Source organism: Cetorhinus maximus, chromosome 5 (genome assembly GCF_964194155.1).
Source record: "Cetorhinus maximus chromosome 5, sCetMax3.hap1.1, whole genome shotgun sequence".
Lineage (NCBI taxonomy): Eukaryota > Metazoa > Chordata > Chondrichthyes > Lamniformes > Cetorhinidae > Cetorhinus > Cetorhinus maximus.
In genome coordinates, this window is record NC_135883.1 from 37,892,751 (window position 1) to 38,114,023 (window position 221,273).

A 221,273-nucleotide genomic window follows, 5' to 3' on the forward strand; every position below is an offset into this window, starting at 1 on the left:
CACTGTGCTAAATGGGATAGATTTCGAACAGATCCAGCAACTCAAGACTGGGCAACCATGAGGGGCTGTGGGCCATCAGAAGCAACAGAATTGTACTCAACCACAATCTGTAACCTCATGGCACCGCATATCCCCCACTCTACCTTTACCATCAAGCCAAGGGGATCAACCCTGCTTCAAAGAAAAGTACAGAGGGCATGCTAGGAGCAGCACCAGGCATACCCTAAAATGAGACGTCAATCTGGTGAAGCTACAACGCAAGACCATTTGTGTGCTAAACAACATAAGCAGCAAGCAATAGACAGAGCTAAGCAATTCCACAACCAACAGATCAGATCTAAGCTCTGTAGTCCTGTTGTGAATGGTGGTGAACAATTAAACAACACACTGGAGGAGGAGTAGGCTCCACAAATATCCCCATCCTCAATGATGGGGGAACCGAGCACATCAGTGCAAAAGATAAGGCTGAAACATTTGCTACAATCATTGGCCAAAGGTGCCAAGTGGTTGATCCATCTCGGCCTCTCTCGAGCTCTCCAGCATCACAGATGCCAGTCTTCAGCCAATTCGATTCACTCCACGTGACATCATGAAATGGCTGAAAGCACTAGATACCGCAAAAGCTATGGGCCCTAACAATATTCCTGCAATAGTACTGAAGACTTGTGCTCCAGAATTTGCTGTGCCCCTAGCCAAGCTGTTCCAGTACAGCTACAATACAGGCATCGACCCAGCAATTTGGAAAATTGCCCAGGTACTTCCTGTACACAAAAAGGACAAATCCAACTTGACCAAATACCGCCCCATCAGTCTTCTCTCGATCATCAGCAAGTGATAGAAGAGGTCATCAACACTGCTACCAAGTGGCACTTGCTTAGCAATAACCTGCTCACTGACACTCAATTTGGGGTCCACAAGGGTCACTCAGCTACTGACCTCAATACAGCCTTGGTTCAAACTTGGACAAATGAGCTGAAATCCAGAGGTGAGGTGAGAGTGAATGCCCTTAACATCAAGGCAGCATTTGATTGAGTGTAGCATCAAGGAGCCCTAGCAAGACTGGAGTCAATGGGAATCAGGAGAAAGCTCTCTGCTGGTTGGAGTCATACCTCGCACAAAGAAAGATGTTGTGGTGGTTGGAGGACAATCATCTCAGTTCCAGGATATTACTGCAGGAGTTCCTCAGGGTAGTGTCCTAGGCTCAACCATATTTACTTGCTTCATCATTGACCTAGGGATGTTCGCTGATGGTTGCACAATGTTCAGCACCATTCGCGACTCCTCAGATACTGATGCAGTCCATGTCCAAAGAGAGCAAGACCTAGACAATATCCAGGCTTGGGTTGACAAGTGGCAAGTAACATTTGTGCCACACAAGTGTTGGGCAATGCCCATTCCCAACAAGAGAGAATCTAACCATTACCTCTTGATATGCAATGGCATTACCATCACTGAATCCCCCACTGTCAATTTCCCAGAAACTGAACTGAACTAGCCATATAAATACTGTGGCTACAAAAGCAGGTCCAAGGCTAGGAATCCTGCAGCGAATAACTCACCTACTGACTCCCTAAAGCTTGTCCACCTTCTACAAGTCACAAGTCTGGAGTGTGATGGAATACTCTCCACTTGCCTCGATGAGTGCAGCTCCAACAACACTCAAGAAGCTCGATATCATCTGGGACAAAGCAGCCTACTTGATTGGCACCCCTGTCAACAAACATTTACTCCCTCCACCACCAATGCAGTGGCAGCAGTGTGTACTATCTACAAGATGCACTGCAGGAACTCACCAAGGCACCTTAGGCAGCACCTTCCAAACCCATGATTGCTACTATCTAGAAGGATAAGGGCAGCAAACACATGAAACACCACCACCTGGAAGTTCCCCTCCAAGCCACCTACCATCTTGACTTGGAAATATATTGTCGTTCCTTCACTGTCGCTGGGTCAAAATCCTGGAACTCCCTAACAGCACTATGGGTGTACCTACACCACAGGGACTGCACCGTTTCAAGAAAGCTCATCACCACCTTCTCAAGGACAATTAGGGAAGGGCAATAAATGCTGACCTAGCCAGTGAACCCCACACCCATGAATGAATTTTTAAAAAATCTTTGAGGATTCAAAGGTTGGAGGCAGTTGCAGAGATTGGGAGGTGCAAGGGGTGGAGGGATTTCAACACAAGGTGAGAATTTTAAAATCAAGGTGTTGTTTAAACAGAAGCCAGTGTCGGTCAATGACCACAGGGTTGATGAGTGAACATGGCTCTGTGCAAATTAGGGCAGCAGAATTTTGGGTGAGCTCAAGTTTACACAGAGGGTGCAAGATAGGAGGCTGGCCAAGGGTAGATTAGAATTGTTGGGTTTAGACGTAACAAACACATACATGACGATTTCAGCAGCAAATGAACTGAGGCAAGGTTGGAGATGGACCATGTTATAGAGATGGAAGTAGACAATCTTGATGATGAAGCAGTTAATAAGTCAGAAGCTCATCTTATGCTCAAATGGGACACCAAGGTTGTGAATGATCTGGTTCAGCTTCAGACAGTGACCAAGGGAAGAGTTTGTGGCAGGAACCCAAAGACAGGCTTGGCCTTCCCGATATTTAGTTGGAGGAAATTTCCATTTCTAGATGTTTGATAAGCAGTGTAGCAAATTTGAGGGATGGGAATAAAGTAGAACTGGTTGACATCAGAAAACCTGATGTCATGTTTTTGGACAATGTATTGAAAAGGCAATATGCTTCTTTTGATTAAAACCCATGAGGAGATTGGGTTGATATTTGGACAAACCAAAGACCTAACAAAAGTGGCCACTTTTTAGAATACACAAACAATGGAAATTCAAATAATTGGAAACTTAACAAATGAAATAATTTTTCTACCCATATTTACCACACATCCCAGGCAGGCCCAGTGTCCTGTGGAAGACCTCAAGCATACTGCTTTTTCAGAGACACCCAGGCACAGACAAGGCTGCAGAAGAAAAGCAGAAAGCCAGAACAAGAGGGGCAGTTTGTAGATGAAAAATAGGAGGGGTCCAAAGATCGATTCTTGGGAGACTCCGGACTTAAATTCTGCAGGAGCGAGAATGTTTCCTGTTGTGTTTTGTGCCTTGGAGATATGCAGAGATGATGCACCAATTTCTACGTCTGAACAGAAGTTTTATTCAATGCTTTAAAATGTCTCTGCAGGCACAAGCTTTTAGTTTATTTTTCTCAATCGCCATACCCAGGGTCAGCTAACAGCACACAGAAGTTAACAAAAACACAATCAAACACTGAACACTACATTAATATGGTTATGCTTCATTGGCTGTAAAGGGATTTAGAATATGCTCCCTCACTCACTTTCCAGAAATGCTTCATCCAATTCAGGGTCGCAGGGAGTCAGAGCCCATCCTGACAGACAATGGGCTAGGCGGGGTACACCCAGGATGCCAGTCCATCACAGGGCACACACTCACAGACACACATACTAAGGGGCAATTTACCATAGCCAATCCACCTAAGCAGCATGTCTTTGGACAGTGGAAGGAAACCAGAGCATCCGGAGGAAACCCTTGCAGACATGGGGAGAATATGTAAACTCCACACAGACAGACACCAGAGGTCAGGATCAAACCCAGGTCCCTGGAGCAGTGAGGCAGTAGCACTAACCACTGCGCCACTGTGCCACCCCAATTTAGAATATCCGGAGAGCATGAAATGCAAGTTTATTTTTTAAATCTATTCTTAAATGCTGTCTGTTTACTTTAATCACTAACTCTGGTACTGCATTCCATCCCCTGTGTGTGAACAAAGTTTCTCTTTCTTTTTGCCTAAATGTATTGCCTTTGATCTTTTATCTACTGTTTCATCCCATTAAAATTCAGAACACCTCAATCAAATCGCCCAGGATTCCTGAGATAGCCTGGGACAGCCCTCAGACAAGTCCCCAGTGCTGTCTAAGGAAACAGCAGGAAGATGGTTGGAAAGTTCAGCCTCCCCTCACCGACTGAAATTTCAGAGCTTTCACAGGCAGATTGCAACCTTTTCCCAGCCACATCAGATATAAAATTCCAATTTGTGAAGTTTACAAGAACACATCAAACACACCATACATACCACACCGAATAAACAGGAACACACAAACACAAAATCCCACAGGAAACATTTGTTATTTGCTACAATTAAACTGTCTTTGTACTCTGAACATTTGCAGAGCTATACTGCTCGATTTCTGATACTAAAAATCAATAAAAACATCAGTTTCCCTCTCCGTCATTTTCTCCTCGATAAAGGATAATCCTGGGATTAAGCCGGATTTATTTTGTTTTAATGCAATGGGGTTTCAGCCTCAATCTCTGGTTCCGGCTCTCAGATAATCTGTCAATTTATCAGTTTAGATTGAGAAAGACAGTGGGGATTTAAACAAACAGGAAATTGAATTGCAGCATTTAGAAAATACACCAGTAACATACAGTCAGTTTATTCCTAGTTTTGTAAATTTGTTAGGTAGCATATTGGCGAGTACCAATGATTTTCATCCTCGAATTCTTGGCCTGCTTCAGGAGTGCTCAATTCATCAAACACTTTGCTTCTCAATTTACAGAGCTGTTTTGAACTTGGGTGTAAAGAACACCATCTCAAAACGTTGTTGATGTCACAAAAGTTGGGGGTAACAAGAAGAATTGTAAAAGACTTCAGGAAGAAAGGTCAGCAGAATGAGCGGACATGAACAAAAGAACTAGGAGTAGGCCATTCAGCTCCTCGAGCCTGCTCTGCCATTTGACAAGAACATGGCTGATCTGATTGTGACCTTAACTCCACTTTCCTTTCTGCCCCATAACCCTAGGCTCCCTTGTCGATCAAAAATCTAATTCAGCTTTGAATATATTAAGTGACCCAACTTTCACTGCTCTCTGGGGAACAGAATTCCACTCGGTAATGACCCTTAGAGAGAAAGGATTACTCCACAACTGTTTTAAATGAGAGCGCCCTAATTTTTGAACTGTGTCCCCTAGTTCTAGACTCCATATGATGGGAAACATCCTCTCAGCATTCACCTGGCAAGTCCCCTCAGAACCTTATTTGTTTCACTAAGATTCATCTCTCATTCTTCTAAACTTCAATGGGTACGGACCCATTCTTTCCCTTCATGCCAAGAATCAGTCAAGAGAACTTTCTCCAAGTTGCTTCTAATGCAATTATATCCTAAGGAGACCAAAACTGTACATGGTACTCCAGATGCGGTCTCGCTAAAATCCTATACAGTCACAGCAACACTTCCCTACTTTTATACTCCATTCCCGCCAATAAAGGTCAACATTCCACTTGCCTTCTTAATTACTTGCTGTACCTGCACGCTGAGAGATTCATGTACCTGGTCATCCAGATCCCTCTCTACCGCAGCATTCTGTCATCTCGCTTCAATTTAATATACTGCTTTTCTATTCTTCCTGCCAAAGTGGTCAATTTCATACTTTACTCCATCTGCCAAATTTTTGCCACTCACTTAACCTATCTATATCTCTTAAACTTATTGCAGAGGAGTGCAAGATAAATTTTGGGAGGAAACACATGGGTTGGGAAGATACACTCCCTGAACAGTGCAGATAAACAAGGGGCCTAAATTTCTAAATGCAATTCCTTGAAAGTGCAGATAGATAAAATCATTAAAAATGCCAAAAGAGTTTGGGGGTTTAGATAAAGTGTGCAGAGGAAAAATAGCAGTGGTAAAATTACACAAAAAAATTGGTTAAGCCACTGTATGAAGTTTTGAGCATCCCATTATAGAATGCAGGTACTCAATGTTTAATCAAACCATTCATTTCCAAGGACTCTCTAATGAGCACTGGGCAATTGTCACAAAATGTCCTCAATTTGACCTATTGGTGACAGAACTATGGACAATATTATTCCATAGAGATGAGATATGGCATGCACTGAATTACGTGCAATGATCCTGTACCTATGACACAAGTGGGAGTTAGCAACTGTTGAAGGGGTGGAGGTGTTTACTGATTCTGCAGAACCAGAACAAACCCTTCAAATTGTCCAAGCAGTCCAAGGAATGCACACACACATAACCACATCCAAAAAGTATTGGAGCCAAGAGCAAATGATCTGTTAGCAGTTATTTAGCTTTATTATCCCTTAGGAAAACATGCTTTTTTCGCATTTGGTCACTGCACACTAGAAAATAAAGAACTTAAAATAAAATTCACACCAAAACTTCAAAAAATGAATGAAATGCATTTAAAAGTGTGTATGGAACCTTCAAGCTGGGCATCTAAAAATACTTTGTTTCTTCACTAACAGATGTAATGATATATGGTTCTTCCCAGGTATGTTGAACCATTACAAACTGGAGCACCTTACACTGCATGCAGATCTGTGTCTCACATATAATCTACAATTGCAGCAAAAGAAACTAATGTTTTAAGAGATGACATTTAGAAATACATGTGCAAAAGGACAAAAAACAGTTTTATATTAAAAGTTTTATATTAAACGTCTCAGCTGCTTTCTCTGGTTACATTTTTCAGCAATGGCAAATTGGAAGACTTGTTGATTTTGCAGTCTTTTGATTACACTATAAAATAATATGTGTTAGCTAAAGTTTTAAAATTATGCCACAAACTATCTAAATCAACTAGCTGATTGGGCAGACGGCTAGTCCAGACGGCGTACAAGTGTTAACATCCTTTTAACACATTCTAATGTTCAGTTCTGTGATCAAATGATGTTAAATTTCCCTGCAATGCTTTAAAATCCCAGTGACTCCCACTGGGATGGTGCACTGATACCCAGTCTGAACATCTGATACAGGACAATCACAGAGCTTGAAATGTAGGTGCAAAGCCAGAAAAAGGCCTGTGCAAAAGATCTCAAACTGTATTTCTATATTCTTATAAAAGTGACCAAAACATTTAAATACAAGTGTTCAATTAGAATTTTGCACCAAAAACTTTTATAAATTAGAAATAATGTTCAAAAAAATACAGCTGTATTGACAGTTCAAGATTGCGAACCTCAGATACAAAAATCAGTAATTACAAAGAGATTATTAAACCATGGAAAAATTAAATCAAATGCATTCTCATAAGAGTTCTGTACAGTTAAGAAATTGCATTTTTATTTTGAAAGTGCTCGCTGCACATTTATCTTCCATGTACAGTATCATAAAACCAATTTAATTCAGAGATTATAAAAGCAATTGATCTCCCCAGTGAAGCTCATTTACTTCTGCTGGGTTTTAATTGTGGATCATTTTCCTTTTTCACAAAACCTCAGCAAGAAGGGTTTATAAAAATAAATAAATAAAGTTCATAATGAATGCTACATATGACTGGGGGATTAGTTCCTGCCAACAATTCAAGTAGAATGTTACATTTAGATGATGGGATTTGGTTTTCTCCCATTTAACACACTAAAGAGGCTCAAAATTGATGCAATTTATTCTGCAATAAAATACTGTTGTTAAGGTAATAAATTCAAATCACACTCCTTTATTCATCTCATAATTACCTCAGGGTCAATCCAATCATCTTTAAATTATTTGCTGATAGCAGAGTAATGTTTTAAATCAATTAGATTTTTGCAGTACTGAGATACCATTCCAAACTATATTTGCTAGTTCCCAAGAATATTTCTACAGGAGATGTATACCTCCCAGACCTCTTCTAGTCTACACATCATTTGCATTAGATCAGGTAATGTAAAAATCAACTTTTCTGGAGCAAGGCAGGCAAACCAGAGCCATTAATATGAAATTCTCAATTTAATAACAGTCAAAGAAGCTTTTACTTCAAGTCATTTGCCTAATTAAATACACTATATTTTCATAACAACTTAACCATTTTTCAGTTTATTTGAGTCGAGATTGCTGGACAGCTCTTTGAACAGGGAGCATAGGACTGTCTAGCATGCGAACTTGCATCAAACTCTTAGCCAATAGCATTTTATAGTCAGCACAAAGTATTTACACTTGGCTGGTGTTGGTCTTTCGCTCTGGTGTAACAATAGAAGGTTCAATTCTATCCTTCACTGTGATTTTGCTCATCCCACAGATGGAATTGTAAATAGGGCAAAAATGTTGGTTACATTCAGTTTATTGAAGTCAAATTTATAAAATCGCTTAAAAAGTCCTCAGCCCTTAACATGGTAGTCACAGTGTTTTACTTGGATGATGCCTACAGAATTCTCATTTGTTTACCAACTTCAAGACCAAATTCACCATTGTTTCTTTGATTGTTCAGTATACCAGCGTGGCCTGACAAACAATAGTTTAAGCATCTAAAAAGTTTGGGCATGACCCAGTCCTACAGAAATTTTAAATACCTACTATGGAGTCTGCAAAAAAATTAATTAATGCCTGGCTGAAAAAAAATCTGACTCTTTCAAAAAAATTGCATTTTTAAGTACCAAGCTGATTAAAGGATTCTTCAACTTAGGGTGTTTAAAACCCCAAATGACAGCTTATAAGTTAATTAGCTTAATGAAATCTGGTTACTAAAACATTACTGTCTCTCTTTCTATCCACCCCACCACCTTTTTCCCCAATGCTGACCCTCGATCGAATCAGTTTTAAAATCTACAACAGCACAATGTCAGAAACAGTGTGAAGGTCAAAGCTGTAGAACATCTACTATATAGTGATATGAAAGGAATCCTGCATCCACTGGTCTCGGGAATTGAGAGTTTTAGGCACTGCAAGATTTGTTTCCAATTTGTCAGCCTTCCCATTTTCGACAACACTTTGTTCCTGGAAATATTCCTCTTCTTCGTCAAAGTATCCATTTTCCAATCCATAGGAGCAATCCGAATTAGCTGCAGCTGACAAGTCCTGGCACGTTCCTTTATATTCCTGAATGGATTCATAGAGAGACCACAGCTGACACAGCAATGACATATCCAACTGGCGTAGGCCAACCTGTTTTTGTTTGAAGGGAATAAAAGGCAGAACCTTTAAACCAGCGACACTACAACTTGTGTATCACAACCACTAAAATTCCATACCAGCTAAAAAGGAAATTCAAACTTATAGTGGATGCATGCATGCAATGTGAGATTTGTACACAAGAAATTTATATCTACCGAGGCATAGTTTCAATTTTAAGTGAAGTGAAGCTAAAGTTTGAGAGGTGCATTATTTGGCAGAAAACTACTGGGACATAGGGCAGATCCAGACTGTTTGGTCAACAGCATTACCAACCTAAATAAATCATCACTTTTCTAAACGATTAGGGGCCAAATATTCACCACTGTTCCAACACACTCCCACCCTAAGTGTGGAAAGAGCGTGAAGGAAAGACCAAGAATGAGACTGGATCCCTGACTTTCACATCAGTTTCTGCAAATCTCTAAATGCCTAGCACACAAATGAGTAATGTAGTAATTGAATTTCAGTGCCAGTGTGATGCTATTTATGTAAGCCATATGTCCCAAAGACTGGGGGATTGTAACCAACAGCTGTTGGCAAAGGGCAAGGTACAGACCATACCCAACCAGCCCGTGTTTGCAAAATTCAAAAGAGTGTCCAACATTAGATGTGATTCCGCAATTGGACAACATTTGCTAAATAATCCTCAGTGTGCCAAGAATTACGCTGACGACCGATTTAAGATCATCAGTCAAGCTTGCAGTGTGCTGCATTTGCATGTACTTATATTAATATACAGGGCCCTGTTCTTTGCAAACAGAAAGAACATTTACACACATTGCGCCTATTTCAGCTCAACAAAATAAGTGACCGCCATTCTCTGGTTCATTCCTCAGGGCAATGCCTTGACCAGAGTCAAGCTACCTAGTTTAAATTTCAAACAATACTTGACAGTTGAAGGCAAAATACTGTGGATGCTGGAAATCTGAAATAAAAACAAAATGCTGGAAAAACTCAGCAAGTCTGGCAGCATCCGTGGAGAGAGAAACAGAGTTTCTGAAGTTTTCGAAGAAAAGTCATATGGACCCGAAATGTTAACTGATCCTCTCTCCACAGATTCTGCCAGACCTGCTAAATTTTTCCAGCATTTTCTGTTTCTATAATGCTTGACAGTTAACTGTCAGTCACCATCAATTGGTGCATTCTCCATGACAATGCCTCTACCAATCAGAGTCCACTTGCCAACCAATGAGCATTCTCTTCTCATGTAGTATAAATTGTTGTTCCCTTTACATTTGGTATTCTTGCAAATTGTCCTTCCTGATGAGCGCAGACACCACCATCACCATCCCTGGGTATGTCCTGTCCCATTGGCAATGCAGACCCAGCAGAGGTGGTGGCTCAGTGGTACACAGTTGGAGGCGGTTGCCCTGGGGGCTCCTCAACATCAACTCCGGACCCCATGAAGTCTCATGGCATCAGGTCAAACATCGGCAAGAAAACTTCCTGCTGATTACCACGTACCACTCACCCACAGTGGATGAATCAGTACTCCTCTATGCTGAACACCACTTGAGGAAGCACTGAGGGTGGCAAGGCCGCAGAATGTACTCTGGATGGGGGACTTTAATTTCAATCACCAAGAGTGGCTTGGTGGCACCACTACTGACTGCACTGGTCGAATCCTAAAGGATATAGCTGCTAGACTGGGTCACCTGGATGCAGGTGGTGAGAGAACGAACAAGAAGAAAGAACACACCTGACCTCATCCTCACCATCCTGCCTGCTGCAGATGCATCTGTCCAAGACAGTATCGGTAGGAGTGACCACCGCACAGTCCTTGTGGAGACGAAGTCCCTTCTTCACATTGAGAATATCCTCCATCATGTTCTGTGGCACTATTATCATGCTAAATGGGATAGATTTTGAACAGATCTAGCAACTCAAGACTGGGCATCCATGAGTCGCTGTGGACTGTCAGCAGCAGAATTGTACTCAACTACAATCTGTAACCTCATGGCCGAGCATCTTCCCCACTCTATCATTACCACCAAGCAAGGGGATCAACCCTGGTTCAATGAAGACTGGAGGGGGGCATCCCAGGAGCAGTACCACACATAACTAAGTATGAGTGGTCAACCTGGTGAAGCTACAACACAGGACTACTTGCATGCCAAACAGCAGAATTAGCAAGTGATCGACAGAGCTAAGCAATTCCACAACCAATGGATTAGATCTAAGCTCTGCAGCCCTGCTATACCCAGCCATGAATGGTGGTGGATAATTAAACAAATCACTGGAGGTGGCGGCTCCATAAATAACCCCATCCTCGATGATGGGGGAGACCAGTACGTCAGTGCAAAAGATAAGGCTGAAGCATTTGCTACAATTTTCAGCCAGAAATGCCTAGTGGATAATCCATCTCAGCCTCCACCAGAGGTCCCCAGCATCACAGGTACCAGTCTTCAGCCAATTTAATTCACTCAACATGATATCAAAAAAGAGCTGAAGGCACTGGATACTGCAAAGGTTGACAATATTTTGGCAATAGTACTGAAGACTTGTGTTCCAGAACTTGCCACGCCCCTAGCCAAGCAGTTCCAGTAAAGCTACAACACTGGCATCTACGCGGCAATGTGGAGAATTGCTCAGATTTGTCCTGTACAAAAAAAGCGGGACAAATCCAACCCGGCCAATTACCGCCCCATCAGTCTACTTTCGATCATCAGTAAAGTGATGAAGGAGTCATCAACAGTGCTATCAAGCGGCACTTGCTTAGCAATAACCTGCTCACTGACGCTCAGTTTGGGTTCCGCCAGGGCAACTCAGCTTCTGACCTCATTGCAGCCTTGGTTCAAACATGGACAAAGAGCTGAGATCCAGAGATGAGATAAGGGTGACCCTTGACATCAAGGCAGCATTTGACCAAGTGTGGCATCAAGGAGTGCTAGCAAAACTGGGGTCAATGGGAATCGGGGGAAAACCCTCCACTGGTTGGAGTCATACCTAGCACAAAGGAAGATGGTTGTGCTTGTTGGAGGTCAGTCATCTCAGCTCCAGGACATTACTGCAGGTGTTCCTCAGGGTAGTGTCCTAGGCCCAACCATCTTCAGCTGCTTAATCAATGACCTTCCTTCCATCAGAAGGTCAGACATGAGGATGTTTGCTGATGATTGCACAATGTTCAGCACCATTTGCAACTCCTCAGATACTGAAAGAGTCCACGTCCAAATGCAGCAAGACCTGGACAACATCCAGGCTTGGGCTGACAAGTGCCAGACAATGACCATCTCCAACAAGAGAGAATCTAACCATCACCCCTTGACTTTCAAAGACATTACCATCGCTGAGTCCCCCACTATCAACATCCTGGGGGTTACCATTGACCAGAAACTGAACTGGGCTAGCCATATAAATACTGTGGCTACAAGAGCAGGTCAGAGGCTAGCAATCCTGAAGTGAATAAGTCACCTCCTGGCTCACCAAAGCCTGTGCACCATCTACAAGGCATAAGTCAGGAGTGTGATAGAATACTCCCCACTTGCCTGGATGAGTGCAGCTCCAACAACACTCAAGAAGCTCAACACCATCCAGGACAAAGCAGCACACTTGATCAGCACCCCAGCCACAAACATTTACTCCCTCCACCATTGGCGCACAGAGGCAGCAGTGTCTACCATCTACAAGATGCACTGCAGAAATACACCAAGGCTCCTTAGACAGCACCTTCCAAACCCACGAACACTACCATATAGATGGACAAGGGCAGCAGATAGATGGGAACACCATCACCTGGAAGTTCCCCTCCAAGTCACTCACCATCCTGGCTTGGAAATATATCACCATTCCTTCACTGTCGCTGGGTCAAAATGCTGGAACTCCCTCCCTAACAGCACTGTGAGTGTACCTACGCTACATGGACTGCAGTGGTTCAAGACGACAGCTTATCAAGGGCAACTAGGGATGGGCAATAAATCACTGGCCTAACCAGCGAAACCCACCCACATCCTTTGAATGAATAAAGGAAGATAAAAAGCTTCAACAAAAAAGTCTCTTTTTCAGCAATACTCAAGTTCTGTACCACCAAACGACTACATTTTATTACATTAAAGATGCAGCGTAAATATCAGTTGCTGTTGTTAGGCTTATTGTAAAAACAGAAATTGAAAGGTCAAAGGTAAGTGGGAAGTGTTCAGTGGATGTTCAGTAGGAAGTGGGTGACTTCTTCACCTTGCCTCTCCTCATCCAACTTCTTCCAGCCTTACAATCACCCTAAAACAGAACTTGTGTTCCTGACTCGACTCCTGTGCATTCTCCAATCTTTTCCCAGGGGCCTTCTCCGGGCCAGAACTGACTCCCTGGAATTCCCTTGTAAAGTGACTCCACCTCATTTTCTACCTTAAAATTCAAATCCACAACTAAGCTTTCAATCACCTCACCTAATGTCTCTTCCTTCGCTCAGCATCAGATTTCTTCATGGTCTGTGAAAAAACCATGGTTATTTTTCTAAACTAAAGGCACTATATGAATGCACACTGTAGCTTTGCCTGGCCCAAATTAACGGAGCAGAAAATTTAAACAAAAAAGCAAATCAGTATAGGAGGAATTTTTAAATGTGAGATAACTAAAGTACAAAAGCTTTATTCCTAGAAGGTGTAAACTTTAGAGCTCTATGGACAAAGAAAGTTTAAAATTAAAACTTAAGGGAAAATTATAAAACTAGGACCAGCAATACAAAAATAATTAAGAGTAACATAGAAAATCTAATGGGGAGGTGAAGGCATTAATTAGAAGGGCTAAAATGGAACACCCTCTGGGAATAAAGCTTTGTACTCTAGCCATCTCACATTTAAAAATTCCTCCTATGCTGATTTGCTGTTTTGTTGAACTTTTCTGCTCAATTAATTTGGGCCAGACAGAGGTGCAAGCTAATAGAGAACACAAAAGGAAATAGTAACAGTTTCAATACAATAAGTATACAAAGTAAATATTGTTCAGGGTATTTTAGGATCACTCAAGAATTAAGGAATAGTGTATTAAATACCTGGCATCAGATTTTACATGATGGTACAAGTTAAAACATAGGTCTACTAGAGGAGGATATGGAACAATTGGCACAGGAAATTGTAGGAAGTGTTGGTTCTAAAAATAAGTTAATGGAACTCGAGATGGAGAAGTCATTAGGGCCTGACAAGATGCACCTTGGGCTGCTGAGAGAAATCAGCTAAAAAGGAGATACAGTCTCTTGATCATAATTTATTAATCTTCCTTGTAAATACAAACTGCAAGAGCACTGAAGTGTAGCCAATCAGGAAAGAAAAGGTTACAAACTTTACACATTGTTTTACTGGAGTGACCAGCACTGCCACACCTATGTGTCATATGTCCAAGGCGGGCTAACTTGGGGATTTAACATTAATATCCACTGGTGATCTGAACTGGATACTCATGTCTTTCACACATCTCTACTTGTCTTTTCAATTGTTTTTAAAGCTGGCTGAGAAAACACTAAAATGAGCCCAGAATCAAAATTGAGCTGCTTTACTTCAAAGCACATGAACATAGAGAGCACCAGGAAAATTACCATTAATACAGCTTTATGTAATGCAAAAATAATAACACTCTATGCTTCCAGAAGAGTGTTTATCCATACCCATTAACAAACCTTTCCAAAAGTGGCATAGTTATCACAGGCATAACAAGTCAGAAAGTCAGTCAGGGGAAACTTGTGTTTTAGCAATTAACAGAAAATGCTGGAAAAGCTCAACAGGTCTAGTAACATCTGTGGAGAGAGAAACAGTTAACATTGAGTTTGTATGACTTCTTCAGAGCTAAAATAGAAATATGATGGATTTTATACTATTTAAGAGGGGCTGGAGCAGGTGGAACAAGTAGAAGGTGAGGGATAGGTGACAGCTAAGCAGAGGTTGATAAAATTTTGGCATGGACACAAGACAAAGGGAGTGTTAATGGTAATGGTGAAGAATAAAGAAGGTGCTGATAGGGGCATAAAGGTAAGATAACAGAAGGTGTTAATAGCAGAAGGGTCAGCACTCTGAAAGCAAAACAAAAACAAGTGACAAGATGGCCCTGTGGGGGGAGGGGTTTGGGGGGAAAGGATAAAAAAGAACAAATCAATAAAAGAATAAAACAAAATTTATTTTTTTAAAAGTTAGATTAAAAAGGGGGGATCAAGAAGGAGGAGAGAGTTCATGGTCTTAAGTTGTTGAACTCAATGTTAAGACTGGAAGGCTGTAAGGTGCCTAATCAGAAGATGAGGTGCTGATCCTCCAGTTTTTGTTGGGCTTCACTGGAACATTGCAGCAGGCCAAGGATAGACATGTGGACTTGAGAGCAGATGGTGTGTTGAAATGGCAAGCAATAGGAAGGTCTGGGTCATGCTTGCGGACTGAGCGAAGATGTTCCGCAAAGCGGTCACCCAGTCTGTGTTTAGTCTCCCCAATGTAGAGGAGACCGCATTAAGAGCAGTGAATACAGTAGACCAAATTGAAGGAGGTGCAAGTGAAGCACTGCTTCACCTGAAAGGAGTGTTTGGGGCCTTGAATGATGAGGACAGAGGAGGTAAAGGGGCAGATGTTGCACCTTCTGCGATTGCATGAGATGGGGATGAGGAGTTGGGGATGATGGAGGAATGGACCAGGGTGTCAAGGAAGGAACAGTCCCTATGGATTGCTGACGGGGAAGGGGGGGGAAGATATGTTTGATGCTAGCATCATGCCAGAGTTGGTGGAAATGGCGGAGGATGATCCTTTGGATGCGGAGGTTGGTGGGATGAAAAGTGAGGACAAGGGTCCTATTATGGTTCTGGGAGGGAGGGGAAGGGGTGAGGGCAGAAGTGCGGGAGATGGGTTGGATACGGTTGAGGGTCCTGTCAACCACAGTGGCAGGGAAACCTTGGTTAAGGAAAAAGGAAGACATGTCAGAGGCACCGTTTTGGAAGGTGGCATCATCGGAACAGATGCGACGGAGGTGGAGGAGCTGAGAGAATGGGATGGAGTCCTCACAGGAAGCAGGGTGTGAGAAGCTGTAGTCGAGGTAGCTAGCTGTGGGAGTCAGTGGGCTTGTAATGAATACTGGTGGACAGTCTATCACCAGAACTAGAGACAGAAGGTCAAGGAAGGGAAGGGAAGTGTTCGGAGATGGTCCATGTGAAGGTGGAAATTGGAAGCAAAATCGATTAATTTTTCCAGGTCCAGACAAGAGTATGAAGCGGCACTGATGTGGGAGGGCACCCGAGTAGGACTGGAACAAGGAATGTTCCACATACCCCACACAAAAAAAAAAAGCATAACTGGGGCCCATGCGGGTACCCATAGACACACCTTTTATTTGGGGGAAGTGGGCAAGTTAAAGGAGAAATTGTTCAGTGAGAGAACAAGTTCAGCCAGGCGGAGGAATGGTGGTGGATGGGGATTGTTCAGGCCTCCGTTCAAGGAAGAAGCAGAGAGCCCTCAGACTATCCTGGTGGGGATGGAGGTAAAGAGGGTACATGGTGAAGAGGCAGCGGTTAGGGCCAGGAAACTGGAAATTGTTGATATGATGTCGGGCATCAGAGGAATCACGAATGTCAAGATAGGAAGAAATTCGTGGGGTTGCAACAGGCTGAGACGATGGGTCTACCAGGACAGTCCTGTTTGTGAATTTTGGGGAGGAGGTAGAAGTGGGCTGTGCGGGACTGGGAGACTATGAGATTGGAAGCTGTGGAGGGAAGATCTCCAGAGGAGGTCAGTGACAGCCCTGGAAACAATGGCTTGATGTTCAGTGGTGGGGCCATGGTCCAGGGGAAGGTGGGAAGAAGTGTCTGAGAGTTGGCATTCAATCTCTGCAAGGTAAAGGTCTTGTCGACAAGTTTGATAACAAAGTCAGGCTTTGACCTGTGGGAACGGAGTGCAGCAAGTTCAGAAGGAGACAAGTTGGAGGGGCAAGAGGAGCAGAGAAATTAAGACGGCTGATGTCACACCAACAGTTCTCAATGAAAAGATCAAGAGCAGGTAAGAGGCCAGAGGGAGGGGTCCAGGCAGAGGGAGAATACTGAAGGTGGCTGAAAGGAACCATTGAAGGATTCCTGCCCAAAGAAGTAAGCACGGAGACAAAAGCAATGGAAAAGGAGTTCAACATTGTGCCAAGCCCAAGATTCATTGATGTGAGGACATAAGGGGATGAAATGGAATCCTTTGCTGAATACAGAATGTTCAGCATCAGAGAGGGGAAGGTCAAAGGGTATGGTGAGTACACAATAAGGGGTGGGATTAGAAGAAGGGATGGGGTCAGAGGGACCGGAAAGGGTGGAGAGTCCTGGATGGGCATTGGTATCAGTAAGTTGTTGGAGCTTGCGTTCCTTAACACCTGAAAGGAAGAGAAAAAGTTTCTTGTTAAGGCGTTGGGTGAGACGAAGAATAAAATGAAACTGGGGACAAGGACAGCTTTGAGATAGGATGAGTCATTGCTGCTGGAGAGAGAGAGGTCGAGTGGGTATATATGGTGACACGTGGCACTGAGAGTGGATCTCAGGATGTGGTGAGAACAGCAGTCCGAGGAACGTTGTATGTCCCAGAGATACCTGTAATCCTGGGTGGATTCAAAACATGAGGGATGGAACTGTAGTTGGAATCGACATGGGTTAAGTCGAAGACAGTCGATGATTAAGGAAATATGGCTGTGAAAGCGAGTTTTGGTAAACACCTTGTTAAAAACCAGGAGGGAAATGGAAACCAATGAAGGAGAATAGGGTGAAAGAGACAAACGGAAATGAAAGATTCTACAGACAGAAGCGATAACTCAATTCCCAGTAAGACTGCAATCAGTAGGGATTAGGGTGCTAATCTACCAAGAGGAGCCTACTGTCTATTACATGAGAAGTCTGTATTGAATAAGTAGTCAAAATAAAAATGTTTGCTTTGCCTGTTTAACCCTTCCATAAACTGGATCTTAAAACAGATGTAGAAAAACTGGTTGTATTTACTGGTTTGATAATTCAGTGTAGTATGAGCGTCTGGCATGAATCAATGTAACTTATATCAAAAACGTGCACTTATAATGATGGCTTTAACAAGGCACTTCACAAATAGGTGCAAGGAAACAGATGGCAAAGCAGGAAAGGGGAGCAGAGTCTAAAAGCTTGGTCAAAGAGGGGGATTTTTGAGGAGGTTTACAATAAAACTGGTGAGATTAAGAGGCTGAGCTCCAGATAGTAGCATTGAAGCAACTCAAGGCAGTGCAATGAAATGTGGAGCCAAGGTATAGAAGATTACAGGAATGGAACATTCAGGAAGGGATACAAAGCTGGAGTGGATTGCAGGGAAAAGGTGTGACAAGGCTGTGGAGGGACTGGTAGACAAGAATTTTATATTTATTACATAGTGGAAATCACAAACATAAACACAAATGTGGGGGCAACAATGTAATACCAATGTACCATGGCTCTCTGGGCAAGCAGGTTACTGTTTGCTAAGGGAATATTATTCCATATCATTTTATGCATTAGGTCATGCTTTGGCTTAGAGCCCAAGGGAACTAACTGTTCGCTGCTTATGAGAAATGCATCTGGTGAAGAGCCTGAAAGGCACCAGGGACCAGCAGTCTGTCCTTGTTTCTATGTCAGAGACATTGGGAATGACTTGAGATGATGTCAAGCAATATCTCTTTGGGAAAGGTCGGGGTGGGGTGAAGAAGAAAAAAACAAGTAACAATCTTAGAATATATTTGCATTTTCGCAGGTGCAAACAATTTGGCATTGGTCAATGTCAGTAGGATACTTTCCCCAAAGTGACAACAATGATTGAAATTTACCCTAAAAGGAACCCCATCAACAAATGAAAATCTTTTTTAAAAATCTAGTATTAGTGATTAAATAAATTACAAGATAAGAATTAGGTTAGACGTTAGGCAATTCTTTTCCCAGCAGACAGCAGACCTATGGAACCAGTTGGCCGCTTGCATGACAAGTGCCGATTTACTGTATCCCGTCGATAAAGAACTGGACCGGAAATCACACCATACAAGAAATATTAATTATTTTTCTCTCTCCACAGATGCTGCCTGACCTGCTGAGTATTTTCAGCAATGTGTTTTAATTTCATATTTCCAGCATTATTTGTATTTTCTTCTATACAAAATAAACACCCTAAATAATATGTATGGTCAACGTGATAGAGAATTTCGATTACCTAGAGGGATAGGGAGATGTACATCAGATTTTCCTTTTTTGTTAAAAGGCCTCAAATTGCTAAACTGATATTTTGCCTCTTCCATTAAACTACATGACGGTGGCCGGGGGGGGGGGTAATGGCTAAGGAATCACAACCGTATCAAACATGCTACTTGGACCTTAACTTTTCTCTGTGCAAATTTTTGTATGCCCTTAGACACTACAGTTCCACCACCACCTAAGCTCACATATCCAACTAACAACTCAGCTTAGGTAACAGCTGTTTCAATTTGTAACACACACCCCATTCACCAGCATATTAGGTAGTGACCCCAGTGTTGCCTGGAAGATCACCCAATAAACAGCTCCCCTCCCTAGTGTGTCAGGCACGCAGATGTCATGCACTCCTCCTTCCCCAGTATGTGACAGGGCACTTAGATATTGTGCTCATCCCCAATGCAACAGGGCATCCCAATAATGTGCCCTCTCCAGTGTCTGACAGTGCATTGTGCCTCTCCCCATTAGCTGATAGTGCACCCAGATATTGTGCCCTTCCCTCAGTGTGTACCCCCATGTTGTGCCCACTCCCATCTGACAATAGACCCCAATATTGTGCCCACTCTCCAGTTTGACAGCAGACCCCAATTGTGCCCACACCCCAGTTTGACAGCAGACCCCAATATTGTGCCCACTCCACAGTATGACAGCAGATGCCAATATTGTGCCCACTCCCCAGTTTGACAGCAGACCCCAATATTGTGCCCACTCTCCAGTATGACAGCAGATGCCAATATTATGCCCACTCCCTAGTATGATAGCGCACCCCAATATTGTGCCTCCCTCCCTCAGTTTCTGACAGCAGACCCCAATATTGTGCCCACTCCTCAGTTTGGCAGCAGATGCCAATATTGTGCCAACTCCCCAGTTTGACAGCAGACCCCAATATTGTGCCCACTCCCCAGTTTGACAGCAGACCCCAATATTGTGCCCACTCCCCAGTTTGACAGCAGACCCCAATATTGCATCCTCCTCCCCGCCCAGTGTCTGATGGTGTGCCGTTACCCTCCCACAGTTGCACACTCACCATCTCTTTCCGGAGCAGGGCCAATGCAGCATCCAGGTTAGCCGGTTTGTTGGGCCGGTTGCTGTGGCGGCTGCTGGCGGTGCGGGCCCGGCTCAGGTCCTCCTGGATCATGCACCGCTTGGCGTACACCCGCTCCATGTCGCGCCACGAGCCGCCGCTCGAATTCAGTAGCCCGCTCAGGCTCTTGGGCAGCGGCGGCAGGCCCTCCAGGCACGTCGTGTTCGGCACCGAGCCACCGTTCACCAGCTTCCCAGCCATGTCAGCTGCTCGCCGAGGCGGCTATGGATGGGTGAGAGATCAGGGAACGGATAGTCCCACTCCCTCTACCAGGGGAACTGGGCGGCGCTCACATACTGCGCACGCGCGGCCTGAGCAGCAGCCGTTAAACCCGCATTCAAACGGCTCGCGCAATTAACCGCCTCCTCTTCCAAGCGTCACGTCAGCCGTTCCGTTTCGCCAGAAATCCCTCCTACTCCCTTCCCTGGTTGGACGCTTTTACTCCGCCAGGCTTTCGGACCGCCATTATGATTGGTCCCAATGGTTGCCAATCGCACAGGCGACGTCACATCGCCGCCCCGCACTGTCACGAGAGCGGGTTCTTTGCGATGCTATGTGAAGGGTGGCGGCTGTCCCTGTTTTGCAGGAATGGTCGCTTCAGGATTCCTACTGGTCGCCGATGCAAAATATAGGCGATTCAATGCACTCACCCCGGGCTCAGATCTCAAAGCAAAGGGCGTCAAGATCAACTGTGCCATTTTCTGGCCATTAAAATTAATTCATATATAACCACTAACCGTGGTGATGGACTGTGCTCAGATATAGCGGTGTTATCAATATTCAGTTTTATCTTTAACCCCAATGTTCAACCGTGCGTTGTTCATAGAGCCACACAGACTGAGGGTGATGGCAACAAAAAGACTTGCATTTATATAGCGCCTTGCACAACATTAGGATGTCTCAAAGCACTTTACAAATCCATTGAAGGACTTATGATGTGTAGTCACACGCGGGTAGTGTAGGAAAACCTGCCAATTTCAGCACAGCAAATTCCTGCAAACAACAATCTGATAATGACCAGATAATCTGTTTTAGTTATGTTGATTGAGGGACAAATTTTCTTCCTGCCCTACCCCCACTTCCCCATTTATCTGTCTCTTCCCCCTCTTATCTATCTCTTCGCCCTCTACTCCCACTTTTGGCAGAATAAATAAACAAGAGATATCTAAATGGTGAGAGATTGCAGAGCTCTGAGATGCAGAGGGGTCTGGGTGTCCTAGCACATGAATCTCAAAAGGCAAGATCAGCAAGTAATTAGGAAAGCTAATAGAATGCTATCATTTATTGCAATGGGAATTGAATACAAAAGTAGAGAGGTTATGCTTCAGTTATACACAGCACACTTGGAGTACTGTATATAGTATTGGTCACCTTATTTAGGAAGGATGTAAATATGTTGGAAGCAGTTCAGAGAAGGTTTACCAGACTAATACCTGGAATGGGTGGGTTGGTCTTATGCAGAAACGTTGGCCAGACTAGGCTTGTATCCACTGGAGTTTAGAAGAGTTAAGAGGCAATTTGATTGAAACATATAAGATCCTGAGGGGTCTTGACAGGGTGGATGTGGAGAGGATGTTTCCTCCTGTGGAAGACAGGGTGGATGTGAAGAGGATGTTTCCTCTTGTGGAAGAATCTAGAACTAGGGGTCACTGTTTAAAAATAAGGGGTCACCCATTTAAAACAGATGAGGTGAAACTTTTTCACTCAATGGGTCATGAGTCTTTGGAACTCTCTTCCTGAAAAGGTGTTGGAACCAGAGTCTTTGAATATTTTTAAGGCAGAGGGGGTGATAGGTTATTGGTGGTAGGTGGGATGCAGATTTCAGGCTACTATCAGAGCAGTCATGATCTTATGAAATGGCAGAGCAGGCTCGAGGGGCTCAATGGCCTACTTCTGATCCTTGCTCGTATAATAGTGGCATGGAATCATTTATGCCCACCTAAGAGGGCAGATGGGGCCTTGTTTTAAAGTTACATCCAAAAGATAGCACCTCAGTTGGAGTGCTTTTTAAAAATTTATTCATTCATGGGATGTGGGGGTTGCTGGCTAGGCCACATTTGTTGCCCATCCCTAATTGCCCTTGAGAAGGTGGTGGTGAGCTGTCTTCTTGAACCACTGCTGTCCATATGGTGTAGGTACACCCACAGTGCGGTTAGGGAGGGAGTTCCAGGATTTTGATCCAATGACAGTGAAGGAACTGCGATATAGTTCCAAGTCAGGATAGAGTGTGGCTTGGAGGGGAACTTGCGGGTGGTGGTGTTCCCATGTATCTGCTGCCCTTGTCCTTCTAGATGGTAGAGGTCGTAGGTTTGGAAGGTGCTGTCTAAAGAGGTCTTGGTGAGTTGCTGCAATGCATCTTGTAAATGGTATACACTTGCCACTGTGTATCGATGGCGGGGATGGTGGATGGGACGCCAATCAAGATGGCTGCTTTGTCCTGGATGGTGTTGAAATTCTTGAGTGTTATTGGAGCTGCACTCATCCAGGCTAGTGGAGAGTATTTCATCACACTCTTGACTTAGGAACATAGGACTTAGGAGCAGGAGTAGGCCATTCAGCCCTTCTAGCTTGCTCCGCCATTCAATAAGATCATGGCTGATCTGGATGTGGTCTCAACTTCACTTGGCCATCTGCACCCCGATGGCCCTTGACTTCGTTGTTTATCAAAAACCTGTCTAACTCTGCCATGAATAAATTCAGTGACCCAGTCTCCACTGGTTTTTGGGGAATAGAATTACACATACTAAGGATCCTTTGAGAGAAAAAAATACTAATTTCCATCTTAAACAGTAGGCTTCTTATTCTTAAACTGTGTCCCCTGGTTCTAGTCGCTCACACAAGTGGAAACATCCTTTCGGTATCTACCCTATCAAATCCCCTCAGGATCTTACATATTTCAATAAGGTCACTTCTCATTCTTCTAAACTTCAATGGGTATAAGCCCAACCTGTTCAATATTTCTCCCCAAGATAAGCCCCTCATCGCAGGAACGAGTCAAGTGAACCTTCTCTGTACTGCGTCTGAAGCAATTATATCTTTTTTTCAAATAAGGAGACCAAAACTGCGCATAGTATTCCATATGTGGTCTTACCAAGGCCCTGTTCAGCTGCAGTGAAACTTCCCTACTTTTATATTCCATACCCCTTGCAATAAATACCAGTGTTAATGTCATGGATAAGAAAGTGGCCATCTCTGGTAGGGATTGGGATCCACTGATTGAGTTCATCATCTTGATATGATAAGAGAGCCCTTGGGGCCATAGAAAAAAGTACTATGCCTTTGCAAGAGCTACTATGGATCCCTTTGAATTCCTCTCGACTTCTCAGTCTTCTGCTACTCAACTGATCTTTTCATTCCTTGAATTTGTGACTCATTTATGTGTCAAAATGTTATCTTATATACCTCTCAAGATAAAATCTTTTTTTATATATATATTGGCCAACTAGAGTAATATACTTTGAGAAGGAATTCCCTTATTTGGCAACAAATATCATAGGCAAATTGTGAAACCCCTATAATTGATAAATTCTTAACTACTTAAGAAAGCCAGATTTGCTCATAAACTACAAAACTGTTTACTTTGCCATGCCGTAAATACCTGTAGTAAGATGATCCAGAGAAGCTTTGGGGTCCCTAACTCTATTTATGAAGATTCCTTCACTTAGTCTGGCTGTAAATAACAATGGGGACAGGACAAAGATAAAGGACCATCACTGAAGGCATTTTTGTCATGTCAGCAAACAAGCATTAATTTTTGACAAACCTGAATGTGCATCATTTTAGTCACTAATCAGAACGAGATGCTGACTGGGAAAGATTCTTTTGCTGACAGTGCACAATTCTGTGTGGAATTAACCAGGATCCTTAGCATTATCTCATTTTGTTTTCCAGGGTTCGTCTTTTTAGAGACCTTTTTCAAATGATTTCCTGAAAGGACATCCCCTATCTGAGGTGTTCAAAAGAAGATGATGGCCAACCCAAGGATGTCAAGCAGTTTAGGCTGCACAATAGATTCTTGTGCCAACCTGTTCATATTGTATTTCTGCACCAGCAACAAAAGTGAAATGTAACACTTTGGCAGATGATTAATGCATGTTGAAACAGCATGTCCAATCACAGCATGTCAGATTTTCAGGGGCGTTGCATGAAACGAGGTGTGCCAGGGTGGTCAACAGTCAGTGTACCCTGAATACCCAGCTTTATGAAGCTGACCCTTACCATAACTGGGACACCTTCCTGGCAATGATCAGGGGAACTGCCTTTGCACAGTATGTGCAAATGGATTGGTTTTTAGAATGTTATATGCAGAACTGTGTTATCTGCTTTAACAATATTTGCAGCTAATATATAGCATAGTGACAGTTGCCTGAAGCTAGGTTGCATCACCTAGCAGGGAAGCTGTAATGCTAATAATGGAGTGCCACAAAGGTTGTCCTGTCTATTAACCAGCTCATGCAACATGACCCCCTCTTTAGTAGCCATCGCACAGGGCAACGGAATTTGACAATTGCCTGTAGACTCATCTAGCATTTGAGTTTCATTTCACTTCATGTTTGCTTGTCGCATTTTAGTTGCCTTCCTTTCTGTCTTAGTTGCTAATGGGTTGATTTCTTTCCTGTCCTGAGGCTATCATGCAGTTGTAATTGTAGTATCAGGGTGTTCAGGGCTGTAAGGGTTAGTGTGGGACTGGGGAAACAGTACCGCCCACATTATGATGTAAAGAGTCTCAAGGGAGTAGTAGAGTGTAGTAGTGAAACTGGTAGGAATGAAGATAGCACCTAGTCAGGACTGTATCCTGTATGTATGTATATAGTTATGTTTTATTAATAATCAGTTATTGTTCAACCATACAAGCCTCTAGATCTCTTCATGAGACAACATACAACCGTACAACATGTGGCAGCGGGTGAACGCCCAAAATCATTAAGAGTGAAGAAGTAAAAAAAAACTGCAGCCTGACCTGAGAGAAGTGCACCTAACTTGAAGACCTCAAATACACAATTAAAGATTGCCTAAGAAGCTCCATTACAGGCATTGAGGCCAAGGGGCAGAAGAAAGATGCACTCTGCAGCGTAAGGGGATTCCACCAGAGCACGTGAAGGTCCATTGCGAGCTCCATTAGAAAGCAGAGACAAAGGACCAAACCAGATCACAAAAGGATGAGCACACTCCAAAAAAAAGGCTGAAATAAGCTTTTAAATTTGGTGCAATAATCAGGCAGTACTGGCAGACTGATTGCTTTAACAACCATGAAGAACGCTGCAGCCCGAATCCAGAGTCGGTGCCATAATATGTGGCAATCACGTGCAAACAAAAAGTAAAATGAAAGAGAAGTCAGAGCAAAAAATTAACTTCAATTCAATTCTCCAAGCTTTAGAAAGCAACTAGCTGTCCAAAATGATTTTCTGCAGAATTGCTGAAGTTTCAAAAGGCTCTGTAACTGTGGTGGGAGCTTGCCAAATATCAACAAGCATGGGAAGAAAAAGAAACAATTACTGCCGTGTCATTTTTTAAAAAATGTATTCCCCATGCTGAAAACAGCCAAGGCTGGCAAATCGACACTGCCGGAACAATTAGGGCAGATGGAAGGGCCAGACCAGGCGCAAAATTGGCCATTATGGAGAAAAGGATTTTTAAGATGCATGATAACATGAGACTTAAGAAAACAGAGGCTGAACAAGTGAATACACTATTATATTCAGTCGGTCCAACAGCCAACGACATAACTGCCAGACAGGGAATAAATGAATCCTCTGATATCTTTGAATAGGTGATGACATTCTTTGACACCTACTTTAACCTAAGAAGCAATAAAATTTTGAAGTGAGCAAAATTTAACGAGAGACCTTAAGTCAGAGCTCATAAGAGGTCGAATAGTAGTGGGAGTGGCTGATGATATTCTTTCAGATGTACTCCAACCTAAAGAATATCTGACTTTGGAAAAAGCCATCCAAATCATCAGACAATCAGAAATCTGCCAGCAAAACCAATCCATTTAGCATGGCCAAGTTAAATCATGGTACACAGCAACCCCACAGTCCAGCTCATAAAACAACATGAGGGCAAAGAGAATCCAGGGCAAGGAAAGCAATACCAAAGCAAAACACAAGATGGTGACAGACCATATCAGTGCTGTGGCATCAAAAGACCTCACAGGTGTGAGTAGTGTCCAGCTATCACTGTGCAGTGCTTTCACTGCAACCGTCTGTGACACTTTGGAAAAATGTGTAATTCCAAAACCTTGAGGTGTGCAGAGGATCCCAAATGAGTCCATGAGATAGATGAGCCACACGAAGAAATCATCCAACAATGCTTCTTGGGAGAAGCTAAGGATCCCAGATTCACATTTTGGAATGCTGACATATCTGTAAATGGTCACCACAGAAATTTCAAGTTAGATACAGGAGCCAGTGTGACAGTCCTGTCAGATCAGGAATCATGGCTAAAAGACTTCTGGCCACGGATGACAGACGCACCACTATATGGTCCCAGAGGAATCCAACTACCAACTAGGCATGATTCAAGAGCTGCTCCAGTATGGTAACAAGCATATAATCAAAATTCTGAATGTCGTCCGCAATAAACCCTTTTCTATCCTGAGCAGAGATGCATGCCTGTGTTGCCCTCAACCTTCACAAAATGCTAGAAGCACTGTAGTCAACTACACTGAATTGGAGACTCCTGAGAGATCTACCAGTGCTGATGATCTTGACTGGGACTTCAGTTCAGAACTATCCTCACTCTTTGCGGAGGCAGTTATTCCAGCTCCTTTGCAGATGGCAGAAAATAGTCTTCTTTAGTCAGACCAGCCAAACCTCCAGATGAGCACAAACAACTTAAAATAGAAGATACAGAGGAGAAAGGGCAGTGGCTGAAGCTTGAGCCCAAACTTCAGAGTCAAACAGCTGCTATCACAGAACCAGGAAAAACTACAGCAACAAAGCTGGAGCTTCAAACTCAAACGCACAACATGAAGTCAATCCTGGGGCAGGATAACAACCACCAACTCACCAAAGCAAAACTCAGGGAGGCACAAATGCACATGAAGAAACAGACTGCAGCATTAGAAACCAAACTGCAAGTTGAGGAACATAAAGGAGATAAACCTTCAACTTCCAGGAAGAACATGGCAGACACCACAGAAAATAGAAAATCTGAATCCACTCTATGAATGAACATTCCCTCCGGAAGGAGAAGGATAAGCTTGTGGTATCCGACCAAGGAAGACAGATTGTCGACAAAGAAAAATACAACTCTAAGGAGCGCAAAAGCAAAGCATATGCTCACACTCAAATAATTTGCCCAGCCAGCGAAGCCCACATCCTGTGAATAAATTTTTAAAAAACCAAGTACTACAACTTTAACTCCAGACCAACAAAGTCAGCCCAAAGCAGTTGAGAGAACCACTCCTCCAGACTGGAAAAGAACCAAATCTGAAAAAGCCATAAAGCCTCCAAATGATCTGAATATGTAAAGTCAGAGACTTGGTGGGGGAGAAGGGGTAGTATGTAAATATTATTGTAAATATATTTGGCTAAAGAATTGGGGGAGGAGTAGTATCAGGGTGTTTGGGACAGTAAAGGTTAATAAGAGACTGGGGAAACAGTACCATCCACATTATGATATAGAGATATATTTCCAGCAGATGCTGGAAATCTGAAACGAAAACAAAAAGTGCTGGAAAAACTCAGCAGGTTTGACAGCATTTGTGGAGAGAGAGACAGAGATAACATTTCGAGTTCATATGGCTCTTCTTCAGATCTAATGGGAGGTAGAGATGTGGTGAAATATATACTGATTAAGGGGGTGGAACCAGTGAAGCTGGATAGAAGGCCAGCGATAGGTGGAGGCAAAGGAGAGATGGCAAAAGATGTCATAAGCAACAGGTCAAAGAGCAGTTAATGGTGGTGCTCCTGGCTAAATGAGATGATAATGGTGACATTAAGAAAGCAAAATGTGATAATAGGGGGCCCCCACTACGGCCATCTATCACTTTCCAGAGTGCTTACCCTGGTCCGGCCAGTGCAAACCCCATTTCCAATGACTCAAGTGCTGCAGCAATATCAGGAACTCCAAAGGCTGTAGATTGTAAATGTCTTAGACTGTTAGGTTTAATTCTTGATTATTTTGAGTACGATTTTAGCTTTGTAACAATGTTAACTTGTGAATTCATTGTTAAAACTTGGTGAGACTTCGGAGCGAAGCGGCACGAGGTCACCTTTTCCAGCCATTTGGGCTGCAGCCCCGAATCCAGATTCTGGTTGCATTGACACTGGGACTGACACAGACATTGAACTTAATCCGATTCCGACACTTTGGCTGCAGCATCAAAATAAACCGCTTTGGTATTCATGATAAATGAGAATAGCAAACAGAAATAATTAGTACAAAAAATGTATTATTGGAATGTGTTTATTCTGGTACAATGACTCCTCGCCAGGGCCAGTGGGACTACATTTCCCAACCAGCAGCTCGTGGGCCCCATCGCCTACACATGCGCGTTGTGCGCGGCGGTACGGTCCCTCCGTGGGGTGGAGAGGGGAGGGTGGGGGCGCGATGAAGGAAGTGTGCACATGTGCAGTGAACAGCGGAGCTGGGGGTTGGTGGGGGGGGTTGCACATGAGCAGTGGGCCGCGGCGCTGTCACCCCACCTCGGGAGGAGAGTGCACATGCTCAGTGAGAGGCGGCGCAGTCCCGCCCTCCGGGGGCGGGCGTGCACATGCTCAGTGAGCGGCGGCGCAGTCCCGCCCTCCGGAGGAGGGTGCACATGCGCAGTGAGCGACGGCGCAGTCCCGCCCTCCGGAGGAGGGTGCACATGCGCAGTGAGCGACGGCCCTGTCCCGCCCTCCGGAGGAGGGTGCACATGCGCAGTGAGCGACGGCGCTGTCCCTCGCCTGGTGCTGACCGGCGGCTCTGAGCCGCGCGTCCCGCCCGCTTGCCCTCACACCGTCCCCCGCCTCTGCATGGCTGACATGGAAGAGGAGCTCAAGTGCCCGGTCTGTGGCTCATTCTACCGAGACCCTATCATCCTGCCGTGCTCGCACAATGTGTGTCTGCCCTGTGCCCGCACCATCCTGGTGCAGACCCCCGAGGCCGAGCCACCATCGCCCCAGGCCCGGGCCCGGACCTCGGCCTCGGACTACGACTACCTGGAGCTGGACAAGATGAGCGTGTACAGCGAGGCGGACAGCGGCTATGGTTCGTACACGGGCTTCGCGCCGGCCACCCCCAGCCAGAAGTCGCCTAACGGCGTGCGGGTGTTCCCGCCGGCCCCGCTCCCGGCCCCGCTCCGCCACTCCAGCCTGACCTGCCCGCAGTGTCACCGCAGCGCGCTGCTGGAGGAGCGGGGGCTCCGCGGCTTCGCCCGGAACCGCCTGCTGGAGGCCATCGTGGGCCGCTACCAGCAGAGCCGCACCGAGGCCGCCAAGTGCCAGCTGTGTGAGCGGGGCCCTCAGGAGGCGGCCGTCCTGTGCGAGCAGTGCGACGTCTTCTACTGCGAGCCGTGCCAGCGGCGGTGCCACCCGGCCCGCGGACCCCTGGCCAAACACCGGCTCATCCCGCCCAGTCAGGCCCGCGGGGCCGCCGCCCCCGCAGCCCCCGCCGCCGCCAAGAAACAGCTGCCGCCTCGCAAGATCTCCACCTGCACCGAGCACGAACTGGAGAACCACAGCATGTACTGCGCCAGCTGTAAGATCCCCGTGTGTTACCAGTGCCTGGAGGAGGGGAAACACGGCAAGCACGAAGTCAAGGCATTGGGAGCCATGTGGAAACAACACAAGGTAAGGAGCTTCTACTCACTTGGAGGGGAGAGATGCTGAGGGATGAGCCTAAGGAAGGGTGAACAGCAGCAGGCCATTTCCACTGAGGAGGTTACAAACATACTTACACCCAAAAGATGTTTAGGATGTAGTTGATAAAGTGATTCATGGAATCAAATTGTTGTTAACCAGAGTCCACTTATCATTCCCTGACAGCAGCCAGGATTTAGGGCCGAATGTAGCCGCTTTTGGAAGCGGTATCTAGCTTGGAAACTATTTGATATCCTAAAGCCCATAAACCACAGTTTGCAAGTGGACTCCATCTATCAGAATCGGCATTTCTTTATCAGTAGCTCAATGGGAAATGAAGAAAATGTATTCAGAAGCATCTTTCAATACATGAAAAAATGCTGACTTATCACCTCCCTGCCCAATTCTTGATTAGAATCAATGTAACTGTACAATTTTACACTGTTCAGTCAACAATAACCTTGGCTCTGGGGGATTTAGCAAGCCATTTTCCACTTGTGTAATTAATCTGTCAATCGACTTGTTGAGAACATTGGACCACCTGGCCAGACGTTATGCTGACAGCGTCAAGATGTAGTTCAGATGGGTTTCTTGTATTCTGCCCTAGGACGGAAATCAATTCTTGTCTGACACAAGATTCTCAAGCCACCTTACTAGGGAAGAAATTGCTATTGCTTTCCTCAAAGCACCTTCTAGGTGGATTGCAATCATGGCTAAAGAGCCTCAGCTACTCTTTATGAGGAGGGAACTAGCATCTATCAACGCAAGTACCCTCTGTTGCAATCAATCCAAATTTAGAGTCAACACTCAGGTCTTCACTCACTAGGGCTGGCTGGAGGGGAGCCCAAACCCTTCACCTTCTAACTCAAACGTGGGAATATTCCCACTGTGCCTATGGTCATTTGTCTAGATATGAGTACGTGACTGGATGTCAACCCAGTATTTAGGGGCCATATTCTCGGGCTGTCAGAAGTGGGACGCCTTATCTCCTAACTTCGAGTGGAAATGTTACCATGAATCCAAAGGCTCAGTCCCTGTAGTTTAGGATCATTCGGTAAAATGAATAATGCCTGCAGAAAGATCAAGAGTGAATCCATATTCAGCTACTCGATATAAAAACAAAAAACTGCGGGTGCTGGAAATCCAAAACAAAAACAGAAATACCTGGAAAAACTCAGCAGGTCTGGCAGCATCGGCGGAGAAGAGCAAAGTTGACGTTTCAGCTACTCGATAGTTGTCCCGTCTGTCCAGCGGATCGTTTACTTGCCTTGCACTGGGGCTTGACAGTGTCCCTGAGCCAATCATGCTGCCCATTCTCAAGCCAGCTGATTTATCAGGTGTACTTAACTATAGTTCACTTGTCCTTTGCCCATTCATCCTGAATAGGTTCCCATCCACACTGGGGAAGGTTTGGGGCGAGAGGGAAGAGGGAAATAATAAATTGAAACACAATATAAAAGAGGTGTGGTTAACTTTCAGTGACTTTTGAGGAAGTAGGTAGGTTAGTCCAAGAGGTGACTAATGAAAATCCCTTTAAAATGTTATTTTCCTTGAATCATCATCTCAAACAAAATATGTCTGGTCCAGCCCTGACACAAATAACTTTGCATTTGAGGTTTTTACCCCTTTTGATCTAGATCTTGGTTTAGTTTATAGTCTGTTGTTGTGGAATTTGATTTGTTCCAGCATACTTTTCTGAATTGATAGCAGTAAAAGCCTGAAGATGCTGAGCAAAAGCTGGTTAAGAATTTTGATATTCTGCCCTGAGGGGAAATAAATTAGCTATTAAAACTGTTGCACAATAGTTTTGAGATGATGGGGAGTCCATATTCCCAGATGGCCCACACCTTAGTATTGGAATGCTTTTCATTCATTGTGATCAGGAAGAGGTGTAACTAAACAGACAATGTCATTGTCATTGTTCCCACAAGAATTGTATATTCAAGGTAGTAACTTTGGTAGTTCTTGACATGGAGCTGTCGGGTGTGGAACCCGGACATTTCACCTTCTGACTCAGAGGTGGGAATATTACACTGTGCCAATTGGCACTTGTTCTAACATGACTACCCAGCTGGATGTCATCTCAATATTTGGGGACCACATTCTCATTTCCACCTACCAGGGCTGTTTGGAATGGTGTTTGAACCCTTCACCCTCTGACTCAGAGATAAGAATGCACAGAGAGCCTTGGGAGGGGTCAGTAGTCTAGCTTTCTTCTCTTTTGGTTTCTCTAGGATAAAGGAACTTACATTTTATATCTAGCATAGGCATAATGAGACATGACGGCATCTTGCAATCTAAGGTTAATGTCAGTCTGTTTATTAATGGGCTACAGTGGCACATTTTGTTATTGGCAATGTTAGAAGGAGCGATGAAAAGTAGACACATTTCACTAGAAAATTGCTATCAGTTCATTCATATACTCAATCAACAAGTTTGTTGGTGTCGAATTGGCCATGTCAAACCAGTGTTTTTCAGTCACTTTCTGTAAAAAATAGGGGAAAGCATATGGTGGCAAGTGTGAGATGACAGTGTCCACTAAACGTAATGAGTGTTTATTGTTTCAGTCCCTGGACCACACTGTCATTTGACCAGGTATTGAATGACAAAGGTGCTCTCCAGATAGGAAGGGACGGGACACACGATCCAGTGAAAGGAGTGATCAGTGATGCTGAACCTGAAAGAATATGTAATGCAGAACCAAAATTTGTAACAGCCCCTGAAAGCTCTTAATCCCAGTTATCGACATCATTAAGATATTTATCCTGAACTGCCCCCAATGGATTTGTAGTATTTGCTTAAGATAGAAGTATAGAATTCTCCAGCGCAGAAAGGAGGCTTATTGCAGCCCACCATTTCACTGAAAGAGATATTGATTTATTCCCAATTCCTTGCCTTTTCTCAGTACCTTTTTAAAAGTTTTAAGATGGAATACTCACCAGTCAGCTGGATGGGTGCAGGCACAACAGCACTTGAAAAGTTCAACATAATCAAGAACAAAGCAGTTTGTTCAATTGGCACCCTATCATTGTAGTCAGTATCCACCCTCTCCTCCACTGGTGCATTGTGGCCACAATATGTACCATCTTCCACATGCCCTGCAGCAACTCTGAGTTGACAGCATCTGTCAGCACCATAACCTCTACCACCAAGGAGGAGAAGAGCAGCAATGTAATGAAAACAGCATTGCTCATACATGTTTTCTCCAATTGCACACAATCTTTCAAAAGATGTGACTCAATAGACAAGCTATCTAGCAGCAAGGCTTTCAAGTTATTTTCACCAACCACCTACATATCTGTCACCATGCACTGCAGCTCAACTGGTAAAATGGTTGAGGTGATTTATTGTTAGTCTGATCATTTGATCTAATACAAAGTCACAGAACCTTACACTGCTTAGAAGCTAAGCAAATCAGAAATCCAGCTTTTAACAGACTTCTGCTATACTGGGTACTTAATATAAAGGATTAATGGTTTTATTTTAATTAGCATATTAAAGCAGGAATCTGTTGCACTTAAATTATGAGAGGAAGTGAAATTAGCATCTATATGGTACCTCATCATATCCTCAGGGTAGCATATTCCACTTCACAGTTGTTGAATTATATTTGAAACGCAGTCACTGTTATCTAGATAAATGCAGCAGCCAATTTGTGTACGATACACACAACATTACAACTCAGAAACTTGCCATTTGGCCTAACTAGTCCATGTTGGGATTTATCCTCCACCTAAGAAAATTGTTCTAATCACAATTCTACTTTCTGTTCCTATATACATTCAACCCCTTTGTGAAGAAATTTCTATTTCTAAATCTCTTGCATTTAACCTTGTATATCTGAGGCCTCGTTGACCTTTTGACTACTGAAAACAGTTTGCTTCTTTCCATCTTGTCACATCCTGCCTAATTTTACTATGGAAGGCATGGTGAGAGGGTTATCTTATGAGGAAAGGTTGGATGGGTTGGCCCTGTATCCATTGGAGTTTAGAAGAATGAGAGGTGATCTATGAAACATATAAGCTCCTGAGGGAACTTGACAGGGTGAATGCTGAAAGGATGTTTCCCCTTGTGGGAGAGACTAGAACTAGGAGGTACAGATTAAAAATAAGGGGCCTCCCATTTAAGATGGAGATGAGGAGAAATTATTTCTCTCAGAGACTTGAGTCTGTGGAACTCTTCCTCAGAGAGCAGTGGAGGCAGGGTCATTGAATATTTGTAAGGCTAAGTTGGATAGATTCTTGATTGACAAGGAAGGAAACCACAATCAGATCAATCACGGTCTTAGTGAATGGCGGAGTAGGCTGAACGGGCTGAATGACCTACTCCTGATTCGTATGTTTGTATTAGCACCTATTATATTGTTCTGTAATTTGAGATGTTCTAATGAAGAAAGCCCCAACTTTTCATGTGTTTCTTCATAAATGTTTTTCCTCATACTAGGCAGCATCCTGGTGAATCAGTGTTGCACCTTCTCTAAAGCCTCAAAATCCTTCTTGTAATGTGAAGCTCAATACTGCACACAGCATTCTAATTGAGGTCTTAAAGTTTTATATAGGCCCATCACTACCTGTTGAGATAAAACATAGAATTCTGTTTTTTCTTAGCTACCTTATCAACTTCATGTCTTTCTTTAATATTCTGTGCACCTGCACCCCAAATCTCTGTGCTCTTCCATAGCATCCTGCCTACTCCCATTTAGATGATTATTTCTCCTGTTTCTTGTTACCAAAATGCATCCCCTCACACTACCTGATATTGCTCCAAGTTTCCTTTGGTTTTCTAACCAAATAACTATACCATCTATTTTGTTACCATCTGCAAATTTTCACACCACTCCCTCTAGGCCTGTCTCCAAGCTCGCATAAACAGTAAATGAGATAAATGGCCATTTAATCTATTTTTGACTTTAGTTTAGGAATGCTGGCAAGTAAACAGGAGAACAGCCTGTTCTTCTTTGAACACTGCGATTGGTTTCTTTAGTCCAGCTGAACATATGAGGTGTTTGATGTCTCATCCAAAAGTTGACACCCCTGACAATGCAGTACTCTCCTGGTTTTTCAGTGAAGTGTGAGCTGTGTTCTTAAGCACTGGTGGGGATGTGCAGGGGGATGAAACTGTAGGCTTCGGATTCAGGGGGAGAGTCTTATTAGCAGAGGCAGCCTGACGCTTCCATCTATAACTTGAAGGTGAGATTAAAAAGTGAAGACTTGTGACTGTGAAAGGTGTAAATGAGAATCTGTTAACTTAATGCAAACCTTTATTTTTCTCATCTGTAGGCCCAGCTGTCTCAAGCATTAAATGGTGTGTCTGACAAAGCGAAGGAGGCCAAAGAGTTTTTGGTGCATTTGAAAAACATGGTACAACTAATTCAGGTAAGTTGGCTGTAAGATTTGTGGCATCCCATGCATGGTCTCTTTGTGAAACTAGAATTTTTTATAGGAAGAAAGTGGTGAAATACTTGTGTTTTCATTCACTGAGTTTTGATTGCCCACTTTCCACAATCTTGAAAACTGCTGCTTCCTTTCAGAGAAGATGTGGCTGCAAATAAACAGGTTGGATAACAGGGATGGGTAATGAATGAAATGCTCACATCACTGAATTAAAGTTCCTGCCTGTTGCCATTAGTATGTAATTTCTGATCCTGGCAGTATCTCTATATGGACCCCCTAATGCTAATTGGCCTAGATGAATACCAGACCTACAGTGGTGTAGACTAAGAAGCTGTTTCTGAACAGTGTTAATTTGATTCAAGGAGCTGCAGTAAAGTCAAAAGGGGCAGCGGATCTATTTCTTTCTTTGGTGGGTTGTTAGTAGTAGAGGTATAGTTGGAGAAAGGAGTGCTATGATGAGTCAAGTAGGATAGCAAAAATATAAGTTTAAAGTGTTTTATTAAAATAAAACAATCCAGATTTGTAGGCAAAGGTACTGTAACCGTGAGCCGCTGGTGAAATGAACCTGGACAGGAACACACTTTCTACTACAATAAAGTACTGAAAATTATTTTACAGTGTAACTTCATTTATTGCTGGATCTGCAATCTTTTAATGCAAATTCTTTAAGTAGAACCACTTTTATTTTTTTTCTTACCGTATCAGTTATATTGGGTTGGATTTTACCCTTCCCCTGCTGGTGTGTTTGAAGGTGAGGGCTTGTAAAATGCAACGTGTGGCCTTCCCGCCCGCCCCTTACCTGTCACCCATTTACTGGGAACAATGGGGTGTCGGGTGGTCCATGCAGCCTTACTGCTATTTTACCCATGGGAAGGACCACATTGCAGGGGAAGGACCACACTGCATAGGTAGCCCAGCAGCTTTTACCAGGCAAGCTGGTGTCGGACAAAGTTGGGGGGGCGGGGAATCCTCCTTTGTTGGCCCCCAGTGCCCAATGGGAGCACTCATCCCTTCCCCCGGGTGGGGCAGGGGGTTGGGGAGAGGGGGTGGGGCAGGGGGTTGGGGAGAGGGGGTGGTGGGGTGGGGGGTGGGGAGAGGGGGAGGTGGGGGGTAGGGAGAGGGGGTGGTGGGGGGTAGGGAGAGGTAGCTGGGGGGAAGGAGAGATGGGGGGTTGGGGACGGAGGGGGCAGTGGGGATTAGTGGGAAGCAGGGGGTGGGGTGTGGGGGGGTAGGCGTAGCAAAATGAAGGGAGGGGGAAGAGTTGGGGGGAGGGGGAGAGCGGGCGGAAGTTGGGGGGAGGGTGGGGCAGGGGTTGAAAGGAGGGAGGCGGGGGGTTGAAAGGAGGGGGGCGGGTGTTGGAGGGGAGGGCGTGGGGTGAGGGGAGGGGGTGCGGGGAGGGGGGCGCGGGGGTTGGGGAGAGTGGGGTGTGGGTTGGGGGAGGCGGCGGGTGTGGGGGGTGGCGTTTGGGGGTCTTGGGGGGGAGTGGGGTGGGGTGGTTGGGGGAGGATGGGGCTGGGGGGAGGGTGGGCAGAGGTGGGGGAGGGAGGTGGGGGGGGCGGGGAGGGATGCGCACAGGGAACGAGGCACTCTCCTAAGATCATCAGCTGTGTCTTAAACTGTAGATATCTAACTTACGTTTCCATAAATGTAATGCTTCAGTAAATTTGTTTTTTTTTAAAAACATAATTTTAACTCCCTTGTCTGCCCAGCTATATTGCCTACCCCACTGCCAATGTCTTTTTAATTTGCTGTACAAGGGGCCCTTGTGATTTTCCCTCCTTTGCTGAGCACTTCTACCTTCAATTCTGCTCAGATTAGACTCTAAGGCCGGGATTTTCCAGCCCCGTCGCGGGCGGGACCTGCCGCAGGCAAGGTGGTGCTCCAGCCAGAAGTCCATTGACCTGCGGTGGGACCAGAAGATCCCAGCAGCGGGCGGGTACAGAAAATCCCGCCCTTGAGTGGGACCTGTACAGAGGTCATGACTTATGTAGAGGACTTATACCTTCTTCCATCGCTATCTGCAGCATTAAATGTTGAATTGTATTCTAGTGTTGGAAATATTTCACTAACCCTAATTTAAAAGTTTTTTTTTATCTAAATAATACGCAATTCAAACAGTGGATTTTAAAAAAGTTTCTAAACCATATTTATAGTAAAATCTTAAATGACGCAATTTTGATTGTAATTTGTTAATGGAGTTGCTTGCAAAACTAAAATATTTTGTGTTGTATTTACTAATAATGGTAGAAATCAGGCTGTATCTGTTTGACACATGGGCCTAGATTTTTGTTCCTGGGTCAGGTGGGCAGAGACGGGGGAATTCTGGCTCTGTGAAACCAAAGTTTCAAAATGGCTGCCCGGACATTGGATTTTTGGTCATGGGGTGCAGTTTTAAAATAAATAATAAAACATGAAACAACCCTCCAGCCCTCACCCTTCACTGACCCCCACCCCCACACACTCCTCATGCCCCAACCATACCAACCCATGCTGCCTCATGCCCTCACCTATGGCACCTCATACCCCCTATTCCAAGGGACGCCCCCAATCAAAATGAGATAAAATAAAGTTTTATAAATTAAAGTTCTAGGTGCCTGTTGCGAACTTCACTATATTGAAAAAAACATTTTCATTCATAAAGAAAATCACTACATTTACATTCCCTCAGCTAAATAAAGCCTTTTTACAACAAACATTTCATTCAAGTGCACAACCCGTTATGACAACAAGCATTTGCAATCATGTTTAACCAATTTATTGGAGTTCTTTGAAGAAGTAACATATGCTGTGGATAAAGGGGAACCGGTGGATGTACTGTATTTAGATTTCCAAAAAGCATTTGATAAGGTGCCACATCAAAGGTTATTGTGAAAAATAAAAGCTCATGGTGTAGGGGGTAACATATGGGTGTGGATAGAAGATTGCCTGGCTAGCAGGAAACAGAGGGTAGCCATAAATGGGTCCTTTTCTGGTTGGCAAGATGTAATGAGTGGTGTACCACAGGGATCAGTGCTGGGGTCTCAATTTTTTACAATTTATATAAATTACTTGGATGAAGGTACTGAAGGTACGGTTGCTAAATTTGCTGATGACACAAAGATAGGTAGGATAGTAAGATTTGAAGAGGGCACAAGGGGGCTACAAAGGGATATAGATAGGTTAATTGAGTAAGTAAATAGTGTATAATGTGTGAAAGTGAAATTATACCTACTTTTTTTAACAATTCCAAAGGGCATCTGCCCTACCTTAAAGGGCACCTGATCCCCCCTCCCCCCCACCCAAAGGTGTCCCAGGACCAGATCCAAAGGGGTAACTTACCTCTCCAAGGGAGTACCCTGGCTATCCAAATGAATCCAGAAAGTTTATAAGTTTATACCTGCCCTTCCAGGTCTAATCTGCACACTTTGGGTTTCACAATCCAAGGCTACCAAAATTCCAGTTCAGTGGAGGCAACTGATGAATTAAATGGCCAGCTGCCTCCATAAGACACACAGGCGTGAAATGTGCCCTGCCGCTTATTCCCATTCCTGCGAAAATGGGAAGTGCCGTGTTCAGGGACTTGCGATTTTGCGAGAAGCTCTGTATCGTGGCGAAAATCTGGGCCATGATATTTCTAACCCTCACTGTAGTTCTATTTGTTCTTTTGTAGGAGAATGGTGTGGAGGTTGAAGCTTGCCTTGTGGCACAATGTGATGCACTTGTTGATGCGTTAAATCGCCAAAAAGCAAAATTGCTTACTAGAGTTACCAAGGAGCGTGAATTTAAATTAAAGGTGAGTTCTGGATAAAATGGTGATTGTGGCATTGATGCCACTTGTTATGAAATAATAGATGCATACAGCACAAAAGGAAGCCATTCAACCCATTAAGCCTGTTTGCTCTTTGAAAAAGGTATCCAGTTAGACACGTTTTGCTGCTTTTTCCCCATAGCACTGCAAATTTTTCCTTTCCAAGTAATTATTCAATTCTCTTTTGAAAGTTACTGATGAATCTGTTCACCACCCTTCCAGGTCATAACGCTTTGTTGCATTCAAAAAAACTTCCCCTCATCTCTATCCTGGTTCTTTTGTCAATTATATTAAATCTATGTCCTCCGGTTACTGACCTTCCTGTCAGTCTCTCTCAATTTCCTCCATCAAAATCCTTCATAATTTGAAAATATATATTCAATCTCCCCTTAACGTTCTCTGCTCTGAGGAGAACAATCCCAGCTTCTCCCTCCACGTAACTGAAGTCTCTCATTCCTGGTATCAGTCTAGTAAATCTCTTCCTCCTTCAATGTTTGGCATTAAAACTTTGAATTTCATTTGCAATAGTTATAGTTATAAAATAAAGAATAAAGTGGGTTTTACTTGAAAATGTTCAAAGTTTACATTATATTGTGCTTTACAAGTTAAATATTTGAATATTAGTTTGGGTGATATGGTCAAATAGAAACCATTTCAATCAAAATTATAGAAAATATAGAACTGAACATGTGATATTCCATTTATGTATTGAACGTGAGGCAGAATAATTGTAAAGATTGTAACTATTTAAGGGGCACTGATTAAAAAGCTATGGTCTTGAGAGAGCTGAGGAGAACTAAACAACATGCTCTCGACAGGTGTAGAAACCCTTCTGTGGCACACCAGAGCGAGATACTGTGAGCAAGGCCACAAACTGGATGTACATTCTTCTGTTCCTTATAGCCAAGTATTGCATCAATTCTGAAAGAAGATAGAAAAGACCAACCATTAATTTAAATTAATGGTCAAATTAAACAAAATAATTATAAGATGGTTGCTATAAATCCAGTAAGGAATTCCAAAGAAACATCTTTACCCAGAGAGTAGTGAGAATGTGGGACTCACTGCCATGAGGAGGAGTTGAGGCAAATAACATAAATGGATTTAAGAGGGAGGTAGATAAACACACGAGGGAGAATGAAATTGAGGGATATGTTTTTGGATAAAAGCAAAATACTGTGGGTGCTAGAAATCTGAAACAAAAACAGAAAATGCTGAAAAAACCCAGTAGGTCTAACAGTCTCTGTGGTGAGAAAGACAGAGTTATCGTTTTGAGTCTGTATGACTCTTCTTCAGAGCTCCTGAAGAAGAGTCATACAGACTCGAAATGTTAACTCTGTTTATCTCTCCACAGAGGCTATTAGACAAGCTGAGTTTTTCCAGCATTTTCTGGATATGTTGATGGGATTAGATGAAGAAAGGTGGAAGGAGGTTCATATGAAGGATAAACATTGGCATGGACCTGTTGGCCAAATGGCTTGTTTCTGTACTGTAAATACTTTGTAATACAGTGTTCTATGTTTCTCTACATACCAGTTTGGTTTTTATGACAATCCAACAACTTCATGATCAATTTACTGATACCAGCTCTTTATTCCACATGTTTTAAAACTGAGTTCAAATTATAAAGCTGTTATGGTGGAACTTGACCTCTCAGTCTCTGGATTGTTAGCCCAGACCTCCGGATTACCAGTGCAGTAACACAGCCACTGCATTACATATCCCTAGTTTCATACATCCATACAAACAGATGTTTGTGTGAGTGTTAAGGGGAAACAAGACACAAAAGCAGGACCCATTTTTTTTCATACAAAGCACTACATCCCATTGCTTCACTATGAGCAGCATTGCAGAAGCTAAGCCAATACTAGTCAAACGGGGTTATTCGTTGCAGTCTTGGTTCTCCAGGGGGTGTGTCCAACACATTTATAATGTTAGAACTAAAGAGGAATAAGAAATGTGGTGAAATATAAGCTGTTTAAAGCGGGTGGGATAGGTGGAGCTGGATAGAGGGCCAGCTCCATCTATCCAGCTCCACCTGTCCCACCCCCCTTAAACAGCTTATATTTCACCACATTTCTTATTCCTCTTTAGTTCTGATGAAGAGTCATACGGACTCGAAACGTTAACTCTGTCTTCCTCTCCACAGATGCTGTCAGACCTGCTGAGTTTTTCCAGCAACTTTTGTTTTTGTTTCAGATTTCCAGCATCTGCAGTATTTTGCTTTTACATTTATAACATTACCATCACTGGATCCCCCACTATCAACATCCTGGGGGTTACCATTGACCATAAACTGAACTGAACTAGTCATATAAATACTGTGGCTACAGGAGCAGGTCAGAGGCTAGGAATCCTGCGATGAGTAAACCTCCTCCTGACTTCCCAAAACCTGTCCATCATCTACAAGGCACAAGTCAGGAGTGTGATGGAATACTGCCAACTTGCCTGGATGAGTGCAGCTCCCACAACACACAAGGAGCTTGACATGGTCCAGGACAAAGCAGCCCACTTGATTGGCATCACATCCACAACATTCACTCCCTCCACCATCGACGCCCAGTAGCAGCAGTGTGTACCATCTTCAAAACGCATTGCAGGAATTCACCAAGACTCCTTCGACAGCACCTTCCAAACCCACGACCACTACTACCTAGAAGGACAAGGGCAGCAGACAGATGGGAACACTGCCACCTGGAAGTTCCCCTCCAAGTCACCATCCTGATTTGGAAATATATCACTGTTCATTCACTGGCGCTGGGTCAAAATCCTGGAACTCCCTTCCTAACAGCACTGTGGGGTGTATGTACACCACATGGACTGCAGCGGTTAAAGAAAGCAGTTCACCACCACCTTCTCATGGGCAACTAGGGATGGGCAATAAATGCTGTCCTAGCCAGCGAAGTCCACATCCCATGAATGATCAAAAAAACAAAATTCTCCCATAGACCTGAGTGAATACTAAATGTTGCAAATGAGATCTATTTGGCAGTGGTGTTCACACAGCTGACATGGTTTCGTGCACATGCTTTTGTTCTTTCACTCCCCAAGTAAATACTGAGAAATGGATCTGTCTGCACAAGGCTCATTTTAGAACAAGAAAACATTATGATGTGCAAATTTTTCTTTTTCCAATCATGTGTACTTCTAATGTGTTGAGTTAGACTATAAATGTTGTACCTATGCTTTTCAGGTCGTTCGGGAGCAGATAAGCCACTGCACATTGAAACTTCGCCAGACGACGGGTCTCATGGAATATTGTCTAGAGGTATTAAAAGACAACGATCCCAGTGGATTCCTACAGGTATGTAGTGTGCACCTGTTTATAATTATATGGTAGAAAATCCTCCTTTGAGCAATCAATATTTAAGTGGAACGGCCTGTTAGAAATATGTTAACAAGAACCAATTACCAACATTAACATTTATTTCAAAGTCATACATTGGGAAAGTAGAAACATATTTCAGTGCAAGACAAATGATTTCAATTTCTATGTAGCAGCAATCTCAAAGTATCTTTCTCCATTAGAAAACAATAAGATAGAGCATAATATATTTCTCGCAGGTGCACTCTTCCAGTACTTTGGTATTTGTTCACATCTAATAAATTAGTACCTTATTTTAAAGCTTAATCTATTTGCAACTCAAAAGGGATTTTTAATTGAACATAGCTTGTAACACTAATCCTCCACTTGAATCACAAAGGAGAAGCAGCATGGTTTTGCAGTGTATGAATGAGTCTTGTAAAAATGGCATAGAGAACAATAGTAAAAAAAATGATGAATTTCTACAAAGCATTGGTTGGGCCACAGGACTACTGTGTGGTTTCGGATGCTCTGTTCTAGAGAGAATGTTAAAGGCACAGGGTGTATCATGTGGATTCACCAGGATGATGTCAGGGATCAGATATTATCTATGAGTGAGGTTGATAACCTTCAGACTATTTCTTACAGGAGCAGCGAAAGGTCAGAGGAGATTTTAATAATAATTTTGAAATTTTATGAAGCACTTTGGTAGAGTAAACTGAGAAAGGCTGTTGCCTCAGTTTTTGAGTGGTCAGTGAAGGGTAATCAATTTAAAATTGCCATTGAAAGAATGATATGGGTTAGAGAAATTTCTTTCTGAACATGGTGTGGTTGATGCAGAGGCCATTTCATCAGGTTGGATAAATATTTGAAGCAGGGAGAGTGAGGCTAAAGGGAGGGAGCAGAAGCAATGGGGTTCATTTTGCATCTCTCTTGCAATGAGCTGGCAGACACAATTGGGGTCAGTTTAACTTTGTGCAATGATGTGAAATAAGTGATAACAAATTAACTGTCCATTGTATACCATATCCATATTACTTTGTGATAAAGTCACTAGGAGAAAAAATCGAGCAGAGTGTATAATGGACAGTCAGTTCGATATTGCCCATTCTACAACATTGTCCATAGGAACATAGGAACGGGAGTACACCATTTGGCCCTTTGTGCCTGCTCCACCATTCAATAAGATCATGGCTGATCTGGTTGTGCTCTCAGCCAAACTTTCCTGTCTGTCCCCCATAACTCTTGACTCCCTTGTCTATCAAAAATCTTTTTAACTCAGCCTTGAATAAATGTAAGGACCCAGCCGCCATTCCCTTCTGGGGAAGAGAATTCCACACACTAATAACCCTCCAAGAGAAAACATTTCTCCTCATTCCTGTCTTAAAATGGATTCCTCTTATTTTTAGACTATGTTTCCGAGTTCTAGTTTCTCCCACAAGAGCAAATAAGATAACCTCTCATTCATCTAAACTCCAGTGGGTATAGGTCTAACCTGTTCACCTTTTTTTCATAAGATAAGCCCTCATCCCAGTAATGAGTTGAATGAACCTTCTCTGAACTGCTTCTAAAGCAATTATATCCAAAGTTTAATGGCCCCTTTCTGTGATATAAATACTGACTCAGACTGAAAGCTTATATGTCCACAGTTACTTTTTAATCGCTTGGTGCATTCCCAGTCTCAGATGTGTCATCTGGGGAGATGCCAATTTAAAAATTTTAAACTATTTTTGGACTTGTGATCCTTCCTCTTGCCAGTTTCTTCTGGCTATCTAATTCCACGCTGATTATTTTTGCTTTTATTCTCCCGTAGATTTTTAAGCAAATTCGATCAACTCCCGTCAATGCCCTGAAGATGGACTTATTTTTCAATGCATTTTCATGGTCACCAAACTGTAATAGTCACTGGAATGAGGTGCTTAAAAACTATTACATCGCTGACATTTTCTAGTTTTATTGAAAGTCATCGATCTGAAACATTAACTCTGTTTCTTTCTGCAAAGATGCTGCCAGACCTGCTCAATATTTCCAGCATTTTCTATTTTCATTTCAGATTTCTCTAATATCTGCATTATTTTTGCTTTTGCAGCATTCACTGGTTATGTTGGGGTTTCAAACTCTTGTTACTAGTCAGAATACATGACGTGCTTGTACAATGTTTGTACTGTTATTCAATTGTTTAATGTTAAGAGACATTGTGCACTTGAATGGTAAATATGAGAGACAATGTGAACTAAGTGATGGAAGTTTAAAGTGGGTGCATGAAAAGAGAGAACTAGGGATATACGTACAGATCTTTGAAGGTGGCAGAACAATTTGAGAGGCTGTTTAAAATTGCATGTGGGATCCTTGCCTTTATTATTGGAGGAATAGAGGAAAACAAAAAAGGAAGTTATGCTAAACCTCTTTTTAAAAAAAAACTCTGGTTAGACCTCAGTTGGAGTACTGCACTTTAGGATGGATGCCAACGTGTTGGAGTGTGCAGAAGAGATTTATGAGAATGCTGCCAGGAATGAGGAGCTTCAGTTATGTAGCCAGACTGAGAGATTGGTGTCATTCTTAGAGCACAGAAGGTTGAACAGATTTGATAGAGGTGTTCAAAAGCATGAATGGTTTTGATAGAGTAAATAGAGAAATTGTTTTGAATGGTAGAAGGCTAGGTAACCAGAGGACACAGATTTAAGGTGATTGGTAAAAGAACCAGAGATGACATGAGGAAACATATTTTTATACCATGAGTTGTTATGATCTACAATACACTGCCTGAAGGGGTAGCAAAAGCAGGTTCAGTAATAACATTCAAAGAAAATTGGATAAAAATTTGATGGAAAAAATTATAGGGCTATGGGAAACCCTAACCATGACCGGATGGCTCTTTCAAAGAGTTGCAACATGCATGATGGGTAAATGGCACCCTCCCATTAACACCATTATTCTGTTTATAAACCAGTTATTCTTTAACTATTATCTGAATTGCTGCATGCCGTACCAATTCCATATTTGAGCATTTATCTGAAACAAATTTGAATTAAAAAATTCACTGTAAAAGTTGACAATGCATTATATTAAGTGTTGTGGTTCTAGATTTCAGATGCTTTAATCAAGCGTGTACAAGTGTCTCAGGAGCAGTGGGTTAAAGGAGCTTTGGAACCCAAAATAAATCCTGAATTTGATCTGACGCTTGACAATGGCCCATTACTGCAGTCAATTCACCAACTTGATTTTATTCAAATGAAAAGTAAGTAAGTGTGTGAAGCAATAATGCAATATGGCTTTAGATTAAAATTTGCAAGGGGGTCTTCTAGTTTATGTAAAAGACTTTACATACACTCAAATTCACAAGCTGTTGTGACTGTAAGAAGTTTTGTTACACACCAGGTTTGAGTTATCACATCATGCCTGATTCAAATACTTTTTCCGAAGTATTTCTCTTAAAGATAAAGTTGGAGTTTTATGGTTCCTCCAGTCAATATGTGTCCTGCAATAATGGTAGCAAGAAGGCACGAATTGAAGAAAATCACGAAAAAAAAACAACAGAAGCAGCATTTCCCTGGTGTTTAATGTAAAGCTTTTGGAATGATTTAGAATGTGAAGGGCCAGGGATACTTGTGGTGCTTTGGTTGTGATATTATACAGACTAATAAGGTCCATTATTCCTCCACACACATCTCAAAGCAGAGGAGAAAGGGGCAGATACTAGGTATGTCCCATTTACATGCTTCATGTCCATTTTTTGGATGTTGCTGAAGGGTGGGGTCAAACCATGGAGAGGCGTGGCAATAAGGTAGGAGTGATGTCGATATGCCCCTCTCCTAATTTTTCTAGGTTTCTGCCTGATAGATAAACTGAAGCCAGCAGGCTGGCAACACCTTTTGCTGCTTCCAGACAGGGAGTGCAAGGAACCCTGAACTCTGAACCCCAGTCTGTCTGAAGCAGGAGTTACTCCCGCAACCCCGTTTGGCTGCAAGCTTCAAGACCATTCCAATGATGTTCCAGGGATGGGTTTGTGGTGTCCTGCTTGGAAGAAACATTAGGGATCATGGTAATGAACCAAACCTGCAAATACTGACATTTCAGGTTCCTATATACCTGAGGTATTCTCCGTCCATCTCACACTGACTATGGAGTGGGGTGGTGGAGGAAGGCACAAGAGCCTATATTGAGAGGTCTATGCCAGGGACCTATTGAAAGCACTAGTAATATCGAGCTACAGCTTTGATTTTGTGCAAGCCATTAAAGAGATTCTATGACAGAACAATCACATGAGCAATATCCCATATTAAATCATTTTCTCTGAAACTGTTGATAGCTATTTGCAATGTCTTAATTGTCAATAGGAATACTTTTTTTCTTATTTCACAGGATGTGGGTATTGCTGGCTAGGCCAGCATTTGTTGCCCATCCCTAACTGCCCTTGAGAAAGTGGTGGTGAGCCGTCTTCTTGAACTACTGAAGTCCATGTGGTGTAGGTACACCCACAGTGCTGTTATGAAGGGAGTTCCAGTATTTTGATCCAGCAATAGTGAAGGAACAGCAATATAGTTCCAAGTCAGGATGGTGTGTAGTTTGGAGGGGAACTTGCTGGTGGTGGTGTTCCCATGCATCTGCTGCTCTTCTCCTTGTAGGCGGTAGAGGACATGGGTCTGGAAGGCTCTGTCAAAGGTGAATTTCTGCAGTGCCATCTTGTAGATGGTACACACTGCTGCCACTGTGCATCGGTGGTGGAGAGAGTGAATGTTGAAATTAGTGGATGGGGTGCCAATCAAGTGGGCTGCTTTGTCCTGGATGGTGTTTTACTTGTTGAGTTACTCGCCTCAGAATTCCCAGCTAGTGACCTGCTCCCATAGCCACAGTATTTATTTGGCTGGTCTAGTTCAGTTTCTGGTCAATGGTAACCCCCAGGATGTTGATAGTGGCGGATTCAGCAATGGTAATGCCATTGAATGTCAAGGGGAGATGGTTAGATTCTCTTTTGTTGGAGATGGTGATTGCCTGGCACTTGTGTGGCATGAATGTTACTTGCCACTTATTGGCCCAAGCCTGAATATTGTCCAGGTCTTGCTGCATATACTGCTTCAGTATCAGAGGAGTCGCAAATGGTGCTGAACATTGTGCAATCATCAGTGAACATCCCCACTTCTGACCTTCTGATGGAGGGAAGGGAATTGATGAAGCAGCTGAAGATGGTTGGGCCTAGGACACTTCCCTGGTACCACGAGCGGCTCAACTGTACAGGAGGGGAGGAAGAAGAAAGGAAGAGCTATTGTGATAGTTGATTTGTTAGTTAGGGGAATGGACAGGTGTTTCTGTGGCCATAGACATGACTCCAGGATGGTATGTTGCCTCCCTGGTGCCAGGATCAAGGATGTCATGGATCAGCTACAGGACATTCTTCTGGGGGAGGGTGATCAGCCAGAGGTCGTGGTCCACGTTGGTACCAATGACTTATGTAGGAAAGGGGATGAGGTCCCCTTTAGGGAACTAGGAAGGAAATTGAAAAGCAGGACCTCTTAAGCAGTAATCTCAGGATTACTCCCAGTCCCACGTGTAAGTGAGTATAGAAATAGGAGAATTGAGCGATTAAACATGTGGCTGGAAAGCTGGTATAGGAGGGAGGGCATCAGATTTCTGGGGCATTGGGACCAGTTCTGGGGAAGGTGGGACCTGTACAAGCTGGACAGTCTACACATGAACAGGACTGGGATGAGTGTCCTCACAAGGAGATTTGCTAGTGCTGTTTGGGGGGTTTAAACTAGATTGGCCGGGGATGGGAATGTGGGGGCAAAGTCAGAGCAGGGAATGGGAGATGGAGAATTAGTGAGTGACTTTGAAAGACAGAAAAAGCACAGGTTAAAAAGTGTACAGCACAGGAATCTGGCAGTTTTAAAAGGTATATATGTAAACGCAAGGAGTATAGCAAATAAAGCCGATGAACGGAGGGCACACGTAGACACATGGCAACATGATATCATCACTATAATGGAAACTTGGCTTAAAGAGGGGCAAAAATGGCAGGTCAACATCCCTGGATATGGAGTTTTCAGACAGGGTAGTGGGTGGGAGGGATAAAAAAAGGTGGGGGTGTAACATTATTGGTTAAAGAGTCAATTACAGCTGTGAGGAGGGATGATATGCTAAATGAGGAATCAAATGAGGTCATATGGGTTCAGCTCAGAAATAAAATAGGGGCAGCCACACTGCTAGGAGTGTACTATAGACCCCCAAATAGTGGAAGAAAGTTAGAAGAGCAAATATGTAGGCAGATTACTGAGTGCAAAAACAATAGGGCAGCAATAGTTGGGGACTTCAACTACCCTATTATCAGTTGGGATGCAAACAATGTGAAGGGCACAGTGGGCACAAAATTCTTGAATTGCATTCAAAAGAACTTTGTTAGCTAACACGTAACAAGCCCAACGAGAGGGGTTGCAATTCTAGATTTAGTCTTAGGAAATGAAGCTGGGCAACTGGATGAAGTAGCAGTGGGGGACCACTTTGGAGATAGTGACCATAATACAGTTAGATTTGGTATCATTATGAAAAAGGACAAAGATAGAACAGGAGTGAAAGATCTAAATTGGGGGAAGACAAATTTTACGAAGCTCAGAGCTGAGCTGGCGAGAGTGGACTGGATACAGCTATTAGAAAGGAAAACAGTGTCAAATCAGTGGGAGGCATTCAAAGGCGAGATTCTACGGGCATAATGTAGACATGTCCCCACAAAAAAAGGGTGGTACTGCCAAATCTAGAGCCCCCTGGTTATCCAGAAGCATATAGGCAAAATAAAGCAGAAAAAGAAAGCTTATGACAGTCACAAAATACTTAATACTGTAGAAAGCCTAGAGGAATATAGAAAGTACAGGGGTGAAGTAAAAATGGAAATTAGGAAAGCAGAGAGAGGATACAAAAAAATATTAGCAGGTAAAATCAAAGAAAACCCAAAGATGTTTTACCAGTATATCAAGAGCAAGAGAATAACTAAAGAAAGGGTAGGGCCTATCAGAGATGCGCATGGGTAACTTGTGTGTTGATGCTGAAGATGTGGGTAGGGTTCTCAATGAGTACTTTGTCTCTGTCTTCACTAAGGAGAGGGATGATGCAGACATCCTGGTTAATGAGGAGGAGTGTAAAACATTAGGTACAATAAGCATAGTGAGAGAGGAAGCACTGGAGTGACTGACACCCTTGAAGGTGGATTAAGTCACCAGGGCCGGATGGATTGTATCCCAGGCTGTTAAAGGAAGCCAGGGAGGAAATAGCGGATGTTCTCAGGATAATTTTCCAATCCTCACTAGATACAGGCAAGGTCCCAAAGGATTGGAGGTCTGCAAATGTTGTACCATTATTTAAAAAGGGTGCAAGGGATAGGCCAGAAAATTATAGGTCAGTCTGACTTCAGCGATGGGCATATCATTGGAATCAATTCTGAGAGACAGGATAAGCTATCACTCAGAACGGGATGGGTTGATCAGGGACAGTCAGCACGGTTTTGTTAGGGGAAGATCGTGTCTTACTAACTTAATAGAATTTTTTGAGAAAGTAACAAGGAGAATTGATGAGGGTAGTGTAGTGGATGTTGTCTACATGGATTTCAGTAAGGCATTTGACAAGGTCCCACATGGCAGACTAATCAGGAAATTGAGATCCCATGGGGTACGGGGAAGGTGGCAAGTTGGATCCAAAACTGGCTCAGTGACAGGAAACAAAGGGTAATGGCTGATGGTTGTTTTTGCAAATGGAAAGCAGTTTCCAGTGGTGTTCCACAGGGCTCAGTGTTGGGCCCTGCTGTTTGTTGTATATGTTAATGATTTGGACATAAATGTGGGAGGTATGATTGGGAAATTTGCAGATGACACAAAAATTGGCCATGTAGTTGATAGTGAAGAGGATAACTTGTCTCCAGAATGATATCAATGGTTTGGTTGAGTGGGCAGAAAAGTGGCAAATGGAATTCAATCCAGAAAAGTGTGAGGGAATGCATTTGGGGAGGTCAAACAAAGCAAGGGAATAATCAATAAACAGGAAGTTATTGAGAGGGGTTGAGTAAGTGAGAGACCTTGGAGTGCATGTCCACAGGTCCTTGAAGGTAGCAGTGTCGGAGATTAATCACACCAAGGCATCATTTCGTATGTAGAAACCCCATTTATTACTTGTGCACAATGGAGACAATACAATGAGAGCTACTGTACTGTCTTGTAGCAGAATACACGCAGACCTGTTAAAAGCATTTTTACAGCCAATCAGTAAATTTTGCACAAACCTATCCGCTTATTTGCATAAGTTAACTGACCAATCCATGTTCCAGTAAATTTCCATTTCCCTCACAACAGATGTTGTGGTTACGCAAATACTTATCACAACCCTGATTACATTCGGCCTGGGAAAGAACAAAATGGAATGTCTCAGGGCTCATCCTACAACTGTGGTCAGACAAGATGGTATTGTTCTCAAGGCTGTAGTATTTTTCTCTTAGGCCTAGGCATACAATTCAACTTCCCCATTAACCCTTTCAGCACCAAATGGGTTCCCTGCAGATGCCTAGGCCACCACAGCAGGACAGGTGGATAAGATGGTAAAGAAAGCATATGGAATGCTTTCCTTTATTGGATGATGTATTGAATACAAAAGCAGGGATGTAATGATGGAACTGTATAAAATGTTGGTTAGGCCACAGCTGGAATTTTGTGTACAGTTCTGGTCACCACATTACAGGAAGGACATAATTGCCCTGGAGAGAGTAAAGAGGAGATTTACAAGATGCTGCCAGGGTTTGAAAACTGCAGCTATGAGGAAAGATTGGATAGTTCTAAGGTTGTTTTCCTTAGAACAGAGGAGGCTGAGGGGTTATCTAATTGAGGTGTACAAAATTATGAGCGGCCTAGATGGGGTAGACAGTAAAGACTTGTTTCCCTTAGCTAAGGGTTCAATTACCAGGGGGCATAGATTTAAGGTGATTGATAGAAGGATTAGAGGGGACATGTGGAAAAACCTTTTCATGCAGAGGGTGGTGGGCATCTGGAATTCACTGCTTAGATCGGTGGCTGAGATTGAAACGCTCAACTCATTTAAAAGATACTTGGAACTACACCTGAAACGCTGTAACCTGCAAGACAATAGACCAGGTGCTGGAAAGTGGGATTAAAATGAGCAGCTAATTTCTTTTTCATCTTTTTCTGGCTGGCACAAACATGATGGGCTGAATGGCCTCTTTCTGCACTGTAACTTTTCTATGGTTTCCTGCCTCAATGTCCTGTGACTGAGATGGTTGATCACCAATAACCGCAACCATCTTTCTTTGTGCTCATTTAACTCCAATCAATGGAGAGTTTTCCCCTGATTCCCATTGACTCCAGTTTTGCTAGGGCCAAACTTGATCAAATGCTCCCTTGGTGTCAAGGGCAGTCACTCTCACACACTTCTTGAGTTCAGCTATTTTGTCCATGTTTGGACCAAGGTTCTGTTGAGGTCAGGAGCTGAATGGCCCTTGTGGAACCTAACCTGAGTGTCAGTGAGCAGGTTACTGCTGAGTAAGTGCTGCTTGATAGCATGGTCGATGACACCTTCCATCACTTTGCTGATGATCAGAGTGGTCTGATGGGGTAGTAATTGGCTGGGTTGGATTTGTCCTCCTTTTTGTGGACAGAACATACCTGGGCAATCTCCACATTGTCGGGTAATGTCATTGGTGTAGTTGTATTGGAACAGCTTGGATAGTGGTGAGGCTAGTTCTGGAGCACAAGTCATCAGTACTACTGCCAAAATGTTGTTAGCACCCATAGCCTTTGCATAGGTCCAGTGTCTTCAACCATTTCTTCACATCACATGGAACGAACCGAAAACTGGCATCTATGATACTGGAGACCTCAGGAGGAGGCCAAGATGGATCATCCACTTGGCACTTCTGGCAGAAGGTGGTTGCAAATGCTTCAGCCGTATCTTTTGCATGATGTGCTTGGCCCCATCATTGAGGATGGGGATATTTGTGGAGCCTCCTCCTCCAGTGAGTTGTTTAATTGTCCACCACCATTCACAACTGGATGTGGCAGGACTGCAGAGCTTACATCTGATTCGTCGGTTGTGGGATCATTTAGCTCTGTCTATCGCATGCTGCTTCTGCTGTTAGGCACGCAATTAGTCCTGTATTGTCCCTTCACCAGGTTGACGCCTCATTTTTAGGTATGCCTGGTGCTTCTCCTGGCATGGACTCCTGCATGCTTCATTGAACCAGGGTGATCCCCTGTTTGATGGTAATGGTAGAGTGTGGGATGTGTCGGGCCATGAGGTTACAGATTGTGATTGAATACAATTCTGCTGCTGCTGATGTCCAGTTTTGAGTAGCTAGATATGTTCAAAATTTATCTCAGCACGATGGTATTGTCACACAACACGATGGAGGGTATCCTCAATGTGAAGACAGGATTTTGTCTCCACAAGGACTATGCGGTGGTCATTCATAACAATACCGTCATAGACAGATCCATCTGTGACAGGCAGATTGGCGAGGATGAGATCAAGTAGGTTTTTCCCTCTTGTTGGTTCCCTCACCACCTGCCATAGACCCAGTTTAGCAGTTATGTCCTTCAGGACTCGGCCAGCTTGGTGAGTAGTGGTGCTACCGAGCCACTCTTGGTGATGGACATTGAAGCCCCCCAACCAGAGTACATTCTGTGCTCTTGCCACCCTCAGTGCTTCTTCCTAGTGGTGTTCAACACGGAGTACTGATTCAACATGTGTGTGGTGGGGGAGGGTGGGTGCACTGTAGTTGGAAATCAGCAGGCAGTTTCCTTGCCTATGTTTGACTTGACTGACTCTGGAGTCAATATTGAAGCCCAGGGCATCTCCCTCCCGACTGTACGCGACTGTGCCACTACATCTGGTGATTGTGTTGCCTGGACCATTGTTTGTAACAATGATTTGGTGAGCATGACTATCTCAGGATGTTGCTTGACTAGTCTGTGGGACGTCACTCCCAATTTTGACACCAGCCCCCAGATGTTAGTAAGGAGGACTTCGCAGGATCGACAGGGGTGGATGTGCCATTGTCATTTCTGGTGTCCAGATCAATGCCGGGTGGTCTGTCCGGTTTCATTTCTTTTTTGACTTTGTAGTGGTTTGGTACAACTGAGTGACTTGCTCTGCCAATTCAAAGGGCATTTAAGAGTCAACAACTTCACTGTGGATTTGGAGTCACATGTAGGCCAGACCAGGTAAGGATGGCAGATTTCCTTCCCATTAGTCCACATTAGTGACCCAGATGGGTTTTTATGATAATTGACAATGGTTTCATGGTCACCATTACTGAGACTAGCTTTTAATTCCAGATTTATTAATTAATTGAATTTAAATTCCACCAGCTGCCGTGGTTGGATTTGAACCTGTGTCCCCAGAGCATTAGCCTAGGCCTCTAAAATCCGAGCCAAGTGACATTACCACTATGCCACTGCCTCTCTCTAATCCCTCTGTGCTGTGGTCTAAATTCTGTTCCTTTTTGCTGATTGGTATGACGTTTGTTGCTTTTCTTTTGGATGAAAGGACCCTTATTGGCAGAGACAAATGTGCAAGACAGGAAGCAGCTAGATCTTTAGGGCTTAATACTCAACTGTCTGTCCCATCATCAGGGCAAATTGAATGTTGAGGCTTGAGCACTTCAGATAGGAGCTCAACTTTCTTGTGCATGTCCTAACTTGCCTATCCACCTTGGAGAAGGACTAAGCAATGACTCTTTAGTTCCATGATGACATGCCCAGCGATGTTAGATCGGAACCAAGCTAACTGTAAATGACAGATTCAGTGTTCTGATAACTGGACTAGTTAGATTCTCAGTTCTCCAGCACACTGTTAATCATTGACCAACCAGTTTGGCCATTATTGGGACCTGCGAGTTAGGATTCATCTGACTTGACTCCAGTAATTCTTCAAGCCAGATCATTCTTGGAAAATCAGGCAGAATTGAACAGATCTTTGCTAGTAAGCTGCAGGATTTCAGTCGTTTAAAGTCCAGCAGTATGTCTATGCACTTTTGGGGCCCCTGAACCTTGACTCTTGCTAATCTAAGCCTAGACTCGGGTAGATGATTTAAGTCTCTATTGGGAGAGGGTATACTGTATATGTGTGGGTTTCTCAGTAGCTTGTTTTGGAGACTTACGCATGGTGATGGGGTTTTCGCATGTCAGACGTTTGATTGATTGTCTGATCATTCGGGTGTCATTGGGGCTTATTTGGTGTTACCCTCTCCTCTGTGCCAGAAGGTTGTTTGGTTGAAAATCCCCTCCAGGATTTGAGCACATGATCTAGGCTGACAGTTTAGTGCAATAGATTGAGGATATGCTGCATTGTTGGAGCTACGGTCTTTCAGCTGAGGCTGTGTCTGCCTGTTGGGCTAGATTCCATTGCTCTACTGAAAGAAGAACAGGGAATGCCTTTGCTAACATTCATCCCTCAAGCACTACAACTTGGGAAATTAACCTGTTGTGAATTTCAGTACTGTTTGAGGAATCTTGCTGTTACAAGTTGGGTGCCTTCTTTCCCTACAAAATGTTGAATGCTTTTAGACATTCCTTGAGATGTGACAACACATTTTTTTGTTTTTTATATATTGGTTCATGGGATGTGAGTATCACTGGCAAAGATCTAACTGTGCTTGAAAAAGTGGTGGTGAGCTGCCTTCTTGGTCTGCTCCAGTCCCTGTGTTGAAGGTACACTCACAGTGCTATTAGGGAGGGAGTTCCAGGATTTTGTATAAATGTGATGCTCAAATCAGAAGGGAAAGAGCAGAATGCTTAATCTAATGCACTGATTGTCCCTCAACTCTCCCAATTGTTGCTTAACCTTTTGAAAGTTACTGAACCATTTAATCCTTGCAGAGAAAGAAACATTTGAATTTCTTGGCTGAATTCCTATTATTTCAGCAAAGAAACACATATTATCCAATTGATTTATTGTGATTTTATCATAGTGATGCTTTACAGAACGCAAACTGTTTAAGCTTTAATGCATTCATCTTCATGTTATCGTTATTACCAGCTTTCTCATGCTTATAGATATAAGGTATAAAAATAGCCCAAGTTACTTGTCTGAGGCCTTGGGAGATTTAGTTTCTAAAAGGATTAGGGTATAGTTTTTGCTTTATCCATCTTGTTAATATGGTTAATAGATGGATAAAGTTGAAACTCAGTATAAATTCTTTGAACCACTTATCTCCTTCATGTAATTTTGAATCTCCATTCCTGAAAATATAGGGCAGGATTTTCCCCTTGCTGGGCAGGCGCGGTGGGCAGGCTCAGGAATGGCTGCAAGACCAACCGCCGCCAGCGATTGGGCCCTGACCGCGATTTCACACTGGCTGGCCAGCCAGTGTGAGAAGTGTGCTAAGAGCCTTAGCGCCACTGGGGTGGGAGTGGGAGGAGCATGAGCACTTGAAGTGTGTGCATGTGCAGGGGAGTGCGCACTGAAAGCTCTCTGAAGGCACAGAGCTGCCTCAGGGAGCTGAAAGATTTTAAAATGAAACGGAAACTTTTTGCATATTATATAAACATGTCCCCACATGTGATTCAGTCACATGAAGCGAGATATGTAAAAAAGGATGTTAAAAAACTTTTTTTTAGTAACTGTTGGAAACCTCATCCCACCTGCGGATAAGGTTTTGTTAAAAATGCAAAGGCTGCTTGACCTAATCGCCCACCCGCCAACCTAACAGTTGAGTGGGCAGCAAAAAATGCTACTTAATTAATTACTTAAGGGCCTTAACAGGCCTCTTAATTGTCGGCGGGCGCACTGTTACTTCTCGCACGCATCCGACGACCAAGAGATCGCATGAGTGCACGATGACGCTGGGATGTTCGCCTGACATCATCGCGCACTATTTCGCTCCCATTTAGGCCAGGCGCACACCCGCCCGTGGGATGAAAAATTCTGCCCATAGATTGTATGGAATGGGGAACTGATTTTAGGTTTATTAATGCTATTGTACAAAGACAGAGTTTAGACTGAGGTTTGCTTAGTTCCTTCTGCAGTGCCACCTGCGCCAATACTACAACTGGAGAAATGTTTAACTCACAACAACAACGCCACACTTGCTTGGAAGGCACCTCCACTCAGCCAGACACAGATCGAAGGCTACATCTTAGAACTCGATGATGGAAATGGTGGACAATTTCAGGTAAGCATTTCACCTTTCAAATTGTCACAATATATTTGCAACTGAAAAGAACAAATTGATTTTCAGAATTGCTAACATTGGATGTTAAATTTGTGCAAAGCTTCCTTTGAAAGTTAGCAAAGTCATCCTTTTATAAAGATGTTTGAAAGAAACTATGAATTTTTTTATGCTCACCAGTTTTCTCCTTTCTTTCCTTTCCTGAAGGTGTTGACTCCTTGTTGGAGTATGGTTCCATGGGCTGACATATTCTTGGGTAGTTTGGTTCTTATTGGTCATCATCCATGTGTGAGTCTTGACAGAAAGAGTATCAGCTGGCTGTTCTGCCACAGAATCATCACAGCTGAGCCTGATCCTGTCCTCACCCAAGCAGAATAACTGGATAACTATGGGGAGATAAAAGCCTGTCTGATATTTTGCTTTTTCCCCCATGCCTAACTCAAGGGCACCAAGTCGGCTCAGATGAGAACATGGACTGGTGACTGAATCTGGAATCCACCTGGCTCAGCTGCTCCCTAAGGGAAGATTCTCCCTGGTTGCTGTTTAGAGAGAAATTGTAAATGTGTTCTTTAAAAACGCATTTGAATTCACTCAAACAGTGCACTTCCCCTGTTTGACAGGTTCACCGAGTCATGGTGATCATTCACTAAATAGCGCCATCAACTTTATTCTCTTAAATATCCAATTATAATCTTTTGGAATTACAGGAGTTTCAATAGCTCAGACCTTGCCCCTGGGCTGATTTCTATTTCATATTACTAATTAATTAATTTCCATTCACCATGAGCTCTTGCTGTTATAAAACAACAGTATACAGATTCCAGTCTGTACCAGAAGACAGAGCAAATTTGAGGCCAGTTAATGTTGACCATAATATAATTTTGCTACCTTTATCCCACAAAGTTATAAAATGATCATAGCTCTATACATACTACTGTTAATTGGATAGTAATATTTCAGGTCATGAGCTGAAAATGTTTGAAAATTGCACTCGTTTCAATGTTTATTATGAGCAATGTATTCAAGGTTACATGCCCCTATAATATCAGCAAAATTAAATCTTTAGTCATTTCAATTCTAATTGCATGGTTTGATTGCAAAATTGGTTGTCACTACATATTATCAAACCCACTATAGGCAAACAAAGCTTATTAAAAACAGATTAAACATTCCCCTAGAACTCCAGCTTGGTAACAAAAGCTAGGTTGCATTTCAAGGCTGTGAAACATTTCTGTGGTGAGGTGTTAATGAATTACTCTTGCAGTTTGTTGTCATATCAACACATCTGTGCTGCAGCCAAATAACACACTTTAGCCTGTATAATGTTCCACATGTAATACTAGTCCAATGACCATGAATGAATGGAACTTAGCCCTTCCATATATTATTTCTAGTAATCAACTCAATAAGCTTGATGTAAGTGTCACAATTATTAATCATTCAAGATGAATTTTAGCATATTAACCCTACTGACTGTCAGCAACTGCACAGACTACCTGCAAATAAACCCCTAAAATAAAGCAAATCTACTGAAATCCATGGTAATGTATTGGACTTCCACGCGGATGTGTTAATGTAATCTGTAATTAGCATTTAGCTTTATCAGCTTGAACTGGCTGCTGTCCGATGGAAAGATAAATTAGGTACAGGGCCTCTAGAGAATATTTTATTAAATTGATAATTGAGCACTAGAAACGCTAATGGCTAAAATTCAATATTCTTCTGACTCTTGGGTGTAAAACAGGCACAATGTATACCAATATTTGGGTGTGGGGACTTGTGTTTGATCTGTACTACCAACCTTAATGGTGCTTGCTGTTTCTAGATGGCTACTAAATCACCATTGGATAAATCTAGATACGTAAAGCAGAACCCCGTGCTTGTTTCGGAACCTTTCTGCAAAATGTGTGAAAAGCGAAGTTGAACATCTGTCGTCCATTCTCAGACTAACTTTTCCTGTAATATAGCATCCTAACCAGCAGTAGGGGAAGTTGTTTGTTTTATCCACTCTGACATCGAGAGCATCAGGAGCACCTCCTCCTGACATCATTTTGCTGTTAGACCCTGCTTGCTCCCTATCCCTGCATGCTTCCGCCTACCCCAGGATTTAACAGTGTCGCGTCCGGCCAGCAGCAGTCCCAAGTTCTGCCTGCCCATCATCGGGCAAGCTGTCTAGAGGCACGTCAGGGAGCAGTCCCTTGCCTCCTCATTAAAACAAGGCTCAAGACCCAGGTGAGCTTCAGGCTTCCAACTTATGCCCAAGAACAGGCGCAAAATGAATTTCCATCCTATATTTTTGACAGTTCCATCCCCTCTGAAGGAGGATGAAATGGGAAGTCACCACAAATGAGAGAAGGGACCAGAAGGGACTTTTTTCATTTAAAATGTTTAAATTTCTTTGTTTCTGGCTAGAATAGGCAGAATTAATTTTTGCACTTAATTTGTAACAGAACAAAATAATAAAGAAAACTACAGAATGTTTTAAAAAAAAAATGGTTGTCTGGAAATTGTTTGCAATATTAATAGATAACCACTTAATGCTGAAAGAAAACTGGCTAACACCTCCATTTTAAAACAGCAGATAGAAATATCATATGAATGAACACTTTAAGCGTTTGAATGCTATTTTTCCGATTAATTTCTTGGCTTGCGACATGGATGATGCTCTAATATATGATGATTGTAATTTGTATGTCTATACCACTTGTGTAAGGAAGCTAAAAGCCTGAAGTACTGTAGTTCTGATCCTGCATTGACATTCCTAACTAACTACTAATATACTTGGAATTTCAGGAGGTGTATGTTGGCAAAGAAACTGTGTGCACGGTAGATGGACTTCAGTTCAACAGTGCCTACAATGCAAGAGTAAAAGCCTTTAACTCAGCAGGAGTTGGACCTTACAGTAAAACAGTTGTGTTGCAGACATCTGAGGGTGAGGGATAGCCAATACCAATTTAATATTACAAAGTTAACAACTTCTGTGCAATTCTGTTTGTTGCATCTATCAGAATTGGCAGTATTATCTCTGAATTGTTTTATCTTTATTGGAAGATAGCCGCTGGTTAAGTCTTGAGTCAAAAACTACCTCAATTTACATCTTGGTTCTCGAGTCTTAATGTTCTTTCATCTCCCTTACATCTATATCCTTGAAGTAGCTTGCCAAAGTAAATTAAAGGAAAATTAATGTTAATGAAAAATAAAATAAAAACGTAGATACAAGTATGATTGAGTGTACTTGAAATCAATATGTATTTGTCAAAGAAAAACATAATCTTAAATAGAATCATACAGTATGGAAGAAGGCCATTTGTTTCATCTTGCCTGTGTTGGCTCTTTTATCCAATTATTCCAACTAACTAGGGCTTTCTTTCCCATAGTCTCCCGTAGTATTTGCTAAGTGAATTTAGTACCAACCTAATTTTGTTTCCTTGTGCTACTAACTCACCAAGCTAATGTATTGTAAAGTGTGCATCGATTTTTCCCAATTAAATTATTATGTGGTGGCCAAAGTATGTCCCCTCTCTATGACTTAGCAAAGCAATAAATAGCTATCACTTTCATTCTTTACCTTAAGATGACAATTGTCAAAAATTAAAGTCAGATTCTTAAAGTGTACGATGCTTGTCCAATTCATTTTTACAGATTTTTTAAAATGAAGATCTATGATTGTGCTATTTTTAACATGCTTGCTGATCTAATGAGTTTGGCACAAATTGCGCAAGTGTTCACTATTTTCTTCATGTGCACAATCTGTGTCAAATCTGAACAATAAGTTGAAAAGTTCATAAATGGTCAAAAAGTAGTGTATTTTAATGAAGTAAAGCAAGAGCAAAGAGGATGTAGCAAGTAAGTGAAAGATCCTAAAATGACAATTTACACATGCCTTTAAACAAGCAAATTAAATGTAAATAATGAAATATATGCAGCTAATTTAAAATATGATGGAAGATTCAGAGCTCTACAGCTGGAAGTACTGGAATTGAACCCAAGGAAAGAACCTCTCTGCCAGAGTTCTGCTTCAGCCTTTGGGAAGACTGAGATCATTATTGTCTCATAGGATTATGAAATTTCCATTGGAGGAATAGTTTGTGTTTTAGCTTCAAAAACTCCAAGGATAAACAGAAAAGATCTAATTATCAAACACTTTCCACAGTGAACTCATCATTTGTGAAGCAGACTCCCTGACCACCAGTCCCGTCCCTATACTCCTGGTGCTTGATATTACCAGTCACCTCCATTATGGGGTAGTTAGAATTAAAGATCTGTAAAGAATGGATATAAAAGATATTGAGATTGTAAATGGATCAAATGGACTTGAAAGCAGAACCACAACTGCCCAAAGCTGGCGCAGTAATGCTAGCAAATAGTTTGATCATTACATCAATGGTCTTTATAACTCTGAGACTCTTTGTACAATTCAATAGCCCCAGTGTCCCAGTTAACATGAATGGTCTCAGAACCCCAAGGGAGTCATTTTATTGCTAAAGCACCAAGTATTCCAATTCAGAAGGCTTTCAGGACTGTGTACCAAAGGCTGAGATTATTTCGTATGGATGGCGGTTAAAGAAATGAATTGGTATAACTGCTAAGGAAGGCATGAATTTCTAATTATTATTAAGGCACAGCACTTCACTCTTATTTGGCCACTATTCTCAGTTAACATGTTTTTCTATTCGAGATTATGGATGTCAAGACATATACAAAAGCAAAATACTGTGGATGATGGAAATCTGAAGTAAAAACAGAAAATGCTGGAAATACTCAACAGGTCAGGCAGCATCTGTGGAGAGGGAAACAAAGTTAATGATTCAGATCACTGACCTTTCATCAGAACTGGAAAAAGTTAGAGATGCAATGGGTTTTAAGCAAGTACAGAGTCTGTAAAAGGGTGTCAAAGTGACGGTGAGAGAACAAAAGGGGAAGTGTGTGGCAGGGTAGAAGGCAGGAGAGATTAAGTAATAAAAAAGATGATGGTAATGGGACAAGTAAAGAAACAAAAAATGGATCTAGCGTAGTAAATGGGAAAAGCAGAATCATCACCAATAGCTGCCATCCAAAAAAGGAAGACATATTGGAAGCACTGGTATGGAAGGTGACATTGTTTCCTCAGATGCATTGGAATTGGAGGAACTGGGAGAATGGAATAGAGTCTTTGCAGGATGTGGGTTGGGAGGAAGTGTAGACAAAGTAGTTTTCAGAGCCAGTGAACTTATAGCGGATATTGGTCGATAGCCAATCCCCAGAAATGGAAATCAGGATGTTGAGGAAAGGAATGGAAGAGTTGGAGGTCGCCCATATGAATTATAGAATCATAGAAGGTGAGAGCAAGGTGGAAATTGGAAGCAAAATTGATTAAATTTTCCAGTTCAAAGGGAGAACGTGAAACAATACCGATTGGATGCCCAGGATGAAAAGGAGACAAAAGCAAAATATTGCTGGAAATCTGAAATAAAAACAGAAAATGTTAGAAACACGCCAGCAGGCCTGGCAAAACCAGTGGACAAAGAAAGTTCCGATAAAAGGTCATTATTCTGAAATGTTAACTCTGTTTCCCTCTCCACAGATGCTGCCAGAGATGAAAAGGAAACAGCTAGGGCCAAGAAACTAGAAACTGTTGAAGTAACAGAGGAATATCCATCATTTTAGCCTGTTCTTGACCCACAGAACTGATTTCTTCTTATCTACCTTTTCTCCCCTTGTCATACCTTTTCCTACATCAATGACTCTTTTGATACCCTCTGCTGCTTTAACAGTTTCTAAGCCCTAACCATTGCCTTTTTTGCTATGGACTTCCAATCTCCCTACACTTTCATCTCCCACCAAGATGATCTGAGGGCTGTCCATTTCTTCCTTGAACAGAGGCCCAACTAGTCGTCATCCACCACCACCATCCTCCTCCTCCAGACTGAACTTGTTTTCACATTGAAAAACTTTGCCTTTGGCTATATGCAATTCTTCCAAGTGAAAGGTGTTGCTATGGAAACCCGTATGGGACCTCGCTTCGCCTGCCTTTTTGTTGGATACATGGAACATTCCTTGTCCCTGTCTATTCAGGCCCCCTCTTTCACCTATTTTAGTGTTACACTGATGATTGTATTGGTGCCATTTCCTGCTTTCACCCGACCTGGAAATTTTTAACTTTGTTTCCAATTTCTACCCTTTCCTCGCCTTCACATACTCCATCTCCAACTTTTCCCTTCCCTTCCTTGACTTCTGTCTCCATTTCTGAGGATACGCTCACTGGTTCCCCAGATACCTGGCTAGATTCCTCCCGCCATACTTCCTGTAAGGACTCTAATCCATTCTCCTAGTTTCTTCGCCTCTGTTGTATCTGTTATAACAATGCCACCTTCCCTGCCAATGCTTCTGTTATGCCTTTGTTTTTTCCTCAACCGAGGATCCCCCCACCATTTTGACAGGGCCCTTGACTATGCCTGTTCCATTTCCTGCACTTTGCTCTCACATCTTCCCTTCCATCCAGAAGCACAATATGTTTCCCCTTGTCCTCACTTTCCACACCATCAGCCTTCACATTCAATGGATCATCCTCTACCATTTCTACCAGTGTGATGCCATCACCAAACTCATCTTCCTCTCCCCTTCCATTCTGAAGGGACTGTTCCATCTGCGACATGCTGATTCACTCCTTTCATCACTGACAACATCCTGTCCCCTTCCCAGAGTGACTTCCCATGCAAGAGATGCAACACCTGTTCTTTTGCTTCTTTTCTTCCCACCATCCAAGGTCCTGAATACTCCCTTCAGGTAAAACAGCAAATTAGTTGTACATTCAATTTAGTCTGCTGCATTTGTTGCTCATGATGTGGTCTCCTCTACAAACACAGATTGGGTAAACACTTCCAGTTTCCTGACATGTTAATTCTTCACCCCACTCCCATTCTTATCTCTCTGTCCTGGGCCTCCTAATACTGTTCCAATGAAGCTCTAACAAGTTTGAGGAACAGCACCTCATCTTTTGAAAAGGCTGCCTGGAACCAACATTGATTTAATCAATTTCAGATCATAACATCTGCCTGCATTTATTTGTTGGATGACAGCTGTTTGTGATGATTCTGCTATTCCCATTTACACTTCCTCTATACCCATCTTTTGTTTCTTTACTTCTTTGTCCCTTTACATCTCTTTTTGCCTTGCACCATCATCCTTTTGTCATTTAATCTCACCTGCCTTTTACCTTATCACAGACCCTCACTTTCTTTCTTTCCTTGCAAACCCCTTTTCCACCCTCTCTACTTCCTTGAACCTGTTACATCTCTAACTTCTTCCAGTTCTGATAAAAAGACATCAACCTGAGACATTAAGTCTGTCATGGCACACTCTGTTCCAGGACCCCAACATTGTATATATCTCTCATCCTGTTTCAATAGACTTGTCTTTCAAATTGCAGCCATTGTAGTTTTAAATCCCCAGTCCAAAAGAAGTAGAGAAAAATAAAAAGATATATTCTTTACAAATTCAAAGAGAGTTTTCCCCAGCTTCGGTTCCTTGTAGACAGCAACTTGAGGCTTTTCACACTTGTGCCAGGTCTTAAGATTCCTGCCTCTTACACATAACCTCATCTCTTTTATACATATTTCTCCCTTTTCAATGTAAATCCCATTGTTTTGATTTGTCTTTTCAACTCTACTTTTCTAATAATAAAAATCTATCATAGTACTAATTTTATCAGTAAGTTTTGAGAAAAATAAACACACTGTTTGGCTAGCCTCTGTTGAAATTCACTACTCTAATTTATCTAAAAATGTAAATGCTCCCTTTACACCTCACATTCTAAAACTCCAGCCATGTTTACCTATTTAACATTTTAATCCTAGCTTCTCTTCTTGACACATCAAAGTCTTCAGACCAACTGTCTCTAATTCAATTAAGTACCCCCCTCCCCACACACACACACACCCATAGACACTGACCCCACTGTTAGTCTACTTTACAATAAATTTCAATAACATTATGAAAATTATTACATCTTCCTGACACTACTACTGGAATATTGTTTTCCTGTTTGGCAAGATTCAGAGAAAACTCATTACCCCTGAATAGTTAGTACAGTCTAATGCTATGCAGATCATCGAGATAATGAAGATTGTTTGCTCTATGCCAGATTCCATCTTATAAACTTTGGACAGTCAGTAGTTCATAAGACCTTGGCCAACGCAATATTACAAGAGTTGTTAATGCTATTGTTACTGCTTCTCAGCATTCAATATGAATCTGAAAAGTCATCTTGGAATAGCAGCAATGAAGCTTCACAGGAAGCTTGCCTGGGGAATTATAGCCCTTGCAGAAGTTCAAATACAGAGTTAGCTGATTACTGTCCTTGAAATTTGTGCAAAGATGAGGTTAAGGAGAAAGAGAAGGTCCTTACTGAAGTTAGAGTAACTTTTATTGTTCTAGTAATTCCTCTATATCTTTCATCCTTTATTGCTTCCTTCCTCTCACTGCTCAAATGATTTGAGGCCAATGTGAAAGAGCAAAGATATAATGAAGCAGAATTTTCATACAGTAAAGTTTTAGAGGAAAAGATTTGTGTACTTTTTGAATCCTTTATTTCAAATTTGAAAGTTTGCTTTGAACATGACCAACTATAGACACCAATTCACATCAGTTTCTTCTCATAGAGGATCATGTGAAGGACAAAGATTGCTACACTTTGAGTGCATAGACTTCCCTTTTACTCCTTTCAACCTTTCACAATTAAGCTTTATATACCTCTGTTTCTTTGCTCCTCTCTGTTCATCTTAGCCTAATCACAGGACACTGCCAGTGTTGCTTTATAATTGATTACTGGAGCTGTGACATATTTAAAGGATGTCTAAAGCAATTTTCTGCTAGTTCCCTCATTGCATAGTGAGTAAAACACCGCCCAGCATAGAACTAGCCTTACCTGTCAGAAGGTTAGAACTTGTATTTTTTTAACTGTTTTATTTTGGGGTTACAGTTGACCTTGGCATCCCTGTGCTGGGGAAGAATATAATCAGTCAGGCTTTCCTCTCCTGCGCTCTATCCAGTGACACCCTGCTGGAAAGTCTGGGTGCCTGAAGATCAGTTTAGAGCTTAGCTATGCTGCCCCCCCGACCCCCACCCCCCACCCCACCCCTAGCCCTCCAGGCTAGCCTGCCATACTCACTAGTTAGGTTCAGATGAATAGTGGCCACCTTGTCAAGATACTGAAGAACTTTCACAACCTTGCACAATTCTTCAGGAGAGGAGGGACTGGGATGGAGGAGATTCTGTCAGAATATGCTGCTCATTGTTTTGAAATTGCTGTTCTATTATTCCATTTCAGTGGCTTGGTTCACCTTCGATCCCACTTCTGCCCATCCGGATATCATTTTGTCTAATGATAACCTGACGGTTACATGTAATAGCTACGATGATCGTGTTGTGCTGGGATCTGTCGCACTCTCCAAAGGAGTCCATTACTGGGAACTGTCTGTTGATCGTTATGATAACCACCCTGACCCTGCTTTTGGAGTGGCAAGAATTAATTTAGTAAAAGATATGATGTTAGGCAAGGATGATAAGGCCTGGGCCATGTATGTTGACAATAACCGCAGTTGGTTTATGCACAGCAATTCCCACACAAATAGGTAAGTGGTTCATTTTATGATTACAATATTTCCAAAACCTTCAGTAACCAAATTACCCCTGGTAATTACCCCTTTCAAGTGGGCTAAAGAAAATTTTCAACTGTGGTTTAATGACTAAATTACTTAAGAAAAATGGCAAACGGCATTTTTTGGAAGTTTTAAATTATTTATTTTTGGGATATGCTCAGTTGTTGTTGCCCAACCACATGGTGGACTATGTATGTAGACTAAATTGAGTAATGCTGGCAGGATTCCTTCCCTGAAGGTCACTAATAAACTAGTTAGTGCTTTTTCTCAACAATTTTGTAGTTTTATTGTCATTTTCTATTCCTGATGAGACAATGCAAAATTTTTTCTCTCAGAGGGTTATGCGACTTTGGAATTCCCTGCCTCAGAAGGTGGTGGAGGCGGGGTCATTGAATATTTTTAAGGCAGAGGTAGATAGATTCTTGTTAGGCAAAGGAATCAAAGGTTATCGGGGTTAGAAGGGAATGTGGAAATCGAAACACAAGAGGATCAACCAAGATCTTATTGAATGGCGGAGCAGGTTCGAGGGGCTGAATGGTCTACTCCTGTTCCTATTTCTTATGCTCTTATGACCAGCTTTATTGAATTCAATTTCACAGCTTGCTATGGTGGGACTTGAAGTCAAAACTTCTGAATTGTTAATCCAGTACCGTAATCACTACATGACCATAGCCTTTAATCAGAATCTTAGCTCCAGTGAGTATCTTGGGCTAGGTCAGCACTTTACCCAGCACATCTAAATCCACATTGTCATATTTAATATGGTTGGGCTGTACTGGCTTCTCGTCCACCTCGGTCAGGGCGGGATGTCCCGACTGCTTTGTGCATGTCTGTGGACATTGAGAGAAATCTGAGCTCAGGCTGTGCGGGTTGGCACATGACCCACACTGTAGCAGGTTGACATACTCCTAACTTCTGATAGTCTGTGTGCTTTTTAATCCTTATTGGTTGCATTGAGCTGCTTTCCTGCCAACGTTGCAAAGGGCATCGCTGCCAGTTAATGATAGGAGGTGGTACTGGGAGGAGGGCAGTATCAGCAAGACTCTTATTTTTGGTAGACCCTTTGAAACTCCCTCACGGACTCTAGATTGAGAATCCCTGCTTGTACAGTGTTTGTCCTTTTTATAATTGGCACATTTAAAACACATTTTTCTCTTTCAATTGAATGACGCTATAATCTCAATACAGTGTGGCAATGGAAATATCAGACAAGAAAGTTGTTTAATTCAATCAAAACAGTGATGTTGGCTTGAATAGATTATTGTTTTTATATATTCTAGGACAGAAGGTGGGATTTGTAAAGGTACAACAATTGGAGTTCTCCTGGACTTAAGCAAGCATGTGCTGTCATTTTACATCAACAACATGCAGCAAGGCCCTGTAGCCTTTGACAATTTGGAAGGCATCTTTGTTCCTGCTATCAGCATTAATAGAAATGTCCAGGTAAGATTGGACCACAGTACAAGATGTGTCTTTATTGGACTCTTTTCAAACAGGAAGGAAAATACCCATAATACCTTACTATCTACTGTGTCCAACCAGTGATCCTTGGGCCACATCTGGCACCCAAGTCCTGGTAAATAACTCTTGGGCTACCCTGACTGCAATTCCTGGATGGTGTGTGGTTGTCAAACCCTGGAAATCCAGGCCGCAATACCCAAGTAACTCAATCTGATTATAGCTTCAATTTCTTACTCGCTGCTCTATCCTGTTTGAATTCTGCGAACCTGGGTCTTAGGAATGGGAGGTTCTTAGTGCGGTTGCCTCTTTGGTGATTGAATCCCAAATCCAATACCAAGATGTGCCAGTACTGGGATTTGGTATGTACGCAAATTAATATCAGTATAGATTTATATTTTATACATACCAACTAAGAACCCATGAAGGCCAAAAGCTTTACAGCCAGCCAATTGTACAGGAACTGAAACAGGATTTCAAGTTTCCATAGTGACCCTGTAACAGACCTTTTGTTGAAGTAGTTTACGAGTGCGAGAAGGAACTTTGAAACTCAGAATTGGTCTTGGATTAGTGGTGCTGGGACTGTGGTGAATTATGTGCTTGGAAGGTGCTGTCTCAGAAGCCTTGGTGAATTCCTGCAGTGCATCTTATAGCTGGTACACATTGCTGTTACTGTGCATCGGTGGTGGAGAGAGTGAATGTTTGTGAATGTGATGCCAATCAAGTGGGCTGCTTTCTCCTGGATGGTGTCAAGCTTCTCAAGTGTTGTGGGAGCTGCACTCATCCAGGAAAATGGGGAGTATTCCGTCACACTCCTGACTTGTGCCTTGTAGATGGTGGACAAGCTTTGGGGAGTCAGGAGGTGAGTTACTCGCTGCAGGATTCCTAGCCTCTTACCTGCTCTTGTAACCACACTATTTATAAGGTTAGTCCAGTTCAGTTTCTGGTGAATTGTAACCCCCAGGATGTTGATAGTGGGGGATTCAGCGATGATAATGCCAGTGAATGTCAAGGGACGATGGTTAGATTCTCTCTTGTTGGAGATGGTCATTGCCTGACACTTGTGTGGCGTGAATGTTACTGGCCACTTGTCAGCTCAAGCCTAGATATTGTCCAGGTCTTGCTGCATTTGGACATGGACTGCTTCAGTATCTAAGGAGTCGCAAATGGTGCTGAACGTTGTGCAATCAGTGAACATCCCCACTTCTGGCCTTATTATGGAAGGAAGGTCATTGATGAAGCAGCTGAAGATGGTTGGGCCTAGGACACTATCCTGAGGAACTCCTGCAGTGATGGCTTGGGACTGAGATGATTGACCTCCAACAACCACAACCATTTTTCAACCAGTAAAGAGTTTACCCCCTGATTCCCATTGACTCCAGTTTTGCTAGGGCTCCTTATTGCCATACTCAGTCAAATGCTGCCTTGACGTCAAGGGCAGTCAGTCTCACCTCACCTCTTAGGTTGATCCCAGGTATGGAGGGATTTTCTTATGAGAAGAGGGTTGAGTACTCATTGGAGTTTAGAAGAATGAGAGGCGACCTTATTGAAACATTCTTAGGAGACTGGACAGGGTAGATGCTGAGAAGTTGTTTCCCCTTGTGGGAGAGTCTAGTACCAGAGGGCATAATCTGAGTAAGGGGTCGCCCATTTAAAACAGAGATGAGGAGGAATTTCTTCTCTCAGAGGGTAGGCAACCTGTGGAATTCTTTACCACAGAGAGCTGTAGAAGCTGGGTCGTTAACTATATTCAAGGCTGATACAGACAGATTTTTAATCAGTAAGGGAATCAAGGGTTATAGGGACAAGGCAGGAGAGTGGAGTTGAGGATTATCAGATCAACCATGATCTTAGTGAATGGTGGAGCAGACTTAATGGTCCAAATGGCCTACTTCTGCTCCTACGTCTTATGGAATTCAGCTCTTTTGCCCATGTTTGAGCCAAGGCTATAACGAGGTCAGGAGATGAGTGATGATGGCAGAGCCCAAACTGAGCGTCAGCGAACAGATTATTGCTTGAAAGCACTGTTGATGACCCCTTCCATCACTTTACTGATGATGGAGAGTAGACTGATGGGGCGCTAATTGGCCAGCTTGGATTTGTCCTGCATTTTGTGTACAGGACATACCTGGGCAATTTCCCACATTGCCAGGTAGATGCCAGTGTTGTAGCTGTACTGGAACAGCTTGGCTAGGTACGCGGCAAGTTCTGGAACACAAGTCTTCAGTACTATATATGGATTAATTACCCAATAATCTGTTAATAACCATTGAGAACAGGCTCAGAGTTACAATTGGTTCACTTGATTCTAGTTTAGCAAATCATATATGAAAATTTTGTGGAAATGCAGGTAAATACTTTTTATTTAAAGAACCCACTCATTTTATAAAGGAAAAATATTGGACTGGGAAGAAATTTTATTGATGTTAGTTTTCTTATTAACATGAAGACTCTCACAACAAGGCCCTTCCATGCACTTGTTGACGAGATGTGTTCCAGTTACACTGGACCCTAGGTAACTACATCATTGGCTGGGAAATATGCACCTTTACCTGCTGACAGGGAAGCAGAGGTTCAGGCAGTTCTTCAGTCAGTCTGAAGGCACAGCCCACTGTTTCCTCTGGGCTCACTCAGACACGCACAAATGTTACCAAATCAGCTTAACATAAGGGAGACCAACCTGAAGGGTATCCATGTTGGCAGTAAAATTAATGTTTTCATTACTGCTGCTTTCTTTACAATTTCTTTTAGGTCCCATCTCAAATCCTGCATTGTATTCATTGTCAACAAATGTGTCCCCCTCTCCGGGGCAATCTTACTATTATGATAGACATTTTTGCTTATCAAATAAAAACTGCTTTGTCTTTTGAGAGATCCTGCTGTGGTCTGTCTGTCTGCCTCTCTATTTCTCATGATCTCACTGTCTGTTTCTCTCTCTTGTGCTCTGTCTCTTGTACTCTCCTTCGCATGTTTTCATTCTCTCGCACACACTGTTTCTCTCTCTCTCGGGCTCTGTCTCTCCTTCTCTCACGGGCTCAATACCTCCCTCTCTCCCAGGCTCTGTCTCGCCCTCTCTCTCTCACGCATGCTCTGTCTCGCCCTCTCTCTCATGCATGCTCTGTCTCGCCCTCTCTCTCATGCATGCTCTGTCTCGCCCTCTCTCTCATGCATGCTCTGTCTCTCCCTCTCTCTCATGCATGCTCTGTCTCGCCCTCTCTCTCATGCATGCTCTGTCTCGCCCTCTCTCTCATGCATGCTCTGTCTCTCCCTCCCTCTCGGGCTCTGTCTCTCCCTCCCTCTCGGGCTCTGTCTCGCCCTCCTTCTCGGGCTCTGCCTCGCCCTCCCTCTCGGGCTCTGCCTCGCCCTCCCTCTCGGGCTCTGTCTCGCCCTCCCTCTCGGGCTCTGTCTCGCCCTCCCTCTCGGGCTCTGCCTCGCCCTCCTTCTCGGGCTCTGCCTCGCCCTCCCTCTCGGGCTCTGCCTCGCCCTCCCTCTCGGGCTCTGTCTCGCCCTCCCTCTCGGGCTCTGTCTCGCCCTCCCTCTCGGGCTCTGCCTCTCCCTCCCTCTCGGGCTCTGCCTCTCCCTCCCTCTCGGGCTCTGCCTCGCCCTCCTTCTCGGGCTCTGCCTCGCCCTCCCTCTCGGGCTCTGCCTCGCCCTCCCTCTCGGGCTCTGCCTCGCCCTCCCTCTCGGGCTCTGCCTCGCCCTCCCTCTCGGGCTCTGCCTCGCCCTCCCTCTCGGGCTCTGTCTCGCCCTCCCGCTCGGGCTCTGTCTCGCCCTCCCGCTCGGGCTCTGTCTCGCCCTCCCCCTCGGGCTCTGTCTCGCCCTCCCCCTCGGGCTCTGTCTCGCCCTCCCCCTCGGGCTCTGTCTCGCCCTCCCCCTCGGGCTCTGTCTCGCCCTCCCCCTCGGGCTCTGTCTCGCCCTCCCCCTCGGGCTCTGTCTCGCCCTCCCCCTCGGGCTCTGTCTCGCCCTCCCCCTCGGGCTCTGTCTCGCCCTCCCCCTCGGGCTCTGTCTCGCCCTCCCCCTCGGGCTCTGTCTCGCCCTCCCCCTCGGGCTCTGTCTCGCCCTCCCCCTCGGGCTCTGTCTCGCCCTCCCCCTCGGGCTCTGTCTCGCCCTCCCCCTCGGGCTCTGTCTCGCCCTCCCCCTCGGGCTCTGTCTCGCCCTCCCCCTCGGGCTCTGTCTCGCCCTCCCCCTCGGGCTCTGTCTCGCCCTCCCCCTCGGGCTCTGTCTCGCCCTCCCCCTCGGGCTCTGTCTCGCCCTCCCCCTCGGGCTCTGTCTCGCCCTCCCCCTCGGGCTCTGTCTCGCCCTCCCCCTCGGGCTCTGTCTCGCCCTCCCTCTCGGGCTCTGTCTCGCCCTCCCTCTCGGGCTCTGTCTGTCTGTCTCTCTCTCTCGCGCTCTGTCTGTCTCTCTCTCGCGCTCTGTCTCTCTCTCTCGCGCTCTGTCTCTCTCTCTCGCGCTCTGTCTCTCTCCCTCTCGCGCTCTGTCTCTCTCTCTCTCGCGCTCTGTCTGTCTCTCTCTCTCGCGCTCTGTCTGTCTCTCTCTCTCGCGCTCTGTCTCTCTCTCTCGCGCGCTCTGTCTGTCTCTCTCTCTCGCGCTCTGTCTGTCTCTCTCTCGCGCGCTCTGTCTGTCTCTCTCTCGCGCGCTCTGTCTGTCTCTCTCTCTCGCGCTCTGTCTGTCTCTCTCTCTCGCGCTCTGTCTGTCTCTCTCTCTCGCGCGCTCTGTCTGTCTCTCTCGCGCGCTCTGTCTGTCTCTCTCTCTCGCGCTCTGTCTGTCTCTCTCCCTCTCGCGCTCTGTCTGTCTCTCTCCCTCTCGCGCGCTGTCTGTCTCGCTCCCTCTCATGCACGCTGTCTGCCTGTTTCTCTCTCGCGCGCACTCACTCTGACTGTCTCTCTCTCGCGCACACATGCCCTGTCTATCTGTCTTTCTCATGCACGCTCTGTTTATCTGTCTGTCTGTCTCTCATACAAATCATAAAAACACACGAAATAGGACCAGAAGTAGGCCTTTCGGCCCCTCGAGCCTGCTCCACCATTCGATAAGATCAGGGTTGATCTGTTTGTGTTTAAAATTCCCCATTCCCATCTATCCCGATAACCTTTGATTTCCTTGCCTAAAAAGAATCTACCTTGGCTTTAAAAATACTCAGTGTCCCCGCCTCCACCGTCTTCTGAGGCAGAGAGTTCCAAAGTCACACAACCCTCAGAGAAAAAAATTCTCCTCATCTCTGCCCTATAATGGTGACCCCTAATTTTAAAACAATGTCCCCTAGTTCTGGACTCACCCAAAAGAGGAAACATCCTTTCCACGTCCACCTTGTCAAGGCCGTTCAGGATCTTGTATACTTCAATCGAATCACCCCTCACTCTTCTAAACTCCAGAAACAAGCCCTGTCTTGTCCAACCTTTCCTCATAAGACAACCCACTCATTCCAGGTATCAATGTAGTAAACCTTCTCTGAACTGCCTTCATTGCATTTACATCCTTTCTTAAATAAGACCAAAATTGCACACAGTATTTGAGATGTGACCTCACCAATGCCATGTATAACTGAAGCATAACAGCCTTACTTTTGTATTCAATTCCTCTCATAATAAAGGATAGCATTCCATTAGCCTTCTTAATTACCTGCTGTATCTGCATACTAACTTTTTGTGACTCGTAACCAGAACACCTAGATCCCTCTGCACCTCAGAATCCTGTAGTCCTTCTTAGTTTAAGTAATACTCTGCTTCTTTATTCTTCCTGCCAAAGTCAACAACTTCACATTTTCCCACATTATACTCCATCTGCCAGATTTTTGACTGCTCACTCAATCTATCCGTATCCGTCTGCAAACTCCTTATGTCCTCTTCACAACATACCTATCTTTGTGCCATCTGCAAATTTAGCTACCATGCCTTCACTCCCCTCATCTAAGTCATTGATATAAATTGGAAAAAGTTGAGGCACCGGCACAGACCCCTGTGGGACTCCACTCGTCACATCCTGCAAATTAGACAAAGACTCATTTATGCAGACTCTCTGCTTTCTGCCAGCCAACCAATCTTCTATCCATGCTAATATGTTACTCCCTACACCATGTGCTTTTATTTTCCACAATAACCTTTGATATGGCACCTTATCAAATGCCTTTTGGAAATCCAAATAAAGTACAGGCTCCCCTTTATCCTCAGCACGTTACTGCTTCAAAGAACTCCAATAAATTGGTTAAACATGATTTCTCATGCACTCTGTCTGTTTCTCTCTCTCTCTCTGTCTCTCCGTCTCTCGCCCCCGCCCGCGCCCCGTCTCTCGCCCCCGCCCGCGCCCCGTCTCTCGCCCCCGCCCGCGCCCCGTCTCTCGCCCCCGCCCGCGCCCCGTCTCTCGCCCCCGCCCGCGCCCCGTCTCTCGCCCCCGCCCGCGCCCCGTCTCTCGCCCCCGCCCGCACCCCGTCTCTCGCCCCCGCCCGCGCCCCGTCTCTCGCCCCCGCCCGCGCCCCGTCTCTCGCTCCCATGCCCTCGCCCCGTCTCTCGCCCCCGCCCGCACCCCGTCTCTCAAGCCCATGCTCTCGCCCCCGCCCGCGCCCATGCTCTCGCATGCCTGCCTGCACCCCGATCTGTGCTGCACGTGCACTTTCATCACTTTTATTCCAGTATTGAATAGTTTGATTTCACAGTTCGAGACCTGACTGAAAATCCCAAACAAGCTCTAACTGAGGTGCTGCTTCATTCAAACTAACGTGTATTGTAATTTGCATTTACTGGAGTCATGTTTTAACATGTGTACTTCTTTCAACAGGTGACTCTTCATACAGGACTGGAAGTTCCAAATCATATCAAACAAGGAAAATCCTCGTTATCCTGTAGTCCCAACAGCAAGTCTAAGTATTGACTACCAACAAACTGGCTGTCTATACACGTATGAAATGTTTGTTCCAAAACTCCCAACCCCATATATAGAAAATAGACCAGAAAACCATAAAATAAAAACTACAATTCCGGTAGTTGCAACTAAACCTCAGTTACACCACACTATTGAGACATGACACCCAAGAACATCTTTCAGTAATATAACATTCAGAACCGTTTTCACTACTAACAGTTTTTAATGATGAGTATTCTAACTGACGTGTTAGAAAAGCTGAAGGAGTTATAGCCAAACAGGAACTCCAGTTTCATAGCAAAAAGCTTTGTAAGTAGCAGTTGTGCAGCAAACGCTCACTGTTACCTTTTTAAAAAATGTACCTCAGATTGTGAGACCATAATATTTTTCTGGTGTGCAGCATAAAAACAATTTGGATATATTTGGATAAAGTTTTCATATCCAAAAGGGAATTAGCTTCCTTATAGCAGCAAGAGACATTATTTGAATGGCAAGCTATCCCCATTCCTCGGTCTATTCATCTGCTTCCTGCTTTCCTCACTGACAATTGACAAATGTCAACCAAATGAATCAAGTGTGTTTAGGTTGATGGACAGACCTGGGACACTTGTATTTAAACTGGTTAGGAATGGAGAGATTCTGTGTACTTTGGGGAGTCCCACCATTCTGCAAAATAGCTGTGCCCTGGCATGCTGCATGTTATGCATGAAGCAGGTGATTAACCAGTTTGCCATAGCAACCAGTGCATCTGGGACTTGCTGAATGCATCTGATTGACAACTAGTGATGTCCCCAGTGATTACTTGGAATCACTTCCTAACAAATATATGTCAGGCCAGTGGTGCTTTCACAGCAGGTGAGTGCCAACCTGCCTTCCTTCTGCCCCTGCCCTCTTCCTTCAGTAAAAACCAGACAGAAAAATCACTTATTCTAGAATGGAGTCATGGGATAAAGGAAAAGAGTCCTGCAGCAAAGGTCTATCTAGGAGAAATAGAGCAAACAGTCAGTCTAGAAAAGAAAGGGAGAACGGTCAGTGTACACTGCCCTTCCTGAATCTCATAACTTAGCCTCCGAGCGGCTGACCCAAGGAGAGGAGTTGGGGAGATGTCTGCCAGAGACCAGGGTGAAGTACATGTATAGACAGGTTAACAGGTGCATGGGATAGGGGGATGGGGACAGCGGTGGAGCAAATAAGAGGAGAAATTATTTTTCCCAAACATGTTTGGGGTAAAATTCAATTTCAGCAGGCAGCCCGTGATGTGCTGCTCCCAATTTTCCTTTGATGATTAAGAACTATAAATAATCAAATAATATTGTGTTCTCATTATCTCTTTAATACAAAGCAAATATTTAAAAAGTTGATTCGGTTTGCAGCACCAGGATTATTGTTTCTAAAGATAAGCAACCTTCACTTCTCCAGTGCAAATTGTGACATAGTTAGTTCGACATTTGCCAATGCAAAGAGGTACCTGGTTATTAAATTAATGAACTAGCTTTATGCTAGTCTGTACTGACATCTCTACAATTATTGATCTATGTAATCTTAATTCATTTCTCTGGTGGTAACCTCTTGTTTGCCTTTGCCAATATAAGTATTCTCATTGATGGGGGACATTGGTGCTAATGCAGCTGAATGGGAAAAGTCCCAAACTTGGTTCAGGTTCTCCCAGAGCAGAGGGGAAGAGACATGGGAAAGGGCAAATTGACCTGTGTTGCTACTGCTGATCATCTTCTAGTGACTGGTGCACAACAGGGTGACCAAACACCTGACTGCCCAATCTTGGTCTGCAAGTGATCTAAAGGACCTTTATAAAATTAAAAATTCATATAGAAACATTTTAGCACCAAAATCAATGCATTTGTTTCTTTTTCAGTTTGATATATAAAATATTTACAATATGAGAAGAGAGTTTATGGAAAACAATATGCAAGAAAACTCTTGCAAATCTGTATGATACAAACTAAATGTTGAAGGTTGTAAATTTAATAGATCTGTTCTGTGATAGTCCTAGTGTCCGTTTTGCTAATGTAAAACTTGGTTTGGTTTCAAAGGTAACGTGGTGTCAGCGGCGGACACCAGAAGTATTTAAAGTGCTGTGGAAGATTGTTGCTTTGCATGTATAGTTGAACAGAATTTGCCAATGTTTGTGGGTATTTCCTTGATTATGCACTTTGCTGGCGTTATTTAATTTAGTGATGTTCAAAATTTAGAAAAAAAGTTTCAGATAGAATTGCATTAAATTTTAAATTTAAAAATGTTAACATTCACCAAGATGATCAGACCTTTGTGTAAATAATAATACTGATGACGGCCGATCACATTACAGTATTGGCACTGCCAACTCTTACTTCTGCAATAGGTCTGCATCCAAGGGACAGATTTTCCACAGGAGTTCTTGCCATCTCCTGCATCAATGGAAATCCTGGAAAAAGAGCAGAGACAGTCACTTATGCCAAGGTTGAGGCAGGAGATCAGGAAATCTCTGTGGCGTATTCTAATCCTTAGTCAGCTTCCAAGAAGCAACATTCACTCCACAACCCATTCTCCCACCCCAACCAAAAGGTTTGCCTACCGTCCCTTTGCCAAGTGATGCAGCCAAAACTTGGATTTCCCCAGTGTGGTGAATTTTCAAGTCCTTGGGAATGGCAGCTAGTCAACTGCCTTAACCTTGAAATTTTGTATGTGCTTAGTGAACCCTATACTTGGAAGACCTTCTTTGAGTGTGGGAAATTTCATACCTTTGGCGGACAGTGCAAATTCTAATCACTTTAAGGTTAACCTGCAAAATTCTGTCGATATGAGTTGATTGACTATTTTAAAACTGGTTTCTTGGAGATGTGCAAAAAAAAAACTGGAAATGTTTACTGCACTTTATTCTTTATGATTTACTTTTTCTGCCAACAGACTGCACTTGTAAATCAATTTATGAATAACTTTGTGCTAAAAGTTTGAAGTGTAAATTCTTCTTATTGGAGTAATTCTGCTTATAAGTTAATGAAGAGCTGTTGAGTGTGTGTGTGTTAGCTTGCACAGTGAGTTACAGCTTTATCTGTGAGTTAGTAAGTGGTGAGTTCAATCCCCATGTTGAGGGGATAACCCAGGCTAACATTTCAGTCCAGCACTTGGAGGTGCCATGGATGAGATGATGAACCCATTGCAGGAAGGTCAACACTCCTCATTTAACCCAATACCACTATAAGAACAGAATGACTGGTCAGTCATTGGTTTCATTGCTATTTGTGAGATCTTGCTGTGCAAGGCGGCTGTTCACCAGCCACTGTAATTTGATGATTATGAAGTGTTTTGATATGTGATAAAATGTTATAAAAATGCAGGTCTCCTTGTTTGTCAGAAAGAAAATAGATCCCAAAGAGTCTCATGAGCTGTAATCTCAATGGCATTTCACATAGAAAGTAGAATGCTATGATTCATCATGAAGCTGAGCTTAGACTTGCTACAAAGCATCACTCATCTCATTTGAGTTCACTAATGGTGGTCTTATAATATAGAATTGCTTCTAAGAATGACCTCAAAGCCATGTATCACCTTTTGTATCATCTTTCTGTTTTTTGTCTGATTACAACAGTCTTTTTTTGTTGTTTCACATGCTTAACAATTCAGGAGACAAATTAGCAGAAGGGGTCGTTATTGTTTCTTTCATCAGGAACAAATTATTCCTCTGATCTCCGGGATACCTTGTAGGGTCAGACAGAAAGAGCAAAGATCACATGGCTCCGGAAGTGGAAGCTCACATGCATTCTAGAATTGAGTAATATCCATTTAATCTTGCCTCCCTGAAGGAAGGGGATTGACTATTAGGTCAGTTGCTCCACTTTGACCCAGCCAGATTTCTGACAACCTAATTATTGAACTAATTATTAAATATTCTTAGATCAGGATCTTCCCCCAAATTTGGTGGATGTCCACTGGGCATTTCACGTGCGTTCCACTGATTAGTCCTATAACGTGAAATGGAGAATATCCGTACAGCGATGGTTTTCACAGCAAGTTCGACTACCTCCCCCACTCCTCCACCCCCACCCCTCCTGCCCCATTCTTTGGTGTATCTGCTATTTTAAATTAGAATTTCACATGTCTGCTCCAGAGTTTCCCTCAAATTCGCTGGTCAGTTTCACAAGTGAACCACATAGCTCCTGCAATCTGGAGTATTCCTTTACTGCCCAATATCAATTAAATAATAGCATGAACCTGGGTAGTAACAAACACCTCACTGCCTGCACTAGACACTGTGATTTTACAAGTCTGGCTGCATGTGTTTGGTCCTAGCAGCTACGGACACTTTAGCAGACAAATCCCATCAGCTGCAGTCAGATATTCCCCTTTCTCTTAATAGTCAATTTGTGCACAGCAAGCTCCCACGACCTAAATGACCAGATCATGTGTTTTAGGTGTCAGTTGAAGTATAAATATTGGCTAGGATAAAACAGAAAACGTAGTATACAGGACAAAAGCGTAAATACCTGGAAAAACTCAGCAGGTCTGGCAGCATCGGCGGAGAAGAACAAAGTTGACGTGTTGAGTCCTCATGACCCTTCAACAGAACTAAGTAAAAATAGGAGATGGGTTACCCCTCTAAGTAAAAATAGGGTTACCCCTCTCCTATTTTTACTTGGTTCTGTTGAATGGTCATGAGGACTCGAAACGTCAACTTTGTTCTTCTCCACCGATGCTGCCAGACCTGCTGAGTTTTTCCAGGTATTTCTGTTTTTATTTTGGATTTCCAGCATCCGCAGTTTTTTGTTTTTATCTTTATTATAGTAGTATAGAGGATCCTAGTTTTTACAAATAGGGATTATAGAGTATTAAAAATAAAAGGTGTAGCACTAAACCTATACAAATCATTGCTTAGGCCACAGCTGGAACATTGTGTCCAGTTTTCGTGCCTTAAAGATTCATTGGAATCTTACCAGGGATTATAGGCATTGGGTGGGAGGAATGCAAGAGGTTTCTGTTTCATTAGAACAGAAGAAGTTAAGACTAGATCTGGGAGGAGTTTGAAATTATGAAAGGCTAAGTTAATAGGAAAAGCTATTCCAATGGTCTGTGAGTAGAAACATAGAAAATAGGAGCAGGAGTAGGCCATTCGGCCCTTTGAGCCTGCTCTGCCATTCATTATGATCTTGGCTGATCATCCAACTCAATAACCTGCTCCCGCTTTCTCCCCATATCCTTTGACCCCTTTCGCCCCAAGAGCTATATCTAACTCCTTCTTGAAAACATACAATGTTTTGGCTCAGCTACTTTCTGTGGTAGTGAATTCCACAGGCTCACCACTCTCTGGGTGAAGAAATTTCTCTTCATCTCAGTCCTAAATGGTCTACCCCATATCCTCAGACTGTGACCCCTGGTTCTGGACTCCCCTACCATTGGGAACACCCTTCCTGCATCTACCCTGTCAAGTCCTGTTAGAATTTTATAGGTTTCTATGAGATCCCCCCTCATTCTCCTGAACTCCAGCGAATATAATCCTAACCAACTCAATGTCTCCTCATATGTTAGTCCCACCATCCCAGGAATCATCAGGTAAATCTTCGCTGCACTCCCTCTATAGCAAGAACATCCTTCCTCAGATAAGGAGACCAAAAATGCACCCAATATTCCAAGTGTGGTCTCACCAAGGCCCTGTATAATTGCAGCAAGACATCCCTGCTCCTGTACTCGAATCCTGTCGCTATGAAGGCCAACATACCCTTTACCGCCTGCTGCACCTGCATGCTTACCTTCAGCGACTGGTGTATGAGGACACCCAGGTCTCGTTGCACATTCCCCTCTCTCAATTTATAGCCAATCAGATAATAATCTGCCTTCCTGTTTTTGCTACCAAAGTGGATGACCTCACATTTATCCACATTATACTGCATCTGCCATGCATTTGCCCACTCACTCAGCTTGTCCAAATCAACTGAAGCATCTCTGCATCCTCCTCACAGCTCACCCTCCCAACTGGAGCTTTGTGTCATCTGCAAATTTGGAGATATTACATTTAGTTCCCTCATCTAAATCATTAATATATATTGTGAATGGCTGGGGTTCCAGCACCGATCCTTGCGGTACTCCATTAGTTACTGCCTGCCATTTGGAAAAAGACCTGTTTATTCCTACTCTTTGTTTCCTGTCTGCCAACTAGTTTTCTATCCATCTCAATGCACTACCACCAATCCCATGTAGGTAACTAGAGGATAAAAGGTTGAGTGATAGAACAAAGGGAGAGCTGCTTCATCAATGACCTTCCTTCCATCATAATGTCAGAAGTGGGGATGTTCACTGATGATTGCACAATGTTCAGCATCGTTCGCAACTCCTCAGATTCTGAAGCAGTCCATGTCCAAATGCAGCAAGACCTGAACAATATCTAGGCTTGAGCTGACAAGTGGCAAGTAACATTCGCGCCACACAAGTATCAAGCGATGACCATCTCCAACAAGAGAGAATCCAACCATCACCCCTTGATGTTCAATGGCTTTACCATCACTGAATCCCCCACTATCAACATCCTGGGGGTTACCATTGACCAGAAACTGAACTGGACTAGCCATATAAATACTGATTACAAGAGCAGGTTAGAGGCTAGGAATCCTGTGATGAGTAACCCACCTCCTGACTCCCCAGAGCCTGTCCATCATCTACAAAGCACAAGTCAAGAGTGTGATGAAATAACCCCCACTTGAGTGCAGCTCCCACAACACTCAAAAAACTCAACACCATCCAGGACAAAGCAGCCCGTTTGATTGGCACCACATCTATAAACATTCACTCCCTCCACCACCAACACACAGTAGCAGCAGTGTGTACCATCTACAAGATGCACTGCAGGAATTCACCAAGGCTCCTTTGACAGCACTTTCCAAACCCACGACCACTATCATCTAGAAGGACAAGGACTGCTGATAGATGGGAAGGTCACCACCTGGAAGTTCCCCTTCAAGTCACTCACCATCCTGACTTGGAAATATATCGTTGTTCCTTCACTGTCACTAGGTCAAAATCCTGGAACATCCTTCCTGACAGTGCTGTGGGTGTACCTACGCCACATGGAGTGCAGCAGTTCAAGAAGGCAGCTTACCACCACCTCAAGGGCAACTAGAGATGGGCAATAAATGCTGGTCCAGCCAGCAAAGCCCACATCCCATGAATGAATAAAAAAAGTAAAATATTTGACTGATAGAACAAAGGGTAGGAGTAATTTCTCTATGCAGAAAGTTGTTAGAACAAGGAATACCCTATCTGAAGCAGAATCCATAAAAGTTTTTAAAAACAAAATAGATAAAATTTTAAAAAGAAAATTTGAAAGGTGAGGAGAACAATACTAAGTGGAGAGCTCTTTCAGAGAATCGGCATATGCACAATGGGCAGAATAGCCTCCTGTGCTATAACATTTTATTGTACAATTCCATAATTTGAAAAATGAAGTTCCTGTGATGTTCAGAACCCTTTATTTTATATTTTCTCCTACCATTTTGGCCATACCTTGAGAATGTGTTCAACTTCAGTAGATATTGTGTGAATAAAGTCGACAAAGATGAATTGATGTAAAATGCATCAGTTAAACACCAGGATAATTCTCCCCAATTGGTTATTTTAATCATTTCTTTTGAAGATTTTTTTCCCCTCAGCTTTTAAAAAAAATTTTGGTGTGGTTAAACTGCGATTTTCAAACTGGTTAAGTATTAGTTACATGAGAAGTGTTCTGATGGGCTAGCAATCCAAAGCATTTGATACTAGCTCCTCACAAGAAATCTCTGACAAACTCTGAATGCAGATTAATGCTGAAATAACAATACGATAGGTTTTTAAATTTAATTCATCATGAAGTGAGTTCATTTTCTGTGAATCTATTTTAAATGCAATTTCCTTAAAGCAGGGCTGCTAAACTCTTTATTGACGAGTATATAAACTTCGATTTTTTAAACCAGTAAAATTGTCAATTTTTTAATATCACAAGTTATTTTGTAACGAAGTCTGTTTTGAATGTATTGTCATAAATTATTGAGCAGATCATTTTATGTATTTACAAACTATTTGTAATCAGTATTAATGGTTTTAAAGAAAATAGGCTCACTATGCAGCAGGATAGACAGCACTAACAGGTACAGTGGCATTGTTTACCAGCTGAACCACTGCCAACCTTTATTATGGTGACGAATACTCTTCTCTGAATATGTTTACTAAATAATGGTGTTTCCTAAACACAAATTATAAAGATTGTAATACAAAGTTTTATATAATAGTACAATCTGTTAATGAAGCAGTATTAAACAAATACATCTGGAATCTTTGTGGATTTCTTAAGCTTTTAGTTATCATTGCTGTTGATTTTTTTCAGTCACCCAGTTCTAGGTACAGCTCAAATGAGTGGAAGATGATAATTCAACAATCTTATTCTTATGCATTCTCATTTAAGTGAAAATTTAGTAACTATTAAGTGACTCAGAACTTTCACTCATCATTTGTCCTTTTCCTTTTCTTGTGATGTGCACCTTAAATGCCTATAATGAAATGCTTAGAGCTGGTCGGTTATTGGTACTTGTTTAAAATGTCAGATTTTAGTAAGGTACATGTTTAATTTATTTTGTCAACATTTTAACTTAATTATTATAAAAATATTGCATCTGATACCTGTGCTGGTTATTAATGTATGGTTGTTTAAATGTTACAATTTTAAAACTAGGTTTGACAGCAGACTCATGGAGTAGGAAAGTATCTATTCACTGGCAAGCTTAACAATACTAGGTTTCAGATACAGTGGAAATTTTGGCAACTTGTTTCCCTGCTCTTGCTTATTGGCCTTGAGTGTAAGAGAACCTGTCTCAATTATAGATGTTAAAACTACAAGACACAATTTATTTTACATTTAGAAATGTTGATTAAAGAGCTCAAAATTGCTCCAGTCTGGAAAATTAGATTGGATGCAATAAAGTCGCCACTCAGAATTTCCCCCAAATGAAATCAGCAGTTTATCTGTTGGATGTTGAACTCTCACAGGCACTTTGCTGAAACTCTGACCATATGCTTTCTTTTGGAGAAGTCCCAATATTCCTAATGAAATAACTTAGGTAGAGTATAATGACAAATGATCCTCTTTGATAAGAGTTAAATGCAATGATAGAGAAGATTGTTCTTAAAAAGTGCATATCTTATTCCCAATTAAAAGTACTAGACCGTGTTCTTAACTTGAATATTTGATGTTTGTTTTCTGTAATCATGTGCCCCTGTACAGTGAAGCTACTTACTGCATATTTACTTTTCAGAATAATATTTACTTGTTGATTTGACTATGCTCATCTTGACAAAGTGAAACTGTACACGTTGCTCACAACTTGGGAGCTGGTTAAGCATAGTACCTGTGTGAGAGTCATCTACCAACATGGACCCATGCTTCTCTCAATCAACTTAACTATCTGGATGTACCATTTTTGCATTGAAATGGTTAGTAAGTTAAGCACATTCAAATTCAACTTATTTTTTGCCATTTCTTAACTGGAATGTGCTTTTATTAAACAAAATATTCATGAAAATAATATATTGTTTTGTGCAGCTTTAAATTTCAACTCTGCGCCATAGAAACTAGGGGTTCAGAGGTGCTCCCATATGGAGTAAAAAGCCTCATGCACAAATAACATCTGAGACAGCTAGGAAGTTCATGAAATAACCTCCTGTGCATAGATGGAAATTCCTAAAACTGTGAGAGCACAATACGTTTTTGTAAGAAAGTACAATTCAGTACTGTGTTTTGTATTTTACCTTCATTGACTTGGGAATGGTCCAGGTCACACTGAGGTTAGAAACTGATGAGCTCTCTCCACTAAGGGTTCCATCTATTATATCAAAATCTCTTTAAATGAGAATCCAGTCATCAGGAACTTTAGCGGCTGGTCCGCGGATTCTTTTTGTTATGACTAGCAGGTATTTCCTCAGAATTCAAACTTTTTTATCTATGCTGGATAGTTTGGTATTTTTTTTTGTTTTTATACACAATATTCTGTTACTGTCTACTCAATGCTCTCAAATTAGATATTGCATAAACACAGTGAATATCTGTCCTGTACACTTATAGTTGCATGTTCATAAATTGTGATGTGCCAAAAATAGTGTGTGTATTCAGTATAAATGTTAATTGAATAAATCTGTATTGTTACAATTTACATTGACTCAAGTTTCATTATAAAATTAATCTGAGGTTTTACAATAAACTTGCTGTCAGATTTACAAAGTAGGACATTTCCAGTGATGCAATATATCAGGGAGAGGGAAACTTAGGAAAACAGTAATAAAAAGATCATTGTCTTATCCCAAAGATTAATAATTCTCAATTGCCCTCCACCCCCTGCAATATCTATTCAGTTGTTTTCTGTCTTCTTGGGTAGTCACCATCCTCTGAAAAGTAGTTAAGGGCAAACTAGTTCCACATTAAACAATCCTAGACTCTTCAATCTCTCCTCCTAGCTCAGAAGCCTTAGGTTTGGTTGTTCTTTTCTGTACTTCAATGTCCATCACTTGAAACTCTTAGCAGAAAGGGCCTAAACTCTCAACTTATTTTGAGGTATTGAAGTCTCCATTCCCTCCAGTAATGAAAGAATGGGCAGATTTTAAGCTTACAGTTCCTGGCAATTACATTCCATTTGGATGATCGGATGAACCTGCATTGTGCAGTTTGATCACATTTACTACAGAGGTGAAACAAAAATTAAATCACAAATGTAGCAACTTTGATACTTAAATCACCAAAATTAGTTGAGGTATCCCTGGAACCAAACAGTGCAACAAAAACAGACACAACTGAGCATATCTGAAAGCTGCATTCTGAAAATAAAACATTTATTTTGTGACTAAAATCAAACTTATTTTTGAAAGTTGTACAAAATTTACATATGTTTTGACTTGGCTCTGGTTTTGATTCCCTTGATGTCACTGTCACTGAGAATCAGCGCTCCGTTTTTAAATCGTCCCACCTGTCCAGTAGGGACTATTTCAGACTTCTTGTTCCTCCTGTAGAAACCAAATCCCAGTTAATTTTGGAGAGGTTAAAGTCAATTCTTCACACAACTTGACACTCCTATGCAGCAAAGGATATTGGTGGATTGTCTCATCAACTCGGGTTAATTATCTTGAATTAAGAGCAACTTGATTTCTAGAGCGACTTTAATGTAGAAGAGCACCCCCAAGGCACTTCATGAAGGTGCAAGAGGAAAATAAAATCTGCCAAAGGAGGAGTGATCAGAAAGGTGGCCATCAGCTTGGTCGATGTGTTGGTTTTTTTGAGGACAGTGAGGTGGGGAGACTGTGTTTTTGGAAGAGAATTCCAGGTTATGCGGCTGAGAAAGCTGAAGGCATAGTCACCAATGGTGAGGAATAAAGGTTTCAAGGGGCAATAGGGAAAAGCACGTTTCAGAGAAAGGTCATAGGGGCAGACACAAGGATGAGATATGAGGCCTTGGGAGACTAGGAGCCAATGTATGTCAAAGAAGACAAAAATGATGGGTGAGCAAGACTTGGTGCAGCAGAGCTTTGGGTGAGCTTCCTCCTGCTCCTAATTCTTGTGTTCTTATACTTATGAAGGTAGAAAATGGGATGGTGGTCAGGACAGCAATGGGGTTGGAGCCCATGAAATTACTGATGAAAGTTTTAAACGGGCTGAGCTGAGAAAAGTTAGCGACGCAGAAGTAGGTATTCAGCATATGAAATAATTTGCACTTATATAATTCCTTTTCATGGCCTCAGGACATCCCAAAATGCTTTACAACCCATTATGTGTAATCACTATTATAATGTAGGAAACATGACAGCCATTTTGTGCATAGCAAGATCCCATTTAATAGCAATGTTATAAGTGACCAGATTATCTGTTTTCTTGATTTTGACAGAGGGGTAAGTATTGGCCAGGACATGAGAAAGCATTCCACTGCTCCTCAGAGCAGACCAGTCATTGGTTTAATGTCTCATCCAAAAGGCAGCACCTCCACCTGTGCAGTGTCCCTCAGTATTGCATTACAGTCTCAATCGTGATTATGTGCTCAAGACTCTGGAGTGGGGCTTCTGATTAAGAAGCAAGAGTGCTACCCACTGAACCAAGGGTGACATTTTAAGGGAGCTGAGTCCTAAAGGACATATCTGCTGAACTGAGCCTGCAGCAGCTGGTGAGAGAACCAACAGGAGGAAAAAAACTACTTGACCTTATCCTCATGAACCTACCTGGCAGATGCCATAATAGTATTGGAATGACCACTACAGTCTTTCTGGAAACAAAGTTCCATCTTCAAACTGAGGACACATACCATTTTTTTGTGTGGCATTGCCACATGCTAAATGGGATAGATTCAGAACGGGCCTAGCAACTTGAAACTGGGTATCCATGAGACACTGCAGGCCATCAGCAGCAGAATTGAATTCAACCACAATCTAACCTCATAGCTTGGCATGTCCTTCATTCTACCATTATTAGGTGATCAACCATGGTTCAAAGAGGAGTGTAGGAGAACATGCCAGGAGCAGCATCAAGCATACCCAAAAACCTATGACACAGAACTACATGCATGCAAAACAGTGGAAACAGTGTGCTACAGAGAGCACTAAATGATCCCACAACCAACAGATCCGAACAAAACTCTGAAGTCTTTCATAGTGATGGACAGTTAAACTACTTACTGGAAGAGGTTGTTCCACAAATATCCCGATCCTCAATGACGGCGGAGCTCAGCGCATCAGTACAAAAGAGAAAGCTGAGGCATTTTCAACCACCTTCTGCCAGGAGTGCTGAGTGGATGATCTATCTCAGCCTCCTCCTTATGTCCCCAGCATCACAGATGCCAGTCTTCTGCCAATTTGATCAATTCCAACTGATATCAAAATATGACCTAAGGCACTGGATCCTGCAAAGGCTACAGAGCCCAGGCAGCATCCTGGCTGTAGTAGTGAAGATTTGTGCTCCAGAACTAGCCACACTCCTAGCCAAGCTGTTCCAGTACATCTATAACACCGGCATTTACCCAACAAAATGAAAAATTGCCCTGATGTGTCCTGTCCACAAAAAGCAGGACAAATCCAACCCGGCCAACTGCCACCCCATCAGTTGTCTCTCCCTATCTTCAGCAAAGTAACGGACGGTGTTGTTGATAGTACTATCAAGAAGCACTTACACAGAAATAACCTGTTCACTGATGCTCAGTCTGAGTTCTGCCAGGACCACTCAGCTCCTGTCCTCATTACAACTTTGGTCTAAACATGGATGAGCTGAATTTTAGAAATGAGATAAGAATGACTGCCCTTGACATTAAGGCAGCATTTGACTAAGTTTGGCATATGAACATACGAATTAGGAGCAGGAGTAGGAGCAGGCATCAAGGAGCCCTAGCAAAACTGAAATCAATGGGAATCAGAGGGAAAACACTCCACTGGTTGGTGCCATACTAACACAAAGGAAGATGGTTGTGGTTGTTAGAGGTCAATCATCTCAGTCCCAGGATATCATCACAAGAGTTCCTCAGGATAGTGTCCTAGGCCCAACCATCTTCAGCTACTTCATTAATGACCCTTCCTTCATTATAAGGTCAGAAATAGGGGTGTTCACTGATGATTTCAGAGTATTCAGTACAATTCGCTACTCTTCAGATACCAAAGCTATCCGTGCCCGCATGCAGCAAGACTTGGACAACATTTAGGTTTAGGCTGATAAGCGACAGGTAACATGCATGCTTCATAAGTGCCAGGCAATTACCATCTCTCCCTAACAATTAACAGCATTACTATTGTGAAACCCCTGCTGTTAACATGCTGGGGTCATTGATAAGAAACTGAACTGGGGAGGTGGTGGTGTAGTGGTATTGTCACTGGACTAGAGTTCCAGAGACCCAGGGTTTCTCTGGGGACCCGGGTTCAAATCCCACCACAACAGATGGTGGAATTTGAATTCAATAAATATCTGGAATTAAAAAGTCTAATGATGACCATGAAACCATGATGACCATGAAACCATTATCGATTGTCATAAAAACCTATCTGATTCACTAATGTCCTTTAGGGAAGGATATCTGCCATCCTCACCTGGTCTGGCCTACATGTAAATCCAGACCCATAGCCCATAGCAATGTGGTTGACTCTTAAAAAGGCCAAATGAAAAACAAGGGCAATTAGGGATGGGCAATAAATACTGCCAGCGATGCCCACATCCCATGAACGAGTAAAAAACATTTAAACACTGTATCCACAAGAAGTCAGAGGCTGGAACGAGTCATTCACTTCCTAACTTCCCAAAGTCTGTAAAATTGACGTGCAGCTCCTGTTTATAGAGCAGAGGGGCCTTGGTGGTTCCTTGCAGGCGTTGCCCGCCTTTTACCAGGACCTGATCAAAGTCTGGAACATGGTCGCCTCACGACGCAGAGTTCTCCCCCGTCAGAAGTGGCGGCTATCGTCAGAGAGCCACTGCTCAGGAATCCGTCCCTCCGTCCTTTTCAGTAGCTGGCGGAGAGGAGGGCTGTGGCTGCCGGGGTGACCAGGATCGGGGACGTGCTGGGTGGCGGAGGAGTGGGCTGGATGCTCCCGCAGGAGTTGGCACGTCGTGCGTCTGAGAGTGTCCGGCTCGCGGCTGATGCCATCCGAGACCTAAGGACGGTCGTGCTCGGAGCCGACGTAATTTTAGGTCTCGAGATGGCCCAGGTGCGCGGTGGTCTTCCGCCTGAACGTTCCCCTGTTTGGACGGAATTCCACATTGGCCCCAAGCCCCGAGCCCTCCCTCGGGTGCCAGTGCCCCGCAATATGAGCCACCTCGGGGACATGCCCTCCGTGTCATTTGGCACGGTGCGGAGGAGCTTTCTGTATGGACTGCTGCTGCACACCTTTCATTTTCTCACCCTCGCCCGCCGCCCGGACACGCCCTGGCGTGCCTTGTTGCCGTCCGGCGGCGGAGGTCCCCATTGGGAGGCCCTCTACAGAGGTGTCCTCCCGCTTTTCATCGGGGACCTAGGGTGGAGGGTGTTGCACGCAGCAGTCCCCTACAATTGGAGAATGTGTAGGTTCACAGACACCCAGGACACCTGCCCTTTTTGTGGTCTTGTGGAGTCCATGGACCATGCTTATGTAGGGTGCGGTAGGCTGCACTCCCTTTTCAGTTATTTAAAAAACCTTTTATTACTGTTTTGTTTGCACTTCAGTCCCACACTCCTGATCTACGGACACCCGGTGCGGAGAGGGGTCGGGAAGGAGGAGGACCTCCTCGTGAACCTGCTCCTGGGCCTGGCCAAGTTGGCCATTAATAGGTCCAGGCAGCAGGCGATTGAGGGGGTCGTCCCGCCCGGTTGTTTGGCCCTCTTCTGCGGCTACGTTCGCAGCCGGGTGTCCCTGGAGAGGAAGCACGCAGTGTCTGCCGGCACTCTCGAGGCCTTCCATGCCCGGTGGGCACCGTGGGAACTGGGGTGTTTTATCGACCCCTTTAATCACATTTTGGTTTAATGTTTGTAAGTTTCCTTTAAACTTTGTCCTTGGTTTTACAGCTGACCTTACTTATGGGCTGTGTTTATTTTATCCCTTATTTTGTTCATTTAGTTTAATTGTTTAACTCCAAAAGAGTTACAAGACACAAGTCAGGAGTGTGATTGAACTCAAGAAGGTTGAAACCATCCAGGGCAAAGCAGCCTGCTTGATCAACACTCCATTCACCAATTTAAACATTCACTCCCCCTACAACCGGTCCACAGTGGTAGCAGTGTGTACCATCTACAAGATGCACTTCAACCACTCGCCAAGGGCCCTGCCACATTACCTTACAAACCCACAACCTTTACCACCTAGAAGAAAAAGTTCCCCTTGCAAGTTCCCCTCTGAGTCATACACCATCCTGACTTGAAGCTATAATCGCCACTCCTTCACTATCACCGGGACAAAATCCTGGAACTCCCCAATAGCACTGCGGGTGTACCTACACCCTGATGAACCGCAGTGGTTCAAGGTAGCAGCTCACAACCATCTTAAGGGGAATTAGGAATGGGCAATAAATGCTGGCCTTGCCAGCGTCGCTTACATCCCACAAATAATTTTTTTTAAAAAGGCAACACATGAAGAGGGCATGGGATTTAAAGCTCAGGTAAGGGTTGAACTGGATGCTGAGTCTGCAGACAATCTAGTTCACCTGCTGATAGTCAGGAAGAGGAATGGAGTCGGTGGCAATTTTATAAGAATTTCGGTCATCCAAACATTTAGCTGGAAGAAAGCGCAGTCTAATAATGTAGAGGCAGAGCTGGCTGTTATCAGTGCATCTGTATAAGCATGTTGATAATGGTGGTTATGAAAGAGAGGCAACACTGCCTGAGGACAGTGAGCCATTTACAATATCTGCTAGCATTCGAATGAGGGAGAGAAGTTGAGTGGTCAGAAGTTAAATGGGAATTGAGGGAACATGAAATGAATCTCTTGGATGAGACGAGATGAACTTTGAGAGGGTGTGTGGCATCATGGGAGAAAATGAAAGAGAGACAGACAACAGACATTAAATTTTGGAGAAAAACCATGAGACCGAAGTAGACAATTTTAAATAAGAGCACTGAAGATTCACCCTCTCCCATACCCCGCTGGTAACATAACTAACTCACCTTTCTTCTTTCTTTCTCCTTGGAAGTGTTGATTTTGAGTTCTAAAGTGAAAAAGGAAAGATTTAGAAACACAGGAGTGAATAAATGTGTTGCAAGACGTCTCTTAACCAATAAACAGCACAAATCAGCAAGACCCTAAGGGTTGTTATTTAACCAGGCTCAGAAGCTCGTGTAGAGCAATGTCTGACAAATGTTCAACATAAAAACACTCAGCTGAAGACATGTTATTAGATAAAACAGCACCAACCGTTGCCATAGGTTTCACTGGGGTTTTATTTTTCATAATTTCCTGGTAACTTTTGTAATTTACATATTCACGTTTTGGGGGCTGAAACAGAAACAAATGGTAAAATGGAAACATCAGGCTGTGATTTTCAAATTCAAACAGTTACTACAGTTGTAATGTATGAATTCCCTATACACAAGTACAATGCGCAAATTTTAATGTGTCATTTACATGTCCCCCACTTGTAAATTTCTTACATACGGGTACCATGTGAAGGTTCTATATGCGTGAATAAAAGTGAGTACATTATATCAAGGATACTTTTATACAGGACAGCGGGGACAACTTTCCTCCCCCTCTCTGAATAATATTGTGGGATCCATCAGAGAGCAGATGGGGCCTCTGTTTAATGTTTCCAAAATATGTCACCACTGATAGTGCAACATTCCTTCAGCATTGCACTGGAGTGTCAGCCTGGATTGTGTGCTCAACTGTCTGTCATGGGGCTTGAACATAGTGAACAGAATAAGCAGACACAAGGCCTGCATACATAAACAACTCCTAGGGATAATGGGGGGGTGGAGTGGTGGAGGCAAGGGGCTGTGCAAGCTTTCTGTCTCTATGGGCCACCACTATAGAACCTTAGGGCTGGAGGTAGTGACAAAGAGTTCAAATCTATGTCCCCATTTGCCCATATTCTAAGTTGTCGTTGCTAAAAGATATGACTGTTTAATTTGTGATTCATCTGACAATGAGGCCACAGCTCTTTCCAAACCTCCATGAAATTGAAAGAGGACAAAGCAGCAAATAGGAAATACAAATGGAAAGAGCTGCCTGAGCTTGACAGACCAGAGTGCCAGGGTAAAGGGTACATACACTCTATTCTACTGTTTTATTGAAAATTTTAAAAACTGGGTGAAGAGCAGATACCAACATATTAAATACATTTATCTCTGAGCCAAACTGTATATAGGAAGAAAGAGTCATTTTGGGAACTGCAGCAGATTATTTACAAATATTTGTTCAGAAAGTGTAATCAATGTGACATACCCTAGCACCAAGCATAACAGCTCGCTGTTGTTCAAACACTCTTTGCTGTTCTTTTCTGTATCCTGTGATGCCAAATCTGTGCACTTCCAGGCGGGCCTGTAAAGAAAAAAGGCACAAACAATGAGCCTCTGGTTTGCTTATTTTGAATGTTGTCTTCCCTGCTGAGAGACAGTGACTCCCATTAGGATGATGATCTCTTATAATGTTAAGTAGTATGTCATAAATGATCAGCTGTCCTTTTTACTTGACAGGCACCTTGATGTTCATTCTTGATCATGCACAACTTAGAATTTGGGCATACTTTTACCCAAATGGTCATCATTCTCATGCGAGCCTGGGTGAACTAGTCAACCATGGGGTGCAAAACCAAGCAAGCACAATGCCATCCATATGAGAACACAATACAAGCAAGTTTTGCAGCCAAAGTAACTGGGAGTGATCAGGAGTGGGTGCATGTCCAAAATTACTCCTCCACAACAACCACACGTACACCACAGAACTAAGTAGTAAATTGCAGCAACTCTCTATGGTTGAGAGCAGCAAATCCGTCACAGACCTAGAACTGAACCTGGGACCCTGGTACAGCTACATACAGGCCTTTACCAAACCAGTCTTCAGAAAGCTGTATAGTTTCTTCCACCCCTCTGCCGGCTAGCCATTATAGAATCATACAGCACAGAGGGATGCTGTTAAGCCCACCATACCGGTGCAGTCCCACTCCTCTGCTCTTTCCCATAGTCCTGCAAATTTTTTCTTTTTCAAAGTCCCTTTTGAAGTTATTGAATCTGCTTCCACTTCCATTTCAAATAGTGAATTCCAGATCATAAAAACTCATTGTGTAAAAATAAATTCTCATTTCACCTTTGTTCTTTTTGCCAATTATTAAGTTTAAAAACAACACAAGGGTCAGAACACAGAGCTGCTCATCATGGGGGACATTACATTTAGACCACTCAGCCCACCCAAAGGCCAGCAATGTTGGTGCTATCATCCCATGCCTGTGGACCATCAGGGGGCACACAACAACTAGGGTACGTCTGCGAGGTTTCACTGTGTTTCTGCAGAGAACGTTGTTCTAATAGAGTCTGTATTCTAGAATAAAGGGGCTGATACAAGACTTACCCTCTCCAAATTAAACACTTTTTCTTTCACCTTGTTCTGCTCAACAGTTTCTTCCACCTGAACATATGAAAATTTAAACTAATTAATTAAAAATTGAAGTGCGCCAAAGCAGAAATCCATCATTATAATAGTAATCACATCAGCTTTGAAAGTAGAGTAAACCTTCTCCCCCTCAAAACCTGTAAACAAAAACAAGTGACAGAGACAGTAAGAGAAGGGAGGAGAGTGAGGGGAGGTTGGGGGGAAACAACAGTGTGAGGGGTGGCAGGACAATGGGTGAAAGTTAGATAAGATATTTACTGGGTCCCAGAAACTTCGTCAATGTCAATCATTCTACCCTCGAGAGGAACCAGCCACTAACAAGGTTGTTGAATAAGTAACTGAAGAAGGTTGATTTAGAGAAGCACCAACATGATCCAAGGAATCGTTCCTTGCTGATGGGAGAGATGGCCTGACAGGGGTCATTTCTATTCATTCTCTCATTTCCGTCAGCACAAGAATCCTTTAAAACACAAACCATAAGGAATTTTATCTGATCAGCCTGAAGTAGTGCATGATATGCTGTGACACAAGGACCGTACATGGATCCAGGCCTAGCTTTCTTGGCACCTGGTGTCATACATGGTCCATATCATGCTACAATCAGCAACACAATCTGGAAATCCACAACGCCAGGAAGCAGTGACTAAGATTAGACAAGACATGTGTCAACAAGTGGACTTGTCCAGAAAATATGAGAGAGATCTCACACTCCTTCACATCCCCCTATGTAAACAAGAATGCAGGTTAGGAACCTCTTCTGTACTGGTGAAGATTTACCATTTAAAGCAGGCAGAAATAGCAAAAGACAGACAGGAAACAATTGGCACTCAAGACACACAGAGAAAGAAAAAACAAGAACAGGTTAACAGTACAAGACAACCTGTGTAACGTGGCTGTGAAAGCTTCCAGTGTAATTACTAAATTAGATCAGAGGACGATAGGTTTGCCCAGTATTTTTTAAGGGATGTGTTATTGGAATTAAAGGAATTCAGAAGCTTACTTTGTCTTCGTCCGTAACCAGCTTCTTTCTCTTGTGAGAACCAGTAAAGGTTATGACTTCTACTGGCTTCTTTTCGCCGACAGTGACAATCTCATTGTTGGGGACCTTGTCTCCCTTTGCTTTTACCTGCACTGCACAGTCACCCACAGAATCGAGAAGCTCGGCACGCAGCTTGACAAGACACTTTGGAGCCCTGCACGGTGAGCCTGCTGCTTTCTTTGCAAGCGAGTCACTTGTTCTGGGTAGTGCGGTGCTGCAAGGCACAGACTGGGCCTCTGAGCAGAGTGTTTGCTCTTCAGTCTTGTGTTGCTTGCATTTTCTCCCTTTCAGCTTTGATTTTCCTCTCTTGTTCTTCGTTTCACTCACTGCAGCTTCTCCTGTAATAGTCAATTTGGAATATACCATTCAAAGAGACATGAAGAAAAACAGCTGTGCAGTTCCCCACATGCACATAGGGGCAAAGCTTCACAAAGTCACCCATTGACAGTGAAGCACTTTGCTACTTGGTTGTGGATCAGCAGCAGCTCTCTCCTCGCAACCTGCCCTCCCCTTTGGTCAAAGGCCATGAGTTCAAGTCTCACTCCAGAGACTGAATCACATATTCCAGGCTAACACTTCCAGTACAGTACACATACTGAGGGAATGTTGCACCATCAGAGGTGGTGTCTTTCAGAGAAGGCCTCTTCTGTCTTCACCAGTGAATGTAAAAGATCCCATGGCAACCTGTTGATGGAGCCAAGAGCCCTGGCAATGGGTCACAGAGCCACCATGGCACAACCATTCGGCCCATCAAATCCAATCCATGTTGGCCTCTCTGTAGATCAATCTAATCAGTCCCATTCCCCCACTCTATTCCAGTAGCACTGTAAGCTTATTTCCCTCAAGCACCCATCCAATTTCCTTTTGAAATCATTCATCATCTCTGCCTCACTCTCTTAGGCAGTGAGTTCCAGCTCATTACCACTCGCTGAGTAAAAAAGGTTCTTTATTACATCTCTCTGCACCAAACCATAAATCTGTCAAATTCTGGTACACTACTATCAAATCTCCCCTCAATCTTCTTTACTCTGAGGGTACAAAGCCAGCTTTCTCCAACCTAACTAACCCCCCCCCCCCCCCACCATCCCTGCAAGATGCTAAATCTCCTCTGCACCTTCTCCAAGAGCCTCACCTCCTTCCTAAAGTGTGGGGATCAGTGGAGTGGGTGGGGGAGGGGTGACGGAACCTGAAGTGGGGGAATTTTTTTCCCTATTTCCCCCTCCGCGCTCCCTCACACACAGCACCAGGCCACACATACCGCACTGGTAAAGCCGGTTGAAAAAGTCATCCAACATCATCCGCTCACTCTCGCCCATGGCGGCCGCCATAGGCCAGACTCACACCACCCAATACACGTCCAACGTCTTTGCGTCAGACGTCGGGAGCTTGATCGCAGAGCGTTGGATGGGCGGGGCTCCCCGTACGGCGGGTAGGCGGGGCTCCCGGATAGGTTGGGCTCCCCCAGTGGCGGGTAGGCGGGGCTCCCGGATAGGTTGGGCTCCCTCAGCGGCGGTTGAGCGGTGGGCGGGGCTCCCGCGGCGGTCGGTGGGTGAGGCGCGCTCTCGCTCGCCTGCCTGGGCCTGGTGTCGCATGGCGGTGCTGAGTTGTGTCGGGCCCTGGTGGGGTGCCGGCCACTTCAGCCTCTCTTCCTAGTCGGGACCTCAGGCTGGGGCAGCTATTATGAGACGCCGATGTCTCACTTGGCCACAGTCAGCATGGTGAGCCCGGCTGTGGAGTCTCTGTACCCGGTGAGTGCTGATCGTTTCCGGGTGATGTTGACAGCAGTCATGGCGATGGTGGGGCTCCGGGCTGACTGAGAGTGAGCGTTATTTATACCACTGGATGGTGTCAGGCCCACTCTCTGCACCTTGTATGGTGTGAAGAGAGGGTTGCACTGGGGTGTGTGAGTGCATTGGTCGGTGAAGTAACTCCTGGGCCCTGACTTCAGGGAGGCAGAGGTTAGGAAACTTGTGGCAGGAGATGATAAACGCCTTTCCCACAATGAAGGGGAGAGAGGAGATGGGGGAGTTGAGAAGAGGGAGGGGGTGGGAGATTTCAAACTTTAACATAGATGGAGAATCTGCACTGTTTTTAAAGGGCTGAGAACAAACATCCCCAAGAGGGACAAGAAGTACTTATCCCAAGGTACTAAAAAAGACAAACACTTAGATTTGTTTAGTGCTGACTGTCATCATGAGAGAGTCACTGAAGTTCTGCTAGATTGGGAACCAGCTAATCTGGTTCAGTAGTGACAAACCTAATCTTGGAAATGATATACCTATTAGTCTTGGATCAATAATGAGGCTAAATATGGAATCTGTTTTCAGGATTGAATTTCAAGATTGTCGTTGCGATATTATAACTTAAGTCAGTCGCCCCCCTTAGTGATAATGTTGTCTCCTCTGAGTTAGAATGTTGTGGATTCAAACCCCACTCTAAAGACATGAGCACAAAATCTGGGCTGGCACTCTACTGAGGGAGTGCTGTACGGTCCTTTGGATGAGACGTTAAACCGAGAACCCATCGCTCTCTTAGGTGGATGTAAAACATCCCATGACATTGTGTTTGAGACACTACTGTGCAGTGTTTCTTTACCATTAGCAAGATGCCAACAGTTTTGTGGTGTGTACTTGTTTGAAGTGTAATTTACAAGAAGGATATGAGAACAGGCTGCACCAGCATCATGGGACTCTGTGTGATTTCTGTTTATTTAAGAAATTTACCTCCTTTAGATCACCAGTCCAGAATGAACTAATAGTGCAGCAGAGTGCTCTTCTGTAATTTTACCCTTCATTTTTTAGAACCATACAGTGCAACAATTACAGAATATTTGTTCTACGAATATACGATTGTCTGAACTCTTAATTCATGGAATCTCAGAATTGTTACAGTGCAGAAGGAGGGCATTTGGCCCATCATGTCTGCACCGTCTGTTTGAATAAGCCATTCACTTAGTGCAATCTTCTTCCCATAATTCTGCATTTTTCCTCTTCAAACACTTACTGCATGAGAAAGGTATTTCTTATACTGCTTTTGCTTCTTTTGCAAATTACTTTATATCTGTGCCCTCTTGTTCTCAATCTTTACAAGAGCGGGAACAGTTTCTCCTTGTCTACTCTGTCCAGACTCCTCATAATTTTAAATACCTTATATAAATCTCCCTTGGCCTTCTCTTCTCCAAGGAAAACAGTGCTAACTACTTCAATCTAGGTAGAACTTAAATCAATGACTGGATCTACATGTTTATTTTACCTTTTTAATTCAAAATCATATTTCTTGCATGATAGCAGAAGGATATGACACTGAATAAAAGAGATGGATTTGAAGACTTGATGGAAGAGCGCAGACACAGCAGTGATCTGAGATATGCCATGCGATGCTACACTCCAGTAGTTTACAAGGATCTTGTGCCCCGTACCCCTAGTGCTCTCAGGAGCGTTGTACTGAAATCTGACCAAGTGCAATATGTCATCAAACAGGTAAGGGTCCACGTTAGAATTTGGATGGGTCTACTTGCATTTAAAAATGTAGAATATTAAATAAGATTGCAGCAGCATATCTGTTTGGTTTTCCAAAATCCAGCTGTTTTGATTGATATTATGTAGATTTGTGCTGAGAATTCCCAGCTTAGGTTCTGGGCTCCTCTGGAGGTGGTGAGAGAAGCAATGATGCTTCCACAGAGAGGAGCAGAGAAAAATCATAAGTCACCCCAAGCAATTTTACATCATAAAATCTTACAGCACCTGTTAAGTGGAAACATAGATTGAACAATTTTAATTCCACAAATATGATAAGCTGTATCGTTAAATGACATCCTACTGTTTGAAATTCGTTATCAGTGATATGCGGGGCTACCAACACTGGGCAAACCCTTGATGTGACATTTTAGCAATGAGTCAGCCACCTCAAGTTGTCAGTCTGGTTAAAAGCAGAAAGTTGCACTCATCAGCTGGGTCGTGGAATGACCTGTGTCTGTTTCAATTCAAGTTCGCATGTTCTTCTCACATCTTAATATCCTTAACATGGGAACAGTAACACTTTCAAGTTTCCTTCCAAGTCAAACACCATCCTGATTAGGGTCAAAATCCTGGAACTTCCTATCTAATGGTACTGTTGAAGTATCTTCACCACACTGCAGTTCAAAAGATGACTCATCACCACCTCAAGGGCATCTAGAAATGGGCAATAATACTGCCTTTGCCAGTGGCACTCAAATCCCCAATGATCATTTTTTAAAAAACTATGGTCTTTAAAAAAACAGCTTTTCCATCCGTTCACCTATCCGAAATAATCCCTTTCTTCCTGGAATTAAATAAAAATCACACTGACAGTTGGGAGTCAGTGCGTATGTGTGTGGAGGTTGTGTCTGAGAGTGTGCACTTGTGTGGAGTTGTGCCTCAGCGTGCATGTGTCCCATTTTCACAAATTTTACAATTTCCAGTGCTGCACCCTTCAGTGCAATATAAATATGACATGAACAGATATTTTTCCTCCTTGTTTTTATTCTCTCCTTTTACACTTTTCTTTCATTTCTCGCATGGTATTTACAGTGTGCATTTTTACACAAATTTCCAATTTGTGAATTAGCTATGGTTTGCACATGCACTGAACTTTCTCACAACACTTCCTCCATTGTTGGACTTTGGCCCTATCTCTGGATTTGGGTTGTATTTATACTAAAACTGTGGCGTTAGTGTAAAGTGAAGCCACTTTTTGGATTAATGCTGTGGTCATAGTTCAATACACCCATAGAGAACTGTCAATGTTGCAATAGAAGCTGGGATATTCCTGCCACCACACCATCCTTTTGCTTTCATTCATTTGTGAGAGTAGTTAAGAATCAGGAACAGTGTGTATATGTGTAAAACTGACTCTAGGGCAGTAGATCTTCCACTGAATGTGGTAGAGTTGGTATATCAATCTTTCTGGAACAACTACTGTGAATATCACTGGTCCTCAAATCAATTAGAAAGACATCTGCATACATGAAAGCATCAGCAGCATTGTTTTATCAGATACAAAGCCATATGTTTTGTGACTTTGAAGCTCGGTCCTTAGAACTTGCTACGCTAAATGGTTTGTTGCTTGTTTCAAGCAACACTGTTTAAAGGGACTGTGGAAAATTACTTGCATTAAGCTCTGTAATTGCACTTTAATGTTGTATTTTATCAGTTGTCAAAAGAAACTGGCGAATCTCCAGATATCATTAGCGATGAAGCAGCTGACATTTTGGAGAAGATGGGACATGGTCTTCGGTTAACTGTAGTCAGATTCTTTGCATTTACCCTAAGCAAAATCTTTAAAGCCCTATTCCAGAAAGTGCGTGTGAACGAAGAAGGAATTCACAAGGTTAGTTTCTAATTTTTATGATCTTGCATTGTACTAATGTTTTGTTCACACTACTGAAAGATAATTCGGATGATATTTATCACTGTACAAATGCACTAAGTGTGATGCAGCACCTTGGAAATAAGCTTTAGTTTTAAAATTCCCTGAACACACCTATGTTTCTATTCCCTCTGCTTTTCTGCTGAAGATGGTCACGTGCTGGGTATATTTTTATGGGTGGCAGACCTTCTGCTGCCCAGGCCCGATCCTCTAGAATTCACTCCCTAAATCCATCCTCCTCATTGCTCCCTAAAACTCACCTTCGTCAGAACTTTGGTCACCCATTTTTAATCTGTCTGTGCTTGGCTCAGTTTCCTTTTTTTTTTCCTATTTTCAATCTTAATGGGACTATATAAATGCTGGTGATGAAAAATCATCTCTCTCCTCCCCTCTCCTCTAAATGTTACCTCCTTTCTTTGGCTTGCTGGACAAGTCTCTTGCCTCAGCTTCAAATTTTAACCATTTTTTCCTTACAAGATGCAATAGCCTCTGATCCTGAAAGTAATGGTCAGCTTCCCCACTACCGCTCCATAGACAAAAGTCTCTGACCTGAAGTCCTCCCCTCCTGTGCTGTGTTCCCTGATGCAAGAGATTCACCAATACAGCTTTAATAGTAAATCCTATGGAGTAGCTAATAAAAACAACACTTGCTTACAAAGTTTGTTAAGCTTGTTACATTCCGTTAAATGGTGCACAGCTTTTGCAAGGACAGATATTTTTCTTTAAAATGGAATCTGTATTAAATAAGGATCTGTGAATGTGTTTTCTTATTTCAGCTACATCAGGCTATTCAAGAATACCCAGTTGTTCTGCTGCCAAGCCATCGCAGCTACATAGACTTCCTCATGTTATCATATATTATGTACACCTATGACCTTTGCTTGCCAGTCATTGCTGCTGGAATGGGCAAGTATCAGTTTTAATGCAGAAGCTAGGCATAATTAGTTTAATTACTGTATACACTGGAATCTGGCTCAATAACAAAATCTGTTTTCTTTCTGGTCTTAACTTTTGCATGAAATATAATTTTGCTTCATCCACAGATTTTCTGGGAATGAAAATAGTGGGAGAGATGCTGCGAATGTCAGGTGCTTTTTTCATTCGGCGTTCCTTTGGAGGAGACAAGCTGTATTGGGCGGTTTTCTCTGAGTATGTGAAAACAATTCTGCGGGTCAGTGTTCTGTTTCCTACTGATGCACTAAAGAGATGAATTGGTATTCCATTGGAATTACTGACATGTTACCACCTTGTCAATACTGTCTTGAAGTTTCCATGTAAATGTAACACTGTTGAGGCTGTTCAGTGATCTTAACCTCCTGTGTTAACTTAAAGCATTGATTGCAGCACAGTAGGAAGCCATTTCGCCCACTGTGTCTGTGCTAGATCTTTGCTAGAGCAATCTAAAATTAATCCCACTGTCTGTTGACTTCACATAACCTTGTACCTTGCTTCAGCTTCAAATTTTAACCATTTTTTTCCTTAAAAGATGCAATAGCCTCACTATAGTAAAGCATTCCATGCTCCAACACCCCTCTATGCAAATACATTTTTCCCTAACCAATTTGGCAATTTCAACCGATTATCGCTCTTCAATGAGCCTCCAACCTGAGCAAATCATTTTCCTTATTCACCACATCAAAACCCTTTGGAATTTAAAAAAAATCGATATTATATTGCTTAAATTTAATTGAATTATTTAAATAGCACCCTAAACAGTGCAGTACTCTGCTTATTCCACAGAATGAACAGAGCATTGCTTTGTTTAATGTGCTATTTCTGCATGCATCAGTGATTGTAAATGCAAGTTCATTTGCATTTGTCCACCACTAACCAGCACAGAAATAACTGTTGTAACATATTAGAAGTGTTCTCACTAGCAACAGTAATAGTTGAGGAAATTATTTCAGCTACAGCTTACATTAAATACAGATGTCTCTGGGTGTTTTACAGGTAGTAGATAGAGAGAGAAGGGAGAAAAGGAAGAGGAGCAAGGTGGGGGGACAAAATCATGGTGAAGAAAAGAGTATTTCGATGGCAGTGAGACAAATGGTAAGATGGAGATGCTTATGAAGGGGGTTGTAGAGGCTGGGACTAAGGTACATGAAGATCTGGCTGCCAAATGGCGAGCAGAGAATGAGAAATAGCAACAACTTATCTAGCACCTTTAATGTAATGGGATGTCCCAAGGCATTTCACAGGAGCATTATAAAACAAAGTGTGACATTGAGCCACATGAGATATTAGATCAGATGACCAAAAGCTAGGTCAAAGAGGTACATTTTAAGGAATGTCTTAAAGCGAGGTGGGGAGGCAGAGTGGTATAGGGAGGGTATTCCAGAGCTTAGGGCCTGAGTTAGTGTTAGAGGTATGGTGATGCGTGTAAAGAGTAGGTGGGGGGAGGGATCCGTGGAGAGATTTGAATGTGTTGTGAGAATCTTAAAGTTGATTCCCTGTACAAATACAGACATTGGAGCTTGTCAAAGACAAGATTAGAAGTGCAGGAGGGGCGCACAAGCCACTGCATTTTGGATGAGTTGTAATTTATAGAGGATAGACTGGGGAGGCCAGAAGTGAGAATGTTGGAGGAGTGTAGTCAGAAAGTGATAGAGATGTAGATTAAAGTCACTGGCTGCAGTCCAATAGGGTGGTGTTTGTGGAGTCCCAGTGGTGTGGGCAGGGCAGAAGCCTGATTGCAATGTTTTATACATGAAGTGGTGGATGAGTAATTGAAGGATTGATGCATTCCTGAACTTCAGAAAGATTTGGAGTGTTGAGGATGGAGTGTAGTTGGGAATGTTCAGAGCAGGCCATTTGAGGATGGGGAGTTAGCAGTTTTTAAAGTTATAGTGACGGAGCTGATGAATATGGACAGGTTATTGATGCCAGTGATTTGGCGACTGAGAAGGTGGAAGGTGACTGGTCAGGAACTGGGACAGGAAGTGGTCATGGACAGAGATCGATTAAGGATACTGGGGGAGGTGGAGGAGAAACTATGGATTAAGGAGGGTCAGGTGTCTGGAGGAGGCAGAGGCAGTAAAACATTAGGCTTCTCACATTTGATGTCTGAAGTGAAGATGGAGGGTGCATTGGGAGGAAAGACAATTTGTCATGGCAAAGCGAGTTTGGAGCTTTTCATTCTCTAACATTCTCAGAGCAGTACGAGAACTTGGCTACAGAAAGAGTTTATGAACAGCAGATGGAATTAAATAATTTTATCAGTGACGTTATTTTGATGGAATTTAAAATACAATCTTTCTAACCATGTACCATAGTCAGCTGCCTATCACAGGTTCAATGCAAGTCAGATTAAGTAACAATCGAACTGCTTTTAAAAATGAATTTAAATAGAAGTGATAATTAAAGTTGGGTGAGTAATCTGTTCATCTGTGTTTCTGAGCTCTTTCTCACTACCAATAGAAAACTCTTCACTTTACTTGTATATGTCTATTTACCTCTGCCCTATAAATCTCAGATGGTCCTTTCCCCTGTGACAGAAAGGCGTTATGGAACTGAGGCAATATAGCATTTTTATTCATGAAAGCCAATATTCAGCAATCCTGCACTACCATCATAAAGCCTTGCTCAATGGGAACACTGTCTTAGAATCATCACAAGAGTGTTGTGGTTCATCTGGAAGTGCAGAATCACTGAAACATCCATGTGGTGTTCATTGCTTGGTTTACAGTGTGAAAAGTCCAGGTGAAATAAACATCTGGTTCAAACTGCCTTATTATCCTCTGCTTACTGCATTGGAGAGGAAAGTTCTATGGAGTCTTTTTTTTCTGCAGGGAAGTTAACTATTTGCTGCTAAGTGGGCTGCATTTTTATGTATCAGTGAAAACATATGTGTTAACTCTAAACTCATTTTTCAGAATGGTGATGCTCCTGTTGAATTTTTTTTGGAAGGTACTAGAAGTCGTACTGGAAAATCTCTGATTCCCAAATTAGGTGAGCTTGAGGGTATGTTTTTGTGGGGTTGAGGGGCTCCTGTGTCACAAAGTCTCTGATCATGCAGTCCTAAACCATACAGGTTCAAAATGTGACCTTCGCAGTTATTTTAATCTGTTGTCTTCATGGTACAAACAAGAAGGGCCTGGGACCACGTGCAGCCCTCTTCCATGTTCCCCAAGAGCCCTGCTACAGTGTGCGTGCCAGCCACCATTACAATCCAGCATTGCAGAGATGGCTAGTCATCCGCAACAGATGAGTTATAAATTGATGTGAAACCAAGACCACAAACTATTGAATTTAATTTAACAACTTGCTATGGTTGTCTTTGAATTCATGACCTCTGGGTTACTAGTCCTAAGCTAGAACCACTCTTCTAATGTTCTAATGTATCTTTATAATAGCTATATATTTGAGATGGCGAGGCAAAACAAATGTTGCTAGCAGATCCTCAGACACAACACAGAAACTTGTATGGGGATAAACAAAAACTCACCCTGAGTTATGGCTAACAGATACTTCCTGTTTTATGATCTATCGAATAAGATTCTTGTTTCACACAACAGGTCATCAGCCAGTCACAAACCTGGCTGTGCATCCCTGTATTCCCAGGGATTTGGAGATCCAGAATGTCACACTACATCACTTCAACAACAGTGAGAATTGTGAGCATCAGGCACAATCTGCTGAATCTTGCACAATTATCATCTTTAGCTTTTGGATTTTTTGTAGACTATGAACCAATATGCTTGAAGTGCCCATTAACAGTGGTTTCATTAGTGAAACAAGACAAAGTTGTGGAATTTTCCATAAAGCATCACCACCTCCGATATTTCTGCCACAATTCAACTAGGGACAGTAAACTTTATGGAATATAATTATCTATATGTTTCTAAAGACAGGAAGGAGAGGGAGATACGATAAGAAAAAAGACATGCTTCATCAGCCAAATGGTCCTCGGTTGCTAAAATTTCTTACATTTCCCATATTTTTAAGTTGTCTCCAAGTTATTTAATGGAAAGAGAATTTAAAGTTCTATTTTAAAATTATATTGGAGTAGAGCTGTTGTTCAATGTTGAACAGATAATAAACCTATATTCACATCATCCAAATATAGGGAGAGCTGGTAATCTCCAATGTAGCACTCGAGTACAGTTGTACTGCAGCTGCTAGTTTGAGGCTAATGGTTGCGCTTTGGATTCCAGCTTCATAGTCCTGTTTAAGCTACTGCTGTCTGCCCAATTTGAATTTTCTTTGCCAACTGTTTTTGAATATACTGACGAACAAAGCTCAATATTTGGAGAACAGTATCCGCTCTGTAAATATATAAATTGTCAGCTAGGTTTACACGAGAATCCCAGGTACTTGCCTAGGTAGATGAAGTTTGACATTGGATTTATATTCCTGGCAGAGTCAAACTAAAGCATGTGTTACTGCGTTCCCCAGAGAGTCTGGCTTCACTTTGCTCCAGATTTGCAAAATTTATAATTGATGAAAGTGGAAACTGCTAAACTTGCACTGTAAATCTGGACTGTACAATAAACTCAATCATTTACAAACTGCAGAGCAAAAGGCTGAGCACCCTGTTTAAAAATGTACACAACTGCATGAAGAACCTAAATAACAATATTGATGGAACACAAAATGCATAAAATTAAGTTGAAGATGGAACAGGATCACCAATGATAAATTATTATTCTCTCCACAAGTGAGGTTAACGCAATAGCTCATTCCTTATGAACCAACAATAATATTCAGTTAGTTCTGCTAATGCCATTTTGATATGAAAAGTAGACTTACAGAATGAACGTTTGAAAATTCTGCTCTATTAAAAGCTACTGATATATAATTTTCAAATTGAAATTGTAATGTATAAGACATATAATCTCCCTATTTGTTCAAAGAGAGAAAATTACTTGTTTTCAAAAACAGTCACCGCATTTACAGCTGTTGAAAATCACAAATTTTAACAATTTTGTTGAGAATATTAGCAGCCATCTTCAATTTGGCAAGGGTATTTAAATCAGTTATTACTGGTATTTGTACCAGTAGTGAATGATGTAATATGTTGTCTACAATTACACAATCAATGTGCTTTACGTATTACTGTTGAGATGTAAATTGAGGCTGTGGGCAGGATTTTCCGGCCCTGCCTGCTGTTAGGATTGTCTGGTCCCGCAGAAAGTCAATGGACTTTTGGCTGGACCGCCAAATCTCCCGTGGCGGATCCTGCCATTCAGGGCCGGATAATCCCGGCCTACGTCTCTGGATTTGAGGATCTTCAGGTCCTGTGACTTAATTTAACCAATAGAATTAGATACTCTGCAACTGGGGTGTCTCAACTACAACCTTTAGATCTGTGTACCCACAAACTCTGACTACCCAGCCCTTAATGCCCTGAGGACTCATTTTCTTAATATCTGTGTCCTATGTGTGCTGGCTGAGTCTGCTCACGCATAAGCTCTTTGAATCCCTCTATCTACAGAATTTCTTTTAATTTCATGTACATGGTCAGGAGGTCAATGTTTTCTATTGCAATTGCTTGCATGCCATGCAGAACTCAGTGATAAGAACTAGGAGCAGGAGCAGGCAATTCAGCCCCTTGAGCCTGCCCCGCCATTCAATACGATCATGGCTGATCTCATTTCGGCCTCAATTCCAATTTCCCACCCTCTCCCCATAACCTTTCAACCCGTTCCTAATTAAAAATCTGTCTATCTCCTCCTTAAATTTATTCAGCGTCCCAGCATCCACTGCACTCGGAGGTAGTGAATTCCACAGATTCACGACCCTTCGAGAAAAGTAATTCCTCCTCATCTCTGATTTAAATCTACCACATCTTAGCCTAAAACTATGGCGCCTCATTCTAGAATGCCCCACAAGGGGAAACATCTGTTCCATGTCTACTTTGTCTATCCCCTTTAGCATCTTATATACCTCAATTAGATCTCCTCTCATCCTTCTAAACTCTAGCGAGTATAGGCCTAAACTGCTCAATCTCTCCTCATAAGACAAGCCCCGCAGCTCTGGAATCAATCTAGTGAACCTCCTCTGAACCGCCTCCAATGCAACTACATCCTCCCTCAAGTAAGGAGACCAAAACTGTGCACAGTACTCCAGGTGCAGTCTCACCAATGCCTTGTACAGTTGCAACAACACTTCCCTATTTTTATACTCTATTCCTTTAGCAATAAATGCCAAAATTCCATTTGCCTTCCTTATTACCTGCTGTACCTGCATACTAGCTTTCAACGATTCATGCACGAGGACACCCAGATCCCTCTGCACTGAAGCGTTCTGAAGTTTCTCTCCATTTAAATAGTAAGTCGCCTTTTTATTCTTCCAACCAAAATGGATAACCTCTCACTTATCCACGTTAAACTCCATCTGTCAAATTTTGGCCCATTCACCTAACCTGTCCATATCCATTTGTAAATTTCTTATTTCTTTATTGCAACTTACCTTCTCATCTATTTTGGTGTCATCTGCAAATTTAGCTATAGTACCTTCTACCCCTGAATCCAAGTCATTAATATAGATTGTAAATAGTTGGGGCCCAAGGACTGAACCCTGTAGTACCCCACTAGTTACAGCTTGCCATCCAGAAAAAGGCCCATTTATCCCAACTCTCTGCTTTCTGTTGGTTAGCCTATCCTCTATCCAAGCTAATAAGTTACCCCTAACTCCATGTGGTCTTATCTTGTGTATTAATCTTTTGTGCGGCACCTTATCAAAGGCCTTCTGGAAGTCCAACATACTACATCTACAGGATCCCCATTATCCACTTTGCTTGTCACATCTTCAAAGAACTCGAGCAAATTAGTCAAACACAATTTACTCTTCATAAAACCATGCTGACTCTGATGGATTGCATTTTGACTTTCCAAATGCCCCATTACTACTTCCTTAATAATGGATTCCAACAATTTCCCAATGACAGACGTTAAACTAACTGGTCTATAGTTTCCTACTTCCTGCGTCCCCCTCTTTTTGAATAAGGACATTATATTAGCATTTTTCCAATCCACTGGAACCTTTCCAGAATCCAGGGAATTTTGGAATATTATAGCCAATGCATCCACTATCTCCGCTGCCACTTCCTTTAAGACCCTGGGATGTAGGCCATCAGATCCTGGGGACTTGTCACCCTTTAATCCCAATAGTTTGTTCAGTACTTTTTCTCTAGTGATGGTGATTATTCTAAGCTCCTCCTTCTCTACATCCTCTGCACTACCTGTTACTATTGGGGTGGTACTAGTGTCCTCCACCGTGAAAACTGAGGCAAAACATTGATTAAGTGTCTCTGCCATTTCTGCGTTCCACACAATTACATGTCAAAACAAAAGTTTTTGGCACTCGTGCTCTGCAACTTAGGAACTGACAAGTAGACACTGGTCCTGATTTTCTTTACAATGCAGAAGCAGATACAATGGTGGTAATAGAATGTTGGCTTCATGTTACAACAGAATCAGACCTCCATACCAATTCACAGAATCTTAATGGCACAGAAGCAGGCCCATCGGCCCATCATGTCTGCACTGGCACTCCAAATGAGCATTATGACCTAGTGCCATTGCCCTGCCTTTTCCCTGTACCCTTGCACGTTGTTTCTATTCAAATAATCATCTAATGTCCTCTTGAATGCCTCAATTGAACCCGCCTCCACCACACTTCCAGGCAATGCATTCCAGACCCATACCACTTGTTATGTGAAAAAGTTTTTTCTCACGCCACATTTGCTTCTTTTGCAAATCACTTTAAATCTGTGCCCCCTCGTTCTTGATCCTTTTACGCGTGGGAACAGCTTCTCCCTATCTTCTCTGTCCAGCCCCCTCATGATTTTGAACATCTCTATCAAATCTCCTCCGTCGTCTTATCTCCAAGAAGAACAGTTCCAGCCTCTCAAATCTATCCGCATAGCTGAAGGTTCTCATCCCTGGAAACATTCTTGTAAACCTCCTCCGCACTCTCTCCAATGTGTTCACATCCTTCCTATAATGTGGCACCCAGAACTATACGCAATATTCCAGCTGAGGTCTAAAGAGTGTCTTATATAAATTCAGCATAACCTCCCTGCTCTTGTACTCTATGCTCCTATTAATAAAGCCCAGGATACTATATGCCTTATTAACTGCTTTCTCCATATACACTCAAGTGCACCCTCTTCAAAATTTCATCCCTTATTTTATATTGCCTGCCCATATTCTTCCTACCAAAATGCAAAACCTCACATTTCTCCGCATTGAACTTCATCTGCCGCCTATCTGCCCACTCTACCAACTTGTCTATGTCCTCTTAAAGTTCACGCCATCCTCCTCACAGTTCACAACACTCCCAAGCTTTGTATCATCCGCAAACATTGAAATTGTCCCCTGCACACCAAGATCTAGATCATTAATATATATCAGGAAAAGCAAGGGTCCCAATACTGAACCCTGGGTAACTCCGCTACAAACCTTCCTCCAGCCTGAAAAATATCCATTGACCATTACTCTCTGCATCCTATTTTTCAGCTAATTTTGTGCCCATATTGCTATTGTCCCATTTATTCCATGAACCATAGAACCATAGAAAAGTTAGAGCACATAAGGAGGCCATTCGGCCCATCTTGCCCATGCCAGCCCGAGGACACCCAGGTACCCTTTCTAATCCCACCTTCCTGCACCCGGCCCATAGCCCTGCAGCTTACAGCACTTAAGGTGCAGATCCAGGTACTTTTTAAAAGAGTTTAGAGTTTCTGCCTCTACCACCAACTTGGGCAGCGAATTCCAGACACCCACTACCCTCGGCGTAAAAAGTTCTTCCTCATGTCCCCCCTACACCTTCTGCCACTTATCATGAATCTATGGCCAGAATTTTCCCGTCCACGATTTGGGGGCAGGGCCCACTCGCCGAGGGGAAAATGACGCGGGATGACATCGGGGGGAACCCCCGACGTCATCCCGGTCCATTTAAATTTTTAGGAAGGCGGGCAGACAGCGAAATCAGCTGTTTGCCCACCGACCTGTCAATGGCCAATTGAGGCCATTGACAGGATCATTAAGCTCATTGAAAGACCTGCCCGTCCAACCTTAAGGCTGGCGGGCAGGCCGGGAGCCCCAGCGGGCTTCTGAAAAAGATAAAACCTCATCCACTGGTGGGATGAGGTTTCATCTCAGTTTTTAAAAAGTTTGTTAAAGTTTCACTCATATTTATTAACATGTCCCATCTCGTGTGACAGTGTCACATGAGGGGGACATGTTAACAATGTTTTTCTTTCTCTATTTTTAAAGTTTTTTAAACATTCAGCGCTCTCCCTGAGACAGCACTTAGTCTCAGGGAGCAGTGCGCTCTTTCATGCGCATGCGCGAAAGAGCGCACTTTGACAGATGGGGAATCCCTCCACCCCCCGCATAGGAAGCGCATAGCCCACCCATCAAGGTCAAAATTCTGGCCTATGTCCCTTGGTTCTAGAATTCTCCATCAAGGGAAACAATTTTATCCTGTCCACTGTATCTATTCCCCTCATAATTTTGTACACCTCAATCAAGTCACCTCTCAGCCATTTTTGTTCTAAGGAAAATAACCCCAGCCTATCCAATCTCTCCTCATAGCAACACTTTTCCAACCCTGGCAACATTCTTGTAAACCTCCTCTGCACTCTCTCCAGAGCTATTACATCCTTCCTGTAATGTGGTGACCTGAACTGCACACAATACTCCAGTTGTGGCCTCACCAGTGTTTTATACAATTCCAACATTATATCCTTACTTTTATATTCTATACCTCTGCCAATGAAGGAGAACATTCCATATGCCTTCTTTACAACCTTGTCTACTTGAACTGCTGCCTTCAGGGGCCTGTGTACTTGTATGCCAAGACCTCTCACTTCATCTACCCCTCTTAGTATATTCCCATTTATTGTGTAATCCCTGTAACTGTTTGACCTCCCTAAATGTATGACCTCACACTTCTCTATGTTAAAATTCATCTGCTACTTTACCGCCCACTCCACCTATCTATATCTATATCATTTTGGAGATTATGGCTATCCTCTACACTATCCACTACTCGGCCAATCTTTGTGTCATCTGCAAATTTCCCAATCGTGCCCCCGATGTTGACGTCCAAATCGTTAATATATAACACAAACATCAAGGGCCCCAACACTGAGCCCTGTGGAACACCACTTGAGACAACTTTCCATTCACAAGGGTATCCATCGACCATTACCCTTTGTTTCCTGTTACAAAGCCAACCTTTTATCCAGTTTGCCACATTACCCTGAATCCCATGGGCTTTTACTTTCCTGACCAATCTGCCATGTGAGACCTTGTCAAATGCCTTGCTAAAATCCATGTACACAACATCCACTGCACTACCTTCATCAACCCTTCTTGTCACTTCCTCAAAGAATTCAATCAAATTTGTGAGGCAAAACCTTCCTTTAACAAATCCATGCTGACCATCCCTGACTAGTCCATGCCTTTCCACATGACAGTTAATCCTATCTCTCAGGATTGATTCTACTAATTTGCTCACTACCGATGTAAGACTAACTGGCCTATAATTGTTTGGCATTTCTTTTGATCCCTTTTTAAACAATGGAACTACGTTTGCATTTCTCCAGTCCTCCAGAACCTCCCCTGTATCCAGTGAAGATTGGAAAATCATCCTCAGAGCATCTGCTGTCTCCTCCCTGACTTCCTTCAGCAGCCTCACAAACAATCCATCTGGCCCTAGTTATCAACTTTCAAGGATTTCAACCCTTCGAGTACTTCCTCTCTCTTTATGACTATCCCGTCCAATATCGCAATGTTCCTCCTGGACTACTATATCTACATCCTCCCTTTCCTTTGTAAACAAGGAGACAAAATATTCATTCAAAACCCTTCCCACAGCCTCTGCATCTACACATAAGTTTCCATCTTCATCTCTGATAGCTCCCACTTTTTCCTTAACTAACCTTTTAGCATTAATGTATTGGTGAAACATCTTTGGGTTATCTTTAACTTTACTTGCTAATCTTTTTTCATGCCCTCTCTTTGATTTCCTTATTTCCTTTTTTACTTCGTCCCTGCACTTCCTATATTCGTCTAGGCTATCTGCAATGCTTAGTTCTTTGTGCCTATCGTATGCTTTCTTTTTCTGTTTGATCTTCCGCTGTATTCCTCTAGACAACCGGGGTGGGGTCTAAATTTGGTAGTACCACTTTTATTTTTGTTGGGGACACGTCTACTTTGTACAATTAGGATCTCACTTTTTAGTGTTTCCCACAGGTTTTTCCACTGTTTTTCTAATTACTGATAAGTGTCAGTTCATGGGGCATCTTGTGCTGGCACCTTCACTACCTTCATTTTGCCTGCATGGCCATATTCCTCCATGTTAACACTGCTGGTCCTCTGAGGTTCTGCCTTTGGCAAAGGTCTTTTTAAATAGTCTGCTCTTTAACATTTAAAAATCCACCAGCATCCTGATGCTGATGCATGGAGCTCCAGGCAATTCACAGCAAGTCAATGTTTTTGGTTTCAGGTTATATTATTCAAGTATTGTAAAACAACTTGATAACTGTTTTATGACAGACAGTGTTGCAACAGGTAAACTGTATAAATGCTAATACTTTATGCTTTCAGTAATATTGTTTAAGAATAACTGTACACTTTCAGTACTCTTATTTATATAGCTTCTTAAAATGTTCTCTTTCATAGGATTGTTGAATATTGCAATTGAACCATTTCTGATGGGGGAAGTTTTCGACATGTACTTAGTTCCCATAAGTATAAGCTATGAACGTATCCTGGAGGAATCCCTCTACGCACACGAGCTTTTAGGAGTACCAAAGCCAAAGGAATCAACTTCCGTGTGTACAGGTTTCTTGTGGTTTTAGCTTTTTCTCACGACAACGTGATTACAAATAAGTGATCAAACTGGCTTTCTATTCTAGGGTTTGTTGAAAGCCAGGAAGATTCTGAGTGAAAACTTTGGAAGCATACACGTTTACTTTGGGCAGCCTGTGTCGGTGAGATCCCTAGCAACTGGGACTGTCAGGAGGTCTCGGTACAACTTGGTCCCCAGGTCAGTTATCAATGCTTGGGGAGAATAGTAAAATGATACCTTGTAATCCCTCTTTGCAAGATAAAGATTTTATATACTATTGAGAGTTAGCAATCTTGCCAGGCCAGAAATGAGTCTAGAAATTATGGAAGAGTTGGCCTAATGCCTAGTGGAGAAAAGGCTTGAGAACCGTTTAAAAAAAGAGGCAATCAATCCTAATCTAACGAGCGCAGAGGTATGATAAGTAGGTGGCAGAAATTATAATTATTTATAGCCCAGTGTAACATAGGTAAAGGGATGCCCACCCCATCCCAAAGAAAAACCCTGGTATGACATGAGTAATGGGATCCCCTCCAGTTTAACATGAGATGTAAGTCATTGATATAATACAGCAAATGGGATGTGCTGGTTTAATAAGATCTGTTGGTGCAACATTGTAAATAATATGTTAATTACAAATTCATAACCCCTCAAGATGCCAAAGTAAACTTAAACAAACTCCTGGGTACAGCACATGTGCACACTCATTTCTTGAGAGAAAGTTTGACCACTGTATCTGTGATCTGTTTATACTTCATTTTTGTATACTCTGTTGAATAAGATGTTAGAGGAAGGAAATTAGAGGAGTGCTGGTATGAGCAAGGTGAATTCACAATTAGAAGTTCAGTGATATCACACTGTTTGACACTAGCGAGCAAAACCTTTATTTGTGTGGTAATTTTGACATTTATACAGACATATTCCTCGGAAACCATCTGGAGATGTCTATAGGTTTCTCGATGCTGTCGGCCATAGAATGGTGATGTTACAGCAGAAAAACATGGTGATTAGTCCCTGGGCACTGATGGCTACGGTGATCATCCAAAACCTGCCCAGCCTGCCTCTTTCGGATCTCACCAGGCAGACACTATGGCTCAAAGCGATTGCGGAAGCATTTGGTGCTTTTATTGACTGGCCCAGTAAGTAATAAAAGCTTGCTTTAGAAATACCTGTTTTGATGACACCCTAAAGTTTTAGTCATTTCTAACCTCTACCTGTTTCACCAGGTGTGAGAACTGCTTTACTAGTCTTGTATTTGCTCCACACGGAAACTGTTTTGTTTCTCGACAATTTGCAAATGATTGTAAAAGAATCATTTCCCAAATACGTTTCCAACAAGCATGAGTAGCTTTTGATTTAGGTTTGTTACACACAGGGAGAGAGATGGTGGGATAACTTTACCCTTTCTCCTCACCTCTTGGTTGTCAGCAGCAAGATGTGTTTTGGAAGGAGTGTTTTAAATCTTTTGAGTGTTGTAATTTTTCAGTAATAAGCACGAAGCAGGCTTTCAAGTAAGTAAATAAGAAGAAAGATAATGTTTATTCACACAGCACCCTGAAATGTAAACACAGTGAAACCCACTCATGCCCTCACGCAATTAGCAAAAATACAAGAAATGAATCGTGCTCAAATTTCATTCTTTTAAGATGCGTGTATTTGAGGCCTGAGTGGTTCTGCCTTGTGGTTCTCTGGATGAATGGTAATTGGAAGCTTCTGGGTTTCCAGACGCAGCAGATCAATCTTTGCAGGTGAAGACAAGTTAGCCTCTCTGTCTGCCTGGGTCGACTGGTTGTTCAGGCAGCGTTCTATTCTTCTTGCTGGTTCCTGTTGTCCCGTTGGTTTTCAGACAGCCCTATGTCTTACTGGTTCTTGGAGTAATAAGTTTTGTCATCTGAAGTCATTTTTGATTGGGATCATCTTTACATTTTATAGTCCCTTATTCAAAACCATATATAAGGAATCGTTCAGCTAGTCTGGCAGCATCTGCAGCATTTACTGAGAAATGAATACTATACTAATGCTCATTTGTTCATGTAGTTATTGACAAGCATTTGATGCCATTTTAACATGTATCCAGTTTTTTTGTTCTATATGTTTAGATTGAACTAAATTTCACTGATCCCTGTGTTGTGTTCCAGGAAATGTAACATCTGACAAAATGATTCGCTCTAGTCTTGCCCTACGCCACAACATAGTGAAGGTGGTCAAAGACCAGGTTGTGCTTTGCCAAGAGGAGACACCAGCTGAATTTACAGTAGAAAATATTTTCAAGTACACAGTCTCAGTGCTGATGTGTGCATCCTATAGAAATCAGCTACTGCATGTTTTTGTGCGCCCTGCCTTCGTGGCAATTGCATTTCAAAACGCACACAGTTGCAGGAGAGGTAAATCATTTTTTTTAACATTCGTTATTTCATCTTAGACTGGATGGCACAACGGGTTATCCTTTCACCTTTGGAATCTAGATTTAAATCTACAGCAGACAGATGGGATGAAGGCCTCCTCTATTTGTTAGCCATGAAGATTAAGTGTGAAATAAATTTAAGCTACTTTCTATTGTGGGTCCACAGCTCAAATCTTGTGATAGTAGCATTGAATTCCAAGACAAGTGGCATAGAGTTAGGTGAAATCTAGAACTACAGTAGAAGTACTACGGTACAGTAAAGACATGTTGGGGTGGGGGAGCTGGTGAAAAGTGTGCTGGTAAAAAGGTGAACATTTTCTTTATTGAAGTAGTGCCAAAAATAGTTGCTGCTGAAATGTTCAATACCTTTATTTCTTCCTTCAGCAAAGAAAGCAGCTTACAAGTGAAGCAGGTTTAAAAGATAGATTGCATGCTTATATTATTATACTCTAACATTTGCACTGATTTTCAAAGTACAAAATGTCTCCTTTTGTACTCCCCTACCTGTAACAGACTTGAATCTGCTTCCTTTCCTTTGATTGGTTTCCTTCTGCCACATTACCTTACATGTTCTTGCTTCTTCAGTCATTTTCCAGTTCCCAGACTGATCCCAAAGCCCATGTTGTTCTGCGTGGTTCCACTGGTTTTTTAGCTCCAGTGTCAGTCTGGTTCCCAGTCAACGATTCATTCTTCCAGGCCAGAGTACACTTCTGAATTTTAACAGTGACCACCCGCTTCACCCTTTTTTTTCTTCCTCTCAATCAATTCTGAACACCATTTTCATTTAAGTGGAAATACCTCCATCAGTGCATCCCCTGACATTCTGCCCCTCAAACAGCTGTTGGACTTCATTGGACCGTCACACTTATCTCCAAACCTGGATAACAATATGTCAATGCCCCACATTGAATCTACCTTCCTACACCAACTTTATCTCACCAAATGATAAAAACAAAAAGCTACTGCGGATATTGGAAATCCAAAACAAAAACAGAATTACCTGGAAAAACTCAGCAGGTCTGGCAGCATCGGTGGAGAAGAAAAGAGTTGACGTTTCGAGTCCTCATGACCCTTCTCTTCATTTTTCCCCCCTTGGTTATCCTGCCCTCCCAAATCTCTACCCCAACACTTCTATTCTAATTCTATTAATTGTTTCATAAAAATGTCAAAGTAACTTTAATTCTCCCTGTGTACATTCACTCATGTGTTTGGCTGCCACTTTGGACTTCTACTTTTACTTTAATTCTACCTCTTTTTATTTTTTCCTTTATCCCTTCTAGACTGCACTCTCCTGTCATCATGCCACCTTTCATTTTTCCCCCCTTGGTTATCCTGCCCTCCCAAATCTCTACCCCAACACTTCAGTACTCCTTAACCTTGCTCCTCTCCTGCCACTATCCCAGGCTTGACTCAGACAGAACAACTATCGCCACTCTTCTGCTCATCTCCTACTGGAAAACCCATTCACTTGTTTACAAGACCCTTATCATCCGTGAACTCATTATGGATGATTGTATCGACATTATGGCCTTGATGGAAATCGGGCTGAGAGCTGATGACACCTTTCTCCTAAATAAAGCCTCCCTGCCTTCCACCAGTTGCGCTACCCACACTGTTGCAGTGGAGGCGTGGCTCTTGCACCAAATTATACCTTGGTATGTTCTGTACTCCTCTGACACTTTCCCCTCCTTTGAGCATCTCACCTTGTTCCACCCCTCACACACCTTATTTAAAATCCACTACTCACCCAAGAACCATAAACGTTTTCTCAGAGATATTTTACTGTTCTCTTCTCTTTATCTCTACATCAAGCTATTTCTCATGTTAGGTGACTTCAAACGCCATCTCAATTCATTCTGCGTGCTCTCTTCTGATTTCACTGCTTTCCTATCCTTCCTTAATCTCTCCATCTATATGAAACCCCAACCTATATTCACAGTAACCCCTTGGTCTTGCCATTGTTATTTCCATCGTGTCAATCACAGATAAAGCTATCCCCCCAAACAAGAAAAGTACATCAGCTTTGCTTCCAATTTCCACCTTTCTCACCTTCACGTGGTTCATCTCTGATTCTTCTCTTCCCATCCTTGATTTCTCTGTCTCTAGACTGGGATAAACCATCAACAAATATTCACTCTAAGCCTGTTAATTCCCACAGTTACCTCGACCACACTTCCTCACATCTTGCTTCCTGTAAGGACTGCATTTCATTCTCCCAGTTTCTCCCAGCACCGATGCATCTGTTCTGATAATGCAACTTTCCACACTAGCCGTTCTAATGTGTTTTCCTTTATTCCTCAACCAAGGATTCCCCCAACACCCCCACCCCGGCTCCACCACTATGGCTGACAATCCCTTGACTACGTCTGTCTCATTTCTCACGCTTCTCTCTCCCTTTGCCCTCCCTCCTAGAACCCCTTTTCCTTACCTTCGTCCCCATCAGCCACTCTATTCAATGGATCAACCTCCACTCTTCCCGCCACATCCAGCATGATACCACTACCAAACACTTCTTCCCCTGCCCTCCCATTTTAGCATTCTGAAAGGACCATTCCTTATGCGACACACTGAAGCAGTCCTCAATCATTCCCACTCCACTCCACAGCAACTTTTCACGCAAGTGCAGGAGATGCAGCAACAGCCCTTCCACCTCCTCTTTTTACCCTCCAAGACCCCAAACACTCCATCCAGGTGAACCAGCAATTTACGTGTGTGTCTTTCAATTTTAGTATAATGTATCACTGCTCACAATGCAGTCTTCTCTACACTGGGGAGACCTAACACAGATTGGGTGACCACTTTGTGAAGTACCTCTGTTCAGTCCACAAGTGTGACCCTGAGCTTCTGCTGGCCTGCCATTTTCATTTTCCAGTTTGCTGTTATGCCGACCTCTTGGTCCTCTGCCCTCCTGCAGTATTCCAGTGAAGCTCAACATAAGCTTGAGGAAAAGTAGATAATCTTTTGAAAGGTACTTTCTAGCCTTCTGAACTCTACGTTCAATTCAACAACTTCAGACTCTAACAGCTTCCCCCATTTTGTTTCCATTTTGCAGGTTTTTACTTTACTCTCATGTTTCTCTTTGCTTTCTAATAGTAGCTGTTTACCAGTAGCCACTCATACTCCCCAAAGGCACATCTTTTATTTTTTTACTTGTCATTCCAGTCCAGGTGCCAGTCTTCAGCCAGGATTCACTCCACATGATGTCAAGAAATGGCTGAAGGCACTGGATACTGCAAAAGCTTTGAGCCCTGATGACATTCCTGCAATAGTACTGAAGACTGGTGCTCCAGAACTAGCCGGGCCCCTAGCCAAGCTGTTCCAGTACAGCTACAACACTGACATCTACCTGGCAATATGGTAAATTGCCTAGGTATGTCCTGTCCACAAAAAGCAGGAGAAATCCAACCCGGTCAATTACCGCCCATCAGTCTACTCTCAATCAACAGGAAAGTGATGGAAGGGGTCATCAACAGTGCTATGAAGTGGCATCTACTCAGCAATAACCTGCTCATTGATGCTCACTTTGGGTTCCACCAGGGCCACTGAGCTCCTGACCTCATTACAGCCTTGGTCGAAAAATGGAACAAAAGAGGTGAGGTGGGAGTGAGTGCCCTTGACATCACAGAGTGCAGAAGAGGCCCTTCCACCCATCGAGTCAGCACCGACATGTGACAGCATTTGACTGAGTATGGCATCAAGGAGCCCTAGCAAAACTGGAGTCAATGGGAATCGGGGGGGAAAACTCCCAACTGGTTGGATTCATTCCTAGTACAAAGGAAGATGGTCATGGTTGTTGGAGGTCAAGCATCTCAGCCCCAGGACATCACTGCATGAGTTCCTCAGGGTAGTGTCCAACCTCTTCAGCTGCTTCATCAATGACCTTCCTTCCTTCATAAGGTCAGAAGTGGCGATGTGCACTCATCAACGAACAATGTTCAGCACCATTCACAACTCCTCAGATGTTGAAGCAGTTCATGTCCGTATACAGCAAGACCTAGACAATATTCAGGCTTGGGTTGATAAGTGGCAAGTAACATTCGTGCTACACAAGTGCCAGGCAATGACCATCTTCCAGAAGAGAGAATCTAACCATCTCCCCATGACATTCACTGGCATTACCATCGTTGAATCCCCCGCTGTCAAAATCCTGGGGTTATCATTGAGCAGAAACTGAACTGGACCACTCCTTCCACCACCAACATACAGTGGCAGCAGTGTGTACCATCTACAAGATGCACTGCAGCAACTCACTAAGGATCCTTTGACAGCACCTTCCAAACCCACAAACTGTACCACCGGAAGGACTAGGGCAGCAGATGCATGGGAACACCAGCACCTGAAAATTCTCCTCTACTGACTCGGAACTATATTACCATTCCCTCACTCCCTCCCTAACAGTACTCTGGGTGTACCTTTACCACAAGGACTGCAGCGGTTCAAGAAAGCGACTCACCGCCACCTTCTAAAGGGCAATTAGGGTTGGGCAATAAATGCTGGCCTAGCCAGCAATGCCCAGAGCCCACGAAAGAATGAAAAAAAAATCCCCTTCGGCCTTGCACTACTGATTCTTTTGTCATTTAATCTCTCCAATCTTCCACCCTATCACAAATCTTCCCTTTTGTTCTTTTTCTCACACTGCCTCCTTTCACTTGCTTATAACGTACTACCTTTCTAACTTTTTTCTAACTTACATTTCTAACTGTGATTAAAATAATTAAAAACACTTTCAAAATAAGATTCCATCCTGCATACCTTTAAGAGAAAATAAAGCATGTCTGGCTTCAGATTCCCTAATGAGAATGACAGGATTTAGTGTCAGAGTTTACAGCACGGAAAGAGGCCCTTCGGTCCACACCAGTCATCAAGCCCCTATCTACTGTAGTACCATTTTCCAGCACTTGGCCCGTAACCTTGTATGCTATGGTGTTTCAAATGTTCATCTAAATACTTCTTAAATGCTGAGGGTTCCCGCCTCGACCACCCTTTCAGGCAGTGAGTTCCAGATACCCTCCACCCTCTGGGTGGAAATTTCTTTCCTCAGATCCCCTCTAAACCTCCTGCTCCTTACCCTTAAGTCTGTGCCCCCTAGTTATTGACCCCTCCACTAAAGGGAAAAGTTTCTTCCTATCTACGCCCCTGATAATTTGTACACTCAATCAGGTACCCCCTCAGCCTTCTCTGCTCCAAGGGAAACAACCCCAGCCTATCCAGTCTCTTCATAGCTGAAATGCTCCAGCCCAGGCAACACCCTGGTGAACCTCCTCTGCACCCTCTCCAGTGCAATCACATCCTTCCTATAGTCTGGCGACTAGAACTGCACACAGTACTGCAGATGTGGCCTAACTAACGTTTTATACAGCTCCATCATAACCTCCCTGCTCTTGTATTCAATGTCTCGACTAATAAAGGCAAGTATCCCTTATGCCTTCTTAACCACCTTATAAGTTGCAGGTAATTTTGTTTTCTTTCTTTCAGAGGATGTCTACAGCTGCTTCAGCTACCTGCATAAAATATTCTCTGACGAGTTTATTTTTTTGCCAGGAGATCTTGTCAAGGTAATGTGAAATGCAGTGTTGGGTGTAAAGCAGGGCTAAGAATAACCTTGTACCAGATGATTAGCTTCCTAATGCACTTCTCACACATTCACACTCCAAAGTGGAGGTCAGAAATGGCTGTTTTCCATTTTCATACTGTGCACCAATGGGAATGTTGAGCTGTTGTCATTAAGGTTGTAATGTACTTCATAAAGTCACTTCTAATGCATTTTAATTATCTGGCCTTAATAGTTATTGTATGTTGAGTTATGCATTGCAAAAAAGCTCTCTCAAAAGGCCTTGAGAATGTTACAACAAAGTATTTTTAAAACCTACAATACACTGAATGCTAAATGAGTAACTGTGAAATTACAGAATTTGTTAGTCAGACTTTGTCACAGGTGACCTCTTGTCTTGGTTCTCTTGTACTCTAGATCCTGTATCTCAATGTTTATTGACCGTAAGTTGTGTTTAGTATTGTGACTGCTTTTTTTCACTGCAGGACTTTGATGAAGGGCTATACTTGCTGATGAAGAGCGGTGCCATTCAGGGGTCCCACACAGATCTCTACATTTCCGAGAAGGGCAGTGCCACCATTTCCTTTTTGTCAGACATGTTCAGGCCTTTTCTGGAAGGTTATCAGGTAGACTGCAGAATTTTCTATTGAAGCGTTTAATGAACTTTCATTTTTCGTGGTTCAAAATGTATTGTTTTTGCTTTGAGTTTTTTATCAATTTGTGAACCAAATGCTGATCATTTAATTGTTTTAGGATTCCTTTAGATTTCTGTGTTTAAATATCCTGTCATAAAGAAATACCGTTCTAAATCTTGTGTGTCAGGTTCCACTAGTTTCTCTTGATCTCTTTTAAATTTAAGAAGTAGTGTATATTAATTGCGACAGCTCTGCTCTTCAGTTACATCCTTATAGTATCCTTTTTAAAAATGTACAAGCTAGAATTAAGAAAAGTCAGGCAGAACTTGTGCACTCGAGTAGTGAGTGAGTAACCGGGAAGTTTTTCTAGCATGTGATATTTAAAATCAGTGCTTGAACAGAAAGAAAGTCTTGCATTCCTATAGCACCTTTCCCAACCTCTGGACACCCAAAAGCGCTGCAAAGCTAATGAAGCAGCTTTTGAAGTGTATTCACTCTTGTAATGTAGGAAATGTGGCAACCAGTTTGCACAGAGCAAGCTGGCACAAACAATAATGCGATAATGAGCAGATAATCTGACTAAGTGATGTTGACTGAGGGATAAATATTGACCAGGATACTGGCTGAGCCGCAGCTAACACTAACAGCTATAAAGGCAGACGTTGATGTAATGTGACAATAGCAACAGCACAGAGGTAAATTCACATACTCCAGTGCTTATAAAATGGATTTTTCCAACATTTAATAGACAATAACACAATAGATACAAATATAAGTCATGCCTTGCATGTCAGAAATTATTTGAAGAAAGGATTGAGGATAGAAGTGAAAGAGAAAATGTAGTGTGAATGAGTGACCAGGACAACAGGGAGCCATAGAAACATCCCTAATAATAGATTAGCATTCATCCAGTTTGTATTTAAACAGGTCTGTTCCACAGTCAGTCATCTGGAATTAAGAGGTCATGTCTCTTAAGTCTGACAGGTTTTATGGCCTTTCTTAATAGTAGAACTGATATGGTAAGTGTAATTATCATCTTCCCTGTAACACTCTTCTCGCATATTTTGCATAATGGTTAACCTGAGATATGTCAATAAAAGAAGTGCTGGCTATAAGCCTCATCCATGTTGTGTTGGGCAAATAACGCACGGCTGTAACAAATAATTGAACTTTAGGACTTAGTTTATGTTTGTGGCATGCCTGAGCAAAATCTGCAAGTGTTCAATTTTCCATCTCGCTATGTGCCTTTGTATGAATACTGCCAAAGGAACCTGCTGGAGGTTCAATAATTTGAGTTCTTTTCAGTCATTATCATCTGTTTCTCAACATAAGACCTTCCAACAAAGACTTTATATTTCATATCTGCTCTGTTCCGGTCCATAACTAAGGCCTGATTTGTCCAACAACCTGCTTCCACAGTGAATCCCCTGAATATACCAAGAAAGGACCAGCTTAAGGAGTTGCTCAATCTTTATACACTGCATGTGATGTGCTTTTTATTTTCTCACTTGGCCTCAGGCACTTGATAATTAGTCTTTAACCCATTTGTATATATTTCCTCACCTTGAATTTTGTCTAATTTTTCACACCTTATGCAGCTTACTTCTGCAGCCAGTAGACATCATACGTCCTGTTCCTTCAGCTCACAACACTCACTGCCCCAAAGAGAACTGACCAGGGTCTTAGCTTTGTTAGCACTGTTTGCCTGATTAAGTAAATGCTGCTAAAACAAACCCACTTAACCTTACAATACCAACCTGCCCTGTTGGTTAGCTGGTGCTCCCTGTGACACTTTGCCCATACTTCCCCAACACAGCCCTGTATTAGTCCCATTACCTGTGTTGGGTTACAGAATTTCAGGAAGCCATTCGGCCTGTCATGTCTGCACCAGCTCTCTGAAGCAGCAATTCATTTAGTTCCACTCCCTGGCCTTCTCCCCGTAGCCCTGCACCACCTTCCTTTTCAGCTAATAATCCAATCTCCTCTTGAATGCCTCGATTGCACCTGGCTCCACCACACTCTCAATGCATTCCAAGTCCTAACCACTCGCTGCGTGAAAAAGTTTCTCCTCGTGTCGCCGTTGCTTCTTTTGCCAATTACCTCGAATCTGTGCCCCCTTGCTCTTGATCCTTCCACCAATGGGAACAGTTTCTCCCTATCTACTCTGTCCAGATCCCTCATGATTTTGAATACCTCTATCAAATTTCCTCCTAACCTGCTCTTTTCCAAGGTTAACGTCAACAGCAACACTCAGTCTCTTAATTTATTTCAGGAAATGGTCAATAAAGACGAGGATTATTCCCGATCCCTAGTTACCATGAGAAGGTGGTGATGTCCTGCCTCCTTGTATTTATGGAAGTGTAGGTCAGACCTGCCCGCCACTTGTGCAGCCTATTGATCTACTGGCTATTTAAAATAGATCCCTAAAGATGACGGAATACACAAAATTTACTGATGTCATTATTCTACAGTGCTCCATAGTAGGTTTTGATAAGATATGGAAAGATATTTTCAATTTTAACATTTTCTGTTTTTGCTATATTTTAAAGTTTGGTTTGCAGTTTAAAATACTAATTTTTAGAATGTGAGGTTCCATTTTTAGTGTTAAATCATTTCTACACAATATGCTTTTTTCACCACAAATGCACACTAAAATTTAAAAAATACCCCAAGGATCTCTTGTAAATATAAATATTTATATTTGTAGGTTATTTGCAAATATCTGCAGTGCACAGAATTCACTGACCATTTTACTGAGAAGAAGTTTATCACTGAAATACGAAGCTATGCAGCAGAACTCATTTTAACAGGTATTTCATCTAAAAATGTATTCATTTAAACTGTGATTTCCCCTTAGCTGGCCCTGGAATGTTTGGATTTCCCCTTCAACTGGGAAAAAAATGACCTGAGTTTCATTTGTGGCTATGATTTAAAGGTGCCTATTTTAAACTGGATTTAATTGTGCTGAGGGTGAAAGGTGATATTGTTGGGCAGTGGGAGATGTGTTAACTTTCACTGCAGTGTTCTTATTTAGCACACCTCATGTACTCATAGGCCAGATGCCTAAAAAGCCAATTAATGTTCCTTAATCCTGACCTTGAGGCTTTGTTCACACTGGTTAGATTACCAATTTAGTGCCAATTATAGGGAGCTTGATACTGTGGCCCTACTCATCTGGGGCAGGATTTTTCAGTCGGTGTGCGGGGTGGGCCTGACATGCTGACGCGTAAGATTACGCGCGATGACGTCGGGCGTGTGTCCCGATGTCATCATGCTGTCTCATGATGTTTCATATAGTGTGTGCGCGCCGGAGTCGGCTGTGCGCCCGCCAATATGTAAACGGCCTATTAAGGCCATTAAGGAACTGATTAAAGTAATTGTTAATGCTGCCCGTCCAACCTTAAGGTTGGCTGGCAGGTGAAAAGGCTGAGCGGCCATCGCGTTTTTTAGGAAACCTCATCCACGAGCGGGATGAGGTTTCCTAAAGCTTTTAATAATTAAATGAAAAAGCTTTCATAAATATAAAAACGTCCCATCTCATGAGGGGACATGTTTAAATAAATTTTTAAACCTTTTATTCATTATTTACAATAGCAATTCAATCTCCCTGAGGCACGGAGTTGCCTCAGGGAGATTGAAGCGCCCTTTCGCGCGCCCCGACTCTCTTTCCTCCCCCCGCCCGCACAGGTAGCACTGAGCGCTACAGTTCTTATCTTATGCTGGGCGGGCCTTAATTGGCCCGCCCGCGTAAAATGACGGTGCAGAGCCGATCACAGATGGTGATCAGCTCCGTGACCGCCCCTGTCTGCTCCCACCAAGTCCACCCGCTGCCTGAAAAATTCAGGCCCTGGAGTTGGAGTGAGACTGTCCATAGTCCCTTCATGTAAGAAACTTGCTGTTGAGTGAGGGAGGAGAATCCTATTCACAGATTTTCAGGGGTGATGGGGAGTTACATTAGTCCCCAGCTGCTATACGTAACCTTGAATGGAACCTTTCTGCTTTCCTTGCCTGTTGCCTCACATACCTGCAAAGTTAGTTTTACTGCTGGATGCGAGCTTGTGACTTAGTACAAGAATAGTCAACATACGAACAAGGAGCAGGAGTAGGCCCCTCTAGCATATTGTTATGGCTGATCTGATAGTAACATCAAATCTGTATCCCGCCTACCCCCGATAACCTATCACCCCTTACTTACCAAGAATCTATCCATCTCTGCCTTAAAAATATTTAAAGACCCTGCTTCCACCACCTTTTCAGGAAGAGAGTTCCAAAGACTCATGACCCTCAGAGAAAAGATTTTGGCACATCTCTATTTCAAATGGGCGACCACTTATTTTTAAACAGCGACCCCTAGCTCTAGATTCTCCTACAAGAGGAAACATCCTTTCCACATTCACCCTGTCAAGTCTCCTCAGGATCTTATGTTTCAATCAAATCGCCTCTTACTCATCTAAACTCCAGCGGATAGCCTGTACAACCTTTCCTCATAAGACAACCTGCCCATTCCAGGTATTAGTCTGGTAAACCTTCTCTGAACTGCTTCCAACGCATTTACATCATTCCTTAAATAAGGTGACCAAACTGTACACAGTACCCCAGATGCGTATAACTAAAGCATAACCTCCCTACTTTGGTTTTCAATTCCCCTTGCAATAAATGATGACATTCTACTAGCTTAACTAATTATTTGCTGTACCTGCATAGTGGCCTTTTGCGATTCATGCACTAAGACACCCAGATCCCTCTGCATCTCAGAGCTCTGTAATCTCTCACCATTTAGATAATATGCTTCTCTTTTACTCTTCTTGCCAAAATGGACAATTTCACATTTTCCCACATTATACTCCATTTGCCAGATCTTTGCTCACTCACTTAACCTATCTATATCTTTTTCTAGCCTCCTTGAGTCCTCTTCACAACTTACTTTCCTACCTGTCTTTGTGTCATCAGCAAATTTGTCATCCATCCCTTCATCCAAGTCATTTATATAAATTATAAACACTTGAGGTCCCAGCACATCACTCATTATATCTTGCCAATCTGAAAAAGACCCATTTATGCCTACTCTCTGCTTCCTGTTAGCCAGCCAATCTTCTATCTATTGCCAATATGTTTACCCCCTATACCATGAGCTTTTATTTTCTGCAATAACCTTTGATGTGGCACTTTATCAAATGCCTTCTGGAAATCTAAATACAGTACATCTACCAGTTCCCCTTTATGCATAGCACATGTTACTTCCTCCAAGAACTCCAATAAGTTGGTTAAACATGATTTCTCTTTCACAAAACCATGTTGATTCTGCCTGATTACCTTGAACTTATCCAAGTGCCCCGCTATAGCTTCTTTAACAATAGCTTCAAACCTTTTCCCTATTACAGATGTCAAGCTAACTGGCCTGTAGTTTCCCACTTTGTCTCCTTCCCTTTTTGATTATCTTCCAATCTAATGGGACCTTCCTAGAATCTAGGGAGCTTCGGAAAATTAAAACCAATGCATCAATTATCCCATTAGCCACTTCTTTTAAGACCCCAGGCTGAAGTCCATCAGGACCCGGGCACTTGTCAGCCCACAGCTCCAACAATTTACTCAGCACCACTTCCCTTGTGATTGTAATTTTCCTGAGTTTCTCCCTCCCTCTCATTTCTTGATTTACAGCTGCATCTGGGATGTCACTTGCATCAGTCTTCGGTATAGAGGATACAAAATGCTTGTTCAATTCATCAGCCATTTCCTTGTTTTCCATTATCAATTCTCCAAACTCACTTTCTGTAGGACCAACACTCACTTTGTTAACTCGTTTCTTTGAAAAATATTTATAGAAACTCTTATCTGTTTTTATATTTCTAGCTAGCTTTCTCTTCTGATCTAATTTTTCCTTCCTGATTAATATTTTAGTCATCCTTTGCTGTTCCTTGTATTCTGTCCAGTCTTTTGGCCTTCTACCTGTCTTGCACAATTATATATTTTTTCTTTAAGTTTGATACTACCTTTAACCTTTCTACTTAATCACGGATGGTGTGTCCGTCCCTTGGACTTTTTCTTACTCGTTGGAATGTATCTGTCCTTTGTATTCTGAAATATCCCCTTAAATGTTTGCCACTGCATCTCTATTGATCTATTCCTTAACCTAATTTGCCAATTCACTTTACCAGCTCTGTTTTCATGCCCTCATAATTGCCCATATTTAAGTTGAAGAACATAGTGTTGGACCCACTCCTCTCTTCCTCAAACTGAATGTAAAGTTTAATCATATTGTGATCACTGCTACCTAGGGGAGCCTTCACTATGAGGTAATTAATTAATTCCATCTCATTGCACAATATCAGGCCTAGTATAACCTGCTCTCTGATTGATTCCAGAACATGCTGTTCTAAGGAACTATCTAGGCTACCTTTGCCCATCCGACTTTTCCAGTCTACATGTAGATTAAAATCTCCCATGATTATCGCTGTGGCTTTCTAACAAGCTCCCATTATTTCTTCCTTTATGCTCCATCCTACCATGTGGTTACTATTAGGGGGCCTGTACACGACTCCTAGAAGTGACTTCTTGCCTTTACCATTTCTCATCTGCACCCAAACTGTTTCCATATCCTGGTTTCCTGAACTTAGGTCATCCCTCTCTATTGTGATAATACCATCATTAACTAACAGAGCCACCCCTCCAACTTTTCCTCACATCCTGTCCTTCCTAAATGTCCTATCCCTTTATATTCAGATCCCAATCCATGTCCTCCTGCAGCATGTCTGTCATGGCTATCAAATCATACTTATTTATTTCTATGTGTGCTCTCAGTTCATCTGTTTTGTTTCGAATGCTTCATGCATTCAGATGCAGAGCCTTTAGTTTGAACCCTAACCTCTAGTCTATTCTGTTGATTTACTGTTAGAGTTGTACTCTCTATCCCTCTCTGTCACAGTCAGTTTTTCATTTCCCATAATAGTACTTTTCTCTTTCGTCTTGTCTCTACTGTCTGATTTACCACATCTTCCCAAATTCGCACCCTTGCCCCCACTACTTAGTTTAAAACCCTCCCTACTTCCCTAGTTATGCAGCTCGCTAGATCACCAGTCCCAGCACGGTTCAGGTGTAGACCATCGCAATGGTACAGATCCCACTTTCCCCAGTATTGGTGCTAGTGCCCCACGAACCGGAACCCACTTCTCCCACACCAGGCTTTGAGCCACACATTCATCTCCCTAATCTGATTTGTCCTATGTCAATTTGCACGTGGCTGAGGTAATAATCCATAAATTATGACCTTTGAGGTTCTGCTTCTTAATTTAGTGCCATGCTTCTCATACTGACTTTACATAACCTCCTTCTTCGTCCTGCCTATGACATTGGTACCAACATGGACCACAACAACTGGGTCAACCCACCACTGCAAGTTCCTCTTCAGCCCCAAGCAGATGTCCCGAACTCTGGCACCAGGCAGGCAATACAGCCGTCTGGACTTGTGCTCTTGTTGCAAAGAACGGCGTCAATCCCTCTGACTGTACTGTCCCCTACTACCACTACATTCCTTGTAACTCCCCTCGTTTGAAAGGGTTCCTGTACAATGCTGCCTTGGCCAATTAGCTCATCCATCCTGCAGCCCCCACTCTCATCCAAACAAGCGGACAAACCTCAAACCTGTTGGACAATTGCGAGGGCTGAGGCTCCTGCACTTCTGCCCTCCTGCCCTCTGGGTCTCCTTACCTGCCTCACTTGTAGTCACACCCTCCTGTCCCTGAGCACTGACCAAATCAGAAGAATCTATCCTCAGGGGTGTGACCGCCTCCTGGAATAAAGTGTCCAGGTAAATTTCCTCCTTCCTGGTATGTCGCAGTGTCTGCAGCTCAGCCTCCAGTCCAGTAACTCTGAGCCGAAGTTCCCGCAGCCGCAACCACTCACTGCAGATGTGTTTGCCCTGGATCATACCAATATCCAGAAGCTCCCACATCCTGCAATCACAGCACATCACCGGCCCTGACATCTCTAATATTTGTTAATTAATTAATAATTGCTAATTAATTATAATTAATAAAGCCTACACCTCCCAACGGGTTTTGGCACTTCCAATGAACTTTACAATACTGATAAAACTAATACCACCAGTTACTGGTTTACCTGCTCCTTCTGCTGCACCAAAGCGGAAATCAAATACTGGAGGCTGAAAAAAAGCAAAAAAACACCTCCTCACGCCCTTCATCGAACTCCCCACTCAGCACCTTTACTTTCTGTCGACAACAACCATTGTTGTTCATGTTTAAGGAGCGGGTCATAACATCTCGGAGATGATGAGTGTATTGTAGCAACATTGTGTATCTATTCCCATCGTAGTCTGACTTGCACTCTCTCTCCTAAACGTAGGTGGCATAAAATATAATGAGCTTCTTTCGGTGGATATGCAGAAAAACGCATTGGCTGCTTTGGCCCGGCTCAGTGCCGTGGAGAAATTGAAGATGTACGTATTAGAAAAACACATTACACGTTCTCAAATAGTACTGTTCAAAAGTAGTTTAGTTGCAGTGCAAGGATGTGACTTGACATTATTGATTTTGATCCTTTTACAGAGCTGATGGGAATGTCTACAAGGTGAATAAGCAGACTGTCACTAGGGTGGCAAACATGCTGGGTAAGGATGTCCACATTTTATCTTCTACACCAGAAGGGTTTGTTTTCAATCTCCCTCTGAATAACAATAATATTATAACTTTGAAATTTGTGTCAATTTCATGCAGCTCCACGCACACTTGTAGCAATATGTACATAGGAACTGGAGTAGGCCATTTAGCCCCTTGAGCCAGTTTTGCATTTGGTGATATCATAGCTAATCTGCAGTCTAACTCCACATACCCACCATTGCCCATATTCCCTAAGACCTTTGGATAGCTAAAATCTGTCAATCTGTTAAAATGAACAATTGATTTAGCATCAGTTACCATTTGTGGAAGAGTTCCAAACTTCTACCATCCTTTTGAGTATAGAAGTGCTTCCTAATTTCATTCCTGATGTGTCTAATCTGTAGACTGCCACCTAGTCCTAAACTCCTGAACCAGCAGAAATAGTTTCTATCTACCTCATCAATTCCCCTTTATATCTTGAAAACTTTGATCAAATCATCCCTTAACCTTCTACATTCCAGGAAAAAGAACCCTAATTTATGTAATATTAACCCTTGGAGGCCAGGTATAACTCTGCTAAATCTATGCTGCATTCCTTCATCAGCCAATAAATCTTTCCAAGGTATGGTGCTCAGGACTACTCTCAGTAACTCCAGAGGTGTAGCATAAGTAGGGCTTTGCATAGCTCAAGCATATGAAATAGAAATTCTCCATAATTGATCAGAGGTTGGTTGGATTAGAGGCAGTTTGAGCCTTTTGCTTGAGCAGGAGCAGATTAGGTGCTACGTTTTGTGTGTCCTGTTAACACTTAGCACAGCTTAACACTTTATCCTCGCCCAATTCCTGACACACTGTAAGGATCACTGTAGAAATTGCACGTGTACAAACACATTCCGTACAGAGGTTCAAAATCTCATCACTCATTGTAACCTGTAATAACAGCATGGTGGGTGGGGTTAATTTCCCGATCCACCTCCATCATTTCAGAAATACTGTTTACGCCAAGCTTTCCGTAAAGTTATGGAATTCATTACACTTCAATCCATGAACATGTTGAATTTTTTTTGTTTTTTTAAATGTTAGCTAAAGCGGCACAATGAGCTGAATGGTCTCCTCTGTATGATTCTGTGATAATTTAGAACTTCTAACTGTGTGGTTTTATTTGCAGCGCCCACCGTTCCAGTAAAAAATGCTACTGCGGCCAGGCTTTGAGTGCGGGTACCTTGCTGCATGGGTATTCCTGGGACAGCTGGACCTGCATTCCATTGGTGGCGAGTGGAATTTTTTATTTTTTGAATCAGCGAAAGCTGGCACCAAACCAAGCCAGTTGAAAGGAAACAGCACAGGAAACAGATGCAGAGAGTTGATCGCCGGTTCGGGAGTCCGGGGTCAAGAAATATCAGTCTACTCTGAACAGCAGGAAATCCCTATAATGACGAATCCTTAATGCTCATGCTTCGAATTGCCTTCACCTATCGTGTCTTTTTTGCTTTTTTTAAAACTGTTATGCAAGTGGAGATTTTGTTATATGTAAACATTAATACACCCGTACTAGTACTGAAATGTGTTCTTAGCAGGAGCATTCACAGTTAAGTCCAACAAAGTCTAAATGGAAGAGTTTACAGCTCAATTTTTCATATCTCAGAGTAATATTGCCTCTGTTTTAATTTCTTTGAACACCCATATATAAATCCAGGGGTTGCTGGAGATATGAGATGCAGTTGTGGGTAAAAATGTTCCTGTTGGAACTTCCTGAAAACAGCTAAAGTAAAACAATAAGACCTCTTCACAGAAAATTCCTGATCACAGTCACCTGAAAACCACAGTTCATCGTATTTCAGTTCAGATTTAGTCCTTAAAATGACAAGAATGGCAGATGCTGGAGTTTCACATCAGTTACAGTGTTATTGAAAAACACTTGGAATTGGAACATTGAGTAATAAATTCATTTTAACTTTTGTACTTGATGTATGAGACAGTGCAATAACAGAAGCTTTAACAATGCAGAAAGAGCAAAGACTAACCAATTTAGTCTAATCCAGAGTGCAATAGTGAATGGGAATCAGCAATGTGGTGAGAATATTCCTATTTTTGGAACCCCATCTATAAGCAAATGGCAGTCTCATATTTCTTCATGTGGCAAATTACATCCTGCAAACAAAGGATTTTGTCAGTCACAGACCCATTACAAGACCATAGGACATTTTTGATGGCTCTCCTAAGTACAACTCTTTTCTATTCAATAAAGAGGTTTAATGAATGGTACACATCTTGAGAGATCCTGAGAATGTGATGAGACACGAGCTAATGACTTGTTTGATCCCTTTATATGCATCCAGGAACTCCAGTACTGGGGTCATCCCAAGTACTATAGGGTCCAGAAATGGGGGAGGGGCGGGGTTTGGAGTGGGATAATGTCACTGATGATTTAGATTGTTCCTGAAATAGGACCATGTAGTCATTCCAGAAGTGGAAGAAATAATGTAGTTACTCGTACAATTTGATCACTCCTGAAATAGGGCCATGTGGTCAGTCTAGGAGTGACAGGTTATATGATCACTCCTGAAATAGGGCCACGTGGTCACAGGTTATATGATCACTCCAACAATTTGATCACTCCTGAGATCAGGCCACGTGGTCACTCCTGAAATAGAATATTTCTCTGACAGTTGGACAACCTTGAGGCTGTGATCCTTCAAGAATGGGGTTGGGGCATGGCAGGGTGGTGGTGCCCCATGGTCACTTCTGAAATTGGTTGCTGTTGAAGGAGGGTGATGGCTACTCTGGTACACAATTTTTGTGGTCAGCATTCAAATGATTTTTGCACATAATGGAACCAAACCCTTCCAGTGATTGAAAAAAACCTGCTTTGTGGAAACCAGTTTGTTAAAGGAACATTTCAAGTATGTTTGTTTGGATGTGTAACGTCCCTTAATAAAAGTGCTAATCAAAAGCTCGCATTTTATTGATAGTGTTTTCACCTCATACTTTCTTTACCTTGGTTCAGTGTGCCATAGTTTGAGATATTTGAGGTTACATCTGGATTTTTATGGAATTTTAAATACTTTAGCTCATATAAACCACAGTTTTTATATGTGACTTTTCACCTGAATTGAGACCAAGTCTGTGGTCTTGTTGACAGATGGTCCTCAAACAACTCAAATGGAACCTGAGTGTTGATGCACAGAAGCTTAACTGGATAAATGTGCTACTTGCCACAAAAAAGTTTTTTTTTTAAGATGTTATGAACACTTATAATTCTACTTGCTTTCCCTTTTAAGTAAAATAAGGAATCTATTTTAGATACCTTTCCTCATAAGATAACCTTTTTTCCAAAAATTAGTTGTGAACTTCTGAGCTGCTTCCAATGCAATTATTTCCTTTAAGTGAAACCAAAATTGTACACAGTACTCCAAATGCAGTCTCACTAAGGCTGTGTAACAGCTGTAGCAACACTTCTTTATACTTGATTCCCCTTGCAATAAACAACATTCCATTTACCTCATACTTATATTTTTGCCTTTTTTGATTTGGTTTTGTCTACTATCAGCATTTTGCTTCACAGGCATGTTGAAACAACATTCATTGCCTCACTAGGGATTTCAGCAAGTGTACAGGTACTGACAAGTTAGATTTCATCACTTCTGATATTGTGTGTGTAAATAACATTACCTGTCTTTAGCCATATCCATTTTTTACTGTTAAGTCCTAACAAATATGAAGCAGCATATAAAACCAAAAAAACCCCTAACTTAGCTCTGAAACCATGTAGCAATCTAGTATTTGGAGATAAGGTCTCTGTATGTCATTGTCCATGTTCTCATTGGTACACCTTTAAGTAAATTAATTACTTTATATAATAGATTGCCACAAAGCTTTGTCTGCATAGCTTATTGTAAAAACACAAAATTCACCATTAGACAATTTTTCCTGCATACCCCAACCTCAATAATAGCTGCTCTCCTAAAATTAGTTCTTTCTGTACTAGATCTGCCTCTGGTCATCGATCCTTCAGCCATTGTAAGACAGTAAATAAAGAGCATCTATCTAGACATTTCATGATTTTAATCACTATCAAATTTCTGCTTAGCCTTCTCTGCTGTAAGGAGAAGAATTGTAGCTTTTCCACTCTATCCATGTAACTGTAATCCCTCATCTATTCTAGTAAATTCTTCTCTACCCTCTTCAAAGCTTCATGTGCTTCCTAAAAAGTGTTGTGGCCGGAAAAGACAATATTCAAGATAGAAACAGACTATCCTGTGATCGAGGGGTTCAGAGGAAGGCAGATAATCAAGAGGTTTTGGACAGAAAGCAGGATAACCCTTCTTTACACTGAGGTTTGTGGAATGCATTACGCAGACATCATATAAATGTACAAATTAGGAGTAGACCATTTGACCTGGATCCTTACCTGGTTAATGAGGCATATGCAGTACAAATTACATCAAAATATGGCTTGTTGGAGACTCATCTACTGTACATTGTACTTATGAACATTAAACTAATTATTAACTATTAAACTATGCAAGATTGTTTCCTGTTAGCCAGTCAGGATAAATTTTCAGGTTGGAAAACTAACTACTGGAATGTCAGAGAAAAGTGAAGCCTCAACTATTTATGGTCTATATTAATGACTTGGATGAAGGGATTGACTGTATTGTAGCCAAATTTGCTAACAATACAAAGATAGGTAGGAAAATAAGTTGTAAGGAGGATGAGTGTCTGTAAAGGGATATAGATAGGTAAAGTGAGTGGGCAAAAATTCAACAGATGGAGTTTAATGTGGGAAAATGAGGTTGTCCATCTGGCAGTGATAGCAGAATATAATTTAAATGGAAGGAAACTGCAGAATGCTGCAATACAGTGAGATCTGGACATCCTTGGACATCAATCACAATTAGCAAGTAATTAGGAAGGCAAATGGAATACTGGCCTTTATTGCAAGGGGGATGGAGTACATACAAACAAGGAAAAGTGGTGAAGTCTTCCTTCAACTATACAAGGCCTAGAATACTGTGTAAGTTTTGGTCTCCTTACTTATGGAGGGATATACTTCCCTTGGAGCAGTTCAGAGGTTCACCAGGCTGACTCCTGGGGTGAAGGAGTTGTCTTACAAGGAAAGGTTCAGCAGGTTGGGCTACATTCATTGAAGTTTAAAAGAATGAGAGGTGATCTTATTGAAACATACAAGATTCTGAGGAGGCTTGACAAGGTAGATACTGCAAGGATGTTTCCTCATGAGAAATATAAACTAGAGGGCACAGTTTACAACTGAGGTGAGGGGGAATTTCTTCCCCAAAAGTCATTAGTCTATGGAAATCTCTTCTCCAGGGAGCAGAGGAGGCCTAGTCATTGAATATATTCAAGGTGGCATTTGCAGGGGAAGCAATGGTGTAGTGGTATTGTTGCTAGACTAATAATCCAGAGACCCAGTGTAATGCTTTGGGGACCTAGGTTCGAATCCCACCACAGCAGATGGTGGAATTTGAATTCAATAAAAATCTGGAAATAAAAGTCTAATGATGACCATGAAATGATTGTTGTGAAAACCCATCTGGTTCACTAATGTCCTTTAGGGAAGCAAATTGGCTGTACTTGTCTGGCCTACATTGACTCCAGACCTATAGTAATGTGGTTGACTCTAAACTGCCCTGAACAAGGGCAATTAGGGATGGGTAATAAATGCTGGCCTAGCCAGTGACACCCACATCCCATGAATGAATATTTTTTTTTTAAAAAAGTTGATCTGATCTACAAAGGAGTTATGGTTATGGGGTCAAGCAGGAAAGTGGAGTTAGGCCACAATCAGATCAGCCATGATCTTTCTGAATGGCGAAGCAGGCTCCTACTCCTGCTCCTATCTGATGATTGAAATAGAGAATGCCTTGGCAATGACTGGACCTTGGAGGAACTGTCAAACATTAGTTAACCATTTAGGAGCATAAAAACAAAGTCATTTTAGTCATTTCTAAAAGACCGAAGCAATTCAAAGATTCCAAATAAGAATGAACCCCTGTCTCCCAAGAGGATTTGATCAACTTTGTTGAGTCCATGTTGGGTTCCTGGATAAGGCTGTAAGCATCTTTTTATCTGTAAAGCTGTTTTGTCGTAATGTCCATAAACCAATTATTTAGGACAGTATCTCAGTGCCTGTTGATTCTCAGCTCTCATACCCTAAAGAAACACAAGGGGCAGGAACAGACCATATAGCCGCTTGAGCCTGCTGCACCATTCAAACAGGTTGCAACTTCAGTAAGGCCCTTTGCTCTCAGCTCCTCACCAGAGGAACCAACTATTGAATCCCTTAATTATAAACACCTTGATTAATTATCTAAATGAGGGGTTACAAGCCAAATTTATGCAACCCGTCCTCAAACTTTCTAAATTCTAGTATCATTCCGAATATATCAATATCGAATCAGGACAATCAACTTTATTAGTATGGTGCATAATTCAAGTAATTATCTTACAAAGCTAAAACTGTTACAAAATCTACATTAATCTGAACGTTATTCTGCAGTGAAGTGTAAAGAAAGCATTTAGTTTACAGTATTCATATTAAATTGCCTTGGCAACATCTTTCAGAAAAATGTTACTGAATAAATAAATATAACTACATTCAAAAATCTGACAAAGACAAAACAAAAACAAAGTTGGTAGGGAGGTGGTTAAGAAGATGGGGGTTTAAATGCCCAAATTTTAACCTAACCTTTTTCCTGGAGATTTTAACTGACCCCCAACAACATTGAAATAAAATTCATGGTCCACACCTTCAAACAAGCTGCAATGCTCTCTTCCCCCCAGTCACTGGAGGCAGGAATCTAGATGTTGGTTAATTTCTGATGGCAAGACGGCAGACTGACAGACAGGACAGTTAACAGGCACACTGCCAGTGCTGATACTGGTGTTGCCAATTGGGCTGCCAATCTGTGACGCTGTTATGCCAATGCCATTCCAGCTGTGCCAATTATTTGAGTCTGTCGCACTTGCTGTAGCAGATTGGTTGCCCTGTCTGTGTGCTGGTGATCTATCAAAAGCACTAATGATGGACCCTCTGGGGAAGGACAGTTCATCACAAACCTTTTTTCTGGTGCTGGTGCCAGTGGCAGATTGGCTCGATTGTTGAGGATCCCTGTGCATTTCGGAGACAGGCCTTTTTTGGCTACTTTTAGGCACTGTCTCCTTCACAAAGTTCATTGATTTTGTCCTGCCAATCTTAACAGGTGACCCATTGATGCTGACAAAAGCCCTGTTATTGCTGACGGACTTTTTAGGAGTCTTTGGGCTTGTACGGTTGCTAGGGTTTTTCAGCAACCATCCTGTGAGGACGGAGGGCGATCCAGCCCCCAACGGCATGGGGTCAAATGAATTTGCAGCCTGTGGAGTTCTCTGCTGGTTGGATTCAACAGCCCAGGATCCTGATCCTGGTCCATCACCCAGGGGAATGAACTGGGAGGGCGGGCTGAGCAACTTGCTGCTCTCAGGAATCTTCCCCAAGGGTATGCGTTGAGAGGGCGAGTTCATGCTCCTGCCTCCGAGGACATGGCCTTTTCCATTGAACGGGATGACAGAACGAATGTCCACACCTGGAGATTTATCTGAACAGAACAGGACAAAGATAAATGCTTATTGGCTTTGGCTGATTACACACTGGGCAAAGCTGTTGCCTTCAGAAAATAGAATGAAAAAGTATTACAAACCATTATTGAAATCACTGACCAATCTGCACTGTACATGTAAATTTTACTTCATAGTGTGCATCATTTTAATTGGAACAATATGGGTTACTCGCAGGGTGGTTTGCTAGTGCTGTTGGGGAGGGTTTAAACTAGATTGTCAGGGGGATGGGGACATGAGGGGACATTCAGAGTGGAGATGAGGGGAACTGGCAGTGGAAAGTACGGAAGTATTAACCGATAAGGAGGATATATCAGAGAGTAGTAACAAGGTAAATAATTCTACCAAACTCTCCAAGTATTCTAGAGTAGGCAATAGTAAGTCATTAGATGAGGTCAGAATAAGGGGAAAAAGTAAAAACACCTAAATCAGGGTTAATGAGAGTGCACAGAGTGTGGTTAACTACAGGCACATGTTGACAAATGGAATTCTGATATTATTGCTAAAACAGAGACCTGTGTCAAAGAAGAGCAGGACTGGGCATTAAATATTCCTGGGTACAAGGTGTTTAGGAGAGACAGAAAAGGAAGAAATGGCGGGTGGGGGTGTGGGGAGTGGCAATATTGATTAAAGATGGCATTAAAGTACTAGAGAGAGAGAGAATGTTGCAGAGGGGTCAAGGAAGGAATCAGTAAGGGCAGGTGAGGAGACAGGCAACTACACCAGAGTGAGATGGAGACTGATTGAGTGGCGAATTAGGTTCAGGTAAGAATTTGGTGTATGGGGGAAAAACAGATGTAGCCAAATTTGTAACCAATGTGCTCTCCACATACAATATAAATTGTTTCTGCCCTTATATTGGTATTCTTGCGAGTGTCCTGATGAGTGCATGACAAAAAACTTAGACATGTCTCTTTTTTCAGCAATGCCCAAGTTCTGTACTACTAAACAACCCAAGTCACGAGTCATTTGGCAAATTCAGCTGTTTAGCGTCTCAAACAATGAGTTAAACCAGTGGAACATCAATTCTGAACTGCAGTCAAAACACCAACTCTCAAAATATGCTGTTCTCCTGAAAAGGGCACAGGCAGACATTTAATGAAGGTGTAATCGCAGTCGGACACCATTTCAAACTCTGAAAACAAGAAACCAGAGACAAAACTTTTTAACATCACAGTAACCATCATTTCCCCATCAACCTTAAACTTAACAAGCAGGTGGTGTTATATTGGACACCATTACTCAGATGTATGAAATAATTTCTTTGCCACCTGCCAAACAACACAAACTTTGTTGACGCTGCCACCCACCCAGGGACCCATTACCTCCATCCTTTGGTTGTTTCCCTGCCGTTTTCCCACATTTCCCTTTCTTCGCCTTGTAGTTCTCAGGCTCTTTGACTTTGGTATAGGTTCCACCACAGGTCTGCTGATGCTCAGCCCACCAGGGGTCTCGAGCTGATGGTGCTCTGTTCATCGCCCGCTTAACATATCCAAAATATGGCCGCCTGTTTTGACAGGGCCCATCACAACGCCACCAGTGCTGCCGGTATTCATCCACCTCGTCATGAAAGTTGTGATAAATCTGAAAGACGTGGTTTTGTAACAAAGTGCATTAACCACTGAAAATAAGAAACTGCATATCTATTAGTTAACTTGTGGTTTTTCACTAATTGTGGCGTAATGATGGCTTTTAATAATTCAATCACTAAACTAGTTAAGTATTACAAATCGGTTTCCTCTCAACACTAATCAGTTACAAATTTTAGTTTTTAAACTAACCAAACCCCCCACACATGCAGAGTTTCAAACTAGAACTACAGATTAATCAACAGTATAATTTCATTTAAATAAAATGCCCAACCTCAGCATTTAACAGATCGCAACTATCAAAAGTTGGAACATAACTCAAATATTTATACATTAAAATGTACAACTTGCTTTTTTTTTATTCCTTCCGGCTAGCATTTGTTGCCCATCCCCAATTGCCCTGAGGTGGTGGTGAGCTGCCTTCTTCAGCCACTGCAGTCCTTGTGGTGTAGGCATACCCACAGTGCTGTTAGGAAGGGAGCTCCAGGATTTTGATCCAGCAATAGTGAAGGAATGGTGATATAGTTCCAAGTGTGGCTTGGAGGAGAGCTTGCAGGTAGTGTGCTCTCATGCGTTCTTCTAGATGATAGAGGTTCCAGGTTTGGAAGGTGCTGTCGAAGAATTGCTGCAGTGCATCTGGAATATTGTACACACTCCTGCCACTGTGCATTGGTGGTGGAGGGAGTGAATGATGAAGGTGGTGGGTGGGGCCTCAATCAAGCAGACTGCTTTGTCCTGGATGGCGTCGAGTTTGAGTGCTGCTGGAGCAAGGCAAAGAGACTATTTTCATCACACTCCTGACTTATGCCTTGTAGATGATGGACAGACTTTGGAAGTCAAGTGGTGAGTTACTTGCCTCAGAATTCAGTCTCTGATCTGCTCTTGTAGCCACAGTATTTATATGACTAGTCCAATGGTAACCCCCAGGATGTTGATCGAGGAGGATTCAGCAATGGTAATGCCATTGAATGTCATGGGGGAATGGTTAGATTCTCTCTTGTTGGAGATGGTCATTACCTGGCACTTGTGGGCAGAAATATTACTTGTAACTTTTCAGCCCAAGCCTGAATGTTATGCAAGTCTTGCTGCATATGGACACAGACTACTTCAGTACCTGAGGAGTTGCAAATGGTAATGAACATTGTGCAATCACCAGCGAACATCCCCACTTCTAACATTATGATGGAAGGAAAGTCATTGATGAAGCAGCTGAAGATGATTCAGTCTAGGACTATACTGAAGAACTCCTACAGCGAAGCCCTGGACTGAGATGATTGGTCTTCAACAAACACAATCATCTTTTTGTGCTTGGTATGACTCCAACCAGTGGAGAACATTCCCTGATTCCCATTGATTTCAGTTTTGCCAGAGCCCCTTAGTGCCACACTCGGTTAAATGCTGCCTGGGTGTCAAGGGATCATTAATGTCATTCATCCTCCCTTGGTTTGGACCAAGGCTATAATGAGGTCAGGAGCCAAGTGACCCTGGTGGAACCCTAAACTGAGCAACAGTGAGCAGGTTTAACCTAGCAAGACTTCCCCAAGTTGATTCACAAGAGGCTTATCAGACAAAAACCAGTGACTCACATAAGGAGATGTTAGTACAGGTGACCAAAAGCTTGGTCAAAGAGGGAGGTTTCAAGGAGCAACTTAAAGGAAGGGAGAAAGGAAGAGGGGTAAACGGGTTTAGGGAAGGAATTCCAGAGCTTAGGATTTAGGCAGCTGAAGGCACATTCACCACGGAGAACAGGGATGCACAGGAGGCCAGAGTTGGAGCGCAGAGACCCGAGGGTTGTAGGGCTAGAGTAGATTACAGACAAAGGGTCAGACAATTCAAACATCCACAGCTGACACTGTTTGGCCAAAAAATATGGACCAGAATACTCCCTCTGGGTACTTACAGTCACCTTGGCTCCACTCATCCTGTTGATCCTCCTCATGTGTTTGCAGAACTCAGGGCCATGAGACTCATGATCTTTGTCATTATTTGTGACAAACAGCAAAGCATGGATCATTTCATGTAATAGTGTCTATTGGGAAAGCAAAAAAAAAGTTGATATTACTGTTTTACTTGGTTAGCCTTCCAAGAATTTTCACAAATCACAAACATTTTCTTTAAGAAATGAAATAGGAAAGCTCCAAGTTCAAATTTCCTTACTGATTAAAGATGGTTATTTGGTCACATATGAGACTCAAAAAAAACCAATATAGCTGTTCACAAACTGCCAGTGATTCAGCGTTTGAGCTTTTTAAATAATCTGAGTACATAAGATCATGGTTGATCTCATTTTGTCCTCAACTCCACTTTCCTTCCTACCCCCTATACCCACTGACTCCCTTGTCAATCAAGAATCTATCTAACTCAGCCTTAAAAATATTCAATGACCCTGCCTCCAATGCTGTCTGGGAGGAGTTCTACTAACTAAGGGCCCTCAGAGAAAACAATTCTCATCTCCATCTTAAATGGGAGACCCCTTGTTTTTAAAACTGCATCCCCCAGTTCTAGTGTCTCACTCAAAGGGAATTATCCTCTCAGCATCCACTGTCAAGTCACCTCAGGATCGTATGTTTCAATATCACCTCATTCTTCCAAACTCCAACAGATACAGGCCCAGCCTAAGCTCATAAGATAACCTCTACATCCCAAGAATCAGTCAAGTGAACCTTCTCTGTACTACTTCTAATTCTATTATATGCTTTCTCAACTGAGACCAAAACTGCACATAGTACTCCAGATGTGGTCTCACCAACACCCTATACAAACGTAGCAATACTTCCCTACTTTTATATTCCATTCCCCTTGCAATAAATGACAACATTCCATTTGTCTTCCTAATCACTCACTGTACTTGCATACTAACTTTTTGTGATTCATGTACCAGGACACCCAGATCCTTCTGTACCAGAGAATTCTACAATCTTTTCCCCATTTAAATAATATATTGCTTTTATATTCTTCTTGCCAAAGTGGACGAGTTCACATTTTTCCACATTATACTCCATTGCCAATATTTTGCCCACTCACTTAACCTATCTAAATCCCTTTGTAAACTCTGTATGCCCTCATCACAATTTACTTCCCCTCCTTTGTGTCATCAGCAAATTTAGCAACTATACATTTGGTCTCTTCGTCCAAGTCATTGATAGAGATTGTAAATAGTTGAGGCCTCAGCGTTGACCGTGGCACTCCACTAGTCACATCTTGCCAACCCGAAAATGACCCATTTATGCCTACTCTCTCCGTCCTATTATCCTCTATCCATGATGATATGTTTCCATCATGTAAATAAAACATTGGATAAATGTGATTCATTACACCAAAAGCAACCCACCCCGTCCACTTAAGGAAAGTAAGTTTTTGGCTCACAAGTTTTAGAAAAATAAAATGCACGTTTTGGGGATTTTAAGTCTAAAAGTAACCAGAGCCTAGTTTTCCACACCCTCTTACTGCCTGGGGATTTTAAGCGTATGAGATGTCGGCATCACGGGCGAGGCCAGCATTTATTGCCCATCCCTAATTGTCCTTGAGAGCAAATAAATATTTATGGCACAGTATTGGGAAGACCCTGGATATATGGGGTGACGAACGTCTTGTCTTGTGATGCACAGCCTCTCAACTACAAGAAACAAGCCTTGTGTGTACCCAAAATAATATACAAGGTTCAATGTAATATGACTGTCATGGTTTGGGTTTTGAGATTCTCTCATTATTTCCAGTTAGACTGTTTAATTGGTCCTGTTGTTCCAATTGCCTGGAGCGCACTCTTCTCTTCCCAATATGTGAATAAACAGTGTGACTGAGTGATTCCAGAAATATCTAACGCCATGCATTGGCTAAAAGTACACAGTACACAAATTCTCTCTACAGATAGTGATAAACAGTTACCAAAAAAGTGATTTTACTCACACAATATAGATGAAGAATTTCTATTTTTACACACTGAGGTATCTCTATAGCCCTGCATTCCAGTAAATATGTAATTTGCTAGCTGTCTAAACTACTATTTAGCGACTGCAAACCCAAACAAGCCCCGACATTCATTGGCAAAGTGGCACGAAAATCTGCAGCCAAACCCTTGGAGTGCAAGCTATACACACGTTCACACACATCCCAGCCTCTATCTTTGAGAACTGTCAATCTCTGCTCAACTGAGCTATGAATCCACCCAATCGAGCTTCCTACTCACAGCAGGCTTGTGAGTGCAGATCCTGAAACAAAGACAACAGCACCTTCCCTGAATTAATTCATCAATACAGAATGGAAGAAATTTGCATTCATATTTGCCAGTGAATGTGATCATCCCAGTGTAACATCTGGAGCTTTGCAGTATTCCCTGTTTCTGCATTGAAGAATGCCAATAGCCAGCTATCACTAGATTGGAAGAATCCCTTAGGGACATGCCAAGAGTGAAGCTGATGTAAACACCTGCATGCATAGTTTAGCAGTAGTGCTACAAGTTTAATAAAACCACACAATGACAAGTCAATTCTGACAATGATGTGGAGTAGCTCAAAATGAAGCAGAAGACAGCACTCGTGTGATGGGAATAAACCTGGCATGCCATTGAGTATTTAATATCCGAGATCCAGCATGAAGTGTACATCTTACTAATCAGATCATTCACAAATTATACCCTTTTATACAATAGGCCTGGTATCTAACCAATACCAGGCAAAAAGGTAGAGAGGAGTTTGTTGCTAAATCTGCACAATTCACATCCAAAGAAATTAGCATCTTAAAGAAACAGTGAGCAATTTTTTTCTTTATTCTTTCATAGGATGTGGGTGTCACTGACAATGCCAGCATTTGCTGTTCATCCTGAATTGCCCTTAAACTGAGTGGCTTGCTCGGCCATTTCCGAGGGCAGTTAAGTCTGTGGATCTGGAGTCACACTAGCTAGACCGGGTAAGGATGGCGGATTTCCTTCCCTAAAGAGTATTAGTGAACCAGATGGGTTTTAATTGGCGATAGTTGTCATGTCACCATTACTGAGACTAGCTTTTATGTATTTTTTAGTACATTGTGGCTCTGTGGCTCAACGGATAGCGTGTTGGACTTCTAGTCAATATCAAGCTGGGGATTCAAAGGTTGTGGGTTTGAACCCCACCAGAGTGAAACTAATTCCACCAGCTGCCGTGGTGAGATTTGAACCATGTCACCAGAGCATTAGCCTGGGCCTCTGGATTATTAGTCCAGTGACATTAACACTATACCACCATCTCCCCAAACATAGAATGAAAATCAACAGCAAACACACCAACAACTGGTTTCCACCCCACCCCCCACCTTTGTAGTGTCACATAAAGGAAACTCGAAACGCCTCCCTATGCTGGACAAATAAATGTCCAGGAACACCAGGTTACGGGGCGAAGTTAGATGGAGTATCATATTCCAGCAGGACATAAAGCTCTTGCCACTGCCAAAAGTTAATGAATGGCCCCTGAAGGTCAAGGGAGAGAAAGATGACGTGTGGGAATGCAGCTTGCCTCAATGAGTTTCAGGATGTACATGCTACTACACTGTGCAAGCAGCAACGAAGCAAGGGAGTGAACCTGCATTTATAAAGCACTTGCAAAGCTCTCTCCGAATGTCCCTCAGTGCAGCATGGTGAACCAACAAATTATTCATCTGAAGTGGGAGTGTAAATATTACTTGTGTTATGGAAAGAAGCCACCCTCAAGAGCAGAGATCATGCTCTTGCCACTACCTGAGTGTTGTACGAACGAACATGGCTCCAATACACCCGTTTCCTTATGGGATTTCAGAATTATGTATGCTTAAATGGGCTTAAAATTTGAGGGCAGTTTAAATTTGAGAGCAGCTTTTAACTCATTAAAGGTGCTATGAAGTTTCATGCACTTACCACCCTCCACCTTTAACACTGGCCTCAGAAGAGGACCCTTGTTTATTTGTGCCAATCTGATATCATGCTTCTCACAAGCGTCCTTACACCAGAGGATCCTAACTTGGGGACAGTAAGGTACAGATTCACCAGAACAGTACTTGGACTGAAAGGGTTAAATTATCAGGACAGCTGCTACTAAACTGAAAAGTGGAACAAGCCCAAGAGGCTGAACAGCCTACTCGTTCCTTATACAGCAGATGCACAAACATATTTAGTGCCAGAACAGAGGCTCCAGACTGTGCTGGATTTGAATTAGGTCCATGTGGAGGAAGCACAAATACATCCCTGTGCCAGCCAGTCTCTGTAGGAGAGAAACACTAGAAAACATGGCACTGATACTGCTCAACACATACCTCAACCAAGTCTCGCCTGGGTCGCAGCTTCAACAGAGGTTCACTGATGCGTATGGAGCACAACCCTCCTCTCCCCTCATAGGAGCACACCCCTGCACAACTGCAACAAATTCAAAATGGGCCAACATCAATTAATTCAGCATGGGAGACAACAGGTAGAACAAAACAGTGAACAGGTAAAATAGATTTGAAACATGTCTTCTGTGAAAATTACATTGTCAAGCTAGCCAACACAACTATTGTTTGCAATAAGTCAGCAATCAAATTTTTGCAAAAGACAAAAAAAAGGCATTGGTGAAAAAGCTGATTCAAAGTCCCCTACTTCAACCAAAACTGAATTATTTTTCCATAGATATAGCTAAAAGGCAAAGAATTATTACAGTGTAGAAAGAGGCCATTCATTTCACATTTGCTTCTTTTGCAAAACACTTCAAAACTGTGCTCTCTGGTTCTTGATCCTTTTGCGAGCAAGAACAGTTTCTCCCTATCTACTCTGTCCAGGCCCCTCATGATTTTGAAAACTTCTATCAAGTTCCTCTCCAAGGAAAACAGTCCCAACTTCTCCAATCTTTCCTCATAACTGAAGTGTCTCATCCCTGGAACCATTTTCAAACCTCTTCTGCACTCTCTCCAATGTGCTCACATCCTTACTATAGTGTGACACCCAGAACTTTACACGATACTCCAGCTGAGGTCTACCCAGCATCTTATATAAGTTCATCATAACCTCCCTGCTCTTGTACTCTATGTCCCTATTATTGAAGCCTAGAATACCGTATGCTTTAGAAACAGCGCTCTCTACCTTTCCTGCCACCTTTAATGACTTATGCACATATACACCCAGGTCTCTCTGCTCCTACACACCCTTTAGAATAGTATTCTTTATTTTATACTGTCTCTCCATGTTCTTTGTACCAAAGTGTGTCACCTCACACTTCTCTGCATTAAACTTCATCTGCCACCTATATGCCCACTCCACCAATGTGTCAATGTCCTTTTGAAGTTCTACACTGTCCTCTTCTCAGTTTACAATTCTCCCAAGTTTTGTGTCATCCGCAAACTTTGAAATTGTCCCTTTTTGTTATTCATTCACGGGATGTAGGCTTTGCTGGCTGGGTCAGCATTTATTGACCATCACTAGCTGCCCTTAAGAAGGTCTTCTTAACCGCTGCACTCCATGTGGTGTAGGTACACCCACAGTGCTGTTAGGGAGTTCCAAGATTTTGACCCAGCGACAGTGAAGAAACGGTGATATATTTCCAAGTTAGGATGGTGAGTGACTTGGAGGGGAACTACCAGGTGGTGACGTTCCCATCTATCTGCTGCCCTTGTCCTTCTAGATGGTAGTGGTTGTGGGTTTGAAATGGGCTGTCTCAGAAGCCTTGGTGAATTCCTGTAGTGCATCTTATAGGTGGTACACACTGCTACTACTGTGCGGTGGTGGAGAGAGAGTGAATGTTTGTGAATGTGGTGCCAATCAAGCAGGCTGCTTTCTCCTGGATGGTGTCAAGCTTCTCAAGTGTTGTGGGAGCTGCACTCATCCAGGCAAGTGGGGAGTATTCCATCACGCTTCTGACTTGCGCCTTTGTAGGTGGTGGACAGGCTTTGGGGAGGAGGGGGTCAAGAGGTGAGTTACTTGTCACACGATTCCTAGACTCTGACCTGCTCTTGTGGCCACAGTATTTATATGGCTAGTCCAGTTTAGTTTCTGGTCAATGGCAACCCCCAGGATGTTGATAGTGGGGGATTCAGTGATGGTAATGCCATTGTACTCAAGGGGCGATGGTTGGATTCTCTCTTGTTGGAGATGGTGATTGCCTGACACTTGTCAGCCCAAGCCTGGATATTGTCCACGTCTTGCTGCATTTGGACATGGACTGCTTCAGTATCTGAGGAGTTGCAAATGGTGCTGAACACTGTGCAATCATCAGTGAACATCCCCACTTCTGACTTTATGATGGAAGGAAGGTCATTGATAAAACAGTTGAAGATGGTTAGACCTAGGGCACTACCCTGAGGAACTCCTGCAGTGATGTTCTGGAACTGAGATGACTGAACTCCAACAACCACAACCATCTTCCTTTGTGCTAGGAATGACTCCAACCAACGGCACACTAAGATTTATATATATCGGGAAAAGGGGAGAGATTGGCCCTACCAAGGGAGTGCAGCATTGTCTGTGGAACAATCTTTTGGATTAGATATTAAATCAAAGCTCCGTAGGCCTGGGATAAGAGATCCTAGTGGTGAAAGGAGGAGGGGTGTTGGGGGTAGGAGAGGGGGAGTGGGGGGAAATGGGTGAATGGGGAGGAGGGTGGAATAGCTGAAAGTTTTGGCCTCCCCAGGAACTGCTCATCATACGCCCCCGGTAAATAACGATCTGCGGCGCTGGCGGCCTCCCTGTTACTCACAGTGTCATCCGCGGGCTCCAGCGAACCTCGATCCCGGCCAAGCGGCCCCAGAAATACAACTCATTAAACTGCAGGAATAGGCCGTGCAGGTCGGGATTCGGGTCAATCAGCTCCCATTCCGCGTCCACCACCGAGGGCGGCGCCGACTGCTGCTGGGCCGGATTGGGACCAACATCGCCCTCCTCCTCCTTCCAGGCCGCCTGTAGCTGTAACGCCAGAAGCAGATCCCCCTCCATCAGCTCAGCTCAGCCCAGCCCAGCGAAACAGACATGCGCAGTTCCACATCACTCCCCTTTTTCAGCTCAATCACATGATAGAGCAGTAACCAATCCGACCAATAGGTGGACAGGAAAATATCGTGGGCCGACCAATCGGAAGATACAAATAAGGTAGGGCGTCATCGGGCCAATAAGCGAACAGTTGACTCTGGGTGGGCTGACCAATCGTAAGTCACCAGTGGGTCATGGCGCCATCGAACCAATGAGCAAACAGGTAGCCTATGTCGGACAGCCAATCGAAAGTAAAACCGAACAAGTGAAAAAACCAAAAACTAAAACCTGCAGAGCTCTGAAGAAGAGTCATACAAACTCGAAACATTAACTCTATTTTACTCTCCACAGATGCTGTTAGACCTGAGTTTTTCCAACATTTTCTGTTTTTGTTTTAGATTTCCAACATCCGCAGTTCTTTTGCGGTTAGCCAATCGAAAGTCATTGGTGGGACGGTGATCTTCCAACCAATAGGAGAGCAAATCTCCAAGCGCGGTCAGCCAATAGAAAAACCACATATGATTCAGGGCGCTTACAACCAATACGAGAGAGAATGAGCGAGATGTCCAGGCATGGTCAGCCAATCGGATGCCAGAGTTGGTTCAGGGAGCCATGCGGCCAATGAGAGGGGCAAGTGTCGGGGCAGCTCCAGCCAATCGGAAGCGCCGGGAAGGGCTGCGGGGGTTGAGGCCCGGCTGTCAGCGGGTGGAGCCAGCGGAAGCGGTGCGTCGGGCTTGGGCGCTGCGGGAGTGCGGAGGGGGAGTGAGAGAGAGAGAGAGACCTTGGCAGTAGCGACGGTTTAAGAGGAAAGCTCGAGGGCGGCGGATCGGCCGCCTTCCCCCCTCTCCGGGTTAAGATGGCGGCGGACGTGGCCTCTCGGCTCCGGCGCCAGCTGGAAGCCCCCCGCTTCGAGCCGGCCCAGTATGTCAAGCAGCTGTCGCAGCAGTCGGACGGCGACCGCGACCTGCAGGAGCATCGGCACAAGATCCAGAGCCTGGCCGACGAGACGGCGCAGAACCTGAAGAAGAACGTCTACAAGAACTACCGGCAGTTCATCGAGACGGCCCGGGAGATCTCCTACCTGGAGAGCGAGATGTACCAGCTCAGCCACATCCTCACCGAGCAGAAGGGCATCATGGACGGCCTGACCCAGATGCTGCTGGCGGCCGACAAGGAGCAGCAGCAGCACCAGGGCCCCCGCCAGCTGCAGCCCTCGCTGGTCGGCGGCGGCGGCGGGGCCTCCTCGTCCTCCGTGACCGCCTCGTCCTCCGCCACCGCCACCAGCAGCGGCATCACCACCGCCACCTCCTCCTCCTCCTCGTCCGAGGCCTTCCTCATCCTGCCCCGGGAGGCCGAGGAGCACAAGCAGCGCACCCTCACCACCTTGCTGGAGAAGGTGGAGGGCTGCCAGGACATCCTGCAGGCCCCGGGCCGCTACCTGGTCTACAACGGCGACCTGCTGGAGTGCGACGCCGAGAGCGCCGCCCAGGTGCAGCGGGTGCACGCCTTCCTCATGAACGACTGCCTGCTGGTGGCCGCCTGGCTGCCCAGCCGCCGCGGCGCCGTGCGCTACCGCTACGATGCCCTGTACCCGCTGGACAGCTTCGCCGTGGTCAACGTCAAGGACAACGGGCCCATGCGCGACATGTTCAAGATCCTCATGTTCCCCGACACGCGGGTCTTCCAGGCCGAGAACGCCAAGGTCAAGAAGGAGTGGCTGGAGATCCTGGACCAGACCAAGAAGAACAAGGCGCTGACCGAGCGCCTGGAGGTGGAGAAAGAGGAAGCCAAGGCCCGCCTGCTGGTGGCCGAGGAAGAGAAGAAGCAGCAGAGGCCCCTGTCGCCCAAGACCAACCCGTTCGAGGAGGCGACCGACCCGGCCGCGGAGCTGGTGGACCTGAGCCTGGAGTGGATCCAGGAGCTGCCCGAGGACCTGGACGTCTGCATCGCCCAGCGGGACTTCGAAGGGGCGGTCGACCTGCTGGACAAGCTGTCCGAGTACCTGAGCGGGGCGGCCGGCCAGCCCGGCGTGCGCCAGCTGCGGAGCCGGGTGGACCAGCGGGTCCGCCGCCTGACCGACGTGCTGGTGTACGAGCTGTCGCCCGGGCGCTCGCTGCGAGGGGGCCCGCGGGCCACACGGCGCGCCGTCTCCCAGCTGATCCGGCTGGGCCAGTCGACCAAGGCCTGCGAGCTCTTCCTGAAGAACCGGGCTGCTGCGGTGCAGACGGCCATTCGGCAGCTGCGCATCGAGGGCGCCACCTTGCTCTACATCCACAAGCTCTGCAACATCTTCTTCACCGGCCTGCTGGACACGGCCAAGGAGTTTGAGATGGACTTCGCCGGGGACAGCGGCTGTTACTCGGCCTTTGTGGTGTGGTCGCGCTCGGCCACCCGGCTCTTCGTGGACGCTTTCAGCAAGCAGGTGTTTGACAGCAAGGAGAGCCTGTCCACCACGGCCGAGTGTGTGGAGGTGGCCAAGGAGCATTGCAACAAGCTCAGTGAGATCGGCCTGGACCTCACCTTTACACTCCAGGCTCTGCTGGTCAAGGACATCAAGGCTGCCCTCCACAGCTACAAAGGCATCATCATGGAGGCCACCAAGCACCGTAACTCTGAGGAGATGTGGAGAAGAATGAACCTGATGACGCCTGAGGCCTTGGCAAAGTTGAAGGAAGAGATGAAGGCTAGTGGCATCACCAATTTTGATCAGTATACTGGTGACGACTGCTGGGTCAACCTCAGCTACACCATCGTGGCCTTCACAAAGCAGCTGATGGCTTTCTTAGAGGAAGGGCTGAAGCTCTACTTCCCTGAGCTGCACATGGTCCTTTTGGAAAGCCTGCGAGAGATCATCCTGGTGGCCGTGCAGCATGTCGACTACAGCCTGCGCTGCGAGCAGGACCCAGAGAAGAAGATCTTCATTCGTGAGAATGTTTCCTTCCTCTATGAGACTGTCCTTCCCGTGGTGGAGAGACGGTTCGAGGAAGGAGTTGGAACACCAGCCAAACAGCTCCAGGATCTCCGCAATGGTTCTCGGGTCATTCGTGTCAACCCAGAAAGCACCAACTCATTTGTGTAAAGTCCAGAAGCATTTTGTGGATGAATCAATTATTGCAGACATTACCTGCACAGTTACACACTTTTCATTCATTGCTTTAACATTAATGCTGTATTATGTGGGACTCATCATGAACTTGCTGCCTTACCTCAGATACGGCATGAAGATTAATGTTATCTATTAGATGTGAGCTGCCATTTTCAATATCACCTGCCCTGTACAGACTTATTTGTTTTTGTGTCCTGTTATATTCCACTAGTAAAAGCACTTTGTGACAATTATGATATTTGCTTTAATCCAAACCTTTTTTACAAAAAAAATTGAACATGAGGCGAAAATCTTTGGTGCTGTTTAGCTGATCAGAATGCAGGACAGACATTGTTTTTGCATTCAAAATTCAAACTGAGTTTTTCTCTAAAGGTTTTGTTCAGAGCATAACAGATACACTTAAAGGCTGAAGTAAACTTCTCTCAGGAAAGTAAGTGGAGGCCATAGTTTCGTAGAACTGTGGAATGTTGAGCACAGAAAAAGGCCTTAATGTCCTTTTAAGCCTTCGTTGGTGTTACTCTCCACACAAATGACTTAACTGCAGCCCTGACTGAGTCCATTTTCAAACAACCAGTATCTTAAAATAATTTGTGGCAGAGAATTACATGTTCAAACTATTCCCAGTGTACATTTGTTTAATCTGTTGGTTCTGGCAGCTGAATGTCAACTTGCAGTGCATTGAATAAGCAGGTGCAGGTTGCTGTGTTCTTCATTAGATGTGATGGCATGAAAGAGCTGAGCAACTCCCTATGTTTGTTTATTTTTTTTTGGATGTGCTGACTATAGAAATGTATTGTTCTTAGACTGAAGGTCTGTGGTGCTTTTTAAGATCTGTTGTGTTCAATTAGTGTATGGATGTGGACCTACTCTGACCGCAATCTTCAATTGTGAAAGGTTTATAGTTGCAGCCAAATTCCAAAGTTAGGTTCCATCGAAAGTGTTTCTCTCTTAAGCAAGCTGCTTAAGCCCTATTCTTTAGCCAAGTTTTTGATCACTTGTCCTAATACGTAATATAACTTCATGTCAAATTTTGTCTGCTCGGTCTCCTGTGAAGCACTTTGGTGACATTTAACTATGTCAAAAAAAATACTACATTTTTTTTTGTTGACACTCCTGGCAGGGTCAAATTTTATTCCTGGATTTACACAACCCAAGTCTTTGTTTAACAGTGTCCATTTATTTACAATATTGGTATATTTCCATCTGCTGGCATCCAGAGTACTGAGCATTTTGATATCTATTTATTGGATTATTTCAATCTTAACTGGATGTTCACAAAATGGCCTATATTTGCAAATAACTTTTATCTATGACCAGCTTAAAAGAATCCCATGACAAAATTTCAAGTTTTAAAGCTTTTACTGTAACAAACAAATAAAAAGCAACAAACTAATGGGCAACTAATACTCTAAACAACAGGAAAGATAACCCTTTGTCTTATTACGACCAATGATTCCATGTTACCTATATACTTAACAGCAGGCTTTCCACAGAATTGCAATCTTTTCAGAAAACAATCTAAAGTCATTCCCATCTCCCATTGGGTTTACTCCCTACCATTTTGCCAAATTGCAATGTCCAGTGACTGTGACAGGTCCTCTTCCTCAGACCTCTGAGAATTCAGAAATCAACATTCAGCAGTAAGACCCACACTGGTGATTATCTCCCAGCTTTGCTAGGGCAAATCTTCCAGTGCCTTTAAATCGTTCATTCTCTTTGACCCATGCACAAGCTTTCCCCAGCATTCTGTCTGATAACTAACAGAAAACCATCTTTTCTCTCTGCAGACCACATAAACTGTTGTTTTCTCTCTCTTTGTCTCTCTGTGTTCAAAGTCTCTGAGACACAAACATTTGCTTCTACCTTTGTTTTAAAGTGTTAGACCTAGCATGTGTATTTCAATAACACAGGTTTATTGTCAGGCAGAGCTTATAGCAGATCACATGACTTTCTTCACTACTTAACTTTACCTTCCACAATCCAAAACATAGTTATAAAACTTTGCTTTAGGAACAGTGGTTTCACTGATTCTGACTAGATATACCACCTGAGTATTCTCTTTTTTTTTAAAGAACTTTTTTTACATTACAGGTGGTAAAATGTAGCAAGGGAATCTCATTACATTTATGTGGGCTTGTGATGCCAGATTGGAGAAATATTTCTATACTACTTGAAACAAAAATGTAGACTTGCAAAAATAAAACGGCGCTCATTACCTCAGGACATCCCAAAGCACTTTAAGTATTTTTGAAGGGTAAACAATGTTGTAGGAAATGTAACAGCTAATTTGTGCACTGCAAGGTCCCACACATAGCAATGTGATAATGACCAGTTAATCTGTTTGGATGACATTGGTTGAGGGATAGGCATCGAATGGTATATTTTCTGTCCTCCTGAGATGGTGAATGGGCCTTGGTATAACATCTTATTTAAAAGACAGCACCTCCAGCAATGCAGTATTCTTTCAGTACTGCACAATTGTTCACTTACAATTTGTGCTCAAGTCTTGGAACGTGAACCCCCAATCTTCTGACTGACGTGAGGGTGCTACCACTGAGCCAAATGTTTCCACTTGTGGGAGAAACTGGAATAAGGGGGCACAGTTTAAAAATAAGAGGTCTACCGTTTAAGGTGGAGATGAGAAATCTTTCCTGTGAGGGTCATTAGCCTGTGGAATTCTCTTCCCCAGAAAGCAGTGGAGGCTGGGTTATTGAAACTATTCAAGGCAGAGTCAGACAGATTTGTGATAGTCAAGGGTTATGGGAGGCAGAAAGCAAAGTGGAATTGAGACCACAACCAGATCAGCCATGATCTTACTGAATGCTGGAGCAGGCTTGAAGAGCTGAATGGCCTACTCCTGCTCCTAAGTCCTATGTTCCTATATTTTAAGGCTGACACCTAGGTGGTATCCTGAAGGTGTAACTAGCAGTTGACGCTGTTCACATATGGAGCTGTTTGTTCCTTAGTACTTTCACTGAGCGATGAGCTTAAGAACATGAAACTAGTTGTGTACTAACTTGCTTGATTTTCACAAATACTTCTAATTAGGGGTGAGAGTTGGTTAACTTAATTCCCTGTCATTTTCAAGATGGATGGGCATCACATGTAACCTAAAAGGATATTAAAGGACCTCCATTTTTAATATATTTTTAAAAAGTGGTGAAAGAAGGGATATTACAGACAATGACAATCATAATCCATCTGCAAGTTACTCAGAAAAGCCCTTTTAGAGCCATCACCTATTTTTTTAAAAATTGGTTACAAGGATCATAGCCTTTAAATAGCTTTGTGAATTGCGATCTATTTGAAATTGGTAGAAAGTATGTTACCAAGTTTGAAAAAAGCCTAATTAGAACAAACTACTTTGGTGAGGATTAATAATATATTTAATGTGTTTCAAGTTCCACCTTGTTTAACTCTTAAGTAAATAGCTGAATGGTCCACTGCTATTCCTATGTTTTCAGAAATAGCACAGGAAGCCAATACTGCATCCTCTTACAGGCAGTGAAAGACCATACATTTCAGGGGGATAAACTGAAGTAAATTGAAATTATGAATGAAAATAACACACTGCTTTTCAATGTTTTCATAGGTTGGCTTATCAAATCATTTCTTTTAGAATGCAGTAAACTGAGTTTGGAAGAAGCAAAAATTTGTTTTAAGTCCCATGGTGCCCTATTTCTCCATTGTGACTCAGCTATGCCATCCTTATGAACTGAAGGCAGGTGTAGCTGGCCAAGGCAGCTTCTAACCCGTGAGGAAAAATTGCATTCAGCAAATTTCTTTGAAAAAATCTGAAATACCACTACAACACTACATAAACTATCTTTATTTTATCAGTCAATGAGATACCTAGTATTAGTATCTGCCTAGCTCATTTGGTAATATTCTTGATTCGCAGCCAGATGTTGTCGAGCGCCTCTAGTGTGGTCTGATGGTTCACAGATCAGGGAATGCTACATGGTCAGAGGTGCTATTCTGATGGTTCACAGATCGAGGAATGCTACATGGCCAGAGGTGCTATACTTTAGATGTGATGTTAAACCAAGGAGCTCTCTGCATGTGCAGGTGGGCATTAAACCATCCATGACACTATCTGAAGGGCAGGAAGTTCTTTTGGTGTTTCGCCCAACATTCCCCCCTCAACCAATACCATTGTTACTCCAACAACAAGGAGCTCATGAACTTCTTTGTCACTAAGATCGAGATCATCTGATGAGCTGCCTCTGCCACCTCCCTCCATTCCATGAGCCCACCTGGCCAAACTTCCTCTAAAGCACCCCATGCCATAGCCATGAACTCTTATTTTTCTCTCTTTCTCCTATGTACCCCATGCCCTGCCTGAGCTCATCTTGTCTATGTGACCCACCTCCTACTCCCTTGATCTGATTCCAACTAAACTGCTGACCACCTAACTTCCCTTTCAGGTCCCCATGTCCAGCAATAACTTTAGGTGTTGTCCATCTCTCCTTTAAATCTGCCAGCATCAGCCCTCTCCAAAATGCAACCCTTGACCCCGTCGTCCTTGCAAAATACTGGCTCATCTCCAACCTCCCTTTACTCTCCAAAGTCCTTGAACATGTTGCCCCCACCAAATTCATTGTGGAATTCATGTTTGAATCCCACCAACCAGGTTTCTGTACCTGTATCAAAACAGCCCTTATTAAAGTCACAAATGACATCCTGTGTGACTGTGCCAAAGGTAAGCTATTGTCCACCAGCAACCCCCCGCCATGCCCATGCTGTCCTTCTTGACTTACCATGATTGATCACATCATCCTCCTCCAGCGCCTATCCACTGTTGTCAAATGCTGGGACTGCTCTCACCTGGTTTCATTCATATCTGTCTAATCGGATCCAGAGTATACTTGCAATGGCTTCTCTTCCTGCTTCTTCACCATTGCCTCTGGTGTCTCCCAAGGATCTGTCATAGGATGCCCCCTCCTAATTCTCATCTGTCCTTTGCTGTCCTTTGGTGGCATCATCCAAAAGCACAGAATTAGCTTTCACATGTATGCTGATGATACCCAGCTCCACCTCACTATCACCTCTTTTGACTCCTCTACTGTTGCTCAATTATCAGCTTGCCTATCGGACATTAGAGTAGCAGGGTCACTTGAGACTTTGGGAGTGGTTGTCCCTGCCCTTTTGCAAGTCGCCTCAAGCCCAGATAAGGGTCCCATGCTCAGGATTACGAGCCGTGGCCAATGGCAGAAAGGGTGATTTTTTTTTTTGTTTTTGGTGGTGATTACAGAAGAACTAGAACCTCAAGGGACAATGGCTGCCTACAGGCAGAGGATCCTTCAGGAAGAGGACTTGTATTTCCTCTAAGCACATACGAGGAAGGCAATGGGAAACTGTTATGGCTGAGCAGTTGGTAAAGCTGAGTTACATTTTTTAAAAATCCCAGAGGGAAACTTTAAACAACTGTCATAATTTATCATTTTAAGTGTTATGTTTGAGTTGCAACTCTAAATTCAGGAATCATACCATCAGCTCTTGAGAGGTATTATATTAAGCTAAATGAAACATTTTATTAATTTACACAAGTTAAATATATACACATGGCTACAAATTACTACGATCATAACTTTTAACAAATTCCCAAACTAATCTCCATTAAGGCAACAGCAACCCATAGACTTAACCAGATACCAGGCAAAGCATTTTCACCTTATGAATTCAAAATGAGGTTCTTTCTACTTTGGTTCCTGTGGAGACAGTTGGTGGCTTACAGCTGCTTTTGATCTCACATTGCCTCTTCTCTACACACACACAAAACAGTCATCTTGTTATACCTAGCAACAGCCCATTGAATGTAAATTCTCAGTGTATCACCAGCCTCTTCTAACAATAAAACCCCTTTCATAGTACCAATTTTATTAGCAATATAAACATATTGCTTGGTCTCTGCTTGCTAGGTGCCAGGGTTCACCCCACTTCTTGAATGCTCTTATTCAAAAAAATGCAAATGCACTCTATCTCGCTTACATATCAAAATTAGTACACGTCAAAGCACCTAAGCTAGCTGGTTTTAATCCAATTAAGACACCCACACTAAACCTCTATTTTCAAATGAAAAATATTTTCCAATAATATATACATTAATAGCTTCATGACAGAAACTACCTCGTATTCCTTTCCCTAGTCACATTGGAATTGGAAATCTGAAGAGGAATGTGCAATGCTATGAGGTGTGGAGAAATAAAAAGAGGACCTGCCCTTAGCCAGATCATTATTACACTTTACTCCATTCCCTACCTACTGATTCTGTCCTTCCTGGCAACAGCCTGAGGTTAAACCGGTCTATTTGTAACCTTGGTATCAAATTTGACCCTAAGATGAACTTCATAGGATACAACAGGATCAGAGAATGATTACAGCATGAAGGAGGCCATTCAGCCCATCATATCTGGATTGGTGCTCCAAGGGAACAATTTACTTAGTGTTACTCCCCAGCCACCTCCTCTTAACCCTGCACGTTCTTCCTTTTCAGATAATCAGTTCACTCATAAATACCTCGATTGAACCTGCCTCCATCACACTCTCAGGCGGTGCATTCCAGATCACAACCACTCACTGCGTGAAATAGTTTTTCTTCATGTCTCCATTGCTTCTTTTGACAATTATCTTAAATCTGTGTCCTTTTGTTCTCAATCCTTCAACCAAAGGGAACAATTTTTCCCTATCAATTCTGTCCAGACCCCTCATGATTTTGTATACCTCTATCAAATCTCCTTTCCACATTCTCCAAGGAAAACAGTACCAACTTCTCCAATCTATCCATGTAACTGAAGTTCCTCATCCCTGGAACCATTCTTGTGAATCTTTTTTGTACTCACTCTAATGTCTTCACATCTTTCCTAAAGTGCAGTGCCCAAAATTGGACACCATACTCCAGTTGAGGCCGAACAAAGTTTAACATAACCTCAAGATAAAAGCAAAAAACTGCGGATGCTGGAAATCCAAAACAAAAACAAAAATACCTGGAAAAACTCAGCAGGTCTGGCAGCATCTGCGGAGAGGAGCACAGTTAACTTTTCAAGTCCGAATGACCCTTCAACAGAACTAAGTGAAAATAGAAAAGAGGTGAAATATAAGCTGGTTTAAGGGGGGTGGGACAAGTAGAGCTGAATAGAGGGCCAGTGATAGGTGGAGATAACCAAAAGATGTCACAGATAAAAGGACAAAGAGGTGTTGAAGGTGGTGATTATTAGCTAAGGAATGTGCTAATTAGAGCATGAGTGTTGAAAAGGCAAAGCACATTCCTTAGATAATATCACCACCTTCAACACCTCTTTGTCCTTTTGTCTGTGACATCTTTTGGTTATCTCCACCTATCACTGGCCCTCTATTCAGCTCTACTTGTCTCTCCCCCCCACCCCCCCCCCCCCCCCCACCACCACCACCCTTAAACCAGCTTATATTTCACCTCTCTTCTATTTTTACTTAGTTCTGTTGAAGGGTCATTCGGACTCGAAATGTTAACTGTGTTCCTCTCCGCAGATGCTGCCAGACCTGCTGAGTTTTTCCAGGTATTTTTGTTTTTGTTTAACATAACCACCTTGCTTTTGTACTCCGTCCCTACTAATAAAGCCCAGGATACTGTATATTTTATGAACCACGCTCTCAACCTATCCTGCCACCTTCAATGACTTATGCAGATATACACCTAGGTCCCTGTGCCTCCTTTCGAATTGTTCCCTTTATTTTATAATCATTTTGCATTCTTCATAGCAAAACGAATGACTTCAGACTTCTCTGAATTAAATTCCATCTGTCACTTGTCCGCCCTTTCCACTAAGTTGCCTGTGTCCTTTTGAAGTTCTACACTATCCTCACAGTTCACAATGCTTCCAAATTTCATATCATCCACAAATCTTGAAGTTGTGCCCTGTACACCAAGGTTTAGGTCATTAATATATATCAGGAACAGTGCGGAACTCCACTGCAAAGCTTCCTCCAGTCTGGAAAAAATATCCATTAACCATTACTTGCTGTTTCCTATCGCTCAGCCAATTTCACGTCCATGTTGTTACTGTCCCTTTTATTCCATGAGCTAAAACTTTGCTCTCAAGTCTGTTGGAAGTCCATGTACGCCACATCAACGTCATTACCCTCATTAACCAACCCTCTCTGTTAATTCATCAAAAAACCTCCCAAGTTAGTTAAACACGATAATTCCTTTCACCAATCTGCACTGGCTTTTCTTAATTGACCCACATTTGTCCAAGTGACTATTAATTTTGTCCCAAATTATCATTTCCAGAAGCTTCCCTATTATTGAGGTTAAACTGACTGGACTGTAGTCATTGAGCTTATCTTTATACATTTTTTCGAACAAGGCTATAACAAATTCACATAATCCCTGGGATAAAGGGGTTATCTTTATGAGGGAATGTTGGGCCTGTATCCATTAGAGTTTAGAAGAATAAGAGGTTATTTTATTGAAACCTATAAGATCCTGAAGGGGCTTGACAGGGTGGATGCTGAGAGGATGTTTCTCCTTATGGGAGAGACTAGAACTAGGGGGCACAGTTTTAAAAATAAGGGGTCTTCCATTTAAGATGGAGATGAACATTTTTTTCTCAAAGCATTGTTAGTTTGTGGAATTCTCTTCCCCTGAGATCAGTGGAGGCAGGGCCAATGAATATTTTTAAGGCTGAGTTGGATCTGCACTGTGTGCTGCTTTGGGTTGCATTAGAGTGCTTTAGTTGGAATTTGATGAGTGAGGGACTTTTAAGGGTTAATAAAGTCTAATCTTTCTTTAATTTATCAATTAGCTGAAAGTTGCTCTTTGAGTTGGGAGAAGGTGAGTTTTAGTCCAACTTTAAAACAGGGGTTATACAGGCTCTGCTTGCAGCTACAGCTAGTTAAGTAGATAACTGGCTAAAACAGGTTTTCAGAACCTAGATTCAGAGAGCATTAAAGCAGGCCATCTACAATGCTGCCTTGAGTGCACTGGAATTCTGCTTTGGGCTGCATTAGAGTGCTTAAATTGGAGTTTGGTGAGTGAGGGAGTCCGGTGAAGAGGGAAGGAGGTGATCCTATCATTTTTTTACCTTTCCTCAAAGAACAGCAGCGGCCTTGTTGAGTAGGACCTGGTGAGTATTTCTACTGTCCTTAATATTCTCTAAACTAAAGTAAAGGGAGTAATGTAAGGGTAAGTCATGGCAGAGCAGCTCGACCATGTGGAATGCTCTTCCTGTGTGATGTGGGAAGTCAGGGACACTTCCAGTGTCCAGGGCGATCATGTGTGCAGGAAGTGTCTCCAGCTGCATCTACTTGAAATCTGCATTTCGGAGCTGGAGCTGCGGCTAGAGTCACTGTGGGGCATCCACAAGGATGAGATCTTTGTGGATAGCATGTACAGTGAGGTGGTCATACCACAGGTAAAGAGTGCATGGGCAGAAAGTGAATGGGTGATGACCAGAAAGAGTAATAGCACTGGGCAGGAAATGCATGAATCCCCTGGGTTTATCTCCCTCTCTAACAAATTTTCCATTTTAGATACAGCTGGGGGAGATGGCTGTTGCTACATTCTCCTGAAAAACCAAGTTTGTGGCACCACGAGTGGCTCAGCTGCACAGAGGGTGAGAAAAAAGATTGGGAGAGCAATAGTTATAGGGGATTCTATCGTAAGATGAACAGATAGACGTTTCTGCGGCTGCAGATGTGATACCAGGATAGTATGTTGCCTCCCTGGTGCCAGGGTCAAAGATGTCACTGAGCGGCTACAGGACATTCTGATGGGGGAGGGTGAACAGCCAGACATTGTGGTCCATATCAGTACCAATGACATCTTGGGGACCAGACGAGGGATACACAGCCCTTGTCAAAGACAATGTGGAGAAGTGGGAGTTATGTGATATGCACCTCTAGTTTGTGAAACCAGTACTATTACCTTATGGAACTGCAAACTCTGTCTGCTGTTTACCATCCTGCAAGCAGCCTCACAGAAAAAGAGCTGTTTGGCCAGTTTTGGACACCTAGCGCCCATTTACATTGCTTCCACTGAAACTTCTGTACCATTGCCTACAAGACTGATTCATCTCTGTTTGCCTATCTCATCGGAAAAGTGAATTATACAGCATTGATTTTCAACCTTCCTCTGTGAAAGGATACCTCATTGGACTTAGATTCTGGACTCTGGAAACCACATGAAACACCATTTCTTTTCACTTTGAATCATTCTTTTCTCTATCCCTCTTTTATGTGTGAATGCAAAGGGGGCATTTTGAATATGTGCAAATAAATTAATCCTTTCAGTTCATCCTATCTTGAGTTTGCTGCGGGGTTATTAATAGAAATTGGATCATACCAAAACTGAGGGGTTGGGAAACACACCACTGCTTATAAAGGGGGAAGCAAATCAAAATACCTTTCTGTTTACAGACAGGTGGTGAGAGGAGAAAGTAATGCTATTTAAATTAACCCCTTTCCCGTCCGTAACATAACCCTCTATTCCCTTCCCCGTCATATGCTTGCCTAGCTTCCCCTTAAATGCATCTATACTATTTGCTTTAAGCACTCCCTGTAGTAGCAAATTCCACATTTTCAATGCTCTTTGGGTGAAGAAGTTTCTTCTGAATTCTCCATTGAATTTTTGGTGACTATTTGTATTGATCACCTCTAGTTATGCTCTTCTCCATAAATGAAAATATTCCCTCTGTATCCACCCTATCAAATCTTTCATAATTTTAAAGACCTCTGTTAAGTCACCCCTCAGACTTATTTTTTTCAAGAGCAAAGAGATCCAGCCTGGCAATCCTGTTACGATCCCAGCTGATGTTACCACTGGACAAGTCAGATCCCAAACTGGAACCTGATTTGATAGATTCCAACTTTTTTTTTGAAACCGTGGAGGGCAGTTACTAAACACATTCACTGGAGTCCTGCCAGTGTACTTTTAACACACAGAATGAAATGTTTATTAAACAAGTAAAATAGACTATATTACACTGAACAAAAAGGTTAGAAATATTTTAATACAAACGCTAGTAAATGAACCAAATCACACTACTCCTTCACCCCAAATATATCTCTACAAATACATACAAATTCATAACAATAACACAATTTAATATCTATTTTACACTCTACTATTCAGGCTAAGCCTGCAGTACATGCAAAGCAACAGGCGAACTGTGGTCGGACACACCACACTCCAAAACCAAGTGGCAGATGCCACCAGAGCAGGTTCCATGGATTTCTCATCAATCTCAACCACCAGACCTCCCCCCACCCACCCACTTGGACATATTCAACAAAGTTGACCTCCAGGGTTTCAATCTCACCTTCTCATGTTCCTTTCCCCTGGATCTCCGCGTATGCTTAAGTTTCACCTTCCACACACATTCTCAGATATTCGGCCAAGCCAAGCAGAACACCGTGGCTCCAAAGCCTTTGCCCTTACAGCTTGCAGCACAGAGTCACCAACCTTCAGCAGCCCCTCAGATCTTCAGGCTTCTGACGGAGCCCATTTTGCTTTGACTGCTCCCAGCGGCTGTCTCTTTAATTTGGAGCCTTTTTCTCTGCTCCTTACTTTTAACTTTACTCAACAGGACCTGTTTCAGATTCCTGTTCATGGCCCTTACCTAAACCATCTTCTGGGACTTCTTCCTGTCCAAATCCCTCGTTTGGGACCTTCTTCTTGGTTTGGGACCTACTCCCTGTCCCTTGTCCTGCTCCTTGGGACACACTCTCTGCAATGGTGCTCCTCTTCCAGGTCACCTGACCTCCTTTTCGCACTGTTTCACTTTTCTGCTTGTTTGCTCCTTCTGTGCAGGCGTGCAGGACTGGTTTCCAATTTGAAGATGTAAAACAAATGAGCTGTGCATGTGCAGCCATTCTACAGCCAGCCCATACGCAGAAACCCCAAGACCCACTGGAGTTTTTAACCTCTGAGCTCTCGATGTGAGGTAAGTTCTTTTTTCTTTTCTTTGGGAGCTTGTCACAATCCTGATATGTACACCCACAAATCTTTGGTATCAACCTTGTAAATCCTCTCTGCACCCTCTCCACTACCCTTAAATATTTTTTTAAAATCAGATCCGCATGCAATACTCTAAGTCTGGTTAACCAAGATTTGATACAGGTTTAGCAAAATGTCCCTACTTTCCAATTCTATCCCTCTAGAAATAAACCTAGTACTCACTTTTTTTATGGCCTTACTAACCTTTGGCACAACTTTTATTAATTGGTGCATTTGTACTCCAAGATAACCTATGTTCCTCTATCCTACCTAGACTTGCAACTTCCAAGTAATAAGTGACCTCCTTATTCTTCATACCACCTCTATCTATGCTGAACTTCATTTGCTAAATATTTGCCCATTATGCAAGTTTGTTAATATCTTCCTGAAATTTGTTGCAGTCCTCTTCAGTATTGACTATCCTCCCCAATTTGGTGTCATCCGCAAATTTAGAAATTGTGTTCTTGATTCCAGTGACCAAATCATTAATGTAAATTGTGAACATCAGTGACCCTAGCACTGATCCTTGTGGGACACCACTTCCCACCTTCCACCACTCTGAATAGCTCCCCTTTACTCTCAATCTCTGTTTTCTGTCTTGAAGCCAGTTAGCAATCCATTCTGCCTTTTGCCCCCGACTCCATATTCTCTGACCTTACTCATTTATTGATTATGGAGCACCTTAATGAAGACCTTTTGAGAATCCAAATAAATTACAGTTACTGTATTATCGTTGTCTACTCTCTCTGTTACTTCCTCAAAAGATTCAATAAGTTGGTCAAGCAAGATTTTGCCTTTTGAAATTCATGCTGACTTTTTTTCATTCCTACATGTTCTTCTGTTCTCTCCTTTAGTAGAGATTCCATTATTTTCCTACTCCCAATATTAGGCTGATGGACTATAATCCTCTGGGCTGCAAAGGACACTATCTCCCTAATTATTATTTTTCCATTTACTCCAGGCATGTGAGCATCGCTGGCTGGGCCAGCATTTATTGCCCATCCTTAACAGCCCTTGAGAAGGTGCTGGTGAGCCACCTTCTTGAACCGCTGCAGTCCATGTGGTGTAGGTACACCCACAGTGCTGTTAGGGAGAGAGTTCCAGGATTTTTACCCAGCAACAGTGAAGGAACAGCAATATATTTCCAAGTCAAGATGGTGAGTGACTAGGAGGGAAACTTGCAGGTGGTGGTGTTCTCATGTGTCTGCTGCCCTTGTCCTTCTAGATGGCAGTGGTCGTGGGTTTGGAAGGTGCTCTCGAAAGAGTCTTGGTGAGTTCCTGCAATGCATCTTGTAGCTGGCGCACGCTGATGCCACTGTGTGTCGATGATGGAGGGAGTGAATGTTTGTGGATAAAGAACAAAGAACAAAGAACAAAGAAAAGTACAGCACGGGAACAGGCCCTTTGGCCCTCCAAGCCTGCGCCGATCATATTGCCCGTCAACTAAAACATTTTGCACTTCCAGGGTCTGTATCCCTCTATTCCCATCCTATTCATGTATTTGTCAAGCTGCATCTTAAACACCACTATCGTACCTGCTTCCACCACCTCCTGTGGCAGCGAATTCCAGACACTCACTACCCTCTGTGTAAAAAACTTGCCCCGCACATCTCCTCTATAGTTTTCTCCTCTCACCTTAAATCTATGTCCCCTAGTAATTGACTCTTCCACCCTGGGAAAAAGCTTCTGACTATCTACTCTGTCCATGCCACTCATAATTTTGTAAACTTCTATCAAGTCGCCCCTCAATCTCTGTCGCTCTAGTGAGAACAATCCGAGTTTCTCCAATCTCTCCTCATAGCTAATAACCTTCAGACCAGGCAGCATCCTGGTAAACCTCCTCTGCACCCTCTCCAACACCTCCATATCCTTCTGGTAATGTGGTGACCAGAATTGCATGCAATCAAGGGGTGATGGGGTGCCAGTCAAGCGGGCTCCTTTGTCCTCGATGTCAAGCTCCTTGCATGTTGTTGGAGCTGCACTCATCCATGCAAGTGGAGAGTATTCCATCACACTCCTGACTTGTGCCTTGTAGATGGTGGATAGGTTTGAGAGTCAGGAGGGGAGTTATTCGCTGCAGGATTCCTAACCTCTGACCAGCGGAGAGTTTTCTCCTTGATTACCATTGACTCCAGTTTTGCTAGGGCTCCTTGATGCCATGCTCGGTTAAATGCTGCCCTTGTGTCAAGGGCAGTCACTCTCACCTCACCTCTTCAGCTCTTTTGTTCATGTTTGAACCAAGGCTGTAATGAGGTCAGGAGCTGAGTGGCCCTGACAGAACCCAAACTGAGCGTCACTGACCAGGTTATTGCTAAGTAAGTACCACTTGATAGCACTGTTGATGATCCCTTCCATCACTTTACTATGATCGAGAGTAGACTGATGGGGTGATAATTGGCCGGGTTGGATTTGTCCTGCTTTTGGTGTACAGGACGTACCTGGGCAATTTTCCATATTGCCGGGTAGATGCCAGTGTTGTAGCTGTACTGGAACAGCTTGGCTAGGGGCACAGTAAGTTCTGGAGCACAAGACTTCAGTCATATTGCTGGAATATTGTCAGGGCCCTTTGCAATATCCAGTGGGGCCGACTGGTTGCATTCCTTTTAGACTTTGTAGCAGTTTAATACAACTGAGATGCTTGCTAGGCCATTTCACAGGGCATTTAAGAGTCAACCACATTGTGGTAGATCTGAAGTCACATGTAGACCAGGTACTGATGGCAGATTTCCTTCCACAAAGGGACATTAGTGAGACAGATGGGTTTTTACAACAATTGACAATGGTTTCATTAGACTTTTAATTCCAGATTTTTATTGATTGAATTCAAATTCCACCATTCGCCATGGTGGGATTCGAACCCACTTTCCCAGAGCAGTGACAATACCACTACGCCACCGCCTCCCCCTAAATATACAGTCCCTTATTACTACCGCATATCTATTCTGCTTTCACCCCTCCCCCCCATCCCCACCCCTCACCCACCTTGGACAGCCTTCTAAGCCAAGGTGCATTGGTCTTCGTTGTGACTGTCCTCCCGGAAAACTTCTTGTTCTCACAGGCAGTGACTACACTATACCTGTTGTACTGGACTTATGCCCAAGGGACCTCCTTCTCAACCTTTCTTAAATCCCCACTACCCAGCTCCCTATCAGTCACATTGTCCCTTACCCAAACCTGTCTTTTCTTCTGGATATTATTTAATTCTGGATAGAACTGTCCAGAAACCCCTCCCCATCTCTTATGTACAGTCACATAACTTGCTCTGCCATAACATAAACTCACCTTATTTTATTTATTTCATTGGTTAAAGTATTTATTCGATGATTAGTTGTAGTTATATTATGTAGTTTAACTAGTTAAGCTATAAATGTAATTTGATACTCATATTTTACCAGTCCTAGTTTAAACTACTGCCCTAGTTTAGAGAGGAAAGAAACCTTAAAATTCACCAACTAATTACCTAATTATCTGCTCACCTAATTAATGCCTCTGGACATCAGCTCTGAGGTCTCACTGTCTCCCACTCCCTCCATCAGCCTGCTCCTTGTTTTGTATAATATCAGAACAGCACCTCTTCACTCATTGCACCGCATTCCCTCACTCACCAAATTCTCCAAGTTAAGTATGTGTGCTCTGTGGAAGAAGTACTGTGGAAATGAAAACAATGATTTCAAAAGGGAATTGGATGGGCACTTTAAGGAAATAAACTTACAGGGCAATGGGGATTGAGTGGATGAGTGGGACTGACTGGATTGCTCCAAGAACAGCTGGCATGGACTCGATGGGCTGAATGGCCTCCTTCTGTGCCATATATGACTCTTTTTGACTCTTGTGTTAAAAGGAACATTTAGATATTTGGAACATTTTACGCAATAACAAAAATTATCCCATGGAATGGTGATGAGAAGTTAAAAATGCATTGTCTAGGATCCAAGCACTCAACAATGTTCTGTCCTTACAGGGCTTACCATTCAATTCACACTTAATCTCAATTGACTGATAGGAATATACTTGCTGCCATAATTCTCCAACTTTAATCTTGCATTTTGAAAGAGTTTCTATAATGTGTCAATTATACAAGTTTTGAGATATTTTGGGAAATTACTGCAGAAGAGATTGGTTGGGATTGATCCCCACATGGTCAGTGGGGGTGAGAGCACAGCTAAATTACCTTCTACTCCAAAAACCTGGCCTTGAGTCTGGACTGCACATCACTTCCTTGGTTTTGCAGTCTATTCGATTCCATTACCAGGAGGGTCAGTGACCAGAGGACACATGGTGTAAGCTAATTGGCAACAGAGGGGAGATGAGAACTTTTCCATAAATCAGTGAATTATTAAAATTGGAATGTACAGGCTGAAAGTGCATTGGAAGGAGATTCAATAGTGACTTTCAAAAGGGAATTACTTGAAAAGGAAACATTTGCAGGGCATGAGCAAGGGAGTGGAACAAATAAACACTTGCATTTATAGAGCACCGTTCATGATCACATGACATTTAAAGCGCATCATAAGGATTTTGTGAAGTGTGAATGGTGTGATGGATGGTTCTTTGAAAGAGCTGGTGCTGGCACAGGCACAACGGGCCGAGTGCCCCTGCCCTCAGCATCAAACCCTGGTTTATTCTTCTGACTTTTGGCTGTGTTGTTATTCGAGTATAGGTCGCTGTTTACTCTGGCCTAGAAATGGAAGCCATCAGTTATGAAGTTTTAAGAAAATGCAAGATAAAGAAAAGGGAAGGGGAGGGGGGGATAAAAATTAAGAAAGAGCGAAACAAACAACAAAAGAAAGACCAAGCTGTACAGCTGATTGCAGCCTATTAGCAGATAAACAGTGAGGAGGAGGACGAAGTGAAACAGAAGCTGGGAAACAGTTACAGAAAGAAGCCCTGACATTGATCACATTGAGTGTTTCTCTCCCTCCTCTTCAGGGTCGTGTTCCTCCCACTGCCTCCCCCAGTCTGTGTGCATGCGGAAGTGCGGACTCAGGGAGCGCCAGTGATGGACGGCCCGGGGAAAGCGGAGCTGCTGCGGGCGCTGGGAACGCTGTCGGCGGCCGGCAAGGCGATCTTGGCCGCAGCGAGGGCGGGGAGTCGCGGAGGTACGGATAACGGTCCGGCCCGGGGAGTGGGGAGCTGGTTAAAGGGGACAGACTTTAGTGAATGGAAGGGAGGGAGAGCCGAACCTGTCCCCTTTAACCCACAGTTTGTGGTTCATTGCTACATTCAAGGATCACATGACAGTGATGCAGTAACCTCTAAACCCCGTGCCCCAGTACCCCTGCGCCTGCCTCAGCACTAATGTGTCAATTACTATGAAGAACCTAGAAATCTGGAGGGAAGGGGGAGAGAGGAGGAAGGCCGGACACAACATCAGAAGATGGAGAGACCTGAGGGGCCAACCTTCCCCCTCCCTCCCTCCCTGTATGGTGTAATTGGTCCCAGTGACTTATAATGCAGAGGGAGGTATAGTGGAATAGCTGAAAGCTTAAGTCTCTGTGTGGACCAGGAGGCTGCAGATTGGGCTGGGGGGAGTAATCAAATTACAACCCCCTTGAGGAATGGAACTTGTACAGCCAGTGTCTTGGAACATTAAGAAGGGGGGAGCATCCCAAGATGGTGCACTTCAGCTATTACAATTCCACTGATTTCCCTTCTTAAGATGAAACCTTGACTGTTTCTAAGATTTTGGAATCACTTCATTGGAGACAGTCAGGGTAAGCTTTCCTTACCTGTCTAGTTGTGTGCTGTGGCAAGGACGCATATTCTTAATCCCACTCAACCCATTTTCAGCTTCCCACATCACCCTGATTTTATCCAACTCCATGCCCCTTTGTGTTTGCTCTTTCAGAAATGTTGCAAGAGTTTGTTTCCCAGAAGATAGGCCAGCTGGCTGGAATGATTAACTTATATGCAAACTTTCTCAGCAGGTAAGCAATGGAGTCACTTCTCTCATATGTCTGGTAATTTTTACATGCAGTCAGCAATATAAAGAAAGAAGGAATGTGTTGCATTTATGTGGTGTCTTGCATGACCTCAGGATGCCCCAAAATGTTTTGCAGCCAATGAAGTACTTCTGAATACTGTTGTAATGTAGGAAACGCCACAGCCAATTTTCAAACAACAAGAACCCAAAGACACCAATGTGACAATGACCAGATGGTCAGTTTTGGTGATGTTGGTTGAAGGATAAATATTGGCTAGAACACCAGAGGGAGCTTCACTGCTCTTTGAAGTAGAACCATGGGGATGAAAGGTGGCACTTCTGACAGTGCAGAGCTCCCTCGGTACTGCCTGGATGATATGCTCAAGTCTCTGTAGTGGGGACTTGAACACACAACCTTTTGACTCCAAGGCAAGAGTGTTGCCCACTGAACCAGGGCTGACACCTACAAACATGTATCATGGTCGCCATGTCAAGACACATCTTCATGTCACAAATCAAAACAGAAAATGCTGGAAAAACTCAGCAGGTCTGGCAGCGTCTGTGGAGAGAGAAACAGAGTTAATTTTCCGAGTCGAATATGAGATGTATTTCAGTTTCACCTTTGCCATCACGTTGAATAATGTACAAACAGAATCCAGGGTGACACAATCAGGGGCAAGTTACACTCAAATGTAAATCTCAACAAACAACAAAACAAATCAGACCTCTGGATATTTTCCTGTTGAAGCTAACTGAAGAATGCTTTTTCCCTCACTAAAGTTTGCACGTGCAAAAGAGGAGTGATGCCGAAGACCTGTGGAAGACGTTTTACCAGTGAGTGTTCTGAGAGATGTGGGTTTGAAATTTGCATTGCTTCTTTGACGAGTGGAGTAACCATCGGAACAGGAGGAGGCTCTTCAGCCTTTCCAGCCTGTTCCGCCATCCACGGTTGATCTGTTTCTTAATTCCAACTAAACGTTTTTGTTCTGGAACCCTTAATACCCTTGCCTAATAAAATGCTGTCAGTATCAGTTTTGAAATTTTCAATTGACCCCAGTCTTAACAGCATTGGTGTGGGGCTGGGGTGAGACTTCCAGACTTCTAATACCCTTTGTTTGAAGAAGTGCTTGTTGACATCAACTCCTGAATGGCCTAGCTCTGGTTTTAAGATTTATGTCCCCTTGTTCTGGTCTCTCCTACAGGAGGGAATTGTTTCTCTCTGTCTACCCTGTCAGCATCTTTAACCATCTTAAACACCTCAATTAGATTGTCCCTTAATCTTCATTACTCAAAGGAATATAAACCATGCAGGGTGACGGTTGGGGAGGTGGGGTGGGGTCGGGTGGTGGGTAAAGTTCAATTTATGTGTCTTGACTATAACAATATATTGGGCACCAACTATATACTTAATTTATATATGACAGCTCTGCTTCTGTCCGGGATCGGGTGGAAGATTTGATGCAGTTTGAGGTAATGGATTTTAAGCTGTATGTTCACCTGCATGTGTACACACACAGTGACTGTTGAGATAACCTTTGATGCATTGTCATCTCTCACCAGAATTGTTTTGAAATAGCACGGGCAATTTTAATCAAACCCACCAGTGGGAATCCCATGGGATATGGTGAACCGCTGAATTTATACCCCTTCTGATGTTGATTCCAAGGGAGGATAAAATCTGGTGGGATGTGAAAGCAGCATTGCACCCCATCCCCTTAATTTCCTGATGGCTGTTTAGGTTAAAATTTCCCTTTCCCGCCCCCAGAGTTTTCCCTTAACCAAAGTTCTGAGAATAGATTGACATTATAGCTGTGGTGGTGTGGGTGCAAAGTGTCTTTATTACTCACCACTGCCCTTGCTGTGTTACAGTGTAAATGCAGCCTGACTCAGTACCAAGGAGTGGGTATACATCCTCACATAACAGTTACTTTTGGACCTTAACACCTGCCTTACACCCCTTAGGTCTAGTGTTGGGATGAGACTGTGATAATTTGTTTAGAATGAATCATAGAATGGTTACGGCGCAGAAGGCATCATGCCTGTGCTGGCCTGGCCCTCTCCCCGTAGCCCTGCACATTCTTCCTTTTCAGATAATAATCCAATTCCCTCTTGAAAGCCTCGATTGAATCTGCCACCATCGCACTCTCAGGCAGATCATTCCTGATCCCAACCATTCACTGCTTGGAAAAGGTTTTCCTCATGTCCCAATTGCTTCTTCTGCCAATCACCTTAAAACTGTACCCTCTAGTTCCTGATTCTTCCACCAATGGAAACAGTTTCTCCCTATCTATTCAGACCCCTTGTGATTTTGAATACATCTATCAAATCTTCTCTCAACCTTCTCTTATCCAAGGAAACCAGTTCCAACTACTCCAATCCATCTGTGTAACTGAAGTTCCTCATCCCTGGAACCATTTTCATAAATATTTTCCCCCCTCTCACACCTTCCTATCCTTCGTTAAGTGTGGTGCCCAGAACTGGATGCAATACTCTAGCTGAGGCCAAACCAGTGTAACATAACTTCCTTGCTTTCGTATTCTGTGCTCCAATGGATAAAGCCTAGGCTGGCCTATGCTTTATTAACCGCTGTCTCAACTTGTCCTGCCACCTTCAATAATTTATACACCCCAGGTCCTTCTACTCCTGCACCCCCTTTAGAGTTGTACCCTTTGTTTTATATTGTCTCTCCATGTTCTTCCTACCAAAATGAAACAATTCACATTTCTCTGCATTGAACTTCATCTGCTGCCTGCTCACCCAATCCACCAACTTGTCTATGTCCTTTTCAAGTACTATACTATATTCCTCGTAGTTCACAAAATTGCAAGTTTTATATCATCCAAAAATTTTGAAATTGTGCCCTGTCCACCTTGGTCATTAATATATATCAGGAAGCGCAGGGGTCCCAACACTGACCCCTGGGGAACTTCACTATAAATCGTCCTCCAGTCCGAAAAACATCCATTAACCACTACTCTCTGTTTCCTGTCACTCAACCAGTTCCGTATCCATGTTGCCACTGTCCCTTTTATTCCATGAGCTCTAACTTTGCTCACAAGTCTATTGTGCTGCACTTTCATCAAATGCCTTTGGAAATCCATGTAAACTATGTCAACAGCATTACCTTTACCAACCCTCTCTGTTACCTCATTGAAAAATCTCAGACAGGTTAGTTAAACATGATTTGCCCTTAACAAACCCATGCTGGCTTTCCTTAATTAACCTGCATTCGCCAAAGTGACTATTAATTTAGCCCTGAATTATTGTTTCCAGAAGCTTCCCTATAACCGACATTAAACTGACTGACCTATTGTTGCTAGACTTATCGTTACACCCTTTTTTGAACAAGAATGTAACATTCACAATTCTCCAGTACTCTGGTATGACCCTTGGGTCTAAGGCAGGTTGGAAAATTATGGCCACTGCTTCCAAAATTTCCACTCTGTCTTCCCTCATTATCCTTGGATGCATCTCTTCTGGTCCTGGTGCTTTATCAACCTTAATTACAGACACCCCATCCAATACCTTTTCCTTATCAATTTTAAACCCTTCAAATGTCTGAATTACCTCCTTTTTCACCATGGCCTGTGTAGCATCCTTGGTAAGGACAGATGCAAACTATTCATTTAATTCCTCAGCCATGCTCCCTACCTCCATATATAAATCATCTTTATGGTTCCTATGCGGCCTCATTTCTCCTTCTACCATACTTTTACTATTTATATGCCTGTACAAGAGTTTTGGATTTCCTTTTATGTTAGGTTCTCTTTTTACTTTTTAATTCCCCTCTGAATCTTTTATATTCAGCCCAGTTCATGGTTCACCTGGCATCCATTGTAAGCACACTTTTTCTTCTTCAGCTTAATCTTTTGTCATCCAGGGAGTTCTGGATTTGTTTGCCCTACCTTTCCCCTTCATAGGAACATTGTGCAGTCTATATTCAGATTCCATTGTAACTACTCTATAATTCTTGCACCCCTCTGTAATTTCCTTGTAAGTTTGTTCCTCTACATCCTTGGTGGCCTACAGACTACACTGAGCAATGTAATTGCATTCTTTTTGTTCCTTAACTCCAGCCAGATAGGTTCTGTCCTTGACCCCTGAGGGCCATTCTCTCTCTCCAGCACTGCAAGGTCCTCCTTAAGCAATATTGCTGCCCCTTCCCTTTCCTTCCTTCCTTTCCTATCTTTCCTGAACATCTTGTGTCCAGGAATATTTAACACCCAGTCCTGCCCTTCTTTGAGCCAGGTCTTTGTTATAGCCATTGTCTCCATTGTAATATAAACATCCCCTAATCCAACCTGTAATGCTCCCCAAGAGCAATCAAAACTTGTTGGTGACAGGTGAACCTTGTTGAAGAATAGGCCACCTAGAATCCCTAGAAGCTTGAAATAACTTGTATTTATATAGCTGCTGTCGAATCCTCAGGACATCCCAAAGCACTTCGCAGCCAATGAAATAATTTTGAATTACTAATTCGTGTACAGTGAGTTAGTTAATCCTTTTATTCCTTGCTTTGATATGGTCATCAAATTAGACTGTCTGGATATGTTGATGTCTCCTTGATCATTTATTTATTCTTGGGATATGGGCATCATTGGCAAGGCTGGCATTATTGCCACCCCTAATTGTCCAGTGTGTAACTGGTAGTGGTCTTCTCCTTGATCTGCAGCCCTTGTGGCGATAGAATGGGTAGGAAATTCCAGGAGTTGGATCCAGTGGTCATGAAGGGACAGTGATATTTGTCCAAGTTATTTGCAGCCCATGACGTATAACAAGTTCTAACAAAATATTTGTGGGCTAGGCTTGGGGTGGGGGGACACATTGATTTTCCATTCAGGAAACTCCTGTCACACTAACTAGTGTCTGTCATGTCTCTGTGATCTTAGTTGGAGTGGAACAGCTTCCTTAGTGATGTGGATGCCAGATTAAAGACCAACTGTTTCCAGGCCCAGCTGACATTGGGAACACAGGTTCCTGGACACATGACATTCACTGATGTGAGAAGTGGGAGGTAAGTGCTTGTACTAACTCTGGGAAAATGATGGAAAAACATCCTGGGGAAAAAATCTCCAGATAGATGGCAGGAAATTCCACCAATTAACCACTTAATGATCCCTTTAACAACTCGCCTGCTTTCAGAAGTCACATGGGTAATATGTGCAGATCTAATGTGTGGTGGCATGGCCCAATGGATAAGGAGTCTAATTAGGTGTGAACTGTGGCATTATTAGAAGATTGCAGGTTTGAGTGCTGCTGCGATCATTTGAGTCTATTATTAAGTAAGTTGTAGCAGGGCACTTCGAAAATCTCGATGCAATCAGGAAGAGTCAACATGGTTTTGTGAAAAGAAAATCATATTTAAGTAACTTACTAGAGTTCTTTGAGGAAGTAACAAGTAACGTGGATAAAGGAGAACCTGTGGATGTGATATACTTAGGATTTCTAGAAGGCATTTGACAAAATGCTACATCAAAGGTTACTACATAAAATAAGAGCTCATGGTGTAAGGGATAATATATTAGCATGGATAGAGGATTGGTTAGCTAACAGGAAACTGAGTAGGCATAAATGGGTCATTTTCAGGTTGGCAAGACGTAACAAGCAGAGTGCCACAGAGATCAGTGCTGGGGCCTCAACTATTTACAATTTATATTAATGACTTGGATGACTGGACCAAATGTATGGTTGCTAAATTTGCTGATGACACCAAGATAGGTAGGAAAGTAAATTGTGAAGACATAAGGAACCTGCAAAAGAATATAGAAAGGTTAAATGAGTGGGCAAAAAAATTGGCAGATGGCATATAATGAGGGAAAATGTGAACTTTTCCACTATGACAGGAAGAATAAAAAAGCAGCATTTTTTTATTTGTTTGTGGGATGTAGGCATCGCTGGTTAGGCCAGCATTTATTGCCCATCCCTACTTGCCCTTGAGAAGGTGGTGGTGAACTGCCGCCTTAAACCACTGCAATCCATGTGTTGTAGGAACACCCATAGTGCTGTTAGCAAGGGAGTTCTAGAATTTTGACCCAGTGACAGTGAAGGAACAGCGATATGGTTCCAAGTCAGGATGGGTGTGTGACTTGGAGGGGAATTTCCAGGTGCTGGTGTTCCCATGTGTCTGCTACCTTTGTCCTTCTAGGTGATAGAGGTTATGGGTTTGGGAGGTGCTTTTGAAGGAGCCTTGGTGAGTTGTTGCAGTGCATCTTGTAGATGGTACACACTGCTGCCACTGTGCGTCAGTAGTGGATGGGGTGCCAATCAAGCGGGCTGCTTTGTCCTGGACAGTGTTGAGCTTCTTGAGTGTTGTTGGAGCTGCACTCATCCAGGCAAATTGAGAGTATTCCATCACACTCCTGACTTGTGTCTTGTAGATGGTGGACACTCTCTGAGGAGTCAGGAGGTGAGTTACTCGTCGCATAATTCCTAGCCTCTGACCTCCTCTTGTAGGCACAGTATTTATATGGCTAGTCTAGTTCATTTTCTGTCAGTGATAACACCCAGGGTGTTGATACTATTTAAATGGGAGAGATTGTAGAATTCTGAGGTACAGAGGGTGTCCTGCTACATGAATTACACAAGGTTAGTCTGCAGGTACAGCAAGTGATTAGAAAGGCAAATGGAATGTTGTTGTTTATTGCACGGGAAATGCAATATAAAAGTAGGGATCTTTTGCTGTAGTCATATAGGGTATTGGTGAGACCACATCTTGAGTACTGTGTACAGTTTTGGTCTCCTTATTTAAGAAAGGACATAATTGCATTAGAAACAGTTCAGAGAAGGTTCACTCGATTGATTCCTCGGGTGAACCTATCCTATGTGGAAAGGTTGGGCCTGTATCCGTTGGAGTTCAGAAGAATGAGAAGTGATCTTATTGAAACGTATAAAATCCTGAGGGGACTTTAGGGTGGATGCTGAGAGGATATTTTCCCTTGTGGGAGAGACTAGAACTTGGGGACACAGTTTGAAAATAAGGGTCTCCCATTTAAGACAGAGATTTGGAGAAGTTTTTTCTGACTCTCTGGAATTCTCTTCCCCAAAGAGCAGTGGAGGCAGAATCATTGAATATTTTAAAGGCTGAGTTAGATAGATTCTTGATTAACAAGGGAGCCAAAGGGTATAGGGGGTAGACAGGAAAGTGGAGTTGAAGCCACAATCAAATCAGCCATGATCTTATTGAATGGCAGAGCAGACTCAAGGGGCCGAATGGCCTACTGCTCTTAATTCATATGTTCATATGTTTTATCTGCACATCTCTAGCCTAAAGAGATTCAAACTTTGATAAAAGTATGAGAGCAATCAGGAATGAGAATAGGCCATTTGGCCTTTTGAAGCCTATCCCTTAACTCTCCATCAAAGTTCAACAGTCTAGTCAAAGGCCAACTGTCCCATTGAAGTCCATCTCTTCGTCAGCCAACTCTCACATTGAAGTACATCATTTCAGACCTCGACTCTCCCAGTGAAAACACCTCTTTATCCCCATCTCTGCATTAAATTCCATCCCTTCAGCCCCCCAACTTTCCCAGTAAATTCCATCTCTCCAGTTCCCTGATTCTTCCGTTGGTCCATCTCTTTAATCCTCCCATTCCTATTGAAACCCGGCACTTCTATAATTTGAAGTTCTTTCTTATAAAGTGAGTGCACTAAGTAGGAGTTCAGTGTTTAACAAATGAAAGGGAGCAGGATAAAGACCTGGCTTCTCCTTGTTTTGGTTTCCATTTTAGAGAAGTTCGACTTGAAGAGTTCCTCCAGCCTAAGGAGAAGCTGCTGTTGGTCTTGCTGAGGCATTTTGCCTGATTACCGTGACGAGATCATCTGGCACAGCTTCAGAAGAATCAGGTACAATCCCCACCCCTTCAGAGTGTCCACATTTAAAGTGGGCAATCATTTAAATCAGGCAAATAATGCAAACCGTGTTAAGTGCAACAACTATTTTGGGCAGAGGTGAGCAGTTTGCTCACTACGATTATGGTGCAGTTACCTCATATATCTCATCCCCTCTAACTGGTGTTGGCCAATACTTAAGGTGTTTGAAGAAATTGTGGACACCAGTGATTATCAAATGTGTGAATGGGGCAGCATTCCAGTCCCAGTTTTATTCTTTAAAATCAGCTGCTCATAGAGGATTTCATCTGCTCAACTGATGTCCGAAAACCCACATTCATTTTCAACACTGCCAGATTGAAAAATTCTATGTTGAGAGTTTAATTGGAGCAGTTTGCAATTAAAGCCACTGCTTCATCTCCCCATTTTTACTCACTCAGAAACCAAGATGTCAAGTTTCCCTGCAACATGTGAATATTGTTTAACTTGTTTAATGTCAGTTTTAATTAGGTGGCATAAGAAACAAAAGCAACAAAGTGATTCATCTGTGTGTAGCAGTGTACAGGGTTATAAACAAACATCAGCTTGCATTCAATGCCCAAGGCACTTCACAAGAGTGTTATCAGCCAACATTTGACACTGAGGAATTAGCACAGGTGACCAATAACCTGATTAAAGAGGTAGGTTTTAAGGAGCGCTTTAAAGGACAAGAAAGAGATAAAGAGACAGAGAGGTTTCCACACTTCTGAAGTGATTAAAATCATGGATAAAAGGGAAAAAAAGAAAGACTTGCATTTATATAGTGTTTTTCATGACCACTGGACATCTCAAAGCGCTTTACAACCAATGAAATACTTTTTGAAGTGTAGTCACTATTGTAATGTAGGAAATGCAGCAGCTAATCTGTAGTTCAGCAAACTCCCACAAACAGCAATGTGATAATGACCAGATAATCTTATTTTTTGTGTGATATTGATTGAAGGATAATTATTGACCAGGACACTGTCGAGAATTCCCCTGCTCTTCTTCGAAATAATGCCATGGGATCTTTTTTGCATCCATCTGAGCAGGTCTCAGTTTAAGATCTCATCTGAAAGAGGGCACCTCTGACAGTGTCATGCACCCTCAATACTGCACTGTAGTGTCAGCCTTGGATTTTTGTGCTCAAGATCTGGATTGGGACTTGAACCCAGAACCTTGTGATTCAGAGGCAAGTGTGCTACACACTGAATCACGGCTGCCACATTTCAGGATGTGCAAGAGGTCAGAATTAGAGGACCACAGAAATCTGGAAGATGGTTGCGGGGCTGGAGGAAGTTACAGGGTTGTAGAGGGATGAGGCAACGGAAGGATTTGAAAATAAGGATGTGGATTTTACTTTTGAGGCATTATAGGACCAGGAGCCAACATAGGTGAGCAACCTGATTTCCTCCACCATTGGTGACCCTGCCTTCTGTGCCTAGGCTCTAAGCTCTTGAGTTCCCTCCCAAACCTTGCTACCCCTCTATTTTTTTAAAAGATCTGTTAGAACCTTATCTTCCAGACACTTGGAAGCTGACCTGGATTTTTTTTTAAAGGCTCATAAGTCCACCTTGGAGTATCAATGAGCATGCCTTTTCTAGGAAACCACATGACTTCAGCTAACTGACTAGCATGGCCCTTGAAGGGGGAGAGCTTTTGCTTATTCTAACTGCTATTACTTTAATTGATGGGAAAAATAACTGGTTTAAAGGCAAAGGCTAGTGATTTACTGGAAATCACCTGATGAAAATAAGCTTTAAGTTTTGAACTTTTTTGTTTGAACTCGGTTGGGAATAGACTGAGAAAATGAAACTGCCCAGCTCGCACTTTCCTTGCCTGAAATAGAATGGTCATCAGCATCCAGCTAGGAATCCTCAGCTCAGTGGAACTTGTCTGTCTTTGGAAACCCGAGATGCTGAGATGAGAAGGATTGATCTGGCTCTATTTTCCCCCACACCAAAGCTCCATTGGTGAGAACCTCCAGGCAACTGCTGGGACTGTCTTCACACGAGGGAGCTCCAGATTGACAGCATTGATATCCTGTGAATTGTATCCATTGTTTTATAAAGCGTTTTCTTCAACCACCCATCTCTGCAGACACCCTATCTGTTTGACTTGTGTGTGTGTGTGTGGGTTTATGTGTGCGTGTTAGTGTGTGTGTGGTGTGTGTGTGCTGGGGAATTTTAAGAGGGATAGCTAGGTACACTTCAACGTTACAAATTATGTGTTAATCAATTCTTGCAACTTGTTTTAAAAAAGATGTTTTGTTTTATAATAAGTCAATCATCCTGAGTTTATTGAAAGAAGCCTGGCTAAAGTCCCTTTTATTCTGGGTAACAGTAGCAAAGGTAAATAATTGGCCATTTTGGTGAATGAATTAAACATTTAAACTAATGGCGCAACCTGCAGAGTAGTGGGGCTAGATAAACTGCACACTCCTCCCAGTCGTAACAGACCCACCTCATTAACCGAGCTTTTGGTCACCTTTCCCGATATCTCCTAAGATGCTCAGATTTTTGGCTGCTAACCAATGTTTCGCCAAGCTGCTCAGCAATCCAGACCATATTGTACAGCGAAATAAACTGGCCACACACAACAAACAAAATTTAGAGGCCATATTGCTGATAACACTCCCAAGTGCTACATAAATGCAAGCTGTTAATGAATGGGAAGTCCTGCTAATTGTCGGTTTTGTTGTGTTTGGCACAGAGCTTTCTTGATGATGTTCCACTGAAGGTCCTGGTGATCTCGTTTGGCTGCCATGAAGGAGCTGTCCAGTGGCTTCAAGAGACCAAGTGTCCCTATGACATGTTGTTGGATCCCAGTCGCCAGGTGCTTCACATTTTACATGCTTTCAATGGTTTGCAAAGTAAAGATGGTGATCCCAACAGGGATACAATAGAATTGTACTGCATTCAAGGAGGCCTTGTGTCTGTGCCGGCTCTTTGAAAGAGTTATCCAATTAATCCCACTCCCCCTGCTCTTTCCCATAAACTTCACCAATTCAATTTCCTTTTGAAAGTTAATATCAAATCTGCTTCAACCAAGAGCTGTAGAGGCAGGGTCGTTAAGCATATTCAAGGCTGAGATAGACAAATTTTTAATCAGTCAGGAAATCAAGGGTTATGGGGATAAGGCAGGAAAGTGGAGTTGAGGATTATCAGATCAACCATGATCTCATTGAATGGCGGAGCCGAATGGCCTTCTTCTGCTCCTACGTCTTATGATCTAACCACCCTTTAGGACAATGCATTCACTTGACCTCACCTGCCGCAGATGCATCTGTCGATGACAGCATTGGTAGGAGTGACCACCGCCCAGTTCTTGTGGAGACGAAGTCCTGCCTTCACATTGAGGATACTCCATCGTGTCGTGTGGCACAACCAGTCCACTAAATGGGAAAGCTTCAAACAGATCTAGCAACTCATCCATGAGGTGCTGTGGGCCATCAGCAGCAGCAGAATTGTACTCAAACACAATCTGTAACCTCATGGCCCGGCATATCCCCCACTCTACCATTACCATCAAAACAGGGGATCAACCCTGGTTCAATAAAGAGTGCAGGAGGACATGCCAGGAGCAGCACGAGGCATACCTAAAAATGAGGTGTACCTGGTGAAGCTGCAACTCAGGACTATTTGTGTGCTAAACAGCATAATCAGCAAGTGATAGACAGAGTTAAGCGATCCCACAACCAACAGGTCAGATCTAAGTTCTGCAGTCCCGCCACATCCAGTCGTGAATGGTGGTGGACAGTTAAACAACTCACTGGAGGAGGAGGCTCCACAGATATCCCCATCCTCAATGACGGAGGAGCCCAGCACATCAGTGCCAAAGATAAGGCTGAAGCATTCACAACAATCTTCAGTCAGAAGTGCCGAGTGGATGATCCATCTGAGCCTCCTCTGGAGGTCCCCAGCATCACAGATGCCAGTCTTCAGCCAATTCGTTTCACTCTACGTGACATCAAGAAATGGCTGATTTTACTGAATTCTGCAAAGGATATGGGCCCTGATAATATTCCGGCAATAGTACTGAAGACTTGTGCTCCAGAACTTGCCGTGCCGCTAGCCAAACTGTTTCAATACAGCTACAACACTGGCATCTACCCAGCAATGTGGAAAATTGCCCAGATATGTCCTGTACCCAAAAGCAGGATAAATCCAACCCGGCCAATTTCCGCCTCTCCATCATCAGTAAAGTGATGGAAGTGGTCATCAACAGTGCTACGAATTGGCACTTGCTTAGCAATAACTTGCTCACTCATGCTCAGTTTGAGTTCCGCCAGGGTCACTCAGCTCTTGGCCTCATTACAGCCTTGATTCAAACATGGACACAAGAGCTGAACTCCCGAGGTGAGGTGAGAATGTCTACCCTTGACATCAAGGCCGCATTTGACCGAGTGTGGCATCAAGGAGCCCTAGCAAAACTGGAGTCAGTGGGAATCAAGGGGAAAACTCTCCACTGGTTGGAGTCATACCTAGCACAAAGGAAGATGGTTGTGGTTGTTGGATGTCAGTCATCTCAGCTCCAGGACATCAATGCAGGAGTTCTTCAGGGTAGTGTCCTAGGCCCCACTATCTTCAGCTGCTTCATCAATGACCTTCCTTCCATATTAAGGTCAGAAGTGGGGATATTCACTAATGGTTGCACAATGTCCAGCACCATTCATGACTCCTCAGATACTGAAGCAGTCCATGTTCAAGTGCAGCAAGACCAGGACAATATCCAGACTTGGGCTGACAAGTGGCAAGTAACATTCAAACTGCACAAATGCCAGGCAATGACCATCTCCAACAAGAGAGAATCTAACCATCACCCCTTGACATTCAATGGCATTACCATCACTGAATCCCCCACTATCAACATCCTTTGGGGGGGTTAACATTGACTAGAAACTGAACTGGACTAGCCATATAAATACTGTGGCTACAAGAGCAGGTCAGAGGCTAGGAATCCTGCAGCGAGTAACTCACCTCTTGACTCCCCAAAGCCTGTCCACCATCTACAATGCACAAGTCAGGAGTGTGATGGAATACTCTCCACTTGCCTGGATGAGTGCAGCTCCAACAACACTCAAGAAGCCCAACACCGTCCAGGACAAAGCAGCCCACTTGATTGTTACCCCATTCACAAACATTCACTCCCTCCATCACAAACGCACAGTAGCAGCAGTGTGTACCATCTACAAGATGCACTGCAGGAGTTCACTAAGGCTCCTTCGACAGCACCTTCCAAACCCACGACCACTACCATCTAGAAGGACAAGGGCAGCTGATGCATCGGAACACTACCACCTGGAAGTTCCCCTCTAAGCCACAAACCATCCTGCCTTGGAAATATATTGCCATTCCTTCACTGTCGCTGTGCCAAAATCCTGGAACTCCCTCCCTAACAGCACTGTGGATGTACCTACACCACGTGGACTGCAGCAGTTCAAGAAGGCAGCTCACCACCACCTTCTCAAGGGCAACTAGTGATGGGCAATAAATGCTGGCCCAGCCAGCGACACCCACATCCCACGAGTGAATATGAAAAACATTCCAGATTAGAAGAACCCCCTGTGTAAAAAAAAAAAAGAGTCTCTCACCCCTGGTTCTTTCCAGTGGTCTTACATCTGTGTATTTGGTTACTGACCCTGCTACTAGTGGAAACAGTTTCTTCCTATCTACTCTATTAAATCCCCTTGGTTTTGAACATCTCCATTAACTCTCCTTGCAACCTTCTCTGCTGTAAAGAGAACAATATCCAGTGTCTCCACATAACTGAAATCCCTCATCTCTGGTGAATACTTTAATAATCTGTTAGCGATGAATTCTGTTTGTTCCTCTCAATTGAAATCTCTGTGTACTTTGACTCTGTACTAACTTTGTGTTTAGTGTAACCAAGCTGAAGAATGTTTTTGAGATCATTTGCTCAAGGTCACTCACTGTTTGAAATTAATGAAGCTGAAAATTTGCAGCAGTTCTGATTTTCCCTCGGGGACCCGACTCTCTTTTCCTACACCTATTTATTTCCATTTCCTCTCTGTCTGCTGCTTGTTTTACAGCTTTTCATCTCATCATTCCTCTTGTTTAATGTTTCTATTTCTCTTCCCTGTCTGTGTCTCCTTCCCTTTCTCTCTCCTTTGTATCTCCTCTGCTGAGCTGGGAGAAAGAGCCAACTCCCCGCCCCCGCCCCCCCCAACACCATGAACACAATAGCGGGAGGATCAGTAACAGAGGACGCAGATTCAAGATAAGAGAATCAGTTGAGAGATGAGAATGTTTTTTACTCGGTGAGTTATTGTGACCTGGAATTCACTGCCAGAAAGGGCGGTGGAAGTGGATTCAATCGCAACTTTCAAAAGGGAGTTTGATAAATAATAAAAAAGGAAACATTTGCAAGGCTATGGGGAGCAAGCAGGGGAGTGGAGCTAATTGGCTGGTACTTTCAAAGAGCTGGAACAGGCACACTGACCTCCTTCTGTGCTGTATGATTCTATCAAGATGGGAATTACAGCGCCCTGCCTTCCAACACCCCTTCAATCGGAGCAATGGTTACAGGTTTAAAGAAAGAGCTGTGGAGAATGATGTACTCACGTTGGGCTCTCTACTGTACTTAAATGTAACAAAAAAAAAACTAAATATGCCTTAAGATTACTAAACTGTTGCTAACTGGAGATGTTTTCTCCTTGAAATTTCTGAACCTGATCTTGCCTGGTCCAAATTAATTCTGGATCCCTCGAGAAGGTGAGAATTTAAGCACATTTGCTGGGGGACTGATTTGAGAACTCCCAGGTTTGAAGGGAAGAGATCGCCTGCCTGATACAGAACTTGCCTGATTTTCATTCCACCAGACAACCCCGGGCGGTGAAGATAACCACAGCAATAACTTTTATTTATATAACGCCTTTAATGTCAGGGTGCTTCAGTGGAGCATTATCAAACACAATTTGTCACCGAACGCATAATGAGATATTAGGACAGGTGAAAGAAAGTTTGGTCAAAGAGATGGGTTTTCACCAGCATCTTAAAGCAGGAGAGCGTGGGAGAGAGGCAGAGAGGTTTAGGGAGGAAATTCCAGAGCTTAGGGCCTAAACAGCTGAGGCACAGCCACCAGTGGTGGAGTGACGAAAATCAGGGGTGCCTGAGGCCAAAAGTGGAAGAGTGCAGATATCTCAGTAGGGTGGAAGGCTGAGGGCGGTTCCAGATATAGTGATAGAACAAGGCAATAGAAGGGTTTGAAAGGGAGAATGAAGATGTACAAGTTGAAGCGTTGACAGGCAGTGAGCCAGTGCAGGTCAGCAAGGACAGGGGTCAAATATCTACCCCATTGTGTCCTACAGGGTTTTAGTAACACTTGAATCTCACCTGTTTCTTTTGCAGTTGTACCATGCGTTTGGTTTGGGAGCATCCATTGAAAAGGTCTGGAATGTCAGCATCCTTTCCTACTACGCTGAGCAAATAGTCTGCAAACGCTCCTTACCAAAAAAAATGGAAAACATTGTGGATGATCCTCACCAGGTCAGTTAAGTGTCACCTTTTAAATAACTGAATAAAGGTTATATTCAAGCATCCACCTCGCTTACCTGAATGTTGAGCACCTCCAGCATCTGAACAGGCATTTCCAAAATAGCGCCACAGAATCTAGTCTTTTGCCAAAACCTTGCTGTCTGTTGCTTCTTCATTTTGCTGTTCCATGTGGTCAACTATGATCAAAAATTGGAAATTGAGTGAGAAAAACATACGAAATGTCAGGAGCTCCTCATGCCCTCAGTCATTTGCTATGAATGTAAGTGTCAACCTTGGCCTCAATTGATAGCACACTCGCCTGTGTCAGAAAGCTGTGGATTCATATCCCACTCCAGACACTTCAACACAAAATCAAAGTCGACAAACCCAGTGCAGGACTGAAGGAGTGCTGCATTGTTGGCGGTGCCATCTTTCAGATAAAATGTTTAGCTGAGACCCAGTCTGCCCTCTCAAATGAAAGATCCCATGTCATTATTTGAAGATCGAGAGCAGGAGTCTTCTCCCTGGTGCTCTGGCCTATATTTATCCTTCAATCAATATCATTAAAATAGATTATCTGGTTATTAGCATATTTGTGGGATCTGGCTATTTGTGGGATCTTGCTGTGCACAAATTGGCTGCTATATTTCCTGCATTACAATGGGTGAGTACACTTCAAAAATTAGTTAGTTGGCCGGAAAGTGCATTGGGATGTCCTGAGGTCATGAAAGTGCTACGTAAATGCTAGTTTTCTTTTAACATAAAATAAATTGCCTTACTTTAAAAAGGTTCCATTATCCATTAAATACATATATTCTATTTCCTAGTATATTACTTAAATTCAGAGCAATTTTATCTCTTTTGTATTTTAACTGAATTTCTTGCTTTGCATAATAATTATACGCAGCTAAGGTTTTGAGGGATATAACAAAGGTGTTCAAGATTATGAGAGGGCTTTGATAGAGCAAATAGGAAGAAGCTGTTCCCACTAACAGAAGTGTCGGTAACCAGATTTAAGATAACCTGATTAGACGTCAAAAGTATTTATTGCCCATAAGGTGTTTTGGGAAGTCCTGAGGTTGCAATAGGTGTTATAAAAGGTAGATTTGCATTTATTTAGCACTTTACATGACCATCGGACATCTCAAATCACATTACAATCAATGAGGCTGCTCAGTAAGATAAGAGCCCATGGTGTTAGAGGCAAGGTACTAGCATGGATAGAAGATTGGCTGTCTGGCAGGAGGCAGAGAGTGGGGATAAGGGGGTCCTTCTCAGGATGGCGGCTGGTGACTAGTGGAGTTCCGCAGGGGTCAGTGTTGGGACCACAACTTTTCACTTTATACATTAATGATCTAGATGAAGGAACTGAGGGCATCCTGGCTAAGTTTGCAGATGATACAAAGATAGGTGGAGGGACAGGTAGTATTGAGGAGGCGGGGAGGCTGCAGAAGGATTTGGACAGGTTAGGAGAATGGGCAAAGAAGTGGCAGATGGAATATAACGTGGGGAAGTGTGAGGTCATGCACTTTGGTAGGAAGAATAGAGGCATAGACTATTTTCTAAATGGGGAGAGAATTCAGAAATCTGGAGAGGAAAGGGACTTGGGAGTCCTAGTCCAGGATTCTCTTAAGGTTAACTTGCAGGTTGAGTCGGTAGTTCGGAAGGCAAATGCAATGTTGGCATTTATTTCGAAAGGACTAGAATATAAAAGCAGTGATGTGCTGCTGAGGCTTTATAAGGCTCTGGTCAGACCATATTTAGAATATTGTGAGCAATTTTGGGCCCCGTATCTCAGGAAGGATGTGCTGGCCCTGGAGAGGGTCCAGAGGAGGTTCACGAGAACGATCCCAGGAATGAAAGGCTTAACATATGAGGAACGTTTGAAGACTCTGGGTCTATACTCGATGGAGTTTAGAAGGATGAGGGGGGATCTGATTGAAACTTACAGAATACTGAAAGGCCTGGATAGAGTGGACGTGGGGAAGATGTTTCCATTAGTAGGAGAGACTAGGACCTGAGGGCACAGCCTCAGAGTAAAGGGAAGACCTTTTAGAACAGAGATGAGGAGAAACTTCTTTAGCCAGAGAGTGGTGAATCTATGGAATTCATTGCCACAGAAGGCTGTGGAGGCTAGGTCATTGAGTGTATTTAAGACCGAGATAGATAGGTTCTTGATTGGTAAGGGGATCAAAGGTTACGGGGAGAAGGCGGGAGAATGGGGTTGAGAAACTTGTCAGCCATGATTGAATGGCGGAGCAGACTCGATGGGCCGAATGGCCTAATTTCTGCTCCTATCTCTTATGGTCTTATGGTCTTAAGTATTTTTTGAAGTGTAGTAACTGTTGTGATGTAGGAATCGCGGCTGCCAATTTGTGTACTGCAAGCTCCCACAAATAGCAATGTGATAACGACAGTATGTTCTTTTGTGAAGTTGATGAGGGATAAATGTTGTCCAAGACAATGAGGCAAACTCCCCTGCCCTTCTTCAAAACAATGCCATGGGATCTTTTACATCGTCCAAGCAGGCAGATGGGGTCCTCGGTTCAAAACCTTCACTGCTCTGACAGTGCAGCACTAAAGAAATTCTTTCTGAAATAAAATGAAGAATGCTGGAAATATTCAGCAGGTCAGGCAGCATCAGTGGAGAGAGAGAGAAGAACAAAGGTCGATGACCTTTCATCAGAATTTCCTTTCTGACCTGTGCATGTTTCTAAGTTAGGCTAACAGGAAGGGCCTTGCCTCACCAAATCTCCCCCAGGTTGCTAGCAAACCAGGTATGAAGGAGAATTTCACTATTTACTTTTCTTCCCCGACAGCTTGGTGGTGACTTTGGTTTGAATCAACACGGGACTGTGATCTTCTTCCATCCCAGCAGCAACCCTACTGACAGGCCTGCCATTGCAGAAATACTGCTCGCCATGCAATAGAGCTGCTCTTCTGGAACAGCAAGAAAATCCTTAGTTGGAGAGAGAGGTTTCACGAGCAATAACCTGCTCTTTGTGAAACTAATGGACCGAAGAAGACAAAGTGACTGACAAATAATTAGCGATAGGCTAATTGTCTTAAAGCAGCAAGGGCTGCATTTTCTTCAGGGGCACTTTTATGGCAGTAAGTGGGGTGGGGAGAGGAAGGTGGTTGAGGTCTGCAGATATCCAGGAGAAGATTAGGGACAGAATGTGATCTGATTTGTTCCACACAATTCCATTGGGGGCTGATTTATGGCAGAATTTCTTCACAGTGCTTTGAGGAAAATCAACCACGGTCAGGAAGGGTTGAGATTCACCCGTTCCTTATGATCTTCCATCTCTTTGAACAAGTAGCTGGGGAAAAATTGGAGTGCGAAACGCTCTGATTTTCCATTTTGCTTTACCACCACCGCCCCCCACCCCCCTCCCCAACCCCCAGCAAGAAACTTATTTAGAATGGAATGCAGCCTCTGAATCAGGAAAGGACGGGTTAAACTTTCGGCCGAACTGTCTTGGGACGTTTAACTGCTTTCTCTTTGGTCGCTGTTCCTTGAAAATGAAATAATTGTCAGGGATTTGGTGTTTTTAGCTGGAGGTGGAGGAGGTGGTGCACAGCCCTTAGCTGCTGCTTTTAAAAGGGAGTCAAGTTCTTGCCTGCTTTGTGCGTGTGAAGGTAGTGCCATCACTCAGGGTGTCTGAATGGTACTGCTTGATGTAATTACAAAACTGGTAAGCACGTCTCCTTGAAACATGAAGTGTCAGCTTAAAAATGTACTGTCTGTGAATGAGAACTCAGCATGGAAGCAACATGCCAGAAAAAAGTTGAATACAAACTGACTTTGCAGGGACGGTGGATTCACATTGCTGCAGAAAACCAAAGGTTGTGTTTTCTGTAATCGTCCTGCAACATTTTGTAGGCAGATCGATAAATACTTATTCACAAAGTGAAACCCGTTCTCTGTCTGTGTGAGTTTTCTTCTGTACTCTCTGCTATTTGTGAAAATGTTAGTTTCTCCCGAGGCTCTCTGCTATAAAGTTCCCGTCAGTTCACTGGATTGCAATGCTCTGCTATTTTGACACCGATAGATGTAATCCTCATGATTTAAATTATCAGAGATTTCCACTCGTCAGTCTGAAACTATGGACTGTAAATCTAAGATAGTCAATAATAAATCTGATCAGCAATTCAGGAGAAACTTCTCTAACCTGAGAGTGATGAGAATATGGAACTTGAAGGAGTAGAGGCAAATAGGAGAAATGCATTTAAGGGGAAGCCAGGTATGTAGGTGAGGGAGAAAGGAATACAAAGATATGCTGTTACAATGAGATGAAAAGGGGTGGAAGGAGGCTTGTGTGGAGCATGAACACTGGCATTGATCAGTTGGGCCAAATGGCCTGTTTCTGTAAGTACCGAGTAAACTGCAAAATTCTGGCAATTTTGCTTATTGTACAATTTTTACACTGACTGAATCTGTAGTGCAAGATAGACCTATAGAGTCTAGTTTTAATCTTAAAATCAGAGGCAGGCCATTCAGGAGAGAAATTCTTCACAGAACAGGCTTAAGCAGCTGAATGGCCTTCTTCTGTCCTATATATGTAACCTAAAAGTAGGTGGTTAACTGAAGAGGAAAGTATATGCTTTAAGGAGGATACAGGTTAGTAGATTGGGAAGAGAGATGTCAGATGGAATTAAATACAGAGCAAGCTGAGGTGATAAATTTGGGAAGAAGACTGATAGGAATATACACCACTGACTTTATAAGAAGTCAAGAGATTTAGCATTTCTGATACACAGATCTTCATGTGGAAGGACAAGTTGGGAAAGCTGTAACAGAAACCCAGGATACCTTAGGTTTTAGAAATAGAGGCACCAATTATAATACAATAAAAGAGGCAACGTTAAGCTGATAAAAAAAGATTGGTTTGATCACAAGAACCATTTGCAAATTTTGTTGAAAGAAGGGACATGCTCTCGAAGCTTTTCATCCTTGTTAGGAAGACACAAGAATGCCGAATTTCAAAGGGAGCAACAATATTGTATGAGAAAAGGGTTGACAAGTCAACTCTGATTGGTTGAGGCATTGCCATGGAGAATACACCAGGGAACTATTGTTCCACACTCTCGTTTATTCAAAAAAGGTGCAATACCTGGACATGTTCCTTTTGCCTGAAAGAACAGGTCCCTGCATATGAATTTAGTTTCTAGCAAGCTTCGAGTTCCCTGGTACATTTGCCATGTGAATGCCTCAACAAATCAGAGTGAACTTACCAACCAATCAGCCCCCTTTTCTCATGCAGTATAAATTGTTGCTCCCTTTGAAATTTGGCACTCTTACATTTGTCCTGATGAGTGCAATACAAAAAGTCTCAACACACGTATCTTCTTTCAGCAATACTCAAGCTCTGTGCTACCAAGTAACCACTTGCAAGTTCTTTACATTTTTAATGGAACTACACATGCCATTTTTAAGTCCTTTAAGTATCACCTTCAGTATTCACTAAGTTCTGAAAAATATCAGCTAAAGCATCACTAATTTATTCCTTTAGTCCCCTCAGGGCACATTCTGTTTGGTACAGAAACATTCTGCCTATTTAAATCCTTCCAGTTCCTGTATAACTCACTAGTTACTAACTTCTACAAGGCCTATGCACTAACCTTCAAGGCCAAGGCATTATAAAGACTTATATTATACCATGAAACATGCAATTTATATTTTTAAAGGAATCCTCATGCAATATGGCTGCTTTTTAAAAAAACCCCATTCAGGAAATCATTAGAATTCTTTAATTTAAAATTTTCAAAGGTAAATATATAAGTTTACAGCCAGTACTGACTTAACAGCTAACAAAGTGGGAAGTATTCTAGAAACTGCCTATAGATGAAAGTTCCACTGCAGAGACGTGAGCACACATTCTAGGCTAACACTCTGGGTGCAGTAGTGGGGGAGTGCTGCATGGTTGGAGGTGCTGTCTTTTGGATGAAACATTATACCAAGGCTCCATCTGCCTGTCCAGGTGGCATAAAAGATCCAGTGACATTATTTGAAGAGCAGGGGAGTTTTCCTGGTGGCCTGGCCAATATTCCTTCCTCAGCCCAGCACCCAAACGAATTAGCTAGTTTTTAATCAAATCCGAGGGATCTTCCTAAGCACAAATTGGCTGCTCTATTTTCTTACCCAGTGACTACACTTCAAAGGTGGACTATTGGCCATGAAGTACTTTGGGATGTTATAAGGATGTGAAAGATGCTACATAAATGTAAGTCTTTCTGTAGCTATGCATTCTAAACTGGGCACAGCACAATGACATGCACTTAGGAAATTTCGAAAGGAGAGCCAGGACATTTCTGTCACAGATGCTCCCATGATCTCTGCATTGAAGAAACGGTGGGGATCCTCTGTTCCCTCCATCCTCACTGCTCTAGTTTGGATTTCCACAAGAGAATTCCTCCCTATCGTCTCAGTCAACCATTCCAGGAGCAAGAGCCATCAATCCATTTTTGCAGAAATTTATAGAGAACAAAGATCAGAGGGTAACGCTGGAAGAGAGATACGGACAGTAAAATTCTGAGTAGGTTTGGAAGAGATACAGACAGTACAGGAAAAGATACACAGTGAAATCTGGAGAGTAGGATTAGGAGAGGGATACAAACAGCAAAGTGACTTATTGTCTTGAGTACTGAGCAAATGGTTTGATGTGATTTTGTGCAGGACTGTAACTTGCCCTCCCACGTGTCTCTGGCTATAAATACTCCACGGCTATTTCGAGTGGCTGGGTAGCGAGGGAGATCCAACCACGGTCTTTCCCGCGGCCCATTCGCTGTTTGCTGGAGCTCGCGCCGCATAAGGAGCCAATGAGTGTCGGGGGGTGGGGACGATCACTGTTTGTGTGTCAGGATTTAGTTACACGGGTCCTCGTTGCAGTGGGACACTGAGAGAAAGCCCCCCTGAAGCGGTCCTGCAGACTCGCGATGCTGCTGAGGTTTGGGGTGGTGGTGACTTTGGAAGATCACGATGAGCAGCTGTTTGTGTGCGGATCCAGGCCGGAGCTGGGACACTGGGACTCCGGGCGGGCAGTGCCGATGGTAGCTGCGGGGAGCGCCGTGAACGAGCCCTCCTACTGGACCGCCGAGGTCCTGCTGCAGGAACCCAGCAAAGAGACCTTCTGGTTCAAGTTTGGCAAAAGGATCCATGGCCAGTTCATCTGGGAAGGTACTGGACACTGTCACTGGACGCTGTCTTGCGCACTGCCATTGGGCTCTGACACACACTGGTCACCGACACTGGACACTAACTGACAATTGGCACAGACACTGGGCATGGACATGGCACAGACAGACATTGGGCACAGTGACATTCGACACAGCGTGACATTTGGCACAGTGTGACATTGGACACTGATGGGCACTGGACACTGACAGACACTGGGCCCTGACAAATACCCAGGCTCTGACTGGCACTAGGCACAGACAGAAACCCAGGCTCTGACTGGCACTGGGCTCAGACAGAAACCCAGGCTCTGAATGGCACTAGGCACAGACAGAAACCCAGGCTCTGACTGGCACTGGGCTCAGACAGAAACCCAGGCTCTGAATGGCACTAGGCACAGACAGAAACCCAGGTTCTGACAGACACTGGGAACAGACTGACATTGAGCACAAAACACTGGGCATAGACACTGGGCACAGACTGACACTGGGCATAGACATGGCACAGACACTGGGCACAGAGTGACATTCAGCACAGCGTGACATTGGGCACTGACTGACACTGGGCACACACAGACTCTGGGCCCTGACAAACACCAAGGCTCTGACAGGCACTGGGCTCAGACAAACACTGGGCACTGACTGACACAGGGCACAAACACCAGGCACTGGGCCCTGACAGACACCCAGACTCTGACTGACACTGGGCACTGACTGACACTGGGCACTGGCTGACACTGGGCAGTGAAACTGAGCTGTCAGTGTTAAGGGACTGCAGCTTTTGTCAAAACATGGACATTATTCTGTTGGTGGGGGGTGGGGGGGGCGGTGGGGGAAAGTAAATTTTGAAAACATTTTTAGTCCAAAATTATGAAAGGTTTTAACTGGCAGGAGAGTTGGTAACCAGAGGACACAGATTTAAGATAATTGTCAAAAAATTTGGTGGGGGGAGGTGTGGTAGAGGAACCGTGAGTTATTTTAATCTGGAATGCATTGCCTGAAGATGGAAGCAGATTCAATAATAACTTTCAAAATACATATGGATATAAACTTGAAAGGAAAACATTTTCAGGGCAATGGGAAATGAGAAGAGGTGTGTGACTAATTCGAGAGTGTTTTTCAGAGAGCTAGCACAGGTACAATGGGCCAAATGGCTTCCTTCTGTGCTTCATCATTCTGTAATTCATTCATTTGCATAATTCCTGTAGCTGAATGGAAACCTGAACATTTTGCCACTATTAGAATTAATGCAATGTGTAAAATGATACAAACTCACTGAGTATTAGCTATGGCTCAGTGGCTAGTGTACTGGGCTTGGGTTCAATCCCCACTCCAGAGACTTGAGCACAAGATCCCGGCTGACACTCCCAGTGCAGTGGGAATGAAGTGAGGGTGTGCTGCACTGTGAGTCCTTCAAAGGAAATGTTAAACCAAGACCCTTCATTAGTGGATACAAAAGATTTCACTTCTGCTATTTAGAGGAGCAGGGCAGTTCTCTCCTGTGACCTATCCACCACTAAAAAATGATGAAATGTAATTGACCTGAATGAAACAATAACTCTTGTTTTGCTCTCCACAGATGCTGCTGAGTATTTCAAGCATTCCTGTTTTTTTTTCAGACCGTCAGCATCTGTGATATTTAGCTTTACTAAAAATATACAAATTGTTTGATCATCCATTGTGGAGACATGGTTATAGAGTGACTGAGACAGGGAAGTGACTATTCAAGGATATTCGTCACTTAGGAAGGATAGGCAAAAAGGAAAAGGAGGTGGGGTAGCACTGTTAAAAAGGGACGAGATCAGTACGTGAGTGAGAGAGGATCTTAGATCGAAGGAACAAGATATAGAATCAATTTGGGTGGAGCTAAGAAACAGAAAAGGATAGCAAACATTGATGGGAGTTGTGTATAGGCCGCCAAACTGTAGTGGTAACATTGGGCACAGTATAAATCAGGAAAATAGAGCTGCATGTAAGGGGTAATACTGGGTAAATCTAATTAGCACTACTGCTTTGGAGGATGAATTCCTGGAGTGTGTACGAGATGGGTTTCTGGAGCAGTACATTGAAGAACCCAACTAGGTATCAGGCTATTTTAGATTTAGTATTATGTAATGAGAAAGGACTGATTAATAACCTTGCTGTAGATGTGCCTTTAGGAAATAGTGATCATAATACCATAGAATTTTATATTAAGTTTGAAAGTAATATAGTTCATTCTGAAACTAGGGTCTTAAATCTGAACAAAGGGCTTGAGGGTATGAGGGGCAAGTTGGCTATAGTGGATTGGGAAAATACGCTAAAAAATTTGATGGTAACAGGCAATGGCTAGTATTTAAAGAATTATTACATGATAGAACCATAGAAAAGTTACAGCACAGAAAGAGGCCATTCAGCCCATCATCTCTGTGCCGGCCAGGAAAAGAAACTAGCCGCTCATTTTAATCCCACTTTCCAGCATCTGGTCCGTAACCTTGCAGGCTACAGTGCTTCAGATGCAGATCCAAGTACCTTTTAAATGAGATTAGTGTTTCAGCCTCAACCACCGATTTTGGCAGTGAATTCCAGACACCCACCACCCTCATATCCCCTCTAATCCTTCTAGCAATCATCTTAAATCTATGCCCCCTGGTAATTGAACACTTAGTTAAGGGAAACAAGTCTTTACCGTCTACCCTATCTAGGCCCCTCATAATTTTGTACACCTCAATTAGGTAACCCCTCAGTCTCCTCTGTTCTAAGGAAAACAACCCTAGCCTACTGAATCTCTCCTCATAGTTGCAATTTTCAAGCCCTGGCAGCATTCTCGTAAATCTTCTCTGTGCTCTCTCCAGAGCAATTATGTCCTTCCTGTAATGTGGTGACCAGAACTGTCTGGTAATGTACACAAAATTCCAGCTGTGGCCTAACCAGTGTTTTATACAGTTCCATCATTACATCCCTGCTTTTGTATTCAATACCTTGTCCAATAAAGGAAAGCATTTCATATGCTTTGTTTACCGCCTTATCTACCTGTCCTGCCACCTTCAGGAACCTGTGGACATGCACTCCAACGTCTATCACCTCCTCAACCTCTCTCAATATCCAGTTTATTGAGTATTCCCTTGCTTTGTTTGTCCTCCCCAAATGCATTACCTCACACTTTTCTGGATTGAATTCCTTTTGCCACTTTTCTGCCCACTCAGCCAAACCATGGATATAATTCTGGAGACAACAGTTATCCTCTTTACTATCAACTACACGGCCAATTTTTGTGTCAATTGCAAATTTCCCAATCATACCTCCCACATTTATGTCCAAATCGTTAATATATACAGCAAACAGCAGGGCCCCAACACTGAGCCCTGTGGAACTGGAAACGGTTTTCCATTCGCGAAAACATCCATCGACCAATGCCCTTTGTTTCTTGTCACTGAGCCAATTTTGGATCCAACTTGCCACCTTGTCCTGTATCCCATGGGATCCCACCTTCCTGGCTGCTCTGTCATGTGGAACCTTGTCATATGCCTTACTGAAATCCATGTAGACAACATCCACTGCACTATCCTCAACAATTCTCCATGTTACTTCCTCAACAAATTCTATTAAGTCAGTAAGACACAATCTTCCCCTAACAAACCCATCCCTTTCTAAGTGATAGTTTATCCTGCCTTTCCAGAATTTATTGCAATAATTTTCGCACCACTGAAGTCAGACTGATTGGTCTATAATTTTCTGGCCTATCCCTTGCACCCTTTTTAAATAATAGTACAACATTTGCAGACCTCCAATCCTCTGGGACCTCGCCTGTATTGAGTGAGGATTGGAAAATGATCCTTAGAGCATCTGTTATTTCCTCCCTGGCTTCCTTTAACAGCCTGGGATACAATCCATCTGGCCCTGGTGACTTATCCACCTTCAAGGATGTCAGTCGCTCCAGTACTTCCTCTCTCACTCTGCTTATTGTACCTAATGTTTCACACTCCTCCTCATTAACCAGGATGTCTGCATCATCCCTCTCCTTAGCAAAGACGGAGACAAAGTGCTCATTGAGAACCCCGTCCACATTTTCAGCATCAACACACAAGTTACCCATGCACATCTCTGATAGGCCCTACCCTTTCCTTAGTTATTCTCTTGCTCTTAATGTACTGGTAAAACATCTTTGGGTTTTCTTTGATTTTACCTGCCAATATTTTTTTGTATCCTCCCTTTGCTTTCCTAATTTCCATTTTTACTTCACCCCTGTACTTTCTATACTCCTCTAGGCTTTTGTGACTGTTATAAGCTTTCTTTTTCTGCTTTATCTTAGCCTATATGCTTCTGGATAACCAGGGGGCTCTAGATTCGGCAGTACCACCCTTTTTTTGTGGGGACATGTCTACATTATGCCTGTAGAATCTCGCCTTTGAATGCCTCCCGCTGATTTGACACTGTTTTCCTTTCTAATAGCTGTATCCAGTCCACTCTCGCCAGCTCAGCTCTCAGCTTCGTAAAATTTGTCTTCCCCCAATTTAGAACTTTCAGTCCTGTTCTATCTTTGTCCTTTTGATGCTAAACCTAAGTGTATTATGGTCACTATCTCCAAAGTGGTCCCCCACTGCTACTTCATCCACTTGCCCAGTTTCATTTCCTAAGACTAAATCTAGAATTGCACCCCCTCTCATTTTGCTTGTTATGTGCTGGCTGAAAAAGTTCTCTTGAATGCAGTTCAAGAATTTTGCACCCTCTGTGCCCTTCAGACTGTTCGTATCCTGTCGTGTCTACAACAAATATACATTCCTCTGAGACACAAAAACCCAAGGAAATGCGAACCAACTGTGGCTAAAAAAAGAAGTTATTCGCTTTGGTAGAAAAATCAGAAAGGCAGAGTATTTCTTAAATAGTGAGAGGTTGGGAAGTATTGATGCCCAAAGGGACCTGGGTGTCCTTATTCATGAATCACTGAAACCTAGCAGGCAGACGCAGCAAGCGATTAGGAAGGCAAATAGTATGTTGGTCTTCACCTAAAGGGGAGTTTAGTACAGGAGTAAAGATGTCTTACTGCAATTGTACAGAGCCATGTGAGACTGGTATTGTGAACAGTTTTGGTCTCCTTATCTAAGGAAAGATGTACTTGCCATAGAGGGAGCGCAATGGAGGTTCACCAGACTAGTCCCTGGGATGGCGGGATTGTCTAATGAGGAGAGATTGAGGAAACTGGACCTGTATTCTCAGAGTTTCAAAGAACGAGAGGTGATCTCATTGAAACTTATAAAATTCTTATAGGACGTGACAGGGTGGATGTAGATTGGATGTTTCCCCTGGTAGGTGAGTCTAGAACGAGGGGACACAGTCTCAAATTAAGGGGCAGATCATTTAGGACTGAGATGAAGAGAAATTTCTTCACTCAGAGGGTGGTGAATGTTTGGGATCCTGTACCCTAGAGGGCTGTGGAAGCTCAATAATTCAGTATGTTCAAGACAGAAATCAATAGATTTCTGGATACTAATGACATCAAGGAATATGGGGATAGCACAGGAGAGTGGCATTAAGGTAGATGATCAGCCATGATCTAATTGAATGGTGGAGCAGGCACAATAGGCCAGATTGCCTATTCTGCACCTATGTTCCTCTGTTATCTTATTGCTGTTTGTGGGAGCTTGTTGTGCAGAATGACACCAATGCAAATGTGAAGCATAAAGAAAGAGGGATCTGAGAGACTTGAAGAAAGAGAAACATACATTGATATTGCACCATTTACAACTTTAGGATGTTGCAAAACACTTTACAGCCAATAAGTACTATTTTTAGGTGTAGTCAGTGTTGTATGTAAGAAATGTAGCAGTCCAGGCTTATCCAATCTTTTCACTAGGGCAGCCTCATTTCAATTTTTTCTCACTCAAGGGGCCAATGAGCAATTTTTGGAAAGATAAGGTTTTGCACAACATTAAACATGAATTTTTTTTTAAAAGTTGAGTTATGAAGAAAATAAACAACTTTCTGAGCGAAAAAGAACAATGTCAAAGCAATAAATTGATCATTTAAAAAACAAGTAATTAATAGATGACCATCAGAGCGTGAAAGGGCGAGAGTGTGTGCATCTGGTCACTCCCAGCCTCAGGATGCTCACTCACTCACCCACCCTCACCCACTGTGAGAGTGAGTATGAGTGTGTGCGGGGATGAGGGTGAATGAGAACCCTGACACTGGGAGTGAGCCAGACTCTCACACACACTCTCACTCTCTCTCTCACTCACACACATTCTCTCTCTCTCTCTTTCTCTCTCACACCCACTCTCTTTCTCTCTCATATACTCTCTCTTTCACATACTCTCTCCCACACACACTCACTCTCTTATTCCCTCACACTCTCTCTTACACACACATTTTTCTCTCTCTCTCACACACACACACTGCCTTTCTCACACTCTCTCCCTCTTACACATACTCTCTCTATTATACACACACAAATTCTCTCTCTCACTCTCTCACACACACTCTCCATCCCTCTCACGCACACTCTCTCTCCACCTCTCACACACACCCCCTCTCCCTCTCACACACTCACTCGTTCTCTCTCTCTCACATACAGGCTCTCTGTCCCTCTCTAACACTCTCTCTCTATCTCTCTCACACACTCCCTTTCTCTCACACACACATTCACTCTTTCTCACACACTCTCCCTCTGTCACACACATTCTCTCCCTTTCGCACACACTCGTTCTCCCTCTCGCACACGCTCTCACACACACATTCCCTCTCAACACACACTCCCTCTCTCTCACACACACACTCTCTCACACACACACTCTCTCTCACACACACTCTTTCTCCCTCTCACACACTCCCTCTGACACACACTCACTCGCTCTCTCTCACATACACGCTCTCTGTCTCTATCTAACACACTCTCTCTCACACACACTCCCTCTCCCTCTTGCACACACTCACTCTCCCTCTTGCATACAATCACTCTCCCTCTTGTATACACACTTCCTCTTGCACACACACACCCTCTCCCTCTCATACACTCTCTCCCTCTCTCACACCCTCTCACACACACACACTCACTCGCTTTTTCTCACACACGCTCTCTGTATCTCTCTAACACTCTCTCTCACACACACATTCGCTCTCTCTCACACTCTCCCTCTGTCACACACTCTCTTTCCCTTTTGCACACACTCGCTCTCCCTCTCGCACTCACTTGCTCTCCCTCTCGCACTCACTCTCTCTCTCACACACACATTCTCTGCCTCACACACACACACACTCTCTCTCACACACTCTCTCTCGCTCCCTCACACACTCTCTCTTACATACACATTCTCTCTCCCACACACACACACACACACACACACTCTATCCTTCTCACACACACACTCTCTCTCTCACACACACTCTCTCTACCTTTCTCAAACACACAATAGATCTCACACACTCTCCTCTTGCACACACTCTCCGTCTCACACACACTCTCTCTCCCTCTCACACACACAAACTCGCTCTCTCTCACATACACGCACTCTATCTCCCTCTCTCTCTCTCTCACACACACTCCCTCTCCCTCTTGCACACACTCCCTCTTGCATACACACTTCCTCTTACACACACACTCCCTCTCCCTCTCACACACTCTCTCCCTTTCTCACACACCCTCTCACACACAAACTCACTCGCTTTCTCTCACACACAGGCTTTCTGTCTCTCTCTAAAACTCTCTCTCTCTCACTCTCTCTCTCTCTCACACACACACACACACTCTGTCTCACACACTCTCTCACACACACACTCTCTCACACACACTCTCTCTCTCATACACTCTCTCTCTCGCTCACACACTCTCTCTTTCACACACATTCTCTCTCTCTCACACACACACATACTCTCACACACAAACTTTCTCTCTCTCTCCCACACACACACTCACTCACACACTCTCTCTACCTCTCTCACACACACTAGCTCTCACACACTCTCCCTCTTGCACAAACTTACTCTCCGTCTCACACACACTCTCTCTCCCTCTCACACACACACTATCTCCCTCTCACACACTCCCTCACTCCCTCTCACACACACTCACTCGCTCTCTCTCACATACGTGCTCTCTGTCTCCCTCTAATACTTTCTCTCTCTCACACACTCTCTCTCACACACACACATTCGCTCTCTCTCACACTCTCTCTCCCTCTGTCACACACTCTCTCTCCCTTTCACACACACTGGCTCTCCCTCTCGCACTCACACACTCTCCCTCTCGCACACAGTCTCTCTCCAACACTCTCTCTCTCACACCCTCTCTCTCTCACACACACACACATTCTCTCTCACACACACACATTCTCTCTCTCACACACTCACTCCCTCTCTCACACACTCCCTCTCTCTCACACTCTCACACACACTTTCTCTCTTTCACACTCTCTCTCCCACACACACTCACTCTCGCTCCCTCACACTCTCTCTCACACACACTTTCTCTCTTTCACACTCTCTCTCACACACACTCCCTCTCTCTCACAATACTCCCTCTTTCTCACACACACTCTCTCGCTCTCTCACACACACACTCTCTCTACCTCTCTCGCACACACTCTCTCTCACAGACGCATTCTCTCTCTCTCACACCCGCTCACGCACTCTGGCTCACACACATGCTCTCTTTCTCACACACTCTTTCTCTGTCACACACGCTGTCACAGTCTCTCCCTCACACACACCCTCTCTCTCACACATGCACATTCTCTCTCTCATTCTCTCTCCCTCTCGTACACTCTTTCTAACTCTCACACTCACTCCCTCTCCCTCTTGCACACACTCACTCTCTCTCTTGCATACACACTTCCTCTCGCACACATGCTCCCTCTCCCATACTCTCTCTCCCTCTCTCACACACACACTCACTCGCTCTCTCTCTCACACACTCTCTCTCCTTCTGTCACACACTCTCTCTCCCTTTCGCACACACCCGCTCACCCTCTCGCACTCACTCTCTCTCTCTCACACACACTCTCTCTCTCACACACACACTCTCTCTCTCACACACACACTCTCTCTCTCTCCCCTTCTCACACACTCTCTTTCACATACACTCTCACACTCACACACGCTGTCTCACACAGTCTCTCTCTCACACACACTCTCACTCTCTCACACACACTCTCACTCTCTCACACACACACTCACTCTCTCTCACACACACTCACTCTCTCTCACACACACTCACTCTCTCTCATTCTCACTCTCTCACACTCTCACTCTCTCTCACACACTCTCACTCTCTCTCACGCACTCTCACTATCTCTCACACACTCACTCTCTCACACACACTTACAATCTCTCTCTCTCTCTCTCTCTCACGCTCTTTCACTCACATACACTCACACTCTCTGTCACACACTCTCTTTCTGTCACACACTCGCTTACTCACTCACACACTCTCTCTCTCTCACACACATTCTTTCTCATACACACTCACTCTTTCACACACACTCTCTCCCACATGCTCCCTTTCACACACTTTCTCCCTCTCGCTCACTCTCTCTCACACACTCTTTTTCTCTCTCACACACTCTCTCACACACTCTCTCTCACACACTCTCTCACACACTCTCTCTCACACACTCTCTCACACAAGCTCTCTCTCACACGCTCTCTCTCTCACTCTCCATCTCACACACTCTCACATTCTCTCACACACTCTTTCTCTCTTTCTCAGACACATGCACTCTTTCCCTCTCACACACACTCTGTCTCTCACACATGCTCTGTCTTACACCCACTATCTCTCATACACACTCTCACGCCCTCTCCCTCTCTCTTTCTCACACTGTCTCTCTCACACTCTCTCTCTTTCTCTCACACACACTCTCACACTCTCTCTCACACACTCTCACACTCTCTGTCACACTCTCACTCTCTTACACTCTCTTTCTCATACACACTCACTCTTTCACACAAACTCTCTCTCCCACATGCTCCCTTTCACACACTTTCTCTCTTGCACACTCTCTCACACACACTCTCTCTCTCACACTCTTTTTCTCTCTTACACACTCCCACACTCTCTCTCACGCTCTCTCACACACACTCTTTCTCTCATGCACACTCTCTCTCATACATTCTCACACTCTCTCTCACACTCACTCTCACACATTCTCTCTCTCACACATACTCTCTCTCACACATACTTTCTCTCACACTCGTTCTCACACACACTCTTTCACACTCTCTCACATACACTCACTCTCTCTCACACACACTCACTCTCTCTCTCACACACACTCTCTCTTTCTCACACACACTCTCTCTCTCAAACACACACTCTCTCTCTCACAAACACACACTCTCTCACAAACACACACTATCTCTTTCACAAACACACACTCTCTCTCTCACACACACACACTCTCTCACACACTCTCTCTCTCCATCCCTCTCACACATGCACTCTCTCTCCATCCCTCTCACACACACTCTCTCGCTCTCTCACACACACACTTCCTCTCTCACATACACATTCTCTCACACACACGCATTCTCTCACTCTCTCACACACACGCTCTCTCTCTCCATCCCTCTCACACACACACTCTCTCGCTCTCTCACACACACTCTCCCTCTTTCTCACATATACTCCCTCTCTCACACACACACTCTCTCTCTCGCATGCACTCTCTCTCCCTCTCGCACGCACTCTCTCTCCCTCTCGCACGCACTCTCTCTCTCTCACACTCTCTTTGTCATACACACTCACTCTTTCACACAGAGTCTCTCTCTCCCACATGCTCCCTTTCACACACTTTCTCTCTCTCGCTCACTCTCTCTCACACACTCTCACTCTCACAAATTCTCTCTCACACATACTTCCTCTCTCTCTCACACTCTCTCTCTCTCACACACAGTCTCTCTCTCTCTCTCACTCTCTCTCACATACACACTCTATCTCTCACACACACACACACTCTCTCTCACACACACACTCTCTCTCAGATACACTATTTTCTCACACACATTCTCACCCTCTCTCACACTCTCTCTCACACACTCTCCCCCTCTCTCTCTCTCCCTCTCACACTGTCTCTCTCACACACTCTCCCCCTCTCTCTCTCTCTCCCTCTCTCACTCTCACATATTCTCTCTCTGACACACACACACTCTCTCTCAGACACACTATCTTCTCACACACACTCTCCCCCTCTCTCTCCCCCCTCACACTCTCTCTCACACACAATCTCCCCCTCTCTCCCTCTCTCACACTCTCTCTCTCACACATACTTCCTCTCTCACACTCGCTCTGACACACACTCACTCTCTCTCTCACACATACTCTCTCACACACACTCTCTCTCACACACACTCTCTCACACTCTCTCTCTCCCTCTCACACACCCTTTCTCCCCCTCTCACACACTCTCTCTCTCTCTCACACACACACTCTCTCTCAGACACACTATCTTCTCACACATTCTCCCCCTCTCCCTCTCTCACACTCTCTCCATCACACAATCTCTCTCACATACACACTTACTCACACACTCTCTCTCACACACACTCACACTCTCTCTCCCTCTCTCACACACACACTCACAATCTCTCTCTCCCTCTCTCACACACACTCTCTCTCTCACCCACACTCTCTCTCTCACACACACTCTCTCTCTCACACACATTCACACACACACTTTCAATCTCTCTCTCTCACACACTCACTCCCTCCCTCACACACACTCTCTCTCCCTCACACACACTCACTCTCTCACACACTCTCCCCCTCTCTCTCTCTGCCCCTCTCTCACACACTCTCCCTCTCATATACTTTCTCTCTCACACACTCTCTCTCTCTCACACACTCTGTCTATATCCCACCAACAGCCAGTCTCCCCCTCCCCCCCAACAGGCAGTATCTCAATCCCTCTCTCCATCAACAGGCAATCTCTCCCTCCCCCACCACTGACAGGCAGTCTCTGTCTCCCCCCATCACCGACAGGCAGTCTCTCCCTCCCTCCCTCCACCGACAGGCAGTCTCTGTCTCCCCCCATCACCGACAGGCAGTCTCTCCCTCCCTCCACTGACAGGCAGTCTCTCCCTCCCCCCATCACCAACAGGCAGTCTCTCCCTCCCCCCATCACCAACAGGCAGTCTCTCCCTCCCCCCACCACCGACAGGCAGTCTCTCCCTTCCCCCACCACCAACAGGCAGTCTCTCCCTCCCCCCACCACCAACAGGCAATCTCTCCCTCCCTCCACTGACAGGCAGTCTCTCCCTCCCCCCACCACCGACAGGCAGTCTCTCCCTTCCCCCACCACCAACAGGCAGTCTCTCCCTCCCCCCACCACCAACAGGCAATCTCTCCCTCCCTCCACTGACAGGCAGTCTCTCCCTCCCCCTACCACTGACAGGCAGTCTCTGTCTCTCTCTCTCTCTCCCTTCCTCACTGCTGGTGTTCAGGCCTCTGACTGTATGAAGCATCAGGTTTGCTGCTCCTCCAATCACAGGCCGTTTCTTTGCCGCATTTGCTGCCAATAGGTTCGCTAGTGAGCCAGTCAGCAGCAAACTTAGGAGAGAAACAAAAACAGAAAATGCTGGAAAATCTCAGCAGGTCTGGCAGCATCTGTGCAGAGAGAAACGGAGTTAATGTTTTGAGTCCGTATGACCCTTCTTCGAAACGTTAACTCTGTTTCTCGCTCCACAGATGCTGCCAGTTTTGCTGAGTGTTTCCAGCATTTTCTGTTTTGGTGTCTGATTTCCAGCATTCGCAGTATTTTGCTTTTATCGTAGGAGAGAAGCGGCCTGTGATTGGAGGAGCAGCTCCTTGCAGAATCTTTCACTTCTCTTCCTGGTATTTTGAACACTGGCTCCCTGGGCCAGATAGAGCGGCTGGGCAGGCCAGATTGTGGCCTGCAGGCTGGATGTTAGATAAGCCTGCAGTGGCCATTGTGATAACAACCAGGTCATCTGTTTTAGTGATGTTGGCTGAGGGATAAATATTGGTCAGGATACCCAGGAGAACTTCCCTGCTGTTCTTCAAACTAGTGACCGTGGGATCTTTTACATCCACCTGAGAGGGCAGACCGAGCCACAGTTCAATGAATCTGAAAGATCCCCTCTTGTGCAGCGCCCCCTTTTTGAAAATGCCGCTCCACCCAGAGAAGAGTGATTTTTCTTTGTCCTTTTTAGGAAATGGGCCATTACACGATCGCTGCCATGAATACGATGACAGCAATTTGGTGGACGGTGTTTACTGTTACCCTGTCGGACATTATGTTGAGGCCAGTGGGTGTACAGATGAGATGAAGCACACGACTGATTTCTACTTTCACATCGCTGATCACCAGGCTATGCATTACTCCAGGTAAACCAGCCAAGAATGCCTAATCTAGTTGCTCTGTCCAATGGTGCTACACACTGACATGGGATGTTGATAGGTTAGGGATTAAGTTTACATGGATATATAGAATGGGAAAATATTTACAACACAGAAACAGCCCATTTCGACCAACTTTTTCCTTGCTGGTGTTTATGCTCCACAACAGCCCTCTCTCCATATTTCACCTCACTCCTAACTATACTCAGTTCTGCCAAAGGGTCATGAGGACTCGAAACGTTGACTGATTTCTTCTCCACCGATGCTGCCAGACCTGCTGAGTTTTTCCAGGTAATTCTGTTTTTGTTTTGGATTTCCAGCATCCGCAGTAGCTTTTAGCTTTTTGTTTTTATCTCTCTCCACCCTTCTTCATCTCACTGTAACAACATAACATTCTATTTCTTCATCCTCGTGTACTTATCTAGTTTCCACTGCACTACGCGTCTCAACCTTTCCCTCTGCTAGTCAGTTCCACATTCTCATCACTCTCTGGGTAATGATGTTTCTCCTGAATTCCCTGTTGCAGTTACTGGTTCTTTTACATATGAACATCTGAATTAGGAGCAGGAGTGGGCCACTCGGCCCCTCGAGCCTGCTCCACCATTCAATAAGACCATGTCTGATCTGATTGTAACCTCCAACCTACTCTTGATAACCCCACCACCGACAGGCAGTCTCTGTCTCCCCCCCCAGCACTGACAGGCAGTCTCTCGCTCCCCCCGCCACTGACAGGCAGTCTCTGTCTCCCCCCACCACCGACAGGCAGTCTCTGTCTCCCCCCTCCACCGACAGGCATCTCTGTCTTCCCCCGCCACTGACAGGCAGTCTCTGTCTCCCCCCCCAGCACTGACAGGCAGTCTCTCGCTCCCCCCGCCACTGACAGGCAGTCTCTGTCTCCCCCCGCCACTGACAGGCAGTCTCTGTCTCCCCCCCCACCACCGACAGGCAGTCTCTTGCTACCCCCCTCCACCAACAGGCATCTCTGTCTCCACCCCCCCCCCCCCCCCACCACCCGCCGCCACTGACAGGCAGTCTCTGTCTCCCCCCCGCCACTGACAGGCAGTCACTGTCTCCCCCCCGCCACTGACAGGCAGTCTCTCGCTCCCCCCGCCACTGACAGGCAGTCTCTCGCTCCCCCCGCCACTGACAGGCAGTCTCTCGCTCCCCCCCTCCACCAACAGGCAGTCTCTCGCTCCCCCCCTCCACCAACAGGCAGTCTCTCGCTCCCCCCCTCCACCAACAGGCAGTCTCTCGCTCCCCCCCTCCACCAACAGACAGTCTCTCGCTCCCCCCCTCCACCAACAGGCAGTCTCTCGCTCCCCCCCTCCACCAACAGGCAGTCTCTCGCTCCCCCCCTCCACCAACAGGCAGTCTCTCGCTCCCCCCCTCCACCAACAGGCAGTCTCTCGCTCCCCCCCTCCACCAACAGGCAGTCTCTCGCTCCCCCCCTCCACCAACAGACAGTCTCTCGCTCCCCCCCTCCACCAACAGGCAGTCTCTCGCTCCCCCCCTCCACCAACAGGCAGTCTCTCGCTCCCCCCCTCCACCAACAGGCAGTCTATCGCTCCCCCCCTCCACCAACAGGCAGGCTCTCTGTCCCCCCACCACTGACATTATTAATTTTGCCTATTAAATGAGGTTCTATTTGAAGGAAGAAAATGTTGTAAAAGTTTGCTTTATTTTGGATAAAAGTGTGTTTTAGCAACGTCCAGTTAGTCAGTAGAAATTAGACATTGATTCAGACAGAGATCTTTAGTGGATAAGGAATTGAACCATAGGTTTCCTTTGTTCCTATGTAGACCTCAGCTGTGTAACGAAACAGGAGGTAGACATCATTTCTGTGGCAGGTGAATGTCCCTCCACGATACCTCTTCCAACATTGATTCTGCAAAAGTAACGTGGTCATTTGATATGGTCACCTATAGGGAGATCCTTTCTCCTTAATCTCTCTTTTACTGTCCCCAGTTAAATAATTTGATTGATATTTCAGTTAAGACGAAACTAGACAAATGTTTGGGGGCTATTATTTTTGTTAAAATTTTGTAAGGGAGAACAGTTCATTGAATGAGGTAAAACTATTGAAACATGCGGATTCTCATGTAGCAGAGTTAGGGTAAAAGGTATAAAAGAGTGGGTGTGAGGACAGTGACCTCAGAACTCGATGAAGCCTGATCAGCTTTGAAAAGTCCTTACGCTCAGGAATTGTAACGCATTTTCAATTCTCCAGTGAACACGCAAAGGGTCAATTTAAGTTTGTTGCGTATGTGTAATTATCGTCATAAATATGTCGCTGTATGCTTAATTCCTGTGATAGCCAGTAAATCCTTTTGAAGCCTTTTATTTTGAGGAGTAACTTAAAAGAACACCCGGCCTCCAAATTATTCTTTGGTCCCATCTTTTTTGAATAGCAACCGGCACCAATTGTTCTACACCTACCTCTGGTGGTTCTGTAATCCCAATACTCAGGTTCTCTGTGAAAACTGTGGTATAAATTCATAGAATGATACAGGAGGCCGCCATTTGGCCCATTGTGTCTGTGCTGGTGCTTTGAAACAACTATCTAATTAACCTTCTCTTTCTCCAAAGCCCTGTGATTTCTTTTCCTTCAAGTATTTATCCAATTCTCCTTTGTAAGTTGCTGCTGAATCTGCTTTCTCTACCCTTTCTGGGAGTGCATTCAGAACCTAACAACCCAGTCCTAATTCTGTATCTCTTCCATTCCTTCAGTTATCGTTGCAAACTTGCTTCCTTCATCTCTTCATGGTCCTACCCCTCTGTGCCTATTCTCTAACTGTTAATGTGTTGAGGGAACAATATTTTTTACTTGCTTGTTTTTCCCTCTTAACCTTCTTTTCTCAAGAGCAGTGCTCTTGTTCATTATTTTTTTTTTATTCCACCATGGGACATGAACATCAGTGGCAAGGGCAGCATCTATTACTAACCTTAATCGCCCTTGAGAAGGTGGTGAGCCGCCTTCTTGTATCACTTCGGGCCATCTGGTGTGGGTACATCCATAGTGCTGATAGGGAGGGACTTCCAGCATTTTGACCCAGCAACGGCGATATTGTTTCAAGTCAGGATGGTGTGTGGCTTGGAGGGGAACTTGCAGATGGTAGTGTTCCCATGAATCTGTGTCCTTGTTCTGCTAGATGGTAGAGGTTGCGGGTTTGGAAAGTGTTGTTGGTGGAGCTTTGGTGAGTTGCTGCAGTGCATCTTGTGGATGGTACACACTGCTGCCACTGTGCGTCGGTGGTGGAGGGAGTGAATGTTGAAGGTAGTGGATGGGATACCAGTCGAGCAGGCTGCTTTGTCCTGGATGGTGTCAAGCTTCTCGAGTGTTGTAGGAGCTGCACTCATCCAGGCAAGTGGGGAGTATTCCATCACATTCCTGACTTGTGCCTTGTAGATGGTGGACAGGCGTTGGGAAGTCAGGAGGTGAGTCACTCTCACAGAATTCCCAGCTTCTGGCCTGCTCGTGTAGCCACAGTATTTTTTATTATATATTTGCCCTATAAAGGGCTAAATGACTTTTTTAAATTTGATCTTATCTTCCTGTTCATCTGTGGAGTTCCAGCCTTCCTCTTTCCTCCTTTTTTCTCTTACAAGGATATACTTGATATGTACCTTTTCCATCTCCTGTTGAAATATTTACCATTGTTTGGTCAGTAGTTGTATTTGTCAATGTTTTTCTCCATTTAATCTGAGCAAAGTTCCTTTCTACCTCAATATAATTTGATTTTTTTTCCTTCAGTCAAGTACCTTGGTTCTTGGCTTTTCTTTCTCCCCCTTCTGTTCTTACACTCAAACTAATCATGCTCATCACATCCCAAATGTTCTCCTCTTTTTAGGTAATTTTCTTTCTGCCTTTCATTACCCAGAACCAGATCAAGTTTATTTGCTTAGAGTAGCAACATATTGCACAAGCTGCAAAAAACTACCCCTTTCTTGCCATAAACATTTTCCCTGTGCCGGTCTATCTTTGGTTAATTAAAATCACCTACAATTATATATATATATTTTAAAACTTACATTTTGATGCTCACTGTAAAGGCTGGAAAATGGAACTCTATCCATTTCTTCTAACCTCTCCCAGTTTAAGTCCATATCACATACTCAATAACATGCTTCCAACCATCCACATCCCTGGCTAGGCCGTCATTTGTTGCCCATCCCTAACTGCCCTTGAACTGAGTGGCTTGCTTGGCCATTTCAGTGGACAGTTGAGAGTCAACCACATTGCTGTGGGTCTGGAGTCACATGTAGGCCAGACTGGGTAAGGAAAACAGGTTTCCTTCCCTAAAGGGCATTAGTGAACCAGATGGGTTTTTACAACAATTCTATCTAGTCTGCTAGACCCCTCATGATTTTGAACAGCTCAATCAAATCTCCTCTCAACATACCCTTCTCCGAGGGGAACAACCCCAGCTTCTCCCGTCTATCCTGGTAACTTAAGTCCTTCATCCTGAAACCGTTCTCATAATTTTTTATTTTACACCCTGTCTAAAATCCTTCCTAAAATATGATGCCCAGAATTGCACACAATACTCCAGTTGAGATTGAACCTGGTTTTTTAAATCTATTTACTTTTTTGGCCATATCTCCTTTGCTTTTGTACTCAATACATCTATCTATAAAGCCCAGGATCCCACTTGTCCTTTTAAGTGCTTCCTCAACCTGCCCTGCCACCTTCAACAAGTTGTGCACATACACCCCAGGTGTCTCTGTTCCTGCACCCCCTTTATTTTGTATTGTCTCTCATTTTTCCTACAAAAATGCAGCTTGTCACATTTGTCTGCATTAAGTTTCATCTGCTATGTGTCCACTGATTTCATTAGCCTGTCTATGTCCTCTGGAAGTCTATTATTATCCTCACCGTTCACAATAGTTGCTAGTTTTGTGTCATCTGTAAATTTTGAAATTGTGCCCTTACACCCAAGTTTTGGTGATTTAACATAGACCAAGAAAAACTGTGGTCCTTCTACTGACTCCCAAGGAACCCACTTTTCTCCAGTCCGAAAAACAACCATTCACCTCTACCCTCTGTTTCCTGTCACTCAGCCAACTTTGCATCTATGCTGCCACTGTCCCTTTTATTCCATGGGCTTCAACTTTGCTGGCAAGCCTATTATGTGGTTCTTCCATCAAACACTTCTTGGAAGTCCACATATACCACATCAACCACATTACTCCTCTGTAACCTCATTTAAAAACGCAATCAAATTAATTAAACACCATTGACTTTTAAGAAATCCACACTGGCTTTCCTTAATTAATCCACAGTTTTTCCAAGTGACTTGATAATCTTATCCTGGATTATTGTTTCTAAAAGTTTTCCCACCACCAAGGTTAAACTGATTGGCCTGTGGTTGCTGGGTTTATCCTGATATCCTTTTTGAACATTTGCAATTCTCCAGTCCTCTGGCACTACCCCTGTATCTAAGGAGGGATGGAAGATTATAGCCCGCATCTCTGCAATTTCCACCCTTACCTCCTTCAGTAACCTTGGATGAATCTCATCCGACCCTGGTGACTAATCAACTTGAAGTACTCTCAGGCTTTATAATACCTCCACTTTATCAATTTAACTTTAACTTGGGCAATTTATTGGAGTTCTTTGAAGGAGTCACATGTGCCGTGGATAAAGGGGAACCAGGATGATATTGTACCTAGATTTCCAGACAGCAAAATCTCATGGTGTAGGGGATAACATATTGGCATGGATAGAAGATTGGCTAGCTAACAGGAAACAGAGAGTAGGCATAAATAGGTCTTTTTCTGGTTGGCAGAATGTAATGAGTAGTGTGCTGCAGGGATCAGTGCTGAGGTCTTAACTTTTTACAATTTATATAAAATGACTTGGATGAAGGGACAGATGGTATGGTTCCTAAATTTGCTGACGACACAAAGATAGGTAGGAAAGTAAGTTGTGAAAAGGATGTTAGGAGGCTAGAGTGACATAGGTTAAGTGAATGGGCAAAGGCCTGGCAAATGGAGTATAATGTGGGCAAGTATGAAATTGTCCATTTTGGCAGGAAGAATAAAAAAAGCATATTATCTAAATGGAGAGAGACTGCAGAGCTCTGAGATGTAGAGGGATCTAGGTGTCCTAGTGCATGAATCACAAAACGCTAGCATGCAGATTCAGCAACTAATTAGGAAAGCTAATAGAATGTTATCATTTATTGCAAGGGGAATTGAATATAAAAGTAGGGAGGTTATGCTTCAGTTGTATGGGATACTGATGAGACCACATCTGGAATACTGTGTACACTATTGGTCACCTTATTTAAGGAAAGATGTAAATGCGTTAGAAGCAGTTCAGAGGTTTGCTAGGCTAATAACAGAAATGGCCCACTGATCTTATGAGGAAAGGTTGTTCAGGTTAGGCTTGTAACCACTGGAGTTTACAAGGCGACTTAATCGAAACCTTTAAGATCCTGAGGGGTCTTGACAGAGTGGACGTGGAGAAGATGTTTCCTCTTGTGGGAGAATCTAGAACTAGGGGTCACTGTTTAAAAATAAAAAGGTCACTTATTTAAGACAGAGATGAGGGGAAATTTTTTCTCTGAGGGCCTTGAGTCTTTGGAACTCTCTTCCTCAAAAGGCAGTGGAAGTAGAGTCTTTGAATATTTTCAAGGCAGAGCTAAATAGGGTCTTGATTAGCAAGGGGGTGAAAGGTTATTGGGGGGTAGGCGGGAGGTTATAATCAGATCAGCCATGGTCTTATTGAATGGTGGAGCAGGCTTGAAGGGCCGAGTGGCCTACTCCTGCTCCTAGTTCGTATGTTCATATGTATCTTAAAGGAGGGAAGATATGAAATAAATTTGTAACAAAAACACAGCAACAATTAGCCAATGTCATATGCACATATGGAATTGACGGGCAGGAAACAACCAGCTGGTTCATCTAGCCTGCCTAATACCATGATGGCCAGATCAACAGGACTAAATACTTCTTCCCCACCTCAATCCCGACAGCCGTATAATCTCGAGAAAGGGGAAAAATCCCAAAGCCATTAAATGAAAAATTACTCTGGAAAATTCCTCTCTGATTCCCTCAAATGATCAAAACCAGTCCAGGAGATCTCACAGGTGTTATCTACAAAGACACTTGCATCTCTGCAGATATCTCGGAAACCTGGGGAGACAGTAGTGTCATGGTAATGTCACTTGATTACGAATTCATAACCTATGCTAATGCTCTGGGGGTTCAAATCCCACAGCATCTATTAGAATTTAAATTCAGTTAATAGAATCTGGAATTATAATGCTAGTCTCAGTAATGGTGACCATGAAACTATCACCAATTGTTTTAAAAACTCATCTGGCTCGCTAATGCCCCATTTGGGAATGAAATCTGCCTTCCTTATCTGGTCTGGCCTATATATGATTCTAGATCCACAGGTATGTGGTTGATTCTTAACTGCCCTCTGAAATGGCTTAGCAAGCCACTCACTTCAAGGGCAATTAGGGATGGGCAACAAATATTGGCCTTGCTAGTGATGCCCACATCCCATGAAAGAATAAATACAAAAAAAATGTATGCATTAACAGTGGATAGAGGTTTTGGAAAAGCATATATTGGGAATACTATCTACAGACATCCACCCAATTTATACCAAGTATATACTCTTCTTTCTACAGTTACAGATGGATGTAAACTGCCTCTCTTGTTCCATTTTAAGGTGGGTTTCTTGTGCAGGTTAACTTCATCAAAAGTATGATATAACATCTGGAATACATTCAGAATGTACTGATTGCCTCTAGGGTTCTGCCCAGGATTTGGCTTGGCAGCTGTCCTCGACAGCTAGAACACGTGACCATCAAACTCAAGCACGAGCTGGGGGTGACTGCAGTAATGAACTTCCAGACAGAGTGGGACGTGGTTCACAATTCGTGCGGATGTAACCACAAAGCAGAGCCAATGAAACCTGAATTCATGATGGAACTGTACAAAGACACTGGCTTAGCATACGTGTGGATGCCAACTCCAGATATGAGTACAGAAGGTGAATGAGTGTTAGTCTTGACCATCATTGCGTGCTGCCAGAGACATTATATAACGTTCAGGGGAAAATGGCTGCCACACTTGGAAAATAAATAGAATATAGAACATAAGGTCTCACAGATAATCAACAACAACTTTTATTGAGCGACTTTAACACAGTAAAAATCTCTCGGCATTGTACAGGAATATGATCAAACAACTAATTTGACACCTATTCAAAGGAGATATTAGGGCAGATGACCAAAGACTTGGTCAAAGATATAAGTTTTAAGGAGGTTCTTAAAGGAGGTGAGAGAGATTGGAGAGATAGAGAGGTGTAGAGAGGGAATTCTAGGGCTTAGGGCCTAGGCAGCTGAAAGCATGGCCACCAGTGGAGAAATGAATGAAGTGGGGAAGGACAAGAGGTCAGAGATTCAGATGCACAAACATCATGGAGGTTTGTAGACCTGGAGAAGGTAACAGACATAAGGAGGGGCAAGGCCATGGAGGGATTTGAAAACAAGGATGACATTTTTTATATCAAGGCATTCAGAGATCAGGAGACAGTGTAGGCCAGCAAGCACACTGTAGCAATTTACAGCTTCTAATCTAGCAAATTTACCCTTCCTGCTTTGAAAGTTCTCATTTCAAAAGAAACCCTTGGGGTAATTTTATCCTGTTCTTCGATCATTAAAAATCCTAAAAGGTGAAATAAAGTTAATCTGAATGCTTGATGTCAAGTTGTAGAGTGTACCTTCAGTAATTTGGATGACAACAAATAAAATGTCTTCGCAAGAGCTTGTTTTTGTCAGAAATAAGCACACTCAGAAAACAAAGTCTTTGCAGCTGAGTAATCCAGTCGGATACAAAGACAATTATTTGGAACTGAGTGAAACATTCACCAGTGTTGGTACACAATGCTAAAACTTTTGTTTTTGTTTTTACAATTAGTTTTATGAGAGTCAAGGTTATGTTGTCACAGAAAGTGAGCTGAGAATGTTGTTTATGTTGAAAGGATTTAAGAAACAAGTTACAAGTTTTAAAATTAGAATTTTAAAATTCTAATCCTTGTTTTCAAATCTTTGCCTGGCCTTGACCCTCTCTATCTTTGTAATCTTCTCTAGCCCAAAAGCCCTCTGAGATACATGTGCTCCTTTAATTTGATAGGTATGACCTCACAGTTCTGGTATCATTCTTGGAAATCTTTTAACCCTCTCCAGTTACATTACATCCTCTTTAAAGCACGGTGACCAGACTATACATAGCACTCCAAATGCTGTCTAACCAAGGTTCTATACAAGTTTAACATAACTTCTCTACTTTTCAATTCTATCCTTCTAGAAATAAACCCTGATACTTGGTTTGCTTTTGTTACGGCTTTACTGACTTGGGTCATAACTTATGATGTTTTGTACATTTGTACTTCCTTTGATCCTTTAACACATTTTATTTTCGGAGTAATATGTGACCTTATTCTTACCAAAATTTAACCTCACAGCTATTTTGAGATTCACTTGCCAATTATATGCCCATTCTGCAGGTTTTTAAATGTTTTCTTGTAACTTGTTGCAAATCCTCCTCGGTGTTGACTAGTTTTCCAAATTTGATGTCACACACAAATTTAGAATTTGTGCTTTTGATTTCAAAGTCTAAATTGTGAATATATATTATGAAGAATCAAGGTCTCAGCACAGATACTCATGGAACTCCACTTCCTGCCATCTGCCACTCCGTGTAAGGACTCTTTGCCCCTATTCGCTGCTTTGTTTTATTATCAGCTTGGTATCCATTCTACATGTCCCTACATGTCTGCTACATGTCCCCTGACTCCACATTTGTGACCCTATTCATTAGTTTATTATGTACCACATAATCAAAGGCCTTTCGGAAATCTAGGTATACTACATATAACTAGTTTCCCCAAGATGTGCTCACATCCTGTGAAGGTTTTTTAAAAAAAATGATTCCTGGAAAATGCAGGATACATAAAACAGCACAGTAACAGGTCTTTCGGCCCACTGCTAGCATTTATGTTCCACCCAAGCTTCCTCCTCTCCCTCTTCATCTCAACTTACCAGCATAACCTTCTGTTCCTTTCTCTTGTGTTTTTATCTCGCTTCCCCTTAAATGCATCCATGCTATTCGCCTCAGCTACTCATGTTAGAGTTCCACATACTTGTTTTTGCTTTGCTCTTGAAGCTGTAACTCAGAATCACTGTGAAATATGCTTGGTTTTTGAAATATGGGCTAAGATTATTTTCTATAATTTTGAGGAGTTAGAAACAGACATCAGGACTCCTGTATTTTTGAATGGTTGGAGTTTGTCAATATACATTGGAAATGCTGACTTCCCTGCTCTTTGTTAGTAGACTGTTGGAATATATTTGCATACAAGCCCATCAGGAGGTGTCAGCTGTGGCTCAGTTCATAGCACCCTCACCTTTGAGTCAGAAGGTTGTGGGTTCATGTCCCACTCCCGGAAACCAAGAACTGTGAATGTACTCGAAAGAGTTACATGCGATCTGTTGATAACTCGAAAGAGTTACAAGCCCATCAGCTGCAAGAAATTGGCTTAAAGGGTGATCAAAGAGTGTGGTCAATTTCTTACAGCTGAAGAGTTCCAACAATCTCCAAACAAGAGACAGGTAGAAAAATAAATGTGCTCTGCTTGCATATGAGTTACATAATAAATTGCTGCATGGAACAAAGTTGGGGGTGTGGGGTATTGGGAAGGGGTTGTGAGGTGGAGAAGAACAGCTCAGGCCCTTCCTGGCTGCATAATTTTTCTCTGGTAGGGAAGGACAGAGAATGGACAGCATTAGCTAGAATACAGGGAGGTAATCATGACCACATGTTTATAAATGCTGACCTTACCAGGAACATCCTTATCCTAATAACTGGAAGAAAAAAAAAGTCAAAACCAGAGTGGAACAGTGTTCCTGAGTGTGAGAGGAATTTGAGAAAAAATGGAACAGTAAATAAGCATATTGTGACTTTAATAGACATTATTTGTTCACATTCACAAACTCTTTTTTCAGTTGTTTGGCTGTACTCGAGTATTGCTGAAATAACAGACATGCTGAAGCTTTTTGTCTTACACTCATAAGGACAGTTCGCAAGAATACATTGGTAAACAATAAGTACCCTTTACTATTGTATTCTTATGAACTGCCCTGATGAGGGCAAAGTGAAAAACTTCAACAGCACAGAATCGAATAAAGTTTACAGCACAGAAAGAGGCCATTCAGTCCATCATGTCTGTGCTGGCTGAAAAACAGGCCACCCAGCCTAATCCCACTTTCCTGTCCATAGCCCTGCAGATTACGACACTTGAGGTGGATATCCAGACACTTTTTTAATGAGTTGAGGGTTTCTCCCTTCGCTAACCTTTCAGGCAGTGAGCTCCAGACCCCCACAACACTCTGGGTGAAAAACATTTTTGTCATCTCCCTTTTAATCTTTTGACCAATCACTTTAAACCTATTCCCCCTAGTCACTGGCCTTTTCTGCTGAAGTAAATAGGCCCTTTCCATCCATTCTATCCAGGCCCCTCTCAATTTTGTACATCTCAATCAAATCTCCCCTCAGCCTCCTCTGTTCCAAGGAGAACAACCCCAGCCTATTAAATCTTTCCTCATAGCTGTAATTTTCCAGTCCTGGCAGCAACCTCGTAAATCTCCTCAATGCAATTACATCCTTTCTGTAATGAGGTGACCAGAACTGCACACAATGCTCAAGTTGTGGCCTAACGTTTTATACAGTTCCAACATAACCTCCCTGGTCTTATATTCTATGCTTCAGCTAATAAATGAAAGGATTCTAGATGTCGTCTTAACCACCTTATCGGCCTGCAAAGAGCTCATTTCTTTTTTCAGCAATACTAAAACTTTTATTTGTTCTTGTCAAGGTTTTCCTTAGCCAAAATTTACACTGTTTTGATGCTTTTAATACAAAAAATTCTGTTTCTCAATTTTGTGGCTTTTGTTAGTGCTACTTTCCCATAATTGGGCATGGAAGTAGGGGATGGGCATGGCTTACAAACAGCAATGCCTGGCATGTTTAATGAATGACCTGTTTCCTTACCAATAAAAGAAAATTCTGAAAATTACGTAGAAGTTCACAAACAGGCAAATCGATCCAACAGGTCTGTTTATGCTCCACATGAGCTTCCTCCACCTTACAGTGCTTTATCTTGCTTGATAAATATTATTCCTAATGGGTCAAAAATGACTAGTTCCATAAATAGTTTAAGCCTTCCTTTTATTTCCATCTTTGGACTTGCAGTTAAACTGCAAACTAGTCAAGCTGCCCTTTTTCCGACCAGTGAAAGATTTTATGACTTCAAACTGATGAAATTTTCTAACAAACTCTTTTTATTCTGTCTGACTTGTTTCACATCAGGCAGGGTGAAGATGCTGCCTCAGGCTGTATACTTGCTTCATGGATTGCTGGAGAACGGCCACACTGTCTATGTCCATTGTAATGCAGGTGTGGGTAGATCAACTGCTACGGTGTGCGGGTACCTGATGTACATCATTGGATGGAGTCTTAGGAAAGTTCAGTACTTTGTGACCTCCAAGCGACCTGCAGTATACATAGATGAAGAGGCTCTGATTCGTGCCCAGAACGAATTTTATCAAAAGTTTGGACATGTTCACTCTTCTGTGTGTCACAACTGTTAAATAATAATGACACCTTAAAAAGACCATCTTTAAAGATGGGTAGTGAATTGTGTTTTCTTTTTAAAATGACTGCATATTTTGATGTTAATGTTAGGGTAGTCCAACACCTTTGAACAGATAATCCTTGCAACCACCAAGAATTAGTTCATAGTTCCATTTAAAGTATTGTTCCATTGCCCAGGTAGAACAGTTGTGTTAATGCTTTTAATTCATTCAGACTGGAGGAATAAAAATACTGTTTTTAGAACTGTATACAAGTAACTATTGGGAGCTGGCCATGTTTATTTACAAATGACACTGGGTGGAAACTGGTTGATCCTATTGTGCCACCCCAAAGAAAGGATTGTTTAGTTATTTACAACTTTTCTTTCCAAGAACCTTACTGAGGCATGCAGCATTCCCAGAGTTAAATCCCATTCAGTAACTAGCCAGAGAGGTATGTGAAAAATGGCATCAGGAACTTTGCCTTGTGATTTTCTCTCCTTCCTGTGGAGAACATCCAGGCTCTGCACAGCTTGGGCTAGCCAAATTACCAAGTATGGAGTAGCAAATTAGTTGTGTCATCAGGTAACTGCTTACCTTGAGAGATCAATAAACAAACATCACAGAAGATCTGTACTGTGGAATACAACATGGATTCATACTCATAATCCCCAATTTCATATATATGGGGTTTATAGTACAGACAGCCCAACTGGTCTATGACAGTGGTTATCCTCCACATGAGCTTCCTCCTACCCTTCTTATCAGCATATCCTTTTAAACCTTTCTCCATCAATTACTTACCTAGCTTTCCCTTAAAGGCATCTATGCTATCACCTCAACCACTTTGTGTGGTAGCAACTTGCATATTCTAATCACTCTTTGGGCAAAGAAGTTTCTCCTGAATTCCCTATTGGATTTATTAATCACGATCTTATATTCATCACTTCATGTTTGTTTTCAATTCCCTCCATGGCCTCAGCCTTCCCTAACTCTAACTTCCTCCAGCCCTTCAAACCTACTAAGAAAAAATAAATGGTATGTCACCAGTAGCTACCCTTCTTTTTTTGTCCTGCACTCTATTTTCTGATTATACAGTGAAATTACCAGAGGGTGGGTGGCTGCCTCTATTCATCCTCTTAGCCAGGGAATAGTAGATGTCATTCAGGGTCCTATAGGAGAGTGACAAAAACAAGTCATTGATAAAATACAGCAATGCAACAGTGCTAGTGTTATGATAAATTATAATTATGCTAATTTTAATGACTATTGTCATATACATGCCAATGAGTACAAGCACACATGCCAATACTGAGCCATAAGAAAAGGGTCAAAGGAAGTGGAGTGAATATTTGACACTGCTATTCAGAAAAAGCACATACTGCAATAACAATCCTATATTATTCTATTGTCATTTTATATTAAAATATAACATTTCAATGCCTATGTAAGATCCTATATGGAAACAGTTAACCATAACAGCATAGGTGCAAGTTTTGGTCAATAGGTGCTGTAGATTGAATCTCTTCCAACTCAGTTGCCATTTTTATGGCTCAGATTTCATGGTCAGCGGTAAATCGATAGTGCCCACTGCTGACCTTGGAGAACTGCCAATAAAGACCTAGCAATCTCTGTGGCATGGATCCCCCCCTTTCCTGATGTCAGTGTGAATCTGGCACTAGGTCAAGGGTACCTCCAACTGTCCAGCAACAGTGGTGTCATCAAGCAGGGTAAACAACCAATTACATTTAAGTATTCCCACAGACAGCAAACTAAGAAGCAAAATACACTGAACTTTTCACCTCTAATAAGTTTTACGGAGTGCAAAATAAATCATTGGGACATGAATATGAGATTGAGGTAGAAGCTGAAATCAAACAGTTAAAAAAAAAGCAAATTTATCATAATGGAGAAATTTGACATTTCACAAATTCAAAGCTCATTTTCCAAGAACAGTGGGGCTGTTCAATAATTATTAACCTGGTACACCATTAAAAATTCATTTACACCCCATTCAACAAGGTGTAACTTTTTCCAAGGGTTTTCCTAGCAGGACTAATATCTTAAAGGGGCATGTTTTCATCAGTGATTTCTATTTGATTGTAGTGGGAGGGAACTTCAACAGTGTAATATATGAGCAAGTGCAGAATCACTGACAAAAACTTCTGGATCTCCATGTTTAACTGCACATGGTCAGAAGCCAGAGTTGCTATCAGTTTCAGAGCAGTAATAATGGTGAACACTGACAATTTCACCATCATTATTACTGCAAAATCCACATATGTAATGCTGTGCAAAAAAATATATAATTAATGTGTGTATATATTAACTACCTTTTTCTGTGGTAATAAAATGTTGGTAAATTATTTAAAGCTTCGAATCTTGTCCATTGATGTATTAAAGTATCTGGTCTACCTTGATACTGAGTGTTGTTACCCCACCCTATACATTTTACATGCATTTTCCCCAATTCAAAGGAACAGTTTCAGTCTGTTAAATCTTTGCCCATGGTGCTAGCTAAGACAAAGACAATTTGCAATTATATAGCATCTTCAATGTAATAAAACATCCCAAGGTGCTTCACAACATTATTAAATAAACTTCAACACAGTCACTTTAGGCCAGGTGACCAAAGGCTTGGTCAAAGAGGTACGTGTTAAGAGCATCTCAAAGGAGAGAGGTGGTGAAGCTTAGGGAGGGAGTTCCAGAGTTTAGGACCCAGGCAGCCAATGGCATGGGGATACACAAGAGGCCAGAATTAGAGGATGGCAGAGATCTCAGAGGGTTGTACGGCTGGAGGAAGTTACAGAGATTGGGAGGGAGGGAGGGAAAGAGGCCACGGAGCAATTTGGAAACAAGAAAGAGAATTTTAAAATTGAAACATTGCCAAACTAGGAGCTAGTGCAGGTCAACAAGCGCGGGGGCTGATGGGTGAACAGGAGCTTGTGCGACCTAGGATATGGGCAGCAGAGTTTTAAATGAGATCAAGTTTACTAAAATAAAGAACCAATTATATTCCAGAACTGATTAACTATGTTAATGCTTGAAACTGGAGCATATACATGCCTATGAATTGACACACAGGTGGTTCACAGCCTATTCCAGCAGACATGTTGCAAACATGACCCACCACCACTCACCCCATCCCATCCCCCATCCTTTGTTTTTTTTACACATTAGCAGCCAGATGATCTTCTGGGAGGCAAAAAACCTCACAAAAATCATGGGTCAATTCAGGGATAAAGAATTCCAGGAAGTTCTACTTCAACTCCTGAAGACAATCTAAACAAGTTCAGAAGACCACAGCCATTGTGAGGCTTAAAACTCAACAACTCACCTCCCATTTGTACTTAGTGATATCAGCCTCAGGCAGTAGCTTGTTCAATTCCCTAAACAAAAACAGAATTACCTGGAAAAACTCAGCAGGTCTGGCAGCATCGGTGGAGAAGAAAACAGTTGACGTTTCGAGTCCTCATGATTCCCTGACCATTTGCAGGGAATCCACACACTGCACAAACTCCAACTTGTTTGAGGTCAATGACCCCTTGTGAAAAGAGAAACCTCCTGACATCTGACTTGGTTGAGTGCTTACATATCTTGTACTC

General features: G+C 43.2%; 8 protein-coding genes across 11 annotated transcripts; 5 read left to right on the forward strand and 3 right to left on the reverse strand.

Annotated features, from left to right (window-relative positions):
- Positions 1 to 6,110: 6,110 nt before the first annotated feature.
- fam89a (family with sequence similarity 89 member A) lies at positions 6,111 to 20,515 on the reverse strand. Its single transcript, XM_078541749.1, has 2 exons — positions 20,122 to 20,515; positions 6,111 to 8,920 (listed from the first exon to the last, which is right to left on the reverse strand). Exons 1-2 carry the CDS (start codon positions 20,377 to 20,379, stop codon positions 8,636 to 8,638), a joined length of 543 nt encoding a protein of 180 aa, XP_078397875.1. The 5' UTR covers positions 20,380 to 20,515; the 3' UTR covers positions 6,111 to 8,635.
- Positions 20,516 to 29,079: 8,564 nt separating this feature from the next.
- trim67 (tripartite motif containing 67) lies at positions 29,080 to 85,441 on the forward strand. Its single transcript, XM_078541754.1, has 11 exons — positions 29,080 to 29,957; positions 35,246 to 35,341; positions 39,009 to 39,131; positions 42,340 to 42,450; positions 45,535 to 45,688; positions 56,451 to 56,608; positions 59,399 to 59,537; positions 65,913 to 66,216; positions 67,524 to 67,686; positions 74,473 to 74,592; positions 83,826 to 85,441. The coding sequence occupies exons 1-10, from the start codon at positions 29,142 to 29,144 to the stop codon at positions 74,563 to 74,565; spliced, it is 2,157 nt and encodes a 718-aa protein (XP_078397880.1). The 5' UTR covers positions 29,080 to 29,141; the 3' UTR covers positions 74,566 to 74,592; positions 83,826 to 85,441.
- fsaf1 (40S small subunit processome assembly factor 1) lies at positions 85,376 to 96,025 on the reverse strand. 3 transcript variants are annotated; one of them, XM_078541756.1, is made up of 7 exons: positions 95,892 to 96,025; positions 94,721 to 94,971; positions 93,553 to 93,609; positions 92,431 to 92,526; positions 91,402 to 91,482; positions 91,155 to 91,195; positions 85,376 to 85,563 (listed from the first exon to the last, which is right to left on the reverse strand). In XM_078541756.1, the coding sequence occupies exons 1-7, from the start codon at positions 95,959 to 95,961 to the stop codon at positions 85,440 to 85,442; spliced, it is 720 nt and encodes a 239-aa protein (XP_078397882.1). In that variant the 5' UTR covers positions 95,962 to 96,025; the 3' UTR covers positions 85,376 to 85,439. The 3 variants fall into 3 exon arrangements, with proteins under 3 accessions (XP_078397882.1, XP_078397881.1, XP_078397883.1); XM_078541755.1 differs by having other exon boundaries at positions 94,595 to 94,971; XM_078541757.1 differs by lacking the exon at positions 91,155 to 91,195 and having other exon boundaries at positions 94,595 to 94,971.
- A 159-nt stretch (positions 96,026 to 96,184) lies between these two features.
- gnpat (glyceronephosphate O-acyltransferase) lies at positions 96,185 to 132,989 on the forward strand. Its single transcript, XM_078541758.1, has 16 exons — positions 96,185 to 96,381; positions 97,921 to 98,112; positions 99,806 to 99,982; positions 100,798 to 100,927; positions 101,065 to 101,192; positions 103,894 to 103,969; positions 112,657 to 112,808; positions 112,893 to 113,023; positions 113,738 to 113,961; positions 114,961 to 115,206; positions 120,702 to 120,781; positions 121,263 to 121,403; positions 124,120 to 124,222; positions 129,771 to 129,864; positions 129,974 to 130,035; positions 131,193 to 132,989. Exons 1-16 carry the CDS (start codon positions 96,325 to 96,327, stop codon positions 131,234 to 131,236), a joined length of 2,037 nt encoding a protein of 678 aa, XP_078397884.1. The 5' UTR covers positions 96,185 to 96,324; the 3' UTR covers positions 131,237 to 132,989.
- A 3,453-nt stretch (positions 132,990 to 136,442) lies between these two features.
- On the reverse strand, positions 136,443 to 148,200 carry sprtn (SprT-like N-terminal domain). The gene is made up of 5 exons (XM_078541759.1): positions 147,900 to 148,200; positions 145,489 to 145,588; positions 141,131 to 141,259; positions 138,967 to 139,225; positions 136,443 to 137,622 (listed from the first exon to the last, which is right to left on the reverse strand). The coding sequence occupies exons 1-5, from the start codon at positions 148,133 to 148,135 to the stop codon at positions 136,829 to 136,831; spliced, it is 1,518 nt and encodes a 505-aa protein (XP_078397885.1). The 5' UTR covers positions 148,136 to 148,200; the 3' UTR covers positions 136,443 to 136,828.
- A 646-nt stretch (positions 148,201 to 148,846) lies between these two features.
- Positions 148,847 to 153,495, forward strand: exoc8 (exocyst complex component 8). Its single transcript, XM_078541751.1, has one exon. It carries the CDS (start codon positions 149,025 to 149,027, stop codon positions 151,245 to 151,247), a length of 2,223 nt encoding a protein of 740 aa, XP_078397877.1. The 5' UTR covers positions 148,847 to 149,024; the 3' UTR covers positions 151,248 to 153,495.
- Positions 153,496 to 168,196: 14,701 nt separating this feature from the next.
- selenol (selenoprotein L) lies at positions 168,197 to 188,431 on the forward strand. Of its 2 annotated transcripts, XM_078541752.1 has the most exons (9): positions 168,197 to 168,347; positions 169,097 to 169,175; positions 169,952 to 170,005; positions 170,596 to 170,641; positions 174,061 to 174,185; positions 176,899 to 177,013; positions 179,729 to 179,851; positions 184,387 to 184,524; positions 187,332 to 188,431. In XM_078541752.1, the coding sequence occupies exons 1-6, from the start codon at positions 168,248 to 168,250 to the stop codon at positions 176,969 to 176,971; spliced, it is 477 nt and encodes a 158-aa protein (XP_078397878.1). In that variant the 5' UTR covers positions 168,197 to 168,247; the 3' UTR covers positions 176,972 to 177,013; positions 179,729 to 179,851; positions 184,387 to 184,524; positions 187,332 to 188,431. The 2 variants fall into 2 exon arrangements, with proteins under 2 accessions (XP_078397878.1, XP_078397879.1); XM_078541753.1 differs by lacking the exon at positions 169,952 to 170,005.
- Positions 188,432 to 191,360: 2,929 nt separating this feature from the next.
- epm2a (EPM2A glucan phosphatase, laforin) lies at positions 191,361 to 218,850 on the forward strand. Its single transcript, XM_078541760.1, has 4 exons — positions 191,361 to 191,692; positions 204,832 to 205,006; positions 212,785 to 213,026; positions 217,406 to 218,850. The coding sequence occupies exons 1-4, from the start codon at positions 191,452 to 191,454 to the stop codon at positions 217,684 to 217,686; spliced, it is 939 nt and encodes a 312-aa protein (XP_078397886.1). The 5' UTR covers positions 191,361 to 191,451; the 3' UTR covers positions 217,687 to 218,850.
- Positions 218,851 to 221,273: the final 2,423 nt, after the last annotated feature.

Coding starts and splice junctions, on each gene's coding strand:
- fam89a (XM_078541749.1), bottom strand. CDS start 20,379: ATGGCTGGGAAGCTGGTGAACGGTGGCTCGGTGCCGAACACGACGTGC. Junction 8,921..20,121: donor CCCTGCTCCGGAAAGAGATG/GTGAGTGTGCAA, acceptor AAACAAAAACAG/GTTGGCCTACGCCAGTTGGA.
- trim67 (XM_078541754.1), top strand. CDS start 29,142: ATGGCTGACATGGAAGAGGAGCTCAAGTGCCCGGTCTGTGGCTCATTC. Junction 39,132..42,339: donor AGCGTGAATTTAAATTAAAG/GTGAGTTCTGGA, acceptor TATGCTTTTCAG/GTCGTTCGGGAGCAGATAAG. Junction 56,609..59,398: donor GAAATGGTGGACAATTTCAG/GTAAGCATTTCA, acceptor TTGGAATTTCAG/GAGGTGTATGTTGGCAAAGA.
- fsaf1 (XM_078541755.1), bottom strand. CDS start 95,961: ATGGCGGCCGCCATGGGCGAGAGTGAGCGGATGATGTTGGATGACTTT. Junction 94,972..95,891: donor CAACCGGCTTTACCAGTGCG/GTATGTGTGGCC, acceptor TGACTATTACAG/GAGAAGCTGCAGTGAGTGAA. Junction 91,483..92,430: donor CTGTTATGCTTGGTGCTAGG/GTATGTCACATT, acceptor TTTCTGTTTCAG/CCCCCAAAACGTGAATATGT.
- gnpat (XM_078541758.1), top strand. CDS start 96,325: ATGTCTCACTTGGCCACAGTCAGCATGGTGAGCCCGGCTGTGGAGTCT. Junction 113,024..113,737: donor CGGTACAACTTGGTCCCCAG/GTCAGTTATCAA, acceptor ACATTTATACAG/ACATATTCCTCGGAAACCAT. Junction 130,036..131,192: donor TAGGGTGGCAAACATGCTGG/GTAAGGATGTCC, acceptor TTTTATTTGCAG/CGCCCACCGTTCCAGTAAAA.
- sprtn (XM_078541759.1), bottom strand. CDS start 148,135: ATGGAGGGGGATCTGCTTCTGGCGTTACAGCTACAGGCGGCCTGGAAG. Junction 139,226..141,130: donor TGAGTGGAGCCAAGGTGACT/GTAAGTACCCAG, acceptor CACGTCTTTCAG/ATTTATCACAACTTTCATGA. Junction 137,623..138,966: donor GAAACAACCAAAGGATGGAG/GTAATGGGTCCC, acceptor TGTTCTGTTCAG/ATAAATCTCCAGGTGTGGAC.
- exoc8 (XM_078541751.1), top strand. CDS start 149,025: ATGGCGGCGGACGTGGCCTCTCGGCTCCGGCGCCAGCTGGAAGCCCCC.
- selenol (XM_078541752.1), top strand. CDS start 168,248: ATGGACGGCCCGGGGAAAGCGGAGCTGCTGCGGGCGCTGGGAACGCTG. Junction 168,348..169,096: donor GAGGGCGGGGAGTCGCGGAG/GTACGGATAACG, acceptor TTGCTCTTTCAG/AAATGTTGCAAGAGTTTGTT. Junction 169,176..169,951: donor TATGCAAACTTTCTCAGCAG/GTAAGCAATGGA, acceptor CCCTCACTAAAG/TTTGCACGTGCAAAAGAGGA.
- epm2a (XM_078541760.1), top strand. CDS start 191,452: ATGCTGCTGAGGTTTGGGGTGGTGGTGACTTTGGAAGATCACGATGAG. Junction 191,693..204,831: donor TGGCCAGTTCATCTGGGAAG/GTACTGGACACT, acceptor TGTCCTTTTTAG/GAAATGGGCCATTACACGAT. Junction 205,007..212,784: donor CAGGCTATGCATTACTCCAG/GTAAACCAGCCA, acceptor GATTGCCTCTAG/GGTTCTGCCCAGGATTTGGC.